Raw genomic sequence first — 288,358 nt, forward strand, 5'->3', positions numbered from 1 at the left:
ACGACAAGTTGTGTAGCATTGGCTACAGCTGACAACACATAATCTGTTCATCAGTTAATACATCCATTATTCATATTGATAATGATAATGAGGTTTGTTCTCGAGATTATGTGTTCGAATGAAATAATTCATCCTCATTATGTTTCTAGGTTTGTCATCATCACACACGTGCTCGTTAGTTTCAACAAGGTGGTAAACGTCGAAGATCTGCATCAGGTCGGGTTTGCCTCCCTATTCAAGCTGGCACGCAGTCATATAGCTGAAATAGTGTTCAAAGCGGCGTTAAAGCCAACTCACTACCTCGGAATGCCGGTATGGATTAGTGAGTGAGTGAGTGAGTATGGTTTTACGCCGCTTTTAGCAATATTCCAGCAATATCACGGCGGGGACACCAGAAATGGGCTTCACACATTGTACCCATGTCGGGAATCGAACCCTGGTCTTCGGCGTGACGAGATAACGCTTTGACCACTAGGCTACCCGACCGCCCCCGGTATGGATTAAGATTAGCGATATTTACACAGGAGGGATGGCCGTTACAACTTAAATCTTCTTTATCTGTATAATGTAATGAAAGCTGAACTAAACGCGTCAGCTTCAGGATTTATCGTGCGTCAAATCTAATAGTTGTGTGATGTTTTAAAAAATGTGTAATACATCTGTATCCGAGCGCCCCCGTAGGTGCAGACACTGTGCTAATGGACCATGTAGACTTCCTGGCTTTTCATAAATCTAAATGTCACGTCGAGCCTTCACTCTACTTTTCATATGTCACGAAAGGTCGTTCCATAACCTTTGTAAGAACAGATAGGAATTGAATTTAAATACCGAATCAAAGGATACTGGCGACACACTAAACCAATGTGGCAAATGCATTAGCACAATTTAATTAATAATTCCTAAATTGTCTAGTGTTTCTTCTCACGATTGGCGAAAATTTGTTATTTTTTCTTGTCACAGTGTAGAATTTTATATTCACGGGAGTTAAAGTCATACCGCGTGTTAATCGCAAGCAGTGGACTAATTCTATACATCTTACATATTTGACAGTGTTGGAAACTACTGTGATAATTTTGCATAGACGATACCACACTGTATATATAAACAAAGCGCGACGTCAGTATGTTCTCCGTGATGGCGGAATTTGCATGTCAATGTCTGACGGTGTCATTGTCAGCTATGTTATGGCGACCTATAAATAATTGAGTTGGTTTAATGCAAACGAGTGGTTGACAGCACGAGGCTAAACGATCACTGTCATCGAGTCAGGATGCCGCCCAGACCAGTAATACGCTGTAACCACCCGGTCCTCCATGGTCGACTATTACAACAAGCATGGATTCTGAGTAGGGCTGGGACAAGTCCAAATTTACAACCCGGGTACCCACCCTCCTATTACCCGACCCTACCCGGGTTCCCGCTCAAGGTCTCGAGAGATAGGTCCAAATGTCCGACTGGGAATAGTTTGACCGTAGCCCTGGCAAAATGTATTTAGATACTCGTATAAAACTATCTGATCATGCATAGACTGAAGTTGACTGAAGTTTTATCTTTATGCAAACATATAAAGTCAGAAGGAATGCAAACATTCTAAAGTTCTACATACTTTTTGTCATGAAGCAATATATCACTTGATTAACCACGGGTCCGGGTAGTCCTGTGTGTACCCGGATCCTACTCAATACCGACCCGATCCGAGACCCCGAGTTACCCGTCCCAGCCCTAATTCTGAAGACCTATTCTGTGCTGGAATAACCTCGGGGGTCAGTGTTAACGTTGCCCGTTAAATCCCCTTAATGTATTAGTGAGATGCGGTAATGACGGACATGTGTGTCGTTTATTGTCGACCCTAGAGCAGAAAGATTTCAATACCAGACTATACATAAACTTGTTTAAATGTCAATACATCCTCATTTCTAAAATTGTACTTCACCCATGTCATTAAAACTTTCATTTCAATCTATCTCCATAATGCTTATCATTGTACCCAATCTCATTAAATTCAGATGTTATGCTCTGACAGAATACATCTCTACGTGAAGATCTGATGAACCCTCGATGGCAGGTTGCGCCAGGTTAACGTTCTGAAAAACCAATCGGCGTCGAGGCTTCTACATTATCTGTATAAATCAGCGAAGCATTCAGACAAGCGTATCCGTGTGCGAAATACGCATCAGTCGGAAAGCGCACGTTAAATCTCCAAAGTAAGTAAGTAAGTAAGACAAGCGTATCTGATTTCATTGTCTCGAACTTATTCAGCCTGTTCCGAATATAAAAATATAGGGACCGCGCAATTTTATACTTGTGGATGTGTCGTTTCTGAGCGCCATTGCATATACATCCCAAAGGGTGCATTATGGGTTGTATTTTTGTGTTTTGTGGTGGTTTTCTTTGGCTAAGACCGAAATTTCCGAATCGAGGTGCCACAAAAATGAAGCTGATTCGTTTAAGAAAGCTGACATCTTGTCTGGCTCAAGGAACCCACAAAACCTTCGTTTTGATTAGGCCGTAAAGGGTCACTAAGTGTGCAATGAGATGTTAACATCACTTTCGAAATGATATTGCTGGAATATTGCTTAAAACGGCGTAAAACCAACTCCCCAACCCATTGTTGATATAATATGTACATGTACAATAAAACGTATTTAGTATAAATTGTGTAACATCAACATCATGTACTATGAACTGGACTTTGAATTAAACTGTAATAAGAGTTAATGGGTGAGTGGACCCGTGAAGATCCGGGGTAGAATAGGTCTTCAGCAACCCATGCTTGCAGTAAAAGGCGACTATGCTTGTCGCAAGAGGCGACTGACGGGATCGGGTGGTCAGCCTCGCTGATATAATTGATGCATGTCATCGATCCCAATTGCGTGGATCGATGCTCAAGATATTAATCACTGGATTGTCTGGTCCAGACTCGATTATTTACAGACCGCCGTCATTTAGCTGGAATATTGCTGAGTGCGGCGATAAACAACAAACAATCAAACAATGATGAGTGAGTGAGTATGGTTTTACCAGGGAACTAGTTACAACTTTTAACGTTATATCATAAGACAAGAAGGTCAACGTAAAATGATAATTATTATCGAAAAAAATATATTGTCCCAGAGAAAGTTTGAAACAAATAATTAAGCTTTCGACTTTTGAACAAAATAGAGATTGCATGCACAAAAAATACATTGTTGCAAGATGTTTCCTTTAAAAGGAATCAGGCTCATGGTTTTAAATAAAAGAAATATCGGTTTTGTAGCTGTAGCTGAAATATATCTGATCTCGATACAAAATCCCAGACCTTATTATTATTATTAATACAAATGCTGTTTTCGTACTGAAACGATTTCTTGAATAGGATATTTTGGGCATCATTTGACTATGAGTTTGGCGTTGTGGATTTCGAATTGACTTTTTTGTATAGCCATCTGTCGATTGTACTAGCGTCCCATTGGGCTTGCCATTTTGCTTGTGTCTGTGTTTTTCATTACAATGGATGTTGCTGTTGGACGAGAAGCAAACATAGCACCACCTGTTCAGATAGTTCTGTAACCCGTGAAGATCCGGGGTAGAATAGGTCTTCAGCAACCCGTGCTTGCAGTAAAAGGCGACTATGCTTGTCGTAAAAGGCGACTAACGGGATCGGGTGGTCAGGCTCGCTGATATAGTTGATGCATGTCATCGGTCCAAATTGCGTGGATCGAGGCTCATGATATTAATCACTGGATTGTCTGGTCCAGACTCGATTATTTACAGACCGCCGTCATATAGCTGGAATATTGCTGAGTGCGGCGTTAAACAACAAACCAAACCAAACCAAACCAAGATAGTTTTGCCTTTAGGATTGCTGCCTTTTTGTGTTCCTTTTTTTATCAAGGAACACGTATTAATAACAACACGACTTGGGAATGTAACATGGTATTGGGCATATCATTGTTCTGGCAGCTTGATTGAACCGCATGGCAACTTACAATAACAAACACTTAATTGAGATGCGTAGATAAATATTCTGTTGTAAGAAAACTATTCAGAACGACTAATTCACTTAAGATCATGTAGCCTACGGGTAAATCTACCATGTCACAAGATACAACAGGGATTAGGTGTGTCCTCAATCTCTGTACGCTGATTACCTAGATATAGGTCATTCGTGTAGCCTAAAGCCCCTATCTCAAATACACGATTTAAGAAATTGCGAACACGATTTAAGAAAAGTTGAAAAATCGTGTTGATTCGTGCTCGACCTTGTGGTATATGCAAATTTCTTAACCAAACACGACCCTCATACGACCCTCATACGACCTTCATACGACTGAACACGACTTTTCAGCTCGGCTTAAATCGTGTTATAAATTTTTGCATTGCACGAGCTGCGACGTCCATACGATCGCGCGCGACCGCGCGCGACCGACCGCGACTTACCACGAATGAACACGAATGAGTGCGCGACCTTCACACGTTCTAACACGATTTAAGGTTAGTTGATTAGCACAGAAGAGATGCGGTAAGGCGATAACAAACAACTGTAATTGGAGGACAACATATCATTACACTGGTGCGAAGATTCGGTGCACGTACCAGCTCATTTATCACGCAGTGCAACAGTGTTAATAAATAGCTGTCATCCATACACTCGCGTGCTGTTAATGTATTAGCTATACTCAGTCCCTGTTGTCGGCTGTTTGAGGAGTTAATGAATGTGTGTCATTGGATTCCACATCCAGGAGTTGGTTGCAGGGTAATTAGGGTAGTCATAGGTGATCCCTGTTAGTGTACCTACCATTTATCACTGCCGTAAAAGGCGACTATGCTTGTCTTAAGAGGCGACTAACGGGATCGGGTGGTCAGGCTCGCTGACCTGGTTGAGGCATGTCATCGTATCCCAATTGCGTGGATCGATGTTCATGATGTCTATCACTGAATTGTGTGGTCCAGACACTATTATTTACTGACCGCCGTCATATAACTTGAATATTGCTGGGTGCGGCGTTAAACAACAAGCAAACAAACCATTTATTATATCATATAGGTGTTTCCTCACTTTGCACTACACTGCTGCTAACCACAACATATCATGCATATATACCTCTCATCACTCGGTTGTAGTCACCACAGCTTGATAACGTTGTAAGAATTAAGACAGCCTTGTGGGGTGATCCCAATAACTGTCAGGCCTCGGTTTGGGGAATTAGCTATTGGGAGCTAGCCTTGAAACAAGAGAGAAGAGAGCTGTGAGGTCCTTAGGGTTTATTCAAGCAAGTGTGTCATATCATTCAAGTTACATCAATTAATATATAATAGTGACGTACAATGATAATAATGATAATAATATGCTAACACATTGTCCATCTAATAAAGGCATAATAATAAAGGCAATGTATTTAATATTGGAGTATGTACGGTAATATTATACAACAGATGCAGTATTTACTAGAATAATAACGGTAATGCTAAATAACATTTCTTAACAGCTAAATTGAGTAGTCGTAACATTTTAATAGAGCATGTACGGTAGACTGCGCAAACTGCTTAGATGAGGAACGTGACATTTACTTATGAAAAGACGGTAAACATTAATATTTGTAGTTTCAGTAATAATTATCACAACATAATAATTTCGGCAAATACGGAAAGTAAATACTTGATCAAAATAAAGATACGAATGTACGCGGTAGAAGATATAGCTCGGTTTTAGTTAGAGTAATTATAGTTTTAGTAGTGATTACTTTGGTGACTACGGTAATGAATCACAGCGGCTGTGTTGCTATTGACTACGCGCATTTCCTACATATATACGGAGTTAGACGATAACAGCTAATGGAGTGAATACGGTAATTGTATACTTGAAGGATGCGCGTTTGAATGTACGTTGTTATGAAGTATAAAGGATGACTATAACAGTATTTAAATGACTACGGTAATGAAATTGTGGTATAGGCTGTGTTGTAACGTATGCAACTATATGAGGGACGGGACTCTTTACAATATATTCAAATATTTACTTAATGAGGATAAAACCTAAGAAATATGGAATGCGTTGTTATAGCCTATTCTGTAAGCGCACACGGAAGGTAAAGCTGCTCATATAACCTTTGATCGGTGGACTGTCGGAAAATATGGAATAACCGACCTACGTATAAAATAAGTCTTGTTTGAAACAGTTGTGTTAACTCTAGGAACCGTTTTGTGACTAAGCTACATGTACGCTACGCTACTGCACGGAAATATAAACTGTATATGCATCTGGCATTTTGAACAGATGATCTTAGACATAGAAGGGGGAAATAATCATGGATGTCGAAATATAGGAGAGAATAATGGTGCCGCATATTAATGACACATAAACTGGAGGAACCCACGACGCATTACACTTCAAACAACACTGGAAAGTGCCTGAGTATTAAACGGTAAATAATATATATAATGAGCAGTCATTTAGAACGTGTACGCGGTAGATTGAGAGTTACAATATGGCAGTACTGATTCAACTTAACTATAACATTTTCTAGACAATAATAACAACGAAATAAGAAGTTTAGTCATAAAATAGGAATATTTATATGTTTCTTACCTTGAAACAAGAGAGAAGAGAGCTGTGAGGTCCTTAGGGTTTATTCAAGCAAGTGTGCTAGAAGATTTAACGTGCGCTTTCCGACTGCAGCGTATTTCGCACACGGGTGCTGAGGACCAACACCCAAGGAGTTATATACCCCCACAGCTCTACTCGTATCACATTAACAATTACTTGGAAGTTGTAATTTCGGTCTCTGGTATCTGCACTAGGCTGTCAAAGTTGACTACACAAAAGCAGGTTGTAATAGAATAGTATCAGTATTGCCTAACAAGAGTTTATTGTGATAACAGTTTTAGATGATGGTCAAAACCTGCGCCAGCTGGTAACAAAACATTTATCAAGAGAACAAGGGCCGGGGGCGGACGAACGCGCCGACTTTATCTATGATTACGTAATTTACTGTTCGTGTGAATGAGCTTGCCAAGGAGCAGCCGTCATGGTCGACCAGTGGCGATAAAAACGAGAAATACTTGTCTAGCGACTTTCGAATTTTAGAATTTCCCAGTTTAAGTTTAATTTGTTTAAAATATAAAAAGTGAAATGAAATATATGCACTGTAAAAGAATCTTCATAGAAACGCCGCTATATGTAATATTCCAGAAGTTGTTAACCAACGTTTTCTTAACATTTACTGTGTTTATACCAGACCCGTGAAGATTCCGGGGTAGAATCAGTCTTCAGCACCCCATGCTTGCCGTAAAAGGTGACTAACGGGATCGGGTGGTGAGGCTCGCTGACTTGGTTGATGCATGTCATCGATCCCAATTGCGTGGACCGATGCTCATGATATTAATCACTGGATTGTCTGGTCCAGACTCGATAATTTTACAGACCGCCGTCATATAGCTGGAATATTGCTGAGTGCGGCGTTAAACAACAAACCAACCAACCAACCAGCTCGGGGGTCATGCCAAAAGTCTCTCAGTAGTTGGCGAGTGAAATCAACCCAGGATTAATGAGTGTCCATGATCAGGTGAATTGTGTTCACTGTCTCCAGATCTATGACAACTAACATGTAAGTAAACCGTAAGTAAGTATGTAAATACCTAAGACAGTATATAAATATTGGGAACGCCAAACTTCATTGCAAAATGACAAATGCGCTTGTGAATGTTCATTCCCAACAGTACCAAGTGAAACGAACAGGAGATGGCACCATACACCGGAAATGTTGTATCGTTACATGTCCAGTCACCGTCAACACAAATGATCACGATCCAGAATCTATCGCATAGCCATCCTCAAAACCATGTTGGGGCGGTCGGGTAGCCTAGTGGTTAAAGCGTTCGATCGTTCCGCCGAAGACCCGGGTTCGAATCCCGACATGGATGGGTACAATGTGTAAATTTGGGACGACCTCTGCTGTATTCGTATCGGCACGAATGACTGCTTTACCTATTCTAAACAATTGGTGGAGGCAAAATGAAGAGGCAATTTGTCAAAAATGAAAGCAATTGCTATGTGAAGTTTACTGAGAAAACAACATGTGAAATGATTGAATTTGGGAGTGAGACATTTAGGCAAGAAGTAGGCATTCCCATGGGCACTAATAAAAAAGGTAATCTGGCTAAGAAGTTGAACTTCAGCCTAAGGTATGATCAGACGTCGTTCAATAACAATCAAATAGCCAATTCCCTTCCACTGATTAACCCACCTGAACTAGAGAAAGGGGAGACCAGGGATTCATAAAAAATCTCAACAAGATTGTATAGTGAGTAAATGAGTATGATTTTACGCCGCTTTTAGCAATATTCCAGTAATATCACGACGAGGGACACCAGAAATGGGCTTCACACACTGTACCCATGTCGGGAAACGAACCCGGGTCTTCGGCGTGACGAGCGAACGCTTTAACCAGTAGGCTATCCGACCGCCCCCACATGCAAGACTGTATAATACGAGGGATGACTTCAACTTTCCAAGTCAGCTTTCCCTTAACGTCGAGCAATATCCCTGCAGCCCCAGCCTTTGGTGTTTACATTTTTACGTTTGAGTTACTATCGAGCACGCTCTTTCTACCAAGATTTCCAAGAGCGTCATACAATTCTTGCTAAAACTTGTCTGATCCCGTTACAACATCCAAGGCTTCTGTGAAGCTTTCAAAAGGTTTTATGGTAGATACGTGGAGGAAATTTCCAAATTTGTCGCATCAGTGACTTGTACCATATGTTACAGTGTTTTTCCAGGTGAACAGTTGACTTGCCTTTGTATGTGTTTGTGACGGGTGTTTGTGGGGGCAGGATAAACTCACCTTTTTACGAACACATGGTATCATCACAATTTGATCACAAGCTCATGATATAACCGGAACTGTACAATCGCCTCTATCTGTAGCAGAGATCTTTTGCGGATATGGAAAGGATATTGTCGCTTTTATTTGAATTCAATGTCAGAGGGAAGCCTTAATTTTCGTTTGGCATTTAGTGAGGACGAATGAGGGATTCGAACCTACGACGACTACGATTCTTGGCTATACAGGGGACGTCCTTGTAGCTGTTGTTTGACAGCACAACAACCGGGCTGGTAGCTGTGGTTTCACACCACAATACCCGTACATGTCTCTGTTATTTGTCAGCACAACAACCGGGCTGGTAGCTGTTGTTTCTCACCACAATACCCGTACTTGTCTCTGTTGCTTGTCAGCACAACAACCGGGCTGGTAGCTGTTGTTTCTCACCACAATACCCGTACATGTCTCTGTTATTTGTCAGCACAACAACCGGGCTGGTAGCTGTGGTTTCACACCACAATACCCGTACATGTCTCTGTTATTTGTCAGCACAACAACCGGGCTGGTAGCTGTGGTTTCTCAGCACAATACCCATACTTGTCTCTGTTGCTTGTCAGCACAACAACCGGGCTGGTAGCTGTTGTTTCTCACCACAATACCCGTACTTGTCGCTGTTGCTTGTCAGCACCACACCTGGGCTGGTAGCTGTTGTTTGTCAGCACGTTATCGGGCTTGTAGCTGGTGAACTGTACCACCCCACGAGACGTCCGACAGTCACCGACGTAAACACAATGAGCACAAACATGATGACGTGAGCGTGTCAGCACTATTAAATAATCTGGGTTGAAATAACACATTCCTTCATGTAACAAAAACGTAGTACTAACAAGATCAACAGTGCGGTGTACTGCAAGGGCGGTTGTAGACATGATGTTTTGTATTTGTTTCATGCCTTTATGCCTTTATGCCGAGTATTGATGTAAATATTCATTTACAATATTTAAGAATGAAAGAAAGAAGGTTGGGGCTTTTACAAAGTATCCCCATTGTCCTTGTGGAAGAACACACCTTTAATGAGTTTTCCAAAAGTTAGCCTTAAATTTTTCACACAGCTGCCTAAGCAGTGTAGCGTGATATGGCCATTAATATTCTGACCTTTCGGCAGGCAGTCCCCAGAACAATGAAGCCATCATATTGCCAGCTGAAGGAACAGACTTCGCCTTCATCTGGGGATACGTTAAATGTTTCCACTGCTTTGACTGTTATTATTTTCCGGATGATAGTAGTGAACCCAGAACACGTTCAAGGTTCCAAATCGCTCAACAAAATGAGCTAGGTCTGTTTCAAAAGGACGTTTATTCTCAAGAGGCCTTGGAAACCAACATGCTGAAACCTGTGTCAAGCCCAGTCCATACTTCAAACTTTTCTCAACTCCCTCTCTACTTGACGTGTAGTGAGTCGTGGATCATTCACAATCATATCATGTAGTTTATCTACATTTCCCCATGGTGATGGCAGCTGAAGATCTTCCTGATCTTGGATCACCTTCGAGGCTCTCTCTTCCCCTCTTGAACTCAGTAGCCCCTCTCTTGACTGTGGTACAGGTTACACACAACCAAATGTTTTCCCATAGACTTCTATAGTAACGTTATATTTTTTTTAAAAATAACTAAGCATTCAACAGCTATTACCTGTACGTGTGTGCACAGTTTGGCCTTAGAGCAGCAATAAAAAAAATAATAAATGACTAGTTTAGCCAGCTCCTTTTCCGAGTACAGGAAGCTAAACACACCACCCCAAGTTTCGCACCAAATGTCACCTACTTGAAAATAGCTGTAGTCACATTCACCATAAGTCATCATGTTGAAAAAGACAGAACTAAATATAGAAAAACATGGTCAGTTTTAATAACTGGATTGATGTATATTTGAAAGACATAAACATCTTACAGAATATCCTCCAATCACAGCCTGCAGATATCTCTCGATCTGCACTGAAGGCTGTAGTAGAACCTGTAGGAACGGGTACCATCCCCCGCTAGAACGGTATTCAATTTTATGAATATCTAGTAATTTTGATGCCTGAAGAAAAATTCTACCTGGTTATGTATTTGCTTCAAATGCAGCCTGCTACCATGTAAAGTATTGTACTTAACACATGTAACTTGTTAATGGTGTACTGTACATTCTTTGTAGTTAGGCTGAGAATTTTCACCCCTCGTACCAGCAAAACGAGTCTATTTCTAAAGTTAACAGATATTTAGTATTAAAGAGAACCAATGTTTTGCTTGAGCAAGGGAGTCTCTGTCTAATAGACCCCTAGATGGCATGTGTGACTATAATTGTTTGTTTGTTTGTTTGTTGTTTTACGCCGCACTCAGCTATATTCCAGCTATATGACGGCAGTCTGTAAATAATCGAGTCTGGACCAGACGATCCAGTGATTGACATCATGAGCATCGATCGACTATAATTGCGACTTATACATAGGCAGTCTGATACATATTCTTGATATTGGCATATTTCGAACATTGACAAAAGCTATAGTAGTGTTAGTCATGATCCGTTCTTTGTGAGATTTGTTTCCGGCGTTTACACAGGATAAGTTGAGGTGATTTCTCAGCATAATCTACACGATAACGTCGCCTACATCCGCCAGAATCGTACAGAGAATGCTAACTGAACATGTTGACTTGGACCGTAATGGTCACATATATGTCAAGTCTACGTTATGAAATTTGGGATTGCGAGTAAAAGGTTTTGCCAGATGCCTGCTCTTGCCGTCCTACAGACGTGACTGAGACGAGAAGACTGTCGCCGAAAGATCACATAACATGCAGATGAGTGTGAGTAAGTGAGTATGGTTTTACGCCGCTTTTAGCAATATTCCAGCAATATCACGGCGGGGGTCACCAGAAATGGGCTTCACACATTGTACCCATGTCGGGAATCGAACCCGGGTCTTCGGCGTGACGAGCGAACGCTTTAACCACTAGGCTATCCGACCGCCCCTACATGCAGATGAAGCTGACAACAAACAGCATACTTCTATGGTCGGCCTTAGATTCAGTCGGACATTTTCACGTGACTCATCCATGTGACGTCACGATTAATGCCACCAATTTATACATATAAAGCTTCAGTATAGATAGCATACGCTAGAAATCCTAGAAACTTATCGACATCAAGAACGTTCTTCGTTATACCGTAAGTATTATGTTGTTTTACCTTCACACGACATGAGACCGCCTCCGTGGTCTAGTGGTAGAGCGTCTGCCCGGAGAGCGGAAGGTCCGGAGTTCGATTCCCGGCCGCGTCATACCAAAAGACGTTTAAAGATGGTACTTGTTGGTACCCTGTCTGGCGCTCGGCATTAAGGGGCTAAAACAAGGACTGGTCGGCTCGGAGTCAGTATACTGTGTCTGAGTGGGTTATTCATGTTAAACTGTGGCATGATATCTCAGTGAGCTAGCACTATAAATCGGCATCAGTCCGGTCTAGTAAAAGCAGCCACACACAGACACGTGCATACACGTCTCTATATATGTGCAATAATCTTGGACGCGACGTTAAACCCCATTTCACCTCACCTCACCTTCACACGACATGCAAACCTAGTGGATCCACTGACTGTATCCTGGATGTGACCAACTCAGTTGTAAATTAATGCTTGGCAATGTCAGAACCCATTTTTCTATCACGTTGACTTAAAGTGAAAATTAAATAAAATCCGTTTTTGTCCAGCAACACAATGATCTCTGTGGTTGTATTTGGTAGCTTCTTTGACGCGAAGACTACATTTTGACATTAATACGATAAAAATATCGGGTTCTCCTCATCTACCCTCCATAGTTCCATAAAAGAAATATATACATGTACTCGCAGTGAAAAGGGTGCCTGTTTTCCAAAGTCTTTGGATTTCAAGAGGGAAAACTGTCTCAGGGTGCTTAGCCGACGATTACTTTCATTTCAGTTTCAAACACGAATCATATTTTGTCATTCAGAAATAGACATTTCATTTCAAATAAATCATTTCCTGGTTAGGCCAGATATTTTCTTTCCCTTTTGATGTATCGATTTTGTTATGAATCTTGAAAAAATACTTCAGACTTTTGTCTTTGTTCTTCGATAACTTACCTGAATATGATGTCACATCTGCAATGTCAGTCTCGTCGGTCTAACAGTTTGACCAAGTGTATGTACAGTGCTCCATGAACACGTATGTTGTCATTCGGCGAAATAATAAATGATTTGGCCCTTTTCATAATATTTGTGTGTATACTTTTGATGAATTTAGGATCGGCGGACTAATGATTTTGAAAATATCTCGCGTCAACAAGGAGATATTAAATATTCCTCCAATTAGATACTAATATAAATTATTTCAATATTGAGTTTTTTTATCCATTGACATAAGTTTGAATTTGGAAACTGCCTAAAAAGGTTTCCGGTCTAAAAACCGTTTCAAGTATAACTTGAACGTCAATTAAATTAGACCTACAAAAGGATCAAAATGCATACATAAGAGAGCAGATTTCCTTACTGTAATCCGTCTCAGGTATTATAAATTAATTCCACAAAAGGTCGCTTTTTATTCTTTTGTTGACTTAATCTGGTACAAACAACAACCACGGTGAGTTGTGGATAAGCAATACCTATGGAATCCTGTAAGGGACACTCTCGCGATTTCGCATTCTCGGGTTTGGGGCATATTTAGCTCGTTTACAAAGGTCGAGATCGCGAAAATGTCCCTTACAGTATTCCATACATACCAGTTACACAGGGCGCAAACATCAGGGTATTTAGAGAATAATCCCTACGTCAAGCCTTACGAGAACAGGCCAAATGACCTTTAGAGACTAGAGGTTAAGTCTTCATTATGTGTGGTTGCGGTGGGGTAGTCGTGTGATTGAAGCGTCCGCTCGCTACGCCGAAGACCCGGGTTCGATTCCCCACATGGGCACACTGTTTGAATCCCATTTCTGGTATCCCCCACCGTGAGATTAATGGAATATTGCTAAAAGCGGCGTCAAAAACGAACACTCTCACACTCATCGTGTGGGATGTATATATGAGGGTAAAGAACAAAGAGTGAGTGAGTTGGGTTTTAACGCCGCTTTTAACAGTATTCCAGTTATATCACGGCGTGTCAGCTTAATGTGGGAGGAAAGCCCGTAGTGATGCAGGTCTCAGACGTTTACCACTTCGGTGAAACCCACGAGCACGGGTATGGTGCTGACAAACCTAGAAACATAATCGGGGCGAACCGGGATTCGAACCCACAATCATAGGTTTCTGGCATGCCTAAGGGACGCAACTCTGCACAGCGAATAGCGGCGCCTTATACGACTAGGCCACCCGTGCCCCCTAAAGAACAAAGAAGGCGTGTTACTACCGGTAACACAAAGCGGTTGTTTTAATTCAGATCTGTCGGCGAAGCGCGTATGTCAAGCAATGACATGTTACAAAATCATTCAAGCAACAAATCTATCAAAAATATTAATGCTAATGTTATTTTTTTCATCAGGCGAACATGAAGATATTTTCATTCGTTACACTGACCGTTGTGGCAGCGGTCTTGATGTGTGGCGTCTTCGTCGAAACCGAGGCTCAAGGGAGGATCAGCTGCAGCGCCGTATCCCAGCTGCTGACGTTCTGCAGGGGCTGCCCAGCACACACATTTTGTGCAAGGAGAAATGAGCTTGGAAACTGCTACTATGAATGTGCACTATCAGACTTCGTCATGTGAAGTCATTCCTGAGACTGATCTATCCCTCCCTCAAGTCCTGGACGTTGCTTGGTCTCACCTGATCGTAATTAGGTCTCACCTGGTCGTAACTTGATCTCACCTGGTCGTAACTTGGTCTCACCTGGTCGAAACAGCATCACTAAGTCGCCATCTAGATCTGACGCGTGTATACATGCATATTTGTTTGGTGTAAACTTGACATCGACTCTTGACCTTTTTCCAAAATAAAGTCTGCACAGTCAATACTTATTTTCTTTTTTAAGAGCGAGTGGGGTGTGCTGGGTGTAGTGTTGTCATCGTAATGGATGTCCACTGACGATTTGTTAATTTGATCTTTAACTCACAATGAGCAACTGCCCAGATATATAAAAGTGTCTTGTAAATCGAGACTGGTACAGGCGTTTAGTGAAGGAATGGTCAAAGTCCCACGGGGGCACAGTGCCACGCTGCAAGACACCGAACCTGACTACCCGGTGCTCTTCACTTGGCTCTTGCAGGAGATGCAAGGGAACACTTCTACCCCGACCCCCAACAGTGAATTGAGATGAGTGAGTGAGTTGCGTTTACTTATATGACGGCATGTTACTTGAATATATTGTTGTAATCAAAAGCTTTACACGATAATCCTTTAAGAGAATTAGTAGAGAGGTGTTAAATAGTTCAGTGCTAATGTTGGGTCTTCTAAAACGTAATGTATTGTAGGGTAAAATCATATGTGTCTCGTCCTTTCATGGAAATAAATTGTATGGTTTAAAGTACAGGCTGAAAATTATACTGACTGTTAAATGTCCTGCCCCAAGAACATGCACATCGCCAATACTTAAGCCGTATAAACCATGGTGGGACACGTTAGTGAGGATTAATACTTCGACACAAAGGGCAGTAAAACAGTTACATTGTTACATTGCACAAAATTAGGAATACATTATAAACTGCCGAGCATAAGAAAGGATACATTAACACGTCCCGTTTTAATTCTGGAAAGCCATTTGTCCAAAAACTCTCCATACTGTGGTCAGTCTCGGTCAAAGGTATTTCCAAAACTCATCATGCTGGGTACGTACTAAGTGAGAAAAAATTAAAAAAGATGTTTCGAAAACTCAAAATTTAAACTATGTCGCCCATGGGCCTGCCCAAGAATATTTTCCGTTGCTCAAAAACTCATGTTTTTGTTTTGGAAATATATAAAGGTATTTGTACAAGTATCATGACACATACGAGGGTAATTCAACTCATTTTAACTTGATCCAACTAATTTGTGGCGATATTAAAATATTTCACCCATGGGCGAGAATATTTTCCTTTGCTCAAAACTCATATTTTTGTGCTTTGCAAATGCATAAAGGTGTTTCTACAAGTATCATGACACATAATTCATCTCATTTTAACTTAATCTAACTAATTTGTGGCGATATCAAAATATGTCACCCATGGGCGAAAAAGGGTGCCTCATATGGGCGTGAATATTTTCCTTTGCTCAAAACTCATATTTGTGTGCTTTGCAAATGCATAAAGGTGTTTCTACAAGTATCATGACACATAATTCAACATCTTTAACTTAATCTAACTAATTTGTGGCGATATCAAAATATTTCACCCATGGGCGAAAAAGTGTGCCTCATATGGGCGTGAATATTTTCCTTTGCTCAAAACTCGTGTTTTGTTTTGGAAATATATAAAGGTGTTTCTACAAGAATCATGACACATAATTCAAATTATTCATGTTTGATGGTGGCTAACACTGAAACAAATATGAATGAAGCATTTTGTCATGATCAGTTTGAGTTGTTCACAGAAACTAGACATTCTTAACAGCCAATATGACCACCACGAGCACCCATGCATGCCAAAACTCGCCGCCTCATCGATGTCATCAGCCGCCTGATGACTTCATTCAGAATGCATTGCCACTCGTCCTTCAGTAGGGATTGCAGATGTTGACGATTCTGTGGTGTATGAGCACGCCTCCTGACCTGACTATCCAGATGATCCAACAAGTGTTCAATAGGGTTTACGTCTGGTGAGAGAGGTAGTCATGGAAGAACGGCGATGTTGTGCGCAGCCAAGATGTCCAGGGCGACCCTTGCTGTGCGCGCTTTCGTTGCCGTGCTGTAAGAGTGTACTCTGTTGCTGTTGGCGAAGGAATGGTAACAGTACGGGTTAAAGAATGTCATCCCTGTAGATCTGGCCGTTGAGGTTGCCACGGATGTTGCCACAAGTCCCGTCCTTTGGTTGCAACAAAATACTGCCCTCACCAGCACCCCACCGTCACCATATAGACGTTTGACGATAAACTCCGAGCACGATAATCATTATGAAATCTCCTTCAGTATGAAGCACACTCAATCACGTATCAGCCAGCGTTGTTCTGCATTGCCCAGTGCTGTCTTTGACGTTGATTTTCATGGGTCAAGGCCATTCCACGGAAGGGGCGGTAGGCTAGAATATCTGCGCCCGGAGACATCGGTGCGGTGTCATCACGGTGTTGCTGCCCTTCTGTCGCTGTGACGAACATGTTGCGCAAATGTAATATGTGCAAGTACTGGTCATCCTGTGGCGTCGTCACGCGTGGTCTGCCTCATCGTGCCCTGTCCTGTGTTCTGTCAGACTGTCTGTAACGTTCAAAGACTTACTATGGTTGCAGTGTACAGTTGAGTGAGTGAGTGAGTGAGTGAGTGAGTGAGTGAGTGAGTTTGTTAGTGAGTGAGTGAGTGAGTGAGTGAGTGAGGGAGGTTCCGGCAATATCACGGCGGGGGACACCAGAAATGGGCTTCATACATTGTACCCATGTTGGGAATCGAACCCTTGTCTTCGGCGTGACGAGCGAACGCTTTAACCACTAGGCTACCCGACCGCCCAAGTGTACAGTTGAAGCTTTTTGCAGTTTGTTGGTTTGTTGTTTTACGCCGCACTCAGCAATATTCCAACTATATGACGGCGGTCTGTAAATAATCGAGTCTGGAGACAATCCAGGGATTGATATCAAGAGCATCGATCACCGCAATTGGGATACGATGACATGCATCAAGGACGTCTAAAAGTTAAGCGCCACCCACCATATTTGTGAGCTCTTACTTTTGGTACATAATGATGACTATTATAACAAGATGTACGATTGTTATAAGCCGTATATGTAAACCTCATTTGATGCAAAAGTTGTCCCAAAGCAAGTTTATCTTGTGTTCCAAAAGAATATGAGCAAAAGGAATTTTACCGAAGACCAGAAATTGAAGGATTAGAAAACATTGAAAAACTTTTTTTTGTCATTTAACTGTCATGATATCAGCAGACAATATCAGGTGTCACAGACACCCTAGGGAGTGCAGAGTCTATTGCAAGACAGAAACGTCAGTAACGTGTGTATGATCCACGGACATTGACCACAGCTTCAACCCTACGCCTCATACTCATTACAAGTCGTTGATTGCTTCTCTGAGGCATTCTTCATGAAGTGCGGCTTCAAGTCCAGCGAGATTTTGAACTGGGGGATCACGATGTCTGATTTTCCGGCCAAGAATGTCCAAGAGATGCTCAATCGGATTAAGATCCGGACTACAGGCCGGCCAAAGAAGAGTGGCAATAGCTTCTTGACGCAAATAAGCCAAAACTGCCCGAGATCTGTGTGGTCTAGCATTGTCGTCCATGTAAACAGGTCTTGTCTTAAGAGGATGGTTGTTAAAATGAGGGACTACCACTGGACGAAGAACGGCATCTTTGTATTGTTGGCCATTCAGGTTTCCACGAATTGTCACCAGCGGAGGTTTGCAGCCGAAGGAAACACAACCCCATATCAGGACAGACCCCCCGCCACATGCTAAGGTCTTCGGGATGTTCCTTGGTACAAAACGAGTGTTACGTTGCCTCCAAACACGTATTCGACCATCAACAGTTCGTAGCAGCATTCGATACTCGTTAGACCAATGGATCCTTCTCCAGTTGGCCAAGTTCCATCGCTTACGGGCACGACACCATATCAGATGATTCCGCATGTGCCTCTCAGTCAGTTGAAGACGTTTTACTAGTCTTCTGGTGTTATAACCAGCCGCTCTGAGGCGACGCCTTACGGTCATCGTCGAGAGTCTCTGATGGATAATCCACTGCAGTCCTAAATCTGTTGAAGTGGCAAATGGATTTCGTCTGACTATCCTGAAAAGACGTCTATCCTCTCGTTTAGAGGTATTTCTTTGCCTACCAGACCTAAGCCTGCCATTGACATCATTGGTTTGACCATGTTTGACAATCAAACAATTGATAACACTGTGATGACGACCCATTTGTCTTGCAATGGCCCTGCATGATTGGCATGCCAGCCTTTTCATGCCTATCACTTGCCATCTTTCAGCGTTCGTTAATTTCTCCCCACCATGGCTGATTTTCAACCCATATTGGGAGGGGAATCTCACACAGGAGCAAAATGCAACCACGTGTCTGAAACTTGAATTTCACTATTTATAGGGTAGGGGAACTGCAGCAACACGTAAAGCACGTTTTCCTTGTAGTATCTGGACAAATTTGGGTTCATGAAACTATGGAAGCCTAATTCAGTCATACATCATCATACATCGTATTTCTGATTCCCACACGTGAAATCAAGAGACTATGAATATGGTGGCGCTTAACTTGTGTGCATGTATATATATTCTAGTAACTTAAAACCCCTTTGTATGTTGTCTGGATACGAAATCGACGTCCACAAATAACGCTTGCGATACACAGAATTGTTTCTCAGATATGCCGTTTTGCAGCAACAACGTCCATGTCATATATAATTAGCCTCAATAGTTTGTTTGTGATCACTGCTGTTAGCATGTCTCTTAAAGGTACTCGTTATAAAATTGGAGTGAGAAAGTGAGTTAAAATATAACGTCGCAACCCCCTTTTTTTCAGCCAAATAGCGACATTAAAATTAGAAAGTAGCTTTGTTATTGAATTATGTGATCAAATGATTTATATAAAGCTGATATGTCATGGTATTTCTTTCTGAGGTATGCTGCAACCGCATGCACTCAAGAAATCAGGTTCGCAGAAAAGTTCTACTTTTCTCAGTTGTTCTGCCTTTCCTCTGTCTGACACCGCTCAGGTGAGCCATGCGACACATTCTGTGTATCGTTAACTTGTGCTCGGCGCTTCTGCGATACTGGGGTTATTTGAAACAGAATCATCTTTGGTATTATCAGAACTATGACTACTACATTTGAAAAAAGTGTATACTCGATTCTGATTGGACCATTTGTGACTTTCAGCCAAGGAAAGGGGCTGACAGTAAATTGAGACGCATAAGGCAACGAAAATCAAGAACTTTACATTCAATAACAGAAGCAGCAGTGATGTAACTTGTTATGTGACAGTGGCTCCCACAAGTACACAAGTAGAGATTGCTGCAGATGATCAATTGTTCCCCGCAATATAATGTTATGTCCAGAGGAAGGAAGTGTAAGCTATGGGAGGAGAGAATTGGTGTAAAGTACAAATTGGTTGTTATTAATGTAGTTATCTTTGGAAACCACAAAAAAAAGAAACAGTGTCTTTAAATAGTCAGCACAAGGAAAACCCAGGCAAGAAAACTGGGCATGTCCGACAGAACTTGATATATACCCACTATTTGTACCAATAAAAAAATAATTGATTACAAGTCCTATATAGATAACACAACAAATGTCATTCTTAAACATGCTTTTGCAGCAAATATCAATATTTCTGGTGAAAATGTTGGTTGGGTTAAATAAAACAAACTTTTTAAATAGTAAACACAAAAAAGTGTGATGAATCCACTGTAAAAAAACTTCAGTTCAAATGTAAAAATTCGCGCATTCATCAAGGGATTCCCATTGATCTGGCAGCAAGTTAAGAACACACAGTTTGGTCAAGTCATCTATAAATATTGAGACTTATCTTACATTGTGTAAAAACAAAGGTCTTAGGTCACTTTTCTCAAAACTTCGTTTACGTAATCACAAAACTCAAAATAATATACTTGTTATGAAATAAAATTGTTATAATGTACCTCCTTTGTATGTTGAATGTACCTGTGTTTTTAACTTGTCGTTTATTGTGCATGTATTTTGTAGTTTGTGATAATGTAATATTGCCACTGTTTCTTCATGGAATGTTCCGCAATATATATCTCATCTAAAACATCTTTGTTGTATGATAGTTTCTGACAGTTGGTACGGGGGCACGGGTGGCCCAGTCGTCTAAGGCGCCGCGATTCGCTGTGCAGAGTTGCGTCCCTTGGGCACGCCAGAAACCTATGATTGTGGGTTCGAATCCCGGTTCGCCCCGATGATGTTTCAAGGTTTGTCAGCACCATACCCGTGCTCCTGGGTTTCACCGAAATGGTAAACATCTGAGACCTGCATCACTTCGGGCTTTCCTCCAACATTACGTTGACACGCCGTGATACTAGAATACTGTTAAAAATAAAATAAACCCATCCACATGAATGCGCCCCTTGCCCCACTAAGAGTAAGGTCATGCGCTAATCGGTAAAATATTGCGAGAATCCCGCGCTGCCGCTGTCTCGGTAGAACACAGAACTGAGAGTATTACAATATACAGTAACAATATCTGTGTAAAGATACTTTCATCATCATCATCATCATCATCATCATCATCTCGTCACGCCGAAGACACGGGTTCGATTCCCGACATGGGTACAATGTGTGAAGCCCATTTCTGCTGCCCCGCCGTGATATTGCTGGAATATTGCTAAATGCGGCGTAAAACCAAACTCACTCAGACTTTCATCATCATTTCATCACCATCATCATCCATCATCGTTTCATCATCATCTATCATCGTCATCATTTCATCCTCATCATCATAATCATCATAATCATTTCATCATCCATCATCTATCATCATCATAATCATCATCGTCATTTCATTATCATCCATCATCGTTTCATAATCATTTCATCATTATTATTATTATTATTATTATTATTTCGCTTCTAATTAGAGACGTAATTAGAGCCAGATGTGAAACTTAGACTTTGTGTAATCAGTGTGTAATTATTAACTGTTAGCTTGAATTACATTGTAGAATTGGGGTCAACTGAGAATCCGAGAAAGGTTTGCGTAACATAAAACGCAGTGACTAGGTCAAATGCATGTCAAAGGCAAAATGTTCTTGACTGCGTAGATAAACTGTATACTAGTATTTCTTTCAGTCGCCTCATAGTGTTATCAATAATACGTTTTAGGTTTATAGGTTCAGACGATTCCATTTCTCAGCATCATCCACACTATCACGTCACCTACTTCCATCAGTATGGACCAGAGAAGGCAAACTTAAAGTGTGGACTGAGTGAGTTGGATTTAACGCCGATTGGAAAAGTATTCCAGTTATATCATGGCGTATCAACTTAATATTAGAGGAAAGCCTGAAGTGATGCAGGTCTTAGACGTTTACCACTTCGGTGAAACCCACGATCAAGGGTATGGTGCTGACAAACCTAGAAACATTATCGGCCCTGGCCCTGAATTGGTCCAAATGAGTCATTACCAGTTCGGCGTATATTTGGACAAAAAGAGATGATTGATAAAAGGTTAGCAGGGCTCTATCCCATTTTCAGTGAATTAGAAACATAGTGAACTTTAGGATTAATAAACAATTCAAGCTCAACGCACATTGTTTAATTAAAATCAGTCAATTTGAGAGGTTACATATATTTTTTTCACGCCATCCTATTGGATACTATACATTTTAAGAAATAAACAAATAAGATTTTTTATTAATAACTAGTTCGGGGAAATGATGTCGATAGGCTGGGGGAGACTAGTTTGCTAATATCGTGGCAAAAGGAAAGTGTATAATTATAAATGTAAGCACCTGGTGTTCTATTCTTGACCGACAACGCAATGTTTGTATCAAATTAATCATCTTCATCCACTCAGATTATTAACGTTACCGTTTATTAATGAAACTTACCCATGAAGATCCGGGTTAAAATAGGTCTTCAGCAACACATGCTTGCCATAAAAGGCGACTATGCATGTCGTAAGAGGCGACTAACAGGATAGGGTGGTCAGGCTCGCTGACTTGGTTGATGAACGTCATCGTATCCCAATGCCGTGGATCGATGCTCATGATATCACTGACTGGAATGGCTGGCCAGAACTCGATTATTTACAGACCGCCGTTAATAGCTGGAATATTGATGAGTGCAGTCACTGTGTTAAACAACAAACAAACAAACAAATGAGACGCTTGTACCTGTTCGGACTGGTGTCGGTTTTATGGTGCTAGCCCGCTGTGATGCCATGCCTTAGCTAACATAGTTACCCTACTCTGACACAGTATACTGACTCCGAGCCGACCAGTCCTTGTTTTGTCCCCTTAATGTGTAGTTCCCGAGTGAAAACATAGTGTAAGTTTTCCATTCTACAGTCTCCTTAAATAATCGGTTCCAGTCGGTCCTTTTCCCAAGTGTCCTGGGAAGATAACGTGACGTCCAAATGAAAAAATGACAACAAATGAAAAACGGCCTCAGAATCAGTCGGCCATCTCCGACTTTTCCCGGGACTTATCGCTGTGGCGTCACCATTCACGCCCACATTGTGTACATATATTATGTATTCACCAATTCTGGACACATCAGAAATCCAAGAACCTGCTTGACATCAAGAACGTTCAACGTTATACCGTAAGTGTTATGTTGTTTCACATGTCTGCGTCCTGGTTGTGGCCAGTTCAGTGGTAAACGAATGCTTGGCAATGTCAGAAACTCTTTTTCTGTCATTGAACTTCGCATTCAGACATAATTACGCTAATGTTGACATTTCTGTAGATATTATATGTCAAATGAAAACCGAGGCAGCAACACAACCGAGCAGACGACACGGATCACGGATCACAACCAGCCTGGATGCCGAGTTCGATATGTAGAGGTTTTCCTATTTTAAGCGGACACTGTTATTCTTTTCTTACACCGATTTGTGTAGTTGGCGTTTTCACACCTCCTTAATCGCAGGTACTTACTTTTTAACCGGTGTGGCAGGACATGCTTACCCTTTTTTGCGAACATCTGGCTATCGTTGGGGTGAAGATTCACAATACCGTTGCGCTGAATCGGAACACCAATGAAATTTCACATCATGCATGAATAGCATATGGAGCACGTGCACACAGAAGCACGCGTCTTTGCGCATACAGAGGAATTCACATTCACTAATGCTTAAACAGTATCTTTTTGAACAGACAAAATGGCGAATTGTGTGGGTGTGCGTGGGTGCGTACGTGTGTGTGAGGGGTTGGGGTTTGGGGGTTGGAGGGAATATGATATCCCAAGTTATCAACAAATTTTGTTATTGTGATTGGACATTTGACTGACTATATATACAGTGATATGTTGACGACATTTGGCGTCCTGTCCATGTGGCAGAAAGTTTCAACTGCAAGATGACAATACCAGACCACATGGAGCCCAGGTCGTCGTCGAATATCACTGACGAGAATGTGTACGGACTTTAGACTGACAGGCTGACATGTCCCCAAAAGAGCAACTGTGGATGTTCTTTGGCGGAGGGTGTACGCCAGAGACCAGCACCCGCCAACGTGGCCCAGCTTTGGGAAGCCCTTGAGGCGGAATGGCGGGAAATACCAAGGGCAACCATATGCGAGTTAATCAACATTATGCCATCTAGGTGCCGTGCATGTATCACCCAACATGGTGGACATCTATCGTCAATACACCTTCACAATCATGGGCGGATACAGCTTTTTTTAAAAGGGGGGGTGCACAATTAAGATCTATTTATTGTCTTTGGTGGTAATTTATACAGAAATAAAGATTTTTTTCGAAATAAAAAGGGGGGGGGGGTGCGCATCCCCCCACCCAACCCCGCCCCGCCGCCCCCACACCCACACATCCACCCCCACCCCCACCCACACACCCCTCCTGTATCCGCCCATGACAATCATTTCATCAGTTCCCTCATTTTCTGTCGGTGAATATTTCAAGTAGATGAGCCAGGTAGTGACCATTTCCCCATTCTTTCTGTAATTAAGGTCCGATTTGGTAACGAGATTAGATAATTGTTCAGCTACATTCAAAAACAGATACTTTTTTACTCAAAATATGAGCCTGAATTTTTAAAAGAAAAACACTTGCAACAGTGTAATTTTTTAGGAAGGCAATTTCTTTCTTATTCAAATGTCTGAAACATAATTCTTATTTTTCGAGAATGTTTTCCGAAAGAAGAGAATATCAACAAGTCTTTGAAACATGTCTTCTGCCATGTTGGACAGTAGCTCAGAACTAAACGCCGCTTTCGCTCATGTTGAACTTAAAGCAGCCACTTCAAGAACGACACGTGAAGATCGGGGTAGAATAGGGAACAACGGGATCGGGTTGTCAGGCTCGCTGACTTGGTTGACATATACCACAGACACAGTTAAATGTGTTCAATCATATTGTATAATTCCGCATATAAAATATAAAATATAAAATTAAACATTTTATTATGTTCTTCAGGTGTGAAAGACTGAGTATTCCAAAGTTGAGAAAAGTGATATTTTCATTGCAGTGAACATTACACTTAATATTTCACTGCAATGAATATAACACTTTAACGGAACAAGTGTCATACAAGAGTTACCTCCCCGCAAATTACCTCCCTTGTCGTAAGTGTTTAGCCAGTACACAAACTGTTGACTTAACTTTACGTTAGCTCCACACTAACAAGGCAAACTAATTACAGATCATGGAGTTTATATCGCTTCGTGCCGTTTGTTATTCTCTTAAAATGCTTCGTAATAAACTGTAAATTTCTCATTTAATTCGTCAATCGAGACTGTTCGTCTACAAAGACATTGTGGTGATTGCCAATAATTCGACGAAAAGTGCGTTTCTTCCACCCATAAATCGTATAGCCGGGACAACTATCGAATTCGATATAAGGCGGCGGTCTGTAAATAATCAAGTCTGGACCAGACAATCCCGTGATTGACAACATGAGCATCGATCCACGGCATTGGACATCTTCCCGAGGCAAGAGAGTTAATTACTTTTAAAGTCCAGTTTCCATCCTTGCCAAGTGTCATGTACACATTTCTATACAAAATTACATGATAGTTTCTTAAAGAACTTCATCCGTCATGGGTCTTAAAATAAACAAAATTCAGATTTTGTTGGGTACAGCCTAGGGTATTCATGGTCAAGTACCGTATTGATGTTTCATACACTTTTCTGGATTTCGAGTTATTTTGCAATTCATCGTTCTCATTTGGAGTCAAACGGACAACAGGCTTGAATTACTGGTCTCGACCGTTGCGCCCCCAGTGGCTATTACCAAGTACGTCCCTTCTAAGCCTCTCCTGTGGACCAATCAGATTCCACCTCTCGTATCACTTGCGTTTGCTTCACACAAAAAGGTGGCGCCCAGTCAGGACGATCTGATCGATAATCAAGATCTATATTGTGATAAAACGGGTTTTACATCGCGAAATGCATCAAATCACGTGAGCACCTTGATTAAAACATGAACGGATTTGGAAAATATCTGCTGACAACGAATTGGCTATGCACATGCTTTGCAAATCCTGCAATCGATCGAAATCTGCACGACAGTTTACGAACCGGATTTCGATTTCGCTGCGCGATTTTGACTGGACTATGCATAGACTCGTTAGCCCAGACAAAACGTAACTCCATAATACCAGCCTAGTTCGGCAAGGGTGGAAACTGGACTTTTATAGTCAGTTAACTCCTTTGCCTCGGGAAGATGGGCATTGGAGTACGATGAAGTGCATCGACCAAGTCAGCGAGCCTGACACCCGATCCCGTAAGTCGCCTCATACGACAAGCACAGTCGCGCCCAATTCGACACCACTCGCCCCTTTCCGTAACCTGCAAGAAGACTCGTCGCCCTATCGATGAATGTTATGTGGGAAAATACGACAAATCAATCAGAATGCGCGTATGATTTCAAGTTCTTCGTCAAAGAATCCCTCAGAAATAATTTTTGATTTTACATGTCTTGCATCTAGAACTATAGCCAAGACACAGTTAAATGTGTTCAATCATACTGTATAATTCCGCATGTCCCGATTTCCTTTAAATTGTATCTGAAATATATATAATATAGGGGGAAGTAAATGTGAACCATTACGCAACGAGTTGACAATTGTTTTAGGTATGTCCCTTTGCGCTAAGACGGAACCAGGTCACAAAAATTGCCCAGAGAGGGGCACGAGTCGCTATTCGGCTTGTCCCGGAAGTTGGTCACGAATGAGTCGCGCCCATTCGTGACCAACTCGTGTTATTCCGGGACAAGCCGAATGCAGGTGACGGAAAGGGGCGAGTGGTGACGAATGAGTCACCTGCTATTCGGCTTGTCACGGAATAACAAGAGTTGTTCACGAATGGGGTTGCTGAAGACCTATTCCCCCCGGATCTTCACGGGTCTGTGCAATGATAGTCGACATGCTCTATGCTTGTTTAACGGTTGTTCAGGTGCAGTAAAAGTTGTTAATACCATATATTTGAACGAACCACCAATACAGTGGTGTAAAACAACATTCATTTCAATGTTTATTTTACATCTTTTCAGAAGACGTTGAGTGCACAATTCTCACTACTGGAAGAACATCTGTTAGTGAGGCATTTATATGTAACGGGATCATGCAAGCAACAAATCCATTGCAAATATTAATTTCTCTGTATTTTTTTTCAACAGGAACATGAAGATATTTTCTTTCCTTACACTGGCCATTGTGGCTGCCGTCCTGGTGTGTGACGTCATTGCCCAAGGTCCGCAGGAAATCAGCTGCTACTACAGCAGCTACAGAGCGAGGAGAGATTTCTGTAAGGCCTGTGACATGCGCGGCAGTGCTTGTGACATGAGTGGAGATGGATCTCCAGGGAATTGCTTCTGGGTGTGCAGATGAGTGCACTAAAACAGTCTGTCTGGTCAGTACCTACACTAGACTTGGTCCGAAAGTGGTGACTGTGGTCTAAAGTCAGGTGGATTCAGACTTTCTACGTGTAATAAATACTGCACAACCAATATCGTGTTTTCCGTTTTTCAAAGCGATTGTGGTGGTAGTTGGGTTTGCTTGGTTTTTGCTTTATGTCCATAACAAAAAGAATATATTACGCGCACCTGTAGTGTAATCAATTGACAAAGGATGGGAACGCCGCCGAACCTGAACCTCTCATATCAGCTCTAACAGCTACCCCCGTAACCAGTTGTCACGAGCGAGATGAGATGAAATTGGGTTTAGGTCGCGTCAAAGATTATTGCACTTTTATAGGCACGTGCATGCGTATGTGTGTGTGTGTGTGTGTGTGTGTGTGTGTGTGTGTGTCTGCTTGTACTCGTCGATCTGATGCCAATTTATAGTGCTTGCTCACTGAGATACCATGCTGCAGTTTTAACATGAATACCCCACTCAGACACAGTATACTGACTCCGAGCCCACAAATCCTTGTTTTAACCCCGTATTGCCGAGCGCCAGACAGGGTAACAACAAGTACCATATTTTAATGTCGAACCCCCGGACCTTCCCCTCTCTGTGCGGATGCCCTACCACTAGACCACGGAGGTGGTCTGTCACCAGTGAGTTGGGTTACCCTGCTTTGAACAGTATTCCATTCATACCACCGGATAAGACCTCAGACGTTAACCACTTGGTGAAACAAACCACCACGGGTAATGGTGCTGACAAGCCTAGAAACTACGGGGCGAACCAGGATTTGAACCCTCCATCTGGCCAAGGGACGCAACTCTGCACAGCGAATTGCTGCGCCTGAGACGACTAGGTAGGCATGCCTCCTTGCAGGATCTTAAGACTTTGACAAACCTTAGAACATATGTATCAATCAATACAATCACTAAAGTAGCCAGCTGTGTGGACCTATTCTTCCAAGTGTTGCACAAGCTTGTCAACAACATAACTGGTGACTGTCCATCATAACTAAACCCTCATGTATTTGGCATTTGATTCTGCAAATCATCTTTCATTCTACTCATGTAGTCAAAGTTGTTTGTTGTTTAACGCAGCACTCAGCAATATTCCAGCTATATGACAGCAGTCTGTAAATAGTCGAGTCTGGACCAGACAATCCAGTGATTGACATCATGAACATCGATCTATGCAATTGGGATACGATGACATGCATCAACCAAGTCAGCGAGCCTAACCACCGGATTAATCGCCTCTTGCGACAAGTGTAGTCGCCTTATATGGTAAGACCTATGTTACCCCGGATCTTCACTGGTCATCTCAGAAAAATCTGGGTTTCAAACCCACAGGTTCCTTGCACAACAAAGGGAGGACACATTACACAACGCAGTGCTTCAGATTGGGCCCACTGTTTCCCACTGTCCGAAGTGAATCACTGACCTCAAATGTACATTATATACCAATACCTGACAGTTGATAAAGAGTGAGTGAGTGAGTGAATGAGTATGGTTTTACACTGCTTTTAGCAATATTCCAGCAATATCACTGCGGTGGACACCAGAAATGAGCTTTAACATTGTACCCATGTCAGGATTCTAACTCGGGTCTTTGGGGTGCCGAGTGAACGCTTTAACCACTCAGCTACCCGACCGCTATTACGACAAACAATTCAGAATGTGGACTGAGGTACTCTGATAAAAATAATCCTGAGTTGTCCATAGAATTCTCACAACTAATGAAGATTTATTTCTATGAAATCAACACTTTTTTTATGTTGAAGTTGATTCTATTATCCATCTGTTTTTTTTAATGTACAGCTTGATGAAATGAATAGACAACCTTACTGGCACAAAATTGGAAATAAATAAGCAAAATGTCATATTTGGATTTAAGGAAAAACGAAATGACCTACAAAACTTGATTTTCATTCAAACTGAATTATCTACAAAAACAAATGTACAAATCGCTTACCAAATTTGAATGGTCTCAAGACTATGAACAAATTCTTATCATTTCAACAAGTTCACTGCCTTTTACCTTCTTGTCCTCATGTTACAACCTGTTTACATAGGTAAGAGTTATCCAATGTCCAATGTCCACACAGCACTAATAATACGTACATAAAGTAATTACATTGTCCATCAATTTTCTCTTTGAAACCTGTCAATAACCATAGTGTGTGCCGGTACTCTCAAGAAGAAAGTGATAAAAAATATTAAAAATAATAATAAACAAGAGCAAAAGTGAGCGTGGCTCACTAATACCCCCGACCCGCATAGTGTGTCAGTAGTTTCAAATTAAATAGCTAGGATAGGGCTAGGGTTTTAAAAATTCATAAAAAAATGGAAAATTTATAAAAACATTTTTTTTCTTTTGACTGCACCCCTCCAAATGACACAGATTATATGTACTAAGTTTGAGATGAATCCACTGAATAGTTAAGAGAAATCGCGCGGACAAAGTTTTCGGACGGATGGACGGAACCTTGGTATAACTATATACCCCCGACCTTTATGCTCGGGGGTATAAAAATATTAATCCAGAGTATTTAAAACAATAGGGCAATATGTCAACATTCTGACCAGTAGGGACACCCCATGACCCCTTTCATGCAATGTACCAAACAGCAATCACAACAAACACACAAACACACGAACACAACGGACACTCAGTGACTTTATTGCTGAGCTGACGAATGTATAACTTTCACAAATGTAAACAACTTAGTTCACTGTTATCATGATGTGGTTCTTCAAATAGCACTACACTGCATCTCAAATATATTTCAAACTTTAGCAGTACTCATTCATGCAAATCGGACCAAGTTTCGTTGAATCATTTCTTGCATAAAACCAACAATGTTCTTTGGTAACAATTATGGCATAATTCACCCAAACAATTTTAAAAAGAAAAGCTACAGTACAGGTTCATAAAGAGGAACATCAGTTTACCAAAAGGAACTATTTGGCCCAAATATTGGCCCAAATATACTTCAATGATAATCTTCAATAATGAATCATACAAGTTGACCTAAACATGGTAATGTAAAATATTGTTCCTAGAGAGTCCCGCCCCTAGCCCTGACTTTAGCACTGTTCTAGAGTACACCTGACATACAAATGAAGAAGCTTGGTGATTCTATTGTACAAAAAGGGGGAGGCCCCAGGATGAGAGATTCAGGTCAGGCTCCTGCCTACTGTACACACGATAATGAAACTGTCTATGTTCTATGTGGATCAATTCTTGCGTGTGCGTTCGAACTGATCACCGATCGCCTCTAGGAAGTCCATGGTGTTCAGATAATGCTCAGGCTTGACACTGAAAGACAAAAACACAGTTAGTGAAAACCCACTGAAAATGCTCTCAAATGGTGTACAACCTGCTATACAACTCAAACAGATCCCCATATAATATTAATATATATATATATATATATATATTCATATTCTGTACCATGTTTCTGCTTTACAACGGTATAAGGATCTATACCTAATTACATATCGCTATTACAGAAAAAATAAGGAAGTTGTCCACAAATTGTGTCCACTTTGTCATCCATCAACTTCTAAGAAAATGCCTAGAACATAATACTCAAAAGTAAATTTGATCTAATCTTAAATCTGGGATGAGTGAGTGAGTGAGTATGGTTTTACGCCGCTTTTAGCAATATTCCAGCAATATCACGGTGGGGGACACCAGAAATGGGCTTCACCCATTGTACCCATGTTGGGAATCGAACCCGGGTCTTCAGCGTGACAAGCGAACGCTTTAACCACTAGGCTACCCGACCGCCCCAAATGTGGGATGAAATATCTGAAGGGATACAGGAAGCAGCTTCTTAAAAAATTCACAGGCCTGACAGTGTTGGGCATTGGTTGTGAATTCAATATTAATGATCGGATCATCCCAACTGATCGATAAAAGTTTTTCGTTAGTTTAATCCTGCTAATCGTGCTGTATTGTTTGTTGTTTTACGCTGCACTCAGCAATATTCCAGCTTTATGACAGCAATCTATAACTAATGAAGTTTAGACCAGACAATCCTTTGATTGACAAAATGAGCATCGATCTCCACAAGTGTGATACGATGACATGCATCAACCAAGTCACATGCCTGACCACCTGGTCCTGTTGGTCGCCTCTTTATATGACAAACATGGGTTACTGGAGACCAAGTCTAACCTGGATCTACACGGGGTAATTCTTGGTAATATTTAGAACAGTAAAACTAGATCACACCTAACAAAACCAACTACTTGCCTAAACACTTGCCTCACACCTTCTCACTTTTCTCTCACAAAATACTACGAAGCAGTGACTAAACCTTCTCCGGAAACAACACTCAGGTTTTTGTAATTCCATATTTTAAAGATTGAGATCTATGTCATGTTTTGAGGGGCAAAATCAGTCTTTAAACATTTTTCAGGGCAACAGATAACAGATGCATACTTAAAATTAAATCCTATGGGTTCTTTTAAGCTCATAAGAAATAGTGCCACGTCACTTGATATGTATTCAGCAGTGTGAAATGTCAACAAAGACATCCATTAAAAGGTAGTTGCTGTCAATGAAAGTATTGACAAATGTAAAACTAGAAACTAACTATCGACAATGTTTCTAAATGTAGTTTTAGAGGACATTGTTTCAACTGTTCAACCTTATTTTTCTAATTCCATACATTTTTTTTCAATTGTTTCTAAAAAAAACACTGTAATCCTAATGATTTGAACAAAATATGATGCCATCATAAATTCAGCTTCCTCAGCCAGGCAATTTCAGAAAATCTGTTTAGAGACAAAACTGCATTTTGAGAGTCATTCAGACTACAACAGTACATTTTTAGCAGAAATGGCTGAGCTATCATGGCCATACAAAAATCAGAATGAAACCTGGTGACCTTTCTGGTTAATTGTTCATGTGGTTTCTGAAAAGATGTTTTCCATGGTTCACTCCAGATTTTTATATTTTCCCATACGGCTACCATATTTCAATTCCAATCAAGATGTCGTGAGCACACTACGTCTAATCTAGCCTCTATCATGACAGATCTACGCTCCCTAAACCTATCCAGACAGGTCTTGACAGGATGTGATGTAATTCTACTCACTTCTTGAGCCCGTGGATGCAGCCAGCTAAATCTTTAGTCATCTTGCCGCTGTCAATACACTGGACACATGCCTCCTCCATCTGCTGACAGAACCTGCAACACACACACGCACACTGACAGGTAACTCATCTCCAATGAAGAAATAAAGTCATCATTTAAGAGGCCTGGATGGAGTAGTAAATCTAGTTGAGCTATCAAGACAAGCCAGTGATTGATATCAAGAACAACGTCCTATGCTATGAAGTTGCCTCATAACAAAAAAGTTAGGGATGATAAATTTTGAGGATATGTTTTTGAAGTGAAGACCGAGCACACAATTTCCTAAAAATGATAAAAAGAAGAAAACAGAGCTATCACTAATCCCATGCCATAGGACAAATTAGAATTTTGTTTGTTCTTAAAGTAGTGAATACAAACTATTTAAAAGAAAGAAAGAAAAGAGTCCTATAAACCTGTACGAAGAGATAGGCACTAAAGTACTCATGGAAATGAAAAAACCCTGTTTTGCTGCATTTAATAATTGACACAAAGCATTACGTAGATGTAAATACGAAATAACAAAACAACTGGAAAAGTACTAGTCTTGTCTTTGCTAGTTTTATCTCAGTGCTCAAAACAAAATATACTTTACAGGAGGAAATTTGTAGGCACTTTCAATATTCAAAAATAAAACTAAGTCCAAATTGACATGGCAGAAACAGGCTTTAGGCATTATGCAAATTAGCCTGGAAAAAAGTTATCAAAACAACAATAAAAATAACATCTATGTTTATGTACATAATAATAATGACATGTAAGTTGTTGTTTGAGAAGGGAATATTAGTAAAATCTAAATATTTTTTACATTTGTATACTTATCCTGCATTACTCCTTAATGCATTCACTGCTTACTTACGACAACTAGAAGGACAGCGCTGGGAAGGTCCTGGGTGAAGAAATAAAGTTGTTGTTCTCAAGTCCCAATCAGTGGCCTTCCGTCGCTGTCCTGTGACCTTGATGACACCTAAGGTCATCTTCACATCACTGCCTGTCGCCCAAGCTCTTAGAAAAACATACTTTTGAGGTTTCTGAAGCCAAAGTGGGGAGGCAAGTCTAACGACGGGTGGGCCTTAAGCGTAGTAATGCAGGATAAGTATACAAATGTAAAAAATATTTAGATTTTACTAAATTTTTTACTTATCCTGCATTACTCCTTAATGCATCTGTATCGGACGGTTTGGAGGTGGGTCAACCTTCAGAATACAGAAACCTCAATAATTCACACCCTGCAATACGACCCCATTTGGTCGATAAACCGTGAAGCGGAAAAGTTCAGACAAAAACGCCATTACGGTAGGGTTGTTCAAAAATCAAAAACATTGAACATAGGAATTAAAGAGAAATTCCCTATACACGCTTAGTAATAAAGAAAATAATAGCTATTCAGCTAATTCTTTACTTACTGCGTCATAGAGCCGTCGCTGACAAACAAGATTGTCTAATATTCTTCCACTGGTGGCGACTGAGTGACTGCACATGGAAGTTGACTGGCTCTGTATAGGGCGAGTTCATTATTTGCGTCAGTGGTTGGCAATCTGCAGGATAACAACCAGAGGGCCAAACTTCGAACGTCTTTGACATCCTCGAGAGTCACAATGCGAAGGTTATGACTAACGAAAATATGTGTCGAATCTCCAGAAATATCCTTCCGTGATTGTTCCAAAACCACAATTGCCGTGTTGAGCCCTGGTAAGGCTGACACCTTGAGATCTTGAGGGTAATTCGCTCTTGGCGAGTTCCGTTTGATGATCTCGTAGGCCTGAAGGATTACTGCGCGTAACCATATAGATATGGTGTTTGCGATTATGCGACTAACTTCTGTCGTGGACGAACCACGCCTTGTCTTGGAGCGTCGAATGAAAACTCGAACTGCTCGCACCGAGCCCAGGAGAACTTCACCATGTACGATTCCCACAATAGTCGATATCGGTGGGATGGTGAAGAAAGGTCGGGTTGGCCTGGTAGTAGATTTTAGCAATAAAATCCCAGCATAACCCTAGATGTCCTGTTCCGTGCGTCCCATGCTCAAAACGGATCCGGGTTGAGTCGACCACATGTAGTTCGCTCACCCGTACCGCCATTGCTAATGCCAAGCTCCTCACAGCGATAGCCCGTTCGCGGAGCTCTCTATACTATACCGAGAGTGTAACGAAGGTGTCACGCGCTGGGAAGGAGCTTGAAAATGAGGATGCAATGAGGGGCTCGAAGGGGGCCCTCGCAAACCTCGAAGTACCACGTTCAAGTCCCAATCAGGTGGCTGGAACTTGGCCTTCTGATCCTCAAACCTGAATGAGCATAATATGGCCTGTAGTTCCGTGACCTTAATCACACTGTGATTTTCCGGAAACGGCCAACACTAAGATAATTGCAGCCAATTACGTAGTAATGGTGCTACCTTCCAAGTGTTTTTTGGGTACGCAATGTAGGAGGTATTCCTCTAGGAATTGTGACGCAATCGTAGGGTCTTGATTCTTTTCTTCCCTGTAAAAAGTCTCAAGTGATCCCCACTTGTCATCGTCGTCTCTGGGAGAGTAACGATGAACTAAAGCTATAGCTTTGCTGCCCGTGTCGAAATAACCCTTCGCACTTAAACGCCTTTTAAAGACGAACCATGCGTGCAGACGTTGGGTGAGGCAATTTTCTGTTGAGGGTGGATGAGTAGGTTGGACCACTGTGAGAGGGGAAGTGAATCGTTTTAGATTTTTCCGAGCTTGACGAACTACCCTCTCGCCGGTTACCATGGTGCGACCAAAGGAGAGATCGAGATACCTTGTCTCCTTGATCCCCTGTAGCACCTTGGGAAGTAAAAGTGGTGGCAGAAGAGTGTTAGTTCTTTGCCCTTCCCAAGTGATACTGAACTCGTCCACCGCCCAAGTCTGCGGATCCGGCAACGGGGAGATATACGTCATGAGTTGGTGGCCTAGGCAAGTAATAAACAAGTCAATGTTTGGTTGCCTGAATTCCTGAAGCAGTAACTGGAATGCTTCTGTGAGAAATTTCCACTCAGTGGGAGCCACCCTGTCTGGACGTGATAAAGTATCGGCCAGTATGTTTCTACATCCGGGGATGTGCTGAACTATGAACCTTAGTCACAGCCGATCCACTAGATGGAAGAAATCTGAATGTCCTTAGAAGTGGAGAGTGGGAGTGTGTTGTTCCCCGATTGCACAGGCACCACACCGCAGTGCTGTTGTCTGTGGATATAGCGAGTCGGGCTAACTGTAGTTGATTCTGCCAATGTGATATAGCCAGAATTAAAGCTTCCAACTCCAAGTTGTTTATGTGCCACTTCCATTGTGCGCCGGGCCATAGCCCTGAGCTTATCTGGTCTTGTAAGTGAAGACTCCACCCCTGAAAGGGGACGTCCACAAACAGGTGTGTATTCGGGGAAAATCCGAATAAACAGACTCCGCAGACATTCAGCGCCACAAATTGAGGCTCTAGCTTAGTTGGTAGAGTGATGGCCTTGAGTGGATCCTGACTCCTGATGTAAGGGTTCAGGAAAAAAATTGAATTGGTCGCTGTTGTAAGCGGCCCATGCTAGTTAACTCCTGTGTCGAGGTGATTAACCCTAGCAACACTTGCCACTGGCGAAGTGTGTGTGGTTGGTGTAGAGTAGATGACAAAAGAAGTAGAAACTTGTGCCATCTGTCCCTCGGTACAGATAGGATATCCTGGTCTGTCTTAAACAGGTCTCCTATGAACTGAAGTCAATAGGAAGGAGAATACTCCCGACTTCGCCTCGTTGATTGTCTATCCCAGTTATTGACATGTGTTGATGATACAGTAGATCGCCCTCCATCTACGACTCGAACCAAGTGTTCGTCACGTGTAGATAGTTATTGGCTTCATTACTCCTGTAAATAGCCATAAGTGTCACTGACATGTCAAATGGGAAATACTACCATTGGTAGTGAACCCCAATGAACTGGACCTGAAAAGTCTACGGTTGGGATGGATAGTCGAGACTGATGAAGAATCAAACGTTCGTTGAACACAGAGATTGTGGATCATTCTCATCTTGTCTGGGTCCTTCATGAGTACCAGGTAGGTGTGAGGATAAAACCCCGGAGTAAAGACTGGGTTGTGAACCCACTCTACAGCTCTTCTTACCAACAGTATGTCTATGTTGGATTTTCCCAATCAAACTGTGGTCAACGGTGGGGTTAACTCTACCCTTATACGGACACCATGATATAGTGCGATAAGTACGAAATCGTCCTTGAGACTTGTCTCTGCCACTCCCTTTCTCAGTAAGGGAATGCTGGTCTTCCCTGAGAAACGCGCGTCTAGGCTTATAATTCCCTGACTTGGACTTTCCAAGCTTTTTGGGAACTTGACGTGCGTGTCTGCGATCTGTTCGTTGAACAGGGGAGTAGATGATCAAGGTTGACGTAATAGACTGCCCTTGAAACCAGCATCTCAGTTGGAAACGCTATAAAGTCTTGGGTGTAACGGTAATCACCGTCAGAACAGTCTCAAGATGAATTTTCCTGTGGTCAAACTGACGCTGTAGGAAAAACACCATAGTTTGGAAGTGATCTAATCAGATAGGGTTATCCTCTAATAGATTCTGATCCACTGCAAACATTGACGATATTGGTCGCTTAAATCACGGAGCAAATGTGAGTTTTGGAGAAGGCTTCCTCCAATGACCTCGTGGTGTCCCTCTTATTTACCCTGTTATCAGGGGAGGGCGTTACTGACACGAGATGGTCTGCTTCCCAATCGGGTACATGTGCTAAGCTGATCATGTGCCGGTTACGTAACCGAGTACACTGTAAGCCTTGGGCTAACGTCATTGTAGAGACCTTGATTGATACGCAGACGCTGCGCTCAGCGCAGGTCTGGAATGTTGGAACAGCGCTAAGCTGATCGTGCGTCACTGGCGTCATAGGAGCGCTTGGGTATCAGTCAGACGCTGCGCTCGGCGCAGGTCTATGCTGGATATGTTGGAACAGCGCTAAGCTGATCGTGCGTCACTGGCGTGATAGGAGCGCTTGGGTATCAGTCAGACGCTGCGCTCGGCGCAGGTCTATGCTGGATATGTTGGAACAGCGCTAAGCTGATCGTGCGCCGATTGCGTAATAGAAATGCTTTGGTTGTAGTCAGGTGCTGCGCTCGGCGCAGATAAATCAGACACAAAGCTCAAAAGTATTGACTGGATCAAGGCTTGTGTCTAATCTACCCCCATCATAGCATCTCGATACGCTGGTGCTGTCGCCGACGTCACAGATTATCATACATGTATCTGGAAGTGTCCGGCGGCTGAAAAAATAGGAGCAGTTACGATACTCACAAAATCCTCCGGTATTGTTGATTTCGGTGGATGGTGTACTTCTGCAATCACAGTCGTCATAATACCTGCCGATAATAACGGTTGGGTGGTAATGACAGAACCATATGTCATTCGCTATTCTGCGATAGTGACATTCCTCTCGTCTCACGACGGAATAACTGCAAAATATGATTGTGAGTAATCTGCTTTTATATAGTAAACTCGTTGGATTAGAGATTTACATAAAAATTACATTTTGAATTTTGGCGAGCACATCTACGTGCATGCCTATGACCGTGGATAAAGAGCTTTGGGCGATTATTCCACGACAATATGTACACCGAGCAAACATAATTATGTTACGCAATTAAACCATTGAAGAAATGGTACTGGAAGAATGCCGTAGAATTGAACAGTAATCTATCGGCAAAAATACGAATTGCAAGGGTATACAATATTTTTATATACGCAATTCAATGTAAACCAAGGCTATTTACATTTAGAGATTGGAGAGCACATCCGCGCGCAAACCAACCAATCGTGGATGATAATCTTGTAAGGTTTTTTCCACGACAATTAGTAAAATGCTCAAAGGTATGTTACGCAATGAAACCCTTGTTGATGAGATAATACTGGAAGAGTGCCGAAGAATTTGAACACTAATCTATCGGCAAATTTACGAGTTGCAAGGATATACAATATTTTTGTATGCGCAACCCAATGTAAACCAAGGGTATTTATATTTTCATTTAGGGTTTGGAGAGCACATCTGCGCGCAAACCAAACAACGTGGATGATAATCTTTGTAAGATTTTTCCCACGACAATTAATACCACGCTCAATCATAAGTTACACAATTACATATATATATGTATATTCAATGTCTGTACATATAGAGTAGGGAAAGGGCCACCTAAGTTGGATAACTTTTGCCCAATCCCGTTGACCATATATGTCAATAAAATATGTTTAAATTAAACACAATTACGCCATTGTTGATGAGGCGGTACTGGAAGAATGCCATAGAATTGAACAATAATCTATCGGCAAAAACTACGAGTTGCAAGAGTATACAATAGTTCATATACGCAACTCAATGTAAAACCAAAAATACCAACAAAAAACTATTTAATCGCATAAACATAGGTACGCAATAAAAGAATTGTTGATGAAGCGGGACTGGAAGAAAGCCGGAGATTTGATATTAATCTATCGGCAACCATATTTTTAACGAGTTGAAAAAGTATACAATAATTTTAGTATACGCAACTCACTGTTACGCCAAAGCTAGTAATATTTAAGAACATAAGAAATATGTTATACATACGTAGCTGAGAATTGTAAACAATATGACTACCTTGGCAGGCAAACGATTGTAACACAATTCAAAATGGCGGCGAACAACAATATTTTGGCGGGAAAAAAGACAAGCGTCTTTTCACGCCTAATTAATTCACATAAAACTACACAACATGGTGAAAGTAATATGAAAAGAATACATCACCCATCGAAGATCAATTTTTAAGATTGTAGACAAACTGAAGGTCTAAAATGAATCCAAAAGGAGAGCTCCGCTTGGACACGTCCTAGCTGTGCTGCGACAAGCAGTGATGTGCAGATGACCTTAGGTGTCATCAAGGTCACAGGACAGCGACGGAAGGCCACTGATTGGGACTTGAGAACAACAACTTTATTTCTTCACCCAGGACCTTCCCAGCGCTGTCCTTCTAGTTGTCGTAAGTAAGCAGTGAATGCATTAAGGAGTAATGCAGGATAAGTAAAAAAATTGTTACTTTTACGTTCTGATATTTTGACGATGATTCACTATCCCACAATGGCACTCACAAATCACTAACCACGGACAAATCACATGCACGTGGGTTTCAAGCACCTGTTTTCACCTGTCGTCAAGGTGTCATAGGTCATGGACATTCACCTTGATCTACTAACACCTGGTTATGCTCAGTTTCACAATAGTCTGTTTTGTTCATATTTTTACACACTTTTACGTGTAAAAAGACATAAAAACCTTTGATATGCTGTATTTGTGCCAAGGCCCAATTAGTCCTAATTGAGTTGTTTGAATATTTATATATTTTGTATATTAACTGCATTAATTTAAAATCTGAGATCGAAAAAAACAGTTTTTTTTTTTTCATTTCCTTGAGTACTTTAGGATCAATTTATGTAAATGAGAAAAAAATTGTTTAAATGCAATACATTCAAAAGGCTCCTTCTTAGGAAAAATAATTTATGGCACCACCTCAAAATCAGTCTTGATAAAAATTTCTTAGATAAGCTACTTCAGTAGTAGAGAAAATCTGTCCCCATTGCAGACACGATGCACTTTGTAAAATAACATGGATCAAGGGCCGTAACTGTGTATGCTCAAAATGTAAAACCATGTAACAAGGTAATTTACTCTGGCAAAAAAACATTTATGGGACTAATTGTTTAACAGAGTCTTGCCAAGTATCTCATCTCTAAGCATGCAAAATTTCATTCACGTAATTTCAGTAGTATCTGTGAAAACTTGTTCCTATTTCATGCAGTATGCATTTAGTTGAAAAGCACGAAGCAAGGGCCACAACTTTTCAACAATTTTCCAACTCATTAAAGATCATGATATCATAATATCAGCGTGTATAATTTCATTTCTCTAACTTAAGTTTTTTAGAAAATTTGTCCCCTCTGAGAAGACGGACAGTAGACGAACCCTGTTCCTATACCACCACAACTCCCAAAATATGCATTATTCCTAACTTTTCCTCCCATGTACTAAAAACATAGGTTCTATCGATGAGTAAGTTAGAAAATAAGGTGATGCTAAGGAGATGAATGTTCTGAATGAATTCATTACACCCTGTGGTGTTTGTTGTTGCCCTCAATATTCCAGCAACATGAAGGTGGCCTGTAAATACCGGAGTATGGACCAGACACTTCAGTGATTGATATGGTGAGAAACGATCCATGACGTTGCGATACAATGACACGCAATCAACCAAGACACGAACCCGCTTCATTTGGTGGCCTGCATATGTTCTAGGGATCAATTCTAACCCCAAATCCCCACAGTGTACCCCTGTAGCTGGTTCATCTGCTGGTACCTCTCGTCTGTCGTGTGAGGAAGTCGGATTTACATATGCCTCACCTCTGAAGGTCAGCATTGCCGTCTAATTTTCCTCTGTGTTCCAATCCTCGTGTCCAGGCAAAGATACTGGCAACAGGGTTGGTGCTTGTGGGGTTGCCCTGGTAACAAAAATACACCATTGCATTCAACATATGTATGATGAAACACATTTAAGAAAGCATGAATTTCTCTTTCAAAGCGTACATGACAATCCAACTAATCCAATCACAATAGTCTCTGTACGCAAATGACACCAAATGACATTGTCTCAGAAGAGACGACCTTCCCGAGGCAAGCGTGTCCACTAGCCTATATCAAGCCTAATTTCTACCCTTGCCACATCAAGGCCACTTTTCTTGGCTCGACCCTGGCACCACCTCGCGTAGATCAAGAGTTGTGCCCCTTGTAATGAAAATGCGATATCCAATCAGATCACTGTTCTTATCTCATATTGCTTCACAAAGATGGTGACTACCATATAAAGAAAACATTTGCGATTTCATCTGACACAAAAACACAGGCACTCGTTGGTTTAAAAGACGAAAAAGACGTGTCAACAAAGACAGGAAGCAGTAAATCACTTTTAAACAAAGATGTACCAGTCGTGGATGTTGATCTTGTGAAACGTTCTCTGACTGGACTATTGATATGTGCGATAGTCCAATCATATTTAGCACAGGAAAGTGGGCTTGATGTGGCAAGGGTGGAAACAAGATAAAGGCTAGTGAACTCTCTGGACACAGGAAGATGAGAAGAAAACCTACCTTCTGGTGCTCTCTGTAGTGCCTGGTGACAGTGCCGTGAGCAGCCTCCGCCTCAATGGTCTTTCCATCGGGGCACACCAATACACTGGTCATCAGTCCCAGGGAACCGTAGCCTGTAGACCAACATCAGTGAGTGAGTGAGTGAGTGAGTGAGTGAGTGAGTGAGTGAGAGTGAAATGCCAGTTCCAGTTATATTGTAGCGTGTCAGCTGGATGTGGGATAAACATCCAACATGAATGAGGTTTCAGAGGTTTACCTCTTGGTGAAACCCACTAGCATTTGTATGACACTGACAAACCTAGAAACATAATTGTGGCAAACCAGAATTTGAACCCACAATCCAAGATTTCTGGCGTGCTAAAGGGATGTAACTCTACACAACGAATTGCAGCGCCTTAGCTGACTAGGCCACCTGTGTCCCCCAGTCAGTTTTATTCAGTTTCAATTTGAAACAAAAACTGAAGCATTCAGAACTGGTTCAGAATTATAGACATCAAATGCTGTTGGTCAATGAGGACTGCCATCATTGGATTTTTACTTGTCCTCAACACAATTTCATAGTCTTCGGCCATTGGACTAGCATGAATTTCTAAGGCTGACAAAGCATGTATAAATACAATGAGTGCTTAACATTGTTTTGAAGTGTATTTCAGCGATATCAGAGTATGTCAACCTAAAGTGACAAAACGGTGACACAGGTGGTCTGTTTCTGAGCAGCCCATGAGCAAAGGTATTAATGCTTCAGACAAGCCATTTGATAGTGCTTGCCCAATGACATACTATGTTGCAGTTCAACATGGACACCCAGACACATTACAAGTCTCTGAACAGACCAGTCCTTGTCTTATCAGCTAAATGTTGAGTGTCAGAGGCAGTTTGGATCATCAGATCATAGCAACTTCCAGCACCTCTTATGACACACTCCGACACAGTGGTGACTCAGCATAACACCACTGCCACAGGCTAATTTGCATATCATGTGACCAGACTTTTCTCTTGTTTGTAAACAAACACGCTTTTTCAGAAATCAGAATAAAACAGACTAATGCAAGTTTTTGGAGGCGCTTTACATATTGTATTAAATATGCTACCACAACAGCAACAGTGAGTTGTATGAGAATACATATTTATACATCAAAGTGACCGTATTGCTAGCTTTCCGTACAGCTTCGATGACAGCATGTGGAGCCAAACAACCAAAGTAAACATAGGATAACTACGCAAAAAACTATGCAAAGGGAAATGGTTTTTCACGATTAAGGATATTTTCTCAATGACAGTTAACTATTATATGACTTATGTTTATCTAGATATGTAGACTTGTCAAAAATGAAACAGATGAAAAACAAATGCAATATCTTGAATGGACTGTGTAAGATGTAACGAACCGTCACATGGCGCTGGCCTGTGGCAGAGGTACGATGCTGGTCGCATGGAACTCTGGGTAGGAGAGTGCTCTTAAGACTTGACCAATTGTGCCCTATTCATTAAAACACATTATGATGCAAGAACCGTGCACCTTCACCCCACCGTCTATCAACCAGTATTAAAAGCGAAGTCATTCACACATACCCTGAGCAACAATATCGGACTGCACATCACCATCGTAGTTCTTGCAAGCCCACACAAAGCCTCCATCTGACTTGAGCGCCTGAGCAACCATATCATCAATCAGACGATGCTCGTACCAGATTCCAAGCTTATCAAACTCTGGTTTGTACTTTCTGCAAACAGGTCAAGGCAAGGTCACATAGATCAAGTCAAGGCAAGGTCACAGGTCATATCTGGTGCATCACAACTGACGAAGTTACATTTTATTTGTAACTACAATTGTCTCAATGTAAAAAAATTAACAAAGTTTGTTCCATTGAAAATGTAAACGCTGATTGATCAATTTTTTAATTTAAGCAATATGACCTAACACAGCTGCACGGCTGAGAAGACAAATATGACCTCACAAATTGATAACAAGTTCTATTGTAGGCTTCACATTTCAGGCATTTTCAAAATATCAAAGGGTAAAAAGAGGAATAAGCTACTCAAAACTGAAAGACCCTCTTCCAAGTCAAATTAGTTCATAATTGGAGAGAATATCCACCAATAGTCAATCTTGTTTTCTCCAACTTAATTTGGAGCTGTTCTGAGGACGGTATTCATTCCCAAATTAATTAAAATAAAAATTGGAATTAAAAAGTTAACACTTCATGTAAAAGTAGATTTAACTAATGTGATGGGCAAGTTGAGGTGACATGTATTCCAAAGAAATCAGAACTAAATTAGAGGAAGAGGCTAAACTTTACATTACTGCATTAAATGCAATACAATGCAGTGTTAAATAAGAACAATTTTCTCCCCTCCCCCCCCCAATTTGTGAATTAAATATTTTTTCACAATTTGCCTTCCAAAGTGCTTCTGTTGGAATCCAAGAAAAGAAACTGATTACCACTTGATACAGAGGTATTATCCAGCTATATGACGACGGTCTGTAAATATTCGAGTCTGAACCAGACAGTCCAGTGATCAACATCATCAGCATCGATCCACGCAATTGGGATACGATGAAATATATCAACCACACTGACTACCCAATCCCTTTAGTCGCCTTTTACGACAAGAAGTCGCCTTTTCAGTCAATAGTGGGTTGCTGAAGACCTATTCTGCCCCAGACCTTCATGGGTCGATACAGAAGTTTTATCCTGCTATGTGAGAACACAGAATGCATAAAAACGTACGCTTCATAGATTTCCTCGAAAATGTCCTTAAACCTGCCATCATATCTCTTCAAGATTGTGTTCTTGGTGCTCATGTAGAGAGGCCATTTCTTCATGATGGCATACTGGAAGCAAGCATGGGCAAATCCTGTGATGGACTGAAAAACAAGATAAAAGGTCTTCAGATAGAAACAAAGCAGATGGGGCCCAGGTCAGGATGGCATATTGTCTTTAGAATTTTGTTTGCATGATTTTAAGCATTGCTAATCATGTGATGTACAATGTATTTTCACAAATTATCTCCCCTTGGATCAACAAATGAATGTGACAAATGTAACCAATCACACAATTAATTCACAAAGTGAGTGAGTTGTGTTTTTAACTTCGCTTTTAACAGTATTCCATACATGCACCAGTACAACCTGATAATTATGCCCACATGCACCAAGTGCAACCTGATAATTATGCCCACGTGCACCAAGTGCAACCTGATAATTATGCCTACATGCACCAAGTGCACCAGTGCAACCTGATAATAATGCCCACATGCACCAGTACAACCTGATAATTATGCCCACATGCACCAGTGCAACCTAATATTTATGCCTACATGCACCAGTACAACCTGATAATTATGTCTACATGCACCAAGGGCAACCTGATAATTATGCCCACATGCACCAGTGCAATCTGATAATTATGCCCACGTGCACCAAGTGCAACCTGATAATTATGCCCACATGCACCAAGTGCAACCTGATAATTATGCCCACATGCACCAGTGCAACCTAATATTACCAAGTGCAACCTGATAATTATGCCCATGTGCACAAAGTCCAACCTAATAATTATGTCTACATGCACCAGTGCAACCTGATAATTATGTCTACATGCACCAGTGCAAGCTGATAATTATGCCTACATGCACCAGTGCAACCTGATAATTATGCCTACATTCACCAGTACAACCTGATAATTATGCCCACATGCACCAGTGCAACCTAATATTTATGCCTACATGCACCAGTACAACCTGATAATTATGTCTACATGCACCAAGGGCAACCTGATAATTATGCCCACATGCACCAGTACAACCTGATAATTATGCCCACGTGCACCAAGTTCAACCTGATAATTATGCCTACATGCACCAAGTGCAACCTAATAATTATGCCCACATGCACCAGTGCAACCTAATATTTATGCCCACATGCACCAATACAACCTGATAATTATGTCTACATGCACCAGTGCAACCTAATAATTATGTCTACATGCACCAGTGCAACCTAATAATTATGTCTACTTGCATAAGAGCATGTCAAAAACAATCAAATTTGTAACCAAATCCTTACTTGTCCAAACAAAACAACTCCTTGAACACTCAAAACCTCCGAGCGTTATTTACCCTATTACATCACTAATGTCTGTGTTATGTGTAATTCATGACTCATTCCACAGACATCAGTTAAATCATCTTTATTTCAACTTTGATAAATGTATGGGACCTGGTTTTGTCAGGTGCAACTAGCTTTTCATGTCAACATGCACCTGGTGCATGGAAAATCAAGTTCCTTAAATGGAGCACTGCCCGGTCTCCCAGTGACCTCAACACCTCTCACCTCATCAGTGTTGTACATGCCCATGATGACACCGCCTCCATCCTTGAACTCAAAGCATGGCAGTCTGGTTTCTTTTCCATCAGCAGTAGAGGTCACGACCATCTCAAACTTGCTGGGCTTCTCCACTACGAAGTCTGTTGCTTTGTACTGTAATGGAACATGTTTGGTTTGGTTTGGTTTGTTTGTTGTTTAACGCCGCACTCAGTAATATTCAAGCTATATGACGGCGGTCTGTAAATAATCGAGTTTCATGGACCAGACAATCCAGTGATTGATATCATGAGCATCAATCCACGCAATTGGGATCGATGACATGCATCAACCAAGTCAGCGAGCCTGACCATCCGATCCCGTTAGTCGCCTTTTACGGCAAGCATGGGTTGCTGAAGATCTATTCTACCCCGGATGTTCACGGGGCGTAATGGAACATGTACCGATATCAACATTGGCAAACACAGACATAAGAGAATAATACCATGAATAGAGTTACCAACACACACGTAAACAAAAGCTTTGAGAGCTTTTACAGGACAGATATTCGAGGTACATATTGAGAAAACAAAAACTTGAAAGCAATTTGCATTACATGTAAAACGTCACATGACTATTTACCTGATCACCATGAGCGTGACGGCCGATCACAATGGCACGGGTCCAGCCCGGCACGAGACGTGGAATGGTCTTGCAGATGATTGGCTCACGGAACACTGTACCACCGAGGATGTTCCTGATGGTTCCATTTGGACTGAGCCACATCTTCTTCAGCTTGAATTCTTCAAACAATAAGCTACACATGTTGTTTGTGTTACACGATACGATATTTATATATGCATGCATGCATGCACCAATCCACCCATACCAAAAATATATGTTATATATTTACAATGTATATATTTACAGTAAAATATGTTTATAACATTGGTTGGTTGGTTGGTTGGTTAGTTAGTTTGTTGTTTAACGCCGCACTCAGCAATATTCCAGCTATATGACGGCAGTCTGTAAATAATCGAGTTTCAATCTCATCGACTTCTTGTTATTTGTTTCAGTGGTCAAAGTTCGCGAAAGGTCGTTCTGACGTGACCCGTAATAGGATGTCCTCAGATCTTTATTTAGCGATAGCGAGAACTAAGATCTGATTTTAATTGAGATTGATCGAGTCTGGACCAGACAATCCAGTGATTGATATCATGAGCATCGATCCACCCAATTGGGATCGATGACATGCTCCAACCAAGTCAGCGAGTCTGACCAACCGATCCCATTAGTCACCTCTTAAGACAAGCATAGTCACCTTTTACGGGAAGCATGGGTTGCTGAAGACCTATTCTACCCCGGATCTTCACAGGTCATGTTTATAACGAACGCGCTTGTAACGAACTGACGGATATAGCCAACTTAATTTGTGGTTGCTGCCATTTGCTGTATAGATGTATATATGCTTATAATGAACTACGGTTATAACAAACTAAAATTATTGGTCCATTTGAGTTTAACTCTGCATGGATTTGTGATCTGATGGAAAACTCTTTGCAGATGAAATCACCAACCTTCAACACGAGCCTCGTCGGGTGTGATGGTGGCACACTTGATGCCCACATTGTATTTCCTGATGGCCTCGGCGGAGTCAATGGTAACCTGGTCGTTGGTCTGGTCCCGGTATGGCAGACCCAGGTCATAGTACTTGCAGTCAACTTCCAGGTAGGGGAAGATCAGCTGCAACAAACAAGTGTCCTCATACAGGGTGCGATTTCCCATTGACAAGACAGCCCTGGTGCAGGTTATATGTGTGGTCTGTACAATGATCCACTAACAGGCTTATAAATATCACTTGCTTCAAATTCATACACGGCATACAAGAATAAACATATTGAAATAATTATTGTCGTTTTTCTCACAGTTCACATTTACATCCTTCTTATGTGCACTAATTTGACTGCCAATCTTCGCAATGTACACGTTTAACGTTTCAATCAAGGGCGTGGTGCAACCAGCTATCTGTTATTATAACTTAACTGCATCCTGCACTAGGTGCAGTGGAGAAAGAATAACGAAATCTCACCCATCATGATAGTGACCCCGATGCGTCGGGATTCGTGGCCTTAAATTGTAATACATGATGATAGAAAATAATGTATGTTTTACTCAAGGTGACATGTCTGGTGATAAATAGGAGCTTAAAAAGCCACCCCATCCTTCAAATGTTTTGAATAACTTTTGGAACAGATAACAGTTTGTCATAATGCTTTCACTCTTCTGAGTATTTCGGTTCACTGTTTGTGTTCCTATTCTGGCGTATCGAGATACATGTTGTATCATGACCAGTGTCATGGTCTTCCGTATTGTTGCACCCCGAGTGTATGTAAGAATGATGCTCAATTTTGGGGCATTGAAGTCACCACAAACCCTCTTGATAGATCTGAAAGGATTAGGCCTTACATATACTTCTGTTAAGTAAACAGGTCCACTGGTTTTACACCTAAAAAGACCCAATTTAAAAAAAAACAACTTAAAAACTTACAAAATTATCCTGCCAACAGTAAAGATTGCTTTGAAAATGATTACAAAACCCAGTTTAATGTTTATTTTTGACCTACCTTTCAAAATCAGTACCTGCTCAAGATCTTGCCTCAACTGTAGGGCTTATGTCTTTGTATTATGACGTATTCAGCACTAGTCCAATATATATCAAGAAGCTAATGGTTGACATTATGAGTAACATCCCACCCCACAATGGTAGAGTAACATGCAATCACGAAGTCACTGAGCCCAGCCTGTCCAATCCATTCCAGCTACTTATGACTAGCATAGGGTACTTGGGGCCAATTATGACTTAGGTCTTCATTAAGGCCGGGACGAGTTCAAATTTACTTCCCCGGTAACCATCCCCCTATAACCCTACCCTACCTACATTTTTTTTCATTAAACAATAAAGCATTTGCCTAACCACGGGTCCGGGTAGTCATGTGGGTACCCGGATCCTACTCAGTACCAACTCGGGTTCCCTGGATTGGTGGGTACTGGGTGGGTACTGAGTAAGATCCGGGTACCCGAGTTATCCGTCACAGCCCTAGTCTTCATTATGACTCACACTTTGTAAAGGTGATGCAAATCACGAAATGCATTTTCCTTCATGACTTGTGACCAGTTATAGTTATGTTTATTTGTTGTTTAACGACACACTCAGCAATATTCCAGCAATATAACAGTATCTCATCTGGACTATATAACATGTACAATCAAGTATTTGACAATGACATGAGCATTCATCCACACAATTGTGATATGATGACATGCATCGACCAAGTCAGCGAGTCTGACCACCCGATCCCGTTAGTCGCCTTTTACGACAAGCATAGTCGCCATTTACGGCAAGCACGGTTGCTGAAGACCTATTCACTACCTGGATCTTCATGGCCAAGTTATGTGTAGGGAAAAATAAAAGAGATAAAAGAAAAGTCTTTGCTATAAGCCAAATGTTGAATACTTGAGACTGAGGCAGTCGAACACTGGTATGTCTGTTAAACAATCTACTATTAATCTATCAGAGAAGATAACTACACTACCACTAATATCACTACGTTTTAGTATTTTTATCAGTTGTCCTATAGGTTCAACACTTGTTAAAGGAGACAAAAGTGAACAACATAAAAATACATGGAGATACTCAAAATCACATTCATCTGCCTACATTTTATTTTCACTGGATGATAGAACTAACATACACAAACAAAATATATACAACAACAAAACTTTAATTATCTGTAATGTTTTAAAACATCCTTTCAAGAGAAACAGTTTTGAGAATTTATTATAACTCTTTACATGGGAAAAGGCGTATTATCATGATTATTTCTAATCATGCCTGGCTGGCTGTAGAATAAATAATTTTAAAACCAAGGTAACATTGTTTTTCTTTATCTTTTTATATACATAAGAGATCTACAAATATTCAGTTTTACCCAAAAAACAATTGTGTTGTGAGCTCACTAAAACATGTTTAAATGTTATTGTTATTTTGATAAACCAGTAAACAGAAAATGTAAACCAAGTAGTAAAAAGGCCAAAAATAATATATATATATTATGAAATAAATAATAGTCAACATTACTTTTTATCAGATAACCCTACCAAGCCACACAATGGAATGCCAAAAGAAACAAAACACTGTAGATAAACAAAGAAAAAAGATAAGAATAAAGAATATGTATCTACTTAACTTACCGAACTTCAAAACAGATCTACAGGTTCATTTTAGACACTATGAACATGAACTGAGTATGCTGAACAGATATATATTTTTTTAGATTGATTAGGTCAGATAAATTCAAGGCTTTTTTCAAGGCATGTTATCCATTTTAAGTTTTTTACAAGGCAGAATCTAAAATCATGGCCTTTTCAAGGCAAAATCTTAATTCAAGGCAAATATATCTTTTCTTTAAAACCAATACAGTTCTTCTGAAGCCCATTTAGTTTTGAAATGTAAATGCTTTTAATTCAAAAAGGCAAAAAGATTACAGGTTACACTCTGGTAACCCCTATAACTTGAACGTCCTTGGAAAGAAGCTAGCGTTGCATATTCAGGGTTAAGTGACTGAGATGAGTGAATAAAGGTATTGACACAAGCTGAGCACTCACACAACCATAGCTTGGGATAGCGTTACACTGGTCACAATTATCTGTTTGCCCTTGACAGTGGGTCAATGTCACTGGATTTTGTGACAAGGCAAGAAACAAGACACGGACTATGTGAATTGCGGTCAGGGTACTACTACAAAACAAATAAAACCGTCAGCCAGACATGCCGGCTTATCTACCAGTACATGAATGTCAGGCAAGGTCAAACCAGCAGTACATTATCGCTGATCATAAATAGAAGCCAAAGTTCACACATGACACACGTAACCACTTCCTATGACAGGATTTGCATGTTTTCCTGAAAGCCAATGGCTTACTGCATCAAAAGATTTTGGGGCCTGGCTATGCTAGATCAGCCCGTCTCTATTTCTTTCTTTACATATTATTTTTTAAACAACCTGGTAGGTTGGGGGTAAAAAATATACACGACATTCAGGGGCTGAAATTCCAAGTATTACAGTGCCAATGGCATACTAAAAATAGCACCGGAAACATGAAGATGAATAAAGTTCCTGTGTCCAAAAAGAAAACCTAGATATTATTTTTAACAAACGTTCCCGGGGATGAAATATTATAATATGAACATGGTCAAGCCAGTGATAAGTGTACTGTCCGCAAACTGGACTAAATGCACGGTGTGATTCATGAAATAAACCTGGGTATTCGGAAATTGAAAAGGGCATTACCAATTGGGGAAAACTTTGTAAATAACTGCCTATTGTCCAGATGAAATTTATAAAGTTTGACGATGGATCAAAAGAATTGCAATCAATAAAATCAGATCTTTCAGATAACAGTTTCTATATTGACCGAAGTAATGTGCCAATGAAAGTTGTACTGCCAATGACTCTCAGGTCGGACTAACACCATGGAGCTGGCAGCTGTCCAACAGTGGCACACATGAGTCGAATGTGCCTCCCACACAAGCCAACAACCACACTAGGCATGCTGTGGCAAGAGGGGAGGCAGTGACATTTCCACACACCAATATCAGCTGATCAGAAATATAATACCTGCTTGGACTGCCAACACACCATTCAAGCTTATTCCTGGGAACATGGCTGCCCATACAGAGGAACATACAGGTGTAATGTCCCTGTATCAAGCTCATTCAAGGCATCGCCATACTCATGTTAGAATACTTCTCGACTTCCGTTGCTTGGAACCTTTTGAATAGGGTTTTGAAAAAATATTCTTGACTTAGGTATTTTTTAATCTTTGAATGACACCTGAACCCCATGGACCCCACCCCCTCCGGTTCCTCCTATGTGCATAGCTACAGTCTTAAATAGGTGAATATGTTCTAAGATTCAAGAATGACCTTAGCTTTCACTTTTCTTATGATTAGGTGGATTACCTTATAAGGTCACAGGAATTCCGGTTGCTTGGCACTAGTTCAACAATAAACAGATTATCTTTGAATGCTTAGCATAAATCTTGCTACTTTTCATCATGTGCAGTGATCTGACAGCGTTTTTGGAATGGTAAGACAACAGTCAATAACGAAATTCATAAGCAAAGATGATTCAAGTCTTGGTTTGGGGTTTCCTATCAGAGACAGTATTGTAAGAATTATGGAAGACATCACTGACAATGTCACTCGCAGTGGAGAGTCATACTGGTGGAACTAACTACAAGATCACAGAGACATCATGCCTTCAGTTGTACCCATGGCTCACAACCCTATTGAAACATCAGGATCAGTATTTAAAACAAAAAAATTGCCAGGTTGCCATGAGGACCGGTAAATTTGCTGCAGGCTATAAGGTGAAGGTGAAGGTGAAATTGGGGTTAACATCGCGTCCAAGATTATTGCACTTATATAGCGACATGCATGCATGTGTGTGTGTGGCTGCATGTACGAGTCCTGACTGATAACGATTTATAGTGCTAGCACACTGAGATACCATGCCGCAGTTTAACATGAATACCCCACTCAGACACAGTATACTGACTCCGAGCCGACCAGTCCTTGTTTTAGCCCTTTAATGCCGAGCGCCAGACAGGGTAACAACATACCATCTTTAGGTATGACGTGGCCGGGGATCAAACCCCGGACCTTCCGCTCTCCGGGCGGAAGCTCTACCACTAGACCACGGAGGCGGTCTGCAGGCTATAAGGACCCACACAACTTTGAAACTACTGCCTGGCACGGGATCTACCTGCTACGGGATCTACCTGCTACGGGATCTACCTGCTACGGGATCTTCCTGCTACGGGATCTACCTGCTACGGGATCTACCTGCTACGGGATCTACCTGCTACGGGATCTTCCTGCTACGGGCCTACAAGAAGGCCCTTATGACAAACACTGGTCAGGATCACGTAAATATTTCGGCGAATTGTGTCGCTCCGGGGGGAAAAAGCAGAACAAAATAGCAATTGTCGGTTCATGTGAAGTACAGATTTCAAGAAGCACAACAAGCACAAGAAACATACAACTGCTGTGAGAATTACTATGAAGCATTCTTATGCTAGAAATGGATTCATATGATCATTCAAATACGACCATTACAAGTGACGACAATGAGATCAAATTTGACATTAGTGAAGCTGAGAAGGTTGTGTTACAACTGTCTACTTTACTGGAAAAGAAGAAGTATCCACTGACAAAATGACAAGGTTGCAACAGTTACAAATTATTACAGCCGTGAAAAACAGGTCTAGTGTATAAAACTTTGTAATAAGCAAAAGTTCCATAAAATATCCCAGTGACCCTCTACTGCAAATTTAAGGTGTACAAACTGTTCAGATTGGAAATATATCTGGGGCACTGAGATAACATTGAAATAACATTGAGATAGCATTGAGATAGCATTCAGATGGCATTGAGACAGCATTGACACAGTAATGGGACATTATTGATAGCGGAGTGTAAAATGAACCTTTGCCTAACCCGTGTCGATCAACAGGACATGTTCTTGGTTCTATTCAGTCTGTTTGACAACGTCATTTCTTTGATTGCATGGGTAATTTGGAAATTGTTATCTGTTCATGTCTTATACAAAGTTATGAATGTGCCTCTTTCGGGGGTAAAATGTAAACAGTAAAGTTGTTTCATTACACTAATTACCACCATCTTGACGTAAGATCTACATTAATGCCAGCTATAGAATTGGATAGTTTCACAGTCCTGGTCAGCAGCAAAGCCTGGCCTGATAAACATTAACCTGACTGCAACTAATTGTCGTTTGATGTCGTAATACAGCTTGGCCCGAAAATAGGAGCTTAACGTAATAGGATATACATGTCCCTTGGTAGAGTTAACCAACATAGCAGCTTTATATTTCTAATAGGATATACATGTCCCTTGGTGGTATTAACTTTTATCAGTGTATGTGTTACAGAAGGCTGTTCTCCTTGCCTGTCGGGACACGGCTAGATCATTGGCTCTAAAACTGATTAGCTTGGCAAAATATCACTTTGTGGACCTGTTACAACATGTTGTCTTGTCTCTACCCGGGTTCAAAATTAACATACCGTATTCAACATAATAAGCGCCCAGGTCTAATAAGCGCCCACCACGATATTTGCTAATATATTGGCTAGTGAACAATCTCAATTAGCACCCCTTCCGATTGATCAATGTACACAAGACTTATTTATTCGTGTATAATACTCACTCGTGTGTTATATGCCCCCTTTATTATGGGCAATTAAATCCTGGAAAAATATATCCGTCATATATTAACATTTCAGGCTGTCAGCATAAACCACGAAATTTACGATCTTGCAACTCTTGTTGTTTTTCACCCCTATTTCTAATTTTGAGAGCGCCCTGGGCGCTTATTACGTCGAATACAGTATCTGCTTGTTCAAGGCTAGTAAATTCAGGAAGGACGAGTGATATTTCCTTGTGGACTACCACTTTAACAATAAGGTAGATGGCAACCTTGTAACAGATCAATTTTGCAGACCAAGATTAATTTCCAATCATGTCTAGTCATCTGAATCGTAATAAAAACTTCAATATCTGAATATCAGTGAGACACTCAAAATATAGGATTACATGATCACGATCAGGGCTGTGTCGATGAAATGTGATACATACTGCGATAGCATGTTTGACCTTTCATCATCCATGACATGATACAAGAAACTTGATAAGCACAGTAGCAGCATGTTGTAGCACATTCACAATGACAAATTCAATATTACAAGCAAATTTGCGTCAGGTGAGTGAGTTTGGTTTTACGCCGCTTTCAGCAATTTTCCAGCAATATCGCAGCGGGGGACACCAGAACTGGGCTTCACACATTGTACCCATGTGGGGAATCCAACCTAGGTCTTCGGCGTGATGAGCCAACGCTTTAACCACCAGGCTACCCCACCTGTCCCAGGGGTCAATTGAGACTACAATTGCTTGTGGACATGCCTTCAGAAATATTACTTTAGGATGTAATTTCATGCCATGTGCAATGTATAACATCAATTCATGGATTTATCTTAGATTCAAAACTAAGTGTCCCTGGCATGTAATTTGGGAAAAAATCATTATTTCATTGAAAATTGGGACTTATTTAAAACCTCTTACTCTTTATTGGTCCTGGTATCAGTGAAATACTGGTTCCCTGTCCATAGCCATGAAATTAGTCATGACATCAACTGGGAAATTTATTACCGGGTACTCTAATTTGGGAAGCTGTGATGATATTTGCTACAGACTTTGGGCTAAATATCGGCCTCTGAGAAGGTCCAGATAAATCCCTTCAGTTATGTGGAATACATCTGTTTGTAGGACATCTAATCGACGCAATACGACACGTATCGTAGCAATTTATCGCAATGTGCTAGTAATTCAACAAATCGTTAACGCAACTGCATATTGAGTAAACCAATCAAATGATGTACTGAAGCTTGACTTAAATTTACAATCTAACCAGAGCATTCCAGAAACAGATTGAACTAAATACTGATAATTGTCTCTCTTCCTTTCCCATTCCTGTTGTAACCACGGTAACCGCTCTCCATCATCTGGTGCAAACAGGTGTAAATGCAACAGGTGTTCATACACATGATACAGCTGTGACATAGATAATCTCAGACTGTGACATGGTGATTCAACCAAAGCCACTGGTAGAAACTAACACTTTAGTCCACTAGTCATCATAATAAGACCTGTGAAGATCCGGGGTAGAATAGGTCTTTAGCAACCCATGCTTGCCGTAAAAGGCGACTATGCTTGTCGTAAGAGGCGACTAACGGGATTGGGTGGTCAGGCTCGCTGACTTGGATGATGCATGTCATCGATCCCAATTTCATGGATCGATGCTTGTGATGTCAATCGCTGGATTGTCTTGTCCAGACGCAATTATTTACAGACCGCTGTCATATAGCTGGAATATTGCGCTGTATGGTGTTAAACAACTAACAAACATTATGAAGATAACATATAGCAAAACCCTTACAAATGGCAAACTCCTAGTGGTCCTTATGATACCTTAAGCATTGGGCCGTTTGTAAAGGACTACAGGAGTAAAGCCGATTTCTGCTGCTGCTAAAGTAGCTCAAATAGGAACATAGTCCATAGAGCAGTAGCAATTGTCTTTAGCCCAGAAACAAAATACTTCCTGACTTGATGTATATGTGCTTTTTCTGCTATATACTAAATACAAAGGTGTCTCCTCAGTGGGTTGCACTGCTGGGGGCGTGTTGTGTTGTAACACAAGGATGGGGTGTCTTCTCAGTGGGCTGGACTGGTGGGGGTGAGTTGTGTTGTAACACAAGGGTGGGGTGTCTTCTCAGTGGGCTGGACTGGTGGGGGTGAGTTGTGTTGTAACACAAGGGTGGGGTGTCTTCTCAGTGGGCTGGACTTGTGGGGATGAGTTGTGTTGTAACACAAGGGTGGGGTGTCTTCTCAGTGGGCTGGACTTGTGGGGGTGAGTTGTGTTGTAACACAAGGGTGGGGTGTCTTCTCAGTGGGCTGGACTGGGGGGGGTGAGTTGTGTTGTAACACAAGGGTGGGGGTGTCTTCTCAGTGGGCTGGACTGGTGGGGGTGAGTTGTGTTGTAACACAAGGGTGGGATGTCTTCTCAGTGGGCTGGACTGGTGGGGGTGAGTTGTGTTGTAACACAAGGGTGGGGTGTCTTCTCAGTGGGCTGGGCTGGACTGGTGGGGGTGAGTTGTGTTGTAACACAAGGGTGGGGGTGTCTTCTCAGTGGGCTGGACTGGTGGGGGTGAGTTGTGTTGTAACACAAGGCCGGGGTGTCTTCTCAGTGGGTGGGACTGGTGGGGGTGAGTTGTGTTGTAACACAAGGGTGGGGTGTCTTCTCAGTGGGTGGGACTGGTGGGGGTGAGTTGTGTTGTAACACAAGGGTGGGGTGTCTTCTCAGTGGGCTGGACTGGTGGGGGTGAGTTGTGTTGTAACACAAGGGTGGGGTGTCTTCTCAGTGGGCTGGGCTGGACTGGTGGGGTGAGTTGTGTTGTAACGCAAGGGTGGGGGTGTCTTCTCAGTGGGCTGGACTGCTGGGGGTGAGTTGTGTTGTAACACAAGGGTGGGATGTCTTCTCAGTGGGCTGGACTGGTGGGGGTGAGTTGTGTTGTAACACAAGGGTGGGGTGTCTTCTCAGTGGGCTGGACTGGTGGGGGTGAGTTGTGTTGTAACACAAGGGTGGGGTGTCTTCTCAGTGGGCTGGACTGGTGGGGGTGAGTTGTGTTGTAACACAAGGGTGGGGTGTCTTCTCAGTGGGCTGGACTGGTGGGGGTGAGTTGTGTTGTAACACAAGGGTGGGGTGTCTTCTCAGTGGGCTGGGCTGGACTGGTGGGGGTGAGTTGTGTTGTAACACAAGGGTGGGGTGTCTTCTCAGTGGGCTGGACTGGTGGGGGTGAGTTGTGTTGTAACAAGGGTGGGGTGTCTTCTCAGTGGGCTGGACTGGTGGGGGTGAGTTGTGTTGTAACAAGGGTGGGGTGTCTTCTCAGTGGGCTGGACTGGTGGAGGCGAGTTGTGTTGTAACACAAGGGTGGGGTGTCTTCTCAGTGGGCTGGACTGGTGGGGGTGAGTTGTGTTGTAACAAGGGTGGGGTGTCTTCTCAGTGGGCTGGACTGCTGGGGGTGAGTTGTGTTGTAACACAAGGGTGGGATGTCTTCTCAGTGGGCTGGACTGGTGGGGGTGAGTTGTGTTGTAACAAGGGTGGGGTGTCTTCTCAGTGGGCTGGACTGCTGGGGGTGAGTTGTGTTGTAACACAAGGGTGGGGTGTCTTCTCAGTGGGCTGCACTGGTGGAGGCGAGTTGTGTTGTAACACAAGGGTGGGGTGTCTTCTCAGTGGGCTGCACTGGTGGAGGCGAGTTGTGTTGTAACACAAGGGTAGCTAGTGTATGTGACCACCTACCCTCTCCTTGATTTTCTCCCAAATGATTCTGGTCATCTCATCTCCATCCAACTCCACAACAGGGTTGGCCACCTTGATTCGACTGCCACTGCCATCTGCAATACAGAATACCAGCACAATAGCATTACAATGTGATAACTTAGTGCATTCATCTACCAACAAAACACCATTATGTGATAACTGGGAGCATTCATCTACCAGCACAACACTGTTACAATGTGATAACTTAGTACATTCATCTACCAACACAACACCATATTAACGTGATAATTGGGAGCATTCTTCTACCAACAGGCAGTCAAACAGGCTGTTTTAACACAGGTGATTACTGTCCTCATCCAGACTTTATTCATCAATTTGTTCAGTTAAAATAAGTGTCTTTGTATTGATAAATTAATGATATGTCAGCATGGTCAGTTCTCCAGTCTCTCTCACTTATAAAAGACCTGTGAAGATCCTGGGGAGAATAGGTCTTTAGCAACCCATACTTGCCATAAAAAGCGACTATGTCATAAGAGGCAACTAACGGGATCGGGTGGTCAGACTCGCTGACTTGGTTGATGCATGTCATCATATCTCAATTGCTTGGATTGATACTCATGTCAATCACTGGATTGTCTGGTCCATACTCGATTATTTACAGATCGCCGTCATATAGCTGGAATATTGCTGAGAGCGGCGTTAAACAACAAATAAACAAACAAACACTTAGAAAATACATACTTATCCTAAGGCGCAAGTTTACAAGGTTCAATTTAGGAAACTTGATTTAACTTGCACCAGGTGCATGTTGACATGAAAACCTAGTTGCACCAGACAAAAAAACAGGTAACACCCTGGTCCCATAAATATATCAAAATTAACATATATACACATATACTATACTATACATATACTAAAACTAGTCTAAACAAATATAATCTCACATCTCTGATGACTGTCGTGATTGTTAATACAGTTTGTACTTATGCACACAATTATATACTTCAACCACTCAAAGTTACAGGTGCTAAAAGCATTGTTCATAGCACTTGTCATGTTTTCACACACGTTGGAGAAACAGGTAATATTCTGTTTCTGAATACACTAACCATTCACAATTTTTCTGCCAGTTTCCTTGAAATTGTAGTCTTTACACATTCTTTCACTATGATTTAACGCCGCAATTAGCAATATTCCAGGAATATCACGGCGGGGGACACCAGAAATAAGCTTCACACATTGTACCCATGTCGGGAATCGAACCCGGGTCGTCGGCGCGATGCTATGATTCAGTGAGTGAGTATGGGGGTAAAACGTAATAGGAACAGGCACATAATCTTGAAGTACCCATAGTTTGATGATGTCAAATCCAAGAAAGCATGACAAATTACACATAACAGAGGGATTGGTGATGTGGTATGGCAAAGCTTAGAAGTATTGAGTGTGTTCAAAGGTTGCGTCTGTGTTTGTCCGGACAAGTCAGAGACAATTTTGGAAGATTTTGACATGAACTTGGTGCATGTACACAAACATTAGGTTGCACTTTCTTAAAAATTGGTTGCATTGGTGCATGTTTTATAGAGCTAAATTGACCCCTGGTTTATCTAGTTAGTAATAAAGATTGTGATAACCCAATGACAGCCGGCAGCTCCCTAAGCTCTCCTACTTCCAATGCCCCTTGTGGTGTCATGGCCTCTATCGTGTGATAGTCACGTGCAGCTGACACATACTGGCAGTTTACAACACAATAAACATGACAATCCATGTGCAAAACCGGTTGTTATGACTATATCATTTGCTGAGTTGTAAACTTTAAAACAGTGTAGCTGACGAGCATAATAAGTCGCTTTGTCAAAGTGATTTGTCTGTGCCCCCGTGGGGCATCTCATGGCTAAGAAAATATTGTTTTTACACTGATTTACAGATCTGCAAAAATGAATGATTACTTTGTTGTGACCAGGAAAATCTAGTCTAAACATGCTAAAAGGTCTAGGATATAACTTGTTTCACAATTCCATGAACCCTTGCCACAACATACTACTGTCAAAACAACAAATAAAATAAACATTGCGAAGTACCCATCTCCAAAAGGAACAAAACTTGATATGACAGTTCTCGGGCTATGTTCATCTATTTATATAACCCTACGCCATCAATGTCACAATATCCCCATGCTTTGAATATGTATGTGTAAAACCAACAGATTTTTTATTGCCTGTTGTGAAGGGTTGACAGTACATTATTTTGTTGTTGTTGTTTAACGCCAACTCAGCAATATTCCAGCTGTATGATAGTGGTCTGTAAATAATCGTGTCTGGACCAGACGATCCAGTGATTGACATCATGAGCATTGTTCCAAGCAATTGGGATACGATGACATGCATCAACCAAGTCAGCAAGTCTGACCACCTGATCCATTAGTGGCCTCCTACGACAAGCATAGTTGCCTTTTATGGCAAGCATGCAGTACATTACTACTCTTAATACCACAACTACATGTACTAATGAAACAACACCCTGAAAGTGAACTTTCAGCTGTGTATTGTTCAAAATTATGGGGGACCTGGAATACACTGGATTCATCCATCGCTCAGCTGTAAAAATTTGGATTTTTGAGAACTAGTTGAAACTTTATTTCAATAGTCCTGAGACTTCATAGCTAGGCCTGCTTGAACAAGACAAAAATGTTTACTATGTTTACATTTTCTGTCAGCATAATTCTGTTTCATTTTGTAACAAACGTGAACCTAAGCCCCCCTAATGCTACTAGCCAATGAGGACTACCATCATTGGATTTTTACTTGTCCTCAGCAAAAGTGGTCTCAGGTAAGCATGGTAAGCTGAATAGCGAGATTTTCGAAGGCTGTCTAATGATTGTTTCAAAATGTTCCAAATTTTATGTTCTTCATTCCTCTCAGGTGAACATGATTTGGTCCGATGAACACAAACGTGGTGTCGGCGATACCGAACAGCATGCGCTGCTGAGACACAAATTGACAGACCACACAGTGAGTCATTGCCTACATCGTGTGTGAAGTCCACCAGTATTTAGCAGCTGTGTGACAACATTGAGAAGGAGGGTTTGTTTCCTTGTTACCAACCACAACACAAGAAGTCACAGGTTAATGAATGGGGATGTGCTCCAGGTGTCAGTCACAAGTGGGGCTTGGAGCATCCAAACCGAAGTATGTAATACTGGTGAATGAAGCACACAATTAACAGTTTTGACAACCTCTCAACCTCAAGACATGACCTTGACATTTCTTCCTTTTCTTCTTTCAACAACAGAAGAGCTGCTTCATTGTCTTCAATTTTTTGTGCAAGATGAACTTACGTACTTAAAACATCACTACTTAGCAGAAAGAAGTTATTGAGCCAAGGGTTGTATGATGATGATAATAATTCATGTTGTAATAATAAATAATAATAATAATAATAAGGTGCATTTATAATGCACCAGATTCCATTCAAGTGGATGCTCGTAGCGCTACATCTGTATCTATAGCTAATACATGGAGTACAAATATAAAGGCTTTCAAGTACAACAGGATAGTGCAATGGAAATAGGTTATCTTTTTGGATTCGTGACAGTTTATCTGTTGCCTGTCCAGATAGTTACCATGTACTGTTAACTGCTGTTATGGCACCCACACCTTGTATTATACATTTCGAATGTTTACAGTTGAGCACTTCAAGGACACGGTCAGAGGTCATATGTCCGAGGTCATATGTCCGAGGTCATGTGTCATAGGTCATGTGTACAAGCTGGGTTTTTCCCTCTGATGAATAAGAAAGGTACAGTGTATCTGCTCTGGTAACCCCGGCCAGTTTCTCTCCCCTACTTTATAGTTTTACATTTCAAACATATATAGGTACAGTGGTCACAAAATGCTGGGAAGTAATGAGAAAAAAGTAACTTGAGTTGGCAAAGTATCTGGAATGAGCCAGTTATTACTGCCATGTGTGTCCCATGTTTTCAATACCAGGTGGGTTTGGGTATAATCATCTTCCCAAGGCAAGAGAGTTAACCGACTATGCAAGTCTGGTTTCTACACTTGCCGAACTTGGCTGGAATTATTGGCTGCACTAATGAATCTATGCATAGTCCAATCAAAATCGCGCAACAAAATCGACATCAGGTTTGTAAACTTCTGTGCAGATTTCGGTCAATTATAGGATTTGCAAAGCATGCTTTAATCAGAAATTTTCCAAATCTTTTCATGTTTTAAATCAAGGTGCTCACGTGATTAATGCAAGTGATATGAGAGGTGGAAGCTGATTAGTCAACAGAAGGGACATAACTCGTAATAGCCACTGGTGGTGCTACGATCGAGCTTAGAAATTCCAGCCTAGTTGGGCAAGGGTGGAAACTTGAGCCTTATAGTCAGTAAACTCCCTTGCCTCAGGAAGATGAGTATAACCCACGAACAAGATGTGGCATTATTTCCGTCTCCAACTGTGTATAACCAAATGTTATACATGCAGTTTTGTATTAAATACTTGTCAGCCCTTATATGCAATATTTTTTATGCAATACAAAGACAGATATTGACATTCAACAGCCACTATCACCTTGGTATCAACATTTCTATTGGGCAACTGAACTTAGCTCTTATAAATCTAGGTTTATGCCAAAATCTTATAGAACTGATGTAAAAAGTGAGTGAGTTGGGCAGGGCTGGGACGAGTCAAAATTTACTACCCAGGTACCCATGCCCCTATTACCCGACCCAACCCGACTAGCCGGATCGGGTGGTCAGGCTCGTTGACTTGGTTGATGCATGTCGATTCCAAATGCGTGGACCGATGCTCATGATATCAAAGGCTGGATTGTCTGGTCCAGGCTTCATAATTTACAGACAGCGTCATATAACTAGAATATATTGCCGAGTGCAGCGTTAAACAAGAAACCAACCCGCCGTAGGTCTCAAGAGATAGGTACAAACTGTCCAACTGGGAAAAGTTTGCCCTTGCAAAATGAAGTTTTATCTTAATTCAAACATATACAAGTCAGAAGGAAAGGGTGCATAGTCAGAAAGAAATGAGAACATTAGTGACTTGTAGTGTAACCATAGAGTTTTAGATAATTTTCATTAAACAATATATCACATGACTAACCACGGGTCCTGGTAGTCCTGTGGGTACTCGGGTCTGACTCAGTACCCTCCCGACCTGAGTACCCGTCCCAGCACTAGAGTTGGGTTTAACAAGCTTTGAACAGTATTCTAGTTATGTGTCACTGCGTGTCAGCTTAATGTGGGAAGAAAGCCCAATGTGATGCAGGTCTGACATTTACCACTGTGGTGAAACCCACAAGCATATGTATGGTGCTGACACACCTAGAAACATAAAGGGAGGGGGGAAACCAGGATCCGAACCCATGATCATATCCCAGTTAACTTTTGGCTGATCAAGGAACACAACTCTGAACAGCTAATTGCGTTACCTTACACTGAGCAATGACTGCACCCTGATGTAAATAGCAATTTCATTACAATATATGTGTTGATATAGTTATCATTTATTACCATATCATTTGCTTCAGTGGAATAAAAAGTCTATTGAAATGAAGGGGAGGTTACTCTAAAGCCAAGCAAATGACCTCCAAATACAGGAGGACCTGGTCTACCCATATGAATTCAAACACCTGCAATAGTTTCTAATAGACCAATGCAACAAAGTGAATTAACCTATGGAAGCCGAAAAAAACCCGATTTTAATAGAAACAATAAAATGCCACAGCTGTCACTGTTACCAATCATTCTGACAGCGAAACATATTTCTACACACGTGCAAGTAAATTAACAGAAGTCTCCTATTTTTTTCGTATGCTGCTACTCGTAAGACAATTGTAATTCTGTATGCTAAAACAAAGACTTGAAACAATACTTCTAATTCCATGTAAAACTTTATAATAATCACAAAGTAAAGACAATGCCAATCCAAGGGCACCGGCAAGCAATAAGATACAAAACGTGAACGCTCAATTTTCTCATATCACTATAGCATTTACTTCGACAGGCGAACATGCAACTTACAGTTTCTTTTCTGTGTAGCGTTCACTGCTACTGGTGTAAGATAATTTTGGACATTTCCACCCAAACGGGCCAGAAGTTTCCCGACCGAAGCTACAGGACTCGCCATTTTCGCTAGCACTTGCTAAGAGAGACACCGGCAATGTCGTACACGTGAGAGTTTGACGTCAGAGAGGGGGGAGGGGTGCTATATAACGCGAGGGGTGTGAGTAACGAGTAAAACAGATAACTTTTGACCTAATATGCCCCTTATTAAATGTAGACCAATATTTTGTATTATACAATAATTATAAGTATGTCACTTTACTCAAGGAATTAAACATTTTCAAATAAATTAATAGGTCAACACCCCTTAAAGGTTTAGACTCCTCCAGTATGCGAACGAGTGACTGTAGTGAAACAAAGATAGGGGTGGCATTAAATCCTTTTGAGACATTTCTAGGTGTAAAATTTTCAGAAAATGTATTTTATGACTGATATATCTCAGTAACAAATAATTCATATAAATAATCAGTATGTTATCGCAATCCCATCAAAATTATGAATATTCATTGATTAATGTTTATGTCTTTTAAACCTTTACCCCCTGCTCAAACAATAAAGTCGCCTGAGAAACCTAGGCACGTGACCCCGATGCGTTCTTTTTATTGGATTAGACAAGAAGTCTATCCGGCGGCAGCCATCATTGCCGTGGTGAGGGACAAGTTCTCTCGGAATTGGTGGAATATTTTGGCCAAATGCGGCACTAAGTATTAAAGTAAGTTTCGAAGCATGACCAGGGTTATAGCTCAGTGTATGTTTTCTAAATTTAATATAATTTGCAATCGAATGATCACCTCTTAAATCCGTATGCAGTAACTTAAATAGAGATGTGATGACGTTTGTGTGATCACATATGCCCGGTGTTTGAAATCAACACACGGGCAGGTGCTCGTGGCGCTTGACATTTGTCTATTGAAACTGACACGTTGTCATTTTATTATATTTGGAGTGAAAAGCACTATTCATAAATGCTACCTGAAGGAAATAACTGTCAGTAAAGAGATGTGCTTGAGGAAAAGAAAAGAACCATCTGGAGGTCAAGCAAGGACTCCGGTAGCATGATTCTCGCATGCAGTTTGCACATGTATTTCATGGCAGGTGTTTAAGTCTCATCCTCCCTGTTTACTTCGAATATAACGGTATTTATATTTTTAACTGAGTGCATTAATTTTAAACCACAATCATCGTAATGTCGGATGAAGTGAGAGAAAAATACTTTTATCACATGCCCAATATTGAAGTTTGGCTCAGCACTAGTAAGTCTTTCCAGGTGTTTGTATGTTCAAATCCTAAATACAATTGTTCGATCTGTTGCTTGAAGTGTTCTGCATGCCAGTGCTGTGTCTTCTTATCAATAAAACAAATATGAAATGCAATCAAAATGACAAACCAGCAGACTCAATATATGGAACAGGGCTATTAGCATATCATAAGATGTGCAATAAAACACATCTTGCACATATGTCGGTGGCCCTGTTTTGTAAAGTAAAAACTAGAGTTTTGTCAGGTTTAAGCCTAACATGCTTCCACAAGCATGACTCATGGTACTATTGGTAGACAGGTGTTACACACACCTTGATATTGGGAGGTCAGACTATTTGTAAGGTTGATATACCATGTTTTGGCCAAATATACCCAATATTTGTGTCTTAAAACTGTAGAGGAGAATGCCCGAGAAACTATCAATTTCTTAAAAATAAGGGAGCCGAGGCCCTTTATTTTTGAGGAATGGAGAGTTACAGGGATATACCTCTACTTAAAACACATCGCTACTCTTTCACTTTGACTACACTTTCTAAAGAGCCATATAACGTCCATAAAGATCACATCGCAACGGAGCACAAGCAACAGTGTCAGATAACACAATCCACTTTCCATTCCTGCAAAATAATGAAATGTACAATATTTATAGTGGAGGCAGTATCAGTTATCACAGCTGATAACAGCTGATAACACCTGCTCAGTGTAAAGTAAACTAATTTCCATTTGTATGTATGTGGTGTAGACCTGTGAAGATGCGGGGTAGAATAGGTCTTCAGCAACCCATGCTTGCCTTAAAAGCTTGTCGTAAGGAGCTCTAACATGATCAGGTGGTCCAGTTTGCTTACATGGTTGACTCATTTCATCATATTCCAATTGCGATTATTTACAGACCGCCGTCATATAGCTGGAATTTTGCTGAATGCGGCGTTAAACAAACAATATGTGGTTTAGTGTGGTGAATGTCTACATTTGATGCAATATTTAAATATCCTGAAAACTACAACATCAATAATTATGTTGAATGTTTTGTTTTCTTTTTGTTCGTAATAAAATGGTTATATTAGCAGCAATGATCAGGTCGCTATGATGATGACTCGATTTATGTCGCATGTTTTACTTTTGATGTTGTGCTGACTACCAGGGATTTATCCAAGATTCTAAACTAAGTGACCAATATGTATTGTGTACAAAAAAATTAAGATATTATTTTCCTAAATTCTGAGGTATTTTAACATTGCATTCCAGGCAATAATGTTGAACTGAGCACAAATACCTCTTCCTCTATATTGATATTGGTATCAATGCAATATTACAAGTAACATTTGCAAACCCATAACACAGGCAATGCTATTACTTAAATGCATACCATTAGAGATGGAAATATAATACATTAATGAATACTGATGGATTGAGTAATCAATTAAATACTTGCTTTTTGTGACCATTTATTAACTTATGGTCTAATAAATTCCATAAGCTTCTGATGATTTATGTGGGTTCCAAGAATTAGATGGTTTATCAGTACTGTACATTACTAACCATAATATTATAGTTAAGCTCCTTGAATTTCGTATTGGCTCCCTGCAAAACATTAACTATATAATGCTATAACTGTAACTCCCTGATTTTTTAATGTGCAGTTCAGTAGTGCTGATATTTGTTTAGTCTTGAGGCTGAATTTTAACCTCTGAGCAGGTCTAGACAAATCCCTGAAGTACATATGACTTGAATCCGTGTCATCCAATTATCATGACCCTCATATTTGAGGGTTCATTTCTTGTTATTGTGATTATTAATCATGTTAATTTTATTAACCTTCTATTTATTTAAATTTTCAATCATGTGAAATTTTTGTTCACAGGTGCTGGTTGTGCCTAAATATTTCCACACCCAAACATCACAATGTTGCTTCGGCTCCAACAAGCGATACACCTGGTAGACAGTGTCGGATCCAACATGCACAAGATCTCCACAAGATGCAGTCATGGATTCAAAACCGCAGCTCGCTTCTATTGCCAGAAGGCAGAGAAGGAGGCGGTACCAATCCGTGGCACCCCATACAAGAATCTAACCATCGGCGTTCCACGGGAGGTTTTCCCCAATGAACGCCGAGTGGCCCTGTCGCCAGCTGCAGTGCAGAACTTGATCAAGAAAGGCTTCACGGTCAATATACAGGAGAATGCTGGCGTGGAGGCCAAGTTTCTTAACGAGGATTATGCAGCGGCTGGTGCCAATATAAGTGCGGCAAAGGATGCTTATGAATCAGATATTGTCTTAAAGGTTCGGGGACCAGAGTCTTCTGAAATAGGTTCATTTCGAGAAAATGGTACATTGATCAGTTTCTTGTACCCAGCACAAAACAAAGCTCTTCTAGATGAACTAGCCCAAAGGAAGTTGACAGTGTTTGCGATGGATTGTGTTCCTCGTATCAGTCGCGCTCAGGTCTTTGACGCACTCAGTTCCATGGCTAATATTGCTGGCTACAAGGCCGTGGTGGAAGCTGCCAATAACTTCGGCAGATTCTTCACAGGTAAAACAAATATTGCTTGGACAGTTAAAGATCAATGTTAGATTAGCTTGATCAAATAACTAATTCTGACCCATGAAGATAGAATAGGTCTTCCTCAACCCATGTTTTCCGAAAGAGGCGACTTTGCTTGTTGGATCGGGTGGTCAGGCTTGCTGACTTGTTTGATGCATGTCATCGTATCCCAATTGATGAGATCGATGCTCATGATGTCAATCACTGGATTATTTACAGACCACCATCATATAGCTGGAATATTGCTGAGTGCGGCTTTAAACAACAAAGTACAAATGTAATGTACTGTCAACCCTTCACAACAGGAAATAAAAAATCTGTTAGTGTTGTTACTTATTCAAAGCATGAGGTTGTTGTGACATTGATGTCCTTGGGTTGGGCCTCTTTGCTACCAAAAATAGACATAGCCAGAGAACTGTCATATCAAGTTATGTTCCTTTTGGAGAAGGGGGCATGGGTGGCCCAGTTGTCTAAGGTGCCGTGATTCGCTGTGCAGAGTTGCGTCCCTTGGGCACGCCAGAAACCTATGATTGTAGGTTCGAATATTGGTTTGTCAGCACCATACCCGTGCTCGTGGGTTTCACCGAAGTGGTAAACATCTGAGACCTGCATCACCTCGGGTTTTCCTCCCACATTAAGCTGACACGCCGTGATATAACTGGAATAATGTTAAAAGCGGTGTTAAACCCAACTCACTCACTCCTTTTGGAGATGGGTACTTCGCAAAGTTTGCTTTATTTGTTTTTTGTCTGGTCCTTTATTATTAACCATGTTAACAGACTACAGTCGTTAACATAGCTGCAAAATTGCTGAGTGCGGCGTTTAACAACAAACTAAAAATAACTAATTCTATTGAAAACATCCATAATCATGTTTACATTTCAAAACTCCTATTTATATGTTCCAGTTATTTTTACTTCAAATTGTTTTTGTTGTTTTTTAATGTTTCATATCTGAAGAACTTGGGGCTTTTGTTACATTTCTATGTACTACATGAAGAATTTTAATCCAAACGTTATTCGACCTCTATTTTAAAAAAAAACTGTCATATCTTCACTTCAGGTCAAATTACAGCAGCGGGAAAGGTGCCCCCTGCAAAGGTTTTGGTTATCGGAGGGGGTGTAGCTGGTCTGTCAGCTGTTGGAACAGCCAAAAATATGGGAGCCATTGTAAGAGCATTTGACACAAGAGCTGCTGTGAAGGAACAAGTCGAGTCCTTCGGTGCAGAGTTCTTGGAAGTCAATGTGAAGGTATGGCCCCTGCCACTGTTCATGCATGAAGCATTAGCGGTAGCCACTTTGCAGTTGGCATGGTTGGTGATATTTATATTACTAGATGATTACCATTGATCTTTTAATATAATGGTGAAAATCTAGTCTCACCTTTCTGTCCTCATATGTTAATCATTGTCAATGTTGACATCAACTTTTATTAAGTGGCCAACTCTTTTTAGATTTTAAGCTACATATACAGGTGGGATACAGTGTTGTGGCACAACATTGACTCATTCTCATTGGTTGACATTTCTTTCAGGAATCGGGTGAAGGTGGGGGTGGGTATGCCAAAGAAATGTCCAAAGAGTTCATCGAAGCAGAGATGGCACTGTTTGCCAAACAGGCGAAGGAGGTAGACATCATTATCTCCACTGCTCTCATCCCAGGGAAGAAGGCTCCCATTCTCATCAAGAAGGTATGTTCCGCCTCTGTCTACACCATGTGCTCTGGAATATTTATAGGCTGATGCCATACTTCTGATTTTTTTACATTGTTGACGTTGTCTCCTTCACAAGCGTTTTAGGGCCATTTGCTATTTTATTTTCTTCTTGAAATTTTAGACCCATGAAGATTCGGGGTAGAATAGGTCTTCAGCAACCAATGCTTGCCGTAAAAGGTGACTATGCTTGTCGTAAAAGGCGACTAACAGGATCGGGTGGTCAGGCTCGCGGACTTGGTTGATGCATGTCATCGATCCCAATTGCGTGGATCAATGCTCATTATATTAATCACTGGATTGTCTGGTCCAGACTCGATTATTTACAGCCGCCGTCATATAGCTGGAATATTGCTGAGTGCGGCGTTAAACAACAAACCAACCAACATCTTGAAATTTCAAGATGCTCAGACATTAACACTGAGATTGCTGAGTAGTTTTCCATTGTATGGTTTAAAGCAAACTCGGAAAATATACCTCTCGTCAGTCTTGGGTTGCTTGATGCAAGGAAATTGTTCAATATGAATTATGTCCACTCAATGGCAACCATGCCCCTACAAATGGCTTGTGATTCTTAGAAAATAGACATAAGCCAATAGGTAGTAAAAGCATCTGTCTGTCAAGTTTGAATACCACTATCCCAATGTGCGAACCATTACAATTGCAAGATATCATTTGATTGGCATTATTTGTTTATGGTTAACAGTTGTATTCAGTCAACAGTTGTCACACTGGTCTGCATGATGTGCTAACGTTAAGAAAAATGATTATACATAAGACATCATGTTCTGTAGACAGTGCATATGAATGTTTGTTTGTTGTAGTACATGGTTGACTCGATGAAGCCAGGGTCTGTAGTTGTGGATCTGGCTGCCGAGGCTGGAGGCAACATTGAAACCACGGTCCCTGGTGAAATCTCCAAGTACAATGATGTGGTGCACATAGGCTACACCGACTTTCCGAGTCGTCTTCCCACTCAGTCCAGCACGCTGTATGCCAACAACATCTCCAAGTTTCTCCTTTCTATTGGTGGGTATCCTTCAACCTTGAACAGATTCCCTATTGGGGCATGGTTGGCCCACTACCATCTTCCCAAAGCAAGGGAGTTATGTAACTGTAAAAGTCCAATTTCCACCCTTGCCGAACTACACTTGATTTTCTGGGCCCGATTGTAGCACCCACCAGAGGGGTTATGTCCCTCCTATTGACCAATCAGATTCCACCTCTCATATCGCTTTCATTTGTTTCAAACAAAATGGCGGCGCCCAGTCAAGCAGATCAGGCCAATAATCAACATCTATATTGTAATGTCGGATCATAGCTTTTCGGACATCATACGTTTTCGGACAGATATATTTATCGCGATTGCTTGTGCTATGAATGTTTCTTAAGCGTCTGGTGTGGGATCACCTTAGTGCTAAGATCGCTTTGAAAAATGGCACCCTGATCCCAGATGAACCATGATGTCATCTTGTCTGTCAGTACTATACCTTAGGCCATGGTTATCAAATTTGTTACCTGTATCTAATCTGTCGCTTTTCTTTCACATTTATCATGTTGAGCTTGCATGCCATGTTATTGAAGTACTATTCTCAAACACTTAAAAGTTAATGTTATGAAATGACAGATTAACTATGATAATATGAAAGAATCGGGTGGTACCCAACTTCTTGTGAGCAGAAATATTTTATATGTTTATATTTACTCTATCCCAATTTCATTAAAATCATATCTAAGTTCTCGCTGCCACTAAACAGATCTGAGGACATCACATTCGGGTCACGTCAGAACGACCTTTCGCGAACTTTGACCAACCACTGAAATGACTAACAAGAAGTCGACATCAGCCAATTAGTAGAAAGCAGCTTTCTTGAGCTTTACGGCACTTCCATTTCATACTACGCTTGAAAAATATGTCGACACAGTTCTCGATTAAAATTTTGAAAACTGAACAAACATTCGGGAATGTCTGATATATGGTTGAGATTGTATGACAGAGATTGTATGGCAGTGCTTCCCACGTAGTGACGTACTGTGCAACGCCTCCTCTATCAAATGTTTACCCCTCGGAAGCGGGAGATAGATGATAATTTTGACGGAATCAGTCGTACGGGCTGTAACTGTCGTTCAGTATACCCTGTGTTAACGTTGTCAAGGTTGCATGGTTAGAAAACACATTCTGACTGTCAATTTCATGATCTGGTATGCAACGCTTGGTCGGATGATAGGTCGTTCTGACCTGACCCGTAATGAGATGCCTTCAGATCGTTGTTTAGCGAGTTAGAACTAAGATCTGATTTTAATGAGATTGAATCTATCCCTACAAATATTTCCCTAAATGAAATTCCTGTAGTTTTCCTGAAAACAATGGACAATTTGATTCAATAAGTTTGGCATGTGTACAGAGTTGTGTAACACTGTACTGTCGGCAAGGTGAGGAATGCATATTAAACCTGAAACATTTACTAGCCTGACTTCTGATAAGGCCTCTAAAGGGAATGAAGAATTGATAAAAGTGGTTCCCCGTGACATCTTTCACTTCATTGGTTGCAGGAGAGAAGGATCACTACAACGTGAACCTGGAAGACGAGGTAGTCCGAGGCTCCATCATCCTGCAGGAGGTAATCCCTGGTTGTTCACATGGCTTTCTGTAGCTCACCTTCTCATCCGTTGCTCACCTTCACACACTGTAGCTCCCCTTCACATCTGTAGCTCACATTCACGTCTGTTACTCACCTTCACATCTGTAGCTCCCCTTCACACACTGCAGCTCACCTTCACATCTGTAGCTCCCCTTCACACACTGCAGCTCACCTTCACATCTGTAGCTCCCCTTCACACACTGCAGGTCACCTTCACATCTGTAGCTCACCTTCACATCTGTAGCTCCCCTTCACACACTGCAGCTCACCTTCACATCTGTAGCTCCCCTTCACACACTGCAGCTCACCTTCACATCTGTAGCTCCCCTTCACACACTGCAGCTCACCTTCACATCTGTAGCTCCCCTTCACACACTGCAGCTCACCTTCACATCTGTAGCTCACCTTCACATCTGTAGCTCACCTTCACACACTGTAGCTAACCTTCACATCTGTAGCTTTCATCTGTAGCTCCCCTTCACATCCGTAGCTCACCTTCACATCTGAAGCTCCCCTTCACACACTGCAGCTCACCTTCACATCTGTAGCTCCCCTTCACACACTGCAGCCCACCTTCACATCTGTAGCTCCCCTTCACACACTGCAGCTCACCTTCACATCTGTAGCTCCCCTTCACACACTGCAGCTCACCTTCACATCTGTAGCTCCCCTTCACACACTGCAGCTCACCTTCACACACTGTAGCTCCCCTTCACACACTGCAGCTCACCTTCACATCTGTAGCTCACCTTCACATCTGTAGCTCCCCTTCACACACTGTAGCTAACCTTCAGATCTGTAGCTTTCATCCGTAGCTCCCCTTCACATCCGTAGCTCCCCTTCTCATCCGTAGCTCCCCTTCTCATCCGTAGCTCCCCTTCTCATCTGTAGCTCCCCTTCTCATCTGTAGCTCCCCTTCTCATCTGTAGCTCCCCTTATTATTTACAGACTGTCGCCATATAGCTGGAATATTGCTGAGTGCTGCGTTAAGCAACAAACAAACAAACCAATCAGTAACAGCCCTACTTTCTTGGTTTTGCTCAGTTGCTTCCATGCTTTCATCCAAATTTGACAAAAATGAAATTGAAAATGTGCATGTGGTTGTAGGGCAAGTTGTTGTGGCCTCCACCACCACCACCACCACCTTCCCCAGCGCAGGTGGCAGCAGCAGCAGCAGCAGCCTCGGCACAGGCGGTCCAGAAGGAACCGCCTCCACCACCAAACTACTTCAACAACACCCTCAAAGAATCTCTTCTGTACACAACCGGACTGGGGAGTATGATTGGTGAGTGTCTTGTCTGCAACATGTGGAAATGGCAATGCTTGCTGCAATGGCAGCCATTCAGTCAAGACCACCTCCGTGGTCTAGTGGTAGAGAGTCCGCCCGGAGATCGGAAGGTCCAGGGTTCGATCCCCGACCGCGTGACACCAAAAGACGTTAAAAGATGGTACTTGTTTATTACCTTGTCTGGCGCTCAACATTAAGGGGCTAAAACAAGGACTGGTGGGCTCGGAGTCAGTTTACTGTGTCTGAGTGGGGTATTCATGTTAAACTGCGGCATGGTATCTCAGTGAGCAAGCACTATAAATTGGCATCAGTCCGGACTAGTACAAGCAGCCACACAAACACACACACATGTACATACACGTTGCTATATAAGTGCAATAATCTTGGATGCGACGTTAAACCCCATTTCACCCCACCTCACCATTCAGTCAAAACAATACATCGGTTGAAATAAGATCACCTGTTAACAGTAATTGTCATATGTTTTAACGATAACAAAGTTGTCAAAAATGTGATGGGCAAGGTTTTCATTTCAGGTTCATAAAGAATTACAGATGAAAGAATGCATGCAATATGTTGCGATATGTGTCGCAAAACATGAATCATTGTAATAAACTGCAGTAGGAAAATCATGCCAATACCCTTCACCACATGATTGTGTTTTCTTGCAGGTCTTGGTGTGGCTTCACCCAACTCTGCTTTTACTCAGATGGTGACAACGTTCGGCCTGGCAGGAATTGTTGGTCAGTAGAAACCTTACTCCTCGTTATTTGTACGCTACTGTTATGCCTTGCTGAAGATGACACCATGAAACATTGCCATAGAACTCACACAGTTCCAGCTTTATTTCATGTTAATTATTTTCATAGCCAAGTTGTGCTCAAAGCTGCGTATGGAATAACTTCCAAAAGTTGAGTAGCATTCATTTGAAAATAATGTATTGTGCTTAATACATGTAATAAGAATTAGTAATTAATTTCTATTTTTTTCACTATTCAAAATGTATTCATAGGAAATCCTACAACTGATGCCCAAGAGCTGTTCTCTGTAAACTTTGCGGTATAAAGAGTGTTTACAAATTGGAATAATTCAGTTATTAGCATGGTTAGCAATGTGCTGAAGTTTACTGCAATAAGTTTTCTAATCTTGGACCCCTAAACATTATTAACATAAGGTCTACAAGAAGAGTTCTTTTATTAACTTGAATGGGGTTAATTTGTTGCTAGGTTACCATACAGTATGGGGTGTAACGCCTGCGCTGCACTCACCTCTGATGTCGGTGACCAACGCGGTTTCCGGGACAACGGCTGTTGGGGGCTTGCTGCTCATGGGTGGCGGCTACATGCCATCCAACACCGTCCATACTCTGGCGGCATTGGCAGCATTCATCTCCTCCGTCAACATCGGTGGTGGATTTGTCGTCACTCAAAGGATGCTTGACATGTTCAAGAGGCCAGGTTGGTGCAGTCAGTTTTTTACTTCTCCTGCATTATTCCTTAATGCATTTACTGCTTTGCGACAAAAAGAGACAGCGCCTAGCGATGGTCCTGGGTGAAAGAAAAAGCTGTTTCTGTTCTCAAATCCCGCTTTTTGTAGGACCATCACCAGTTTTCATTAATTAGTAGTGATGCTTTGTTAATGTTCTTGATTGGTATTGATGTGTTTCATATCAAAACGATGGTGATACGTAGTTATTTATTATCAATACTATTCTTAATTAATTATTCTGCTTTGTGTTTTATGATTAACAATTAAGTTGGTTGAAGGCTATATATTTTTTTTTACCTCTCAAGACAGCAGTCCAGAATAGAGAAATCCTATTCCAGCAAGAGTTAACTCCCTTGTTATTTTATGTCGATGAGCAGTCATTCACATCATCAGCCAATATTGTGAACACATTGTTTAGTGATGAGAACAGCTTACCAGACTGCAAGTGAGATGTTGGAAAAGTGAATCTGGATTAGGGAGTAAGCATCAATAACATGACAAAATTGACCCTTGGTCCAACAATTTCAGTCTGGAATCAGACGTGATGGAAGACTGGCGTAGACACATTAAACTTGATGATAGATGAACATTGTACACAATAAACTCAGAACTGTACGGGAGCATTCGTCACCACTCACCCCTTTCCATAACCTGCAAGAAGACTCGTCCCCCTATCGATGAATGTTATGTGCGAAAATACGACAAACCAATCAGAATGTGCGCATGATTTCAAGTTCTTCGTCAAAGAATCCCTCAGAAATAATTTGATTTTACATACGTCTTGCATCTAAAAATATACCCAAGACACAGTTACATGTGTTCAATCATACTGTATAATTCCGCATGTCCCGATGTGCTCTAAATTCCATCTGAAATATATATAATATATGGGGAAATATATGTTAACCATTAGGCAACGAGTTGACAATTGTTTTAGGTATGCCCTATAAAAGTCCAGTTTCCACCCTTGCCGAACTAGGCTGGTATTATGAAGTTACATTTTGGCTGGTCTAACAAGTCTATGCATGGTCCAATCAAAATCGTGCAACAAAATTGAAATCCGGTTCGTAAACTGTCGTGCAGATTTCGGTCGATTGCAGGATTTGCAAAGCATGTGCACCGCCAACTCGTTGTCAACCGATATTTTCCAAATCTTTTCATGTTTTTAATCAAGGTGCTAACTGCATGTAAGACCCGTTTTATCACAACATAGACCTTGATTATTGATCAGATCGTCTTGAATGGACGCCACTGTTTTGTTTGAAGCAAATGCAAGTGATACGAGAGGTGGAATCTGATTGGTCTAAAGGAGATGCTTAGAAGGGACGTAACTCGAAATTGCCACTGGTGGCGCTACGATAGAGCCCAGGAATTCCAGCCTAGTTCGGCAAGGGTGGAAACTGGACTTTTAAAGTCAGTTAACTCTCTTGCCTCGGGAAGACTCCACTCCATTTGTTACTTGATCTAACTGTGTCTTCAGCAACCCATGCTTGCTGTAAAAGGCAACTATGCTTGTCGTAAAAGGCGACTAACGGGATCAGGTGGTCAGGCTTGCTGACTTGGTTGATGTCATCATATCCCAATGTTGGGATCGATGTTCATGATGCCAATCACTGGATTGTCTGGTCCAGACTCGATTATTTACAGACCGCCGTCATATAGCTTGAATATTGCTGAGTGCGGCGTTAAACAACAAACAAGCAAACGAACTCACTGTGTCCTGTTATTTCAGATGATCCCCCAGAGTACAACTATCTGTACGGGATCCCGGCTGCAGGATTCCTGGGAGGATACGGCTACACCGCAGCTGCTGGAACCTACCCAGACATCCACCAGATGGCGTACCTGGCAGCTGGACTCTGCTGTGTTGGCGCACTCACTGGCCTGGCATCCCAGAAAACTGCCCGAATTGGTTTGTGCTGTATTATCACTATTATCAGGTGGATGACTCAGTTAATGGTGTGACCGCATTACCTGTTGACGCTGGTCGTTGCTCACAATATCAATCACTGGATTGTCTGGTCCACACATGATTATTTAGAAACTGCTGAATATTGCTGAATGCAGCGCTAACAACCCACAATATACTCAGTTGCAGTCCCCCGAATAGATGTCGTATTGGCATAGTGTGCAGATAAAAACTTGTCAAATATTGACAGACTGGAAATTACAACCATATCAAATGAAAGGACAATCAATAATTGATGGTGTCATAAATCATTGTTCAATTTCTTTTTACCGTATCAGGATTTACATTTCGCTTAATGGCAATACGTCATTTCGTCCCAGCAGCAAGTGGATTCCCTCCGAATCCGGCTTTGTTCATTGGCTAATAATCACAGACCCAAATTCTCTTGTCTTGGTTATGTCACGTTAGATTGTCACCAAAATCCAAATGTAGAACACGATATCTTTGAATGATGGCAGCGCAATACTGTACCAGTACTTGTCAATTCTACAAACATCATATTTTTGGGTGACCCTCCCTTTCGCTCACTTTTCTTTTTGAGTCAATTTTAAATAATTATTGAAATATTTGAATTGATTTGTCTCGGTTCAGGTTTAAGTATTATCATATGTGTTTGAATATTTGCCTCTGATTTTCTTAAAAGTTCTCTAAATAATTGTTTGAGTATGTGCAGGTTTCATTTGTGTTACTTCTGTACAGGTAATGTGCTCGGCATGATTGGAGTGACGTCTGGCATTGCTGCCACTCTCGGGATGTTGAAGCCTGCGCCAGAAACTGTTGCACAGATGGGAGGCTGCATGGGCCTTGGTAAGTGACAACTCTCCTCTTTGGAAGCCAATTCCAAGATCAATGCAAATGCCAATCTGTCTGAATGACGTGTTCTTTTTCTTCTGTAGTAAATTTGCTGTAACCATGGCAACTCTTCTGATCAATGACATTCATCTACTCAACACATGAATCATGACCTTGAACTGACTTGTTTATTTATGAAATGTTCAACTTACAGTTCTATTTGGATAGAAATGTCTGATTTAGTGTGAATGTCTCTTTGACTAAATGCATCTTTATTTGAAGTAGGATCTTTTGCAGTTTTGCATATATCCTTGACCCATATACACTTCTCATTTACGAATGTTTATGGACAATGACTGATTTTGCTGCTGCAGGTGTTTTGATTGGTGCGGTTGCGGCGAAGCGTATCGAGGTGACAGACCTACCCCAGATGGTGGCGCTGTTCCACAGCCTGGTTGGCGCTGCTGCTGTCCTCACCTGCTTCGCAGAGTACCTGCAAGAGTACCCCCACTTCGCCACTGACCCCGCCGCAAATGTCATCAAGACTTTCCTCTTCCTGGGGACCTTCATCGGTGGCGTCACCTTCACCGGGTCTCTCATTGCTTTCGGAAAGCTGCAGGGTGAGCGCGACCCTCGTGAGGCAGTCTCACAGCTCGTTACCTTTATTTTCTCTAGAGAGAGACTGTCCCAGTTGTTTGCCATTGCATAGCTGCCAACTGCCCCAATTTTTTCTTATTTGTTATGAATTTGTAAAACAAAAAAATATGATTTGTTCCTTAATTCGTAAGAAAATGATGCCAATCCACCCAAAACATCACAAAGGCTAAATTTTCATAGACATCGGCAAAGTCTCTACTCATTTCTGAAAGGTAGTGGGAACTTCCTGAACTGTGTTCCCGGAGAACAGAAAACATCTTGCATGAATGCACCCCTGGACTGCGCATGTGCACAGGAGTCATGTGACCAAGCCCAGTTACACGTCACTGTCAAATTATCACACCTTGTGAATGGTTGGGGAATATTTTCTGACCTTTTGATCCGAGCCATCCTATCAAAATTAAACCAGAGGGGATAGTCGACGCCTCGTCTATCTCTCTGTTATCATTTTGTTTCCTGAGCGTAACTCAAAAAACATTCAATATCTTTCAACACAACACAACAGATCCTGAAGTACTGCCTTTTGAGATTTGCAGACTTTTGGCATTTTTATTTTTCTCGATTTCCATGGAAACAATTTAGACTAAATCTGTAAAGGGAGGGCAGGTGTTTGTGATGGATCTGGGGGGGCTCACTAGTTTGGACATGTCACAGTTTGCATTTTCCAAATAATCACAGAACAGGATATCTTTGTTCAACAATAATACTATCAATTTATTTACATGTTACATTATCAAACACTCAATTTAGCAAGTATATATATTAATAAAGATATATACTATATTACTTAATAATTATATAATGTATCTAAAACAGCGCCAAAGATAGGTTTGTGGCAGCGTGTTAAGACATACTCACAATACAAAGCGACTGCCTGCATTCACCGCTCATCTCGATCTAACCGTAAAAGCAACAAAGACGTCACAACCAGCTGATTGTCTCTAACACTAAACAAAGCGTGATGTCACAGCTGGTCATTGAACGAATATTCACCTTGACATTATATTATGACACAAAGCATACAACTAATATAATAAATTAAGAAACTGACTGAAGTAAAGGAACTCAAAATACGGCACTTTATGCAATAATTGTAATGCAACTGAGGGAACACAAATATCGATGACATCATGATCATAAAATAGCGCGGCCCAGTAACCTGGGATGTCAGTCTGTGCAGTCCGTCATCAAAATACACCTTACGGTAATTTACGGCAAATTAAACATAATTCCTTAATTCCTATTAAGTTGTTACTCACGTAAACACAAATGTTATACACAAATTAACTTGTAATAGTGCCTATAACAGAAGATAAACAATGACTCAAAACAGGACAATGCTATGCACAATAATGAGAACTCTTGAACCTAACAGTGTTGTTTCTGGAGCACAACTTGAAAACTGTGAAAGACTTTTCATCCAAACCTGGTACAAGTATTAACCAAGAGCTGAAGTGGTGCCTGTTTCTATTAAGGAATTTTTCAACATTTGATTTTTCCCTGTTTCAATGGAAACAAGTAAGACTTAGCTGAAACAGAGGTAGGTGTCATTTCCGGAGCAGAACGAAAAAACTATTCAAATTTTCATCAAAACTTGTGACTTTTGCTATTTAGGAATTTATTTATTTGTAAATTTCTTTCCTGTTTCCATGGCAACAAGTTTGACTTTGACTCTTTTCATAGTTTTGTGTTTGTCTGGACTATACCTTTAAAACTAATAGGTTTACCTTCATAACACTTCGCACACACAAAGACCAGTCTGTCAAATGGTGCCTTTGCTTCGTAGGGGTGTTTAGAATTTTTCCATATTCCATTTCTATGACAACAAAGCTGTTCATTATGGTGTGTTTGTCCAGACCATGCCTCTAAAAATAATCGGTACTCTTTCATGAAACTGCACACACAAAGACCAGGTTGTCAACTTCTGCCGTTTCCTACTCAGGGAGAATTTGATATTTTTTCTGTTTCCATGGCAACAAGTTTGACTTTGATTCTGTTCCTAATGGTGTGTACCTGCGTTGAAGTACAAAGTTCTGAATCATAATTCCATTGTATTGATAGCTAAGTAACTTCTCATGTATAGGGACAGACAGATTAGATAGAAATTCTCTCATCAAGTTGGACTTGACAGTCAGTTTTTTGTTCTTTCGAATTTGGGGGCAGTCAGGTAGCCTAGTGGTTAAAGCGTTCACTCGTCATGCCGAAGACCTTGGTTCGATTCCCAACATTGGTACAATGTGTTAAGCCCATTTCTGGTGTCCCCTGCCATGATATTGCTGAAATATTGCTAAAAGCGGCGTAATACAATACTCACTCACTCACTCACACACTCTTTCGAATTTGGGTGGAATGGGGGGCAGTTTTCATCTTCTGATGACTCTTGGTCAAAATGAAACCTTCCCTTCAGTTCTTTGATTCACAAAAGATTAAAGTGGGATGCTGGCAGTATTTGTCACAAGTAGAATCAGAAAACTCACTTGACCAACCTTCACTTAGAACAGAAATAATTATTTCCCACTTTCAGGTAATTATGTGGCTATTATCCCATATGACAACCAACTTCTGAAATGAGACTGTTTGTGTTGATGTTTTATGTTACGTTTATTTTTACCACCCAGGAGTCCTCAAGTCGGACCCACTACTCTTGCCCGGCCGCAACATGCTGAACATGAGTATGATGCTTGGCAACGTAGGCGCCATGGGCTACTTCATGTACAGCCCCAGCAGTGCTGTGGGCCTCTCCATGCTTGGGACCACCACAGCCCTCTCCAGTTTGATGGGCGTCACTCTCACTGCTGCCATTGGAGGTAACACCACTCATACAGACTGTAGTGATGCAACGCCACGACACACCACGCCACTCATACAGACTGTTACTGACGCCACACCACGCCATGCCACGCCACGCCACGCCACGCCACTCATACAGACTGTAGTGATGCCACGCCACGCCACGCCACGCAAACGCCACACCACGCCACACCATTCCGCACCATTCCACTTCATACAGACTGTTACTGACACAACACAGCACCACACCACACGTACAGACTGTTACTGACACAACACAGCACCACACCACACGTACAGACTGTTACTGACACAACACAGCACCACACCACACGTACAGACTGTTACTGACACAACACAGCACCACACCACACGTACAGACTGTTACTACACAACACAGCACCACACCACACGTACAGACTGTTACTGACACAACACAGCACCACACCACACGTACAGACTGTTACTGACACAACACAGCACCACACCACACGTACAGACTGTTACTGACACAACACAGCACCACACCACACGTACAGACTGTTACTGACACAACACAGCACCACACCACACGTACAGACTGTAACTGACACGCCACGCCACGCCACGCCACGCCACGCCACACAGGGAGTTACTGTGTATAAACATAGTTGATCAAGTAACACTTCCAGGAATGCTATTGCTACGAAACTTGATTCCATGTGTGTTGTTCCTAGGAGCTGACATGCCAGTGGTGATCACGGTGCTGAACAGCTACTCCGGCTGGGCGCTGTGTGCCGAAGGCTTCATGATGGACAACAATCTAATGACAATCGTCGGTGCCTTGATCGGTTCATCTGGTGCCATCCTGTCCTACATCATGTGCAAGGTGAGGGAGCATCAAGTGTACCTAACATGGCCAGCAGAAGTGGCAGAGGGCACCTGCTGTTAGTTACACCGTCATACTGCCCACTGTCAATAGTCTGTATACACTCTGGGGGCACAGGTGGCCTAGTCGTCTAAGGCGCCACGATTCGCTGTGCAGAGTTGCGTCCCTTGGGCACGCCAGAAATCTATGATTGTGGGTTCGAATCCCGGTTCGTCCCAATTATGTTTCTAGGTTTGTCAGCACCATACCCATGCTCGTGGGTTTCACCGAAGTGGTAAACGTCTGGGACCTGCATCACTTTGGGCTTTCCTCCCACATTAAGCTGACATGCCGTGATATAACTGGAATACTGTTAAAAGCGGCATTAAACCCAACTCACTCTCTCACTCACTGTATGCGGGGCGGTCGGGTAGCCTAGTGGTTAAAGCGTTTGCTCGCCACGCCGAAGACCCGGGTTCGATTCCCGACATGGGTACAATGTGTGAAGCCCATTTCTGGTGTCCCCCGCCGTGATATTGCTGGAATATTGCTAAAACCTGCGTAAAACCATACTTACTCACTCACTCACTCACTGTATATACACTCTTGCCAGTAGATTCTTGTGTAGTAGCAGTGTGTATGTAAAGCATGTAAAGGGAAGTAACTGCATGCTTTTTTGGATTACAGTTTTTTAAAGTATTGTCGCATTTCACTGCCGGGATTCTGTGTTCGAGATGCGGAATATTTTTTTATTTGTTTTAAAAAGGAAATAAAAATGAAACGTGCCGTAGACTTTATAATGATGTGGGCGGTGCTTGAGAACCAAGACTATTATAATTTTTTTAGACTGAGGTACTTGTCTACAGTGTCCGAAATAACTGCCTGTCTGCCCTCGGATGGTAACTTTTCTATCAGGCTGCATGAAATTTTTGTCCACCTGCCCGATCTGTCATAGATTCTCATGTAATTGTTTGCATTATTTCAACTGAAACAAGACATGAGCTGTCTCTTATTTTTCACGATTATTTTCATATTGTTGTCAACGATCCATTGTTAGTGGATGAAGGGAGGTAACTCTATCTTTGTGTAACCTATGCTTAAATTGGTCAGGTAACTTAGAAGATGGGCAGGCAACATTTATGTGAAACCTGCCCGACTGCCTTTTTGGGTTTTATAATTATTTCCAACACTGCTTGTCAAACTAGGTATTGTGATGTTTCAGGCCATGAACCGGTCCCTTCCCAATGTTATTCTGGGTGGCTACGGAACCAGCTCTACCGGGAGAGGCAAACCCATGGAAATCACCGGAACTCACACAGAGGTGAATGTTGACCAAACAGTCGAAATGATCCGCGAGGCCAAGAACATCATTATCACTCCTGGCTACGGCTTGTGTGTGGCCAAGGCACAGTACCCCATCGCTGAGATGGTGACATTGCTTAAGAAGAAGGGACATAACGTACGCTTCGGAATCCACCCTGTTGCTGGTGAGTGTTTGTGTGGCAGCGTCATTGTTGCCAAGAAGTGCTCTTTAATTTCTAAACCACGTTGTTCGTGGCAACTTAGTTATTTTGATTTCCTTTCTTGCTGAAGAACTTAATTTTGAATGATTCATTTGCTCTACAATTTGCTGTACATAGTTGCCTACCTTTTGCACGGCAGGACTTCATGTTTATTCAGATCAAATGATATTGAGTCCACACTGTGGCCAGTCATTATTATATGCTGGCCAGATAGACAAGCCACTTACAATGAACACTTGTCCAGTAAGGCTGCATCGAATACACTATGAGGCGAATACGATTTGTATCACGAATATAGGGCAACGAGTACGAATATTAATTCAAGAATACAATAAAAAGTCAGAAGCTGATGTATTATTTGTTATATTCAGTGAAACATTAACAACATAAATTATTTGACATGGTTTGTTAATGATTAATATATTATACATTGATATAATGCACTTACACAGGTTCTTGTATCTGCTCAAATGTGACAATGATCAGTGAGCACAAAACTGTCAAATTAAATAGTATAAGAGTGATGTTCTAAAACCTCCTTACTGTCTGTTGCTGCTAGTCTGATGGTAGAGCAGTGTTAGAAATTATGGGGCTCTTGGTGTCCTTTCAATGTTCACTACAGTGCGCGTCCGGTGAAGATCCGGGATAGAACAGGTCTTCAGCAACCAATGCGCGCCGTAAAAGGCGACTATGCTTGTCGTAAGAGGCGAGTATAAGAGTATTGTCTTTTGAAGAAATCCTTGCATATAATATGTTCTTATGGATATTTTTATGTAAATGCACATGCTTGCATATACATAAATATTCGATTCTAGTGGCCACGGTTCGATTCTCCGAATAAGCGAGTGAATTGTAACAGCCCTATTGTCCAGTACATATGGGGATTCCACGGTAGAACTGGTCTTCAACCTTTGCTGGTCGTTCAAGGCAAGTGCCTGGATCAAGTAGCCCAGCTCGGTGACTTGTTTGATAGCGTGTCAACATGCCCTTGAACAATAGTAGTTTAGAAATATTAACATATTTTTAAGGTGTGAGATATTTACTGTAATTAAGTGGATGTTTGTGACTGGTGTTCTCTGTTCAGGGCGTATGCCTGGTCAGCTGAACGTGCTGCTAGCTGAGGCGGGTGTGCCCTATGACATTGTGTTGGAGATGGATGAAATCAATGAAGACTTCAAAGACACCGACCTTGTGATGGTCATTGGCGCCAACGACACCGTCAACTCTGCGGCCGAGGAGGACCCCAACTCCATCATCGCAGGGATGCCTGTGCTGAGAGTGTGGCTATCCAAGCAGGTATGTGGTTGCTTGTCATCCCTCATGTTGTGACCAGTGTCGATTCCCAGGTAGACCAGGTCCGAATAGCATGTATTTGTTGTTAGAAGTGATTTAAATGGATTGGTTGGTTCTAGCTTAGTGACTTGCCATCAAAGTTTGATCATGATAACAACCCTTAGATTATCTTGTCCAGACTCCACAGGATGCCTTGATGTAGCTGAAATATAGCTTACTGCTGTGTCAAACAACACTGATGTAACTCACCAGTAATACCTACATGAGTGTTACTTCTTTGAGTGCCATTTAGAAGTTGGAATGGTAAACTAAGACAAAATTGTTATGGATGAGCAACTTCATTCATGTAGGTATTACTGGTGGGTTATTAAGCAGAACTTTTGACCTGAATGTTACAATTCTGCAGTGTTTTTGTCAAATTACTTCAGCAGAAAAATGCAAAATTCTGCACGAGTTCTGATACCAGCATGGTATCGCAGTGGGCTAGTTCCTGCACGCAGCAATGCATGTCGCTACAAAAGTGAAATAACCTTGAAAGCGATGTTAAGCCCCATTTCACCTCATCTTACTTCACCTCAGACAAATGCTATTCTGTTTTAATTGGCAAAACATTATTATTGTTACTTAGCCTGCATTACATTATGCATATTGTTGCTTTCCACAAATGATCACACAGGGGTATGGGAGGTAACTCCAGGGAGTGATCATTGGGATACTACTGGTTCAACAACTTTTTTTATATCAAGAATACAGTCCTCTAAGTCTTCTTTCCATGGATAGTTCGACCTGAAAAAACAATAGGCATCATGTAATGCAGGCTAAGTATTAAATTGAGAATATATACAGATATTCTAGTTATTAATTGCCTACAAGAACCGGGTTTGATTGTGTGTCAGCTCTCTCGACGAGACTTTACTTTTCAGGTTGTTGTGATGAAGAGAACCCTGGGTGTCGGATATGCAGCGGTAGATAACCCAATCTTCTTCAAGGAAAACTCAGGCATGTTGCTAGGCGACGCTAAGAAGACCTGTGATGCCCTTTTAACTAAAATTCGTGAAGATTATGAAGAATAATGTAGTCTATAGGTTGTTGACATCATGTACATTTAGAAATCGGCCAATTCATAGTCAAGATTGAGGTAGCTGTCGCATTCCCAGGATCTGATGAAACTCATCTGAAAGATGTAGGTCTCCAGATTTTCATACACATTTCAATAAATTCCAGGGATCTGATTTTGGGAGGATGTCAGCTACCTTGAGAAATGAATTGACTGTCATGACTGCGTGTGAGACTGTTGTTTAACACAGTAGCAAGTGCTTGACGAGCGTCTGAGAAATTGTTTAGTGTATTTTATATTTTTCATCTATTACCATGCGATCAAATAACAAAGAGCTGCTTCGCGTAAGGGCTGGAATCCCACTTGTGAGATAGTTAGAAGTACTTGAAATGACTTGTATTATCTTGGTATATTTATCAAGCATTCCGGTCAGGGCTTGGGACTTAAGGTTGTTTTCTACTGAACATCTCACACAAAAATATTTCTTTAACAAAAATGACTTTCGAGTGTCATTAAATAAACTGAGATCTACTTTTGTTATAAAGCTGGGCTGTTGTATTTATGTGACCAGTGAACCACATAAAGTGCTGTGTTAATTAAGTGCTAGCACACTGCTGTATTTCTCCACAGTTGAGGGAGATGTATCGGTGCGAGTCATACAGTGTGTTACTGAATGAGGTGAATAAAATTCTAAAACCTCCTTATTGTCTGTTGTTGCTATTCTGATGGTAGAGCAGTCTTAGAAGTTATGGGGCTCTTGGTGCCCTTTGAATGTTCACTACAGTGCGCGACCCGTGAAGATCCGGGATAGAACAGGTCTTCAGCAACCAATGCGCGCCGTAAAAGGCGACTGTGCTTGCCGTAAGAGGCGAATTACGTGATTGGGCAGTCATGCTTGCTGACTTGCATGTCATCGTATCCCAATTGCGTAGATCGATGCTCATGATTTCAATCACTGGATTGTCTGGTCCAGACTTGATTATTTACAGACAGTTGTAATATAGCTATAGTATAGTGCGCTTTTATGCAAGGACTCCATCCCCTGGCTGCTGGATTATTTCAGCATAAGGCGTTGTAAAGAGGGTGGGGGATTTCAGAGAGCCGATGCTTCATTAAACAAGGGACATTTGAACCAATATTTTGCACATTAATACCTGATTGAAAAATGCACATCGTCATTTAAAAATATCCTGACATTTTCAAACATAAAGAGGTTAAGATAAGTAAAAGTTTTTATATTTAGAAAGCTGAGCATATATGCATACTATGCATAATTTAAATGATATGTAAAGCCTACTTGGAAAATAGTTATTGCAAGTTTTATTTGTAGGTGTCATTATGCTATGTGCCTGTTGAATGTGTTCAACTGTAGCACCACTGCTAGTGACACTGTCGAATGGGTTCGACAGTAGTATTCAGAGCTTTAATTGAGCCTGGACCATATCGAATGTGTTCGACAGCAGCAAAACAGCTAGTGACACTCTGTTGAATTGGTTCGACAATAGCAAAACAGCTAGTGACACACTCTGTTGAATGTGTTCAACAGTAGCAAAACAGCTAGTGACACTGTTGAATGGGTTCGACAGTAGCAAAACAGCTAGTGACACTCTGTTGAATTGGTTCGACAATAGCAAAACAGCTAGTGACACACTGTTGAATGTGTTCGACAGTAGCAAAACAGCTAGTGACACTCTGTTGAATGGGTTCGACAGTAGCAAAACAGCTAGTGACACACTGTTGAATGTGTTCGACAGTAGCAAAACAGGTAGTGACACTGTTGAATGGGTTCGACAATAGCAAAACAGCTAGTGACACTGTTGAATGGGTTCAACAGTAGCAAAACAGCTAGTGACACACTCTGTTGAATGTGTTCGACAGTAGCAAAACAGCTAGTGACACTGTTGAATGGGTTCGACAGTAGCAAAACAGCTAGTGACACACTCTGTTGAATGTGTTCGACAGTAGCAAAACAGCTAGTGACACACTGTTGAATGGGTTTGACAGTAGTATCAAGAGCTTTAATTGAGCATAAACCAGACAGGTTGCTGGGGACCTACTTTCCTGAAATCAACGGTTACATTCTGTAATGGAAGTGGCATCTTGAGTGGTCTCTCATATTGATGGGGATTAGATGGCCATAGTGTTTGATAATACTATGAGTAAAAGTTTACTGTCAACTAGTAAATTGTCAAAAATCGTGAAGTTCTCACGTTATCAACCTCAGGTTGCCTCCTCAAGTCTGCTCACACTATCAACCTCGGGTTGCCTGCTCAAGTCTGCTCACACTATCAACCTCGGGTTGCCTGCTCAAGTCTGCTCACACTATCAACCTCGGGTTGCCTGCTCAAGTCTGCTCACACTATCAACCTCGGGTTGCCTGCTCAAGTCTGCTCACACTATCAACCTCGGGTTGCCTGCTCAAGTCTGCTCACACCACCAGCTTGCTCATATTGCTGTAAAGTCGGGCATCTCCTCCAATCAATTCAACCTGCCTGAAATGGTGCACTAACGACCCAGTGGCAGAGTGCCAGGATAAGCCTGTCATGGGATTGAAAAAAGAATATTACACGCAGTCCAACCTTATGGCTAATACCTTTCCAATAATGGGATTAACTCCATTCATTCCATTCATTCCATTCACTGGAACAGACAATCCCTAATTCCTTGTAGCTCAGTTATTTTCTACAAATACATTTATGAAGACATTTTAGTTGATTCTAGATCATGTTGATGTCAACTTTTAAAAAGTTGGTCAGTGGTGATGACATGCACAGAATCTCTTCCTCCAGACATGTCTTGATGAGGGACGGCTCCGTGGTCCAGTGGATGGTGTTAATCCAGAGAATTGGAATGTCCGTGGTTGGATCCATTCAGGGGATAAACTCGGGACGGGTTGGCTCAGAGTCGGTATGTGGTGTCTGCGTGGGGTGTTCATGTTTAACTGCGGCATAGTATCTCAGTGTGCTAGCAGTATATATTGGCATCAGTCTGGACTATAGCACTAGCACACACACACGTGCATGCGCGTCGCTATATAAGTGCAATAACCTTGGACGTGACTTTAAACCCCATTTCCCCTCACCACCTTTAGTAATACTTTTACAATGTCACACTAAAACATGTGGGTAAGATAAATTCATGTAGCTGTATCACGTGGGGTACATGTTGTTTTGTGCGTCCCTCGTTAGGTGTATACCACTCTGGGGGACGCATTATAACGTGGTTATCTCAGTGGGTAAGATAAATTCATGTAGCTGTATCACGTGGGGTACATGTTTTATGCGTCCCTCGTTATGTGTATACCACTCTGGGGGACGCATTATAACATGGTTATCTCAGTGGGTAAGATAAATTCATGTAGCTGTATCACGTGGGGTACATGTTGTTGTATGCGTCCCTCGTTAGGTTTATACAACTCTGGGGGACGCATTATAACGTGGTTATCTCAGTGGGTAAGATAAATTCATGTAGCTGTATCACGTGGGGTACATGTTGTTTTATGCGTCCCTCGTTAGGTTTATACCACTCTGGGGGACGCATTATAACGTGGTTATCTCAGTGGGTAAGATAAATTCATGTAGCTGTATCACGTGGGGTACATGTTGTTTTATGCGTCCCTCGTTAGGTTTATACCACTCTGGGGGACGCATTATAACATGGTTATCTCAGTGGGTACGATAAATTCATGTAGCTGTATCACGTGGGGTACATGTTTTATGCGTCCCTCGTTAGGTGTATACCACTCTGGGGGACGCATTATAACATGGTTATCTCAGTGGGTAAGATAAATTCATGTAGCTGTATCACGTGGGGTACATGTTTTATGCGTCCCTCGTTAGGTGTATACCACTCTGGGGGACGCATTATAACGTGGTTATCTCAGTGGGTAAGATAAATTCATGTAGCTGTATCACGTGGGGTACATGTTGTTTTATGCGTCCCTCGTTGGGTGTATACCACTCTGGGGGACGCATTATAACGTGGTTATCTCAGTGGGTAAGATAAATTCACGTAGCTGTATCACGTCGGGTACATGTTTTATGCGTCCCTCGTTAGGTGTATACCACTCTGGGGGACACATTATAACGTGGTTATCTCAGTGGGTAAGCACTATGAATTGCCATTTGTTCAGACGAGTACAAGTACGCACAGACACACGTGCAATATAACTGCATTTACCTTAAACCCCATTTCACCCCACCTTGATAAGGCCCGGAGAAGTCAACTGCTGACAGTTTCGTCCGAGCGCCTTGATTCAAATGCTTTAAAACATGTGACCTATCCTATTAAAGCATTCAGTAAGGCTGTATATCCAAAGGATTTATGGATGTGATTTTTTTTTAAAAATACCTTTCTATTTCTTTAATAAACCTGATTGAATCTTTGATATCGTGCAATTGCTTTATTTTGAACATTGTTGTTTCCATTCTTGAACTTTCACCTTCAAATGACCCATGGGGCAACTTTTGGCACAGTAAGTGAGGTCAAGGTCATGAAATAGAACAATCTCACAAAACATTGTTACTTTCTCAAAACTTTTAAATGCATGTAACACCTTTGCTTGGATTTGGCCTGGCTGTAAAAACTTAGGGTCAAAGGTGAGTGTTCACGTTTCTATGAAACATGATCATATCATTGTCAGTATCTGAGGCTGGGTAACATCTTCAGCCATGAATCTTTATATTGCACGGATATTTACAAATAATTCCACATCAAAGGTCAAGGTCATCATTGAGGCTTTTGCAAAATACACTGGTATCATTATTTGCCAATGTACTTGCAATTGTACTTGTACGATCCTCAGACTTGGCCATCATTGGATCTAAGGAATTTGTCTTGATTAAGGTCAAAGTCTGGATGCAAAGTTTTTGTATTTTAAGACTTTTGACCTTGAGAAAATGGTGAAGGGACTGCTTCTGTTTTTCAGGTACTTTCAAACACCCCTAATTCCCCCTGAAACAGGAAGTGACCAAAAGGCTGCATTAAATTATATAATGAAATACATCTGCAAATCAATGCGACCACAACCAATCACCCACTACAGCTGTAACAATATCCAGTTCATGCAGTAAACCATACCAGCATTCACATTACAGAACTATGACTTGGTCGACAGTGACCTTCACCATGAATGGGATGTGGGATTGTTCACAGTTACAGTAAGAGTCTAAGCATCCCCATGTCCACCACTGGAAACATGCTAATGACATCCTATTTGATAGACTACTTAACTTATTTAAAGCGACATAGAGTTTAAGTTTAATGACTGAAAGTAGTAATTGTCTTAGAAATATCACTAACCAACATGTTTTTCAAATACCTAAACATGCTGGATACTGATGTTGACCTTTGACTGTTCTTTTCAATAACACTACATCTTAATAAAGGTAAACTGACGGCCAAAAGAAACTTTACCACTTTAAAAACAAAGTTAAAAACCAGTACAAAATTTATCAATGCAAACCACATCGTCCATACACAATGCTTTATGCAGAAAGGGATACACATCCACCGCACGTTTTCTTTTGGTAGAAAATGTGAAAAACGCGCCTCTTGGGCAAACGACAATGCACATGCAATAAGTGTATATAAATGATACCGACGCATGCCAGACGCTCAGATTGCTAAAAGAAACACGCACAACAGAAATGCCACGACTGACACCCGAACAACATGATTGTTTAAGAAACTATCATGTTGTTATGTGTACAAGATGACATCTTGAACGGAGGTGTGCGCAACGGTAGGAGGAACAGCCCGAACACGTACTGCACGTGATACACATGCAACGGTACAGGGAATGACAGCATGAGAGGGGTCGTCTCATGATAATTTAATCGCAATGTCACTCACTCATGTCGGAGCCCTCGCCGTCGGAATTGCTGGTGTCACTGCTGATGGTCACAACTATTGGTGGGACTTTTGCTTGCTGACGTCCATCACGTGACCAGTATCTTGACTCCATCTCGTTGACGACTTTGGTAACGCAACGCTGCCGTGTTACCACTGTCACCCGACCAAGGGATTCATTTACTAGCTTTTCAACATCCCGCAATTTAAACGTTTTGTTCAATCGTCCACATCACCTTTGACGATACCCCATATCAACTCTATTGGGTTCAGATCGCAGTGGTAAGGGGGAAGTCGCAAGACGGCGTGACCTTGATCTTTGATGTAATTATTGTCAACCATATACACGGGCTCAGGTTTGTTAGATTTGATGATTTCATAGATTTCCTGGTTTCTGGCTTTGTAGCCCTTGAATGAAAGGTCATATTCATCCCTTGCAGCCACGTCACCATGCCTCCTTTAGGCTATCAGACGTCGGTGTCTTGCTGTCTGTATCCTGCATACTGTGATATGGTGCATTGTCCACTTGGACTTGGCAGGCAAAGCAGGGGCCAATTTATTTTTCTCCCATTCCAGAAATACCTTGCCGGTCATTTCTGTGTGGTAGTCCTAGTTCTCTTTGGTCTTGACTGGAAAGGCGAGGTCACAGCCAATGTGAAAACCCTTACTAGCACAACCAGCATTGACAACGATAAGTCTTTCACCTTTTCCCATCGGTAACTTTTCTCCAGATTCCTTACGGTCCTCACTGGGTACCCACTGACTGATGGCTGTGGGAGGAAAACAGGCTCATATCCTTCTCCTTGTTTCTGCTTGATGGTTCCAGGTAACGATTTCGGAGACGAAGGATGTCAGATCGTTCACATTACACAGCCCTATGTTCACCACTTATCTTTTTGTATCTGTATCCAATGTATGCAAAAGTTGCCAAAGCTCGTATTGTGTAACAATTAAATCCTGTTCAGTTCCAAGGTATTTGTTCGTCTAGAGTCTGAGTGACATGCACTTATTTTCTAAATAGTTTAACAATTGCACGTCTGACTTGATTTTTCTGAAAACTGTCTAATTTATCAGCCCTACATGATTTTGATATGTTCCCCACCTGCTTTGTCTGATTGCCTGCGTCCCGTCGACGGACATTTTCCTGCTTGCTAGGGAGACATAACCAAGAGCTTTAGAAGCTTGTTTGGTTATTTATTAATGGCATAAAATGGGTTTCCTCTTTCTGCTTCACATTGAAAGAAATCATACACCTCAAAGATCAACTGTTTCACATCAGCTGAGTAGCGCATCTTGTCAGTCAACAACGACGTATGCTATGTAGCACGTGAAGTACGTGTTTGCGCTGTTCCTCCGACCATTGTGCAGATGTCAACTTGTACAAATAACAACATGATAGTTTCTTAAACATAAAAATAACAAACAACCGATATTGTTGGGTACAAGGTATTCATTGCCGTGTACCGTATTGACGTTTAATAGACTTCTCCATTTTGAGTTATTTTGCAATTCATGTGTATGGTGAGAAATTCCATGTGTTTGATGAAATATTCCATGTGTATGAGGTATTCAGTGTGTATTCAGTATTCAGTGTGAAACAGACTTTGCCTACGTCTTCAGACAAGACGTTTGATGTTTTCACTGTTGTTGTTTAGTCTCTGGTGATATCGGTGCACCAAGCCTTATCTTTGGTTAAACGTCTCAGGGCCTGCTTCAAAATTATGAAAATTTTCATGAGAGATGTTGAACTTGGAGTGCTACTGAACAGTTGTCAGAAGCGTTTTGAAACCTTTATCATGTCCAGTTCATTCCTCAGAACGTCCTCAACTCTCCCATGAGAGATGCCTACTGTATTAGCCATGTGACGTCTGATGAGTCCATAATCAGATCATATATTTTGACATTTTGTCAAAGTTCACAATGTCTGCATGGATGGCTGTTAAAGAAAGCCCTTTCAGTTGGAGATAATCCATGACCAAACAGTAGTCAATGTTGTCCATTTTGATCAAAAGAGAATACCTAGTCACTGTGACGCCTGCAGGGATCTACTGCCTGGTTGTGTATCTGGATTAAATGCATGGATGGTATTTACCTAATACCTGAAAACATTAAGATGTATACAATATACCCTTCGTAGTCACCTTAGGCTCATAACTCTGTGACTGCCTATGTGGTCTAGTGGTAGAGCGTCCGCCTGGAGAGGGGAAGGTCCATGGTCCGATCCCCGCCCGCATCATACCAAAGAGGGTTAAATGATGGTATTTGTTGTTACCCTGTCTGGCGCTTGGCATGAAGGGGCTAAAACAAGGACTGGTTGGCTTGGAGACAGTTTACTGTGTCTGAGTGGGGTATTCATGTTTAACTGCGGCATGGTATCTCAGTTGGCTAGCACAATCCGCATCAGTTGGACAAGTACAAGCAGCCACAGAGTATTCCATGAGTATGATGAAGTCCTGCATTTGTATGAAGTACATCATGTATAAGGCATTCTGTCTATAAGATGAGATATTCCGCATCTAGGAGGTATGAAGAGGTATGCTGTCTGTACAATGAACTCTTCCATCTATTTGATGACTTATTACATCAATAACTATACAAAAAACATTTTTGTGAAGACAATTTATTGGCTATCAAAATGTTTTGCACAGGGACCCAAGTTTTACATTAATGGACCCTACATTACTGAGGTGTGCAACACAAGTGTTTAACAGTGATCTACACACTGTAGACATTAGTGGAAATACATCATGTGTTAGGCAGAGCAATTACACCTGTACACTGTGTACTACATAGTCAACATAGCTACTTTGTCACGTTAGTATGTCCCAAACACCAGGTTAGTTAACAAACACAAGACAGACTCAAACATACATCAACTTAAGAGCAGAACCAGACAGAATTTAGATCTTATTTTAGGTCACAGGAAACGTTTACAAGATAGATATCCTTGCCAGGATACTCATAGCAGGTCATTACACAAATTTCTTTCTAAAAAAAAGGTCAAAAGTATTGAAAACCAAGTTGAAATAGAAACAGTGTTCTGCTGCCATAAATGCTGGTGATTTTGACTGAAAAGACAAGACAGTTTTTGGCTACGAATCAGTTGGTTCAAAACATTTAAGTCCAGATTGGAAACATTTGTTGGTGCATCATAGTAACCTTGACTGATTTTTTGCAGGTTTACAGATTGCATATACATATTTGGCAGGAAAAGTCTTGATTTGGACGGAAAGCTGGGAAATGGACGGATATGATAGTGTAATACTTTTCATTTGATAATTGGTATGAACAGAAACAAAACAATATATAGATGCTTGTACAACCACAAATAAATACTGAAATAAAAGTAAAAGTATCACAGACAATAAAACACAGCATAATTCAGCGGACCACATGTATATCGGCCATATATACAACTTGCTGAACCAGCATATTTTGCAAATTAGGTGTACATGTACTTGTGGCTGCTGTTTTGGAATGTATTGAGAGAAGGTCTAGGTGGGTCGATTTGTACAAAATTAATATTGACAAATCAAATAAACCTTTCATTAGGTACATCGATATACCCTGGTTACGTTTCGAAACAATTCTAGTTTTTATGACAAGATTCACTGTTTATCATCTATGACACATAATGACTTCAAGTTCTTCTGGAAAAAGTAAAACAGCCACAAGAGAAATTAATACTAAGCCATATGTACAAACTATGTACTACTTGACAACTGAACTTAACAACGACAAAACTATCATGTCACATTAGATTATCACGACAAACAAAAGCTTGGATGGGCCATGTGTCATTAGTTTGAGATTTAAATGTTTCAAACTACGGCATAAAACTTTCCAGTTCACATATTTTTACAAAATTGTTATAATTAATAAAAATACATATGTCTGGATTGATTTCCTGAGATTAACAAAAAAATAATCGTGATAAATGCCTAATTTCGTTAACCACAAATTTGCTGACGAGGCCCTTTGAATAGTTCTTGAAATCACATATTACGTGTTTCAGGAAACAATAAGAAACTTCATGTATTTTTTAATAATAAGCCTATTTAAAATGCGCCAGATTCCACCGAGTTAATGCTCATGGCGCGACATACGTTGTAGCAGGTTCACATAAATCGGCTAGGTTTATTTTTCCAAATTGAAAATATCTGACCATATCTGCATATAAAATCACAATATTCGTAGAATACATGTTATATGATGTAAACCATACATAAGGCCTATGGGTTGTGAGCATTTTTCAAGTAAATAGAGGACGGTAGGATTATGTGACTCACTGCAGAACAATTAATGTTTACAGATCAAATAAAATAGTTTCAACCAATCACAGTGCAGATGTGCAAAGCTATGTATGCATAACAGTTTGTAAATATTGGTATCACAGTTGGTCGAGTACAATAGACAAATATATGACAACTTTTATACACATCTGACTGAATGATAAACATGTTATTATACAGCTTACTCAAACCCATAAGTACTTTTATCATCATCAAATAACATCAAAATAATTCATAAACAAAATCAATGGCTTTACTTCCTATTCAAATTTTTTTTTTATCAACAAAAGAGAAAAAAACACAAAAAAACTAAGCCTTAAATAAAATGTGTCAGTTAAAAACACAATACCAGTTAAAGAAATGCCTTTGCTTTTTGATTTAAGAAATGTCAAAAACAATCAACAACATTCAACTTAATACAGAACGGAGGCTATAACATCTGGTTAAATACAGGTAATCATTTCAAATTTAGCTTAATAACAAAAGTTTCATTTCTTTTTAAAATGAGGCAAAACTTGGATGTACAATGAATAATTACAGATTTGCACAAACTTGACACATTGTTAAAAATATAACATATGGGACTTGTTGACTGGGAATCCCCTCTCGTTTCGACTGGGAAGCTTGCCCTGTCATCAACACGTGTCTATTTCTGTCCCTGAAACACACACAAAAAATCCCATTAAAGACAATGCATTAAAGACACTTTTGATATTATTTACTGAAAGTTCTCTATCTGAACAGCTGAGAAAATCTATCACAGGGAGTGAGCTGAAAAGGCAATGTGGTATTCATGCATGTATCTTACACCTACTGTGTGACACACAGCTGACTCTACACTAACACACTACTACTACAACATCTCGAGCTGCTAATACACTAGGGGAGAGAAGTACTCTGTTTAAGAGAGCACAGATATGAAAACAGAAGGTAAAACAATTAACGTCTCGCCACCTGTCAATCAACAAAATTAACTGACCAATCAGAAGTGATGTATACATAATCTGCCATTTTATCCAACAACCTTAAACCTGTTGACTTTTATCAAAGTGATAGACTTTTTAACACATATTTGACAATATCACTCAGAGTTATCTATGTATCCCGCAATGTAACATGATTCATTAGAAGTATACAGTTTTCTTTTAATTACCAATACATGTTAATGATTGATTCATCCCTATTGATGTGTTAAGTGTGACGGGCCATAGGTTAATTCATTGAGCAAATTGATAAAATCTTTGCATTAAAGGAAGCCTACAGATATTGTCCAATGTCTAAGATGCTATCAGTCAACAGACAAAGGTCACCTTCTGAATCGGTTCACAGGACAAGTATACTGTACGAGATACATAAGATGATGAGACGTACATGCCTGAATGTCAAACATTCAACACCAACAATGCATCACCAACTGTACAATACATAAATGGTAATCAAAGTCTGAAGCTACCTCTCTAAATCAACAATATTATCGAGTTCCCTTCAACATCTTCCGGTCTCTGTATCCCCGGTATCCAGCCTGAATGGTTGTGGCGGCAGCTACTTGCCGCCCATGGTCGGAATTCCGTCTCTGGGACGACTGGCTCGCTACTGACTTCCTTCCTGCAGACATAACACTATTAACTTTCCTCTCGTATTTATTTTTACGTGTTTGGTATCCGCGGTAGTGGGCCTGGATCTTCGTTGCTGCAGCCTCTCTCTCATGCTGCAACAAATCCAAGTCATCGCGATGAGAATCCTGATCCCTGCGATCATCCGAATCATCACGAGGATCCGGATCCTTGTAATCTTCATCCTTGTAATCTTCATCCTTGTTCAGTTCTTTCCGGACTTGGTGTCCGCGGAAATGGGACTGGATCTTCAGGGCAGCCTCTTCTTCTTCTCGACTATCTCCCACGCCATCAGGGGATCGGACTGGGGAGAAGTGATCCCGGGACTGCTGCCGTGGGGTGGGGCTACGGCGCGGGGTGTCGTATCCTGGGGGGGTGCTGTGTCTCTGGGGAGAGGAAAGCCTCTCATCATCATCATAGCCATTCATTCTACTGTAGTCCTGGTAATGAAACAAATTGGCCAAATTATTCATAATGATAATCATGATCTAACTGACTTGCTTCGGTGAAGCTTGGTCTGAACACCTCCCCCATGTTGTGATAATGACACTGAAACGATGTGCGAGCTACATGCTAGAGACATGGTAGACATCATTGAGTGCACAACACTACAAACAACGCAATATCAGCTGGTCATAGATATATACATCATATGTCACATAAATACATTAGCTTCTTTACCAGACTGCAGATCTTTTGAGATATCACTTTACCAAGGCACAGAGCTCACATAAAAATACACACAAATGCAGTGACAGTTTCGGACCATTTCTTGATTTTGTTTAAATGTTGTTTTTGTGAATCTGTGAGATGACCACAGCGATGACATCAGCCCCCCCCACCTTATTGTTATGACTAGCTTAGGTTGCTGGGGACTGACTATAACCTGGAAATCCCATGGGATACGACCAGCTTAGGTTGCTGGGGACCTATTCTAATCTGGAAATCCCATGGGGTATGACCAGCTTTGGTTGCTGGGGACCTATTCTAACCAGGAAATCCCATGCGATACGACCAGCTTAGGTTGCTGGGGACCTATTCTAACCTGGAAATCCCATGGGATACGACCAGCTTAGGTTGCTGGGGACCTATTCTAATCTGGAAATCCCATGGGATACGACCAGCTTAGGTTGCTGGGGACCTATTCTAACCTGGAAATCTCATGGGATACGACCAGCTAAGGTTGCTGGGGACCTATTCTGATCTGGAAATCCCATGGGATACGACCAGCTTAGGTTGCTGGGGACCTATTCTGATCTGGAAATCCCATGGGGTACGATCAGCTTTGGTTACTGAGGTCCTATTCTAATCTGGAAATCTCATGGTATAAGACCAGCTAAGGTTGCTGGGGACCTATTCTGATCTGGAAATCCCATGGGGTATGACCAGCTTTGGTTGCTGGGGACCTATTCTGATCTGGAAATCCCATGGGATACGAACAGCTTTGGTTGCTGGGGACCTATTCTGATCTGGAAATCCCATGGGATACGACCAGCTTTGGTTGCTGGGGGCCTATTCTGATCTGGAAATCCCATGGGATACGACCAGCTTATGTTGCTGGGGACCTATTCTAATCTGGAAATCCCATGGGGTACGACCAGCTTAGGTTGCTGGGGACCTATTCTAATCTGGAAATTCCATAGGTACAACCAGCTTATGTTGCTTGGGACCTATTCTAATCTGGAAATCCCATGGGGTACGACCAGCTTAGGTTGCTGGGGACCTATTCTTATCTGGAAATCCCATGGGGTACAACTAGCTTAGGTTGCTGGGGACCTACTCTGATCTGGAAGTCCCATGGGGTACAACCAGCTTTGGTTGCTGGGGACCTATTCTAATCTGGATATTCAATAGGTACAACCAGCTTATGTTGCTTGGGACCTATTCTAATCTGGAAATCCCATGGGGTACGACCAGTGATCTGGAAGTCCCATGGGGTACGACCAGCTTAAGTTGCTGGGGACCTATTCTAATCTGGAAATCCCATGGGGTAGGACCAGCTTAGGTTGCTAGGGACCTATTCTTATCTGGAAATCCCATGGGGTACAACCAGCTTTGGTTACTGAGGTCCTATTCTAACCACAAATCCCATGGGGTATGACCAGCTTTGGTTGCTGGGGACCTATTCTAATCTGGAAATCCCATGCGTACAACCAGCTGAGGTTGCTGGGGACCTATTCTAACCTGGAAATCTCATGGGGTATGACCAGCTTTGGTTGCTGGGGACCTATTCTAATCTGGAAATTCCATGGGTACAACCAGCTGAGGTTGCTGGGGACCTATTCTAATCTGGAAATCCCATGGGGTACGACCAGCTTAGGTTGCTGGGGACCTATTCTTATCTGGAAATCCCATGGGGTACAACCAGCTTAGGTTGCTGGGGACCTATTCTGATCTGGAAGTCCCATGGGGTAGGACCAGCTTAGGTTGCTTGGGACCTATTCTAATCTGGAAATCCCATGGGGTACGACCAGCTTAAGTTGCTGGGGACCTATTCTGATCTGGAAGTCCCATGGGGTACGACCAGCTTTGGTTGCTGGGGACCTATTCTGATCTGGAAATCCCATGGGATACGAACAGCTTTGGTTGCTGGGGACCTATTCTGATCTGGAAATCCCATGGGATACGACCAGCTTTGGTTGCTGGGGACCTATTCTGATCTGGAAATCCCATGGATACGACCAGCTTATGTTGCTGGGGACCTATTCTAATCTGGAAATCCCATGGGGTACGACCAGCTTAGGTTGCTGGGGACCTATTCTAATCTGGAAATTCCATAGGTACAACCAGCTTATGTTGCTTGGGACCTATTCTAATCTGGAAATCCCATGGGGTACGACCAGCTTAGGTTGCTGGGGACCTATTCTGATCTGGAAATCCCATGGGGTACGATCAGCTTTGGTTACTGAGGTCCTATTCTAATCTGGAAATCTCATGGTATAAGACCAGCTAAGGTTGCTGGGGACCTATTCTGATCTGGAAATCCCATGGGGTACGACCAGCTAAGGTTGCTGGGGACCTATTCTGATCTGGAAATCCCATGGGATACGAACAGCTTTGGTTGCTGGGGACCTATTCTGATCTGGAAATCCCATGGGATACGACCAGCTTTGGTTGCTGGGGGCCTATTCTGATCTGGAAATCCCATGGGATACGACCAGCTTATGTTGCTGGGGACCTATTCTAATCTGGAAATCCCATGGGGTACGACCAGCTTAGGTTGCTGGGGACCTATTCTAATCTGGAAATTCCATAGGTACAACCAGCTTATGTTGCTTGGGACCTATTCTAATCTGGAAATCCCATGGGGTACGACCAGCTTAGGTTGCTGGGGACCTATTCTTATCTGGAAATCCCATGGGGTACAACTAGCTTAGGTTGCTGGGGACCTACTCTGATCTGGAAGTCCCATGGGGTACAACCAGCTTTGGTTGCTGGGGACCTATTCTAATCTGGATATTCAATAGGTACAACCAGCTTATGTTGCTTGGGACCTATTCTAATCTGGAAATCCCATGGGGTACGACCAGTGATCTGGAAGTCCCATGGGGTACGACCAGCTTAAGTTGCTGGGGACCTATTCTAATCTGGAAATCCCATGGGGTAGGACCAGCTTAGGTTGCTAGGGACCTATTCTTATCTGGAAATCCCATGGGGTACAACCAGCTTTGGTTACTGAGGTCCTATTCTAACCACAAATCCCATGGGGTATGACCAGCTTTGGTTGCTGGGGACCTATTCTAATCTGGAAATCCCATGCGTACAACCAGCTGAGGTTGCTGGGGACCTATTCTAACCTGGAAATCTCATGGGGTATGACCAGCTTTGGTTGCTGGGGACCTATTCTAATCTGGAAATTCCATGGGTACAACCAGCTTAGGTTGCTGGGGACCTATTCTAATCTGGAAATCCCATGGGGTACGACCAGCTTAGGTTGCTGGGGACCTATTCTTATCTGGAAATCCCATGGGGTACAACCAGCTTAGGTTGCTGGGGACCTATTCTGATCTGGAAGTCCCATGGGGTAGGACCAGCTTAGGTTGCTTGGGACCTATTCTAATCTGGAAATCCCATGGGGTACGACCAGCTTAAGTTGCTGGGGACCTATTCTGATCTGGAAGTCCCATGGGGTACGACCAGCTTTGGTTGCTGGGGACCTATTCTGATCTGGAAATCCCATGGGATACGAACAGCTTTGGTTGCTGGGGACCTATTCTGATCCGGAAATCCCATGGGATACGACCAGCTTTGGTTGCTGGGGACCTATTCTGATCTGGAAATCCCATGGGGTAGGACCAGCTTAGGTTGCTAGGGACCTATTCTTATCTGGAAATCCCATGGGGTACAACCAGCTTTGGTTACTGAGGTCCTATTCTAACCACAAATCCCATGGGGTATGACCAGCTTTGGTTGCTGGGGACCTATTCTAATCTGGAAATCCCATGCGTACAACCAGCTGAGGTTGCTGGGGACCTATTCTAACCTGGAAATCTCATGGGGTATGACCAGCTTTGGTTGCTGGGGACCTATTCTAATCTGGAAATTCCATGGGTACAACCAGCTTAGGTTGCTGGGGACCTATTCTAATCTGGAAATCCCATGGGGTACGACCAGCTTAGGTTGCTGGGGACCTATTCTTATCTGGAAATCCCATGGGGTACAACCAGCTTAGGTTGCTGGGGACCTATTCTGATCTGGAAGTCCCATGGGGTAGGACCAGCTTAGGTTGCTTGGGACCTATTCTAATCTGGAAATCCCATGGGGTACGACCAGCTTAAGTTGCTGGGGACCTATTCTGATCTGGAAGTCCCATGGGGTACGACCAGCTTTGGTTGCTGGGGACCTATTCTGATCTGGAAATCCCATGGGATACGAACAGCTTTGGTTGCTGGGGACCTATTCTGATCCGGAAATCCCATGGGATACGACCAGCTTTGGTTGCTGGGGACCTATTCTGATCTGGAAATCCCATGGATACGACCAGCTTATGTTGCTGGGGACCTATTCTAATCTGGAAATCCCATGGGGTACGACCAGCTTAGGTTGCTGGGGACCTATTCTAATCTGGAAATTCCATAGGTACAACCAGCTTAAGTTGCTTGGGACCTATTCTAATCTGGAAATCCCATGGGGTACGACCAGCTTAGGTTGCTGGGGACCTATTCTTATCTGGAAATCCCATGGGGTACAACCAGCTTAGGTTGCTGGGGACCTACTCTGATCTGGAAGTCCCATGGGGTACGACCAGCTTTGGTTGCTGGGGACCTATTCTTATCTGGATATTCCATAGGTACAACCAGCTTATGTTGCTTGGGACCTATTCTAATCTGGAAATCCCATGGGGTACGACCAGTGATCTGGAAGTCCCATGGGGTACGACCAGCTTAAGTTGCTGGGGACCTATTCTAATCTGGAAATCCCATGGGGTAGGACCAGCTTAGGTTGCTGGGGACCTATTCTAATCTGGAAATCCCATGGGGTACGATCAGCTTAGGTTGCTGGGGACCTATTCTTATCTCGAAATCCCATTTGGTACAACCAGCTTTGGTTACTGAGGTCCTATTCTAACCACAAATCCCATGGGGTATGACCAGCTTTGGTTGCTAGGGACCTATTCTAATCTGGAAATCCCATGGGTACAACCAGCTGAGGTTGCTGGGGACCTATTCTAACCTGGAAATCTCATGGGGTATGACCAGCTTTGGTTGCTGGGGACCTATTCTAATCTGGAAATTCCATGGGTACAACCAGCTTAGGTTGCTGGGGACCTATTCTAATCTGGAAATCCCATGGGGTACGACCAGCTTAGGTTGCTGGGGACCTATTCTAATCTGGAAATCCCATGGAGTAGGACCAGCTTAGGTTGCTGGGGACCTATTCTAATCTGGAAATCCCATGGGGTAGGACCAGCTTAGGTTGCTTGGGACCTATTCTAATCTGGAAATCCCATGGGGTACGACCAGCTTAAGTTGCTGGGGACCTATTCTGATCTGGAAATCCCATGGGGTAGGACCAGCTTAGGTTGCTGGGGACCTATTCTTATCTGGAAGTCCCATGGGGTACAACCAGCGTAGGTTGCTTGGGACCTATTCTGATCTGGAAATCCTATGGGGTACAACCAGCTTAGATTGCTGGAGACCTGTCCTACCTGGATATGACCAGTTTGATTGATACCATGCAATTGAGATACGATGACATGCATCAACCAAGTAAGCGAGCCTGACCAGCGGATTCTGTCAGTCGCCTGCGACAAGCATAGTCGCCTTTCACGGCAAGCATAGGTTGCTGAAGACCTATTCTACCCCGGATGTGGTGAGGTGAGATTGGGTTTAACGTCGCATCCAAGATTATTGCACTTATATAGCAACATGCATGCACGTGTGTGTTTGTGTGTGGCTACTTGTACTAGTCCGAACTGATGCCAATTTACAGTGCTAGCTCACTGAGATACCATGCCGCAGTTTAAAATGAATACCCCACTCAGACACAGTATACTGACAGCGAAGAACCAGTCCTTGTTTTAGCCCCTTAATGCCGAGCACCAGACAGAGTAACAACAAGTACCATCTTTTAACGTCTTTTGGTGCTTAACAATACCAACGTTAATATAAATGAAATAAAACTACAAATTATTTTTGACACTTCTGTTTGGGAGCCGACTTTCACTGTCAGCTGTCGTCCCAGGAACGTGTCAGTGATATAACTTAAAGCTGTTTAGAGGATGAAACTCCCAAAATTAAAGCTAATTTACCATATTGAAATTGAAAAAATACTGTTTAAACCAAGCTGGTAGTTAGTAATGAGTAGATAGTTTATGTGTGTGTGTGTGTGTGTGTGTGTGTGTGCGTGCGTGTGCGTGCGTGCGTGCGTGCGTGCGTGCGTGCGTGCGTGCGTGCGTGCGTGCGCGGAAAGGGTTGGCCTGCTTATATTCAAGAGGGAATTTTAGCCTTGACTAAAGTATTCCCAGGGATAGATTTGTCTGGGGAAAGGTAGGTCTGCTAATATAAAAGAGGGAAATATAGCCATCACAAAATTATTCCCATGAGACAGATATGCCAGAGAGGAAAGTTGGGAAGGCTAGTATTAAAGAGGGAATTATTGCCTTGACTAAGGTATTCCTATGAAATAGATTTGCCTGGGGAAAGTCTGGCCTGGTAATATTGAAGAGAGAACAAAGGCCTTGACCAATGTGTTCCCAGGGATAGATTTGCTTGGGAAATGTTTTGGCCAGCAAGTATGAAAGAGAGACTATCATGATTTACCATAATCTGTTATCAATTTTCAGAAAAGGTCTAACTGCTGTAATTGGTGCCTCATTTGGCAGAAACTGAAACAATGTAATTCGGGCTACTACTAATTGCTTACATAAATACATCACAAAAGTTGAGCTGGCAGACAGTCACAGTGGGTTTTTTGTGTGTTTTTTTCCTTAAATTTGAATAAAACATCCTATTACTGCCAATTTGCTTCTGCCCAGCCACCTGTTAGTTTCTAGCTCTGGGTAGGATGCATTATGATGAGCTGAACAGCTAACAAGCATTTCAGTTCCCAACTATGCCTTTGGTTAGACATTAACATGGGACTTCACATGATTTGAATCCTACCTGATAGAGTTGGGGAAGCTATGTCTGACAGCAGTTGACAGTGGCCACACACTACTTCAAATGTGAATGACCAAAAGTCTCATTTCACTGCTTCTTTACCTGACACAACCAACATGTGACACGTTGCTTTCTTTCTCAAAATGAAATCCATTACAATAAATTAAAAAAAAAAATTCTTTATAAAATATGACTAAATGAGAGAAGATAAAGATATCGAATACAACCAAATTTAATGCATAGAATCGGGGGAAAAAGATAACTGACATATTTTAAAATCACCAAATATTCTGGAGACTTAAAAGTTACATTTCTCCACAACATGCTCTTCTTCTTGCTAAGTTTCCTATCCTGGGTGTTCAAGGTTATATTCTTACCGGGATTTATCAAGGACCTTGCAAAATAATACCTGTCAAATCGTGACCACAAATAAATGTATTTCTTAAGAGCATCAAATTTCATAGTTTTATAAAAGAACTACAAAATTAGAAACAAGTGCCAAAATAAATGCATTCGACAAATTTAATCATATACATTAGATCACAGCAAATGAGTCTGGTGTGTTTAATTCTAATGTACACAAGGCCAGACAAACTTAATGGCTGCTTTTACAGATTTTTCACAGCAAATATATATAGGCAAGAAGGGGGGAAAAGAAGGGAAAAGCATTTGGTCAAGCATTTAGTGACTGCTAAATACCTAAAACTTTCTATCAGTTTTCATTAATGATGAGAATTAATCAGGATGTTTCTGATCAAATTAATTAATCAATTTCAAACTTAATGACAGCGATATGTCAATGCAGTCAGTATTACATTGGCTAAACATTTTGATGTTAGAATTTCATACCTCCCATGTAAATACTAAAACTATACTAGTCCTCTTGATCAGTCAAATGTTATAGTTCACAAAGATGACATTTGTTAATAGTAGCTGTTCAACAATAACAGTTTATTGTTAAAGTGATTACCGTATTTACTTGAGTATAGTGCGCACCCATACATATCGCACCTCCTTCTAGCGGATTCAGTATTTTGGAAAAAAAATAATTCAAATACCAAGCGCAGAAAAAGATTTCACCATACCCCTTCAGCAAAGTCCGGCAAACGAACGGGTGATGAGAAACTTGGTCAGTACAAATTCGAAATTTGAGATAAAAAATCACCAGACATGTTGATTTACCGTTTAAATTGTATTTTTTGTTCTGTTAGGCATTGTTTTATATCCAGGGATTAAGATTACCTTGTGTATTTTCTCGTCAACTAAGCCGGAAACAGCAATCAGCTGTACACACGTTTTCTTGGAATCTACCAGTTATTTGGTCAAGACACACCCAATGATATAACTTTACAGGATTTTAATGCAAGGATCAGCAAAAATTGTATCTGAAACTATTATTTTATCAGGAATAATATATTCAAATGTCTTGTTAATTTAGATGCAGCGTTTACTAAACATATTTAAAATAATAATAACCCTAAGCGAAGCAGCTGATTGCTATTGCCAGGTATTATTTTTTACATGGAACCAGTCTGACCAGTCACCGTCAAGGCTCCTGCACGCATGATCGCGAGAATAACGTGTTGACATAGAATCGTCCAACAAAAACAAATATGACTTTTAATGAGTCAAAGTATGGCATTTATGATATATGTATCCATTCTCTGTCAACTAAAGTTCGTTTCAAGGCGTCAATAGTGGTAATCTGACCATGGTTGCTGTTAATAACGGTGAGTTGTGTGTTCTTCCTATCGCTTCACAAACTATTTCGCCGAAATTAATTAAAACAATATTAAAAGGAATTTTGAATAAAATCTATGAAATAAGTTACAAACATAAGTCCAGATATACAAAGAACTCTTTTTATAGCCAGACAGTGTAATTACATGATTAATTTGCGTACTTCAGTATGGATTTGTTGACATGGTATTTCCGGTGTTACGTGCTCACGGTAATGTCTTTCCATGGGGGAAAAAAACCATCAAAACTCATTATTTCGTGTATATTGCGTACCCCCTTCTTCACAGCTGTGTTTTTTGGAAAAAAAGTGTGCACTATACTCAAGAAAATATGGTATATGATCAATGAGTGCACCTCTGGTGTTAATATTTATTACCACTCTCAAGGTCTTATTTCTCATGCATGTGAATTCAACATTTCGGACATCTCTGTTTCAGAGCTTGCCAAGTTAGAAGTGATCTGACAGGATGTTACATAACCATTTTAGCCAACAACTTATAGATTAATCATGCCTAGGGTTTATCATCATCATGTGTCATTAGCCAAGTAACAATTTATTTCTTCTTCATTTCCACTAGAATTTAAACACAAAAAATCAAAATCATAAACAAGTAAATAAAGTGAACTTGTATTAAGGTGAGGTGAGGTGAAGTTGGGTTTAAAGTCGCCCGCGTCCACGACTATTGCACTTATATAGTGATGTGCATGCACGTGTGTGTGTGTGTGTGTGTGTGTGTGTGTGTGTGTGTGTGTGTGTGTGTGTCTGTCTGTCTGTCTGCTGGTACTAGTCCCGACTGAACTAGTACTAGTCCGGAACAGGGATTGAACCCCGGACCTCCCGCTCTCCGTCGGGCGCTTCACCACTAGACCACAGAGGTAGTACTTGTATTTAGGTTATATACAAACAGGAAATAAAACAAACAAACTGTGAACACTGTAACCAGTCTAGTGTTGTAAGCTCGTGTGACCATCATGGGTTCTGGGAACCTACAATGCCCAGATTCCCACAAGGGTGGGAATTTGAAGCAACTTTAGGTCAAAACTTACTGTGAAATATCAGTCTTGATAACTCCCCTTCATACCTTCTGTCTTTGCATATATGGTACACTTTGACGACCATATATTTCCTATTCTCCTCACAAAAAAATTGAGCAACTATTAGGTATTGTATATCGATGCACCAACAAACTGAAATGTAAAACCCATATAGCCTTAAGCTGTAGAAAGTCCACTGTTCAACAAAAGGGTGACTGAGGTTCACCCAAACACAGCCACCCTTCAAAAGACCATGCAAAAAGTGGTTTATATGCACATGCAATGCAATGTAATCCACCCCATGCAATGAGACTGTGTTGAGAGTGAGGTGGGTTTTACGCCACTTTTAGCAATCTTTCTGCAATTTGACAGTGGGGAACACCAGAAATGGGCTTCACACATTGTACCCATATGGGGAATCGAATCTGGGTCTTCGGCATGATCAGCAAACACTTTTACCACTGAGCTACCCCATCGGCCCCTAAAGTGTATAGACACAGAAAACAGAATGGATTGTGTCAATACAACTTGAGGCACTTGCATGTCACTGAGGTAGGTCTGGACATGATGTAGGGGGTAAGATCTCACTAACCATGGCAGTTCAGTACAATGTTCATGGTAGCATCATTCCAACATGTTACCAAGCAACTGCCCTGCCCACAGAAGGACCAGGCGGTCCATTCGCGAAGCTGTCTAATCGCTAAAATTGGTGTAAAGGTGTCGTAACAAAATCAATCTTATCTAAGTCTATTCTCGAAGCTGTCTTAGCATGCTTAGAGCTTATCATGTTTATGGCAAAAATTAAGACTGGGTCCGACTTGTCGTTGGAGCTGACGACAGGTACAATGGCAGCCATAAGACAGCATGTTGAAGACAACAATTTCAACAGTATGGGTCTACTGTATTATTTCTGACTTCAAAATCAAGTGTTCTCCACTTGCACTTTCACAACATGAACAACAGATCATAGCAAACACTGCTGAAACATTGGATTAACTGATTGTGACTTATCCCCCAAAGCAAGCAACAGATGACAGCTCACAATCCTTCCATAGCTAAGATGTGCGTCGTAAGAAAGATAAATCTGCAATAGGTATCAGACAGCTTCAAGTAAAGCTCTTATGGCAGTCGCAATTTTAGTTGTAAGTCACTGAGATTTGTCTTAGCTAAGACAGCTTTGTGAAAAGGATGTCAGGCACAGATCATCCAAGGGTGACAACTCCTTGAGAAAACCAATAGTTGGCTACACTACAGAGCAACTGTTTCAACACAGCAATATATCTCCTGGAGGAGTTTCAATGGTCGCAAAGGACAGGATTTCTAAGGACAGTTTTGAATAGACCACAAAAGCCATTAAAAGGCATTTCACTGTTGTCAAGAAAGATTGGTTTGAGCAAAACAACATTGCACGTTTAGGAACAGCCATTGTCAACTTTTCCCAGATGAATCCAGGTACTGTCTGGGCGAGTGATTTTATGTCGCTTTTAGCAATATTCCAGCAATATCATGGCAGAGGACACCAGAAATGGGCTTCAAATATTGTACCCATGTAGGGATTCAACCCGGGTCTTCGGCGTGACAAGCGAAAGCTTTAACCGCTAGGCTACCCGACTGCCCCAGATACTGTCTGGACTTCAATGATGGCAGGGTCATGTCTGGAAGACCAACAAAGAGCCATATGCCAACTGTATCACTGCACAACATGATCGTTTTGGGGGTAGAAGCTTGATGGTGTGGCATTGAGGTTGGCCGTCGAAACGATCGTCAGACGTAGTGCTGTGACTTGTATACTTCCCAGGGATGAGATCATCACACCTGTTATCATTCGTCTGGCACAACAAGGATAACATCAAGCACGAGCCAAGAATGATGCCCTCCATGCTAACATTATCACACAATAGCCGGGTGCTGTTGTACAAAGCGATCTTTGCGCTAAGGCGATCGTAACTCCTATACCTCAACATAGACGACAGTCGTAGCGCTAAGGTTGTTTTGTACAACAGTACCCTTGGACCACTTGCACAAAACGATCTTAGCACCAAGATGATCGTAACTCCCATGGAATGGGATGGAAACTGCAGAATGCCTGATGTCTGCAGGACTCATGGACTCATAGACAGTGAGTTAGTATGGGATATGCTGCTTTTAGCAATATTCCAGCAGTATCACCAGAAATAGGCTTCACACATTGTACCCGACTCATAAACAGAGTTCAGCACGATGCATTCAAGGTGGCAATCCTCACCCCCTTATTGTACACTGAACTTTCCTCTCATTATTTTTTAGGGGCATTCATTTCAGTTTGTTGTTGCATCATTTGAGGGAACTATTCAATTTCACTTGACTTGAAGTTACTCAGCAGTTGCTGGTTGTGTGATATCTGACATAGATCTAACTTCGTAACTTTGCTAAAAATGAATGCTCCTTGATGTGACAAGGATTGCCTACATTCATTTATGAACACAATGAATTGAATAATTCACAAAAATAACATATATTACAATTAGACTAAAATGTCCATCTGACCTCTCAGCAGTAGTGTAAATGATTGTCATGTGCTATTACCAGAATCATGTCACTGATTAGGCAGCTAGTGCTGCAGTGCCTCAAACACAACATTTTGTTCAAGGCCAGATATATAACAACACACGACAATATTATCGCAGATGCACTGTCGAGATTTCAGTGGGAACGATTCCGCAATGCAGCTCCATCAGCCAATCTGCATCCCACACCACTTCCAGACAATCTCTGGCAGGGCTAACAATCGAGGCAGAGAGGCTCCTTCAGCGATCATTGGCGGCAAACACGTGGGCAACTTACCAGGCAGGAACCCAAGCGTTGCAAGTATTCAGGGCATCACAAAACCTGGGAGATGCCTGGCCGGTTCCAATAGCTCATCTGGTACATTTCATTGCTCACCTGTCAGTGTCAGGACATGCACCGAGTACGGTAAGAACGTATATGGCCGGTATCTCAACGTACCATAGGCTACACAGCATGGAAGACCGCACCGGCCACTTTGTTATTACTAAAATGATTACGGGGATGCAAAAGTGTCAGGGGAGGCAGGATCACAGAAAACCAATAACAATAGACCTGCTCAAAGTAATTGTAAACAACCTGCAATTTGTCTGCTCTTCTACCTATGAAGTAAGATTGTTCAAAGCAGTATATTGCTTGGCCTTCTTTGGTTTCTTTCGGGTGAGTGAACTCGTGCAAACCAAACTTTCTCAGCCAGGGTGCGCTTTCTTGGACCTAGAAGTCCAAGACACGACTAAGACAGTAACAGTCGCTCTAAGGCATTCAAAAACCGACAGGCACTCACATGGCATAGTTGTTTCCATTTCCGCCATACCTGGCCACAATCTGTGTCCAGTGGCTGCAGTTAAAGCATACCTAACAGTTCGATCACAGGGTCAGACTCAAGTTTTCGTACACTTTGATAAATCTCCCCTGACCAGGTATCAATTTCAGGCCGTGCTAAAAAGAGCACTGGCGCATAGCGGCATCTGCACAGCAGCATACTCTTCTCATTCCTTCAGGATTGGCGCAGCAACGACAGCAGCCGGTAACGGAGTGAGTTCAGATTTGATACAGCACTTTGGTAGGTGGGGGTCAGAATGTTATAAAAGCTATATACGCATACCTGCAAACATTTAAATCGCCAACCATGCGAGAACAGTTTTCTTCCTATTGATTCATGTTTTCAGTATGGTTGATTGGGTCCAGCTTCCTGACCCGGGCGAGAGAGCACCTACAGGACAGTGACTTCGGTATTCCAGGGGGATGTCTCTGGTTGGCAAGGGGCGGCATGAGGTGGGAGGAGCTGACCGAGCTGATAGATGCCCAGGTCAAAGCAATGCAGACACCACCAAAGGCGGTGGTGATTCACCTTGGTTCGAACGACCTGGGTAAGGTAACCACGTGTCAGCTATATCATGAGATCAAGCTTGCACTCCTGAGGATACACCTCCTCCTACCCGGTGCTGTCATTCTGTGGTCAGACATGCTGCCACGGAGGTACTGGCATGTAGCCAGCCGTGCCCGGGACCTGGACGGGGCCAGGCAGAAGCTGAACAGACGAGTGGGGAACAGGGCCCGTGAGCTTGGGGGGATACGGGTTCCTCACACAGTGTTCAACCGGCAGGAGCAGCAACTGTACCTGCGTGACGGGGTTCATTTGTCACCGGCCGGACTTGATCTTTTCACACAAAACATTGGCAGCTCCCTTTCCGCAGTATGTTTGTAGGAAACATTTTCAGTATAGGATAACACGGTGGGTGTACATGAGCGCGAATGGTCGTGGTTGTGGGGAAGCACCTTGGTGCTTGTGGCGGGGTGCTGGTGGACTGCATTACAAGTTACATTTGGCGTCTTGGGATACATCCCAAATTATAAATTATTTAGGATAGGGTTACCCGCTTTACAGCAGGAACCAATTTATCCATTCTGCTTTACAGCAGATGGCTTAGTGTCCGCTTTACAGCGGATGGTCAGCTTGGCAACAATAGTTGCCCTCGCTCATGGTTTGGCAATGGTACTTGCCTGGCAGCGATAGCTGCATAGCAACATGGGTTGCTTGGCAACGGTAGTTGCAGGGCAGCGGGCGCTGCATTGGTAAGCAACATGGGTTGCTTGGCAACGGTAGTTGCAGGGCAGCAGGCGCTGCATTGGTAAGCAACATGGGTTGCTTGGCAACGGAAGTTGCGGGGCAGCAGATGCTGCATCGGTAAGCAACATGGGTTGCTTGGCAGCGGTTGCTGCAGTTGGGGTTGCTTAACAGGGGTTAAGCTCATTGCCGTAGTCCACCAGTACCTCCACATCCGTGACCATTTCATCCAATAATATCTCTTGTCTTAATTTGAAGCTCCGCTATCATGCATGATGGCGGAGCCTGTCATAATGGAGCCATGTCCTTATATAATAGCATTTAGTGATTAGAACTAAATGCCTTTATGTTAGGCTTGGCACAGTTGCTAATATTATTACAGCGAAATACCTTCATTCCGTGCGGCTACGTGCCGTTTTGCATGGTGCCATCGTCTCTGGCCTAGATCCGCTCTTGGCACGTCCGGTAAAGGAGCGTTTGTTTATATTTTCTATGACCTGTTGTAGCGTGGCATCAGCTCACGCAGCACTTGCTCTCCAGCTTTCAGCCGTACAACACATAGTTATATTCGCGCATTCATCTATAGTTCGTTGCACCCACCCACCCACCCTGTTATCCTTAATTCCAAGTTATTCAAGCTTTGCAGTTGTCAATTGGTGGAATTTTACTGGAGCATAATGTTTGTATATAATGATGTTGTCATGAATAAAATGTTGCGGATGGGCGGGGTGCTGGTGGACTGCATTACAAGTTACATTTGGCGTCTTGGGATACATCCCAAATTATAAATTATTTAGGATAGGGTTACCCGCTTTACAGCAGGAACCAATTTATCCATTCTGCTTTACAGCAGATGGCTTAGTGTCCGCTTTACAGCGGATGGTCAGCTTGGCAACAATAGTTGCCCTCGCTCATGGTTTGGCAATGGTACTTGCCTGGCAGCGATAGCTGCATAGCAACATGGGTTGCTTGGCAACGGTAGTTGCAGGGCAGCGGGCGCTGCATTGGTAAGCAACATGGGTTGCTTGGCAACGGTAGTTGCAGGGCAGCAGGCGCTGCATTGGTAAGCAACATGGGTTGCTTGGCAACGGTAGTTGCGGGGCAGCAGATGCTGCATCGGTAAGCAACATGGGTTGCTTGGCAGCGGTTGCTGCAGTTGGGGTTGCTTAACAGGGGTTAAGCTCATTGCCGTAGTCCACCAGTACCTCCACATCCGCGACCATTTCATCCAATAATATCTCTTGTCTTAATTTGAAGCTCCGCTATCATGCATGATGGCGGAGCCTGTCATAATGGAGCCATGTCCTTATATAATAGATTTAAGAGGTTGAATCTCTGTTCAAAATTCAAACTGTAAAGAAATTGTAATAAAAACATGGTAGATTAATGTTAAAGGACACTGCAAATTCACAACACACAAAAGTGTACATGTATACACACATAAATGTCTGCATAATGGTCCTGAAACAGATCTAGAGTGGATGCTATTGTGGCCATATTGAAAACTAGCTAGTCTTTTTTTAAAATATCAGTGACATCCTTGGTGAGATCATCCATGCAAAGAGATTCAGCTTCATAGGCCATGTTGCTTCACAGGAGATGTCACATCCGGGATATCACTAGACTTTGGGAGTTATTTTTGTTCAAAGGCCCAAACAGGTAATAAAAACTAAACAAAAACCCCCAAAAATGTCAAGATATAATATTTTCAGATCAACTAATGACAAACTTTTCATGGCTTTTAGCAAAAATGACCAAACTTGATTTTACTGTCTTATACTTAATTTCGGATTGGAGATTTTGTGCAAACTTTAGACATGGGAACAATCATGCCAAGTTCAGTGTCATTGGTCCAGTGGTTTCACAGCAGATGCTAAAACCATGTACAATAGAACACAGTAAAACTTTCTTAGAGTGGACCTGTTTAGTCCAGAAACCCTCCAGTTTGAATGATTATTATTGGCAGCATAAACATATGTAATAAACAATCAAAGGATCTGTGTCACTGTAGATGGAAGGATGTACAGACTATGGACATTGACCATTACCAGTATATAAACGCAGCTAGTCTTCGACTATCTGAGCTCATCATCAACACATATACATAAATATGCCAGCTGGTCTAAAGAACACCATGAAGCAACAAGCAAGTGCACACGCCAGGGAACAGCACCACAAAGACACAAGGTAGTTCAAGTCTCTGTGTTAAAGTGTTAGTGGTAGGTGTTAGTGCATTCAAGCTGCATGCAGCCACACGGCTAGTGACACAACACACGGGAAGTGCAGGGGAACAGTATATGGGAAAAGATCAGGAAAATTATGCAGATTTCTAAAACTGGGTTTGACATAAAATGAAAAGTGATAGCCTATAATTTCATGTTATCGTTGAACAGTTCTGGAGTATAATCAGCATATATACAAGCAAAATTGCAAGATGACACAACAAATTTATTCAAGAAGTGCTGGGGATACAGGTAAAGTAAACATGAGACAGTATAGAGTCAAGTACATGAGGGGAATCAACATGTAGAATGTAGGATAACAATCAGGATAGGCCGAGTGTATACTTATAGCAATGTTTCAAAACGTGTAGAAATTATTTTTTAAAGTCCAACTTATAAATTAAAGCCTGCCTAAAATTTGAAAAAATAAAAACAAAAGTAAAAGAAAGGTAAAAAAGTTAAAAATGTTCACATTGAGATGTTTTTTATTGTTTTTTGTTTTGTTCTTTGTATAAAATTTATTTTAATTTTAAAAAGAAATTAACCCCAAACCAACAGACATTTTATAACATTAAAAATCATAAAATCTGCGAAACCAGAAGACAAACTAGTCAGGCCTAAACACAAATGAGTATCAAGACACCTTTATTAAATGCTAAATGCCTGTACAACACTGTGCAGGTCATTGCTGTATTTATCTTAACAGTCACTGCATTGTGTACTTGATGCTCTGTATCATGTTCATCAGAATGAATTTATATGCATAAAAAGTATACACTCTTATTGCCTAATCTCTTACTTCTCAAAAAACAACAAATGAGGACCATGGGTTTTACTTCTTTATTGCAAAGAATTGCTTGAATTTCACATTGTGACAATGACACACGTAAATAAACATGTTATTTCAATACAGACATCAGCACAAAATATATCAAGTACACTGTAATATACAATCATGTACAATGTTTGATGACTACCACGATACATACAGGAGTTTCTGGACACACCCTTCCTAACACATTACTCTTTACCATGAATAACCCAAAACATCCTCCATAAGGCAAAAAAAACAACCCCCAAAACCATCTGTTTTCGGCAGTGTGATCAGGTATATCAAGTCACGTAAGATGGGAGGAAGAACTTGTTTGTTATCCAGAGCATTATGTGCATATGGACAGACTGGCCTGCATATTTGGGGGGCATTTGCGTGTAAACAAACTAAGAATAAAACAGCTATTCTTCAAAATGGGTTAGGTGCCTGTTGTGTTTTTATTGTATAACCTTCAAAAGCTTTCATCGGTATATAAAGATATTCTTATAAAACTGATAACACATTTGTGATTTTAATTGTTGCGGAGATCAGATGTCTGATGCATAAAAACACATTTCCTTGATGCATTACATTCTATTTCCAACCCTTGAAGCATTTGCGAAGAGATTGGCAATTGTTCTGAAACGGTAACACTCAAAATCGTCCAGACAAATTTCATTCTGTGATAAATACTGAGATAGCATACTGAACAATCAATAGGGCAAATAACTACATTTTCTTTCTTTTATTTCATAAAAAATAAATTGAAATTGTTCACCCAAAGGTAAAGGTACACCTTTGTAAGTATGACACTTGCAGTTGACCGATCACAAATTACAATAGAGACCTGTGATAGACATTGCTTCGGTGTAAAACTAGCTGTAGAACCAATGAAAAGCATATATACATATTAAAAGCTGTTATTGTTAAAAGATTACATGCACATGCAAGAAATGAAATGCATGGTCTGATGATGATATAGAAAATAATGGTGACTGTGTTAGGACTGGGATTAATGAAAGAAAAGAAAAATAATGTATATGATTCAAGTTTTGAATTAGCCATTACCATCACTCCAGATGTCTCATTACAATATAGGGGTCATGTCAATCATATGTGACATTTATACATGAAATTGACACTGTAGAAATTGTTAGGTTGCATAGTTCAGCAATAGCTTAAGCAAATTTTATATTACTAGTTAATAGGTATCTTGGAAAGATTGTTGTATGTAATAGTGAAAGGAAGATAGATAGTAAGTCTGACATTAGGTCTGTAAGAAGGACATGACTAACTGTACAACGGCTGGTGAACAGGGAGCCATGGCTATATGCTACTCGTTGTTAAAGACAACCTTTGTTGACCTTGATTAACATAGTGCTTGTTCTGGTAGAAACTCTAATCACTAAAAGCTCTCAGAACTGCATCTGCAGCTTATTGGGCATCAATTTAGTCTTGATACACTGGCACTACAGCATATTGGAGAACAGCTTATCTTGGTTCACAGACACTACAGCATATTGGGGGAACAGCTTAGTCTTGGTTCACAGACACTACAGCATATTGAGGGAACAGCTTAGTCTTGGTTCACAGACACTACAGCATATTGGGGAAAAAGCTTAGTCTTGGTTCACAGACACTACAGCATATTGGGGGAACAGCTTAGTCTTAGTTCACAGACACTACAGCATATTGCGGGAACAGCTTAGTCTTGGTTCAGAGAGACTACAGCATATTGGGGGAACAGCTTAGTCTTGGTTCACAGACACTACAGCATATTGGGGGATCAGCTTAGTCTTGGTTCACAGACATTACAGCATATTGGGGGAACAGCTTAGTCTTGGTTCACAGACACTACAGCATATTGGAGGAACAGCTTAGTCTTGGTTCACAGACACTACAACCTATTGGGGGAAAAGCTTAGTCTTAGCTCAGAGGGACTACAGCATATTGGGGGAACAATTAAGTCTTTATTCTCAGGAGCTAGCAAACATTTGGGAAACTAAACAATGTTGATTCATAGGCACAACAGCATACTAGAGAACAAACTAGTTTTTATTTAAGGCTCAGTATTCTTTTTTCAAATCTGACAACCTAACATATGCTATATCTTGCTAGAGAGCCATTTTTGTCAACATTACTAAGTACTGCACTACTAATAAGGGTGTGAGTAGTCAGATATCTAAACCTACATGACTTAGGACTAACAGTTAAGTTATGACTGATGAGGAAGCTGACAACTGGTTGGTAGAAGAATAAAGATACATTAATCAAGTGATCCCCAGGTCTCTTTTCCTGAAATATAACTGAAACAGGTTAGAACAATATCACACTCGGTCCTCCTTGAATGTTGTGTGCTTGTCATCAAAACAAACATGTCAAAATTCATAAAATGTAGACATTGTAGACGTCCTCGTCAGGAAGGGTGACTCAACAGGTGCCGATGTGTCTATTCACTGACGCTCTGCTATTCCTCTGTGCGTTTAATTATATTTCCAACAAATTTGGGAGTTAAGTGAACATTATTTGTCACAAGAAGTTGAGGGAGCTTTGCTACTGTAACAGTAAGTGAGTTGTGTATAATGCCGCTGTGAACAGTATTTCAGTGTACCAGGGCATGCTGTGGGTGGGAGGCCTGAAGAGACAGTAGTCGTAGGAAGCCGAGGAACATGAAAATAGGGCTGTCTGACAGGACTGACATCAGCAGCAGATCTTGGCATGGCAAATTGGGGGGGGGGGGGGGGGGGGTTATATGACCAAACAATGGACAGTTGATATATCTCAGGCCATATCTCAAGACATCAGAAGCAGCCAGGACTTTGCATTTAAATATATGATGGAATCGATTTATTGCCACTTTTAGCAACATTCCAGATGGGCACACTGGGAATGGATTCAAATGGTGGGAATTTGAACCCAGGTCTTCAGTTGGCACTCACTCGACTGTCCCAACGCTTCTCAAATCTACTGAAATATCAAATATCTGGCCTATACAGAAGTTCAATCCTGCACTAGCAGATTTAAGCTATAAATGCACTGAGAAAATGGGAAAGACAGGAGAAGGATGATGCAAAACCATCAGCCAGTTCTACTGCTCTACAGATCAGTTGAGTCATGGCCAACATCGTATTTTTCAAATTAGGCTCATTGAAAATGAACCTCTGCTATCGACCTCAACAAATCTGATTAAGTTCCAATTCCTTGACTGCATAATTTTCCTGGGATTAATATGAAAGACAAGACAAGGTGTAGTGCGATCAAAGAAATTAGTGCAAACTGCATACCACCAGAACATAACACAAGGACATGCTCTGCCCACAAGCTCTGCTCACGTGAAATGTACAATCTAAACTGTTTGCACATGGTGTCATTCTAGAGTGAACTAATTAGCTAGCTTCACCTGCTGCTACTCGTCAATGTGTTGGGGAAGAGATGCACTTCAAAATTCATGTATTTACTAACTGATTCCAAATGTTAATATAGGTAGATCAACGTAATTGAATGAAAACCATCTTTACATTGCAAAATATTTTGCTTAACAAAAAAGATTTCATCTCAACACCTAGACTAAGTTATAACATTTTATCCAAATATATTTCAAATTGATTTCATTTTTGTTCTGATACCATGTGGTGAATCAAGGTCCCAGCACCGAGACAGAGTTATCTCCCCTCCACCATGACAACAGGGCTAATTATTGTTAGTTACCAGTATACACAGGCTCACAGAACGAGCCAAGTTAGTCTACTTGAGAGTGTTAGTGTGAATTAAGCACTAATTAGGTGTACTCTGCTGCTGGTGTGTTGTTAACAAGTTCAGGAAGACATACACAAACACAGCAGGCCATGTCAGTGGTGTGACAAGCCACATGGGAGACGTGAACTTCAACCTTCATGCAGTTTGAGACAAGACATTAACATTTGCTGAAGACATGGAATGCATGCGTGGCACTCATGCAGAGGTGATCACTCAAAATTGAAATAGCATCAAATAAACAACAAAATACATGTCAAAAATATTTTCATTAACTATTAAAGCTGGTGACTGTGACTAGCGACTTAAAGAAGTACAAGATGTACATTGTCCAAGATAATAATCCAACAACTAACTTCCGTTGTTTCAAAAGTTTTACAATATAAAGGAAGGATTAGTTAATTGTTACGATACAAAAAGATGTTGAATGGTTCAAACAATTTCATGACTTCACTCTTCCTCTGCCTCATACAATGCTAGCAGAGGAAGAACATAATACCTTCTCACTACTTCTAAGAGAGGAACTCATTTCCTATAAATATGAGCTGTCCCTGTTGATGCCGCCAGCATAACTACAGGCAGTTTACTCAAGGACCTCTAAATGCCCTTCACTTTACATACTGGCACTAAATACACAGCCAATCTCGTATTAGCTGTATGACCACTACGGATTATGTTAGAAAATTAATGTTTTTGAAAGTTACACAAAAAATTGAGGACAGTAGGAAACTCCACCTCAAGTATATTTAGTGTTAAGGCCATCTTCCAAATATGCTAACCTCCAAATGTTGAGTGAAATCATGTATCAATGAATCTGAGGAGGGAGCACAACGCAAGATTTCCCTGTTCCATCTGGAACCAGTGCCCGGGCACTGACAGGGGAAACTGGGAAACAATATCATAAATATGTCATCATGAGTATCCTACCTTGCTGGTGTGTTTGGGTGGAGTCCGGTTGTTATTATTATGGTTGTTGTGACTGTTTGGCTTTCCTCGGATACGCTCATCCTGAAAAAGTGAAGGTCAATATCTCAACGACAGATCCCGACTGATACTAAACAACAATTAAAACCATTCTCCGAACATGCGTTATGACAACACTGGAGTCAGAATAGCATCAAGAGTAAGGTGCATCAATCATGTCAATCATCTTGAAAAATAAACAGTTAACATTATAATCAAACTTTTAAAATCTTTTTTAAAATATAATTATATTCTAATCTGTAAGAACTAGTGTACAATATACACAATTTCAAGTCAAAGTGCAAGTCCTCAAAACAAAATAGATACCTAATTATACATTTGCTACATTCTACCCTAATCTTCTTGATCAACAAGATTAGTAGCAATTGAAATAACGTGAGAGTAAGTTCTGCTTGTATTTAAATTAGGAATTGATGGGTTCATTTGTATGTGCTATTTTCAAAACATTAAAGTATTGTTTTACCCAGTATTAATGCATTATTGTACAACATGGCATTCTCAAAGTCTTTGTGGTTGTGCAGAGATCAAGTTTTGGTTGAATGTGTCAAGTTGAGGTTATAAATTAATTCTGTAACATCAATTCATCTATATCTAATGATAACCTTTAAAATATATGTCTTATTCCATTTCCTATTCAGTGTGCGAGCTCAGCCTATGTTACTGCTTATAGATGAAAACCAAGCCTCGCTTTCACACAGGTTATAAATAGATTCAATGCTAAAATCCCCATAGTGACGTCACAACCCGTCACAGGAAGTGAAAAATCCTGGGCTCTACACCTACCTCATATAAACCTTTTATTACAAATCCTATTTGAACATGTAATGTTTTCATATATTTCCCATTTCCACATGTGTCAATTTATCAAAATACTACCAAAATATAACCAATCCATGCACTGTAGAAGTTGTGAGAACATGTTTATTGAAGTCACGTGACCTCAAAATATTCTCTCACAGGGTAGAAGTCATTCACAAAAATATGGGTTCCATCTATCTTAAGGGGAGGAGGGGCCAATTCCTGTGTTTCCTGCAATCACTGGTCACTAAGCTTCCTATATCCAACTTAAAATAGGAGGAGCTAGAACTGTAAACATGTTTTTAATTGGATAAAAGACAGTCCCCAGTTTCCCCCTCGAAGTGACCAAGAAGTCCCACACAGAGCGGCCAGAAACATAAATAAATCTGGCACCTTACTGATAGCATCACATTCTAATGACAGATATGTTACTTTAGGGCAGTTTTACACCGTTTGTTTAAATTTGTGTTGACTGATATGTCATTGAGGGTCTAATTTGTGTCAGGGGTCTAAACTGATGGTTTACAGGTTGTGGTGTTTGACATTTGGTTCTTTCTGTCTTAAGCTGTCTGGACATAGTTTGTGAGTGTTATCACACTGAACAGACATTTGCGCTTAAATAAATCAGAACTTAAATCTCAAATATGTATTGGTTTGTTAGTTTTAATTAGGAAAAGTAACCCTTCACAGCACCGGAAGTAGTCAAGATTTTAGTCACGTGACCTCTATCAGTAAAATGATTGGCTCAAACCCATCATCTGCTGTAGCAGTATACTACTGTTTCTGTTGTGGTGGACGATTACTTTTGGATTATACCTTGGCTATTGCATTTTTATGCCCAATCATGGCTAAATTGTGTGTTTCATATGTTATTTTCTTGGCACTAACTTGGAATACCAGTTTCTTACTAACTATTTATCATGATGCGACTTCCAACTGACACCACTGAAGATTTGTCAAGAAAGGTATGAACATATTGGAATTCTGACGCCTCTAAAACCAATGAATTTTCAAGTGGAAAATATCAAGAGTACATTTTTACCAATAAGGCTTGTGTATGCATTAATATTATGTAGAACTTGTAAACGCTCGCAGAATTTTGCATCTTGTGAATGTGTGTGCATTTATGCCATCCAAAAAGTCAGAAAGGAAATAGAAACAAAAGCTGGAATGATGGTATTCCTCTTGAGAAAAAATTTAAGACATCGTATCATTATGGTAGCCCATGTCGTCCCTGTCAGGTATGCATACAGTTGGGATCATTTTATCCAAGATGGTCCTCATCATGAAATGAATAAACCTTTTCACCCAGGTGAAAAGCATGAATATTCAGTGAATATATTTCGTAACATGGAAAACTAATAAAAGTACAAAAACACAGTTGTTTTAGTAGCAACCTGTTTATCCAGCTGACAGAAACTAGAGAGTGAATATGTCATCTGCTAGCAAATTGTATTTACTGTTTGTAGGTCGCATTTGAGAACGAGGCTTGGTTTTTACGGGAAAAGATATCAATTACAAAATTGAGGCTAAGCTCGCACACTGATTTGTTTGGGTAGTCAGTTTTATAGTAAAGAAATTTATTCCTAGGCCTGTGTGAACTTGACCTTGAACTTGACTGTCATGACATGATGAGTTCAGCACAGTGAAATTTTACCAGAACCACGGCAACAATCAACACTAGCAACGACAACACATATCAACAGCTTAACTAATCACTTCTAGTCTTAGTGTGATGATTAAAGGAGGTAATCCTGTGTGTATAACTGGAGTTACTCCCCTTTGATAACACCATGCTTTTTAATATAGTTTTTTATATCATGAACAACGACAGCAAACTTATGCATGGCGATAAGGAGAGATATGAACATGGGCATGCTTAACATGCAGATAGATTGCATATCTGAACCTCTTGTTCTCCATCCTCTTCCGTGATTTGATCTGATGGGAGTTTTGTAAGTTCAACACCGCTAGGGACAGGGGCGGTGTGGTCATCGTTGGGGGGATGCGAGCTGGTCTCCTCTTCCTGAGAGATACAGTTTGGAAGAGAAGCAGCAAGATATGAGCAAAGCAAATACTACAGAGCATGAGAGTATCTGACAGGTGACTCAGTAGGGTGGATATAGTAGTCTACTCTCGTTAGTTGCATTTATAAAACTCTATTTTACACAAACTGGGCACCTATTCAAAACCGCAATCCTGGCAAGAACTCAGTATACCGGACACCATCTGCCATTTTGGTAAGGTATGTGCACGAGCTCATTCCTTAGTAACAGTTTCTAAATTTTCCAAATGCCATTTTTGTTGCCTCGCCTAAATATCAGGGCGTTTGGGGGTTTGCCCACCACAATGGCTTGAATCAAATGCTTTCGTAAGTAAATGAAATGTTTAATTTTCAAAGTAGATACAAAATACAAAGTGTTTGCTGAAATGTGGCTCCGACAGATGTCACTGATGAGGTTGACGTACACCATGAAGGAGCTCCTATTTTAGAGTACTTTATCGATGTTGATGTCCAATTTTCGATCTTTATGCATTGCTTTGATATTCAATTTCAAGGTTTATCATATTAAACCATACTATAACAAATGCAAGCGGGGTAATTTTTTCTGCTTCTTTTGAGCTTTATGGCCCTATTTTTCAAATAGCGATGCTGTCACGTGCGGCTTATTAGTAGTAGTAGCATGGCAGAATTAGTGTCCGGTATAATGCATGTGTACCCGGAATCCCTCAAGGGATCTGAGGCAATATGGATAGACTGTACACCAACAAGAACAAACCTTGTATCATTATAAAGTTTCACTGATATATAAATATTGTGTCAATACTCAATGTAATGCATCATTTCTACCCAATTTGCATTCCCTGCTGAGTCACCTGGGTGTAGAGAGCACATCAATACACAGACCCTGATTTGCTATCATACATAATTATAAAAATTGAATTCTCTACCACCATTAGTCCGTCACGTCTATCAACTTGATAAAGAGAATGCATCAAAGCTCACGCAACCTACACAGTTGTGAAAAGTTGTACAGAAACTGGTGCAAAAGAAATTATCATTTAGAAATATGTGAAGATTTAACTAAATCATCAACATGATCAAGAAAACTGTGCAGAATATCTGTGCATGCAGATGAAAGCAAGCTAAAACATCTAGTAAACACTACTAAACAATCCTCCTAGGAAACTCTTGTTTACTCTTTCATTAATGTTTCTTTACAAAAGGTGATTAGGCTACGACTTAATTCGTATTTTGTAATGTGTGCTTACCAGTGATTGAGAAGTTATACTCAAGGCTAGTCTACTTGTATGGCTGATAGGATCCATCGAAAACTCAGCGATATGAAGCACATATCTACGAAGGTCTAGCCGGGTATTGTATTAAATAAGTGATCATGACAACAGGGATGAGAATTGATTTTTTTCAAAGACACTAAAAGTTAGCGGGGAATCTGGGAACTGTATGACCCTTGACACAATGAAATCAGTGGAATGCCGTGGAGGATTCTCATCCCTGTATATATCACTTAATGACTTCTGTGCATCCCAGTGGTTTAAGTGCATGAATGGTAGCGTGAACATACAATAAATATGTAAATATGCTACATGGACTGCCACTTGAGAAGGGTCTGTGTGTAAAAATGTCCTACCACAATTGGCTCCTGAAAACTTCAGTTCAGTAAACGTCAAAAGTTCCCCTGGACTCTCATGATTATCGTGATGGTGTAAGAACACTGAGGCTTTTACAGCCCTTATTATATGACTATGCTATGTTAGATGTCTCAAACCGCAGAAGAGCTCTATCACTAGCTAGACCATGTGGAGGATTTTTCAGCAGTTTTTCTAGCAGAATTACATCATGTCAAACTGAGGTACACTGGTCACACATTCATCTGGTAATGTGTCTCAATACTGACCTTGACCTCTTCTGCAGGGACCTGGTCGATAGGGAGGTCGACCCGTGTATCCCGGGTCTCTCCAACCTCCCGTGCCCCGTAAGTTTGGCGGTTAGTTTGTTTTGCTTTGAATACACCACCATCATCTGGGAACAGAAAGTCACAGAATCGGTATAATATTAAATACAGGATACATAATAACTTTGATAAATGATTCATATTTGACATATTTTGGACAACTAATAGGCAGAATTAAGAGTTTTAACTTATTCTGTTGAGATGTAACTGATGTGTGGCTGATCAAACCAGATGTGGACCAGATATGCTTTTTCAAAACAGGACATGTAATGTGGGTACACGTTGGGCAGGAGCTAGGAGGTAACTCCTACCTTTATCATAATCCACTTCCCGCCCTTTCTTCCGATCTGCGGCACGTTTGTGTGTGACTGGTTTCCGTGGGAACACATTGTCCTCCTCCCGATGCTCACGTTGCTGACGATTGTTTTGGTGCTTCTTGTATCTTCACAAAACAAGAGTTATCAGCTGTTAGTCTGGTTCACATTAATAGGAAGGGACGTTTGCTTCAATCAAATTTGAATCTATGTCAAGCCAGTAGATCAACTGTTGATCAGGATTCCTTAAAGTCACGCTTTGTTTTGACTATAAAATTAAGTGTGAATGATTCTTTACTTTTCATAAAATATATCATTCTTGAAACAAACCTAAAATATTTATAATTAGTAGATCATCTGTCATTTCCTTTTTTCTGGTTTTCTGGTGTGTCCCAATACATATATTGACAGCATAACAACCAATCAGCTTCTGCAGCCAATCACAAGCTTGGAAATGATGCTAATCAAACAAGCTTGTCAGTTGGTAGAAGTTTACCTATACTGTCTTACATATTTCAGTTCAATGTATGCTTTACTCGAAACGTTTTGCTACGCCCCTGTACACTGTAACATTCATGACAATGGAGGAGATGAGGTTGTGAGATTACCGATGACTGTAGCTGTTCTCCGAGGTGGGGTAGGAGGAGTGAGAGTGGTCAGGTGACCACTGTTTGCCGTTCTTCGAGCCACGGCTGATGTTCAAGGGAGGCAATCTGTGGGGAAAACTCATGTTTAAAACACACAGACAAATCATATTCCTGAAAAGCATAACATTACTGTAGGATTACTCCAAGGCTGAATGGGATTGGGATTGGTTGATACATGTCATAGATCCCAGCTGCTTGGATCGATGCTCATGATATTAATCACTGGATTGTCTGGTCCAGACTCGATTATTTACAGACCGCTGTCATATAGCTGGAATATTGTTGAGTGCGGCTTTAAAAAACAAACAAACAAACCATCAAACCAACCAACCAATCCAAGGCTGAAACAGCTTTCATCAGGAAAAATAGCAGCGGGTCATAATGCTCTTTAAGAAATAGATGACTTAATTTGTGGTTGTTGTTTATCGTACAATAAAACACTGCAGGGAGAATAAACCATGAGGGGCGCATTAAAAAGTACACGCTTTAAAAATATTTATTTAAGAAATGAGGTTCCCTGAATAGAATCAGACAGCAGCAAGTTTGGAAAAATCCAATTTACAGGGGGGTTAAATTTGGTCTTTCCAGCATAATCTCACAATTTTCATGTCGATTATCTGTACCTTTTCTCCAAATACTGATTGTCATATCTCTCCTACTTTTTGGGTGCGATTGTTTGGCCATTGTGTTCATCTGTGCTTTCAACCTACATCTATGGGGGACAACTCACTAGACACTTCTCTCTCAAAAATAATGTCGTCCAATTTACGACGTCATCAAGTTGCGAGCGCATGTTTTCAAATCTCCAGAAGTGTTTTATCATGAAATAAGCCATACTTCGTTCTTCATTGTTCTTTGCGATTTATCGCGTAGCTATCTAATATACCCTGATAGTCTTATATACCCTGATATTTTTGGAGGCAATCCAATGATATATATTGCGAGTGATTATCCACGATGTCAGGGTACACAGACACACCATCAACCAAGTCACCACCTCTGACCCCCCCGATCCATTACATCGCCTCTTACAACCAGCTAGTGCTAGTGACCCATTCTAACCCGGAATCCCCACGGGTCTGACATCTTGTGACATCACCCACTTACTTCTCTATTTTGGGGGACGTCCTAAAGTTGCGCGCTGTTGCGTCAGTGTAGTGGCCCATACAAAACCGATCATGTTGCCGCACTGCTACATAGCCCTCATCTTGATGCAGGAGCTTGGGGTCGTTGATATGTGTCCCACCTCTAGAGTGCAACCTGGAAGAAGAGGAACACCAGCTGTGACACTCACACACTACCAGCCTATTCACATAGGAGTCATCAACAAGAGTGAGCGAGTGAATTTTGTTTAATGCCACAGTTAGCAATATTCCAGCTATCACATGGTCTATTAGTGTTAAGAACTAAGTTTGGACTAGGCGCTGAGTAACAACATGAGCAAAAACCCATGTTATCAGAGCACAATTACATGCAATCAGATTGACCACCAGATCCAATTCAGTCTATCACATATACACATGTCTAGCACTACAAGCTGTTCATCTGCATTACTTTGATAGTTTTAAAATACTGCCATAAGTTGTGAATCACTGGCAATCTGGACCCGTCAGTCAAGATGGAGAGATTGACCACCTGATCCAATTCATTGCCTCTTATACAAGTAATTGGTTGCTGCAGGCCTATTTTAACCTTGGTTCCATAGGAACATGAGTATGTGCGAGTCTGATTTTACACCGCTTTAGCAATATTCCAGCAATATCACGGGGACACCAGAAATGGGCTTCACACATTGTACCCATGTAGGGAATTGAACCCGGGTCTTCGGCGTGACAAGCGAACGCTTTAACCACTAGGCTACCCGACTGCCCCCAGTGGGGACATGAACAACACAAAAATATTGTCACTGAGTAGATTAGATTAACAAAACAAAACACCAAATCAATTTATCCTCTTGCATTGATATTTTTATTATAGTTTGTGCAGACAGATGATGTAGTGTTACCATCTTCTACAATTTAATCATATTTTGCTTTCAAAGAAAGAGAAAAAAGGCATTCAAACAGTGTCATTTATTTTCAGCCTTTCATGTTCATTAAAAACCGGCAAATCTGACAACCAACTCCACGAAGCTACATACCTAACACAACACCCGCCCAGTTCTTCTTTGATGCACTTCATGTCATTGATACATTCAAGGACTTTGCCCATGTCGCCTAGGGATTTCTGTCCAATGGTGACAACTCGGGGCCTGTTAAATACCTTCTTGTTTGCCCATACTCTGTGGAAGGAAGATGCATTTACAGTGAACTGTCAGAGTAAAATGTGTTTCTCAAAGGTACAACCATACAGTCAAGTCTCGTTAATCCAACACTCGTAAAACTCATGTTTGTATCGTTATCTATCAGGTAGTTGTCCGATTTTCAATCACAGACGCTGATACTACTTAATTTCGTTTATCCGACATACTCGTTAATTCGACATAATCATCTGCAACCAACCATGTCCGATTGACGGGACTTGACTGTATATTGTAAATGAGTGGCTGTCTGGCAGATACATCACATTGTATTGTTTAGAGCCTGGCAAATGTGTGTTGATGTTTTGATGATTAGTGACATATATTAGTAGCGGTATTAACATTTTCTTTTTGAGTCACCTATCCCAATTTGGTGTGCTTCAGTCCAGTGACTTGCTGACAATTGACTTTGACACTGAGGCATCCTACCCAACATCTCAGCATTGAAATAGACAAAACTGTGTACAGAGCAATCATAACAATTCTTATTTACCAGAGAGGGACAGTCACCCAAGAATAGCTGCATGCTGTTTATGGGAAGACTGCCCCATCATACGCCATACTTTGGGTGTTCAAAGGAATTTCAGCGTGGGAGACTGAGGGTTTGGACACAACCTCCGCTCTGGTTGTCCCACCACCAACACAGGGGTAGAAACTAACAATTTTGGTCCACTTGTCCTTATAAAGAGAACATAGCGAAACCCTTAAAAATGGCAAATTTCTACTAGTCCTTATAATGATACCATAACTATTGGTCAGTTTGGCAAGGACTATAGGACTAGTGACAATTTCTGACGCTGCAACACCACAAGAGAAGCATAGATGTCATCGCAACCTGATACTGAACAATAGGCACATTACACTTCAAGGAGTTGGAAACCTTAGGCCTCCCAAAACCAAGAACTTTCAAGCAACCAGTTCCACTTTTATGGCCCCCTTACTATGGGACAGCAGAATCAGAATACACAACTATTTACTAGGGTTGTTACGATTCACTCGCGTATTCGGTGAATCAAACCGTATCCATTCATGAATTGAATTTGTGGCCAATAGAATCAAATATTTATAAATATGCAAGTGTGTGCACTTACATACCCTGTACCTAAAAATATCCATAAGAACATATTATATGCATATTATTTCGTGAAAGACAACACTCTTATAACATTTAATTTGACAGTAATGTGGTCACTGGTCATTGTCACATTTGAGCAGAAACTAGTACCTGGATAAGTGCAGTATATAAATGTATAATATATTAATAATAAACAAACCATGTCAAATAATTTATGTTGTTAATGTTTCACTGAATATAACAAATAATACTTCAGCTGCTGACTTGTTATTGTATTCATGAATTAATATTCGTATTTGTTACCCTATATTTGTGATACGAATCGTATTCCCCTCATAGTGTAATCGTCGCAGCCCTACTATTTACAACAGGGGAAAAATATGAACGGCAAATATCATGCCCATGTACTGAACAAAGAAGGTTTACGGCTTCAATCTATTCATAGCCATACAGTCTCATATCATTCTAATTTAATTAAGGGTGGCTAGGTAGGGTTAGCACATTATTATGCGGGCCAGTTCTACTCTTCACATTAACACTGTGCACAAGACAGGCAGTTTTTGAGTGTCCGTGCCATCTAAGCTGTCATACCTCAAAGGTTTGTTTCATATTTTGTATTTATTCATTAAGAATTGACTTCAATATTATTTGTGTTTATGGAAGGATAAATGTAAAACACAGTGTTCACACTGTGTAAAATACCCTACGGGTGAATAGTAGTATGTTTTCATGATTTCATGATTTCATGTGTAACAGATTGAATAGTGTACATGCAGGGATGAGAATGGATACTTTCCTTTTCACCTAAAACTTCTTTTCAATGGAGTGTGATCCATAATTTTGGGGTGTTTAAGGGGGTCGGGGGACTTGGCCCCCCTGAAGCCATAAGATTTTTACAAATTTGTGGTCACTTAAATTCCCAGAAATTCCTGGATCTGTGGAAGATTCTCACCCCTGTAATGTGAGAGTAAGGTTGAATGTGGTATCAGCCTAAACTGTTTTGGAGTCTCATGGTTTTGTAATGTCTGTTGCTATTTTGCTCTGTAGATACAGCAACATTCATGTTGTGTTCTTGTTACGCAGATGTTTGATACACTTGACCTGTCTGGCCTCCCTTACTCTGTGGGTACCCAGTGCCACGGGGCAGGAATTACTTTGTATATATGTTTGTGTGACAATGTGCATCAAATCTACTGAATTGGACAAGCCTGTTACATTAGAACATCCATGTCGATTATTAATATTTACTTAATTTGTATGTATAGTCAGTCAAGGAGTTATAAACCCTTGAAGTTATTTTTTATCATAAGCTGATGTGATAACTTGTTTGATAGGCATTGCTTAGAAGTTGATGGGTGACAAGGTAGACACAATTTTATGGATAACAACTTCTTTAATACTGTAAAAAGCGACATTTCGGTATAGATCCTTATACCGTTGTCAAGCAGGACTTTTTACAGTATTAAAGAAGTTGTTATCCATAAAATTGTGTGTTGGTTTAAATAATGTTGATACTGAATGACTCAGTATTGTATTCCTCTAAGGATGTGTTACGAGGGGTAACCATTTTTTTAGGGAATAACCATTCTCCCCCTGTAACCAGTGTATTGGAGGCTTTGTCATCATCCACATACTTACATGGTTACAAATACAGAATGTTACATGATTAAGAAAAGAAATACATTGAAAATACTATGGAGATGCATCAGGTTTACAAGGAGTAGTTATTACACAACATGTGTCTCTAGCGTCTTGACTTACTTGATATTGACAGCTTGTGTGGGGGTTTTGTGGATCTTTCCCGAAACATCCCGAAACTTGCTGTTTTTCTTTGGAATCTGTAATCACAAACAGAAGTCAAGTAGTAAATCAGCAAGTAAGTGATGATTGTAAAACTCTTAATCATTACTCTGTACACATTTACATTTATGAGGAATCTTCCACTGGACATTCACTCTGCTAAGTAAGGATTATGATTTGGATGTATATCAGATATATCCAGGAGTTATGCTACTCAGTTTTTCACTTAGAAAGTGAGATAAGTCTGCTGTCAACTTTGAGACAGCTATCTTTGTGAAATACAATTCATCAGACATGCTTCATCTTTGTATGACATGTGGGAGGTGAGTTGGGATTAACACAGCTTTCAACAGTATTTCAGTTATCGCTGCGCCTCAGCTAGGGTTTTTATGGGTAGAATAACATGGACTTGAGCACCAGCTTTGAGTCAGGTGCAGTCTGGGATTCAAACTACAGTTGTTGGAGTGAGTGAGTGAGTGAATATGGTTTTACGCCGCTTTTAGCAATATTACAGCAATATCACAGCGGGGGACACCAGAAATGGGCTTCACACATTGTACCCATACAGTTGTTGGATCCTAGCATGGCTGACGGATGCAACTCTGCACAGCACATCTTAGACCATGAGGCAACTGTTCCCCTACACAGCATATATATATGCACTGGTCCTCTACTAATCACTGAATCCTCCACTAATCACTGAATCCTCTACTAATCACCAAATCCTCTACTGATCATCGAATCCCCTACTAATCACTGAATCCTCTACTGATCACTGAATGCTATACTAATCACTGAATCCTCTACTGATCACCGAATCCTCTACTGATCACTGAATCCTCTACTAATCACCAAATCCTCTACTGATCCATCTACTGGTCATCGAATCCTCTACTAATCACTGAATCTTCTACTGATCACTGAATCCTCTACTGATCATCGAATCTTCTACTGATCACTGAATCCTCTACTAATCACTGAATCCTCTACTGATCATTGAATCCTCTACTAATCACCAAATCCTCTACTAATCACTGAATCCTCTACTGATCATCGAATCCTCTACTGATCACTGAATCCTCTACTAGTCACCGAATCCTCTTCTAATCACTGAATCCTCTAATCACCAAATCCTCTACTAATCACTGAATCTTCTACTAATTGTCGAACCCTTTATTGATCACTGCATAATAATACCTCATTTGTAATACTAATAGAGAATCATAAATCAAAATGCACTGTACATAGTGTTTGGCAAGTCAACATGAACATTCTCTTTCTCTATATCAAACATTCTAAACGCAGGTGGTTCTGCTGTCGTGGAAACTGAGGGCACCTGTTGTTTGATGATGGCCCTGCAAACTGTATGCTGCTAACAGCTGTTTGCACACAAAATAGAAGGGAGACCGCTACCAGAAATTACCAATGTCTGTCATTTGTCTATATCTATGTATATGCAGCAGGGCAACGTTTCCATTATCATAATGTATTTTCCAGTTTGCAAAAGTGTAAATGAGTATTTGTTTATTTGTTTAACACGTAGGAATAACACTAACATGACAATTTGGTATACATAAAATACATCAGTAAAACTGAAAACACATAATATGAGTTTAAATATTATTCAAAATATTGGTGAATAGGTTTTTTCAGTGACCCATTTATTTAAATTTCACTGCTATTTTGCCTTCTTCGCCCAATGGATTTCAGCAGATAATTGAGACGGACAAAGCAGACACAACTTATGGATAACAACTTCTTTATTTACAGTAATGGCGACGTTTCGGTATAGATCCTTATACCTTTGCTTGACAACGGTAAAAGGATCTATACTGAAAAGTCGCCATTACAGTAAAATATAGAAATTGTTATCCATAAATTGTGTCTACTTTGTCATCCGTCAACTTCTAAAAAAGGTCAATCAAACAATTGAGACTGGTTATTCTGTGGCACTGACGTTTAATATTTAACTTATCAATTCTGTAGAAATCTGAGTCTTATGCTGTACAATAAAAGGAAAATCACCTAATTTCCATTTTGAATATATTATAAGAAATGAATAGTTTATTAGTTATTACCATGATTAAAGGTGTTAATATATTTTAAGTCTATTTTCTCAAGTATCAATGTTAGAAGATCAAGAGAGTCCTGTGAGTGTTTTGGCTTACCGTATTTGACGTAATAAGTGCCCAGGGCGCTCTCAAAATTAGAAATAGAGGGCTAAAATAAATAAGTTGAAAGATACATTTCGTGGTTTATGCTGATGGCCTGAACTGTTTATATACGACATGTTTATATATTTTTCCAGAATTTAAATAAGGGTACATATAACACACGAGTGCGCATATACACGAATAAATAAGTCTTGTGTACCTTGATCAATCAGAAGGAGTGCTAAGTGGGATTGTTCACTTGCCAATATATTAGCAAATATTGCAGTGGGCGCTTATTAGAGAAGGGTGCTTATTACATCGAATACGGTATTCTATTAACCCTTTAAAGTATCAGTTTTTTTATATATTACAACAATGTCATGCACCGCTTAACTTGCTTAACTGAATATAAAAAACTGAAGATGCAAAAACTATCCATTGTTTCAAGAAGACAATTGGCATGATTGTTGTGAAAGTTGACAAGTAGGAAATTATCCATGTTTCCAGTATTTACAAATGATGATACTTCAAGTGAAGCAGTTTCGGATATAAAGTCAAGAAAATCAGCAAAACCATGCACAGCTTTCACAAAAAAATGTTGGCATGTTTTAAGATTTTCATGACCTGGTTGTAGCTTGGGCAACAAACATGACAACTCTTCACAGTCTTGAAACAGATTAATTAAGAAACAGGAACTTGTGGGGGGTCATGGTTGCTAGGTGGAAGAAGCCATGTTGAAACACTAGCCCCAATTAAAGGAGGCTGTATAGATTTTCTGCAGGAAGCGCATGTATAAATCTACAGTCATGCTACTCTCAAGGACACACAGAGAATTAATGTACCTCTTAGCAGAGACATAATCATTGTGGCATTGTTGGCACTGGTGCTTTGAAGAAGACCTCAAACAATCCATAATCACAATAATTATAAACAATCACAAAGTCCTTTTGATTAATGGAGCTATCCCTATAGTTAAAGGTTTTGTTTCATTTACAGTGCATTAATCTACATGACAATGAAGTGATATTCCGTCATTCTTGGCGTATTGAAGACGCAAAATTGGGTATCATTTGTGCATGGGGATCTACTAGTTCACCAAACAAAAGTACATGTACCAAGTCTCATTTCTTGAAACTTTCAAGCGAAAAGGCCGATTTAGTGAGGATCGAGGAAAGGTGGTTTCTATAATATGACTAGGTTTAATGTTTTTTGTCACAAATATTGCCTTTAGAATTTTTTTCCTTCAAGATACTTGTTTTAATATACTCTATAAATGATTTTATCCCATATTAATAGTTAACTGTAAATCTCCTTTAAAGTCTGAATGATGTCACACTAGAAACGATGTCATAGCTAAAGATTGTTGATATCAATTACGGTTGTCTAAGGCAGCGGTCGTGATCATTGCATTTTTCTAAAGAGGAGCTCAAATAGATTAAGAAATAATGGGTAATAAAGAAATTATTACTCTCCAATGTGTGTCGTATAATATTCATGCTAGCATAATAATCTATATATTCCAAACCTCTTGCTATTGCTAAACTGAAAAGACATGATGTTATCACCTGAGCATGCCAAGGGGGAAGAGAGCAAGGGACACATAGTTTTGAAAAGGAATGATAATGATCTACAGTACTGTCACCATAGTTAATCCTAACATGCCCATTGCATCTCAGAATTATTAATATAAAGCAATAAATGATCATGGTTAACTGAATATTTTACAGCTGGTAGCTTCAAACATCACCAGGCAAGGAACTGTTCAAGAACACTAAACACAGGGAAAAAGGTACAGTGTATCTTCAGTGAAACCTTGTTAATCTCAGTCTTATTAAATTCAGATCTGACCCGTGAAGATCCGGGACAGAATAGGTCTTCAGCAACCCATGCTTACGTAAAAGGTGATATGCTTGTACGGATCGTTCAGGCTCGCTGACCTGGTTGATGCATGTTTATGTGGATTGATGCTCATGATGTTAGTCACTGGATTGTCTGGTCCAGACTTGATTATTTACAGACCGTTGTCATATAGCTGTAATATTGCTGAGTGCGGCGTTAAACAACAAACAAACAAAACATCCAGATCTTAGTGCTCGCTTCAACTACACCAAAGCTTTGTGTAGCGGTAGTAAGCATTAAGATTGGATTTTAATGAGGTTTTATTTACCCAGATTGTACAAATCATCCTGTAATGTCGTGATTAATAAATTTCAGGACTAACAAATCATGGTAAGGAATGACATTTCTTTGCAAGCATAAATACGCCCCAAACAAGGTTTTCTGAAAGGGTGGATTCTCCGGATTCACAGGGTCCTGACTAACCAACTGTAAACACAAAACATTCCCTGGAATATTCACAGTACCTTTTTCTGATCACAGTATATAACAGACATAAAGAAAAAAACACAAAGTATCATCATGAAGTCATCCAACCCAGCACGTCAATAATCATGCCATGATTAACGAGTGTGCCTGCTGGGGCTGCTTTTAAAAAACCAAATTACACGCAAAGTGTAACAAACTGGTGCCAGCACGGAGACAATACCTGTGTTATGGCTACATGACTGTTCAATAACCTTGATTGATTTTCAATCCATGATTCTGTGACTGAGCAATCGGAACAAAGACGCTTAGATATTGATAGCAAAGCAAATCGAAGCTCCACGGGAAAGAATGAATGCTGGGAGGGGAGCAAGCAGGGAACGGCCATCTTGGGATTTGCAATGCAAGGGGAAAAAAAGTCAGCACCTTTGGCCAATAAAGTGTTAAGGCTGACTCAGTTCACATTTACTTCAGTCGAACATGGCTACAGGTCTAGTTAGATCAACTAATAATAGTCCATATATAACACTGAACACTACTGAAAAGATTTTTTCATGACTGCTTTTAAAGTGAGATAAATATAGTCTGTAGAAGTCGGCTTGTCTATAGACGTGTTAAGGGTGTGGAGTCTGTGTCACTGCTAGCAGCACAGTAGAACGAATACACCTGACTTTCTATACTGTTACCGTACCTTTCAATTACCACACTGGCACCTCAAAGAGCTTTTGTATGACTTGTTGAGGTTTGTGATATTGGCATGTTTGAACTACATTAAACTATGGGGGGTCAAATATAAAAATATTGTTTAAAACCAACAACCTTTTCATCATGTTCATGAGGTAGAAATAACCAACATTCAGTAATATATATATGTATAATGTAATATACACACTATTCAACACATGAACTTCATATAACTTTGTCTTCCCAACTCAGACTTCGTATAAAATAATTACAAAGTAGCTATTTCATGGTATATTCCTGTTAAACACCTAATGACATATTATTAATCATGATTAAAAGTTGATATTACACAAAATGACGCACAACAGGTGATTCTTGACAGCACTATAAGCAAAGAATTTCTCTTATGAATAAATAAATAAAAACATTGTCAAGTGTATGCAGTTTATGAAATGTTATTCCTTTCTGTAAGAAACTGTATGGCACACTTCTATAACAAACAAGCACTCTCTGTGAAAAAATATGGATTTCAATAGTCTCATGAAAAATAGAAACTAAATTGATAGCGAAGCAAATCAAATATACAAGGAGGTTATTCGGTCTTTGATGTTTTCAGTAAGCAACAGATATAATCTAAGGATGCATACCAAGCCATGTTATCATAACAGGATTCTGAAAAGGGCCCCTGACTTTCATCCCTGAAGTTTATCAACACTTAGTTGAGGATGAACCTGGAATCCTGAACAGCTTAGAGTTCCATTTCCTTATCCTCATCACAACATTAAGCCTAATATGACAGCTCTCCAAACGTATCTATGTGTGTACATAGTTGAGAGTGACTGAGGAATGAGTGTTGTTGAAAGTCGTTCCTGTGGCATCAAGATGGGGACCGCGGGTGTGTGGGGGGGGGGGGGGGGGGGGAAGACTGCACACTGTACACAAATCAGGTCTAGCTGTCTTTAGTTAGACCTTCTGCCCCCAGAACATGCTATAACCTAGAGTTCAGTGGTTTTAAGTGTCAGTGAATTGGGTTTTGACATTTCATAGGCGGATCCAGAGGGGGGTTCAGGGGATCCGGGACCCCCCTTTTGAAAACCAGATGTAGTATGTTGTAGGCAGTAAAATTATCTGAGAGAGGATTTTGATAATATTTTATCCCTGCCTTTTAAAAATGCTGCATCTGCCCTTGCATTTGAAGAATATTTCAGTTATGTCACAGCCCGTAGGCTTTATGCGGGAGGAAGGCCAGATGTGATGCAGGTCTCAAGACGTGTAAAAGTCTAACAACTTTGGTAAAACCCACGAGCATGGGTAAGGTGCTCACAAACCTAGTAACATTATCAGGGTGAACCTGGGATTCAAACCCACAATCATAGGATTCTGGAACGCCTAAGGGAAGCAACTCTTTACAGTGAACTGCAGCCCACACATATAATTCTGTATGAATACATGACCACTGGAATGAAACAAGGATCACACCACCACACACCGATACTTCAGTAAAATGTTCCAGGCATGTGAGAGTGTTGTGTACTTACATCTAAGTAGTTGACGGGCGGCCTTCTCCGTGGCGTCGTTTCTATATCTGTGTATCTGCAAGATGAGAACATTACATCAGAAACTGGTCATGTTCATGAAGGCAATGACATACATGATCAGTATGTTCCCTGCTGAAACAAACCACAAACCATAAACGTGTATTTCTCCACCAAGTCCTGATCAGTTGATATCTTCTTGTACTGATGAAGCTGCTCTAAGTTGTTATACAGGCACAACAGGTTTGATTGATTACATGTATGTTCATGTCTTTTTTGTATTTATATTATGGCTTGCATGCAAAGAGTAGGTTTGAGGAAATTAACCTATAATCAACCCTGAACATATAATTAGTGTATTTGCCTTGTCAAATTTTGGCATATGGACCAAGAAAATCTGTCAACAAGAAAACAAAAATGTGACTGGCCTCACAATATACTCACCACCAAAAGAAACGCAAATACCCTACATGTTGGTTGATATGAGTAAGTAAAGTAAGTCTTCATATATTAACCAACATGTATCTCATGTATGGTGAACCGATGCTTGTGTGACATCATAGATCCATGAGATTGTCCTTGTGCATGATTAGCGTGTAAAGTTTGGAAATCACATGCAGCATATCGTGATAAGAATAAAGTCACTCTGTGGTAACACTTGGCTGATTGTTAGTATTGTCATTAATTGGTACACATTGGAAACACATCTCTTCTTAACGTACACACTTCTCTATGTGTGTCTATGGTTCACGTTTCTTTTGGCGGTCAGTATATATTTCGTTTGACCGATGTTTAGATTGGAGCCTCAAATTGACACCTCACAAGTATAATAGCTGGGCGGCATTGTAGTAAGTGGTATGACTACTGGTTGATCACCTCCCTATGAGCCAAATATGAGTGTTATGGACCCTGCTACACAGGCAGTAATAGACATGTTGTATGAGAATAATCAATGTAATGACTGACACTGCTGAGAATCATGCTGACGAACTTATTCTGGCACCTGGCTATTTCATGCTCCATGTACACCACTTCCTATTGTCATCCTTCACAGGGAATCATCTGGGTCCACAGAAGGCATGTTGATTCAGCAGAGTGGCTGAACCAGAGCCAGATTGTATGTTTGTGTAGGACTCTCAGAAACTAGCTCCTGTGTCGTTCAGGTAAAACATGTCATTCTAACATACAGCAGGAGGTTGAACTATTCACTGTCTAGGTGATGGTTAGGTCAAGCATGATGAAGCATTACTACTATATATTGGAATTACAGAGAAGCAAGGTTGATTGAAAAGCACTGGTTACATTAACTGTCAATCATGTTGTTAGTGGGGATGTACCCAATCTGTCTCCTCTCCTAATGTGATTGTCAAATCTCTCTCTCTCTCTCTCTCTCTCTCTCTCTCTCTCTCCATCACAACTTGCATATTTCGTCCCATTGGACAAATTACTTGATTACTTGTTGATTAAAGCATGACAAATATAGTCATTGTTTACACCAAGAATGTGTCTGAAGCATTTATCATCATGGAGGGAGTCAAGTTGACCTGCCAATCATTTTGAACTTGAAGGATATTATCAGCAGAAGGTCAGCTGATCCAGTGAGTCCATGAAGTATGGGATCAGGTCGCACCACTTTGCCAGACACATTGCTTGTATTCATCATGTCATAAAACTAGAAAACCTAGCAGTGTTCAAAATTGACCATCAGCATGATTAGGTGAAGGGGTCCTTGCCTCAACCCTAAGTAAATGTTAACAGTTATAGATTAAGAGGATCTCTAGATTCAAACATTACAAGATAAAATCTTTCACCCTCCTAAATTTTGAACACTGCTTTGCGAATAACAAAGTTATTATCAGTATCATTCATCATGTTCATAATAAGCAGATGATAAGCATGTTTGTAAAAATCCACACTAAATAATAACTACATGTATCCAATACACTGTCATTGGCATCAACCACCTTGTTGTTGCCTTGTCCTCTGATCATGTAGACACCCCCCCCCATCATCACTTGTCAGGCTTCATCCCTAACGTCACTTGGTCACCCTCATTTGTATGTTGATTTAATTAATCTCTGTAGATGTAATTGGCAGCCATATAACCATGTCCTACTAACTTGTTGATCACTAGCATCTTGCAAGCTACAACCTTCATACACTTTGGCCCTTACCCTATGATGGTTCATACTCCTAAGTGAGAGTCAATTCTTAATTATTTGATAAATTAAAAAGTATCAGATACACTGAACTTGATAACTGAATCTGTCCATATTTATTTCACAAAACATAATATAGTTAGCTTCAGAATATTTATAGAACATTTATATGCATATACAAGAACATACTTTAGAATATGCATAAACTTGATCTAACCACACAGTGTGTTGTACTTACTAGTGTTCAAACTATATTTGTACTGAACAGGAGGTCTTACAATAAGCATTTGAAGTACAGTGTTAAAATGACTGGGAGCAAGGGGACCTTGAAATTTTCCTCTGCTGTATTTAACCTGGCACCATCATTAATGAATTTTTTTAACTTCAGAGTTATGAAAAAAGGCCATATGACTTTAATTTTGAACACCCATGTGATAGATGGAGACTATCATGAAAAAAGAACTTCATGTAATATTGCTGATGAAAAGAATAGCAATATTCAGGGTTAGAAATTGGCACTAGTCCTATAGTCCTTGCCAAACTGCCCAATAGTAAAGGTATCCTAAGGACTAGTAGAAATTTGCCATTTTTAAAGGTTTTGCTATATGTTATCATTATAAGGACTAGTGGACTGAAACTATTAGTTTCTACTGCTGATATTGGATAAAAAATAAAGTGTTCAATAATTAGCTTAAGGACATATGATTCGAAAGCTGTATCCATCAAGTGCGAGCAATCAATTTCTCTTGAAATGCTAATCCTACATGCGTTGCGGATTAGCTGAGCTGGTGGGTAGCTGAAACACACTAACTGGCTCTGTAACACATCACTAAGCCTGCTCCCTCACAGAAGTTGGCTCAATATGACGAATGGCCACCTGCCAAAAGCCACACAACCTTGACTTAATCTCCTACCACAGACAAAGCAAAACAAGCAAAGTCTCCTAACCCTCCTAATATAGAGACATTGCAGGTAGCCCAATATTATATAGGTTTTTCTTCCTCATCTAAAGGTTCAGTCAAGCGTACAGTACTGATCGCAATCCCAGCTTGGTAATGAAGCACACACAATACAAAACAACACTTAGGTATATAATTTCAACAGCTGACCCCAAGAAACTTCTAAATAATCCAACCGAAATGCAAGATCCAATAGTTTCGGCTGAATTATTCTCTGGAACAGACAGTTTGGTATTTGTTGTAAATTGTAACTGTAATTTAAATAATCTACTTCTGGAGATCAGGAGATACAATCTGTGTCAATCAACTTGGTGTCAATGTGTCTGAATATACATATTGTTTTCAATTAACTCCTTGACTTATACCAGAACACTGAAATAAATTTGACTTGACCTGGGTTTTAGTCAAGTGGTTAACATTAAGACAGAGAATATTATAAATGAAATTGTCAAAGCCAGTATGTTATGATTACCATCAAACTAAGTAACTAACTCCAGAATATTCCCAGCATGAGTGAATGAGTAGGTTCAGGTTTATGCTACTTCCACAGTCTGACCAGGCAGGATCCCAGCAATATCACCCAGGACGCGCTACACAAAACCCATGCTACGAACTGGACTCGGGTCTTCAGTGTATGTGTGAGAAAATGACTGAACCATCGTCGATACACACTTCACAGTAAAGCTATCACACTACAAATAGTTTACCACTTTAGCCTCTATACAAACGATACAAAAGGAGAAGAATCTTCTGGAATATGAGCAGCACGCAGTGATTTTGCTTGACACAAATGCCATTGGGACATTTCTATGATTTTAGCAAATTTTGATAGGGCATTCCTCTATACCAAAACTGAAAAATATCTACTGGATATTTTGAATGACAACAGGTCAATTTCCTGGAAAACTAAACAATCTGAAACCTTGAAAATGCTGAAGTAAAAAACTTGATTGTTCTATAACAAAGATTATGACATACAATAAGGTTACTATATGTCAACAGTTACTGTTTATGATACAAATTAGGGCTGGGACGCGTCCAAATTTACTACCCGGGTACCCAACCCCCTATTACCCGACCCTACCCCAGTACCCACTGTAGCTATCAAGAGGTAGGTACAAAATGTCCAATTGGGAAACGTTTCACTTTAGTTCTGGTAAAATGTGTTTAGATACATGTATGAAACGATCTGGTGTATACACTGAAGTTGACTGAAGTATTTTTATTCAAACATATAAAATTTAGAAGGAATGGGGGTAGTAGTCAGGAAGAACTGTGAACATTAGTGACTTGTAGTTTAAACATAGAGTTTTAGATACTTTTTGTCATAAAACAATATATCACATTACTAACCACTGGTCCGGGTAGTCCTGTGGGTACCCGAGTCCTCCTTAGTACCCACCTGGCCCGAGTACCCGAGTTACCCGTCCCAGCCCTAATACAAATTGTATCTTGTACCCACTTTGTCTTAACACCTCTACCAATATCATGTCAGTATGTGTATGCACACTACATCTCAGATCCATTTCATCCCTTCCCTCAACATGTTCAAACAGTCTTTTCTTTGAAAATTAATCAGACTTGTTCTTTTGGAATAGATAAATGCTTACATTCGTTTTACAAGTTACAACCTCACATCATCCCTAGGGGAAGTTTTACCCTGATAATAGAACCAGGAAATACATAGCAGCGGTAGAAACTAACAGGTTTGAACCACTAGTCCTTATAATGATAACATATAGCAAAACCCTTAAAAAGGGCAAATTTCTACTAGTCCTTATGATACCTTAACTATTGGTCAGTTTGGCAAGGACTACAGGACTAGTGCCAATTTCTAACACTGACATGACAAGTTTGCAAATGGTTCAGTTTTACCTTATTTGTTATTTACCATGTTTACCCCATATATTGGCTAGTGTAAGCACTTTACAAGGCAAGTGCTCCACCAGCCCTGGTCATAAATTACTTCTATGACTACTGGAGGTCCATATCTGATTGAAACATTCTTGAGTGTTCATATCTTGTTTCAGGTGCTAAACTTTTAAGTACATTTGTCAACAGTGTTAAGACATTTATTAGTTTATTACCATAGGGCAGTTGGAACCTTCGGTTTTGCTAAAGTAATGTTTATCAGAACTCACTACAAAGGAGAGAAACTGACAACTTGAAGTAGCAATTAATATGTGAAACATGACACATTCTTCGCACAAGACTGGAAAAATGTTTTCGCATTATATCCACCTTGTTCATTAGTTTTGTTCGTGATCAAATTGTGAATTCTGTTAACATTGCCAGAGAAAATTAAGAAAAGGAAATTATGATTGTAAAACAAAATAATAAGATGAAAATTGATGCGATAATAAACAGGTTTGAATTTTCTATGGCACTGATTGTCATTCAAAATGTACTAAAAACTTAAATTGTTTCAAATTTTGTAATGATAGTATGCCCTATCAATAAGTTGATAAAATCACTAAAATGTCCTAATGCTATTTGTCTCTTGGAAAATCACTGATAAAACTCATTATCAATACAAAATATCCTGTATACTCCTCTTGTTACTGCTTGAATTCATTTAATTAGTTTCTATACAAATGATCCATTTCCCTAACACATGCCTGATAAAATCTAAGCGATAGTGGTTCACAGGTTCGATGGTACTGCAGTTTCTAATTAACTGGTAATAGTCACATAGGACAACTACAATGCTTGTAATTAGCCTGACAATTATGTTGACAGACGAAGGAGCTATTGCAATTACAGATTCAATCACACCTCACACAACCCACTTCATGAGTATGTTTTAGCTACAGAGGGAGATATACAGGAAACCTGTCCATCAATTCCCCAGATATAGCAAACCCAGGGACATGCCAATTACCCTGAATTGAGGCATCTCAAAACAAGTGTTTGGTTACTGAAAAAAAAAAATGAAACTCAAATCATTCTGCAGGTGTAATTCAGATATTCCATTAAATAACCTATTTTAACTATTTTATTAAAAGTTTATTAAACTATTTTATTTGATTAAACATATCAAGTTGGTAACTGTTATACTTATAGTGGTGTGAAAGTTATTGTGTTCATACATGCTCTAGGCCTAGGCCCCTAATGCATGATCAAGAAGTTTAAAACTGTAAATCTATAACAATGAGTCTGGATTAAATATTTGACTCGTGCTAGGGTTAATAATCATAGTATTCATTCAACACAGATTGATACATGCAGTGTGTAATTTCTTGTCTACCTTTAACAAACGCTATTTTTTAACACAGCAAGCGAATAACATGAATAATATCATATTTGTATAAATGTGGGGAAATCAAATTGTGATTTAACGTTAATAATTTTAAAGGTATAGCCTTACTTTAACTTCTTGAAACGTTCCTGTTTCGCTGCTACGTAAACTCCTCCTTCCTCAAGGTGATCGAAATCTGTGACCCTATGTCCATGAAGAGGGGTGTATATTCGCCTAACAGCACCATCTTTTAATTTCACACTATCCGTGATAGCCCCAAGAAAGGCATCAAAGGTCCGAACATGCCTCTTGTTCCATCGAAAGACGTGTCCAGCATAATGTGAATCGCCATTTCTGTAAACTTTAAACTGTTTTGCATGTTCAAGATCTCGCACTTGAATTGGTGGTAGCGTCCTGTCTGCATCGGGAGCACCAGACATAATCGATCACAATTTCAGTAAAATTTCAAGCAAATAAACACAACATTGACATCTTATGACAGCTAGCGATCCTCCGCAACGACCTTACTTCCGCTAAATGCAATGCTTTGTGGGATGGGATTTGTTTACGTTCTGTGACCTCCGACCCACGTCGCTATGGAAACCGCGTCGCGTGCGAAACGGTGGGCTCAGAAGGGAAAGATATTGTCGATGACAAATGAATGGATATTTTTTTTAAAACAATGCGACTTGCATATGTGACAGGCGGGTTACGTTTCAATGGAACATAAAACTATAACTATCAAACTGTAGACGAGTAATTTTCAGTGAATCAACGCTATTTTAAAGGCCTTTTACAAGAAGAAAAAAACAGTATTAGATCTACCAAAACACAAACGAGGGTGTCAACCCGCGCTCCCCAGGTATCCGGCATACCACTTAATTTGTCTTTGATTCCGATTTAAGAACTCTTGAGACATAACGGTGTACACAGCTGGTACAAGTATATTACACTGAGATTTCACATTAAATGCATGAGGCTAAATTAGAACCGAATATTTTATTGATTTGTCATTGTGCAAGAGAAAAAGATGAAAAATATATTTCAACACTGAAGTATAGTCATCCTTGTACCAGATAAAATAAAATAATGGCAGCGTACTGTAGTGCGGCATCCGTAATACCACATAAACATGAGGGCTCCTCGTCCGGCGTACATAAAGGGGTTACCGTCCTCACAACTGGAGGGATATTTGCCAAACTTACATTTTGTAGAGAGTCGTGAAATACTGGACTGCTATTTCATGGATAAAATATCTACAACAGTCAGATTCTATATGAAATCCACGATACTACTTTGACAATTTTGCATCCTCGGGGAGAGAGGATCACGTGTTAAAAAAGGAATAGCACTTAATTGAGGTTGGTCGTTAAAAAAGAAACGGAAATGTCGAACCCGGTTGTTCGCAGAGACTGTTGAATTGGTTGGGCTCGATCCAATAAATAGTGCACTGGGCATTTTTATGCATTTAATACATCGAAAGTGCATGCCTAAGTACTTGCTACTTAAAACATGCATTGTCCACGGGAGTGTTTATAACGCACACTGTTAATATACGACCACCGTTTTACGACCATTATGTTGATAGCATGATTAACGTTGTGTAGGAATCGCAGAGTCCGTATCTTAAAAATAGACGCCCTCATGCATATTCATGATGTCATGAATATGCATGAGGGCGTCTATTTTTTTTTAGATATGGACTCCTATGATAGGAATATCCTCATTCCCAATATCCATAACCGCTCCCTGATATCCAGCACGCAACACATGATGGCAACCACCGTGAAGATCCAGGGTAGAATAGGTCTTCAGCAACCCATGCTTGCCGTAAAAGGCGACTTTTGTAATGTTGTAATGGGCGACTAACGGGATCGGGTGGTCAGGCTCACTGACTTGGTTGATGCATGTCATCGTATCTCACTTGCGTGGATCGATGCTCATGATGTCAATCACTGGATTGTCTGGTCCAGACTCGATTATTTACAGACCGCCGTCATACAGCTGAAATATTGCTGAGTGCGGCGTTAAACAACAAACCAACCAACCAAAGTTATGGAATAGCTACAGGTCTCCATGGGTGTATACCTTCATTGGGACTACTATTTTGCCGACACACGAGTATATGGTGTCACATAGCACATCGTGTATGGGATATTGGTCCAACAGTGATCTTACAAAACATGACAATCTTTCCATTGGGTACTTGCCATTTTTGTTCTATCTTAAAGAGTAAGTAAGATATGGAGATTGTCATGTTTCATTTTACCAATATCCCCATGCACACCATGCAAAAACACTATACTCGTGTATGGGCAAAATAGTAGGCCCTACTGAAGGGATCCTTCTAATGCGGATTTCAATAGCTATGAATAACTAACTTAGATCACACAGAACATGGTTGAGCAAGCTTCTAATCTGTACAGCCTCAAATATCTAGACTATGTGTAATAATAATATTATAATATGTATGAAACAGCTTGCGGACATATTAACTAATACAGAGACATAATTTAAGTATATATATGGTTTTCTGAATAAATTTTACTATCCGTTTGAACTTTTTTTCTGGATTAAATAAACCTTTAGTAATACGTGATATTTATAATTATTTAAGCAATTTGTAGACTCACATATAACTTGTACACATCATAAACGAATTGTGGACATCAAAGTGAGAAATAGTATAATTAATAATATCATTAAGTCTGAAATTATCTAAAAATATCACAAGAAGTTCTCAGGAGATATCAAGCGAAATACGAGACCTCTAATCATACATAGTTAATGTGACTATAGTTAATTTGTCATGCCACGGCAGACTAATTATAGTCATATGACAAAATGCTACGAGAGATAGTAATATGAAAGAAAGCGGGTGTTCTTTAACTTCTCATAGGTCTGAATAATATATATATATTATTCAGACCATAACTGAATAACGGACATGAAGTAGTAAGGAGAACTATGACGTCACAATACCAAGGTGACAATATACATATCACATGTACACGGAGAGGTTGGTGGCAAGTCAAAAGGGTTGATTAGTCACCTAGACACGTACTCTCGAGTAGTTCACAACCGCTATAAAAAAGCCATCTCCTATAATTTATATTATGCCTACTTTCCCAATACTATGGGGGCACGGGTGGCCCAGTCGTCTAAGGCGCCGCCATTCGCTGTGCAGAGTTGCGTCCCTTGGGCACGCCAGAAACCTATGATTGTGGGTTCGAATCCCGGTTCGCCCCGATTATGTTTCAAGGTTTGTCAGCACCATACCCGTGCTCGTGGGTTTCACCGAAGTGGTAAACGTCTGAGACCTGCATCACTTCGGGCTTTCCTCCCACATTAAGCTGACACGCCGTGATATAACTGGAATACTGTTAAAAGCGGCGTTAAACCCAACCAACTCACTCACTCCCAATGCTATGATTAGATAAACTATATCAGCTAACATTATCTAAAGAAAGGCATAAATCCAGTCAAACCGAATCAAAATAAATCTTCAGATACACAATTTATGAACCTAACTAATCAGTCTTAACCATTATGCATTGAAATGAAAGTAGACCATTCCTATTATGTATCATTAATGTGTATTGAACCAGAACAAGTCACTTTGTGGAGATGTTCACAAGTCTTAAGTTCATATAAGTTGGTATAACATTTTGTCTATATCTTGTATTTATCATCATCATCATCATCATCATCATCATCATCATCATCATCATCATCATCGTTGTTGTTACGATAGACATATTAGGGGACTATGTATATATATACTACGCAGCGCATGGACTGCCTGACGCCAGTATTAATTTGCGTGTGAAACGAAGGGAGACCAGGTTCGGGGGACATTGGCAGCGTTGTAAATGTTACTCCCTCACTTTATAAGATGCACATCAGCCTACAGCAGTTATGGGTACCATCATTAACACAAAGATTATCTCTTAGTTTCACACATGATAGTCGTAATATCTAAAGACTGAAGCACAGCTCTCCATTAAAACGGAACTATGATAAGGTAATGAATGTACTTCTTAATTATAACAAACAAATTTCCCCTTTAGTATACCACAACAATATACATGTTTTTGTAGTATTCAACTCTGATTAACACAGTTTGTCGTTACTAATATTTCGGCCGGACGGTATTTTATATTTCTATGATACTTGTTTTAATTCCAGTGTAACATATACCGTGTGATACATTAATCATGTTAATAAAATATTATCTTATCTTATCTTACTAATAATTACATAATTGGGCTGGTTCGAACTTTCCGTGTGGCAATAGTAAAACTGTTTACGTCGAAATCCTTGCAGAATGGACACATAGCGTTTTACACGATACCATCCTATGTTGACGGTAGCTCATATGAATCTAAGTATCTGTCTACATACCATGTACACCACATACCAGTAAAATGCAATTGGGCATGTCAGAATTTGAAAATTTCATAGGTGAATTCGACTCTTGATGCTGTTGTTCTCGGTATATATTACTACATTTAAGCTACACTGACACCCCACCTGTTTAATTATGACAGTAGTTTGTTTTGTTTGTTTGTTGTACAAAGCCGCACGCGGCAATATTCCAGCTAAATGACGGCGGTCTGTAAAAATCGAGTCTGGACCAGACAATCCAGTGATTGACATCACCAGCATCGATCCACGCAATTGGGATACGATGACATGCATCAACCAAGTCAGCGAGACTGACCTCCCGATCCCGTTAGTCGCCTCTTACGACAAGCATATTCGCCTTTTACGGCAAGAATGGGTTGCTGAAGACCTATTCTACCCCGGATCTTCACGGGTCTTCTGACAGTAGTAAATATGGAGTTCATGATTTATCAATAAAAAATCTTAATCCGCACGGCAACACGAAATAGAAATAAAACCCCGCTATCAGTATTACTTCATATTGTTATGGTGGAAAATATATACAATACTGAAATGTTGCAAACTATATTGTATTATGACTACGAGACGATGATTGAAGAGTGTAGGTATAAACGAAAGGGAAAACCACGCGCTTTCGTATATCTCCATTTTGTTGTAACATGGCGGGGGTTATCATGTACAATTCCTTTTGGAGTTTAGAACAGTTCGACATACTCAGCGGTGTTCATACGGAAGGTTCAAGTCAAGTAAAACAACGGATGAAACCACGGGAGCTGTAAATTCAAAGCACGTAAGGGCATGTCTACCGGAATAAAGAGTCATCCAGGGCTAGTGTTTCACATTAATGAATAATTAACCAAGCACACATACTGTTCGTACAGCTCGGTTTTCAAGAGTACGCCACCTGCAATCCTGATTAGGACTTGCCCGGTTAATTTAGACAACACACCGGTATTACAAACAGCAGTTCCATTATCTACTGGAATCTGACTGTCTGAATCATCTGAAATGATTTTCTGGCTCAAGATAAAGGCAACTCGCACTACTTATTTTAATGGCGTATTTGATTGATTTTAACATAACACGTCATTGTCTTTGGGAATTGCTTTCAGGTCTGTAGTCTGTTTGTCCGTAAACAAATGCATTCTGATATGATGACAACAAATCGTGGTTGTTGCCACCAAAGACTATCGTTTCAGTCAATATTTTCACCCAGTAAACGTAATTCTAATTCTTTTCAATTGCATCATATTCTTGTATCAATCCACTTAACGTATACCAACTTTCCGGTTCTTGCAGCAGAGACTCTACAATAACTATGTCCTTACAAAACGTTCAGCCATTCTAAGTTCCAGAATTGACTACGTTTTCATAAATTCAGGTCATTGTGCTATATCCTATTTGCTATTTAAGATGATGATATAACTGTATATATTTTTGCAATTTACATGTAAAATGTAACCATGTGCAACCCTGTACAAACATGCAACAAAAACAAATTATCATCATTATTATCGTCGTCGTCCTTATCGTCGTCGTCGTCATCATCATTACCAACACCACCAGTGGGAGCATCGTCATCATAATATAATATTCTTAATCATCCCATCATTCTCAGCAGTAGACTTTCCATTGTTATGGTGATCATGAGTTTGCATCCGGGGCCTTACAATGCTTGATGCTCACAGACAACGATATCGTAGTTTGTGATTCCCGTCTACAATGTGCAGAGAAACTAATTTGGATCTAGTCGGAGAGTTACTACAACCTTTCTGAAACTCAAACCCCAACACCCAATAATCTCCAAACTCAAGTTAACCTGGTATGGTACTATGGTACGTGGTTCTAATCTACAGTGTATGTACATTAGGACCCTCTCAATGACAGCAACGGGGGCACGGGTGGCCCAGTCGTCTAAGGCGCCGCGATTCGCTGTGCAGAGTACAACTGGAATACTGTTAAAAGCGGCGTTAAACACAACTCACTCACTCAGCGACAGCAACGTTCTAACTCATTACACAGTGCACATTGTGAAGAAACACGGCACACAAAAACAACACTTGGATAAACGCCAGTATATCTACAAAGTAACATATTTCATATCCTAACCAATTCCCGCATCGGTAGTTAGAAGCTGATAAAGGGTACTCATTGTTCTTTGAGAGTCTAACTTCTAAATCTGTCAGCTACATGTATGGTGTCGCGTAGTCGACACGACATTGTCTCGAATTGCGGACTGCAACATTGCATAGTTTGGTAGACAGGAACCCTTGTATGTACTACTTGCCCAACAACTAACTGTAATTCCATGTTTGGACACTAAGCTGACACGCAGGTTACCATTGTGAGTAAACAGAGCACAAATACCTTTCAAGTTAATACGCTAATCCATATTGTGCTTCATGGCCTGGCCGACTTCCTGTAGGTCCTAAAGCTTTAAACAATCCCGAATTCCCCGCGGAACGAGTAACATTGTATCAAGTCCCCCGAATTAGACATTCCATGATAAAATAGGTGTTTTCCGTGATTATAGAGCACGCGCTTTTTTCTATGTGGTGTAAGTTTATAGAGAGAAGCGATATTTTATCAATGGTGGTAACCTATTTTACCATCAAGGTCTCAGATCTTGTGATTACGTATATCTTCTGCATCGACCGGCATTATTAAGTATTAAGGTAGGATATCAAGTTGGAAGTTTGGCTTTAGGTCTGAGTAAAATCAGACATTAAAGGGGGTTATATTGGGTTAACGGACCATATTATCGCTGATGTAAGGGACACCTTCCACTATATATTGCGCGATATTTGCGCTACGACTAGCTTAAGTCTATGGTAAAGCATGGGAGTTACGTTGTTGTACGATAGGCCCAGATCGATACCCATTTCAATTCACAAAGATTACATTTTAAAAATAAAACTTTTTTTTAAGATCACAAAGGTTATATTTCATAAATGAAACTTGTTTAAGTATGTAACATGTCTGCAACTACAGGACGATATATTACGATATACCCTGCCGGGCAAAAGAAAATATACACTTGAAACTTGGAGACTAGGTTGAAAGACACCGAAATCAAATACCTCACCATCGAAAAAGCATAATTGTTTGTTTCAGGTTTAGTCATCAAAATGGGTGTGTACTTTCTTTTGTCCAGCAGTGTACACATAAGCCATATATTTATACAACATATTATTTACAGGCCAATTCAATATGTGTGTTTATGGAATATTGCTGAGAGCGATGTTCAACAACAAACAAGACAATACTATCACAAAACTGACACCAGGTGTTAAAAATAATTTGTAAAACATTCACACTGAATCCTATGCACATAGCAGAAGTAGTTCATCATTTCCCGTTTGGCTATCCGTTAAGAGGTGTTCTATAAGTATGCCGTGTTTTTTAGGGAATGACATCTTGTATGTTAGAAATATTGATGTCCACAACTGGCGGGAGACGATGACTGTGTTGCCCCTTGTGATGCCGTGCATCACTGTGTGTGGTCATCGTGATTGGAATAATTGGATTGGACGAAAACATGAAATAGACATTAGGTCCCAAATGGACACGATAGGTACATCTAAAATATTCCGTCAAACATGATGGCCATGTTGATCATCAGGATGACAAATATTATTCAGCCACACATTTATACGTTAAAATTAACACACTTATTTGAGCATACACGTTATATATATGGTAACCATGTTAGCGTTATTGAAGCAGTTACATTCATTTTTGTGTAACTGTATGTAAAGGATCTAATGTTATCTGTCCTTATATAACTGAAATTAAAACTATAACGCTATCATACATTAAAGGAAACTTACGATAGTCTCTTGAATGTGTCGTTAGTGAGCGCCACATATTGTTGACCATCCTCTAAATCAAATAAACTGTGAATTCGAGTTCCTCTTTTGGGAGTGCTGAGTGCACGGACACTCTTCTCGCTGTGCAACTTTCTGGTGATTTCGTCCAGGAAAGCATCCTCCGTCTTAAACCTCCTCTGGCTGTAGAGCACCCTCTCGCCAGGGAAGTAAGGGTTTCCGTTCAGAAAACATTTGATCCAAATGGCCCTTTCCGCGCTCTTGTGTTCGATGGAATTCAAGACAATGTCTGTCGAAGCAGAGGCAGAATTGGACATTTCTTGATCCGATTCCATTTCAACTTTAAATATTGTTCAGGTATATCAGCAAGCCTTTAGACTTAATTGAACCCCAATGTTTATTTGAGAATAAAACAAGCTAGCAAGTTTCTCTGATGGTATCACATCAACACTGTAATCAGATCCTATATCTCCTGGCTATTGTCTATGTACACAAAAGCTGGGTTAATCCACGCCACACTGAAGCCTCTGTTGTACATGACTGGTATTCCATATAAAAGAAACAAAGTTAGAACATATCTGTCTCTATGTTCATACACCACGCACTGTCAGGAACAAAATGTCGATGAACGTCAAGCTAAGGCCCTTAGTCCATTAACACGCGACAGTTTCACTGGAACAGCATCCCTGCCTCCCGATGAATGATGTCTTGGAAACGGAATACACTAACACATGCGCATGCGTAGACAGCACTCAGGGGAAGTGATGCACATGGAAGCTCATCTTCCTGTGCCTGACTAGACCAGTTCGTGCAGTCAGTCGATATCTCGACAGTTGTCGCTCCGTCCTTATCAACAGACGTCTTGCAATACTAACGCCAGTGTATTACTTGTTCCAGATTTTAGAATCAATGATCTATTTACTCAATACATTCTTTTTTGTACCATTTTTGTATTTAACATAGATTCTGTTTAATAACATCATTGGCATTGATGATTTAGCTATATATGTTGTACTGCCATTACTGTTTTATAACCTTTGGGAAATCATAGATTTGTAGTGAGAACATGGCGTGTTATGAAATACGTCATACACATTGTCATCCACAAATATGTGAACTGTTAATGGTTATTGATTACTTCACCTTGCATGACCTGTTTCTTTCATATGTTTCTTAATCAGTCCTCTTCATTCACATCCAATCAGAAATATTTTGGGTGATGACAAGCAATTGAATGCCATGATTTGGAGTTTTCACTATTCCAATGTTAATGTTTTTGGTCAGGAAGCTCAACACACGTAGGTTCAAGCAGAGAACAATTATCATTGGATTATGTAAATCGGTGCTTTAGCGACAAAAAGCGACAAAGCCCTGCCAAAAGCAGAGTCTATTGTTCGATTGCGACTACATCACGAGCATGTGTTATGAACCACTATTACACAGTGATGATCTCAGGTGTTCGCGAAAAGGTGAGCGTATCCTGCCCCACCGGTGATACCGGTGCTAGTTGCTAGTTGTCAGCCAAAACAAGTCTAGTTGTCCGCCTTTGAAGACTTTCCTTTAGTTTTCTATCAATATAAGCGCTCTCACCATCCAAATTTCAAGGTTTTCTTTGTCAAAACAATGCAGCCTCCTACTGTGTGAATGAATTGACGAAGAAATTTTTTTATTTTATTTGGCCAAATCCCTAAACTATTCATGAACTATAGTCTTGTATTTGATGGAAGCCTCGGTTATGTAAGAAAATGTGAGTACCGTGTTTTTGTCACTTCTAGCAGTTTTTAGGAATATCACAGCAGGTGTAAATGTACAAGGCTTGCTGTGAAACGTTATTGTTTCATTTGCAAGTACTGAAGTAGTGGATTTATATCTATATAATCCTTCAAAGACATTTAAGGACATATACTTTCAGAGATTATTCAAGAAGTGGTTATGAAGGCACATAACTTTGCTTTCCTGTTTCTCATCGCCTTACTGACTGCAAACGTGTTGCTAACGAAGAATAAAAATCAGATGAAAAATATGCAGAATACAAAACAATCCTGAGATTGTTTATTGATAAAATATTCCGACTTTATATGCTTCACAGAGGAATAGCGTAAAGTTCAACTCGGAACACGGCGTTTCTATTGCATGCTATGTGTGAGTGGCGGGTCGTACCGTTAGAGCAGGGCATGCTTATATCTTTTCTCTAACACCTGGCGTCATCACTGATTTTCAATGATTCGTTCATAATATTTTCACCATTATGTTGCCTTTTAAGCCCAATGAATTTTGTTTCGGCAAAACATTTCTGGCTTTGGCGTTTTATGTTTCCTTCTTATGATTTATTAAGGGAACTAAACAAAATATAAAAGAGCAAAACCAATCCCCCATTTTAGTATCCTAGCATTAAACTATGAAATACGTATTTGTCAGGAACGATGCAAACAATACCATAGTTCATCGCGCCCGGAAGTCATGGTGGGACATAGTCAACAACAATGCTGCGGTTGTCATAATAAAACTAAACTTCTAATCCACAACATGAAACCTAATCTCAAAACACCTCAAGGTAGTACCTTGAGCAAACACCATCAGCTGCTAACCCCTCTACCCGAGATAAGTATATTATGTCGTGTGTAAACTGAAATACACAATCCCCATATATGTCTCGGAGGTTGACCTACCCTCTCAGGCCAACACTGGACGACTTAGTGTGATCAGACTACGGTCATTCATACAACACACTCTTCCCAGTACTTGGTATGTGTCATACACGACTTATCTCTGGCTAGTGTCCTTATCGATAAACTAGAGATCAATATTGATCGATTTCATTATCGATATTGAACTGCCCCTTGGTCAGGAAGGGTTATTTGTGTTGAGGTACCACATGTGAGTGGTTCTTGATCTGGATTTACATATAAGGAGATTTACAATCTATTCTTTTGTGTTATGTATAGTGACGAAAAAGAAAGGGGGTCACAATATATTCTGCATTAAGGGATTTGTACACTATAGGAATAATCATGTTATTCCACTCATATGAGAGTCACTGATAAAGGGCAATAATCTGACATACATGTATAATTATATGTACAGCTGGCTGGTTAAACGGTGCAGCATGTTAGATGGATAGTGTGAGGTTATGGACAGTGCACTTGTACCCTTGGAAAGATGCACTGCACTAGATAACAAATGACTGCTCACAAACTCAATTTTGTAAAACTGCAAGAAAAGAGATATTGTCCACGTGTGTAGGTACAGGTTGTCGGTGACACGTTACTTGTGGTCTATCTCACCATGACAAAACTATATTGTCCACGTGTGTAGGTGCAGGTTGTGACTGAGACGTTACATGTGCCATATCTGACTAGGGTAAGGAGATATTGTCCACGTGTGAGAAGGTGTATGTGATGTGTCTCAGTAGGACTAAGAGGTATTGTCCACGTGTGAGAAGGAACATATATGTCTCAGTAGGACTGGGAGATATTGTCCACGTGTGAGAAGGTGTATGTGATGTGTCTCAGTAGGACTAAGAGGTATTGTCCACGTGTGAGAAGGAACATATATGTCTCAGTAGGACTAGGAGATATTGTCCACGTGTGAGAAGGTGTATGTGATGTGTCTCAGTAGGACTAAGAGGTATTGTCCACGTGTGAGAAGGAACATATATGTCTCAGTAGGACTAGGAGATATTGTCCACGTGTGAGAAGGTGTATGTGATGTGTCTCAGTAGGACTAAGAGGTATTGTCCACGTGTGAGAAGGAACATATATGTCTCAGTAGGACTGGGAGATATTGTCCACGTGTGAGAAGGTGTATGTGATGTGTCTCAGTAGGACTAAGAGGTATTGTCCACGTGTGAGAAGGAACATATATGTCTCAGTAGGACTAGGAGATATTGTCCACGTGTGAGAAGGTGTATGTGATGTGTCTCAGTAGGACTAAGAGGTATTGTCCACGTGTGAGAAGGAACATATATGTCTCAGTAGGACTAGGAGATATTGTCCACGTGTGAGAAGGTGTATGTGATGTGTCTCAGTAGGACTAAGAGGTATTGTCCACGTGTGAGAAGGAACATATATGTCTCAGTAGGACTGGGAGATATTGTCCACGTGTGAGAAGGTGTATGTGATGTGTCTCAGTAGGACTAAGAGGTATTGTCCACGTGTGAGAAGGAACATATATGTCTCAGTAGGACTAGGAGATATTGTCCACGTGTGAGAAGGTGTATGTGATGTGTCTCAGTAGGACTAAGGGGTATTGTCCACGTGCGAGAAGGTGCATGTGATGTGTCTCAGTAGGACTAAAGAGGTATTGTCAATAGGTGAGACTGTGTATATGATGTGTCTAAGTAGGACTAAGAGGTATTGTCCACGTGTGAGAAGGTGCATGTGATGTGTCTCAGTAGGACCTAGAGGTATTGTCCACGTGTACAGGGACAGGTTGTCAGTACACTATGCCTGAACTTTTGCTGAAAGCAGCATTACTCAGTCACATACTTTCAAACGTTTTAATCACTATAGTATCCATATTATACAGATAATTATTATGGAAAGGTTCGTTGTTCAACCGATCAACAAACATAACCACCAGGCACTGTTATACAAGGCAAAGGGGGCACGTTCTTCACATTTCACGAAACCTTTGTCCCAATATACACCATAAGAAACCAGAAACTTGAGATCGATAAATAAATATAAAAAAAAAATCACCGGTCTGTAACTATCGTGATGAGAAAAGTTATTTTATATATAATTCTTAATTGGTCATACCTCAGTTTTCATATGCACACCTACTCTACTAATACTATAGATCCATTGATTTTGTTATTTTTATAAAGGCTATAGTTTTCTCGCTTCCTTGATCAATCCCTTCAATGGAAGGAATATGGAGCAAAGGATGTTTGCTTATACGCCACCCTCTTATAGGTCTATTTACATTGGCCAACAACTCGGCCAGTCGATGTGGGGGCACATGGGATGAGCTAACACAGACTTAGTGAACACACAGAGCTTTCTCTAGATAGACGCTCATATATGGCACGACACGACAGGTACTATACTTTGTAAAGACACAAAGACACCCTGATGTCGCCTGTCATCACTGAGGTCATCAGAACAGATTGTCCTTCCAAACAGCCCATTCTCCTTCTCTCAAAACATGTTCTTATGTCGCGGTGACCCAGTGAATGTATCTGAGTGTAAACAAACAGACTGACCACTAAGCGATTTTATAGAATATATCGAAACGTTTCCATGTACAAGTCCACTGAGACAAAGCATGGTAAAAGTAGCCAATCCTGAACATATGGAAGTAATTTGCACCAATCTGATCGCTGAGATGCGAATCATTGGATAACGGTGCATAGCAACTGGGCAATTAGATGGTAGGTGTGTTAGTAAATTACCTTCTACCAACTACCTGATGCAACAAGGGGACGGATATTCTCCGACAACGTCCATGACCTCGCATCACAGATGATTAATTATTGAACCATTCTTCCAATCAGCCTGACCCAATCACCGGGGTGAGAAAGACCACAGCACGCCATGCCTCCAGCCGACGTATGCATAATGTATACCCACACTTGGGAGGGTGATGTGATGCCAATCAAGGAACATTATGTAGGCATGCAATTTTGAAATGGATTTTTTTGGCATTATTGATCCCATTAATGTTTCTCATATTTGGTTTGATTCTAACTACATATTATTACAGGAGCATATTCCATGTATTATCATTTGCATCATGTCAACCAGTGTTTAGATTCCGAGCGAGGAAGGTCCATAGTGAATAAAAGGAAAAAAAGCCCTTCCCATAATCATTAAAATATTTCCGACTATATCATAACCATGTGTTTATGAGTCACTATAAAATAGTGATGACACCCGGTGTTTGCAAAAAGGTGAGCGTGTCCTGCCCTATAGTGACATCCGTCACAAACACATGCAATGGCAAGTCAAATGTCATCTAAACAAGCCAGGGAACATAAATCATGGTACAACAATATATATAGGGAACTACACCTGACTGATGCGTCAAGTTTGAAAATGTCCTCCACATGTTTACTGTAAACCCTTTGACACTCTTACCAATACTGGTGTAACCTAATATGTATGTCGTTACCTTGAGTCGACGTGATTGGATTGGGTGGTCAAACTTTGTGACCGGACGGCGAGGGTCTTTGCTCAGTGCATCAACCACTGGTTTGTCTGGCCTACCGCAACGTTACCAAAACGTACAAGCAAACAAAACATTATTTCCAAACATGTTCCATAGACACACACCGCTAGAATACAATTAATATAGGAAACATTATTGACGACCTCTTTCCAATTCCACTGATATGACATACCGAGGTAATCCTTGCAAGCGAGCGTTTGAGGAATACATTCATAATCGCCCCCCTCCATAAACCCGTAAATGTGAAATTCAATAAACAAGACATTTGTGACGGAGAATTCTATTGTCTATATGTTCGTGTCAGCAATTGACCTCATTCTGATAAATGACCAAGATGCCATCGATACCTGATGAGAAGTTGATACAAGGACACGGTATGTTCCTCCAGATGGGCGCACGGGACTTATATCCTATAATGCGGAGACACAGGAGAATCAGTTAATAAGTGATAAAAAAACTGTTGCAAATTTTAAATAAGAATGAAAATATTCTTTTCTGTATTTCAACACGATAACGTCACTTTGTAAACTAAAACCGTTTTGAAAATGAACTTTTAATTTGAAATATATATTTAGGGGTACACAAATTACGTGATCTAGACTACCACTTGTCGGACTTTCATGGCTTTGTGGAAGCCTCGGTGGCTGAGTGGGTTAGATCGCTGACTTTGGTTGCTGGCGATTAGGTGCCTTACTCTGGCAGTGTGGGTTCGAATCCCGGAAGGGATTAAACCCCAATATTAACGAGAATCTGTACTTTACTAAAAAAAAGTGTTATCCCAAATATAACTTTTGCCCACTTTCTAAATGGCATCGAGTTCATAATATATTTAAGGTTAAAAGTGTTGAGGTAGTCGCAGGACCGCTGTCTCGGATTCACCAATGCTGTTACTGTGTACGCCCCAAGGTGTTCAGTTATCTCGGTAGTGATGGTATTGTACATACATAAGACATGAACTGGGACGACACGTCGGTGTACCAGGTAACTAACGGGAGACTGAGCAGGACAAAGCCAGGTACCCGCTCCAGGCCACTCGAATACCTGATTTAGTGTCATGTTCAGCGGCCAGATCAAAGCTATCCCTCTGCGCGAAACGTACAGGTATCTACGCGTCATAGTACTGATTCAGCGGGCGATTGGCACGGAAGAGATTACGTCGAAAGTTAGCCAGTAATTGACGTAAACTGGAATAGTGTTACATCACGGAGAAACATAATAAATAGTTTCTCAACCAAACCGTGGTATAGTATTGCTTTGTCGCTATAGTTACATTAAACATTGTTTGTAAACTTTGTAAATTTACAACTTTTCTAAATATTTACGATGTGGATGTGTCTCTATGATTCTGAGGACTGAACAACCGCAGATTTGTTACAACTTGTTTCAGTGGGTTCATCTCGGTAAGCACTGAGAATGTTTCTGTATTCATTAGTTCACTTATCCATGTGGCGTACTGACTCCGAGCCGACCAGTCCTTGTGTTATCCCCTTAATCCTGAGCGGCAGGTAGGGTAACAAAAAGTACCATCATTTAACGTCTTTCGGTATGACACTGCCGGATATCGAACCCCCGACCTTTCAACACGGAGACGACTGATCAAACAAAGATACTGAGCAAAACAACAACGACAGCAGCAGCAACAACAACCACAACAACAACAACAACAACAACATCATCATCATCATCATCATATCACCATCATCATAATAAAAAATATGTAGCCATCAATGTCCAAAAATAAAGAATAAGGAACAAAAACGTACACCAAGCAAAAAATAAATAAATAAAATTATTCTACAAAAAAACTTAATTACAGAAAATGACTAGACTTACACCAACAATTATATGGCTCGTTTTATTACCAAGATTATTTTTCAAGGTAAATGCCATGTTCTATTCGTCCATGAAAGTCCCGTCCTAATGTTTGTATTTGGATCTATTTAAATCATCTCTCTTTGATTATCAATTTCACACAACGATGCAGGTGCTAGATGAACTCAACGACCCGTATGGTGAAATGTGCAATAAAATATTAACATATTCTGTAAACAAGGGACTCTACAGCTTGTACTTTAACTCAGCCACCATAAACCAGTAATATTATCATTAAAGCGCAGAGCCTAGATACGCCGTTGTACACAAAACTGTATGTTGGCAACGAAATTGATCATACCAATAAAACTATTGAACGCATTGTGTTGTGTTTTGATAGACACGTTGTTGAAGGGATAATCAAGCAGAATGTTGTATTGAATAATGGTCTTGAAAAAGAACTTTCCCATTTAAGTGTTTTTATTGAAACAAAAGTTTAGAAGGACCCGCCCTTAGACAGCAAATGGTTCTGAATACATGATGCAAAACCCGTTGTGCAGTTGGAACGTGCTACAATGTTTCACGCTGGGCAATATGGATAACAAACCCGCAATATATTGAGACGTATATATACGTGAACAGTGAATGAATTACACTTTGGAAATAAAAACGTGTTTTGCATGGAGATTTATGGCCCTCTCCAGGAGAACACCAGCAGCACTGGGGTGTGATGTGTAAAGCCTCTTTATCCAAGGCCGAACTATCATAGAGTGGGGCTCTACAGCCACATAACAATAATACAGTCATATAAAAATGGTACAGTCATATAACTACAGCCTTATAACAATATGACAGTCCATGTTCAATATTACAATCATATAAAATTATTACAACCATGTTAAAAAATTACAGCCATATTTACAATAAATATTACAGACAGATCACAATAATACAGCCATGACATCACAATAATACAGCATTGATATCACAATAAAGCCATGACATCACAATAATACAGGCATGACGTCACAATAATACAGACATGACGTCACAATAATATGACATATCGCATCATTTCACCCAAATTACAATATCATAGTCATATGAAAATAATACATCCGTATTACAATATCACCGCCCATTTCACAGCCATGTAACAATATCACCGATATTTTACAATATTACAAACAGAAAACAATATTACAGCCATATCACGGCTGGGGACTCCTGGAATCTGCACCTCACATTGAACCGTTGTAGGCATAGGTACGAGCGAACGCTTTTACCGTTCATCTAAAACAGTTCCCCCACCGTGGTCCCATTCATCTATGTCACGCACTGAAACTAAAGACGTCAACAGTAACGGTTGTTGTGTTCCATCTGATTGCTTGGAGAGTTAAGGTTTGTCAACTGACAGTTGAATATCCATCGAAGCATGACTACGTTTCCAGGCGAAGTATACAAACACAGCGTTGCACGTACAACGCGCAAACACACACAACATTCAAAAATCAAAGACAGCTCATTCAAATGACAATCAATACAGAGCTTCCTGATGAGGAGTTTCCAGCTTTGATTGAAAATACAAACAAAATGCCCGAACAAGCCATTACACACGAGTACAATAAAGTCAAAAAAGTTCTTTCGCACCACAAAACACATGATGGGGTTGAGAAATGTAGGTGAGTTTTTAGACGGATGTTTATAGTTTTACCTTATGACCAAATGCTGAATACTAACAACAAGTTTCAAAAAATGTATTGTTGAATAAAGAGGTCTGAAAAGTGACATTTTTCAGAGATTTGAAAGAGATGTTACGAGTATACATGTTAATACTCACATAACTGAAAGGTGTGGGTGGCGATCAAATATCGGATAGCGTCTGAAAGGTTTTTGACCTCAAGATTTAATGAAGTCCAGATACCCGTTGGTAGGCTGGAACCTGGTTACCAGACAGTAGTTGATGGGTTTCGAGGTGTATGGGGCGACACCAATTCGAAGGCCAGGGGTCAGAATGGTGACACACAGGGACATACCTGTAAATCTGAATCGTGACATCAAGAAACATAAGACCTGGAAGTCTTCATGGTGACTCCAAAACACCTGTTGCCAGACCTGGAAGTCTTCATGGTGACTCCAAAACACCTGTTGCCAGACCTGGAAGTCTTCATGGTGACTCCAAAACACCTGTTGCCAGACCCGGAAGTCTTCATGGTGACTCCAAAACACCTGTTGCCAGACCTGGAAGTCTTCATGGTGACTCCAAAACACCTGTTGCCAGACCTGGAAGTCTTCATGGTGACTCCAAAACACCTGTTGCCAGACCTGGAAGTCTTCATGGTGACTCCAAAACACCTGTTGCCAGACCTGGAAGTCTTCATGGTTGCGCCAAAACACCTGTTGCCAGACCTGGAAGTCTTCATGGTGACTCCAAAACACATGTTGCCAGACCCGGAAGTCTTCATGGTGTCTCCAAAACACCTGTTGCCAGACCTGGAAGTCTTCATGGTGACTCCAAAACACCTGTTGCCAGACCTGGAAGCCGGAATTGTGACAACAAGACACCTATTTGTAGGTCTGGTGGCGAAACCAAGACACTTGGTAGTACAATGTAGGTCTGGAAGTTCGGATGGTGACACCAAGACACCTGATTGTGAGATGATGGACTCATTGGCGACACCAATGCAAGGCCATGTCATAATCACGACACCTATTGACAGTCCTGGATCTCTTCATGTGACACCAAAACAAATGTTGCTAGATCTGGAAGTCTGAATTGTGACACCGAGACACCCGGTCATGATATTGAAGTCCTGATGGTGACACCAAGACATCTGGTGGCAGGTCTGGGAGTCTAGATGGTGACACCAATTTAAGACACCTGGTGGTAGGTCTGGAAGTCTACATGTGACACCAAGACACCTGGTGGTAGGTCTGGAAGTCTACATGTGACACCAAGAAACCTGGTGGTAGGCCTGGAAGTCTAGATGGTGACACCAAGACACCTGGTGGTAGGTCTGGAAGTCTACATGTGACACCAAGACACCTAGTGGTAGGTCTGAAAGTCTAGATGGTGACACCAAGACACCTGGTGGCAGGTCTGGGAGTCTAGATGGTTACACCAAGACATCTGGTGGCAGGTCTGGGAGTCTAGATGGTGACACCAAGACACCTGGTGGCAGGTCTGGGAGTCTAGATGGTGACACCAAGACATCTGGTGGCAGGTCTGGGAGTCTAGATGGTAACACCAAGACACCTGGTGGTAGGTCTGAAAGTCTACATGTGACACCAAGAAACCTGTTTGTAGGCCTGGAAGTCTACATGTGACACCAAGACACCTGGTGGTAGGCCTGGAAGTCTAGATGGTGACACCAAGACACCTGGTGGTAGGTCTGGACGTCATGGCTGCGACACCAAGATACCTGATTGTAGAATGCAGGTCTTCATGGCAACACCAAGACACCTAATGTGCGGCCCTAGGGTCTGAATTGTTGCATGACAACGGTTTATTGTATTGACACGCAGTGTGCAGTAAAGAGGCTGTTTCACATCCAAAAATAACACTATTGTTTCCATTAGTCTGGCAGCACGAGGTCGTGACAACTCTGCGCAGCATGACCAGCTAAACCACACCAGGGAATGGTATTTACCGCTATTGCACTGCTATCAATTGTCAGCAACATGACACCGATCAATACTTAAGTGAGTGAGTGAGTATGGTTGTACGCCGCTTTTAGCAATATTCCAGCAATATCACGGCGTGGGACACAAGAGATGGGCTTCACCCATTGTACCCATGTCGGGAATCGAACCCGGGTCTTTGACGTGACGGGCGAACGCTTTAACCACTAGGCTACCCGACCGCCCCGATCAATACATAATCAGGACTTCAAAGTTTGTATCAGGTATGTCAAATCACACTAAAAGGATTCACGGTTAACTTCATTCATTATTTAAGATTACCAATGTACCCACGTTGATACAGACATTGACATTGATACAGAAATACCATGATGTGTATTGTTTCACTTTGTTAATCAAATATCGCTATGTTAACGCAATGTTTCAAAGAAATAGTATATTGTGAAATACATGGTATCGTGTCCCAGACAAAGTCTCGTATCGCGAGGAGAAGAATAACAAAGGCTAGTATCGTGAACACAAAATCTCGCCCCAAACAAATATATCGTATTGTGTACAAAATAGAATGTATCTTATCGTAGACAACAATCATATCCCAAAAAGTCTCGTATTGCGAGGAGAGAAGCCTGTCCCGAACAAAATTTAGTATCGTGGAAACATCACGTTCTCAAATCAATCGTATCGTGTACAAAATAGCAATTCGTGAACAACAATATCTTGTCGTGTACAAAGTTTCGGATGAACACAACATCGTGCCGTTGAGACAACGTATGGTGTTATGTATCACGACGTAGATGAATCTTTTCCTCACTTCTACCCGGGATGTCGTCTTTTATTTCCAGCCATGCGATCTCCAGGTTGACATACGGAGGATACAGGGGACCAATACATGTACCCTGAGAGGTGCTTGTGCATCTGTATTTCATACAACGATTGAATGACTGACAAGATGCGTGCACACAAGTGACAAATGAACCACTGGAAATACCCACCCCCAATATCTCCTACCACCTTCTATATATGCTGGGGTTGGATAGGATTAGCACACCCTGACCTAAAGTTCGACACACCTTGAACTAAAGTTCTACCAATCCAGAACTAAAGTTCGACACGCCCTGAACTAAAGTTCGACACATCCTGAACTAAAGTTCGACAAACCGAGAACTAAAGTTCGACACGCCCTGAACTAAATTTCGACACACCCTAAACTAAAGTTCGACTAACCCAGAACTACAGTTCGACACGCCCTGAACTAAAGTTCGACACATCCTGAACTAAAGTTCGACAAACCCAGAACTTAAGTTCGACACGCCCTGAACTAAATTTCGACACACCCTGAACTAAAGTTCGACACACCCTGAACTAAATTTCGACACACCCTGAACTAAAGTTCGACACACCCTGTCGTAAATTTCGACACACCTGAACCTGAAGTTCCTATATGTGGAAGGACGCAGAAACGAGAACCAAGAAATTGTAACAAGTCCTGATTAATTTAGTAACATTGATTATATTCTTTTCTTGACATTTCTGTAAGCGCGTGCTTCAATAAACCCAAACTCGAAACAGTAACAAAGATATCCAGTAGTGAGCACATACGAGTGTCAGTTGCCTTCCTTCACACGTCACGTTCTTGTTACACAGCAACCACTTTAAGTCTGTGCTCCTAACAATAGAGAACTCATTCATGGTGACACACCACACCTCGATAATTGTTGCAATCAGGGCTCCTATTTGCTTTATCCTGGTCCTAATTGACTGAAACATGAACTAGATACTACCATATTCATGACAGGGATAAAGGTGCGTATATCCTTGTGGAATGAATCCACGGTGGACATTGATCGACCCTGTGTTTGCCACTGCGGTTTCTAGGTGGGGCAGGAAACCATGGACATCAGCGTCACCCATCACTGGGTCCAGCCAGTGGCTGTATTTCTCTTGCATGAATAATATACATGGTTCCTAGATGTGTCAGAATGAGTAGCATTTCACATACATTTAGATTTCATTGTGTTTGTACAAACGAAATAAGTCTTTAAATGTATAGAATAACTTAACAAATCCGATACAAGGACAATGCGAGATACTCGTGTTAAACTTTACCATGTTTGATGCTGACGTTGTGGTGCAAGACACTTTGTGTCACCCCAGCAGGGCATGCTTATAGACAATCTTTTAAACATATGCTCATTCCATAAACCATGTGGTTTATTTCTTATCAATATTCTAAATATTTTGTATTCAGAATAAACCTCTTAGATTTTCCACTTGGATTGCATTCAAGCCCAACGCAAAGCAATCTCCATTGTTGAATATTCCTTTCACCCAAACAGTCTAGAATAGTTAGTATATTATCGCGATACATTAAGAAAAAAACATGTATGATTATTTTTAAGGTATTAAGCATTCTATATGTAGTACCTGCGTTGGCGTCATTGATTTCAACGTCTTCAACCCAAACGCTGTACTTTGGGCACATTTAATTTACGTTTTGTCCTAGTGTCGATCATCGAAGTATGGATCCACATCTACCGCACTATATTCATATACTTGCGCGAAACTTGATTGATCGTTTTGTATAAATGTCCCACGTGAACAAGCCGTGATAATGGCTGAAATATTGATACAAAGCGACGAAAACTGATATAATACTCACTTGTATTATTATAGAAACTAGAAACTTTATCGTACAGAAAGAGAGATATTCGTTATGTTTGAAATTTGTTCCCTCTAATCATTAGAGTCTTGGGATTAGTTCATGTTTCGGAAAGGTCAACGTCTGGCATCTAAAGCACAGTATATTAACGCAGATAAGACACTTGGACATGATAGTTGTTTGGAATAATTATCTTTGAAACACACTATATGAACATTTTGATTTTCGGGGGAATGAGTTGTTGATCTCATGCAAATACAATTATTATTAACGTAATGATAATGACGCCACAATAAGAATGACGTCATGGTGTCTCATTGATGACGTTATATTGACTTCTCGGCACAGTTTTCAAATAAATGGGTGAGTGAGTTTTTAACAGTATTCCAGTTATATCAGCTTAATGTGGGAGGAAAGCCCGAAGTGATGCAGGTCTCAGACGTTTACAACTTCGGTGAAACCCACGAGCACGGGTATGGTGCTTACAAACCTAGAAACATAATCGGGGCGAACCGGGATTCGAACCCACAATCATAAGATTCTGGCGTGTCCAAGGGACGCAACTCTGCACAGCGAATCGCGGCGCCTTAGACGACTGGGCCACCCGTACCCCTTTTCAAATAAAAAGACATCCTTTCTTTACAGCTCATTATAAATGTGGATTAAAAAAACGCGAATGTGACGTGTATGTGTGTCTCAGTGATACTGAACCTTACGAACCGTAAGTCCCGGTTCATTTATATGTTGAATATCGAGGGTTATATGCTTGTAGCCTCCAATGTTTAACACGAACTTTTTAGCTACTCTCATTTTTTGCCATTCAAAGAACAATTTTATTCGAGATTACTTTGACCCGGGGGATCAACGAGGCGCAAAGAATGTTGCAGCATACCTAACGATTGTACCGAAATAATACATCTATTAATGCGTTCAGCGGGCCAATTACCAACACACTAATCAATGCTAATTAACCTTAAGAGGAATTATGTGCTCAGGTTGTGTTTATCCACAAATTTGGGGATGCATAAACATGTGGACTTGATGTTTTCCCCCGAACTGTTGGCGATATACAATATTGATCCACAGAACCAGAACAACAACCGCGCTGATCGCCAAGACATAAAAACGAATCGAACGTCTAGTGAAGCGCCTCGTAACAGGGAACATGAACCCAAGCATCAATAATATAACAACCTGTGCTTACACAAGAAGGACATTTACGACAAAAACTGATGGCAAAAATACCATCTTACCAAAATCACTGGAAGTATCGAACAAATATCAACTTTTGTACCCAATGACTTCCTATTGAAAAGAGTTGGTGCTGTAGGAAAGAATAACATTTGGGCTCTTCACCATTCGGGTATTGTCAATAGTTTTTTTCACTTAGCTGATGAACTGGTTGACAGCAGGGATACACGTTCCGCCTGAATGAATGTGGATTCGGTGAATGACCGTACATGACAAAGACACTCTAAGGGATAGGTCATCAAAGCTGTCTAACAATCTTTCTCTAATGAGATTGCCCTAGTAACAAACACTCGGACTACCTTTGTCCTATGTAAGGTTCTAGTCGTAAACAAATAACCTGTGAATCGTCATTTTAATTTGGCTTAATTGGTGTTTCTTTAAAGGTTGTTTGTGAGCTGTTTTGGTCTAAATAGTGAGTGGTGAGTACGACTCTTTCAGCAATATTTCAGCAATATCACGACGGGGGACACCAGAAATGAGCTTCACATATTGTACCCATGTGAGTAATCGAACCCGGGTCTTTGGCGTGACGAGCGAACGCAGCCCTGTCTAAATGAATATGATATCCTTATTTCAATCACTTTATTGTTGCCCGTTTAACCACAATGGACTAGAATTTTATAGGTTGTATCGACTCGTCTGTCACACACAGCTATCTCTTGCTGCCATGAGACAGGGATTCTATTACATGAATATATGCCAAAAGAGGAAATAATCTAAAACGAACACATGTTGATCGGAAACAGATAATTTCGAAAAATATAATTTTGCTTGTCAATATTTCTCATTGGGGGATCGATGAGAATGTTCATTTCCGAAGCATGACGCGGAGAATATAGCTAAGGTGTGAAACAGTGTGCGTACGAGCGATACGCCATACCACCAAATGTGGTTAAGAATTGCCGCGAACAACCGTGATTGAATATGTTTCATGCCGCCATTTGCATTAATTCCAGCTATATTACTGCGTGGCAAAACTAAAATTGTCTACAAATACTGTCGATACGTGGGATTCGAAACCAAAATCGGGTCTTTCAGGTGACGAGCAAAGGCTTTCGTCGTTAAGCTACCCTACGTCAGTCAGCACGATACCTGTAGGTTTCACCATAGAGGTAAACATCTAAACATGCGTCTATTAGGCTTCCATCTCACATTTAGGTGACACGCACTTCCGTAACTGAAAGCTGTGAGAAGAGTTTAAAAGAAGCGGATAATCGAGTATGGTTGTCCACTGGCGTTGACGTTTTATATTCAACCAGCTAAATATAACTTGTTCTGACTTTGACGTCAGTGACTGCCACTTGTGTCTCACATATAATGTCCTACAGGAATTTGCACAGCCACCGAGAACAATGTCAATACTGTAATATCAGTGCATGTAATTTTCGAGTGATCAAAGATCAGGAAATACAAGCTTAATCTATCTTTGCATTTTTGGAGTGTCGTCAAATAGTTTTGGGGTATAAACGTAGGATCCATTAGGGAAACGGAAACCGTCGGTACTATAACTTCTGATAATACGGTTATCCGATTGGATGAATTCCATTAACGTGTAGATTTGTCAATGAGTTTTGGATAACCATTAAACAGCCCTACAAGGTAAAGCGTTTGGTAAGTGCACCATTTAGATCGAACAGATCTGTCTTGCTTGGTAAACAAGGAGATGAAAAATGTCCTGCAAAAGCGAGGAAGACATCAAACACGCCTCAAGTGTGCAATCACAGATCGAACTAGATCATGCGTACAGAAGAGATTAATCATACCAACTGACAACACGGTCTAATTGGGAATACACACTGAAGCATATAGGTCCATACGGTCTGTTCGGAGTATTGCTCGGCCCATAAAAAAGTTCTTTCTTTGACTGACACAAGGTCCATGTTTGACCAACACAAGGTCCATATTTGACCAACACAAGGTCTATGTTTGATCTACACAAGGCTCATGTTTGATCTACACAAGGTCCATGTTTGACAACACAAGGTCAATGTTTGACAACACAAGGTCCATGTTTGATGTACACAAGGTCCATGTTTGATCTACACAAGATTCATGTTTGACCAACACAAGGTCCATGTTTGATCTACACAAGGTCCATGTTTGACCAACACAAGGTTCATGTTTGACCAACACAAGGTCCATGTTTGATCTACACAAGGTCCATGCTTGATCTACACAAGGTTCATGTTTGACCAACACAAGGTCCATGTTTGACCAACACAGTGAGTGAGTGAGTGAGTATGGTTTTACGCCGCTTTTAGCAATATTCCAGCAATATCACGGCGGGGGACACCAGAAATGGGCTTCACACATTGTACCCATGTCGGGAATCGAACCCGGGTCTTCGGCGTGATGAGCGAACGCTTTAACCACCAGGCTACCCGACCGCCCGTTTGACCAACACAAGGTCCATATTTGATCTACACAAGGTCAATGTTTGACCAACACAATGTTCATGTTTGACCAACGGGAGGTCCATGTTTGATCTACACAAGGTTCATGTTTGACCAAGACAAGGTCCATGTTTGATCGACACAAGGTCCATGCTTGATCTACAAAAGGTTCATGTTTGACCAACACAAGGTCCATGTTTGACCAACACAAGGTCCATATTTGATCTACACAAGGTCCATTTTTGACCAACACAAGGTTCATGTTTGACCAACGGGAGGTCCATCTTTGATCTACACAAGGTTCATGTTTGACCAACACAAGGTCCATGTTTGACCAACACAAGGTCCATATTTGATCTACACAAGGTCCATTTTTGACCAACACAAGGTTCATGTTTGACCAACGGGAGGTCCATCTTTGATCTACACAAGGTTCATGTTTGATCTACACAAGGTTCATGTTTGACCAACACAAGGTCCATGTTTGACCAACACAAGGTCCATATTTGATCTACACAAGGTCCATTTTTGACCAACACAAGGTTCATGTTTGACCAACGGGAGGTCCATCTTTGATCTACACAAGGTTCATGTTTGATCTACACAAGGTTCATGTTTGACCAACACCAGGTCCATGTTTGATCTACACAGGATCCATTTTTGATCTACACAAGGTTCATGTTTGACCAACACAAGGTCCATGTTTGATCTACACAAGGTTCATGTTTGATGTACACAAGGTCCATGTTTGATTCACACAAGGTCCATGTTTGACCAACACAAGGTTCATGTTTGACCAACGGGAGGTCCATGTTTGATCTACACAAGGTTCTTGTTTGACAAACACAAGGTCCATGTTTGATCTACACAAGGTCCATGTTTCATCTACACAAGGTTCATGTTTGACCTGAACAAGGTCCATGTTTGATCCACACAAGGTTCATGTTTGACCTGAACAAGGTACATGAATGACCCACTAATCTGTTATACTGTGAACAATGTCGAAAAAATCGCTCATGGATAAATAACAATCATATGTTGTTAATTACTAGTTCTGCATTAGAAAAGGGAAGCATGGGTTTTTTAAATATATCCCATCAATAATTCATCATTCTGGGAAAAATACTTACTTTCATCATTGATTAATTAATTAAGAGTACGAAGAACTCCTGCTGTTGCTTATCCAGGGACTCTATACTCGAGTAATATAGATCCCCTAGTATGTCTATCCTAGTTCTAATAAATATATGTGTTTACATCTATGGTCTGAAAATGAGCTTATTCAAGAGAATCCCAGCCGTGATTGTGACAATATCTTAAGTCTTAATAACTACCGATGTTTACTGACATATCTGGATGTTTGTCGGAGGCAGATTTTAGTCTTAGGAGTCTCACGCGGACTTTGCGGTATAGTATATGAAGCTTTATTACACATTTACTATACATTATAAATAACTGCGCTAATCTCTCGACAGGAAGTAGATCAGAATCACAATGGCGTCTGAAGACAGACAGGGTCGCGTTTGCAGCCATGTGAGGGATAGCCGATAAACTCACCCCTAGGTGGTTAATCCACCGCTTCCCCCCACAGTCCGCCCCCTTCCCCCCACCACCACCTCACACACACCTTTATCCTATCCAGACGGAGCTGTCCACGATTCCCTACGGAGCAGGCTTGGGGTACGACCAGCGCGACCAATGCAGTGCTGATAGATGAGACTGTTGTATGTCAGTGCGTGTCTAATGGTGTGTGATGCACTTGTGTAGAAAACAACTTCTGGGATGAACCCGATGTTCTGATGGCAGGGGAGGTTATACATTCTGAGGTGTGTGTGGGGTGGGGGGGGGGGGGGGGGGGGGTGGGGTGTGTGGACTATGATATATAAGCAACAAATTCATTCTCATAGTGGAAAAGGGGCGGTAGGGTAGCCTAGTTGTTAAAGCGTTCGCTCGTCACGCCGAAGACCCGGGTTCGATTCCCGACATGGGTACAATGTGTGAAGCCCATTTCTGGTGTCCCCTGCCGTGATATTGCTGGAATATTGCTAAAAGCGTCATAAAACCATACTCACTAACTCATAGTAGAAACGTCTACGGACTCCTATGAAATGAAGCTGATGTTATTAACCGGGTAGAGCTTGAGTAGTTGTATATTGAATCTGAAGATGTGGTTGAGACATGAGTGCAAGAGCAATATCAGGAAGGGAGGCATTACAGATCACTTGTAGATTCGTTCCTTAATAGTTGCCACAACAGGCTGCCACTGGCTTGTCGCCAGACCTGATTTACCTGGCTGGAAAGGTGCCTGCTGCGGCGTAGGACAACCTTCACTCACCAGAAAATATACCCAAACTGACGAAATATTCCCCAAATGGAGGATCATGTATCTGTGGATGATGCTTGGATTTAGAGCAAGGAATTTCCTACAACCATCGGTACGATTAAGTAAGTGAGTGAGTATGGTTTTACGCCGCTTTTAGCAATATTCCAGCGATATCACGGCGGGGGACACCAGAAATGGGCTTCACACATTGTACCCATGTCGGGAATCGAACCCGGATCTTCGGCGTGACGAGCGAACGTTTAAACCACTTGGCTACCCGACCGCCCCTTGGACGTGAACCACAACCCTTGACTTTTTATTGTTGAAAAATTAAGTAGAAAATACATGCATATCGTTACATGGTGGACAATCATGTATTTGTCGTGTCGTCTTAACTAATATGACTTTCCATATTAATTACTCGTTGTTATCTGAAGACAGAAATTTTTCGGTCCATGGTCTCTCCAACTACAGCCATATCTTATCACTATCTCCCGTCTGTGTGTAGTTATCAGCGAGGAATCGTCATAAGAACGCCACACTAGGTTTCAGTGTCCAGATGGGTGTTGAGGTGTATCTGTCTATTTGTGATATAGGTTGTTACACCCCTGTGGAGACACACCATATATTTACCTCGTTATATATCATACCCAGCGGGGAATATATGTATGCAGACAATGTATGAGAACAATGTATTCAGCGTAGATAACAACTAGCTTCATACATGGTGTAGGTAACTGCAAACAAACACCCAACAGAAACTGGGTGTGATGATCCCAAGCAACACGCCGATATCATTGTAAAGTTGGCAGATGTATTACAGGAACAATATATTTGCGATTGAAATCCCAGTAGGAGTCGATCTTCAAACAGCGTGACGTCGATCACAAATGCGCAGTCACGTAAATGGAGTTTGATATTTCAAAGGACAAGTTTGAATACAAATTGAATGTCACGGGTGTTTAGTTAATGCACGGAACCATATAAACATCATATGCCCTCTAATGGAGACATTGTACACACTTACCATAAAAATAGATTGAGTGAGTGATTGAATATGGTTTTACGCAGCTTTTAGCAATATTCCAGCAATATCACGGCAGGGGACACCAGAAATGGGCTTCACATATTGTACCCATATGGGGAATCGAACCCGGGCCTTCGGTGTGACGAGCGAACGCTTTAACCACTAGGCTACCCCGCCGACCCATAGAATAGATTGAAGCCGAGTTAGTGAGTATATATAAGGTCATTTTTATCATTATTCCAGCGTTATTACGGCGGGGATGGGGTGGCGTCGTGGTGGGGTGGGTGGATGGGTCCCAGGAATGGGTTTCACAGATTGCACTCATGTGGGAATCGAACCCGGAATTTCGGCATGACCAGCGAACGTATACCCACTGGGGCCCCCGATGTCCCTTTGATGTATGAGAACTGCCTCTTAGCGTGCTTTATGATCCTCGAGTTCCATGCACGTTCCTTCAGAACAATTACGGTGACAGGTGTTATTTCGGGTCAACAAATACAGGTCTGGGTGGAAACGAACATAATCTGTTTGGAATGGGTCTACCAATCGTACAAGTAAATTACAGTGTAGTCTTATATGCTACCAGCACGCCAAGTACTAAGGGCCTTTGTTGTATAATAGATAAACTTTTTTTTCAAAGCAGCAACACTGTATATCTGTTTATACTTGGAAACATGCTGGCCTTTGTTAGTATGTCAAGATAATTCAGTTACGTCCCGATAGCTGTAAGCACCACCTCGAGTATTCATACCAAAACGTTTTATTTATCATATTTCTTATTCGATCACAAACCATGGATATTAATTCACTATCCAAATAGTATCTGACAATACCTCTGAAAGAGGATCAGTATTCGGCCACATGTACTGCACGGACTGACTTGGGGTATATTTGATATACTGTACTCTGTTCCGTGTACAGTATCGAGGTCATGGTTCAATTGACGCATTGCACACTCGGAAAAACATGCCCTGAAAGTCAGAGAACAAACGCATAACGGTGGCAGAGCCGGCCTAGGGTCACTAATCCTATGTAAATGTGCAGGTAATGTAACACTGTTGTTCGGGAATGCCAACAGTAACCTGTCAACTGTAGCTAACTGTTACGATAACCTGTTACCTGGGATTTATACAAGGGGGTGGGTGCACCAGGGCCCACTTGCACAAAGCGATCTTAGCGCTAAGATGATCGTAACTCCCATACTTTAGCACAGGCTTACAATAGTCTTAGCGCTAAGATCGCTTTGTGCAAGTGGGCCCTGGAGTTGTTTTGTTACCACACGGTTAATACATTAATGCATTCTGTATTGTATTGCCATCATTGGTCACCACTCGCCCCTTTCCGTAACCTGCAAGAAGACTCGTCCCCCTATCGATGAATGTTATTTGCGAAAATACGACAAACCAATCAGAATGCGCGTATGATTTCAAGTTCTTCGTCAAAGAATCCCTCAGAAATAATTTTGGATTTTACATGTGTCTTGCATCTAAAAATATACCCAGGACACAGTTAAATGTGCTTAATCATATTGTATAATTCCGCATGTCCCGATGTGCTTTAAATTGCATCTGAAATATATATAATATATGGGGAAATATATGTGAACCATTACACAACGAGTTGACAACTGTTTTAGGTATGCTCGTTTGCGCTAAGACGGAACCCGGTCGCAAAAATGTCCAAGAGAAGGGCACGAGTCGCTATTCGGCTTGTCCCGGAATAACACGAGTTAGTCACGAATGGTATTGCCATAACGAAATTGTAGGTAGCGAGTTCGTTATGTCAATACTTCAACTTTCCGGAAGTCGATCTTTTGGGATTCACTTATTATTATTAAACACCACAAATAGTCATACCCCCTGTCAGTATACACAACCTGTTTTAGAAATTAAGGGGGACTTGAACCCTCGAAGTTTTCTGTTTTGAATTACAATCGTGTGATCGCCTTAATCTTTGGGTTTAAACAGCGGGTACGTATGATAACAAGTCCCTGCCTCCCGTGCTTAACCTAGTAAAGTATCATCCTTGAATCAACATCAATTCGCTGTGAAGCTGTGGAGTCGGGCGTTTCGGTGCAATGATACACCATTCGCCACTAGTCTGTTTGTTTGTTTGTTGTTTAACGCCGCATTCAGCATTCCAGCTGTATGACGGCGGTCTGTACATAATCATGTCTGGACCAGACAATCCAGTGATTGACATCATGAGCATCGATCCACGCAATTGGGATCGATGAGATGCATGAACTAAGGCAGCGAGCCTAACCACCCGATCGCGTTAGTCGCCTCCTACGACAAGCACAGTCGCCTTTTACGGCAAGCATTGGCTGTTGAATCTTCAGGGGTCAGGTATTACTTAAGTAAATAGACTCTCGTTTAAATGAGGTGAGACTGAAATAAAGTCGGGGAACATAACGGTATTGGACAATGACATGGTTAAAATTGACCTTCCAAAAATATATTAACTCAGTTTGTGATGAAAACATGTGCCACTATTGCTACTTTTAGTGGAATCACCTAATCTTGTTCTTTCTGTGGAGGTGATGTTGAACGTGCACCTGGGGCAAACCTCTGCAGTGTAACAAACTTAACTTTCTGCAAACCTGCCATGTTTGTGACAAATTCAGATATCTCTGACAATATATTTTATTTATTTAATCTTAATTATACAGAGGATTAAGTTCTTTTAGGACTGGTCCATCAAAACAACAGGTAAATCTCATCAGTATTCAACACGGGATAGGGTGGTCTTGCTGACTTGGTTGATACAAGTCATCGATCCCAGTTGCGTGGATCGATGCTCATGATGTCAATCACTGGATTGTCTGGTCCAGATTCGATTATTTACAGACCGCCGTCATACAGCTGGAATATTGCTGAGTGCGGCGTTAAACAACAAACACACAAACAAACAAAACTACTCAACAACTGGAGTACCTGACAATTTGGGTATCTGGCAAATGGGGTACGACCACAAAATACTCAATAAATCAATGCTCTCTTTAACCCATCCGTATTCAACAGCCTTCATTTCACCTGAACCTCTCCCCCATGCAATTGTCTGACCCCACCCCCTCCACTTAATCCGTATTCAAACAGCTGACTCCTGAACCACCTCCCCAAACTTACCAACTGCTCTTGTTTGTCCCCATCCCCACCCATACACCATCCACCTCCAGATCACCTCTCGCTATTTGCTCTGACCCCCTCTTTCGTTATCACCTCCCTCATCTCTCAGTCTCTACCCCTAAGCACCCCTCGAGATGTCCAAACTCTCCTTCCCCAGTACTGAACACTCCTACCGCCTGACCACCTCCCTGTTCTCAAGTGCCCCTCAAGTCCCATGCCGCGTTCCCAGGAATCTGTCGTCACAACAGAGAGCATGTATATCAATAGTTTACGCGGGTATCTCTGTAATAATCTTGTCGAGGTTCAAGTGGGTGGATGTTGTGTTTGTTTCCTACCCTCGACATACCGTTGTTAAAACACCCCATCCAACCCCACCCCACACCCTACACCCGTCATCCGCGCCCCAACATCATCCATGACCCCGAATAGAAAGCATTTGATATTCTGGGACAACGGGCCTGGGATTTTAGGGAAAATTTTTGAAAAAATAATTATGCTTCAGACAGTTGAAGAAAAGAAACTACATTTTGGCAAGGCGTTTTTATTTAAAAAGGCATCAGGCTCAAAGATTTTTGATTTTTTATATTTTGTAGGTGTAGGTGAAACAAAATACCAAATTCCCTTAAGATTTTTCTTATCGTTTATCTACTGTTCGCTTAAAATAACATTGAAACAGATCTGTAGTCTGGCACCTCTCGGTGGTTACCATACGAAATAATGAGGGGGGTCACTGCTGTGACTATATCCAGGGAGTCTACAAGAGGCTTATCTGGACTCACCCTCCTCCACTAGTATTTGTCCTGGACATCTAGTGGCTAATATATGTACTTGTGTACATCAAAAGAATGACAATAGCTTGTGTGAGAGATCAGCCTCATCTCATTTAAAAGAGAGTCTAGTTACTTGTGTAGATGAGTGAGTGAGTGAGTGAGTGAGTGAGTTGGGTTTAACGCCGCTTTTAACAGAATTCCAGTTATATCGCGGCGTGTCAGCTTAATGTGGCAGGAAAGCCCGAAGTGATGCAAGTCTCAGACGTTTACCACTTCGGTGAAACCCACGAGCACGGGCATGGTGCTGACAGACCTAGAAACATAATCGGGGCGAACCGGAGTTCGAACCAACAATCATAGGTTTCTGGTGTTCCTAAGGGACGCCACTCTGCACAGCCAATAGCGGCGCCTTAGACGACTGGGCCACCCTTGCCCCCTGTGTACACCAAAGGACTGACACCAGCTTGTGTGAGAGATTCTCAACTGTTATTGTTACAGTCAGTCTCACCTCATTTAAACGAGAGTCTGTTCACTTAAGTAATACCTGACCCGTGAAGATCCGGGTTACAATAGGTCTTCAGCAGCCAATGCTTGTCGTAAGAGGCGACTAACTGGATCCTATGGGCAGGCTTGCTGACTTATTTGATGCATCTCATCGATCCCAATGCTGTGGATCAATGCTCATGATGTCAATCACTGGATTGTCTGGTCCAGACTCGATTATTTACAGACCGCCGTCATATAGCTGGAATATAGCTGAGTGCGGCGTTAAACAACAAACAAACAGCAAACAATAAATAACATCTAGTATTTGACGGAGGAGGATTTTAGTCTATGGATTAAAACACGGGCTGGGGGCACGGGTGGCCCAGCCGTCTAAGGCGCCGCGATTCGCTGTGCAGAGTTGCGTCCCTTGGGCATGTCAGAAACCTATGATTGTGGGTTCGAATCCCGGTTCCCCCCGATTATGTTTCTAGGTTTGTCAGCACCATACCCGTGCTCGTGGGTAAACGTCTGAGACCTGCATCACTTCGGGCTTTCCTCCCACATTAAGCTGACACGCCGCGATATAACTGGAATACTGTTAAAAGCGGCGTTAAACCCAACTCACTCACTAATACACGGGCTGCTGACACGCCAGGAAACTGTGATCCTGGATTATCTTCCACATCAAGCCGACACGCCGTGCTGTAACTGAATACTGTTCAAAGCGGAGTTAAACCAACTCACTCACTCCCATACGGTCTCGTACGACATCTTGACTTTTGGTATCCTGACCTAAAACACACGTAGCAAGATCAGAACCAAACACACCCGTCATTTGCCACGCACATTGCCAACATGCTGAGTAGGGGAGGTCTGGAACGGCGTGATTGTTGTCCACATCACAGCGTTACACAGATTAAGGGGGGAGCGTTACAACAGATTAGGGGGATCTCCTCCCAGCGTTATTAATCAAAAACCCTTCAGCCCTCCTCGGGCGCTCTCGTGACACGCTGCCGCCCTCCAGGCCGCATTATTTATGTCAGTGTCATCCACAGACATTCAGCGCGGGTAGGTGAGGTGATACGCTGACCTTTGTCATGAGAGAATAATGAGTATTGAACCACGGGGAATGCGAACCATAAGTTCCAAGTAATACAGCCCACTAAGCCCTAGCATCTGAAGAATAATGTATTTATTACCTACGCCAGCTTACGAAACAGTGGAGAAACATTTAAAAGGCGGCGTAAGTTCATAAACCATCTGGACCACCAGTGATTAAGTGAGTGAATGTTGTTTAACGCCGCTTTTAGTACTATTCAAGCCATATCGAGTGGGACTCAATATTCGAGTCAAACAAGTGAGTGAAAGCAAGAGCACTTATTGATGTCAAAGAGGCGTGATTACATGTCATCAGTAGCAGAGTCTGGTCACCCGATCTCCTATGAAATTGTCGTATGCAACAAGTATGGCGCTCTGGGGATCTATTCTGACCCGGCAACAACGGCATAGTGAGTGAGTGAGCATTCTGACGCCGCTCTTAGCAATTATTCGAGCAATATCACAGCGGGGGACACCAGAAATGGCTTTCACCCATTGTACCCATGTCGGGAATCGAACCCAGGTCTTCCGTGTGACGAGCGAACTCTTTATCCACAAGGCTACCCGACCGCCGCAATAACGACATAGCGGAAGGGGACATAGATAGTTCAGTTACATTCACGTCCGTTAGCATCCCGGTGAACTTGTTTCGACTCAAATCCAACTTTCGCACCCATTATATATATGTTCATTGGTTAGTCTGCACCATACCCACGCTCATTGGATTCGCCATTGTGGAAAAGTACGTCAACAACCACACGCTGTGATTACTGAAATACTGTACAAACGGGCGTTTGGCCCATCTCACACACTTAGCATAGGCCCGCCTCAGTGGTCTAGTGGTAGAGCGTCTGCCCGGAGAGCGAAAGATCCGGGGCTCGATACCCGTCCGCGTCATACCAAAAGACGTTAAAAGATGGTACTTGTTGTTACCCTGTCTGGCGCTCGGCATTAAGGGGCTAAAACAAGGACTGGTCGGCTCGGAGTCAGTATACTGTGTCTGAGTGGGGTATTCACGTTAAACTGCGTCATGGTATCTCAGTGGGCTAGCACTATAAAATTGGCATCAGTCCGGACTAGTACAAGCAGCCACACACAAACATGCATGCACGTCGCTATATAAGTGCAATAATCTTGGACGCGACGTTGAACCCCATTTCACCCCACTTCACTTATATTATGTGCAGCGCCGCAAAACAGCACAACTCAGCAGAGAATAGTGAACAATATCAGTGACTTCATTCGTGACACATAAAACGTAATGGGTTCTGCCATGCAATTAGCTAAAAGCTTTGGCCGTGAACCCATCTATCATGTGGAGTTTTTAATAACATACGTTACCTATACAAAATGTCTATCGATTAATGGTAAAAGTAAAACACGCGTGTGCAGTCCGCAACTGAGCGAGTTGTTTGTTATACCATATTTAGCAATATTCAAGCAATATACAGTGTGGTGATACCAAGAATTCTACATATTATTATTATTTTTTAAATTATTTTTCTTCTTCTTCTTCTTCTTCTTCTTCTTCTTCTTATTATTATTATTATTATTATGATGTACAGATTAACATAAAAAATGCAGCCCAGACAGCGAATGGGACTTCTCCCGGGAAGCGCTGCCTAGTCAAACCCACCCAGAACTTTTTCGGAGAATGTGAACACTGCAGCCTTCTGCATTATCCAGATTTGTCAGAAGGGCTGTATTCCTGGTAGCAAACCCGGGTACTCTCCCAATGTCAGTCAACAGATTGGGAGGTACCAAACCTAAAGCATCGAGAACAATGGGGAGTCGGACAACTTGGTACTTGAGATGCTAGCGTGACATTTCAAAAGCGAGGTTTGCATATTTGCGATGTTTTTCCTGAATCTTGTCAATCACATACGTGTCAAAAAGGACAGAAAATTCAATAATATAAATGATTTCATTGGATTTATCAAAAAGGACATGATCAGGTTTGTTGGCCTGGATACGTCTGAGGCTGTATAGGGGCCTCTTCCATGGATAATTATTATTATTATTTCCAAAATGACATGAGTGATTGGTCAACAAGCAACTCCCTTGCAGCAGGACCGTTCCGTCAGAAAACCGCCGATAAAGTAACTGCGTTACACTCAAAGTTCAACAGGCTATTTATATGTTCAAAGAGTATTTTGAGAACAAGATATATTATATTGTTAGTTAAATTTAATAGTATAATAACTGGAGTATTTTTGCTTATCAAACCATCTTGTTATCGCGGAGCGAAGGGGTAGCCTGGTGGTTATAGCGTTCGCTTGTCGCCATGAGGGCCCGGGTTCGATTTCCCAGCCGTGATGTTGCTGAAATATTGTTTAAATCACTCACTCACCCACTCGCAGATTCAGAGCGTTTATATATAACTCGAACGATACATTTGTTTTTAAAAACATAATGCAAATTCAACATCTGACAGAAATAAGATAAAATACAATACCAATAGAGGGAGTCGAACCTGAGTCTTTGGCATGAGAAGCGAACGTTTTAGCCACTAGGCTACCCCACAGGTTGAACTGCCAGGCAAAAGAAAGAATATACTTGTAAATTTGATTTGAAAAAATAATTACAAACTTTAACAAAACGTTACCAGGCTGAAAACAGTCGCAAAACACTGCACACGTGGAGTCCAAAACAGAATACATCACCATCAAATAACACATTTTTGATGTTTCATTATTAGCCATCATCTTTGCCCGACCGAAACCACAGCCACACAAATCAAACCACATCTGACTCAGTAGCCAATAGACCCATGAAGATCCGGGGTAGAATAGGTATTCAGCAACCCATGCTTGCTGTAAAAGGCGACTAACGGGATCGGGTGGTCAGGCTCGCTGACGTGGTTGATGCATGTCATCGTATCCCAATTGCGTTGATCGATGCTCATAATATCAATCATTGAATTGTCTGGTCTCGATTATATACAGACCGCCGTCATACAGATGGAATATTGCTGAATGTGGCGTTAAACAACAAACAAAGAAACAAACTTGCGGACAAGAATAGACAATATTAGCGAAAACCACAGTTACTAATACAGTACTAAAACATGGACGCTAGGAACCCTTTGCAAATCAAGGCCGGTTTCTACAATTAGATCTGCGTATTGCGACTAGCGAAAGTCTATACCTGATTAGAACTCTAAATGACTTGGTTCGAAAACTTGTAGAATCGACAAAATAACCGTTTTTAAGATAGCTTTTCGCTACGAATGCTTTGCAGGGCACGGCCAAATTCCACAAAGCGACCATCATGAATACTTCGACTAGTATGACTGGCGTATATGTCAAGGTAAGGGAGCAACAGCAGTCGAACCTTCAAGAACGAGGTCGATATACCTCTGTATGTATTATGGTGTTGTGGAGATTATTTCCCACATTTCAGCTGGGGCCGTGTGGTAATGTTGGCGGTAAGATTAGTCCATTTGGGGAATACTAACGACAAGAAACAGCACATAATTGAGAGCACATAATTGTTGTCATTATATTTCCCACGCTGACGCTACAGGAACAAATCGCCTGACGACAGGCAATTACTGCAGGTATTTGTGTTGTGTTCAAAGACAGGAGGTGAAGTTTTGTGCACCAGGTGTCGTCCGCCATTCATTATTTACGGTTTATTACGTGGATAAAAAAATCAATCACGATACGCAATTATCGTTCGGTTCTGAATTCCCTCCATTGATAAGTGACATTGATTAGTTTTTAACAAAGTGTCTGTTTTGTATACAAATTTAATTCGATGACCTGCATATGTATGTTTAGTTGATGGCATTTCCAGGACATGCCATCTCTTTCTGGTCATGTCATTTGTCTGTGGGTACTGTGTCGTGTTTGTATGCATCAACCAAGCGGTAAATGTCTCAGTCATTCATCCCTTCGGACTATCCCCTCACATTAAACTAGCCTAACGTTTAGTCTCTGAAAATATGTCATTTCGTAATTTTGAAAGAATCCAACAACTCCATTTAATTTGAAAAGGAGCCCCAGCGACATGGGCGATTCAAAACCTGAACCTGAGGAAAATTTAGACTTACTTCATGTGGAGCTTTTATATTACAAAAATGGCTGGACAGAAGGGAAAATAATATGGTTCAGGGACTGTGAGACTAACATTAAAACGGCACGCCGTGGTATGACGTTCACTGTTTAAGGCAGCGTCAAGCCCAACTCACTCACTATATTTCCAATACATTCGACGAACCGTGAGGTTCCGGGGTAGAATAGGTCTTCAGCAACTCTTGCTTGCCGTAAAAGGCGACTATGCTTGTTGTAAGAGGCGACTAATGGGATCGGGTGGTCAGGCTCACTAACTTGGTTGATGCATGTCATCGTATCCCAATTGCGTGGATCGATGCTCATGATACCAGTTACTGGATTGTCTGGTCCAGACTCGACAAACAAACAAGCAAACAAACAATACATTCAACGTTTTTGTACAGGAATAAGTTACTTAAACATTGTTAGGTGTATGGGCAGCGTAGACTGCCATAAAGTGCTGTAATCAATTATCACATTTGGTTTTCGTAAAAGGATTATATCGAATCAAAAACTAACGTAAGTATGGTCTTCGGGGGACATAGCGGCGTCACACGTCTGAATCCCCAGCGCACCTGAATATGCTCTACATGTGGTCAGTATACGTCTACAAGCCTTATAGCCCTTCCTTCGTGTTATCTAACATCGATATCTTGCACAATCACATCTAATGACTGGCAGCACGGCCCTGTCTCTATGGCGCCAGTCATTGTTTGGCAGCATTAAACCACCATTATGAGTGTGTGGTTTGTCAGTCCCGGGATGACACTCGTTATCTACACGTACTTCCATTATCGCTGGTATCAACACAGATGCTGTTACCATGGAAACAGCCGCGATTGTCAGGATATGAGACACATTTCAGTAAAGTGAATGCCCAATTAGTAAGCTATTTCCCAAATATAATATTGAATACTGTATTGTAGATAAGGGTTCTTGAATTAATGGTTTGTAAACAGTTTTCACAATATCCCTTGCTTCCAAAAATATTATGTATATTTATCACCACAGTGTTAATATGAAGGTTTTTCATCAATTAATGACGTCATTATCCCGCAACCGTGGTGTTGTAAGTGAGACCATGTACACAAAGATGTGGTAAAAACAGAGAAACAAAATGCCTGGTCAACTTGTCATTTTTATAATCTGAAATTGAAGAGAAACATTTTTGTGTGGCCTTATATCACAACATATCACACAAAATGTTACAAGAAAAACGATGGTTTTAGTCGTCTCCCACCGTTGTGAAGCATTCAGCACGGTCATAGTGAGAGCCAACTGAACATCATAATCATGACGAATCTGAGGTTCGAAACTACGACCAACGGATCCTGGTGTGGAAATGGGAAGCAACTCAGCACAGAATAATGAATAAGTAAACCTGTTCGACCCAAATGAATATAAGATTCAGAGAGTCAGAAAGATATCCTGACTCCACTGATATTGATTCCTGACTAAATGAAAACTGGCACACAAAACAAAATACAGTAAACTACGTTTTTAACGAACACGCTTATACCGAACTGACGGATATTACAAACTGTTTTGGGGTCCCGTCCATTTGATGTATATAGGCTGTATATGTGCCTATAACGAACTACGGTTGTAACGATCTACAATGAGTGGTCCCAATTTGTTCGTTATAACCGTAGTTTACTGTAAATGAATGATTAAATATATAATACCCATAAAATAATTTTTAAAAACCAAACAATTTAATGAACAAACTAATTAAATGCAGAAAGGAGTCACCCATTCTAATAAACTGGCTCAGTATTACGACGCTTTTGGAAATATGACAGCTTTACCTGTTCGGTGGGGCAGTTTAGTGGTAAAGCTGTCGCTCGATTTTTGCCAAACAAATAGAAAAATATTTACACAATCGCATACTTATTTATCCCATGTGGGATACCAGCAGAGATTAAAGATCTGTGTTCTAGGTAAGCACTCACTAAAGTGTGAACTATCTGATACTGCCCTTGCACACCACGTGGAAGTGAACCTTGTTCTAAAGTCCACCATCTTCCCGAGGTAAGGGAGTTTATTGAATGTAAAAGTCCAGTTTCCACTCTTGCCCAACAAGGCTTGAATTCCGGAGTTACATTTTGGCTGGACAAATGAGTCTATGCATAGTCCAGTCAAAATCGCTTAACGAAGTCGATATCCGGTTCGTTTGTCGATATCCGGTTCGTTTGAAGCAAATGCAAAAAAAGGGAGGAGTGAATCTGATTGGTCAATAGGGGGACATTGAAGGTACATAACTCGTAATAGCCACTGGTGGCGTTACGATCGAGCCAAGAAATTCCAGCATAGTTCGGCAAGGGGGGAAACTGGACTGGTGTAGTCAGTTAACTCCCTTGCCTAGGGAATATTAAGGTGCACGTGCACGCATACACGTCACCGTCATGATGATTGGATTGTATATTTACATAGCTCGGCGCATACGGCGCAATTAATTCAATCATTAATGCCATGATGACTGTCAGCCAGCTCTTCAAACAACTTTTTTCACCGTGCATACGGATTATCCGGTGCTCACACAGGAACAATACACACCTTCATATCATTATTTCCTGACCATACATTGACGCCAGCCACACAAAACAGTCTATTACTCTGACAAACACACACATTAATGATTTCTGGAAACACAAACCAAATCACCAAACCAAATGACAAACGAACTATTTGCGCCGAAGGTGCTGCACATGAAGATATTTTGTTATTTTGTAAAGTTATTTTGTTGGGATGTCAACACTTACCCAGGTAAATGTGCACAGACCACTTGTTGAGTGACCATTCGGAAGGTCGGTGGTTCGATCACGAGCATGCACAAAAGTGCAATATTCTTCAATCTCATTTCACCTCTCCTCACCTACAAACTGCAGATGTTTTGGACCTAAGGTTTGCAGTGTTTCGGCGACTATTTACAGCCTTCTAACGTTTGTAATTTGTTGGTAAAATCCACTTTTCAAGGGTATTTTTCTTTTCCCCTGCAGTTTATATGATGGCCGCCTGTAAATAGTCGAGCAATGGCCAGACAAACCGGTGATAAGTATTCCCATGTCGTCGGGGAAGGCACATTGAACTGGAATTTTAAATAGTGTGAGTGAGTGAGTGAGTTGTGTTTAACGCCTCTTACAGTATTCCAGTTATATTACGGCGAGTCAGCTTAATGTGGGAGGAAAGCCCGAAGTGATGCAGGTCTCAGACGTTTACCACTTCGGTAAAACCCACGAGCACGGGTATGGTGCTGACAAACCAAGAAACATTATCGAGGCGAACCAGGATTCGAACCCACAATCATAGGTTTCTGGCGTGCCCAAGGGACGCAACTCTGCACAGCGAATCACGGCGCCTTAGTCGACTGGGCCACCCGTGCCCCCGAATTTTAAATAGTGTAGTGTTAGATAAAAAAAACACGCGCCCCCTTCAATGCCTGGGAACTAGTACATCGTTAATGATCACAAATCGATCAACGTTAAGAGGTACATACTTCGATGCTAATACATGAATATAGCTAGAAATTAGTGAAACTATCCTGCTCCCTAGGAATACCCACACAATGCAAGGCTCGTAAACCTAACAATTGTCCAACTGTTAAGGTAAGGTGGTCTAGTTGTTAAAAGCGTTCGCTCGTCATCCCGAAAGCCCCGAACCACAGTCCTACAGACGTCTCCATGCCAAACCAATGTAAATAATTGTTACATTGTAAATATCTAAACATTGTTTGGTGGGGACATATTTACATCTTGCCATGGGCCTTATTACATCCCGATATGCCAGTGATAAGAATGGATTCTAGATAATAAGAATATATCGCGCTTACACTAGTAACAGCAAAAGACACTTTACAACATGAAAACGGAGTATAAGGCAAAGCATCCCTTGCTATACAGCCCGAGGCTACTTTGGCGATTCTCCTACGCGATAGATGTTGTCGTTATTGTCTGGTGTTGTAGAAGACGTCTCGGCTGTCGGTGTTTGTACAAGACAATACATACATGTTTCTATTGGCAACCGCGAAATTGAGTGAAGGTGTTGTCTTTGATGGCGGGTAGGTGGTGTTGGATTGACATTGTCAGGGCGACATCATCGGCTTGTCCTTTCCCGTAACGCCTTGATTCTGTCTTTAGTTGTTGACCTTTAAAATTCGACTTCTTTCAGTCAGTCGAATGTCTACACTTTTAAACACGGTAGGACGAAAACTGTTCCTTGTCGATAGTATTGTATCATGTGAGTTAGTTAACGACTTTGGCCAAACCCACGACCACGGGTTTTGTGCTGGCAAATCAGACGTGGGATTCGAACCCGCGATTAGAGGATCCTGACACAGCCGAGGCACGCAGCTCGAGCACTGGTATGGGTTCGAACCAGGGATCAGCGGATCCTAGTAAGGCTAAGGGAGACAACTCTTCAGGAATTAGGATACCTCAATGCTCCACTCGTGTGTGTTCTTATGAATATTGAAAGGGTTTTGTTGCTTTTATTTATAATGCGCACCTATCCCGTCTGATCCATCCCTCTAGGGGGGTCAAAGCATCTTCTACATAATCACCGGAGACAGATCACATCGATTTTCCCCCAGACGCAGCGTTAACTGTTATTGCAATGCCCACATGTTTACCCGGAAAGGTCGAACAGACCCAGGTCGTGTCTGTTCGTGGTTCTAGTACCGAAATAGTGTCAATATATGTTCCACTGAGAAGAAAAGTTTGATTGGATTAAGATTATCTTAGAACACTAAAAATGAACCACGTTTTTACATGAAACGTGAATTACTGCAGTATCTGAAAATGAAGAAAGTCTCTGGGCTCCTTTTTATTACATTTTATAAGTATAATTAAACAACTGTTTTTTCTGTAAAATATGTTCATTTCAGGGACAAGATGTTAGTCTAAAAAAATGTCAACGCCAGGGAATAATCAGTCTCGAGTATCGTCCGAAAAAACTCAGTGAAGACACCAGGGCCCACTTGCACAAAGCGATCTTAGCGCTACGACTATTGTAAGCCTATATTAAAGTATTGGAGTTACGATCATCTTAGCGCTAAGATCGCTTTGTGCAAGTGGGCCCAGGTGTTCGCGAAAAGGGTAAGCATACCCGATAGTAACCAGCGCTACAGACAATTTGCATAAAGAAGTTAGTGTTTGTTTGTTTGTTTGTTGCCTAACGCCGCACAGCAGTACTCCTGCTACTCCTTTCATACGACGGTGGCCTGAAAAAACAACCGAAGTCCATTCTCGGTATGCCCCACCATCATATTGCCGGTAATGCAAAAGCGCCACACGCGGGTATAACGAACAAGTAGTTATTTCTCGCCAGATAAACGCAAAAAAAAATACTTCATAACTGACAAGCAAGTATCTTTATTGATACGCCAGCTAAAATGACACTTAAAGATATTGACTTACAATTATGCATATTTAACAGTAAAAAAGATGTGGTCTAAACCGAGTGTACAGGACATTAGTTTGTCGTGCCAAACAGAGATTAGTAATAATCAAGTAAGAATTCCAACGTGCTTTGACAAAAACCTTGTTTGTCCTTGCAAATACATTTTGTTATTAGCTGCGGACACGTCGTGAATGACGCTGACTCTGACCGCTACCCCAGGGTACCAACACTCTAATTACCCTGCTGCCGTGGCGAGCAAGCGTTTCTTTCAGCACATGTTGCAACAAACACTTGTCATCAAATAACTCCAGGTAATAACAGGATCGTACGCGATATGATGATACCTTTGAAGAAAGTGTACAAGTCAGAAAGTTACTAATTGTATAGTCTGGAAGTTAATTTAAGGTACCGACGTTTACTACAATATCTGAAACAACTATTGGACCAACTCCAGTCAAAGTTGGTATGAGATTATTAAACTGTCATACATAACTGGATATAACATTTAAAGACAATCGGTGCATGAATAAAAAATCTGACTATTTAGCTATCACTATATTTCATCAACAACCAGACCTGTTCGTCACGGGTGGAACGAGCATTCATTGTAACAGCCATCTGCATAATGCTACCCCTGCGTCACAGGGCCATATGACACAGTTGAACCAATCAACTCAACTCGAAAGGTTGCACGGGAATCACGCACGCACGAATACGGTGTTAGCGTTGGGCGTCTCAAGCAGTTATTTAATAATATTTATCCAATTATTTTTGTATTCTTTTTCAGGTCAGTATATTGACTTGAATGTATCATTCCTTGCCACATTATTATATGTGACTTTACGTCAAGTAAATATGAAGCAATGGTTCGTGGAATACTCTCAATAGAATGGTTGGACAGTGAGATGGGCGGTCTTTACTTCAATGTGATGTGGGCTTTAATTCTTTAAACTGTTTAATTATTGACACCAATATTTGTTAACGTATCTCCAGCCCCAGGTGGATTTGTAAACTGATGTGCAAAAGAAAGTATGCACTTAAAAATGGAATTCGACCAAAACATTCAAACGAAAACGTTACTAGACTGAAAACAGTTGTTGAAACACTGCAAACCTGGGTCCAAAACACAATAACGATACCCGCATCAATCGAATCACCATCACCATCGAATATTATTTTCTTTTTCTTTTTTCATTTTAGCCACATCACATATGGATATATACGTTCTTTTGTACGGCAGTGTATTATGCGCTGACCGCTAAGTTATAATTATACAAATCCTTTTTTGAGTAGATATAAAGGGTTATAACGACACAATTGAGAACAAAACAAATGTTGAGAGTATGAGGTCATGCATGGCTGGTTCACAAGTACAGCTCTTCACAAATCACTGTCGTTCCTCGTTCCAACGCACCTAATACACCCAGTAACCCTAACGACATAAAATCAATTTCTATTTGTAATAGTTTCAAGTTTCAACGCCAGACGTTAGAAGAAAACGTGTAGGTATTTATTGTCGGAGAGTCTCTATTAGTGTTCGTGTTTACATTGCTCCACTCGAGTATTGTTTATTCATCAGAAATTGATACTGCATATTTGAAATGTAAACACAATGACGTGTGGAAGCCTTATATCAAGCTGTATCAGTTTCAACAAACAGCACATTCCCAATCGCCGACATCGGTGTAAGCAAACACGCCTACAGTGTCGCCATCACGTAACGGCATTACAACACTTTATACACCGTGATATAAAGTAAAGATACCTGGATACTTCACGGTGAAGTCTTTATGCACAAAGGAGGAGACAAAGACAAAGAACATGACAGGAGACAGCTGGGGGTGGGGTGTAGGTGTGTGGGGTGGGGTGTGTGGGTGTGGGGGTATGTGTGTTGGAGGTATGAATCATGGGACAACTAGTTAACATTAAAGTGCAAGATGAACGCAAGTACGCCGTGAAGCTAATTAGCGTTGGGAAGTGGAGATTTTATTGCTGAATACACCTCACTTTATGATTAAGTTACATATAGTTATACGTTTTCGCTTTACCCAATGGCAAATACAACGGTTAACGTAACTGTGACATAAAGGCAATTATTTCGCGAAGCACTTTGTACATCACTGCAGCTATCGAATCGGCAAAAGTCCTGTGTATATAAACATACTGGTGCGTGAGTGAGTGAGTGAGTGAGTTGGGTTTACGCCTATTTGAACAGTATTTTATTAACCATCTCGCAATGCAACCTAAACTTGCATTGGAACCCACGCCCGCTTCAGTGCCTCCGCGTATGTACCGACATTTAGTCACAAGATGGCGACTGCAGTGTCCAGCTGTAAGGCAAACAAACACAGCAATACCGCAAAATAAATACAACAAAGATACATGACTTTTGTACAAAACATCATGTTACTAAGGAAGAGAATTTATGGGTGTCAACTTCTTTATTATGAGGAAACAAAACGTTTCGGAATATATGCTTACTCCTTTATAGATTCTCTTCCTTATGGGGCGGTCGGGTAGCCTAGTGGTTAAAGCGTTCGCTCGTCAAGCCGATGACCCGGGTTCGATTCCCGACATGGGTACAATGTGTTAAGCCCATTTCTGGTGTCCCCCGCCGTGATATTGCTGGAATATTGCTAAAAGCGGCGTAAAACCATACTCACTCACTCACTCTCATCCTTATGTGTATCACTTCTAAATGGCATTCAAAGACTTGATCATCTTACTAGTTGCTTATTTCCGACAGACAATCGCTGTGAACTAATCTGTTCCAGGGCATAGCTAATCCAGTGTTTCTTTCTATAAACATTATTCTCCACATAAAACAACTCACGGAGAACCATAATATTGTGAAACGTATAGAAATAACGCAATATATGAGGTGGGCATGGAAGAAACCCCAGTAAGATGGGAAATAGATTTTGAACACTCTGTTGCCTAGCAACGTACGTTTTGCTGACTACAGGAAAACAAAAGGCCGCTGTTAATCACGATATCATCATTAAGTAAGATACAAAATGTTGTTATTACCATGGTAACAGGTAAATTATCTTAACAGGTCATAATTAAATGGTGCTCTTATATATTTTTGTATTTTATTATAATAATTATTTACGAGAATGTTATATTAACCTCTTTCATATGAATATGTATGCAAAATGTATAGAATGTCAGCAAAACATGAACACAACAGTGACTTCAATACATGTCACACGTGCATCAGGAACAGTTACGTAGATGATATATGCTTGTCGTAAGAGGTGACTAACGCGATCGGGTGGTCAGGCTCGCTGACTTGGTTGATGCATGTCATAGATCTCAATGCGTGGATCGATGTTCATGATGTCAATCACTGGATTGTCTGGTCCAGACTCGATTATTTTACAGACCGCCGTCATATAGTTGGAATATTGCTGAGTGCGGGGTTAAAAAACAAACAAAAAAAACAAACATGATAAAGATATTTGTGTAAACTATTTGAAAAAATTATGACATATTCAATATATTTCACCAATGTGTTGTAAAAACATACACACACACACGCGCGCGCGCGCGCATGCACAAACAGACCTGCACACACATACGCACGCACACACACACACGCGCGAACCAACGCACACACACGCACACGCATATACATGCACGCACACACATACACACAAGCAATCGCACGCACACACACACGAACTCACATATACCATCCCAAACCAATAAAAGAACCACATCTCTCTTGGTGCAGAAGATTGGACTAAGAAGTACAAAAGCTGTTTTAGTTGATAAGATCCCTGTATAGGCCTATCAAAAAAAAAGTTTTTAGAATCAGATCAATACGAAACAGCCTACCGGCGTAAGCGAAACAGGTTCTCTATATAACCTACTATGCTATACAAACATGTTCGAGATACCCGTTGATATATGTGTATGCATTGTGGGAGAAATCCTGGTGTCACTCGAACACATCCCTGCTGATGTCTGGATTAAACACCAATATAATGATACAGCTACGGAGGTGTTGGAGCTACACGACAATGTGTGTCTCTGATGGGAGAAATCTTGCCGTCACTCGGAGACGTGAGTGGGCTGATATGCGGGGTGGTTATCACCGCGCCATATCACAGTCAAGTTGACTGTTTACCGCTCTGTGCTGAAGCAAATGTGTTTTATCACGTACAATCCGTTTGCCGGGACGTGTGTTGCTACTTAAGTAACAAACAAGACGAATAAACTTTGACGAGACTCTGGAATTTACACCTGTAACGTATACAACTACCATGTCGGAGATCAAAACAACATAGCTGTATACATGTGGAGTGTCTTCGCTTAGTCGTAGATCTGTGTGGGGTCGTATTCTGTGTAGATCAAATTTCAATCGGTTTTGTTTTTGTTTTGTTTTTTTGTTATTTGTTTTTTTGTGTTGTTTTTTTGCGGGGTGGGGTACTATGTATCAGTGTTAGGTATTGATGTATTGATTAACTGTTGACAAGACACAGCGCAAATAGTAACGGTAACCATGAGGTACACCGGAGTTATGTCCCCTTAAGCAGGACAGTCTTCAATTTACCCACTGGTTAGGGGGAAAGGAAGGATAGAAGGATTTTAAGGACGTTTGATCGCGATGTGTTCATGTTGCCCTTGTGTATTTCTGCAATGATTAGTTGAAAGTAAACGAACTAAACAAATCATAGGCCTTTGACATCTCAGAACATAACAACATAAATGTAACTCTCATCTCATATAATATACAGATGTGTATAATATGCAGAGATGTATTGTTGACATCTGCTGTCATAATGTCTACCTTGCCGCCTCCGTGGTCTTGTGGTAGAGCGTCCGCCCGGAGAGCGGAATGTCCGGGGTTCGATCCCCGGCCGCCTCATACCAAAAGACGTTAAACGATGGTACTTGTTGTTACCCTGTCTGGCGCTCGGCATTAAGGGGCTAAAACAAGGACTGGTCGGCTCGGAGTCAGTATACTGTGTCTGAGTGGGGTATTCATGTTAAACTGCGGCATGGTATCTCAGTGAGCTAGCACTATAAATCAGCATCAGTCCGGACTAGTACAAGCAGCCACACAAACACACACACACACACACACGTGCCTGCACATCCCTATATAAGTGCAATAATCTTGGACGCGACGTTAAACCCAATTTCACCTCACCTCACAATGTCTACCTCATCTAGGTGACACCACAGGATGATTCCCCAAGTCGCTTCCCACATGACAAAACAACCGAAATGATCTGAATCTTTAAGTGCTTCATATTTCACAGCTAGTAATCAGCATCCATTTTTTAGCATATACAAATGATATCATATGAGTGCGTTGCAATCATGCCCGGCTCTCCATGAATAAGTTGAGTTCACGGCGGTGTGAGCATCATTCAAACCTGTCACGGCAGACGACACAACTAATGGGCTCCATAAATTGTAGCCATCTGGGGAATCGAACTAGGTATTAATATGTATTAGGCGCGGCAAGTCAACGCTTTAACTACTTGGCTACCACTACACTGAAATGTTGATCAGATAGTTCACAGTTACCCGTGTAACTCTGCTATCTCCAAAGAGTTCACGATATTTTAGTGTTAGAATGTAGATATCGTAAATATCGACGCACACGCCATGTGTTGGGTACACGTGTGATGTGACTGTTCGACATAGCCAGACATGTCCAACACCTTGCTGCCCGCTTCGGTTCCGCCCTACCCTCGACTTACGTCAGTGTTTCTGCATTTTGCACATTTTCTTCAATAGCTATCGAAATAAAACACTATGATATATATATATATATATATATATATATACTAGATAGTATGTCTGGCATTTAGAATAAATCGCCTATGTCAACGCAGGTCATCCCTTAAAAGCCTTTCAGAGAAATATTTCTCAAAAGTACGCCCGAAAGGTGGAATTGAACCACTCTGACGTCAGCTGCTTGCTTGTACTAGTCCGGATTAATGCCGATTTTATAGTGCTAGCCCACCACTGAGGCACCATGCCGCTGACACAGTGTACTGACTCCGAGCCGACGAGTTCTTGTTTTAGCGGCGCCTTAATGCCGAGCGTCAGGCAGGGTAACATCAAGTACAAACTTTTAACGTCTTTTGGTATGACGCGGCCGGGGATCGAAACCCGAACCTTTCGCTCACGAGGCGGACGGTCTTCAATAAGACCACGAAGGCGGTCCACTGGCTTGTAAGAAGAAAATTCTCAAGGTATTGCTTTTAAATGGTTTGAAAGAACGTGATATTTTATTGTGAAACATAAATTTATGCATAAAACAATAATCTTGACTGGTAATGTAGACCATTATTGCCCATGATGTGGAACGGTTGAAGACAAGCTCATCACAGCGATATCCCGTTCGCGGAGCTCTCTGTCCTACCGAGAGTGTAACGAAGGTGTCACGCGCTCGGAAGAAGCTTAGGTGGAAGAAGGGCATGGGAGACAACTCCGAGTGACTTAGTAATAAGGCTCTGGACAGTCGTTGGGATGATTAAACGCTTTTACTTTGTAGCTACATTTAATTGAGATAGAGTGTTATCAGAGCGTCATCTGTTAAAAAAACAGAGTGGGGACAAAATGGTGAAACACTTTTATACAATCAGATTAATTTGAATTTGACTTAATATGCATTCATTTCTCAGTGTCTAAAGACATACATATATATATATATATATATATATATATATATATACACACATATACATATACATATAGATATATATATATATATATATAATAAAATAATAAAGTCCACGTTAGTCCATCATCTTGAGAGACAGCGAAAGTACTATGTATGAAACTGATATAAAGAAGATGATGGACTAACGTGGACTTTATTATTTTATTATATATTACATGTACACCGAGTGAACATTTACCTCATTTTTGTATATATATATATATATATATATATATATATATATATATATATATATACTTTGACACTTATTACTTAGCTCTTAATATAAGAAAAAGGTAGAAGGCAATGTGCATCTGTTTGAATCATTCTGACACTCTTGCATATATCAATATACAGTAAACTACGTTGATAACGAACACGCTCACAACGAACAGACGGATATAACGAGGTGTTTTTTGTCCCGGCCATTTGCTGTAGATATGCTGTATATATTCTTATAACGAACAACGGTTATAACCAACTAAGACTAGCGGTTCCTTTGAGTTCGTTATAACCGTAGTTTACTGCATAACTTAGAAAAACATCGTAAGACCATGTCATTAAACGTATGTTATTTCTACCGTAGTTTATGATCGTGGAATATTTGTGAATTTTAATTGATGGCCAAAATTGAGTACAATCGCCAGACGCTGAAGAATCGCGCAGGTGTCAGAATTATCGTACGTCCCCACGGTCCCTTGTATGGCGACTTAACTTGGGAAAAACAAAATATTTTATCACTCACTGTCATTAACACTGGATAACTCTAAAGATAAATGTTACGCCGCTCAGGCCACAGTGGCTAAAGTGGAAGCGAGTTGGGAATCATCAGCGATATGTCCGGGTTCGAATCCCAGCAACGAGAAATATTTTAAGAACAGTTGATGAGAGGATATATACAATATCCGGGATAGTGTGACATCCTCGCTTATAAGATTTAACCCGTCACATGAGGTTTATAAATGGTGCATATGTTGAACGCATAGTGTTGGTAACAGTCACTACAAGCGGTAGTCACACGCGATGCTATTTTACTAAACGCGTAAGCCCTTTGCACATTTTCTAAAAAAATGACCTAAAGAAAATGATATTTGGTAGCACAAAATGAGAGAGTATGTCTGGGATTTAGAATGAATCGCCTATGTCGCCGCAGGTCATCCCTTAAAAGCCTTTCAGAGAAATATTTCTCAAAAGTTCGCCCGAAAGGTGGAATTGAACCACTCTGACGTCAGTCGGTTCCGCCCTACTCTCGACTTACGTCAGTGTGTCTGCATTTTGCACATTTTCTCTTATAGTTATCGAAACAAAAAAAACTATGATATATATACATATGATATATCTCTCTCTCTATATATATATAGTAGAGAGTATGTCTGGGATTTAGAATGTATAGCCTTTGTCAATGCAGGTCATCCCATAAAAGGCTTTCAGAGAAATATTTCTCAAAAGTTCGCCCGAAAGGTGGAATTGAACCACTCTGACGTCAGTCAGCTACAGGTTTGAAGCCTGCACCCCAGACCACTGAGGGTCGTTCGGGCAGTAGGCTCAGGTGTTGAGAGGCTTATATCAGTGGAGAGGGCCAGTGATACAATACATGGCCAGGGTTAGTTTACATACAGTCAATACATTTAAAATATTAATTGTTTGTACATCAATAGATTACAATAAAATTCTGAAGTTTACGAAAGCCTATTTTGTTTAGTTTATGGTTAAAATTCAGATTGAAGATGAATTAATTTAACTTATACACAGGTATATATACCGGCTGCTGTGATAACATTGCGAGACACGCTGCGGTTATATAACTGCTGCGTCACTGGGACACACAGGTCGTGAGTTGAATATAGTATCAGTAGCAACTCGGCTGTCTTGTGTGTCTAGCCACTAGACGGACATAACGAAGTGTTTTTTGTCCCGGCCATTTGCTGTAGATATGCTGTATATATTCTTATAACGTAGTACGGTTATAACGAACTAAGATTAGTGGTTCCTTTGAGTTCGTTATAACCGTAGTTTACTGTATAACTTAGAATTACATCGTAAGAGCATGTCATTAAAAGTATGCTATTCCTACCGTAGTTTATGATCGTGGAATATTTGTGAATTTTAATTGATGGCTAAAATTGACTACAATCACCAGACGCTGAAGCGATGGTGTAAATCCTGCTGGAGAATCGCGCAGGCAGAAGAAGTATCGTAAATCCCCACGGTCCCTTGTAAGGTGGCTTAACAATTGGTTGCTGGTGATCTACAGCCCGTTTTTACTATGTATTGTCGATCCATAGGGTATTCTTTTAAATGTTCTCAACTAATTTTAATTTGAGACTGTGATAATCTTGTGACGTACTGTCCATCGATGACAGGTTTTTATTAGTCAAAATCTATGTATTATTAATGTTATCGTCACGATATGGCTGAATTATTGTCGATGTGATGTTAATGTTTAACTCACTCACCCACTTGGAAAAACAACATATTTTATCACACACTGTCATTAATACTGGATGACGCTAAAAATCAAGTCCACGCCGCTCAGGCCACAGTGGCTAAAGTGGAAGCGAGTTGGGAATCATCGGCGATATGTCCGGGTTCGAATCCCAGCAACGAGAAATATTTTAAGAACAGTTAATGAGAGGATATATACAATATCCGGGATAGTGTGACATCCTCGCTTATAAGATTTAACCCGTCACATGAGGTTTATAAATGGTGCATATGTTGAACGCATAGTGTTGGTCACTACAAGCGGTAGTGACACGCATTGCTATTTTACTAAACGCGTAAGTTCTTTGCACATTTTCTAAAAATGACCTAAAGAAAATGATATTTAGTTGCACAAAATGAGAGAGTATAGTATGTCTGGGACTTAGACTGTATAGCCTTTGTCAACGCAGGTCATCCCTTAAAAGCCTTTCAGAGAAATATTTCTCAAAAGTTCGCCCGAAAGGTGGAATTGAACCACTCTGACGTCAGTCAGCTACAGGTTTGAAGCCTGCACCCCAGACCACTGAGGGTCGTTCGGGCAGTAGGTTCAGGTGTTGAGAGGCTTATATCAGTGGAGAGGGCCAGTGATACAATACATGGCCAGGGTTAGTTTACATACAGTCAATACATTTAAAATATTAATTGTTTACACATAATCAATGTAATACTAAAAACTCTATTTGATAAAAGCCGTTTCTATTCAGGTTATGGTTACTAAATTGAAACTATTGTTATATAAATCAACTTCTTCCATAAATATATACCGTGCTGACATTGCGATAATTTTGCCAGATACGGCAGTGGTATCACTGCAGGATGACAGGGGCATATCAGATAGGTCGAGATGTGAATACAGTAGTATCAGTTTTATTCAGAATGATTACTGTAAATATACAACGTCAAAACCAGAGAATGACCAGTCTGGATTATCCGCCGAAATAGATTCCTGGGCGACAAAGGCAAAATAGCAGTGAAAATTTTGTGAATGGATCACTGAAAATCAGTGATAACGCCAGTTGTTCGCGAAAAGGGTAGGTAAGTCCTGCCACAATAATAGTATGATGAGATAATAATGTACCGGCTAAACCATGTCAGAGATCGCATCATTGTTCAACTAACACCTGTTCGGACAAAGCATTTAATTCAGAAAATCATATATGCTAATAATAATTTATAACGCTTCAAAATATTTCTCCACTGTTCAGCCACCAGTGGTTAAAGTGGATGCGAGTTGGGAATTAGCTAAATGTCAGGGTTCGAATTCTAGCAACGAGAAATATTTTAAGAATAGTTAATAAGAGGATGTATACATCTCCGGGATAGTGTGGCATCACCGCTAATGAGAGTTAACCCGTCACATGAGGTTTATAAATGGTGCTTATGTTGAACGCATAGTATTGGTGACAGTCACTACAAGCGGCAGTCCCACGCGATGCTCGGTTTCGCTTAACGCGTAAAAACAATGCAGAATTTCTTTAAAAAGACCAAAAGAAAATGATATTTAGAATCGAATCGAATGTCAGCAGAACATCTGTGCAGTGAGTTAGATCAGGTCATCCCATAAAACCCTTTTAGAGAAGTATTCTCAAAAGATCGTCCGAAAGGTGGAATTGAACCACTCCGACGTCAGTCAGCTACAGGTTTGAAGCCCGCACCCCAATCCACTGAGGGTCGTTCGTTATATTATTTTTAAAAAATATTTTATGTGCTGAGTCGAGGGTGGCATACGTGAGCTTTTGTCAATCACCTGATGGGTGATCAAGTAGACATTCCCCGTTCAAACCAACATTTAATAATACTTGTTTAGTAGATTCTTGTATTGTGTACATTTGTACTGTGTTTTAAGTGCTTTGCAGAGGGCTCAGTAGGTGCATATTAAATTTGGCTTTCAGACATGTTCTTAATAGATCTAATCTAATACAAAAATAATCATGTTTAAACAAAAGGAAATTTTAGTGTGTGAGTGTGATTGGATTAATGAGGCTCTGGACCGTTCTGTCACAGCCCCTACGATTCTTACTTGATAAACACACTCTGGGGGTAGTTAGGGTAACTGTTGCTTCAAATAGTATTTCAGTTACATGATGGCGTCAGAAAGTCAGAAGTGATGCAGATTGTTCACGTGTACCACTTTAGTGAAACCCAGAAGCTCGGGTATGATGATGACAAACCAAGAAACATAATTGGGGATTATCTACTATTCGAACCCACGAGCACAGGCTACTGGTGCGCCTAAGGGACGCAGCTCTGCACATTGAATTGGGAGCAAAAGACGACCGGCCCACCAGTGGCCCAAAGGGAATGCTATAATCTATCCACTGTTGACTATAAAGATTATTATTGTCAAACACTATCAGCACATCACTGTATTTTGTCCTTTGTCCTTTGTATTATGTCCTCCCCTTTGGTCTTTGTATCATGTCATCCCCTTTGGCCTTTGTATTATGTCCTTTGGTCTTTGTATCATGTCATCCCCTTTGGCCTTTGTATCATGTCATCCCTTTTGGCCTTTGTATTATGTCCTTTGGTCTTTGTATCATGTCATCCCCTTTGGCCTTTGTATTATGCCCTTTGGTCTTTGTATCATGTCATCCCCTTTGGCCTTAGTATGATGTCCTTTGGCCTTTGTATCATGTCCTTTGGTCTTTGTATCATGTCATCCCCTTTGGCCTTTGTATTATATACTTTGTATTATGTCATCCCCTTTGGCCTTTGTATCATGTCCTTTGGTCTTTGTATCATGTCCTTTGGTCTTTGTATCATGTCATCCCCTTTGGCCTTTGTATTATGTCCTTTGTATCATGTCATCCTCCCCTTTGGCCTTTGAATTATGTCCTTTGGTCTTTGTATCATGTCATCCCCTTTGGCCTTTGTATTATGTCCTTTGGTCTTTGTATCATGTCACCCCCTTTGGCCTTAGTATGATGTCCTTTGGTCTTTGTATCATGTCCTTTGGTCTTTGTATCATGTCACCCCCTTTGGCCTTTGTATTATGTCATTTGTATCATGTCATCCCCTTTGGCCTTTGTATTATGTCCTTTGTATCATGTCATCCTCCCCTTTGGCCTTTGAATTATGTTCTTTGGTCTTTGTATCATGTCATCCCCTTTGGCCTTTGTATTATGTCCTTTGGTCTTTGTATCATGTCATTCCCTTTGGCCTTAGTATGATGTCCTTTGGTCTTTGTATCATGTCCTTTGGTCTTTGTATCATGTCATCTCCTTTGGCCTTTGTATTATGTCATTTGTATCATGTCATCCCCTTTGGCCTTTGTATTATGTCATTTGTATCATGTCATCCCCTTTGGCCTTTGTATTATGTCCTTTGTATCATGTCATCCTCCCCTTTGGCCTTTGAATTATGTTCTTTGGTCTTTGTATCATGTCATCCCCTTTGGCCTTTGTATTATGTCCTTTGGTCTTTGTATCATGTCATTCCCTTTGGCCTTAGTATGATGTCCTTTGGTCTTTGTATCATGTCCTTTGGTCTTTGTATCATGTCATCTCCTTTGGCCTTTGTATTATGTCATTTGTATCATGTCATCCCCTTTGGCCTTTGTATTATGTCCTTTGTATCATGTCATCTCCTTTGGCCTTTGTATTATGTCATTTGTATCATGTCATCTCCTTTGGCCTTTGTATTATGTCATTTGTATCATGTCATCCCCTTTGGCCTTTGTATTATGTCATTTGTATCATGTCATCCCCTTTGGCCTTTGTATTATGTCCTTTGTGTTATGTCATTCCCTTGGCATTTGTATTATGTCCTTTTAAGTCTGATACCCGGATGTGCAACCTGTCTTGTACATGATTTGTATTTTTTCTTTATTTTTGCTGATTATGTGAATATTTAACTAATATGTTAGGCTCAGCGTCGGTGCATATGCACTAAAGTGCATCATGAAGACTAAAGTCTCGGTCACGTTATTCCTGCCTATTTCCAGATGTCCCACTGACCATTAGTAACCATGCTTTAGTCGTGCTCTCAAGATTACACAGTTTGAAAGAGCGGTCTGCTCCAAAGGTACATGTACAGTCGAAACAATATTCAGATGATTCACGCAATCATGGGATAAGATTTAATTTATCGCAAGATTGCAGGTAACGTACTCGGAGCGTGTATAGTGCTGTCACGACAACAGCGATGCTCCCTTAAGTTACAACGTGTTATAAGAGCATTCCCACAGGGCATGGAGGACGGTGCATGTATATCTCAATGAAACTGCTGAATTGATTGTCTGTGGTTCAATGAATAACAGCTATCGATGAAAAAAAAACTGCAACAATTACCATTTACCATTAACTGTCATCATTATGTATGTTTTAAAACACAACGCAGATCTAAAATTAACAACTATATCGATCAATGAAGTTAAAATATCCCGAAGCTAACAAGAAGATTCCAGTGCATACGATTTCAAAAGGACAAAGTTGATGGGTACATGACACGATCAATGAAATCATGTTGAAACAGTATCGTTAATTCAAACGAAACCCATGACATGTATGACATGTACACGCGCACCTGCATCTCACGACTAGACCATGCTTCTACCACACAGTGCAAAATACGTCAATCAAACAAATATTCCCAAATCATTTAAAATCCTCTATCACTTCAACCTCGTGTTCTTCAACAATAAATATTTGATAAAGGGGCGTATAATAGTTTCAACCTTTCTGTAACAGTGGCCAGTACTGTGGTGTTTACCGTGACGGCAACTGTCGCGGGGATAACGGCACCTCAGTGCTCACTCACGTTTGCCATCACGCCACTGTCGCCGTCAAGATAATAGGCTTATTCATACTTGATAAAGTAAATATTTGCCGTATTGGGAACCGCACTAATCTATATGGGAGCCTGATCCATAGTGTTAAAACACTGCCCCGATATTCCATAGTGAGAAGATCACAGTTTAATAATGGTGACTGTATGGTGACCACGTGTACTGGTTGTCACTCACTGTCTGTATTGTTGTGAACCATAATGAGTGTCTGGAACACATATATATGTGGTCTGGCTATGATATTTATGATAGATTGGTTATATCGGTCATTGTCTTGTCAATACTTCTTATTGTCACTTACTGTCTGTATTGTTGTAAACCCTAATGAGTGTTTGGAAAACAAATGGATGTATATATATGTATATATATCACACAGACATATATATGAATATAGACACACACACACACACACACACATATATATATATATATATATATATAAAGAGAGAGAGAGAGAGAGAGAGAGAGAGAGAGAGGGAGAGAGGGGGAGAGAGAGACATATATTTGTATATATATATATATATATATATATATATATATATATATATATATATATATATATAGACATATATGCGTGTGTGGTCTGGCAATGATATTTATTATAGACTGATTATATCGGTCATTGTCAATACTTCTTATTTTGTGATGCCCTACATATAAAAAATAGTGCCAGAACCCTCAAAGTGATATTGGATTTTAGGAACATCTTATATCGTAGTTATTGATATCTTAGAAGACTCTCATTACGCCATGTGAAGTGGAACGGTTTTGTCAAATCGTATTGTATCCTGAATGATGATATTGGGGGATGGTTTTTTTGTGAAATTGTGTTCTAAATCTTCACTAAAAGAAATCCCCCCAATATTCATGATTTCCAACCTTTTTGTTCAGTATGTTTGATTTGTATTTTATCTGAGGTGAGACTGAAATATATGTCTGTCTGTATACGTTCCACTGCAATTGATATGTTGGTTCAAGATAATGCATAAGTGACAAACAAACTTTCCATACCTGAAAATTAATGGAGCGTTTAAACAATAGAATGACGTCACAGATGTGTTTAAATTGATTTTCGCGACACGTTTCACAGCTCCACCGCATTTCGGCCGGGTGTATTCACGGGAGACTCGTAGCGAATACGAACTCGTGAAGTATTGACGATGTACACAAGCACGTGTGGATTATCGATTGTCCGAATCCCTTCACCACAGATGTGTTTTATTAAAGGACCCCGTGGACCAAGTTTTAGGGACAAACCATAAACTGACACACTTTAAAACACAAAGGTTGCGTGACACGTGACTTTCTTACGAAGCAGCTCGTTAAATTTTCAAACATGTTTTAGCTCAGATTGAGTTTTCCTTAACCTGTTGCACTCAGTTCGTGACTCGTAGATTACTTCAGAAGCTCCAGTCAGACACGACGATCATCAGATGAGGAATATAGTTTATAAGATGCCACCGTGACGTGATGTGATGACGTACATGTCGCCTCGGTTCCCATGGAGATCCGGGTTAGGATTTGTCTTCAGCAATCAATGCTTGCCGTAAGGGAATCGGATGGTCAGGATCGCTGATTTGGTGTAGATCGATGCTTATAATGTCAATCAATGGATTATCTGGTGCAGACTCGATTATTTATAGACTGCTGTCGAAAAGTTGGATTATTGTTGAGGTGGTGTTAAAACAAACAAACATGTGTCCTTGGGATCGACCAGTTATCCTCCAGGTGGCGCGCCACCGATTTTCGGTACTAGTCGCATGGAGAGGACAGTTGTAATGCTTTCACCCACTCTGTTCAAGTCTCTAACAGTCATAAAAGCCGCCATATTTTCACGGCGATCTCATTAAAATCCAATCTCATTAAAATCAGATCTTAGTTCTCGCTACCGCTAAACAAAGATCTGAGGAAATCCCATTAGGGGTCACGTCAGAACGACCTTTCATCCGACCAATCAGAGCGTCGCTTACCAGATCCTGAAAGTGAGGTGAGGTGAAATTGAGTTTAACGTCGCGTCCAAGATTATTGCACTTATATAGCGACGTGCATGCACGTGTATGTGTGTGTGTGGCTGCTTGTACTAGTCCGGACTGATGCCGATTTATAGTGCTAGCTCACTGAGATACCATGCCGCAGTTTAACATGAATACCCCACTCAGACACAGTATACTGACTCCGAGCCGACCAGTCCTTGTTTTAGCCCCTTAATGCCGAGCGCCAGACAGGGTAACAACAAGTACAATCTTTTAACGTCTTTTTGTATGACGCGGCCCGGGATCGAACCCTGGACCTTCCGCTCTCCGGGCGGACGCTCTACCACAAGACCACGGAGGCGGTCTCCTGAAAGTGACAGTCGGAATGTGATTTCTAATCATGCAACCTCGAAACCTTTAAAACGGGGTATTCCGAACGATAGTTACGGGTTTAACGACTGAATCTATACAATCTAGACCATATATTAGCCATTCGAGAATGTTCTTTTGTTCAGGGTTCAAAGTTTTTAGCGAGAATTTGTCAAAATATGTTTCGAAGCGTAGTCGCCAATTTGAAATTAGTGCCGTAAAGCACGAGAAAGCTGCCTTCTGATTGGCCAATGTCGACTTCTTGTCAGTAATTCCATTGGTTGGTCAGAGTTGGCAAAAGGTCGGCCTGACGTGACCCGTAATGGGATGTCCTCAGATCTTTGTTTAGCGGCAGCGAGAACTAAGATCTGATTTTAATGATTGTTGATTAAAATCAGATCCTAGTTCTCGCTACTGCTGAACAACGATCTGAGGACATCCCATTGCGGGTCACGTCAGAACGACCTTTCACCTGATCAATCAGAGCATCGCTTATGAGATCATGAAAAAGACAGTTGGAATGTGATTTTTGATCGTGCAACCTCGGTATTCCGGACGACAGTTATGGACTTTATGTTTGTTTTCATACAATGCAGACCATCTATTAGCTATTCCAGAATGTTCATTTGTTCAGTTTTTAATTTTTTAATCGAGTATATGTTAAAATATGATTCGAAACGTAGTCGCCAGTTTGAAACTCGTGTCGTAAAGCTCGATTAAGCTGCTTTCTGATTGGCTATTGTCGACTTCTTGTTAGTCATTAGATTGGTCGGTCAAAGTTCGCGAAAGGTCGGTCTGACGTGACGCACAATGGGATGTCCTCAGATCTTTCTTTAGCGGTAGGGAGAACTAAGATCTGATTTAATGAGATTGATTTTCACGGTGACGGTGTATTACAACCACCATCACGTACCAATTGGAAGAGTTATGTCCCTTAGGCGTATACGTTTCAGCCGATCGTGAGTTCCAATCCAAGATTTCCCTTGATTATATTCTCTGCTTTGGACCGCATAAAGCTGACGCGCCATGGTAAAACTACAATACTGTCTCAAGCAACGAAATCGAAACACACTCCCTCACTGCTTATAGCCAGTGTATTATTCATTTGTCGTATGCAAACACACACGCTGTCAAAATAAACCATCTAACGAGACCAAGCAAATTCTATTTTTGGCATTATTTATAACTGTACAAAAAGACGACGTTCATACCGTATAGACAACGACCCATATCTTCTGGAAACAATATGACACGTATGACAAACCTATCATTGTGATTGCCAGCACATTGTTCCAAATCCTAGATAATCCAACAATTACTAATCCGGGGTTCAATATTAGAGACACTGCAATCTTGTCGCACAATATATTGTCTGTTCTCTATGTCAGTCCTATTGGTCATTCACACAACAGGCAGACGTTATTTCCCAGCGGGCAGTACTCAACTGTTGATGGCTTGCAAACATATTCTCTAGGATCGTATCATTGAAATCATTCAATTCCACTTTTTTGTTCCGTGACTCAATACACATAATGTTAACCTTTATTTATCTGGCGTGCGCTCGATGTTCTATTATTATTGATATTACTACCACTGGGAATTTCTCCACCTCCACATCCCAATATCCAGTGTGTGCTTTAGAACTGCGATGTTTGTACGTTACCATATAGTCTACACACCATTGGGATTCCAGGTGACAATTGATCCCCAGCAACCTATGCTGGTCGTAGGAGGAGACCAGTGGATCGGGTGGTCAAGCTGGGTTGAATCACAGGAACTCGATGATAGCGTGTATAACATAATGTATTCGTATAGAAAAAAATCACACCCCTCTATATACATAGTCTCTATTTATATAGAGGGGTGTGATGTTTTTCTATACGAATACATTATGTACTATGTATATAGAGGGGAGTGATTTTTTTCTATACGAATACATTATGTTATACACGCTATTATCGAGTTCCTGTGGGTTGAATCTGCGTAATCGTGACCCGACGTCGTAGATCGATGCTCGCAATAACAATCGCTGGATTGTCTGGTCCAGATGCGATTATTTTCATGCCGCCGTCATGTGCCTGGGACCCGTGAAGATCCGGGTTAGAATAGGTCTTCAGCAACCCATGCTTGTGTAAAAGGCGGCTATGCTTGTCTTAAGAGGCGATTAACGTGATCGGGTGGTCAGGCTCGCTGACTTGGTTGATGAATGTGATCGTATCCCAATTTCGTGGAGAGTGCTTATGATGTCAGACACTGAAATGTCTGGTCCAGAATCGATTATTTACAGACCACGGTCACATAGCTGGAATATTGCTGAGTGCGGCGTTAAACAACAAACAAACAAAACATATAGCTTGAATAACGCTGAGTGCGTCGTAAAACAACAAACAATCTTCACCACACGTGTCGCTTGACAGGTTCAGTGGGTAAGGGATGGGCTTGTGGTTGGAGTTACAGCTAGACTTTTAGTTTATTAATATCAGATTACTGCAAGAGAAAGCAACAACGATACAAAGGTTGGAGTCGTTTAACGCTCTGGTGAAGATCTGAATACAGGCGTGATGGCGCCAGACCAGGAATAATGACCTCTGTTATCTCGGGATTCGAACCCACAACCAAAGAACCCCTGCACTGGGTCATCAGTGTTCCTCGATGAATGAACAATACTGTATGTAGGGGACTTGATGTGGTGGATGTTGGAATTGGTAGTAAATTGTTGTGATATTAATTGGTGGTTGCGCATGGTGGGTTTTGTGTGGTGTTTGAAGACTGGAAGACGGTTGTCGATTGTGAGTATTGGGTGGTATTATTTGATATCGGGAGGTGTTATTGGGTTGTGGGTTGTGGATTTGCGTTGTTGGGTATTTGAATGCATTATTTGGTATTGGGAGGGGGTATCTGGTTGTGGATATATTGGTTGGTGTTGCTAGGTAATTCAGGACATTATTTGGTATTGGGGATGGTATTGTATGTTGGGTGTCAATATTAGGTATTGCAAAGTGGTAGTGGGATTGCGTCTGGTCGTAACTAACTTCAGCTCCTTCAACACATATAGCCTCACAGTCACAATCTCCACGTTTCACTCTTATCCTAATGTCACACAAGCTATGGATTTCTTTGCACATTCGACATTCACACAAAATCAACTCAAAATGAGTTTAGTATTCAAAATGTGAAATAATTCAAGTTCTCTGTCGTGTTTCTCTTCCTTTTGTGGATCATTCACACAATGTTAAAACAACACTTCTTGTTTCTTACATATAATCCTACCAGGAACCATTGCTGGAAATTATACCAAGTAAACAAACATTGCTGTCATGGCAAATAATCACTTTACCGCACCAAAGTGAGATCATACGTGGTTAATGCTGAAATTCAAAACACTATTACTGCTTGTTCACACCTACATGTATGTGTCCAGGCGCTAACGGAGCCCCAGGAGTGGTTGGGGGGACCGTCTATCCCACATGATCCTTTCTGCACACATCCACGGCAACAAGAGGCAGGTAGTGAGGTAACTTTAGCCAGGTAATGACAGGTGTGTCATTGACACTCCAGAATATGTACACTGGCAATAAATCCTTTGATAAAACGTGAGTTCATGGTCCTTATCGTAATGTAACTACTTAGTATTTGGTACTTAAAGTTATAAAAAGTGAAAAAATATCGTACCAATGTACATCGGTCCTTTCGTAATCCTTGGCAATAAGGTCATCTGAAGTCAAACCTGATAGACGAATATAGAATAGCTATGATCTACAGTAGCAATGAATCAGCAAATGTAGTATGAGAAAGGGTTTTATGAAGAAACAATGCATTTTCAATTGAATATAAATCGTGACTTATCGTTTCACATAAATATATGCATTAATCAATTTTTTGCGAATAATATTAATATTTTGTTCTAATTAATGAGATGAGGAAAGCTGTCTTTAGCACAACGCTGAACATGCTATGCATATTTACAGTTAAGTAAGTTACTGTTTACAAAAGAATAATTGATAAACGTAATTATGCATTAAACAGATTCTAGGACCTTTTTAAGTATGTGTTTCAAGTTTTTTAAACGCCCTTTGATACAAAAGCCAGAAAATAGAGGTGACTATAGTGTTAGCTGTTTTACACCTTTAGGTATTGCTGTCAAGCATGTGTCATAGTGGGCGTTGAACTACGAGTGGCGCAGGTAAATCATTTGTACCTGGCGGTTTTTCTTGGGATCCCTTGTTAAGGTGAGTGATGCATGCAGGATTGACAAGCTCATAGGCATAGTGCATGCATCGAATTAGTATGGAGCCGTGAGCAACTGCACCAACACAGGCTACTAAGCGAAGGTCTGTTTCTCATATCTGACACTCCCATTGTACCCGCTTTACAAACTAAGTTCACCTATTTAGATTGATAGATTATGTGATGAGAAAGAATAATTTTTTGGTGTGCTCAATTTTTTTCACTGCGGTCACCCTGAAATCCAAGATGGCCGCCAATATGGCCGCCACTTTTCTACCTAACCTATTAACTTCACTATATATCCTATTTGTTTATCAAATATTAATCATAAATCACTACTGACCATGAACAGCTCATGTGTAATATATATATATTTTGTTTGGGCACCAAATTTAACATTTTAGAACGGAATAACTAGTTCAAAATGGATGCCAAGTTCAAATTAATTATATCCTTTAATACAAAACAGGGTATTTTTTGTATGGATATACCAATCAGAACTTCAATTTGGAATAGGATAATACAAATTAACCACTTTTGGCTCAGTAAATATTCATTAAAGGTATATTAGGTTTCATAAAACTACAAATAATGACCAAAAATATGGAATTCATCTGTCAATAAGGGTGAGAAATTAAAAAGCATAGCATCATAAAACTATCTTCTGCACTGTAAACGAATACATGCATTCAGTATATTCAATGAATAACATCATTGAACAGTTAAAAACACAAATAAAAAAAACAAAACATTTAAAGTGGTTATGCTTATAGTCACTGCTATAAACAGTTGTCTTGCAAGTAGTACAGGAAGTGCTGTCTCAGAGAATGTTGCCAAGGACAAACAGACTCCACTGGAGGACAAAATCTGTTGATTTTTGCAAAATTATCTTCGTGTCGGTAAGTACATTGCTTTGTTATTGTTCACAACAGATTTGTGCATTCAAAAATACAGAAAAGAGTCTTCGTAGCTCTGTTGAACAAACATCAGCACTGCATAAATATATCACTTCTTCAAGAGATGGATACTGCAAATGCAGAGATTCTGACATCTCATAACGATCTTGGCTACCATATGCCGCAAGGAATGGCTCCAAATGTACCTTCTTTGTTTGGTTGGGACAACAATGACTACAAAAACAGAGGTCATTTCTGAGGATCATTACAGGGCCATGATACAACTGGATACATGGCACAAGCAAGATTACCTGGACATGATGCTAATCGAGAACCTCCTACAGATCAATCAGAGAATCACCCCCGAACTGGACGCAAATCCATATCTGTCTCTGTCTCTAGCATGCATCATCAACAAAAGACCCGAAACTCCTCGATATAATAATGCTGCTCAACTGCTGACTACACTGGATTCAAAAAGTGCAAAAAAGGCAGGGGACAGGATGTAGAGAGGATGTGGATCTCTGTACGCAGGCACAGTGCGCAGCTTGGCTTTTGATTGATTATAGATGTAGATCATGCATGTTTGAATATTTTATTTATTTATATTTATTGATCTATCTCCTGCTCCCTGAACTGTCCTACTAGTATGTTAATGTCATGGAGGGTGACTTAAATGTCAAATCAAATAAACGTGAAATATGAAATCAAGATTTTACAAGTAATTTCGCTTTACAACGTTGTCCGTTACCATGGAAATGGAGGGAATAACAGAGGTCAATGTTGCCTGTAGATCACCATTACCATGGTAGCCGTAGTGTAGCGGGCAATACAGAATTCAATCTGGTATGTTTACCACTGTTACCTTGGTAACTATAGAGTAGGTGGGGAATACAGATTTCAATGTGACCTGTAAACCACCGTTACCTTGGTAACTATAGAGTAGTGGGGAATACAGATTTCAATGTGACCTGTATACCACCGTTACCTTGGTAACTATAGAGGAGAAGGGAATATAGACTTCAATGTTGCCTGTAAAACACCGGTACTTTGGTAACTATAGAGTAGTGGGAAATATAGATTTCAATGTTGCCTGTATACCACCGTTACCTTGGTAACTATAGAGGAAAAGGGAATATAGACTTCAATGTTGCCTGTATACCACCGTTATCTTAGTTACTACAGAGTAGTGGGGAATACATACTTCTAGATAACTATAGAGTAGTGGGATATATAGATTTGAATGTTGCCTGTATACTACCGTTACCTTGGTAACTATAGAGTAGTGGGCAATACAGATTTCAATGTGGCCTGTTAACCACCGTTACCTTGGTAACTATAGAGTAGTGGGGTATACAGATTTCATTGTGGCCTGTTAACCACCGTTACCTTGGTAACTATAGAGTAGTGGGGAATATAGATTTCAATGTTTCCTAAAAAAACAATGTCGAATACATAAAATAGCGTTGCCTGTAAACCATCGTCTCCTTGGTATTGTCGTGGGGAATGCAATGTTGCCCTTATACCGGCGTAATGTAGTTGTACTGTGTAAGTGGAGTTGTGAATTTATTACATAACGTTACCTTAATATCACCAATTCCTTAGTAGTAGTGAATTCAGAGTTTTGACACGGTCAAGGTTGCCGCTAACGAAGTGCGCACTACGTTATTGATCACAAATCGGATACATTAACTATATAAGCAGCAAAAATACTTAATCGTAACCGTAAAGTAGCCTTTGACGTCACGTCAGTAACAAGTGTCTAATTAGGTTTATATGTAGCATATTGATTAGGGAGACGACGTCTTGAACAACATGAAAAACCGAGGGTCGATTCGACATACCTGCAGGTTTCAAAATAAACCCATAAAAATCGTTGGTGTTTTTCGATTGTTTTATGGATGTGGCGCATCCTATAACGGCAGTCACGTGACATGTCGGTCAGTCGGTAGTGAGGCAATGCACAAGCAGCACAAAACAGATGCAAGTTTGGATTCACGCCATGTTTGTAATTCGTTATCAGACAGTATATACCTTTCTTGGTCAACCCATTAAAATGATAAATTAAAAGTGAGATGAAATAAACATTTCCTATATCAAACGAAAGAATTGATGTTTATTCGACTACTTCCCTACTTCAAGAACCACTCTCTTTAAGTACTTCAGTCGTAATCGTTACTCCCTTCCGCATAATTCCGATAGAACGGATATTAAAGTGTCTATTATCTAGTTTCTAAGTAGTGTGTTTGATCGAAGCACATGGTGGTGGAAAACATACATGACTTCGCGCTTTCATTCCACACCTAGTTGACACACAAACACTATGTCAGTCTGTTATCTTCAACTTGACTTTCTGCATCATTTTCAGTAGACGTCAGTTTTAACATATGGTCTTTTCTCAGACGGGATGACCAGACAACGCGAATGTTTTCTTGATTCTCTTTGGGACTAATGACTGGTGATATGACGAAAATGCTGAAAACGATTTCTACCAAACTCGCTCAAATACTCTTACCTGTCTTATCCGACAGGTTCATCAGTTCATAACTAGTAATCATTTCTCTTGATGCAGCTATGTTATCGCACGTCCCTGGAAATGTACATATGTAGATAATGTAAATTTACGTTCCAAACAAATGTACGTACGCAAGCCTACATCTAGTAAATATACATATTCAAACCATTGCCCCAGTATATATACACTTGTAAACCTATGCCCGAATAAATGTACACTTGTAAATCTATGCCCCAGTAAATGTCAGCTCTCGTTACATCTTCAGTGGACTATTGTAACGGCCTCCTCAGTAGCATCAGCAAAGATCAGTTGTGTACATCTACACCCCAGTAAATGCACATGTATACATCTACGCCCCAGTAAATACACATGTGTACATCTACGCCCCAGTAAATGCACATGTGTACATCTACGCCCAAGTAAATACACATGTGTACATCTACGCCCCAGTAAATACACATGAGTACATCTACACCCCATTAAATGTACATGGGTATATGTACGCCCCAGTAAATACACATTTGTCTATCTACGCCCCAGTAAATTTACATGTGTACATCTACGCCCCAGTAAATGCACATGTGTACATCTACGCCCCTGTATATACACATGTGTACTTCTACGTCCAAGTAAATTCACATGTGTGCATCTGCGCCCCAGTAAATGCACATGAGTACATCTATGCCCCCGCAAATGTCAAAATTAATTTATAAACCTTTTGCCCAGTAATTCACCTCTGCAAACCTAAATTCCCTAGGTGGGTCATTTATTTCCAAAGTTGTGTGTAAGGGGGATGAGCATGTCTACAATCAGGGCATATATTAGACAGAGCAGACACACAGAAAGCACAAACATCTCCCCAACAGTTGGTTCACTCTCCGACATTCATTGCCCGTTCAAGAACATATCTTATTTACTGACCTACAACATATACATGCCCCCTACAATGTGACGTGTAATATAGTGCCTGGTGGTGTTATCAATAACGTAGCTACTTCACGCGACCATGATACCGCCTAACAAGACTGGGAAGTAACCTGGAGACCGAGTGAAGAATATTAGAGAGTACATCATTCGGCTTCATGTGTGGTATCAGCTGTTGAGACGAGGGTATTAAGCAACTTTATGACAGTAGCACTCAAATAGGTTGATAAAACTTTCAAATGGTGGATATGATTAATATGTAGGGGCAATGACAGTACACACAGCAAATAGTCATAAACATGAGAATAACTCACGTGGTACGATGTCAGATATTTATTAAACATACATAATAGCTTCATACATCAATGTCTGTTTGCACTGCGCTTGACAAATCCCGGAATAAGTAGGGAGAAAGGTATTGAAATTGACCCTGATTTATCAAATGTTGACATGTACATGAAAAATGATACACATGGATGTGTTCAATCGACGGTTTTACCAATATTGATAATAGCCATGAAGTATGTTTAACTGTTATGAGAAACGTAGACGTATAATATTGTCGTGAACAAGTTACCGAGGACTATGCTAGACAGAGTAGAAACGTAATTAGTGACTTGTGTCGAGTTGAATCATAGTCTCTGTTTAGTTAGGGCAATAATCAGCTGACTACTGTACATCTTAAACTTTGAGCTACACAAACAAAGTGGGTATTCGGTGACTAGCATCAAGCATACACGGGATTAAAGCTGGGTGATGGTAGAAATACCGAAGAAACTTCCTCACAAATACCTGGACACAACTAGACTGTAATGAATGAATAATACTCGTAATATGTCATATTGCCATATATGACGAGTAGATATCGATTTCCATGTACCTAGAATTTGAAGTGTGGATTTCCATGTACCTAGAGTTGGTAGAAATGGATTTCCATGTACCTAGAATTTGAAGTGTGGATTTCCATGTACCTAAAATCTGAAGTGTGGATTTCCATGTACCTAGAGTTGGTAAATATGGATTTCCATATACCTAGAATTTAAAGTGTGGATTTCCGTGAACCTAGAATTTACAGTTTGGATTTCCATATACCTAGAATTTGAAATGTGGATTTCCATGTACTTAGAATTTGAAGTGTGGATTTCCATGTACCTAGAATTTGAAATGTGGATTTCCATGTACCTAGAATTTGAAATGTGGATTTCCATGTACCTAGAGTTGGTAGATATGAATTTCCATGTACCTAGAATTTGAAGTGTGGATTTCCATGTACCTAAAATCTGAAGTGAGGATTCCCATGTACCTTGAGTTGTAAGTATGGATTTCCATATACCTAGAATTTAAAGTGTGGATTTCCATGAACCTAGAATTTAAAGTATGGATTTCCATGTACCTACAGTTGGTAGATATAAATCTCCATGTACCTAGAATTGGTAAACGTGGAATTGCGTGTACTAGTATCTAGAGGTGGTATATATTGGTTGGCATTCATAGATTTGGTAGACATCGATAGTCATATATCGTTAGTTTCTCAACAAGATCTACCTAATCCTACAACCGAATTATGTCCTTTAAAGTGTGTTTCGAGTGGTGGCAAAATTCAGTCCAATCTGCTGCAGGTGTGCGAATAATTGTCACCACAGAAGTCAATAGTCACCTACTTACTGCAACATATAGTTGGCCGATGTAATCTAAACGGGAGACAACTGGGTGGTAATGGTACGGTGCAATGGTCATATTTTACTACTGGAGACAATTGAGTCATTAAGGTACCGCGTTATGGCCGTATGTCACTTCTGTGAGCCACGTGTACAGTGCAGTTTATAGCTCACTTAGTTCACAAGTGTGTCTAGTATTTCACTCGTATTTATCAACACCCTGGTCAAACAAACAGTAACTGCTGACAATCACATATTTATAAAGAGCTGAGAATGGTCTTGGTGCATTGGCAGTTATTCATCGTAAGACGTCATGTAGCAGACATGCAGAGATAACAACAATGCCACAAACAATCAATTTAACGCAGCATCATATATCAAATTATGTTTATCGCGATGTCAACCCCAGGTCTTTGTTTTTTGTGGGGGTCTACTCATTTAACAGATACCCACATCAAAACATGTCAACTCACACTACTACATGTATTAACGGTCGACCTATCGATAATGATTGATTTGCAAGGCATGTTAAAAATGGTATATCACGCGAGGGACCATATGATTAAAAAGACAGATACTGTAGGGAATATCGTTCCTTATAAAACACATCAAAATATACCATGAGCGATGCAGTCTGATCATGTGTAAGGGCATTACTGTGAATAGACCTCAGGGGTATTCACCAACCTCTCATGCATAATATGTTTTGTTAGATTCATATATCTGTGTGTTTGTTTGTGTGCTGTTTGACGCCTCACATATCAATATTCCAGCTATATGACAGGACCAGGCAATTCAGTGATTGACATCATGAGCATCGATCCAGGTAATTGGTATACAATGACATGCTATTAACCAAGTCACTGGTTGCTAGGGACTTATATTCTGACCCGGAATCCCCTCGTGACCCCCCGTCTTTGATAGCACCAAGGAATCACTTACCCCTTTCTCTCTCACGATATCCTATGATCACACCTGTTTCATATAATATCTCCTGTGATCACACTGGTCTCTGATTTAATTTCCTAAGATAACAATGATTCAATCTTCTTTGATCTTTTAAAAGCAGCAACGCTGTAAAGGAATTTACTGAAATACATTTGACAAATATGCCTTTTTATTCGTATATATGTAATCTTTCATTTAGATCAAATTGTCTTTTCATTCGACTATAGAGACATTAATTTTGCATTTGTAATCGCAATTCGCAATGTAGACCTGTGCCACGTATACCTTATACATGTATATAAGTTACCTTTTATCTAGAAATTGGTCAGTACATAGGAGAGGGTTTAAACTATGATAAAATGTAAAATTAACACTGATTTTAATATTTGAAGTGCAGAAGAATCAGTTGCTAACTCCAGATTGCATTTCACAGTTTCACTTTTAGCGTCATCTCGTTTCACAGTGCATTTGATGTCTGTGTTTTGCGTGCTTTTCATGTTACACAATGTTGAACAGCATTAAACCTATTATACTGGCTGGACGCTATGGTGCAATTAAACCATATGTGCATTGATCTTATCAAGCTGCAGTGCCTGATTGTTAAATAAACCTTTTATCGCATCAACACTCTGGTGTTATCAGATTGGAGCTACGAGGCAACTATAAAAGGTGCAAGGCATAAACTGTACCCCGCTTGACATACTCTACCAGCTAACAATAGTATTTGACAATTGGAGGACTGTAATTCACTACATCAAAGGTGGGCAATAGCATATTTTAGCAGTTCGATACGCGATTACAAATAGTAAGATTATTGCTATTATCCTTACGGTTATTGTTATTTGCGTCAAGACCTTGCAACTAGCCGATTGGGTGAGTCAGGATTGTTGATTTGGATGACTGCGTGTCATCGTACCCCGACCACGTGGGACGTTGCTCATACTATCAACCACAAGCCTGGCCCAGACTCGAATATGTACAGGCATTCGTCATATAGTTGGAATATAGACTGTGGCGTTTAACAACGACAAAACCTAAGGTTTCCATTGAGAATAAAAAAGGATTATCATGTATGTAAAAAGTCATCGTTAACGTCATGATATTCAACATTATCATCAATAGATTTTACTACATATTACACATATAAATAATTATTACATGTACAGTGGAATTGATAAACACTCTGTTGATCACTATGGATACATTCGTCTTCACTTAAATCACCACATATAAAACGCTAAGGCCAGAGAATAACCAGTCTCGATTATCCGACGAAACAGATTCCATTGGTGTAAAAGGCAAAATAGCGGTGAAAATGATATGAATGGATCACTGAAAATCAGTGACGACACCAGGTATTAGCGAAGATGGTAAGCATGTCAAGACACGTTGGTTGGAATTCATCAATAAAGGCCTTTATCTAACATGTACCTTATCACATGCATTTAAGTATTCTATAACAGCACTCAAAAAGCCCTCTCTTACACGTTCTGCCCCCCCCCCCCCCCCCCCCCGAACAAAGGCAGTAAGCGACCTGTCTTGTAGATGTAAGAGTTCAATAGACGCCACGCCTTTGTGGATGTCCAGATCTTACGTGACCAAGAGGAATGGCCGCCACCTGATCCACTTAGTCTGACACAGAGATAAGAGGATGGCACATTTTACGACACCACGTCAGTCGAAACAATTCCCTCAAAAGCCAGGGATCAATATTAAGTATCTTGCATAAAAGCATTCGGAACTAATTGAGTTTGTTTGTTTTGTTCATATTTTTGTTGGCACCGAGCCATCGCCTCAGATTCCTGCATTAATGCAGTGTGCGAGCAAGAAGCTATCCGCTTGTATTCCGGGACTCATTTAAAGTTCATATAGACCTGAATGGTCATTATTCTCATATGTCCCAACAACCCCTGAACAACTATCAAAGCGATTCTCGACATGTATATTGGACTGATCGAGACTGTAAGCAAGAGCGTTTCAGAAGATATTGCGGGAGAAACGGCACCATTGAAAACTTGTCGTAGCTTACTAGCATATTTATTGAATACAAAATGTGCTATAGTGAGTGAGTGAGTGAGTGAGTTGGGTTTAACACCACTTTTAACAGTATTCCAGTTATATCACGGCGTGTCAGCTTAATGTGGAAGGAAAGTCCGAAGTGATGCAGGTCTCAGACGTTTACCACTTCGGTGAAACCCACGAGCACGGATATGGTGCTGACAAACCTAGAAACATAATCGGGGCGAACCGGGATTCGAACCCACAATCATAAGTTTCTGTCGTGCTCAAGGGATGCAACTCTGCACAGCAAATCGCGCCGCCACCCGTGCCCCCAAATGTGCTGTATATATCATATATATGATTATAACGAACTACGGTTATAACGATTTAAACTTAGTGGTCCCTTTGAGTTCGTTATAACCGTAGTTTACTGTTGTTTCTAACATTTTAAATGACTAGTCGCTACATAATTACTACAAAATGGGTTTTGGTTCTTTGTTTGTTGGTTACCGCCGCCCTCGGCAATATTCCAGCTATATGACGGCGGTCTAAAAAAATAATCGAGTCTGGACCAGACAATCCAGTGATTGGTATCATGAACATGCATCAACCATGTCAGCAAGCCTGACCACCCGATCACGTTAGTCACCTCTTACGGCCAGCATGGGTTGCTGAAGACCTATTCTACCCCGGATCTTCACGGGGCACAAATGAGTACAAATGCGTAATATCATCATGTAGCACAAGGTAAACACAATCAATTGAACAGAGTGAATGAACTGGGTTAAAGGTGATATGAGGCGAAATGGGGTTTAACGTCGCGTCCAAGATTATTGCACTTATATAGCGACGTGCATGCACGTGTGTGTGTGTGTGTGTGTGTGTGTGTGTGTGGCTGCTTGTACTAGTCCGGCTGATGCCGTTTTTAGTGCTAGCACACTGAGATACGTATACCATGCCGCAGTTTAACATGAAATACCCCACAGTATACTGGCTCCGAGACGACCAGTCCTTGTTTTAGCCCCTTAATGCCGAGCGCCAGACAGGGTAACAACAAGTACCATCTTTTAACGTCTTTTGGTATGACGCGGCCGGGGATCGAACCCCGGACCTTCCGCTCTCCGGGCGGACGCTCTACCATTAGACCACGGAGGCGGTCTGAGCTGGGTTAAAGACATTTAGAACAGTATGAAGGTATACGAGCGTGTCAGTTTAATATAAAAGGCAAGTTGAAACCCATACACTGATACACCAAGAATCATAATGGGAAATAACTTGGGATTCGAACCCAAGATTAGTACGGATCCTTGCTCGACAAAGGTACGTAACTCTGTACAGCACATTATTCCTGAACAATAAACACTCATTGATTTAAGGGTCGTTTTTCAGAAACAAATAATGACGATGTATCACGTTTACCAAATATAGTATTGTCACACAGCTTTCTGTCGGTTTGTAGTCCGGGTTAGAATACGACCCAGATAACCTATGCTTGCTTTACGAGTCGACTTGAAGGATAAGGTGGTCAGATTTGGTGACTTGGTTGACTCCGCGTCATTGTACCATCATGATAGCAATCACCGGTTTGTCTGGTCCTGATTGTGTACAGGTCGCCGTCCTATGTCTGGAATATTGCTGCGGCGGTAAACAACAAAGAATCTTGAAAGAGTTTTAATACGAAGTGTTATTAGGTTTAGCTTTGCTCGAACACGTCGACATTGCAGTAACGCTACCACGGGATATGGATCGGGGTATAACGCAACCACGTGACATGGATCGGGTATAACGCAACCACGTGATATGGATCTGGGTATAACGCATCCACGTGACATGGATCGGGTATGACGCTACCACGTGACATGAATCGGGCATAACGCAACCACGTGATATGGATCTGGGTATAACGCAACCACGTGACATGGATCGGGTATGACGCTACCACGTGACAAGGATCGGGTATAACGCAACTACGTGACACGGATCTGGGTATAACGCAACCAGGTGACATGGATCGGGGTATATGTCACCCACGTGAAATATATCCGGGTATAACGCAGCCACGTGACATGAATCGTGGTATAATTCTGTCACACCTTGTTGATAAAATCACTGAAATTATTTCAGTTTTCTTAGGCCGGCATAGAAATCCTTCCCCCTTTGTGTACGTTCTGCGCTGGAATTGTTACTGCCGTACACGAGTCCACAAACTGCAGTTCCAACCAGCCGATATAGCAGGGGGAAATACACAGACCTTTACCGATCACTTCCAGATAAGAGAAATTTATGACTGAGACCACATGACCAGGCTTGTATTCTGCTAGTTGAGAGATACTTTACACTAGAGACGTGTCAAACATTGCCCAAGCCTGTTGTCAAAACGAACCGGTCTTATTGTCTTTACCAAAGTAAACTTCAGGATTTGAAGTGTTCATAGGAGCAAGGAACGGAGATAAGACATCCCCTGCTTGTAGAAGTAAAAGGGGCAAACGGATATATCATACACGACATATTGAATTTATCACCTGAAACTATTTTCACTTCAACTCGGGTTAATTTACGACATTGTTTTGTGGTGCTGTAAATCACGCGTGCATTAGAACATGCCACTTTCAAACGTTGTCCTGAATGTGTTACTCTGTTTAATAAACTGAGGAGGGAAGTTGTATCAACATTTAATCCAAATATAAACACGAGTATTTTGACTATGTGTTACCATGTCGTGAAGTGGTTTGGGCAATATTGATTGCTCAGTGGTCTAAGGAGTTGCGCCCCTTATAATTAGCCGTGCCAGGAACCACAGGTTGTGGATTCGAATACCTGAATCGATTTCTTCCCTATGTACATGTACGTCCATTTTGGCCTTCCTCCGACATTCAGGTGTCTCGCCGAGATGTATCTCTTCACAGCTGAATTAAAACCAACCTCACTCACTCACTCATCCGATATGCTGATGCATTAACCTATAAACGATGTATAGGGAGGCTCGTAGACCCACTCGTGAACCCACTAAGATCGGACACAGGCAAATGAAGCATGTAAATGCGGTATTTTATTTATAGACAAAGGTAGCCTTGTGGTTAAAGCTTTCGCTCGTCACGCCGAAGGCCCGGGTTCGATTCCCAACATGGATACAATGCGCGAAGCCCATATCTGGTGTCCCCCGCCGTGATATTGCTAGAATATTGCTACAATCGGTGTAAAGCCATACTCACTTACTCACTATTTGTAGACAGACAGACAGACACATTTATTCAGTAAAAAAGGCCATAGGCCCACAATACAATAATATTGAGAAGGTAATATCTGCATCCGAGGGTATATATATCAAATCCGTATTCGTTTCTCATTACTCACATTTTAGATAAATACAGTTCAGTATTTTGCTTTTTTTTTGCCACAGATGTAGATCGGTTAAAACAAGTTACTGTCTGATGACAACACCGACGCCAAGGTAGCCATGGTGATGTGCTGGCCCACACTGATTGATGCCATGAGGTGAGATGAGGTGAGGTGAGGTGAGGTAAGGTAAGGTAAGGTGAGGTGAGGTGAGGTGAGGTGAGTTGAGGTGAAATGGGGTTTAACTTCGGGTACAAGATTATTGCACTAAGATAGTCGAGTGCATGGACGTGTGAGTGTGGCTTCTTGTACTACTCCGGACTAATTTATAAGTGCTAGCCCACTGAGATACATTGCCTCAGTTTAAACCCACTTAATCACAGTATACTGACTCCGAGCCAACCAGTCCTTGTTTAAACCCCTTAATGCCGAGCGCCGGACAGTGTAACAAGAAGACCACCTTTGAATATCTTTGGTATGACGCGGCCAGGAATGGCGGACGCTCTACCACTAGACCACAGAGGCGGTCGGTTTATGCCATGATGAATACCTGATTGGACAATGGACATCCACCCCATCTTGCTCGTGACTTGTATAATACATATGAACACGGACTGATACATCAACAATATCAGTAAAATCATCTAATGCATCCTGGAGTAAAAATGTTCCATAGATGACAATAACTTCCTGTTTAACGCAGCACTCAGCAATATTCCAGCTATATGACGGCGGTCTGTAAATAATCGATTCTGGACTAGACAATCCAGTGATTGTCATCATGAACATTTTTTCACGCAATTTGGATACGATGACATGCATCAACCAAGTCAGCGAGCCCTACCACCCGATCACGTTAGTCGCCTCTTACGACAAGCATAGTCGCCTTCTACGGCAAGCATGTGTTGCTGAAGACCATTTCCTAACGGATCTTCACGAGACAAACTTGTTGTAAGGTGCGTATTGACAAGGTTACAGGGTATGATTTTAAGTGTGGGTGATTAACTAACTAACAGACAGATTCCAGCGTAATAATTTCCCATAATGGACAATAATCATGAAGGTCGGTTTAATTACCCCGATCACCGTGCTTTAATGTATTGACAATGGTCACAGAATAGGATTTCCCAATGACGCCAACATGTAGTTGCGACCAAGTGAGCACTAGTATACACGGACACACATGTTCTTGGCTTATCTGCTCACGTCACTGGGTTTCCGGACAGTCGCATCATGATATATTGTTTATGAGAGTCAAACGAATTATCAGTTACTCAAATGAAGGCCGTGTATTAAATACTTGTCAGCCGTGTAATAATGCAAACAGCTGGTCCAGCACTCGCATCAGCTGATCAGTGAACCTTGACCTCATCAAACCTTTTGACAGACAGCTGACAAAACAGCTGAGCTTGTACCTTGAAAAATAGAACAAAATTACTCTATGTTTGCATTAGAATGACCCTGGGTCATGAAACAATTTTTCATGGTTCAAGTGATTAAGTTTGTAATGACGCTTCTTTGAACACGATGCCCCCTACGTGAATGCAATGTTTTCCAAAGTTTTATAATTACCAGTCTTACAAAAAATTCAATCTAGTTGGATTACTTATATATAACTTAATTAACACTTATTGTTGAAAGAGGGCTAGTTCAAAGAGATGTGTGGAACATTTTGTGACGGTGTCGTCCACGGGGAGTGTAGGGTCTGTGGCGTGCAATGTGGTAGCTTGGGGACACATAGTTCGAGTGTGCAGTCCTTGGTGACAAACACATACACACATGAAGTGAAGGATTTCACCTACACACGCAGGTGTTGCACGGATCAAGTATCCCACGAATAGCTCTCAGGGAGGATGAAGCTTATTACCAACGATTGATGGCATCCCTAATAGCATCCGTCACTGTTCACTCTTGTAGAAAGGTATCACTGTCGGTCGCATCATTTTGCGCATCTGTAGCTTATGAGAGCTCTATCCAAACCTACGTCATAGTGACCAACAACGACCAATTTGAAAGAGCTAATGCTATATTTCTAAACGTAAGCTTTATCTACAGCTGTAGGACATTACCGTCATACACACAAATACTTTCAATATATCGCTACTTTGCAGATTATATTTTCACTGCCGGCAAAAGGAAAGTATACATTCATTTTTAATACTAAAGTCTAGTATATCCCGTGCCCTGAGCTAAGACTGGCCGCTAGTTGACGTCGTTACAAGGTCACATAGTTTTATTTAAATTGCAAATGAATAATACCAGACGTCATCTAAACCATAAACTCAGTACATTTTTATATGATTCGTAGATGCATTTACTTCTTTAATTGGGGGCACGGGTGGCTGTGCAGAGTTGCGTCCCTTGGGCACGCCAGAAACCTATGATTGTAGGTTCGAATCCCGATTCGCCCCGATTATGTTTCTAGGTTTGTCAGCACCATATCCGTGCTCGTGGGTTTCACCGAAGTGGTAAACGTCTGAGACCTGCATCACTTCGGGCTTTCCTCCCACATTAAGCTGACACGCCGTGATATAACTGGAATACTGTTAAAAGCGGTGTTATACCCAACTCCCTCACTCACATACTCACTACTTCTTTAATTTGTTACCAAATTCAATAGTACTGACACAGTTACATAGGATTATTCTATTTGGAAGTGGATAATGAACGTGCAGAAATTCTGTACGTAATATGCCTCTCCAACGGGTTCTTGTAAAGATTTCACATGTATTTTCATTGATCGATTCATATAATTCATTCATTACCATTTTGCCGTTTAATCCCACTGGAATCTGTTTCGGCAGATGTGAAAGACAGATTGCTCTCTGGCGTTGACGTTTTATAAACTTCCAATTCAATCAAACAGAAACATCTCTTAAACTGATTCAATTACCACCGAAAATCAGCTCATTGAAGCATATAGTGACATGTCACCTTAACACAGTACAGTAAACTACTGTTATAACGAACTCAAACGGACTACTAATTTTAGTTCGTCATAACCGTAATTAGTTATAAGCATATATACAGTATAACTATAGCAAATAGCCGGGACTAAAAAGTTAGTTCGTTATATCCGTTAGTTCGTTATAAGCGTGTTCGTTATAACCGTAGTTTACTGTAACCCGGAAGTGTAACAGCAGGATCCAGTGTTCCCATGCCATGTGCTGTACACACCGAGTTCCTGACGACATTAAGTGGACCATCTTAACTCCAACTTATTGGGGTCATCCGGTGCGTGTCGAATTAGCCGTGACTACGTGGGGATTCCGGGCAAGAGCATAGATCCCCAGCAACCGATGCTTGTTTCTCCGTAGGGATTCAGGGTAAGATTCATATATAGGTCCCTAGCAAACTATGCTTGTCGTAAGAGGCGACCAAATGGATCGGGTGGTCAGGCTCGGTGACTTTGGTCAGCGTATACCATTTGCGTAATTCGATACTCATGTTGTCAATCACTGTATTGTTTGGTCCAGACTCGATTATTTACAGGCCCCCTTAATACAGATTGAAAGTTGCTGAATGTGGCGTTAAACAACAAACGGGCTATCCGTAATTCGAATGAATGGGTGAATATGGTCTCACGAAAGCTTTAACCATTCCAGAACATGGCGTCAACGTAACACAGTGTTTGTGTGGGCGCGGCCAGGGCCACAAACTCACATCATCTTGAACGACATCATTGAGTTCGAATTGAGGTTTTACAATACTGTAAATCAGCGGATAACACAGAAGCAATATATAAAAAACAATCAAGGAGCTAAAATATTTACCAAGATGACGTTTATCAATCTAAAATCAAGCTCACAAATTGAAATTGATTGGAACGTTCCCATTTGTAGAATTGAGTTTCAAACAAAAACTGGCCTAAGATCTAGTGATTCAGTTTCTTTATTTTATTTTCATATATTAATATGCAAAAGGTTGTGCTTTTAAGAATACTGAAAAATAAGACGTATTCTGATGATTCACTACAGGGTAGGACAAACAGAATCAATAGAGATTCGATATATTATGTTACAACAGCATTTCATGTGCTTTTCAATACAAAGAAAAAAATTCGAATCGTGTTACACAAGGCATCAGAAGTGCACAACACTTTATGTGTAAAATAGTAATAGTGGTAATACATATACGAGTGGATGACACTGGCAGTCCAGACAATAAATAAAAGAGACAAAATTCATATGACGTTTGAATTCATGACCCGTGAAGATTCCGGGGTTGAATAGGTCTTCAGCAACCAATGCTTGCCGTAAAAGGTGACTATGCTTGTCGTAAGAGGCGACTAACGGGATCGGTTGGTCGGGCTCGCTGTCTTGGTTGATGCATGTCATCGATCCCAGTTGCGTGGATCGATGCGCACGATGTCAACCACTGGATTGTCTGGTCCAGACTCGATTATTTGCAGACCGCCGTCATAAAGCTGGAATATTGCTAAGTGCGGCGTTAAACAACAAACCAACCAACCATTCAAGGCGCCCTTATCTTAGAGGCTATAGTAAACGAACTGTTTGACATTTACATGACCTTCATATTTATTAAAATATTGTGTACTTACAGCATATTAACTAGATACTTGGGATGCCTTATATAGCCAGTATATGCATATGTAACAAATAGTACATTCCTAATAAAGCGCTATGTTATACAGGACCGAATCCTCCCCACCCACCACCCACCGTGTACTTTTGTGGAAAATAAATGCTGTTTTAACCACATGTATACTGTGATTAACATGTTGTGATCGATAGGACACAACGAACGCTATATACATGGACACATAAACAAAACAACATGACATTTCTAGGTCGGCGTAAGGGCTTCTAGATGACCCGTTTTTCCGTCGTACACATAACGACATTGCAAAGAACCATATTGTCAGGATTTTAAAAATGTGTCCACCGAGTCTTAGTATCAGATTAAAACCATGATTTCCCGGTGTCAAGAAGTGTTCCCTGCACTATCCGACCTTACGTTCGTATTTGATAGATTGTCAGCTTAACATTCCTTACGTCAGTCATATCAGCCAGTTTTAACGACTTACCTTGTGCATGATTTATAATGATACTGATAAGAGGTGCCTTTTAGTAACCAAGTTGTGTTTACTAAGTTCCAAATAAGCACTCTGACCACAGATAACGATGTGTTCTAAATCAACATTTTCATTGATAATATTTGTATTTAGGACATTGTAACACACAACTGGAATATTTTACAATTAGTGTACAGGCTTCTGGAAATGTGACATCGTAAAATATATATGCATTGTTCTCGTGTTATATACTGTGTATGTACCTTGATAATATTTTGTCTGATTTTGTCAATGTCTATCAGATAGCTTCTAACCTGAACGTGATGTTGCTAGGCAAAGGTCACCTTAATTGTTTGTTGGACTATATGCTTGTACCTCGCGGAGGTTCTGTTATGGAACATAGTCACGTACACACTAGCATGCTGTCTGGGTATTAAACTGTTTTCAAACACAGTACCCTTTTTGTTATGTGCTAAAGGGGGCACGGTTGGTCCAGTGGTCTAAGGCGCGGCAATTCGCTGTGCAGAGTCGCGTCCCTTAGCCGTGTCGCGTTTTCAAATCCCGGATTCTCTCTGATAATTGTTCCAGGTTTATCGGCCCGTGCTCGTGGGTTTCATCAAAGTGGTAAACGGACACGCCATCATGTAACTATTCGATGCATCATTTAACCTGAACTACCCCACTCTACTTATCAAGTAAGTATCGTAGACGAGTATTAGAAGACGATCTTTTAACGGTCGGTTATGAAAGCAATCCCTTATCAGTCGGTTATTAAAACAGCCTTAGGATTGAATAACCATCCGATCGTCATGGTAGTGAATATTGTCAGTATTGACCCTCTGAAAAATTGATGAATTTTATTTGTAACATTATGGTCACAATAGTATTGCCGACAATATTGCTGCCTGTCTATCAATGGGGTCCATTGATGCGTACGATGTCTCTTTATGAATAAAACATGTTAAGAAGAGTTGAAATACGTACCCAGTCGGGTAAGAAGATACAGTGTTTCCCTGTCACGACGTAATGGAGCATGGAGGACACCCGTTCATTGCCACTCCCTATATTTACCTTCTGGGACATAAGCCGGCCAGGGGGGCAGACTTCGATGTATTATCATATGTTGTAAACAATGTATCAGAATTAGATAGTATGGCATGGGCACATTGGGACATTGTGTTGAGTATATTAGCGCATGTGAGTAGAGCGCAGGGATAGATGTTTGCTCTAGATAAATTGTTGAAGAAACATCGATTTGCCTAATGTGCTAATGCATACTTTGTTTGTTTACACATTTTCCATTAATGCGCTCGATCAACCGTTTCAGTGCATTTTAGGATTGCCTTGGTGTGCATGATGTCACAAAGTCAAGATAATAAGTGGCAATTTACAATAAAGTGCAGATTTCTTTTAATCTATAAATTGAACATCAATATAAATTTTATAGAAACATCAAGTAATGTATTGATATTTCCTTTATTGTCATGTGAAATAATGCCCTACACGTTTGTTGAGGTTGTAAGGTTAAAGATATTGAGTTCCTGTCAGTGAGTGAGTATGGTTTTACGCCGCTTTTAGCAATATTACAGCAATATCACGGCGGGGAACACCAGAAATGGGCTTCTCACATTGTACCCATGTCGGGAATTCATGTCATGTTACGGGTACAAGGTGACACAAGTTCCGGCCACGGGTAGAAATTAAGGTACATTAAGGATAAATACCAGGTTCTGATGCAAGCAATTCTTACAAGCGTCCCTTCTTCTGCAAGACAGTCACAAAGGCAATGACTATGCGATGTAAAATGGGTCAAACGAAAGCAAATTTATATATAATACAACTCGTTAAGAGGTCTCCTAAATACCGTTAAACTTATTAATCACATATTAATCGACATTAACAGTACATCAGATAGAGACAAAGAACAAAGGAGTTGCTGGACTGTGAACGTTTTTACCTCTTGACATTTCTCACATTCTACATACAATGCTATTATCGTCAACCTAGAAAGTAAAACGGTCATAAAGCTACACAGATGAGCCACAAAACAACAGTGTGCCTAACTATTCACCAAGGGCTTGTAATGCAGTCAAATTGATAGCAAACATGAACAAATACATACTAGCGTATTTTATCGCCGCGGAGCCCACAAATATGATGCTAAGAACCGGTACACATTTCATACACTCTATACATGGAACTCTATACTCATTCGAAGAATAATAAATGTTGGTGTCGGACCGGGTTAACAATGCTGTGACGTATCAATAATGGGCGACCCTGAACTAAACTTGTACCTAAAGAGAAATTCCGCAGGACGGAACGCGTATGCCTGTATGTGCTACCGGTTATACTCAGTTTCTAAACATTTCCATGCATATGAATAAATAATATCTTGGTTGTAATAGGAGATGTCGTACACCTGCCGCTTGCTAGTGTCTACATACTAGCAACTCTAAACGTAAATCTGCTTTTGGCCTACTCTTGCCAGATATGTACAGACGTAGCAAGTACGATTTATACGCGGTATCAAGCATCATTGGCGACATTGCAGTAAATTTACAAACGTTTTAATTTTTTATACAGGGACATAATGTCATCGTGGAATAATGGTACAAGGGCAAGGTCATCCGTTATATATATATATATATATATTCCGGCAACCAAACAGTGTCGTCCAGTCGCTAGAGTTAAAACTGGAGTCACTGGGTCGATAAAAATCTTTAACATGTCCCATGACTGAGTCTCCACATTTCTAGATTCGCTAGTTTTACAGTGTCTTGCGTTCTGTCCCACGGAGACGTGTCTCGTTGCTGTTAATAATTCATCTGCCACAAATTTCATGTTGCCAGGCTTTCTGTCATGTCAGTACTGCCTTCCCTTTGCCATGTTCTTCTGTACATGTTGACAGATCCTGATTGCCTAAACTGTTTAATGTCAGGAAATCCTCCAACGTCCATTAGAAGAAACAATTGGATGTTTCCCAGTCACGGATCAATTTACATCCTGAAAAACAAAATTCTATCGATTCTTTCTCTTTTAGTAATATGGTATGACCTTGTCTTGTGAACAAGATTTGAAGATCGGCTTCCCTTGACTGGTTGGACTAGCGTATCAAAATGAATACAGTATAAGACGTCTGTGGTTGTTTGTGTGTATGGATGTCAGTCTTGGTGAGTGGTGACTGTCTTTGTTTTTAAGATGAAGGAAGACAAAAAAATACATATCGGAATTATTTTGATTAGGCATTAAAGAAGTGATGAACATGACCATATTTCTAACCATCGAATCACACCAACCATAAACACATTAAGGTTTAATCCCAATAAACATGCCTACATAGTGTATCGGAATCTCACGTGTATCAGAATCCATGATTAAAGTGTAGCATCACAACTCAGGTATGTTTCGTTCCTGAAAAGGAATGTGTTCATTTGGCCATTTTGGCGAACGTTTCATCCTGAAACAAATATACAAATTGTCAATATAAGATATAAGTATTCTTACCTGTGCTTCTTAAATTTGGTCTTTCCTGCTGCCACATATTTGCCTTCTGGAGACAGTTCCTGGAAGCGGTCGACTTTGTGCCCGCCTTGCGGAGTGAAAATGTTCCTCACCGCCCCAAACGACGGCTTCAGAGAATCAGTCAGATGGTCCAAGCAGGCAGTGAAATTGCGATTCCGTTTTAAATTGAATAAAACTTTCTTTCCCGGAAACTTATCATCCCCATTGATGTAGAACACAGTGGAAATACCGGGTGTAGATCCGTTCATGTAATGTGGTTCCATCTCCATCGCAACCTGCGGGAAGCGGGAAGCGCTCACCTGTCGTCTGCTACCTCAATCGTCAGCTCTCTACAAATATCGGCAAATCTCGCGGCTGACACGACCAGAGGAAATACGGCGTATCCACGCTGTTGCTAAGCAAAATAAACTCGGTTTTGGAGTCTGAATGAATATGTAGTCAAATCGAACTGTTTAAAAACTGCCGGAGAGCATGCGATTTTAAAGCGTGTCGCGCCATTTTGAACTGGGCAGTTTGTTTGCATTGGATATGTGAGTCTTTCATTCGTGTTTAACATGTACACCGCTGGGTGTGCGATAAGTGGACCCTGTATTGAGTCTACCCAGGGTAATTTGAAAGAGGCCATTGATAGTCTGATAGCAATGTCGTATATACTGAAAAAAACCTTGCCACAATTATTTTCTGTAGTGAGCAGGGGGTCGAATAATTCTTTTAGTGTGTAGCTTCATGTATATAATTAAGTCATATGTGATCTTACACAAAGGGGTAAGGCGTTGTCGCCACACTCGCGTGTTGTGTGTGTTTCTGTGAAATGTTTATAGATGTAATTACTGTTAACTTTATAAATAGTGTAAACAAACTTTCTCAGTTGTGCTGCGAGTAGGAATACGTTCCACTGTTGAGTATTTGACGAAAGTAACGGAAGCAAATAGTTGTGTGCATAATTGACCGATTGGCACCATGTTGAATATTGAATTCACTCCAGTGTATTTACACGACGACATAGTCTTACATGTTTACAGAATAAGTGTGCTTTAAACGCGGATAGAATAGGTGAGCGAGCGAGCGAGCAGTATCACGCCGCTTGAACGCAGATTTGGTATTGGGAAAAAACGAGGTTAGATCATAAGCGTTTTTTAATACAGATATATGTAAGTGGTTTGTGATCGTATATATTTGATTAACGTGCATTAATATGCAATATTAATAATAAAATAAACGTATCTTTAATAATGCTATGCATATTTAAAATGCGCCAAATCGCCACCCTAAAGCATGATTAAAGCGCTAAATTATTACCCCGGTCAGTGGATCCGTGTGCACTCGATTACCATCCTCAGCTCCCTTGGGAGTATACAAACCAAGCTGCTGTAAGGCGCTAGAAGATTAACAGTAACATTACTCATGCTCCCGGGTACCCATTAACTGTTCCGTGAACAGATGGACATTTCGAACAAAGTCACTTGCCTTGGGAACACCACATGTGCTACATGTGCCGCAGTTTGGGGAGGGGGGTGGGGGTGGGGGTGGGGGTGGGGTTAAGATCTAGAAACCCGTTGCTTGACTATACGTGGTTTCTGACCTGTGCGCTGTGCACAGGACCACGTGCCATGCTCAAAAGCCAGCGGGTAAGTGAGCGACTCTGGTTTAACGCCGGTTTGGACATTAACGTAGGCGAGATGAATGTGCATGAGATGTGTACTACTTTGGTGAAACAACCCTTGGTATTCTGTAGACGCATCAAAGGTTATAATCAATGCCATTCTAGTATTTGCAACATTAACCAGTAGAGGATCCTGTCAGGACTAAGGGTACGCAACTCCGCTTGAACACGAAAGAATAAAAGACGTCAAAAATTACAAACACAGGTTCGACTGCGGATATCGAAGTCAGGTAATATTATGTGTAGTACGTAAAAGCAAAACACTTTCATTTTATTCATTACACATTGTCGCATTCTTATCTTAACCCAGGTACAAAGAACAATTCCACACGGTTTATCTATGTTGGCTATATGCATCTATTTCGCTAAGGATGTGCTGGTATTTATAATTGTGACATTGACTTTATCAGAGCTATGGTATATCTTTTTAACAAAACAGAACTAACTTTAAGCTGGTGTCGGCTTTTGCGGGTTTTCAAGGGTTTTCAAAAACGGTGTTTTACTGCGCGACAAGGTAACACTTGGTGTTGTTAAAACACCGCCTCCACAGGTGTTCACAGGCTTATATCAGGGGAGAGCTCGAGGGGACAGATATACAATAGATGACAGTGTTAGTTTACACACAGATATTATGTCTAAAATATTATTTGTTTGTACAAAATTATTAATATCAACATGGTCTACTTGACAAATGATTTTGAAACAGATGGTGTGACTGCAAATTGTGGTGTGACCCAGATGTATAAACTTGGGTAGTGAGTCTGGTTTGGTTATCATATAAACTCTGAAAAATGAAATAAACGCTTGAAAATTCCCCCCTTATCCTATTACGGTATACCGTGAAATTGCGACCCTGTGTTCCTTGAGACGTCATGTGCGCGTCACGTGTTGTGAGATACTCATTGATATGATGTATGTAATATGGTTTGTTTGTTTGTTTGTTGTTTAACGCCGAGCTCAATTTCCCAGTTATATGACGGCCGTCTGTAAATAATCGAGTCTAGACCAGACAATCCAGTGATTGACATCATGAGCATCCATCCACACAATTGGGATCGATGGCATGCATCAACAGGTCATCGAGCCTGACCACCCGATTCTGTTAGTCGCCTCTTACGACAAGCATAGTCGCCTTTTAGGGCAAGCATGTAATATAATACCCGTATCAAATTTATCAGTATCGAATAACAACATCTTCTTTGTTCCATTTTTTGCCACTATCAACCATGGGTGTATACTTTCTTTTTCCCAGCAGTTTATATCCCTTGCAAACGTTCGCCCGAAAGGTGGACTGAACCACTCTGACGTCACAATGAGGGTCGTCTTGATCGCCTTATAAGGGTGGACGAGTTCGGACGTTTCACTCGTGGCTTCAGAGTATAAATATCATATTTTGGGTACTTATCGATTACATTTGTGTTATAGACAGAACTTTCCACTTACCATAATCTATTTATATGAATAATAATTGTACATTGTGTTGTATATTTAAATGAATCAATCAGCCACTAGGTGGCGTATGCACCCAGTGATTGTCATGCTCACAAACGTAGATGTACCGCTCGTCACGTGACCATCACAGATAACTGCACTCGATCACCTTCTCTTCAAGCATGTACACCATATAATTTCCAAGAGCAATCGCAAAAGGGTTTATTTCTTGTTTAAACCTTTACAAGTGAATAAGCAGTATATCATCAGATAGAGAATTAGAACTTTTCAAAAAAGAAAATATAATCTTTTACCGATAATCAAAACGCGTTTTTAGTTCCAAACGTGCCAGATTTAGGGTAAATCATTCAACGGTATCCACGTGAAGTATCGTTTTGTTATCGTTCCGGTTCGACGGACTTGTGTAAACACAAAACAGCTTCAATTATTTAACTGACCCTGTTTTGAAGATCACATCATGGAGACACCGTTATTTAAACCTTTAATTAGACTTTGTTAATGAGCGGCATCCGTAAAATACGCAGAAAGCGTGAAATGAATATGTTGAAATTTGATTCCTTTATACATTATTTAAATACAGCGTTAATCAGGGAGAGATATATAATGGAAAAGAAGTGATTATTTGCACAGAGCGACAGTTCATTGATCTACGGTGCTCAAGTAACGTGTACTCTGGGATTTCATTTTCTAGTGGTTAAGAGGTTGAAAAATAAAAAAGCCAAAGTTTTGGTCGTATTCATATATTTCAGCCCAAAAGTAATGAGAGCAACACTTTCATAGTGGCCCACATTCACGGATAAAATTATCAAGTTTACACTAATGACACTTGGTGTTAGCGAAACGCAACTGCCTTAACGGCACCGACGTATTTGTCACGCTGTAGTGTAATTAAAATAATCTTTAAAGCGTCGTTAAAACACTATAACTCACTATCCACCTCGCCATACTAAATCTCCATAACAGCGTTGTTTGCACCAGCATATATACGGTACGGTAGAGCACATTCTCCAAGAGCCGTGGTATAATGCCTGTACTAGCGCTATAACTTTCCGACTCCTGCAATCAGCAAAATTTAAACCCAGATAACACGCTAGTGTACGGGGCATACCTCAACGCCTATCATACGCCTGTCAAAACTGTAATTATAATCAGTTTTTTGTAACTTGAGAGATGCAATTGTTACAGGTGCGACTTTGTTGTTGAGTTGAGCAGAGTTGTCTAGGGGAACACGGATCTGTGGATCGGCGAAGGTGTTAATTACAAGACAATTATTCCTTCCATACTATTAGCACGCTATGTTTACACAACGCCAACGTAGAGGGGGGTTAGAAACATTATTACATTGCAAAATATACAGTATAAAAGTTACATATTACTAGCATATTTGTATTAAGGTTATTTTTTTAACAATTGGTATGCATTGACGTCGCTTTGACTTGTACGATATGTTCTCGTTTTTTTCAGGTTAACACTTGACCTGCCTTTGCATGTGTGTGTGACGTATGTAACCGGTGGGGCAGGATACGCTCAGCTTTTAAAGAATGCCTGGTATCATCACAGTTTGATAGTGATTCATAAAGACACACCTATGATATAGTCGGGAGATTGTTTATGATTTCTTATGATGATGTAAAAGGTTTCCTTGTTTTAATGCATTTATATAGACGTCCCCAAGAATACTTGCCTTGCCGGACTAAAGAGGTTTGACTGTATATACTAGTAGTTGTAAATTGTAAAAAAATTATTGTAATTGTAAATAAATTCAACAAAGGAGGCTAGCAGTCAATGTGTACATTTATGGGTTTTTTAAAGTAGGAAAGTCTAGGTTTGATTTAGACAGTATTTTATTTCCATTAATGTTCAGATTTTATATTACATAACGTTACAAAATGGAAAAAGGATTAGCAAACAGGCCAAAAAGGCCTATATTAATGCTTCTCCTAAAGTCTAGATTTCCCCCGTGTTAGTAGCACATACATTGTCGTGTATTAATATTTCTTATGTCTTAATTGCGTTATTGGAAAGAAGGAAGATCCTCAAACAATTTCACTCTGGCGCAATATTTTTGTTTTGAGAATTCAGCACAGCAACGCTCCCAAGACAACCGAAAGATTCCTTGCCTTCTCACACACGCGAACTCCAAACACCGCCGATACCGTGTAAACATGCAACTTATAGTCTTAAGTGGTATTTCTCTTGACACTATGCTTGAAGGTCATGGATAACACTGAGTAATTTTCCTGAAAAGTTGTTGCTTGTCACGGGTCGGAGGCAATTCACGCAGGTTCAACGTATTCAGTCTAATGCCTGGTGGCCTTGGAGAGAGCAGCTTATCACTGGTCTGATGCTCAAGGAGAGACACTGCTTGTAATTAGTAAGTTAGAGGCCGTTCGTAATTCCTTGGTAGGGGGGAAGTGATGAATTTGCCATTGTATTCTCCGACAAAGGTATTGCCTCCCTCCGAATAGGTTTGTTCAATAATTAGTACCCGGGGCCACCTCTGATCACACAACCCCCACACCCAGCCAACCCCCACCCACCCCACCCCACACCCACACCCCACACCCACACCAGTATGGTCGCTGAGTGAAGAGTTGATGTCATAATAAAAAAAAACGTCCGCGATTTGAATACAATGAATAAGACTCCCTTTTCCCCCATAAAAATAATATATTTAAAAAAAGCTGTGTAAGTGTTCTACACCCACCACATACCCTTTGTGGACCCCTCCCCCGGCGGTCCCTATCTGACAATTGTGTTGGCTGTTTTAAGTCACTGTTTATCTTATATACGACTTTGTTACTCTATTCGTCTGTAATTATGTTTTTCAAAGTCCCTAACGTGGCCCTTGTAACACTGGCGACAGGACCCTGGCAACACTGAACTCCGGATGCATCGGGGCCTGGGGATAGTCAAGTCTGGACCATTGGCTGACATCATGAGCAACGATCTACCCGTCCGGGTATCTTGAGGAAACGATATATCGATATTAAGTTCATATTTACTTCGTTGATTCACATTTAGGAAACAATATTTCCATATCAATAAGTCCTCATTTAATCCGTTGATTCACATTTAGGAAACTATATTTCCATATCAATAAGTCCTCATTTAATCCGTTGATTCACATTTAGGAAACTATATTTCCATATCAATAAGTCTTCATTTAATCCGTTGATTCACATTTAGGAAATTATATTTCATATCAACAAATCCACATTCACTTCGTTGATTCACATTTAGGAAACTATATTCCTTGTAAATAAGTCCACATTTACTTCGTTGATTCACATTTATGACACAATATTCACATATCCATAAGTCCACATTTACTTCGTTGATTCACATTTATGACACAATATTCACATGTCCATAAGTCCACATTTACTTCGTCGACCAGAGTTAATAAATGCGTACTAATCTAGAACTTACGCATTGCAATACATTCGGGCGTCATATGGATATATATTATTCTAGCTATATTGATTTTGGTATGGTATTGGTAAGAACGTCTGTGTATGGCGTATTGAAATCAATAACCCACTTTTATCATTCAGGTACATGGATATAGTAAATGCAGAAACCAACATTTGTGAAGATAATACGATGAATCAGTAAACTAACATGAAGGGAATTTTAATTAAAGATGTAACAATTCTGGGCAAGCACTTTCTTTTGAAGCATAATCATAACACCACCCATTCCATGGGCGGATACAGAGTGTGTGTGTGTGTGTGTGTGTGTGTGGGGGGGGGTGGGGGGGGGGGGGGGTGTATAAATTACCACCAAAGACAATAAATAGATCTTAGTTGTGCACCCCCCACTTTTAAAAAAAACTGTATCCGCCTCTGCATTCTCCCAGAATATCAAATGGTCGGTCCATCAGATGCACAGTGTGAATATACTCTGCTGGATCTCCGAACATTGCTCGACCTCCGAACACTGCTGGAACTAAGTGTTAATAAGCTGCCACTTGCTGTGTGTGCCTGAGTTACCGAAGTAAATATTGTTTGTTTGTTGTCTAACGCCGTACTCAGCAATATTCCAGCTATGTGACGGCGGTCTGTAAATAATCGAGTCTAGACAAGACAATCCAGTGATTGACATCATGAGCATCCATCCACTCAATTGGGATACGATGACATGCATCAACAAGTCAGCGAGCCTGACCACCCGATCCCGTTAGTCGCTTCTTACGACAAGCATAGTCGCCTTTTACGACAAACAAGGGTTGCTGAAGACCTATTCTATCCCGGATCTTCACGGGTCGCCGAAGTAAATAGTGAGTGAGTGAGTGAGTTTGATTTTACGCCGCTTTTAGCAATATTCCAGCAATATCACGGCAGGGGACACCAGAAATGGGCTTCACACATTGTACCCATGTCGGGAATCGAACCCGGGTCTTCGGCGTGACGAGCGAACGCTTTAACCACTAGGCTACCCGAAGTAAATAAATAGGAAGGTCTTGTAATAGGGGAAACATACAATAACCCTGATATTATACGATACTAGTTTCACTTTCTTTTTTACAGTTATAACACGTTTTTCTTTTTTTTAAATCACATTTCGATGAGTTTACAATCATTGTAAAAAGTGAAACACGATAACCTTTCCAAACAGCAATAGCTCTCTGCACAAAACCCTGATACATAATGTACATGTATGTGATGTTTTTTTCACTATCGAGAATAAAACATATACAAAAATAAACGGGGGTTACTATGTCTCACATGATAACTTGATCAATTTGTTGAAAAACACGTTGCCACAGAAAGAATAAAACAACTAGTCAGGGCCGGCAGGTGAAATCAAAGGGCCCTGTCAAGCGTTATTATGTTAAGTTTTGTGTAAGTGACACAAGTCAGGAGAGAGGTGAGTGTTGCCGGTGGCCAGGTGACGGGAGATACCGTGATGGACTGGTACGTGCCCCATGGCTGTCTGCTGGCTGGATATAGTCAATGACACTTACGGGCAGCCAGGAACAAACGCCCCGGGGGTCGGGATGGGAAACAACAGTAGAGTCAGGTAAACAGATTCCTCATGGGTTCGATCCCGTAAATCGTTGAAATCGATCTTGTTAAGAGTGGTGTCTGTGCGACAGTATGTCCACTTACCCCTAACACTGTGCTGAGGAATTCACACTATACTTGATCACAAACAGACGCCTAAAGCATTATATACAGGCAATGTTTCAAATCCAAATGGACATAAAATATATATAACGGGAACTGGTTTTGTATGGTTCAAAGCATACGGAGTATGCTTCATTTGATCGCTTAAATGGCTCTTCATCTGCAATATTTATTCTCCGAGGACTCGTTATTCTGTGGGAGTGAATCAATAAAGATCATTATTAGCTAACATCGAAAGGGAGACGAAGTCGAGTGAGTGAGTGAGTGAGTGACGGTGACGGTGGGGTAAGGCCCGGGTTCGATTCACCACATGGATATAATGTGTGAGGCCCAATGATGGTGTGTCCCGCCGTTATGTAGCGGGAAGTCTGTTAAAAGCGTTGTAAAAATTACACTCACTCATTCACTCACCCATCTATCCCAAACAAACCTGCTTGCATTGGCCCCAGCAGCAACACAATTGGTGACGTGAATAACAGGTAAGGACAAGAGTTTCCTCTACAATACGTGTCGCCACATGTATTCCGCTGTCGCAATCAATTCTCTCAATGAGGCACTTTGACATCAAACAACTTCCCACGCAAGAACATGTTCAATGGGGCTTCTGTAATCATCTGCCAAAAACACTAATACAGTATCGAATACAGTGAACTACGTTTATAACGAACATGCTTATATCGAACTGACCGATATAATGAACTTATTTTTAGTCCCGGTCATTTGTTGTATATATGCTGCATGTATACTTATAACGCACTACGGTTATTACGAACTTAAATAAGTAATCCCCTTGAGTTTGTTATAACCGTAGTTTACTGTACTGTAAGACTGTACAGACTTTCCTGTGGTATGATAAATATTGTTTTCGCAATGTTCCTTCAGTAGACACGGGTTATACTTCATCCTAACGCTATCAAATACCCCGAAAGAGGGGCAATGTTAATTATATTGTCCGGTGATTATACCAATTAACGTCCAGACATTACTATTAGTGCTTGTGTGAAAAGACTGACATTATCCCTATGAAGTCATATGTATGAACATTATAACATTTGCGACAACAAACACATAAATTGGCAACCACATAAATTGGCAATCACGTTGCTTGAATCAAACATGACAGCCTGTTGGCCCGAGCGCATTGCCCCTTTAAGCAAAGCCAATCCACGACCACGGATATGGTGCTGGCAGGTTAATATGTGACCTTTAGACCTCTTGGCCACTCATGAAGCCACAACACCCTCAAGGACGCGTGTACATTCATCCAATTCATAACAATACATGCATCTAACGGTACCTACATCAATGAGTCTGTGAACTGTTTTACATTGTTTTTAGATCACTTCACATTCCAAAATAATACAAAAATATATAACAAACTGTTGGTAATAATTGAAACAAGTATTGCATGTACCGATTTTGTTTGTGCATCTGTGGTATATATCTATCTAGCCGATATTAATATCATGGTTCTCCACTTTTATTCTGACGCTCTACGGTACCGTTACCGTGGTGGAGGCAAGGGGGACGCCACGGAGAGATATGCCCTGTTTATCTCCTGTCAACCCCACGGTACATAGATACGAAAGACACCTTTGTGACGAGGGTGGGATGTCAATCTCTGGTTAAGAAAATATTTAACTGGTGTCATCATTAAATCGATCGTGGAAATAAATGAAGATTAATTATGTTAAGTTATCTATGTAAACATGCACAAGGAGGCCAGGAACTGTGGCGGTAGTCCTTGGACTGGTTCCAAGACTAGCGGGGTACGCGTACCACTTATGTTTGATGCCAGCTGTTACCAAGGGACGCTGTGACACACCGAACATGGTTACCATGTTTTATTCGCCCTAAAGCATCATTATGGAGATATTTGGTAAAACAAACACTGGCGGATGTGACTGACTGTCATTGCTCTGTACTTTTCTGTCGATGCATGTTAGTTGTGACGCCCCTGACAGTGCGCTTGAAAACATGAAACCTTGAAAACGACTGAGCACCACGCTTTTCCTATTTTCATATATCCTCAACGTTGTAACATTGGGAAACATTTGCATATGACACGGATCTCACTTTAATAACAGTCTAAGATACCATCGATACCTGATGACACATGGCAAAGGTTTATATGGACATACGTATTGGTCGTATCTATGGACATAAGTATTGGTCGTCTGTGTGGACATACGTATTGGCCGTATATATGGACATAAGGACTGATCGTGTATATTGGCATAAGGACTGGTCGTCTATATGGATATAAGAATTGATCGTCTATATGGATGTAAGGACCGGTAGTCTATATGGGCATAAGTATTGGCCGTCTATATGGATATAAGTAGTGGTCGTCTATATGGGCATAAGTATTGGCCGTCTATATTGGCATCAGGACTGGTCGTTTATAGGGATATAAGTAGTGGTCGTATATATGGATATAAGCATTGGCCGTCTATATGGACACACGGACAGGTCGTCTATATCGATATAATTATTGGTCGTCTAAGAGATAATCATTACGGTTTATGAGTGTCACATTGTGAAAAATGTGTTAGTGTGAAAAATGTATACAGTATAATCGTATCTAGGATAGGTATATAGAGAACATGAAGACGTGAAACGTTTATGGATAGCAATTTCTTTGGGATATTTAATAGCTACCCCTTGTCCCTTCATCAAGTGAATCCCCTGTAATAGCTAGAGTCCTGAAAGGACATCACGAATAATATGATGTTGTTATCCATAAAAGTGTCAAGTCTTCTTAAAACCTGGATGGGATGTGATAGAGACAAAGGCTACATCTATAACTGATTCTTACACATCTGGTCGAATCCGTATCTGACCTGGACCCCATGGCAAAAAAACAACTCCGGCGTTACGTCCACAATGAACCCATGTTTGGTGAGGTGAGGTGAAATGGGGTGTAACGTCGCGTCCAAGATTATTGCACTTATATAGCCACGTGCATGCACGTGTGTGAGTGGCTGCTTGTATTAGTCCGGACTGATGCCGATTTATAGTGCTAGCCGAGCTAGCTCTAGCTGAGATACCATGCCGCAGTTTAACATGAATACCCCACTTGGACACAGTATACTGACTCCGAGCCGACCAATCCTTGTTTTAGCCCCTTATTGCCGAGCATCAGGCAGGGTAACAACAAGTACCATCTTTTAACGTCTTTTGGTATGACGCGGCCGGGGATCGAACCACGGACCTTCCGCTCTACCACCAGACCACGGAGGTGATCCGTATGTTTGGGAGTTTCGGAGCTATGCTCGCATATTGGAATATGGCCCTGTGGCCCCCTGAACATATTGCGGCACCTACTGGGGTTACATTAAGCAGGAAGTGGTTCATTCGTCTGATGAGGCGCCGCAATTCGCTGTGCAGAGTTGCGTCCCCTAGGCATTTCAGAATCCTATGATCGTGGGTTCGAATCAAGGTTCTCCCTATTTATGTTGCTAGGTTGCCAGCACCATACCAGTGGGTTTCACCGAGTGGTAAACGTACTAGGTTGCCAGCACAATACCAGTGGGTTTCACCGAGTAAAACGCGTGAGACCGGCATCTGTTAGGGATTTCGTGTGATATGCCCTGAAACAACTGAAATTCTGTGAAATACGGCGCTAGACCCAACTCACTCACATACAAACAGTATATCCTTAGGAATGTGGTGTAGCTTTGATGATGAAGCGGTCGCTAATCATGCTTGCGTTTGATGGAAGTCAAAGCTGTCCCACAGGGGGGACCTAAAGTATATTTTATGAACGTTTCTTTAGCCAGTCGTGTCATCTTCAGCGAAAGCTCACGTTTGGGTGCCAGTTAGTTGCCTGTTGAAGAACCACGTTCTTTGCGAAGTAAAGTCATAAGTGTTATACTATAGGTGAGAACCTGCTCGCACAATCTCATTAAAATCACATCTTAGTTCTCGAAAGCGCTCAACAAAGGAGAAAATGAGGATATCAGTTTACGGTTCACGCACGACCTTTCATCCGAAAAATCAAAGCGTCGCTGACCAGATCAGAAATGTGACAGTCGGAGTGTGTTTTCTAATCATGCAACCTCGAAAAGGTTAGCACGTGATATTCCGAACGACAGTTACGGCCCTTACTACTGATTCCGGAAAATCATCATCTATCTCTCGCTTCAATGGGATGTACATTTTTTACGGAAGAGGGGTTAGCACGTGTGATGTACTATCATACAATCTCGACCATTTATTAGACATTCCAGAGTAATCTCTGTCAACATTTCAAGCGTAGTCTGAAATGGCATTCGTCACCACTCGCCCTTTTTCGTAGCCTGCAAACGCCATTCGGCCTGTCCCGGAATGATACGAGTGCCAGTTTGAAAGTCGCCAGTTTGGAACTTTGTTTGTTGTTTAACTCAGCACTCAGAAATTTTCCAGCTATATGACGGCGGTCTGTAAATAATCGAGTCTGGGCCAGACAATCCAATGATTTACATCATGAGCGGGCCAGACAATCCAGTGATTTACATCATGATCATCGATCCACGCAATTGGGATGCAATCAGCCACGTCAGCGAGCCTGACCACACGATCCCGTTAGTCGCCTTTTACGACAAGCTTTGGATACTGAAGACTTATTCTAACCCGGATCTTCACGGGTCTAACTAACATTTGTGAGTAAGTGAGTACCAGTTTCATCGTCGCTTTTAGCAATATCCCAGCTGTATCGCGGCATAGGACACAGACATATGGGTTTCTTATCCTGTTTCCATTATCGACAAAAGTTTATCAATATCAGCAGTCAGACATTTGACGATCTTTCTCCATATAAATAAAACTTGGTTTCAAAGCTAATTAGAACTCCCTGCTGACCTCTTCTATTATAACAGATATGCAAAGGTCACGGCGACGACGTTTCATGGCACGCGCAACACGACCTCGCCGACATCTCGCCGGGTTACAAGGAGTGGGTCGACACAGTGATGCGTTCTCGTTGTTAACACAATACATGCATCTCGACGGGGACAGACGGAGTGAGTCGACACAATGTTGTGTTGTTATTTTAAACATAGCTCATGCATCATGCTCCACATGTGGATGTGAGGTTGCAGCAGCAGGTGATGTACAGTGCCCATGGTATACGTCAGGAATGTGTGGGAGTGAGCATGATGTATCACATCGTTACATGCAAGCCTATCTTTGTCCAGCAGTCAATGTGGTAAAAGCGTTCGCTCATCACGCCGAAGACCCGGGTTCGATTCCCGACATGGGTACAATGTGTGAATGTGTGAAGCCCATTTCTGGTGTCCCCCGTGTGATATTGCTGGAATAGGGCTAAAAGCGGCGTAAAACAATATATTAACTCTCGATTACTAGTTTGTAGGGTAAATGTTTGTTATTGGGCGTACAAGGCCCCACATTCTCTTTCCCATGTTGCAACATTAACGCGTTCCACACGCTAATTATGGAAGAAAGAAAAATATGATTATATTCTGTTCTCATTTCCGGTATGACCTCGTCTTTTTCCATTCCCATTTTCATTTTTCTCGGCCCACATAAAGCAATAACTGATTACTTTTATATGCAAATTATAAGCTTGGCTGGTTAAATGTATTTCTTAGAGAGACCAACAATACATCTTTTGTCTCATCAGCATCGGTTTTTTTATTAAGACAAATCAGGGGGAAAAACAGATGCCACGTTCTACCCCGTTTCCCCCGATGATACAAACAGCATAGTGTGATTCTTTCTCCCCTACTCATTAAGTATAAATGGATAGTTATTACTTGAACACTGCCCGAACTCATCCCTCATACCTTAGACCTGATTCAGCGGAGAAGGCTTATGCAACCGGAGCCATGTGCCAGTCTGCTTCTGGCTTGACGGAAACATGATCCACGATTGAAATGAGAAACAAGATTGATGTAAAACGTGCCATTGTTTTCACATAATTATGATGTGACCTAACCAGTATCGCCAACAGCTCTTTGTTCGTCATTAGGCTGACAGAAAAAGCATATTTTTCATCATCTAATCTGAAAAAATAATTTGTTGGGCTAGGGCTTCGTGACCAACAGTGGCGACAGGGGTAATGCACGTCGGTGCAGTGTTTTGACGTAGTTAGACAACGTGACATCAGTGTGGAATTCAGCGAGATTAGATGTTACAGTATTGAGGCAAGAGGACGCCAGAAACACCTGATCATCTGAACAGGGAACCACGTACAGAAGAAGTGAGTACTTTGATAAGGACATTTACTGAATTAACAATTCTATAACAATCACAGATGATTTTGACTTCAACACGTGTTGTCATATACTTGTATCTTTACTTGATGTTAAGTTTTGTTTGGGGATGTGAGCTATTTCAGGTTTTTTAGCATTACATTGAGTTTTATTCTGTTGGTCATTTCTCATACTGGTACCTCAAACCATGTATCATATTTTTTATAATAATACATTATTATTTACCCGTCGACAGAAAAAAATGCATGGATTCAAATTCACGAAACTTGGCAAGAGAATTTGATGTAGAATGTAACCATACGGTCCATTATATTGAAGTACAATATATGCAATCACAGTCAAAGCTGATGTGAATTGGAAATATTAATTATATAAATTCACGAATATATGGAACATTATAAAGGAAGATTAGATATATTATATCATATCCAACGGAGAACTAATGTAGGAACACTAGATATATTCTACCATGGTCATCGGAAATATCTTAAAGGAACGGCAGATGTATTTTATCATGGTCTGTAAAACTATCTTGTTGGGACATTTGATGTTTTTTATCATGGTTTATGGACATCTCATGTAGGAACATTCCATATATTATATGATGGGCAATTGAGATGTACATTGGATGTATTTTATCTGGTGTGTAGACATATCATATAGGAACATCAGATGTATTTTATCATGGTCTGTAGAAATATCTTGTAGGGACATTAGATGTATTCCATCATGGGCATTATATATCCAACCATGGTCTATGGGGATATCTTGAAGAATGTCAGATGTAATCTAATGTGGTCTTCATGGAAGTGGATCTCATGTAGCGGCAATAGGGGTGTGCTATATGGCGGTCTATGAAGAGCTCCTCTTTGTGTGGGGGCACGGGTGGCCCAGCGATTCGCTGCGCAGAGTTGCGTCCCTTGGGCACGCCAGAAACCTATGATTGTGGGTTCGAATCCAGGTTCGCCCCAATTATGTTTCTAGGTTTGTCAGCACCATACCCGTGTTCGTGGGTTTCATCAAGTGGTAAACATCTGAGACCTGCAACACATTCCTCCCACATGAAGCTGACACGCCGTGATATAACTGGAATACTGTTAAAAGCGGCGTTAAACCCAACTCACTCACCACTCTTTGTGTATCGATCCTGAGATGCATAGGTGTACACACGGGCCCGTTGACATGACAAATGCCCCCAACATTCAATGTATGACGACGACTGTCATGAACTTATTTTAATTATTCAGAACGCTTTTAACATGGCAGCGGTATGATATTCTATGACCCTGAACTACTATACTATTGTCTGTATTTAATCACAACTGGGCAGGATTGATGTATGTGGTAATCTTGGGATGGTGGACTTAATCATGTGGGGATACTCATACAATTCAAAACACATTTGTTAGAGGTTAGGCGTGTACATGTATTATCAGAGTGACAGTGGGGAATCGATCTGTTCTGAACAATCAAAGAAGATATTTTCTTTAACGGGTAGTATCCCTGATTAGTTGGTTGAAATAGTTTAAGGCCGAGTACAATTCTCCACATGGACACACTGTGTAGATCCCTTTCTAGTGTCCCCTGACGTAATTTTGCTGGAATGTTGCGAAAATCGGAGTAAAACCATACCAACTCACTCAAAATAGTTTCACCGTTACAAAATTTCCTTTTACTCCGTCTTTTTGTGTAAAATGACAAACACATTGTACCCACACACAAATAGAGAGGAAATATTTGTGAATGAAACATATAATCTTATGAAATATGATCTCCAGTTAATAAAAAACCGACTATATCATGAAAGGGTTATACAGAATGTTAATTTCTATGTGATAAGATATTTATTGCTTTTACCATGATCGATACATACTTACATATTTTATTTTTAACGCAGGACAGGAGCCAAAGTATTCGATCTTTCACAAGGAAATTAGCATCAGCTACTACTGTTACTGCAACTTCCACGGTTTCTACTGACACAACTTCTACCACTTCCTTTACCACCTCTACAACTGTAACTACAGCAAGTTGTTCTACCTACGTTTTTCAGACTGTAGTTCGTCAATAAACAGAAAACACAATGTACGGTTCGGAACACATCCGGTTGTGAGGACATCGCCAGCTGCAAATTTCACACACTAAACATATCTACATGTCATATGGTTTCTGACAATAATGGGTCGCGGTTTAATGTATGACACCATCCATATTACAGGACTGATGGTCATTAGCGTACTGTCTGTCGTCACTAATTACTCCTTCATCAAGGCTCGACTGAGGACAGTCGAATCAAACCAGGGCTCAATGTTCTTGGCAATCAGCTTCGCTGCATCCAATCTTTTCACTTCAGCTGTAGCCAATCCACTCAGTCTCGTTGCCGACTTCGAAGTGTTTGGCACAAACTCTTTCGCCTGTGTAGCCCTCAATTCTCCGGCCTTGATTTCCTTGATCCTATCCCTGAGTTTTCTTATCGCAATGACCGTGGAACGCAGCATCAGTATTTTCAAGCCTCTTCGGTATCCGGCCATCGTAACATCGTCCCGGATGAAAACAGTGACACTACTGCTCTGGGTGTATGCAGTTGTGTGTTTCATTATTCCACTCTTGGGCGCCAACGCCATAGCAGACAGACAAGGGAGACAACTAAACTTCACCGCATGCAACATGGCTTACGTCATGATGGGGAAATACGTGTGTTTTGTCATCATGGGCAATGCAGCCCCGATGATGACTATTCTCTTAGTGCTGAACATTGCTATAGGGGTCATAGTTACAAAACGGAACAAAGAACAAGCATTAGCGAAATGTGTTAGTGCATCATTAGACGTTCTCTTCATCCGGAAGAAGGCACAACGACAGAGGAAACTGACGATCGCTCTTCTGTTGGTGGGACAACTTTATATCGCATCTCACGCCCTTCTCCTTACGGCACTGACCATTGACTATAGAGGTTACACTATATCCACAATAACGACCTGGGTTGCCCCATTTGAACTGTACGTGGCCGGCATGATTGCGAGCAATCTCAGCACTGTCATATATCCCATCATCCTAGGTTATCCATCATTCTACTTCCGCCAGAACATGCGCAGAATTTTGCTTTGCAGAAGTACTACTGTTGTCCCTGAGCACTGAACTTGACAGTACGTACAATACGCCCGTTGTAAATGAAAAGAATAATTGTTACGCCAATCTCAACTATGAATCTGACTCCCATGTCACACGTCGGTGTCTCAGATCAATAAATGTTTTCAAGGTAGATTCGTACATTTTTTAACAGTGTGAATTACTTTTGATGCCGCTTTGACATAATGTCAGTTGTAACGCGGGAAGTATTCACAAAGTGACTCAGCTCATCGCCACACATAAAGATGGTGTTGACAAACCAAGGAATACATTCAGGGCAAAACCTGGGATGCGAGCCAACGAGCAGTGACTTCAGCGCAACTAAACTGCCTGGAAAAAGAAAGTATACGCCTTAGAATTGGATTTGACCAAATAATTACAAACTTTTTCAAAGCGTTTCTAGGCTGGAAACAGTCACAGAAATACTGCAAACCTAAGGTCCAAAACGCTACTATCAAATATATCACCATCGAATAACCATTTCTTGTTTGTTTCATTTTTAGCCACCATCAAACATGGGTTTATACTGTCTTTTACATGGAATTTTTGTGGACACAGAGCAAGAACAGAATAAATACAAGCATGAGATAGATTAAGAAATGCATGATGTGTCAATGAGATACAAATAAACAAATTAGCCTATAAGCTACGTGGAATTAATAATTATATGACACATGTCAAAGACGTACGAAGGATTTAACTTTAAAGGCTTTCTATCACAAGGAACAGCTCATCCGAAATTTATAATGTATATGCAAAAGCCACTTTCATCTTACAAATAGAAATTAATGACAAACGTGCCCACAGGGATACTGATTTCACCCTAATGTTCTAAGGCTGGGGTGGGGTGATAAGGGTAGTAGAACGTGGGATGTGGTTCTTGGTACACAGATTTCACCCTATGTTCTAAGGTTGGGGTGGGGTGATTAGGGTAGTAGGACATGGGATGTGGTTCTTGGTACACTGATATCATCCCAATGTTCTCAGATTGGGGTGGGGTGATTAGGGTAGTAGGACGTGGGACGTGGTTCTTGGTACACTGATATCATCCCAATGTTCTAAGGTTGGGGTGGGGTGATTAGGGTAGTAGGACGTGGGATGTGGTTCCTGGTACACTGATATCATCCCAATGTTCTAAGGTTGGGATGGGTGATTAGGGTAGTAGGACGTGGGATGTGGTTCTTGGTACACTGATATCATCCCAATGTTCTAAGATTGGGGTGGGGTGATTAGGGTAGTAGGATGTGGGATGTGGTTTTTGGTACACTGATATCATCCCAATGTTCTAAGGTTGGGGTGGGGTGATTAGGGTAGTAGGACGTGGGATGTGGTTCCTCGTACACAGATTTCACCCTATGTTCTCAGGTGGGGTTGGGGTGATTAGGGTAGAAGGACATGGGATGTGGTTCTTGGTACACTGATATCATCCCAATGTTCTAAGATTGGGGTGGGGTGATAAGGGTAGTAGGACGTGGGATGTGGTTCTTGGTACACTGATATCATCCCAATGTTCTAAGATTGGGGTGGGGTGATTAGGGTAGTAGGATGTGGGATGTGGTTTTTGGTACACTGATAACATCCCAATGTTCTAAGGTTGGGGTGGGGTGATTAGGGTAGTAGGACGTGGGATGTGGTTCTTAGTACACAGATTTCACCCTATGTTCTAAGGATGGGGTGGGGTGATTAGGGTAGTAGGACATGGGATGTGGTTCTTGGTACACAGATTTCACCCTATGTTCTAAGGATGGGGTGGGGTGATTAGGGTAGTAGGACAAGGGATGTGGTTCTTGTTACACTGATATCATCCCAATGTTCTAAGGTTGGGGTGGGGTGATTAGGGTAGTAGGACGTGGGATGTGGTTCTTAGTACACAGATTTCACCCTATGTTCTAAGGATGGGGTGGGGTGATTAGGGTAGTAGGACATGGGATGTGGTTCTTGGTACACAGATTTCACCCTATGTTCTAAGGATGGGGTGGGGTGATGAGGGTAGTAGGACGTGGGATGTGGTTCTTGGTACACTGATATCATCCCAATGTTCTAAGGTTGGGGTGGGGTGATTAGGGTAGTAGGACGTGGGATGTGGTTCTTGGTTCACTGATATCATCCCAATGTTCTAAGGTTGGGGTGGGGTGATTAGGGTAGTGGGACGTGGGATGTGGTTCTTGGTTCACTGATATCATCCCAATGTTCTAAGGTTGAGATGGGATGATTAGGGTAGTAGGATGTGGGATGTGGTTCTTGGTACACTGATTCATCCCAATGTTCTAAGGTCGGGGTGGGGTGATTAGGGTAGTAGGACGTGGGATGTGGTTTCGAGGACACTGAATTCATCCAAATCGCCATGATACACTGGGATGTGGTTTTTGGTACACTGATTCATCCCAATGTTCAAAGATTGGGGTGGGGTGATTAGGGTAGTAGGATGTGGGATGTGGTTCTTGGTACACTGATTCATCCCAATGTTCTAAGGTCGGGGTGGGGTGATTAGGGTAGTAGGACGTGGGATGTGGTTTCGAGGACACTGAATTCATCTAAATCGCCATGATACACTGGGATGTGGTTTTTGGTACACTGATTCATCCCAATGTTCAAAGATTGGGGTGGGGTGATTAGGGTAGTAGGACGTGGGATGTGGTTCTTGGTTCACTGATATCATCCCAATGTTCAAAGATTGGGGTGGGGTGATTAGGGTAGTAGGATGTGGGATGTGGTTCTTGGTACACTGATTCATCCCAATGTTCTAAGGTCGGGGTGGGGTGATTAGGGTAGTAGGACGTGGGATGTGGTTTCGAGGACACTGAATTCATCCAAACCGCCATGATACATCGCCATGATACATAACATTCGTCACCATTACGCATTGATAACAGCCATCTCTATAATAGAAACACAGAGACATCACCATGATACAATGATACCCTTGTTATCACCATGATACAATTGTTATATGTGCTGATGTATGTTTGAATATGGGGTGCATACTTTACCTGTTAATCAGTATGTTAGGTTCAATTGGACATGACTTGAGGTGAGGGGATTTCAGTTATGTGACTTGCTTGTAACGTAATTGAATGTACAGCTTGTGATCTGATTGATTCAAGCAAGTAGCTGTTGTGTTTTTAGTGAAAGTAAGTGGCCTATCGGCAAAGCTTTTAAAACACTTGTGATTGTTGTAGAAGGGCATTGGTGTTTGTAATTCGCTGGTGAAACAGCCTTATTTGTTGCAACCGTTGCAATCATACCCCTGGTGACTATGACTTTGTGTTTTAATAATACCATATTGCTTTGCCGACATTATTGCTAGGTTGCCCTTTGTTATTATTATGTAAGCCTGTAGAATTAATAAACTCTTCTTAACTGCAGTTAGATTCTTGTATAATCCATTTTAATTGTGCGAGTGGTTTTGAGGTGTACCCCTTTGCTTCACCATCACTCGTAACACAACGACAACATAATCATCACCATGATACAACGATAACGTAATCATCAACATGATACAAAGGTAGCATTATTATCACCATGATACAGTTATAACAGTCGTCACCATGAGACAATGACAAATACGTCATCACCATGATACAGTGATAACAGTCGTCACCATGATACAATAACTATATTATCACCAGTATACAGTGATAAGAGTCATCACCATGATACAGTGATAACATTATTATCACCATGATGCAGTGATAACATTAATATCACCACGATACAGTGATAACAATATTATCACCATGATACAGTGATAAGAGTCATCACCATGATACGATGACAACATGGTCATCACCATGATACAGTGATAACAGTCATCACCATGATACAATGACAACATAATCATCACCCTGATACAAAGATAACATTATTATCACCAGGATACCGTGATAAGAGTCATCACCATGATACGATGACAACATGGTCATCACCATGATACAGTGATAACAGTCATCACCATGATACAGTGACAACATAATCATCACCCTGATACAAAGATAACATTATTATCACCAGGAAACAGTGATATGAGTCATCACCATGATACAATATCATTATTATCACCAAGATACAGTGATAAGAGTCACCACCATGACACATTGCTGACACAATAAGCATCATGGTAGAATGGTACCATAATACTCACCATTATACAATGATAACAGTCATCACCGTGATACAATAACAACATAGTCATCACCATGATACAATGATAATATTATCATCACCAGGATACAGTGCTTAGAGTCATCACCAAAATACACTGATAGCATCATGGTACAATGATACCATAACTATAACCGTGATGCAATGATAACAGTCATCATCGCGATACAATGCTAACATTATGTTATCACTGTACATAGTTATCATACAATGATATCATAGTCATCACCACGATGCAGTGATAACATTGTTATCACCACGATACAATGACATTAATTGAGCCATGTTAAAATCGGGTTTGTTCCTCACGAATGGTACCCGTGAAGATTCCGGGGTGGAATAGGTCTTCAGCAACCCATGCTTGCAAAAAGGCGACTATGCTTGTCGTAAAAGGCGACTAACAGGATCAGGTGGTCAGGCCCGCTGACTTGGTTTATGCATGTCATCGATCCCAATTGCGTGGATCGATGCTCATGATATTAATCACTTGATTGTCTGGTCCAGACTCGATTATTTACAGACCGCCGTCATATAGCTGGAATATTGCTGAGTGCGGCGTTAAACAACAAACCAACCAACTAACCAACCAACCTCACGAATGGTACCCTTCGTGTGAATAGTAACAGACAATGTGATTAATTGGAATGTGATTTTATTCACTGTCATATTTACACTCAATATACATGTTCGGTTATAATGTGAGTTGTACAGGTGGTATACCTATATACATTTGTACATGCCAATGTTGATACGGAGGGTATGGAGAATATGGACAGATAATATACAACTTGTCATGCCTTAAGGTCGAGTGGGGAATCTTGGTGCGAATTTTAACATTATCGGGAACGTAAATCAGAGAACAGAATAAACAGCAGGAATGGGACACACGTGTTAAAGGCACTGACAAGTAATGTGAAGTAAGGGTTCGTTTCATTCCATAGAATCGGCTTCCTTTAAGTGGGGAATGAAATCATGTCTTCTAGCCAGATCAGGTGATGCTGAGGGTGCACCTGAAGGACGCTGCAGTTGCAGCAGTTGAGCATCGTGTGAGGAGGGGAAGAGATGGAAACGATTCGTAGATAAAAGCGAGCCCGTAGTGACAATGTACATGAATGGACGAAATGGTACAACGAGGGAATAAATAATCATCTTCGAGCATATTCCTGGTCAACTATGTTACAGGGAAATACTTCATTTGTGTATGGATGAGTATCTGTACATGAGATCGTGAAATACATTCATCAATATAATAAATATCCTTTGTTACAGTGGAGATTATAGTTGATCGAATACTGATAAGAACACTTTTGATAAATTAGGTCGAAAAATAATACGTTTCGAAAGTTTGGATTTTGAAATTAGAAATTAGCAGGAAAGTTACACCCAACATTCTACACTGTTGGCGTGGTTACATATTTTCAAGTTCTCGTCAAATCTCGTTCCGGCGGGGCAGTCCATCTTGATTGGTCCGTAGTCAAGCCACGCTCCGGGCAGACACATGATGAAACGTTCACAGGAAGCGGGATCAGTGAACATTCCAACTCCAAGCTGTTTGCAGTCGGTGCTTCCAGCTGGAAATAAATAACACTGGTTTAGTCATCGTAGTTAAATGGGTGAGTGAGTTTGATTAAGGACCTCTTTGAACAGTAGAATTACAGTTATATCACTGTGTGTCAGCTTGGTGTGGGATGAAAGACAGAAGTGATGTAGGTATGAGGCTTTTACCACTTTCGTGAAATCTAGAATGGATGTGGTGCTGACAAACCTAGACACACAGTCAGGCCGAGCCAGGATTCGAAACCAAAATCATCTTTCTGGCACGCCTAATGGGCGAAACCCTGCAGATTTAAGTGAGGTGAGGTTAGGTGAGGTGAAATGGGGTTTAACGTCGCGTTCATGATTTTTCCACTTATATAGCGACGAATGCTCATGTCCGGATTACAGCCGATTTCATAGTGCTAGCCCACTGAGATACCATGTCGCAGTTTAGCATGAATGCCCCACTCAGACACAGTATACTGACACCGAGCGGACCAGTCCTTGTTTTAGCCCCTTAATGCCGAGCGCATGTTCCATCTTTTAACGTCTTTTGGGATCGAACCCCGGACCATCCGCTATCCAGGCAGACGCTTTACCCTTAGACCACGGAGGCGGTCGCAGATTTTAAGTAATTTTCATTTCGATGAATTAATTTAAATTTTCGTTACCATAGACCAACACGTCTTTCACGGTCTAACGAACATTATTCATGATGCTGATTATGAGAATGATGATTTTGGAGATGTTACAAGCGCTCCCGGTTGAACTGATTTCGCACTCGGTAGACGCTTGTATAACATTTGTATGTGCCGAACTGAGATGCTACATTTTGGAAGACGTGATTGTGAAATGTGTATTTCATGTTTTACTGTTACTATAGTTACCTGCTGATGGTTGTCTTGTGCCAGGTTTCTGCCAGGGGCTCTGTTTAGGTGAGTGGGTCGTGGAGTCATGTTTTGGCATGCTTGGCCTTCCTGTGGGACGAGCGTTCCAGTGCTTGGGGGTGGTCTCGACCTTTTCCCAACTCCTATCCGATTTCTTCCAGTCGTTCTTGGGCTTCCATGTTGGCTTGGCCTTCCATGTTGGTTTTGGCTTCCATGTTGGTTTGGGCTTCCATGTTGGCTTTGACCTCCAGGAAGGCTTGTTGGTAGGTTTAGCCCAAGGAGACTTGCTTCTGGGTTTGTCGGCACCCGCGGGTCTTCTGGTCCACTGGGGTTTGGGCTGGGCAATGGGGGTAGGCTTAGGGGTGGGCTTCCATCGGGGGACGGTTGCTGAATCAGCGGTGTTAGCCCTGCGTCCATTGTAAGGTTTCAAGATCTTGGTGATGGTGCCGAGAAGAGGATAGCGTCCATTGCCGCAGCTTCCCTTGAAGTCATCCATCTCAACAGACCACACGAAAGCACCGCCAAGATCACGCTTGATAATGTTGTCAGCCTGAAAAATGAGACACAAGCAGAATATGAAACTTTACTATTCAACATCTTTTTCGTTTGTTACTTATAAATGCATTTAGTTGCCTCGAAATTGATAGGTGGTCACTTTGTGGCACTGTTTTGGACACATCAGAAAAGAACGGGGTATTAAGTGGGAGTGAGTATGTGTTGTTTTATGGCCCATTAAGCAATATTCCAGCAATATCACGTCGGGGGACACCAGAAATGGGTTTCACACATTCTTTAGTGGGAAATGATTTGAATAAGATATTAACCTTCAGTTTGATGCTGTCCGGGGTCTCGAATCCCACCCACTGGTCACCGCCGTAAGCATATGGGACACCCTGGTCATCAATCCACTCAGTCTTCCAGCCCTCGCGGTTGATACTTTCGCAGATCTCATAGTAAGAGAGGATGCCGGTCTCACTGGTGTACTTGCCCATCCTGCCGCCGCCTCTAGCTGGGGCGAACACGCCGTGTTGGTGGGGGTTGGCCAGGGTGAAGCTCATTCCGTAGGTGGGGATTCCAACAATCAGACGGTCTTTGTCCATTCCCATGTTAAGCCAGTAATCAATTGACCATTGCTTAAATACAAAGTTACATTGATGTGAGCAATATGTAGAGCAAGTCATAAATCCGGAAAAAGGAGAAGTAGTAATCTATAAGTACAGATATATGGCGAATAGGGTCAAAGTAATTTCTACTTGCGCCAATCCGGAAAGATAAGAGTTGTGTCCCTTTGTATATATTTTGACAAGCTCCTCCCACCTTTTTACCATCCCTATATCACCAGTGTGCAAGCGGCCACTGCATCCGGAAACTTTGCCTCAAACCCAAGTGAGTGCAATGTATTTTTGTCACGTTGGAATATCATCACACTGGATTGAGAGGTTTCCGATTAAGTTACGGTTTTCCAGATGCATGTATACGTTTGTTTAATCAGATTAGTTCGAGGTTTGCCGATTAACAGAAAAGCACCCAACACCACCCTGACATCACTGTACCAATTACAAAACAGTTGAAATTAAATAGAACTTTAAACTGACCAACAATGAACACTAATTATCTTGGGGAAGAGTATTCGGTGTCGTCATACGTTTGTAAACGTCAGTCAGTTGCGAGTTCAACACAATGCATTGTTGTAGGCTGTGGGGATCTATGACTTTGGTAGTGATAGAGTAGAAATCTCTACGAACGAGCTATCGCTGTAATGAGCTTGATATATTGACGCAAAGGTAATCGTGAAGTGTCCGGCGCCAACTAGTCACGATTGAAGAGGATTCACTGCACATACGTGGTGATTGATTTAAAGCCATCTATGCAATAATAACTCTAGGCTATGTGGACCAGCGTTGCACTTAGAGCGCTACCATCAACACTTTAGATATTGGATCAATAATTAGATACAGTGCCTTTAGTTTAAAGGGAGGGAACCGTACCTGGTGAAGCTCGCTCTTCTCGCCTGGAGGATCATTTCTGTGTTTCCAGAGTCCGCTGTGATGTCCTGTCTGCTTCTCCCATTGGCCGTGGTAGTTGTAGGTCATCAAGAACATGTAGTCGATGTACCTGCAGACAGACGCAGTCGGTCAACATCCCTAGCATACGCTGATAGAAGCGTATGGCGTATGCATCTCCATAATACTCCGCATAATACATCTATACATATATTGTCTCTGAGAAGTCAGATTAGGTGTTTTAGAGACGTTTTAACATTTAACAATTTATAAATGTTTACTATGATATCTTTGAAGGTATTACGATTATTATTTAACAGAACAATACTCACTTGACAAGCTTGTGTGGCTCGTAGGATTGGTCAATGTAGTATGTGCCAGAAGCGGTAGCACATGTCAACAGGAGCTTGTCCTTGCCAGAGTTGTAGGATTCAGCTTTGAAAGCTTCTTGCAGTTCCTATGAACACATGATACTGCTACAGTTTCCTTCTATATCAACAAGGGGCGATGGGTAAAGCGTTCGCTCGTAACATTGAAGGCCCAAGGTTCGAGTGCCCACATGGGCAGCCTATTTCTGGCACCCCAGCCGTGAATATTGTTAAAAGCGGCGTAAAACCGTAATCACTAACGCTATATGAACAACAATCTTGTTTAGTGTACGATGTATACGAATGAAAATGGGGTGATTTGGATTTTGTGAATTTGGTTTTGTACCTTCGAGATGATGATATGATTAACTTAAGCTTTGCTATTTCAGATGATATTCCCCCATGATTAATCATGTTGATATTTATACCAAGCCCCACGGACAGTTCATTGTAAGGCTATTTTACTTCTGTAAATGTGCCATTGTGAATGCTGACATATTGATATACATGTGGGGGAGATTAAACGTACCTTCATGAGCATGGAGAATCTGTATTTGTCTTCAGGGGGGCTACCACGTGTGGCCGGGAATTCCCAGTCCATATCGAAACCATCAAAGTTATGTCTGAAAGAATATTGACATGGAGGTTTGGGATTATTCACGTCGACGCCATAAAGCGTCAAGAATGAATTTATGCTGATATAACGTCAAGTTGCATGTTTTGTAATCTATTATTTAATCAACGGTACACATGTAATTAAAAGTAAAATGTATTGCGAACTTGGATCTCGTCTCCAACTATCGTATTTCCCTACTGTAGCATGTGCCTACAATAGTCTCAAGGCGAAGATCGCATTGTTCAAACGAGCCTAGATTGATTTCGAACGTCGCTTATGTTTTTAACAGTAAAATAAAGATGCAGACATTTTAATGACTTAGATGCCCACTGGTATAAAGGAAAAGAGTGACATACGATCTTAAGTAGTTGACGACGTTCTTCACCCATGTGCGTCTGTTGTGTTCATTACTGATCATAGGGATGAATGGCTTGGAGCCGATTTGCCAGCCACCCACAGCCAGTAGAACCTTCAGGTCTGGGTTCTTGTTCTTCAGGGCGATGGTTCTGGCATAGAGACCTGTAACGAAATGATTGGATTAATTGACGGAATAGATTTCGACTTGTTCTTCTCCCTGGACGTTAAGACTAACATAGATGTTCCAAATAATGCACTGTCGCAGAACCACTGTCATAAAATGATGGGTTAATTGAAGGATATTTGTTCTACTCTTACGTTCAGATTTACACATATGTGTTTCAATAATGCAGTGCCACAGTACAACCGTTGGTATTTAATAATGTGCAACTTTTAAAATGTTATAGTGGGATTCGTCAATATATTCCCTACCCAGCAAAGGCGTATTCTATAAGTTTGTAATGAATATGTCGTTATCAGACTCTTTCACAATCTGGCGTACTCGATGTGATCTGAGTTCAACTTACCGTTGGGTCCCTGGTCGTTCCAGTTAAAAGAGAGAAGGTCCCGTCCATTTGGGGTGATGTCGACGAAGGCATAGATGATATGTGTGCAGAGGTAAGGATCAATATCCTCAGGCAAGAACTTGCCAATACCATTTCTTGTCTGAGCAAAACTGCTGTAGTAGCAAAAAATCTTCTTGTTGCCTGCAATTCAAAATCCAATGTTAAGCAGAGTATACAAGTCTAAAAAGCGATTTTCCAGATAGAAATATACAATTCTTTTATAACAGTTGTCGAAGTAGTCAACGTATTTAGGAGAAATATTTTTAAATAGAAATAAAAAGAATGTTATGAAATAACTTTCGAGTGTTCTTAATTGTCACGAACAATACACTGTAAATTGTGGATGATGATGATTAATATAACTTCATGGACGCGTCACAACTGAACGTACCTTCCACGAGAACCGGAGAGAACACAGCCAGGACTGCCAACAGCCCATACATCTCCCGTATCGTCATTCTCATCCTGCAAGAGAGAAGGAAATACCGTGCAATATTGCAATCCTTGTAGGCAATTCCTGAAATATGCTGAAGTGTCGGCGAATCGCTCTTATATTTAATATCGAACGTGTCTACTCTGAAGTACATATTCTTAAAACCTAATATGTTTAGTGTTCATGACATGCATTAAATGCCCCAGTGAAAAACACATTTGAATCTTTTCGTAATGGGGAGGAATCACGTGCTTTCTTTTTATCAGGAATATACCAAGGTGAAACATGAACACCAAACAGAAGTACCTAACACAGCTACTTATTGTCCTCATTTATATAATCAAAATGTTGTACAAAAAATGAATTATTTATTAGAGTAAACTTGTAGAAATAGGGTAATATTTATATCTCTTTCTAAATAGATAATAATTTGGCACAAAGTATACTTGCAATTGTTTGATGAGGTTAAGTATGATGTGTTAATTTTCTTATGTCAAGTCATGCCAAAACCGATATTCATAAGCTTATTGTATTTGTTCACTCCTGAGGCGTGTAATGCGACTTTAATGAGAAAAGTTTCATGTATGACAACATTAATATAATTATGGCAGGCTAAGCCTTGGTGTGGGCCAGTCACCTGCCACGAAAGGGTTAGGACAACAAACGATGTTGAGCACTGCACGCAGCTACACTAATCTTGAGAGACAAACTCTGCATCCTCAACGCTTAGACATGAGCTTTAAACATTACAACCCTGACCTTTGTTTTCTTTGGAGAGTGAAACATTTCAAGCCCCTTCAAACTGATGTTAAAACCTGTTTGGTCAAATTCCAACCTCCGTCGTTTATCGATTAAACAAGTCTGACGGTACACGTGCTTAGGTGAGAATGCTGCTACCGCACAGAGACATGGGGAGGTATGCCCAGTTTGTTTGGTTAGCTTTGGCAGGGGATAAATGTTTCTTTGCATTCAATCACAAAGTATGATTTTTATATAATTACAAATTCAGGAAAGAATAGTTAGGACATTTTGTATGAAGAATACAATGTCTCCCGCTCTTGATGTTGTTTTAAATTTAAAGTAACAAAAACTAACTAGATAATCAATGTTGTAGGTATGTTAAGCAACAGTATGTCCGATTTTACCAAATATTTATTTACAATTATGACAAAACAATTCATTAAACATATCACTAATAAATCAAAGATCTTATAGATACGAATGGCATGTTCCAAATGGTAATTTGATGGACACATTGCCAAAATGATTTCCTCCCTCATTCAGACGGTAACACGACGGTCAAGTACATTACAACGAGTGAGTGAGTGAGTGAGTGAGTGAGTGAGTATGGTTTTACGCCGCTTTAAGCAATATTCCAGCAATATCACGGCGGGGGACACAAGAAATGGGCTTCACACGTTGTACCCATGTCGGGAATCGAACCCGGGTCTTCGGCGTGACGAGCGAACGCTTTAACCACTAGGCTACCCGACCGCCCCACATTATAACGAAAATACATAGAGCCCCAATGGAAATCCCTTATGCTCACTCAATCAAAGATGGTCAAAGTTTCTCTAATGAAAATAGGTCCTTATGTTCGTTGTTTTAAATGCTCTAAAGCAAATCATTTGTGCTGACTCGAGCAAAGCTTCTTTACGTTTCCCCAATGAAACATGCTCCTAATGTTCTTATGTTAAGTACCGCAGCGCTGATCATCAATGCAGACCCTAGCAAAGATTCAGAAAGTGACTCCAATGAAACTCACTTAGTACATCATGTTAAATGCCCTAGTGCTAATCGCTCATGTTGAATATAGCAAATGCGCAAGCCGTTTTTCCATTGAAACATATTCATTATATTTCTAAAGTTGATGCTCCAGATGCAATCACTGATTCTGACTCTAGCAAAGATACAGAAATGTGCGCGAACAGAACAAATGAACATGTTAAAGGATCTCATGCTAATCACTGATGCTGATTCAAGCAAAGATGTAGAAATTTTCTGCAAAGAAGCTTGCTCTCTTACCTTTGTTGAACAGATAACTCCGGATGGTCTTTGCTGTGCTTGGCTTCTGTCAGAATCCTGTGCAGGTAAAGGTGTTTAAAAGTTGCTCAAGAGAATTGCACTTGGTATAGCACAAGGTATAGAAGCAAGTGCACAGATCCTTGTAGAAGTGATCAGCTTGAAAGGCTGAGCTTGTTCTGCCTTCCACTAGTTCCACCTGCCTATTTATAAGATGATCAGGGGCTTGTTTACTCGAAGGTTCCCCCAACCAAAACCTGCGGGACTCCGGCCAACATCGTGTGTGATTCAACGGAAACAACGTGTATATTTGCCTTAGCTTAGACAAGTATCCGTTTATCGAGTGAGCGAAAGCCCAACAAACACTATTTAACCTTCATGACGAAACTGCTCAATCTTTTATCAATTTTAACCGCTTCTGTTGCAGGTTTTTTTCGCAGGCAAGGAATTCTGACGGCGCTTGAGAGCAAATTCTTCGTTGATTTTACGGAGTCCAGGTCGGTCTTCTATTGGGTCTACTTACCAATTCACCTGTTTCAGAATCATGACGTTTGTTTATTGACTTTGAAATAATTCACGTGTGTTTTCACAGCATACAATTATGCATAAAATTGAAGGATTTCTAGAGTGTACTGAAAATATGCAGAGATAAAACAAACCGACGACCTTGCACGTTTGGTGTTTTACCATTCGCTATAAAATCATTTACAATAATTTCAAGTTTGTCTGTAGAAATGCGAAGACGGGACTAGATATAAAAGTTCAAATATTGTTAAAAGGAACAGTGTATCTGATATTTGTTAATTGCGTGCCTATTCCACTAAAAATAATTAGACAATTCTCGAATCAAGTTACCTTGTGCTGGCCTGTGTTATACAAATAACTATAATCATTAGTGCCTAAGGTATTTGGACATTTCGTGCTACTTTTTAGTTTGACATGTGTTGCATTACGGGAATACATGGAAAGAAGATATTTTGATGTGCTTGCTTTCTTAGCTTGCCCCCAATTTTTACACCTTTCTGAGAAGCGGGGAAAGTATAGATATGCTCCTCTACACATTTCCTTAGCCTGTCTCTAACTTTCACATCGTGGCGAGAGGTAGGGACATAACGATGCCGATACCTTATATTAGCATGTCTTGTAAAAAGTCTCTTTTTCATTCGGCAGTTTGAATATACTCACAAAATATTCGTGAGAAATAACATAAACTTAGAATGATCAATTTTGCCAAATCATTTTAATGATAAATATGATACACACACTGACTGTATTTATATTTATTCATCTGTTGTACATCATGCGATCCTGGTACCTCTGTGAACACATATTGAATATTCTTAAAAGCACCGTATCTCAAAATCATGCAAAATACGATGTTGATCTATATCATCCTCAAAAACCTTTCCCCAAGAAAATTGAAAAGACCATAGTGTTCTTGATATAACTCCAAATGCACTGAATGCAAAACATAACTTGACAAATCCATCTGCAATTGTACTCTGTCCAATTGACCAACATAACTTTCATGTTTCCCTAACTTTTAAGCATCGCAAAGCCAAACAGGTTTAAAAAATAAGCTAATATTCGAGACAAGTCTCCTATTCAATGTATACCTCTATATTCTTGTGCGATATGATATGCAAAGGTCTTCTGTAATACCTAACTGTTATGATTGTCCAGCTTGTATATCTATAAGGCTGGGATCCGTAGAGTCAACTATCGGAAATTATCGTGGTCATTACACGGAGTCACCCTGGCGGGCAAAGAGCTTTTTCTTTTGCTTGGATTAAACAACGGCTTTCCATTTGAATGTGAAGTGTAATCAAACATTTTGATATCGCCCCAATTGCTGACTATTTGTGAAAAGATTGCCTCTGATTTTTCCACTCATCTTTGACCAGACGTTAATGAGCTCGAGCATATAAATGATGGGTCACTCTATGTATTTAACGCCAGGTCATCAGGGTTAGGACAGTGGTCATCATGAGGTAATGTTTGATATAGGTTCGCTGTCACATGGTGAATAATATCAGCAAAGAAACATTTGGGGTCAACATAACTGGACTTGGTTTACCATTCGCGCCGCTAACCATGTATAAATGTGTACATGTATAGGTCCGTTGATATCATGTGTAATTGTCAAACATATTACACGCCAAACTGTCAGATCAATACATAAAATTAGATGAAAATAAGTCAACTCGGTGTATTGAAACACAACTTGTATTAGACAAATAGTCTTCTCTGAGTTCATACAAATAACACCATTGTGGTTTTGTAGATATAGAACCTCTCTTGTAAATGTGACTTCGTCAATCGGATAATCCATAAATTGACTTACATCTTGTGTGATTGTTACATTTGTATAACGAAATCCAACTGGATTCGAAGGAATTCTATCAGCAACTTAAATATTAACAATGATTCTAACTTGAAAGGCAACCGTGGTAGATGTTTCTGGCACATGTGGTAGCCCTGTGGTTTGTGGTTTCAACTACACAGTGTTCGTTATGAAAAGTCATACCGCAATATTAAATTTTGTGTCACACATATATGATGAAAGGGAAAGAACATACGTTACAAGAACCACGAACATGATGTGGTGAGTGTTGTAAACATTCTTGATTTTCTTCAAAATAATCTTGAACAATCGATATCATAATATAATAATAATTGTACATGTATTGTATGCATTCTAATAATTCTGTTATTTTCTGTTATTCATTTATACATTTTGTAATAGTTATGTAGATATTGCGTCATCAGTGTAGTATTATATCAAAGATAATTAATACACTGATGGATAGTGTTAATTAGCTTGTTCACATTCTTTTAACAATTGTTTTAACGTCACTACAAAGTAAATATACTATAGGTTTAAAAACTTACAGAAAATATGCACCTAACGAAATCAGTGTCACATGTCATGGCATTCCAAATATTCTATTAGATTGTTATCTGAAGACACCTGTTTGATCACGTATATGTACTTACATATTGATTATAATTTCCATTGACTTAAGGTCACGATAAAGCTGTACCTTGTAGATAGTGGGCGTAATAACGAATTGACAAGTTGGTGTGCCGATATCATATTTCATACAGATCAATCTAGCGGCCATTAATCGGTAAATTCATGCGTAAGATCATAAAAAGAAAAATGAAGCTATTAACAAGCCACCTTAACATGGTTCAGAATGTACCAGTTTCACAATAACGTGACATCATGTCTGCTCGATGAATTGTTCAAGTGAGTGAGTAAAAATATTGAACTCCTCGGGTATATATATATGCTATAAAAACAATCACTTAGTATGTCATCATTGTATCAACAGTGCTTCAGTGCGTGCTAACAACGCATCCAGTGAAGCACGTCGATACGTGATTCAAGGCAAAGACACGACGCGTCAATTTAATGATTATAAATCAGTGTCAAGAGCGCATTGTTTTCACGTGGTTGGTTACACAACTGCAGCAAACGCTCATATGAGAAATTATAGTGCATTTGTCCTGTGATCAGATGGTAAAAGATTTTGGGCAAAAAATATTGTTTTTTACAACACAGGTCATTTGTAAACAGCGGTGACAAACGGGGTCTATTCAAATGTGTTGTAGGGATTCAAGTTCCCCGGGTGTACTAAAAAGCAATTTTGGCCACGTCTCTATCCGTACCAAAGAATGCAAAGGAAATACTTGCTCTTTTTTGTTTGGATGAGGCCCCCCCAGACTGCACTTTTTTAAGGCTTCTTCACATCGGCTGCTAAAACCCCTTTGTAGTCGCGTCAAGACATTTGAGGTTGTTTGACGTTTCCCATGTAGACTAACCAGTTGTCGAGCATGTCCCTTTGTAAAATGCAAATCCAGTTGTTCCAGTCTTTGATATCATTCAATGCGGCATTAGTAGTAATTACAAACAGTCTTAGATAAGATGGATTGAAGATTTGTTGAAGTATTAAGGACGATGACGTTATATCACTTTGCTATTAGGCTCAGATCAGCTTGCTTAGAATTCAAATTCCTTTCTTGAATCCTATGGAGTGGTTTCATTAGGTGCAGTGTTCATATCGTTTGTGAATTTACAAATATACAAGGGGGATAAACAACTTTAAAGTCAACGGCGGATCCAGCATTTTTAAAAGGGTGTGGTGTGTGGGTGGGTTGGGTGGGGTTGGGTGTGGGTGTGTGTGTGTGTGTGTGGGGGGGGGGGGGGGGGGGGGCGGTTAAAATATCAAAATCCTCTCGCAGATAATTTTACTGTCTGCAACTTACTACATTTGATTTAAAAATAAAATTAAAAAATGTGTGCATGTGTGTGTTAGTGGTGTGGGGGGTTGGGATGGAGTGGAGAGGGGGCGGGGGGCCGCCCTGGATCCGCCACTGTTAACCACATGCATATTTTACTACCACACCTTTTACACATTTTTGAATTACATGTACAGGTTTTACTGCGTCCAGTATACATGAACGTGATCATATAAGTAAAATATGTGATACTTAATTTGACAGTTATTAACGTGCGTTATTAACGTTTAGTTAGATACATAAAGTTTGTGTTTGTAGGTGTTTAAGCGAACGTTCTATGTATTGTTTCGTTTTGTATTTCAGTCGAGAACTAAGTCACCCTTTGAAATAAACTATCCCAATAGTGTATGTACACACACATCATATCCCTACACGACTTACCTGAAGTCTTCTAATTGAAGACATTACTTGTGTGTGCATGTTTCTCAATCTATATTCGATGCCGAAAATTGCACACAATTTAAAAAAAATATCGTGAAAAGTAGAGAATATTTACATCTACTTTAATGTAAATACAAACAATTGATCTGTTTACGTTGTCCCAATGTATCAACAATCTACAGTTAACTCTTCTTTATACAAAAATCGATTGGAAGAAATATCAAAAATATATTTTCATCTATATTTCTCAAAATAGAGATCCTCTTTTCCGCTGAAAAACATGGAATTGTCACATTGGATAAATACATGGGTGCGTTAACCCCTTGTCGGAACAAACACCTATCTCAAGCCTCTTTAATCGAAATGCGGACGGTAAAAAATCTAAAAGTTAAATATCTCCCATTGATCTACCATGTTAGAACGTGTTGGGTGTTCATTTGAAGTGCATTATTTCTCATTTCTTAGTAATTACTGTGTAAATGGTAGTTCTATTTTTAAAATGGATAAATGTTGTGCTGTGATTAAAAAATCAAGAAACCATATTTAACTACATTTCTTTAAATATCACCGCAATTTAATACTTCGTTCGAATATGTGGCATCAAGCTGTTCAGCACCGATTGACGGGATCAAATTTAAGTCACTTTAGTGTCATATTAGCCCATATAGTACTCGAGGAATGTTCAAACCATATTCGCTGATTACAAAGCATGTTTCATAAACAGACTGATGTGTTGCTTTGACGTGTGATGCTTTGCAAAGAATTGGCATTAGAAGTCATAACATTGTCTGTCCCTAAATATTGACATTGGATATAACAATTAAGGAATTTGTTTTAAGGCGATTGCACGACCAGCAGATGTTTATCTACCCCTTGATGTGACGTAAATTACTGGTGCTCATTGTTCTCACGTTTAGCCCATGTGACCCTTGTAGAAATGATTTACATGTTTGTATTTCATTTATTGTCTCACCCTGTTTTGCCTGCTTTCAAAGACATTTGTTTTTCACGCACCTGTAGGTGTGTTGTCCGATCCAGTTTACGTCTTGGGATTTCCCTTCTTGGTATTGTAGATGTTGTTATGTCTCGTGATACATCACAAATTGCACATTTGTCAGTTGCGTGTTTCATTTTGTACATTTTCACTTGATTTCTATCTTTTAGAACAGGAACGACCATTTGCCACATCTGCTGAAACACAACCATGTTTCTGAGGATATTGGTCTTGCAGAAGCCATTAAGGTCTGTAGATTGCCTTTTTGGATTTGTAAATCAGACACCATAATACACCTTATTTCAGTGCATATTAAAATGCCACAAATCAAGCATTCTTCATATCTGCAGATATGATATATGGGTTTTCAATGCGGAGCGGACTAGGGTATGGTCTCAAAGTTGAAAGTGAGTGAATGAGATTTTTATGTTTTATGGAAACTCTTGATAGTGATTCGTTTGTAAGTGCTATTTACCTTCCAAATTATTACAATATGAACATGATAATGAAATCTATTTCTTTTTTCAGCTGTCATTTTAACAACACTAGTATCATGTACTGGGTGTTTTTTTGTTGGAAAGATCTACACTTTATATAATCCAAGGCTTAAATACTAAAACGGTCAAAAAGATTTTAAAAATGTTTTAAATGAATTTACCTAATCTACTTTTGATAATATCAATGTTAACGTGCATGTCCGTTGGAATTTTGAATTGAAAATATGTAGAATTTGGGGTTTTGCTTTTAGAAAAAATAACATAAATGATTGTATAATGTTATTATGATAATTTGAAATAAACTAATGAGAACGCACCTACATAGTGATGTTGAGTACTTATTCTTCCAGAATCTAAAGAAAGGTGCCTGATATCAGGTTGTAGTCTAAGTCGTTACGTGTCATCTTTTCGTCTCTTTTCGATGTAGTTGATGGATGGTTGGGGGCACAGAGAAGAAAATGAAAACCATTTATGATTGTCTCCATGGTCACGTTAAATGGTTTCGATTAGAGAAAAACATTCACCTTTGGATATCTCGAATACTTCTTCACAAAGCCAGATTGAACATTTTTCAGAAATTAAAGCTCCTTCACAGCAATATCATAGTACAAAAGTACTGCCTTAAAATGGAAACAGGAGCAAAAAGCAACCAATCACTGACACAAATATTGACATTTCTCATTTAAAAAATATCATATTAAATACTGCATTATTTCATTTATTTTGAATCCCTTTAAAGTCAACAGATCCAAAGAAAAACAATGTTGAATTTATTCGTAAAAATTCGCATGCCAGTTTGATGCCATTCATTCCAGGAGAAGCAAGTTATTGCTGTTGCATTGCGGTTGTCTTTGTCCCCAGAGAGCCAAGACATTCATAAAAAGCTACAGAAAATTTCATTTGTTTTGGAATGATCATGTGATTTCCATTCCTCCGACACTCGCACGGGTTAGAGAAATGCCGCATATGTGTACTAAGGATTTTCAAAAGGGCAACAGGCCGCCTTTTTGGATAAAATATTGGCAAAGCATTTGGTGAACCTCTCTGTCTAAAATCCTCCATATATTGATTATTATATTCGTCTTGAGCCTGTGGCTAGTAACCTTGGCCTAGGCTGACATTGACAGTGTCCACCAACCAGAGACAGGGTCCGTGTACGTGTTTCCAGAGATGCGCATATGCTGAACTATGACTCCACCGACATCCACAAGGAATGAGAAAGACATTTCTTATGGCATTTCGATCTGATACACAAATGGTGTTGATTAGTTGATGTTTCAAATATAAAAATAAACATGCGCATTAAAAATCACAAATGTAAAGTTAAATTGACTTTCAATCGTACAATCGACTCTGCTTTTTGAAGATATTTTTTTATGAATACGGAAAGTGTTTTGTCGCTATTCGCATTTCACCTTGTGTAAGTCCATTGGAGTATGAAGAGCCAAACTGTATGAACGTCGGAGCTTGCGCTGCTTTCATACCATATTGAAAACGCATGGAGTTCAAACTATGTCGTCCATATGTCTAGAACGTCAGTTTCGTGACGTATGAGCCAGAGGTCTGTTAAGACACAGTGTCTAACGACTTATATTTGTAGTTTTTAAATAGCACGTGGGTTTTATTGGCTGAAACTTGAGATAGACTCTACTGTCCTCTTTCATTTGCTGTTTACGCGTAAGTACAGAGTTACTAACTATTATCCGATAACGTCTCATTTAAATGATACAACGTTTGTGCAAGCAACGCATTGGTGGAAGCATGTTAAAAACATGTAAGATTACAACATGCCCATAGCAAGCAACGCATTGGTGGAAGCATGTTAAAAACATGTAAGATTACAACATGCCCATAGATTTTCCAATAAATCGTTCATGCTAATCGTCAAATTGTTCATAAAATGCTACATATGTTAAATGCTAGATAAGAACATTGTTTACTAGTTTCTAAAATATTTCCTGACATAAACGCATTTGTTAGATTGCTTTGACATATGTGGCGTAATACTCTCATACTTCATTGAGGAGACAATGGCTCACAAGAGACTAAGTTTAGATTCATATTATAAGAAAGTAAATAGTTAACAAATCCTAACATATAAATCTGTTTAAAAGCGCACAGGATCAGTCCTAGAAGAGTATCCAAAACGGGAGGGATGTGTTACGCCATATTATTTTTGGTAAGTGTAGAGGGCCTCGTGAAGACAAAGCAAACAATGTTAAACAATACCTTTAAGTCCTCTTCTTCCTACCACAAAAATATCTGACAAACGGATGCCGGCAGTCGTAGGAGGGTAAATCAAGAAAATTGGCAACGGAGTTAAGCGTACGAAGCTTTGATCTCGACCCTCTGCTCATGTTCTGCTCTTAAACAATTTAACTTTCTTTTATTAGCATCATTGAAACATTCCTTTGCAATTCCCAATTTTAACTTGCACCATATGTACCCGTGTTTTCAGGTGAACAATTGACTTGTCTTTGCAAGTGTTTGCGAGGGGGGCCACCGGTGGGTCATGATACGCTCACCTTTTCGCGAACACCTGGTATCATCATTATTTGATAGTGATTAATAAACAAATGCTCATGATATGGTCAGAATCGTACAGTCGACTCTGCTTTTAGCTGATATTTCTTATGGAAAGGGTTTTGTCACTTTTGTCTATTAGTAATATATTGGTTTGATAATAATTTCTAAAGCTAACTTTTATAAAGGAACATTTGAACCTTTCTTATCAGTTTGAAATGGAACCATATTGTACAATATATTAGGCATAGATGAATATGACATTCACTCTCCTTTTAAATACATAGTATTAGTCCACAGCGAACTCCTGTCTTACTTAACAGAAATCCACTAATTAGTCTTTTATCAAAATATTAAAATCACACAAAATATATGTTACTGTATAACAGGAAATTAATGCGAGCAGAATATTAATGTAGTAGTATAGTATAAAGAATGGATGTGTGTATGCCAATAGATACAATATTTCCTTTCATATTTCAAATTTTCTCTCATTTTCTTATAATCTTATCATCAAATTACGAACATACTCTTTTATAAAACCCTGTTCTAAAGTGTGTTGAAACCTAACAAGATAGCGACCGTACATGATAAGACGTTAACGCAAGAGAATAACTTGTCTCGTTTGTCCGACGAAACAGATTACATTTGGCGTAAAAGGCCAAATGGCCATGACAGTTATATGAATGGATCACTGAAAATCATTGATAACATAAGATGTTCGCGAAATGGGTAAGCATGTCCTGCCCTACCTGCAGCACCGCCACTCATACAATTTGCATAAAAGAGTATGTGTTTGATATCACTTTAACTTGCTTACTTGATTGGCCGTTATATGTTTTATATGGATACCACGAAGTGCATGCCCAACTTTAAAGTCTGCTTGTCATTGAAAGATTAAGGCACAAAACACCAGCCAAGACAGAATATATCTAACAGTTGTTCTGCGATCTCAAGACATTTGATTTATTGCTTCGTGTTTTTTTATATTCCAGCGTGGTGGCCTCTTTGCCACCTCCGGCCCGAGAGGTGCGACAAGAGACTATCGATTGTTTCCTATGTATGTTGGTATTGGCAATGTAGTAAAAATACACAGATTTAAGCAACCTTGAGTGAAAAGTACAAACACTAATGTGCTTGAGTGTATTTGAATACGAATATTGTTAAATCCTGTTGATGTTCTACCAGATATGGATTTTAAAAATTTCCTAGATTTAGGATTGGATAGTTTTTTCCCCTTGATGTTAGCTAGGGACAAAATACCAACACGCCCTGCAGGTCCGAATGTGACACTGGACCTACAAAGACGTGACAAAGAATCTCTTTATTTTTACAGGACTTTTTGAGTCAGAATCTCGTAATGACGATCATACGTCAATTATTTCAAGAAATCCAAGACCAGACAATCTGTCCATATTGTGCCAGCCAATGTACGGTAAGCGATTATGTGTTGGAGTTTTCAGAATTGTGTTACTGATTGTCATTTGCTCCTTGAACCTTTTTACATGAACATAACATGTATTATGACAGCTCTTTCCCCTTCTATTGTGGTCACGTGACAATCCGTAATTATAAGGTTTAGTGATTATAAAGGTTCGTGTTGACAGTGATCAGGTTAATCTTGGTGCTGCCATACCTATTTGGTAGAAATCGTCCGGATTAACACATTATAGCTTAATGAATGGCATGACCCACCTTCAAATGTTTAAGTCGCTTATGTGCACATTTATCAAGTCTAAGAACATCTTGCTTCACTCTGCACAGGGGCCACTGGTGACCCAGTCGTCTGAGGCGCCGCAATTCGCTGTGAAGAGCTGCGTCCTTTCGGCACAGCAGAAAGCTTTGATCGTAGGCTCGAATCCCGGTTCGCACCGATTATGTTTCTGGGTTTGTCAGCACCATACCCGTGCTCGTTGGTTTCACCAAAGTGGTAAACGTCTTAATCCTGCATCACTTTGGGCTTTCCTCTCACATCAAGCCCACACGCCATGATATAACTCAGTCTGGAATACTGTTCAAAGCGGTGTAAAACTCAACAACTCACTCATTCAAGTCTCATCTGTGTTTTTTATGCATTTCCAACTTAATTTCATATATATTGATATTACAGTCTGTGACGCTATCTGAATGATAGAGTGCAAGTACTACTTGATACTGGTGATGTTACACTATGCAGTCCTTCTATAGGAAACCACTGATGTATAAGTGAGGAAGTGGCTGATAAACCTATAAAAATAATCATGTCGAATCTGGGATTCCAACCAATGATTAGAGGTTTCTATCATGACCGAGGAACTCGACTCTGCACGGTGAATTGCGGTGCTTTAGACGACTGGGCCACCCGAGCTCCTTGTGGTTAATACTGGTGCATAGTAAATCAGAGAATGTGAAATCAAAGTGTATGACTGATATTTCCATGCGCAATCTTGTATTAATTGTGCCACTATTTATTAATATTCAGGTGGTACCACGTGGAATTGCATAGTATATATTAAATATAACATGAATACATGAATAACATAAGCCGATTATAATTGTAAACCTATTTGGTCAAGCCCCCTGCACTGTTGCCAGTATTCATTGGCATGCATATGTCCGGCGCATCACATTGGACTGGTACAATTGCCTACATACATAAATGTTATAATACATATACACAAAACACACTTGCCACATCAGAGGTGCGTTTAATAGAAACTAACCAAAATAACGTTCCAAGCGGCGAAAAACTCACTCACTCACTCACTCTTGTGTAGGCTGCTTGGCTTGCAGTCGTACAGTCTTTGGTTTGCCTACCAACACGTCCTTTCTTCCACGTAAAGAAGCAATTTATAAACAAAGCTTGATGCTTAAGAAAATGAGGTTAAAGCTGGATTTCTGTTACAGCATGCACCTGATTGCCAAACAATGAACTAAAAAAAATTAATCGACACCTTAACTCATTTGGAAAGAGTTTCTAATTTTATTTTCAAGGTTCTTAACACGCAATTGCTAATATTCACAAGCAGGGCAGTAGAAGCCCAATGGCGGCCAAGGTTATTCATCTCGGCCTATTCTGACCACGTTTGGACAAGGTGATTTGCACTGTGCTGCTAATCTGGTGACGATTCTTAGAAATGTGCGATATTTCTTTACAGAACTTCCTCGTGGGCCCTCGTGATAACACCGAAGCAGGTGTGGATTTGTCTGCAGCTTGATGGTCTAGCTATTTGTTCTTCTTCTTGAGTTAAACATATAATTCTGATCTGGAACGTGGGATATAATAATACTAATAATGCATGCATCCATCCATCCATCCATCCATCCATACATCCATCCATCCATCCATCCATCCATCCATCCATACATACATTATACATACATACATCCATCCATCATCCATCCATACATCCATCCATCCATCCATACATCCATACATACATACATACATACATACATTATACATACATTTAGCGTTTAACACTAAAGTTACTGACAACATTTGGATTTGAAATGATCATTTTCATGATTAATTAATATTTTGTATTAAAATTCCATGAAGATGTTTTTGCTTAAATATTGACATTTGAAGACAACATTTTCTACAGATAATTGATATATGTATTGTTTTAGGAATACATTCTCTTTTTTTTCGGTCTGATGTTGAAATACGTCTAATCTAACATTAGTTTATATTGTAAAATATACACAGTCATCTAACATTGATATCATTTTTCGAAAACACAAACATAACATGGAAGCTCTTATTGTCTTGTTACGCCAGCAATGGGATTTTATAAAACGAATTTTCTATACATAATGTGGTCCATCTTTCGCATAAACACGTCGAATATGCAAATTGGTCAGGATCGATGGAAACAAAGAAGATGAGCGACGCACATTCAGAAACAAACTGGCATCACCTTCAACAGGCAGTTACGGCAGGACCTTAAAGTACAGGTGCCGAAAAATGTTCTATTGTCCTTTAGAATTTGAAATATTTAAGTTCACCAAATCGATTGTTCAGTTCCTGTATGACAACTTCGACTTAACGTTGGATACCTCAAAATAAACGTATTGTCTCTTGACATTTTCTCACCTGACCTTGGGCCAAATAAATCAATACTGCAAGCTATCGGTAGCCAAATGAGTAACCACACAGTTACCCTCTGCCCTTGACCTACCCAGCTGTGTCCCGGGGGTTGTTTAATCGATTTCTGTGGGGTAAGGAGACCTCGGTCAGACTGTGGGGTCCAAGTTTAGATCGACCCACTTGCATCTGTTTGTAGTGCTGTATTGAACTGACCTTACAGTCCGATAGCTTAACCTTAAATGGCCAATCAGGTCGGGTTATCTGACCAATGGTCAAAAGTACATTGTTTGCTCTGTCAATATATGCAGGAGCGCTCTGGTGTTGTCAGCATAACTGGAATACCTGACTAGCCGATGCATGTAGGTGAGTACATGTGTTCAATACAGGTTACTTATGTCAGGATGTAGGGTCACGGTCGATGTTGGCAGATGTTAACGTAACATCTGAAAAGAATCATCTAACATAAACACACGTGTCTTACTCATATCATAGTAAGCATAAACGATTCTCAAGAGAATGCATCTTTATGCTTGTTCAAGAAATATATTTCTTTTTCCTTTGCTTTCCAAGCAGATAATCAAAAACATATTTGATATGAAATGATCTGTTAAATGGATCTGAGAACAAAAAGTTGCATATTCGCGTATGTCGATATCTTTCGTTATTAATTTACATAATTTCTTCTTCGTCTTTGAGCCTCATGCTACCTCCTGGAGAGTTGGTTGGTTGGTTTGTTGTTTTACGCCGGACTCGGTCTGTAAATAATCGAGTCTGGACCAGACAATCCAGTGATTGATATCATGAGCATCGATCCGGGCAATTGGGATAAATGACATACTTCAACCATGTCAACCAGCAGTGACCGAAGAAATACATATTCAATAGTCGGTCCCTTATAAACACGTCTCCAGACAGCAATTTGTACATATAGTTTCCATGTACCTGGTAATGTACTGATTGTATTAGCTGAATACATGTGACTGTTTCCAGAACAGAAACTCAGGTACAGATGACATCCATGCTACAGATGAATGAAATATTTTTACACGAATTTAATTAATTAAGTTAATTACCGATTATTTATATTCAACTTGGCTCGAGACAGGTGAGTATTGCTGACATTTATATTGACACATAAATATTTTAATAGAACAGATCCAGCCATAGTCTAACCTACCGTGTGAGTATAAACAGGTTGTTCTCAGATTTCAACAAAACGGAGTACTATTTATCACTTGGCAAACGAAAGGACAGCAAGAACTATCACTATTTTACATAAAAATGTTACTTTAGTATTGGGGTATTTTGGCACAAATACATATTAACATAACATGATTGCTTCCACTTTTTTAATATTATATCGCATTTGCATGTGACAGAAATGGAGATATGCATCAATTCGCTCAATTCAGATTTTGTGCATCGATTCATTTTCTTCCATACATGTACTTCCATACCAATGGTTGACTAGGGGTGTAAAGACAATCTCGTCTGTTCTCATATAGATATATTGCGCCCATTGGTAGTATCACAAAATATGGAAATGTAATCAAGCGCGGGTAACTACATATTTCCAAATAAAATAGCATTTTGTCACGTCCTAGCCAGAATTCATTCTCTGACGAAAGACATTTGATTTTGTTTGTGATATACACACACTAAAATACAGAAGCCGAAATCGTCTACTGGCATGTGGTGGTATTTAAGTCCTCTTATAATTGCTTCCTCTGTGTCTCCGCATCCTATGATTGACCCAATACTTCTGGAGGAACATACAGTGTCCCTGAGACTTATCAGAGATCAGAGCCCCTTTAAGCATCTCCATCTCGAAGTATAATTTTCATCTAATATAGCAATATTTAAAAATCCTATCCTGTACGTATTTGCTAACGAATCACCTGTGGGGTTTTTTCATCACAAAGTGAAACTCATACACAGAAATCTAAATCGATTATTTTGTGACATATTTTATAACAATTCCATGTATAATGTCAATTAGTTATTTGACTCCCCTTTCAATTTACTTCCACTGCGTCTTGGCATCACATGATATGAGCCTGTCCTTGTGACCATGGGGAGGAACATCCAGTGTTGCTGTATAAACTTTTTCTCAATGGCATCTGAGACATATATATAAATAGTCACTGTAACATGTAGATATTTCCCAAATATACATCCAAGTGGGAAATAAATAATAATAACGACGGAATTGTGTTTTTTCCTCGTGTATATTATATAAACAGTTATTTGTTTCCGCCTTTTCCGCTGTCCCTAGTGCACAGTGGGCATCTTAGGGTAATTTATCTTCTTGCAACATAAAACAACTGGTATGTTACATGAACACGGGATGTGTGAGTTCGGCAGAGGCAGTGCAGTCTTTACATAACTTCTACATCCATCGCGTTTCCCACGACAGTCATTGTGACTTCAACTATGGGGAACAAGACTTTGTGAGCAGAGGATTTATTTCTTTACACATCCTACTTCTCTAACACCAATTAAAAACCTTCTTTAATACAAGGAACGTGGATTTAAGTGGTAAAAAGCAACCTGCCGAGATCTCTGTTCCCGTGCCAGTAGATACAGCAGAAGCCAAGGGACGTGGCGAACTCGGGAAGTAAATAAAGCGGAGGCCCACGTTTCCAGGTGACTGAATGTGTGATTCACGGTATGTGATAGAGGACTTACCCTGGCCCTGTATCTACAGGATTAGGAAGGCGAGACCCGGTGCAGTGCTATTTTAACTTATCTGGTAAAAGAAATGTCCATCGCGTGCGTTTGTCGAATAACCGTAATTTGTTCTGAGAGATGGATGTACTTGGTAAGCCAGTGTCATTAAAGGGGAAAACGCGCAATCACACTGGCAGTCCTAGTTTGATTCAAAGAGTTCAAATGTCTCTGTCTGTCTGCTAAATTCAATTGTATGAACCGCATCCATGCTCCAGTGGTTAGAGAATATCCCCAGGGAGCGTTAGGTCAGAGGTGCGATCCCCTGACCAACATACGTTAAACGACAAAACATCTTATAATATCAATCATATACTGGAAATATACTTGTAGCACTTAATGTATATGAATATGTGAGTGGGAGAGTGAGTTAAAATTATCGGCAAAATTGCAGCCTTTTAGCGATGATACAATAATGACCACCACATTTTGAATCATATGCATAAGTTTGTTTTTTGTTTGTTGTTGTTTAACGCCGCACTCCAGCAATATTCCAGCTATATGACGGCGGTCTGTGATTAATACCATTAGCATCAATCCAGGCATTTGGGAAACGATGACATGCATCAACCAAGTCAGCGATCCTGACCACTCGGTTCCGTTAGTTGCCTTTTACGTCAAGCATAGTCGTACAAACCTGTGTGGACTCGTATTTAGTATAACTATCTTGCTTATCGAACAGTTGGAATAAATGTGGTTTGATCACTGGTTTGTCTTGCCTGGTCTCGATTATTTACATTGGTTTGGTTTGGTTTCTTTGTTGTTTAACGCCGCACTCAGCAATATTCGAGCTATATGACGGCGGTCTGTAAATAATCGAGTCTGGACCAGACAATCCAGTGATTAGTATCATGAGCATCGATCTACGCAATTGGGATCGATGACATGCATCAACAAAGTCAGCGAGCCTGACAACCCGATCCCGTTAGTCGCCTTTTACGACAAGCATAGTCACCTTTACGGCAGGTATGGGTTGCTGAAGATCTATTCTACCCCGGCGTCCTCACGGGCCGATACAGGCCGCTGTTACATAGTTGTTGACTTCGTCATCAGACATTTCTTTTCAGTCTTCCTTAAGGTTAATTTTTCATTAAATGTACAGTGTTTGACATAAAGTTAACTGTCTCTCCGACTATATCTGGCTGAAGGATGTTTCTAGTAGTGCTGAAACTTTCATTGCTATCATAATACATCATATTGTCAGATAACACGAGTGAAAGGAATATCGAAGACCGTGTGGAAATAATAACAGACTGAGCACACCTTAATATTTTAAAGCTCTTGTTAACAGATAATGAAATGTGCGGATTTCACAACATGCTTCCCACACTGACAACCGTGATGAACCTGAGACACACTCCCTCTCTCCGAGACATGCATCAGGACGCGTCTACAGTATCTCTCGGTTGTGTTCACAGTTTCCTTCACAGGATTATACGTGGGCTGAAAACAACAACCACGGATTTTTAACAACAATTCGTTACTGTGCAGTGCCAGATAGCCAATGAAGAGTGTTAATATAAAGTGCCGGGCAAAAGAAAATACAACTTAAAAATTGAATTTGACAAATAAATACAAGGTTATCCAAACGCCGAAACGCTGGCAATGTAAAGACCAAAACATAACAATGATACTCGCTACAAATACATCATCATCGAATACTAAGTAACCATTTCCTTTTTTTATGTGTTTGTGCCATCGATGGTGCAGAATAAGCTCACCTTTTCGCGAACACCTGCTATCGTCACTTATTTGACAGTGATTCATTATAAAGTCGGAATAGTACAGTTGACACAACTTTAAGAGATGGCTTGTGGCTATGGAAAGGGGGTTGTAGCTTGTATTTGGACGATTCCTTTTTAGCCATCATCAAACGCCGGTATATACTTATTTTTGCATGGCAGTGTATGTGCTCCTTGCACTCTTGTCGGCGGTAATATGCTATCAGAAACAAAACCAAGAAAACCTTCGACAGGCCTTGTATTGTCTGATGATGTGTCAAACTCTAATTTAGTGTTGTCAGGACTCGACAACAGATCAAGATTTGGCTTCCACGGGAGTGTTGTTTCCTGATGATGTAAACGTATTTTCCTTATCTGGTCATGTGGCCTATTCTTATTGCAGACTTGGCAACCTAGTTTGTGTAGACGTAAAAACGCTTCCACGAGTAATTAGCGACTTGACTTTTCCGCCTTTCGAATTGACTTAGAACCAACACAAACGGTACGCACCTCTGTCTCGTGCTGTTCGGCGTCCTGTAACTAAACATTAGCATACACTGGACGTGGCTCGGTAAATTGAGGAAATTCAAAATGTAAGGAAAAATATTTTGCGATATCAGCACACTTCTAGTGCGTGTGTAAAGGTTCCGGGTTCGTGTTCATGTGGCCGTTGCTTATGTTGAGGAGTGACTCCGTTCAGTTAGGCCAGACCAGTACGCTATGGGGTGAACAGCTAGGCGTGCTGTAGTCTGTTAACATTATTCCACTCCTTCGCGTTTCAAACAAATATACTTTTCCTGTGCGAGCTTACAACCTTGATGTGGTCATAAAACCTAGTTTCTTTTTACAAAGTAGACACAATTTATGGGTAACAACTTTTTTAATACTGTAAAGGCGACGATTCGGAAAAGGTCCTTATACCGTTGTCAAGCAAGCTAATTTTTCATTTGCAGTCTCCGTGCAGTTTAATAATGTTTTGTGTGTGAGTGACGCCGATGTGAACGTTTTATAACGTCGTTACTACATGCAGATGGTATGCGGATCAGTGCATATAAAAATAAATTACAAGTTACATATACATGTACATTTGTACATCAATTAATAATGTTTTGAATAACAGCATTGTGTTTAAGTCAAGATTTTCAGAAATGGGTTTTAAAATGTAAGCGACAAAAGACATTTCCATAATCATAAGAACTTTTTACTAAAGGCAGAGTCCATTGTACGATCCCGACCATATCATAAGCATGTGTTCATGCAGCACTATGAAATAGTGATGATACCAGGTGTTCGCGAAAAGGTGAGCGTATCCTGCCCCACCGGTGGCATCCGTCACAAACACATGCAAAGGCAAGTTGTTCACCTTAAGAAGATCCGGGGTAGAAAAGGTCTTCAACAACCAATGATTGCTGTAAGAGGCGACTATGTTTGTCGTAAGAGGCGAATAACGGGATCGGATGGTCAGGCTCGCTGACTTGGTTGATGCATGTCATTGTATTCCAATTGCGTAGATCTATGATCATGATGTCAATCACTGGATTGTCTGGTCCAGATTCGTTAAACAACAAACAAACAAACACAATTGTTCACCTTTACAAATACAGGTACATATGGTATAAGTTAAAATAGGGAAAATCGGACATACTTTTTGTCACTGATGTGTCAAATTTGGAAATGTCCTCGGTGAACTAAATTGTATTCGTGGGAAGAGGCATAATTCTCATGAATCTGTAATAAAAGTATCTTCAGAATTACCAATTTTACATTTATTAAATCAATATGAAAAGAAAGTATCACAGTGGTATTTTGGTTCACGCGTGTGCCGCGTGTAGCAAGAACGTCCACATTTCCTTCAAATGTCGAAGATCATCACACAGCGTTGTGTAAAGGATAGCCGCTGCAAGTTCCTAATCGCCGTGATATAACTGGAAAACTGTGCAAATCCGTGTTAGCTCACGATTTTTTATATTCTATTGACTGTCCTATTGGTAACGTGGATATAATGCTTCAGTTTGACATAAATTACACAGGATACGAGAAAATGGCGAGCGGCGTTCCATACGAGATATGTATAGTAAATGAGTGAGTTAGTATGGTTTGACATTGATCTTAACAATATCAACAACACGTACCGTCTTGTAACGTCTTTCTGGCATGACTAAACCAGGGGATAGAACCACCGACCTTCCAACAGACGCTCTATCCACTATACCACGAAGGCGGTCCATACTATCTTGTTATCCGCAACATATCCAACTCCTCAAGTACTGTCGAAAATGCTAGAAAACTCCTTTTTGCCTGTTAAAAGAGGATATAATTTTTCACAGACTGTTATTATTGAAATTCCTGTGGTTTGAAGTAGTTCAGTCACAAGGAGTCATATCGACAAGTTTACAGGAGACAAATTCAAATGAAAACAGGTAGTTTATTTTAAGTCCAATGATGGCAGTCTGAAACGGACTATAGAATTATGCACACGTGACTCCGTCATAACGATAATAATGTAGTCTTCATAAAACATCTAATCCACACACAAAAAATCATTTGGAGAAAATTCTAGAAAATTCTAGAAAAAGTGAGTATTAAAAAAATATTAAATGAAAAAATCGTATTTTGCCATATTTCTTTTGAAACAGTTTTGATCCGAACAGATCTAATATCTTATACAAAACAAATATTGTACGTCTTTTATTCAAATATAATTATATTTCATGATGAAAGGAGTGAATTTGTTTTTCTACAGTATTTAACAATATTAACACCACGGCGGTGAGCTTCACGTGTTTTATCCTTTAAGTGATTGAGTGAGTGAGTGAGTGAGTTGGGTTTAACGCCGCTTTTAACAGTATTCCAGTTATATCGCGGCGTGTCAGCTTAATGTGGGAGGAAAGCCCGAAGTGATGCAGGTCTCAGACGTTTACCAGTTCGGTGAAACCGACGAGCACGGGTATGGTGCTGACAAGAAACATAGAAACATAATCTGGGCGAACCGGGATTCGAACCCACAATCCTAGGTTGCTTGCGTGCCCAAGGGACGCAACTCTGCACAGCGAATCGCGGTGCCTTAGACGACTGGGCCACCCGTGCCCCCACACTCCGTCGCAGTGGTGACTCAGCATAACACCACTGCCACAGGCTAATTTGCATATCACGTGACCGGACTTTTCTCTTGTTTGTAAACAAACGCGCTTTTTCAGAAATCAGTATAGAACAGACTAATGCAAGTATTTGGGGGCGCTTCACATATTGTTTTGCATAACTATATAGATATGCTACTACAACTGCGACAGTGAGTTGCATGACAATATATATGTATGCATCAAAGTGACCGTGTCGCTAGCTCTCCGTTGGGCTTCGATGACAGCACGTGGAGCCGTACAACCAATGTAAACATAGGATAACTACGCAAAAACAAGTAGATTTTTACGTATTTGCATACTTTCTCAATGAAAGTTAACCATTCTTTGACATTTGTTTATGAAAATGTGTAGACTTGTCAAACATGAAACGGATGAAAAGCATATGCAATATCTTGAATGGACTGTGAAAGATGTGACGAATCGTCACATGGCGCTGGCCTGTGGCAGAGGTACTATGCTAGCTGGCTGCCGGCCGCATGGAACTCTGGGTAGGAGAGTGCCGTGCCCCCTGCTCCCATGATGCATGTTACATTACACTTCATAGTCATGACCATGGTACCCGATATGGAGTCTGTATTGGGAAATGCACACAAGTTCTTTACACTTAAGAGAGATAGAGGGAAACCATTTATTAAGTTAGATCGAGTGAATTACCGAACTGCCTACGTTATTGGGTTTTCAATTCATACCATCAAGTCTACGGTATGATCAATAAAACAAAATAGGTATGGGGTGGTCTCAAAAACCAAATTGACAGCTTTGATACAGAGTGATCAGGCGTATTGTGTACAAGCTTTATGAGCAGAAGGTAACCCTGACTTGTAGTAGAATTTGGGACGAATTAAAGATACAATTAATGTTAACTGCGCTAACTATTGCTCTCCTATTTTTCAGGGGAAAATATTCCTTATGAAACGAAAGTTCAACTCATGGAGAAATTTCGGCTGAATAAAAACCCTGTAAAGTACAGGACATATGTGCTGGCGGCACAACACGGTCACGTTGTCTTACGTACGCCAGTCAGACATTAATATTGTGAGCTCAATCCTGTTGTGCCCATCTTGGCTAAGTGTTGAGGTTCCGTGGCAAGACATAACACAACATTCCAAAGTACCGGTTGATATACGTCATCAGTCGAGATAAATTTCTACAGAAATCATATGTAAAACAACAAATACTTCTGGATTCCAAAACCGCAACCTTCCAATGCTCATCCCGTTTCATAGCTCTTAACTAGTCCATCATGTTTCCAAGCAAATATAACGCAGTACATATCCTAAATTGCTACCTCATCAACGCATGTCAATTAAGTACAATAACAGCAATATTTTGAGACCACCCCCAACTCGGTGACATTTGCACCTGGGAGAATGCACGGGGCGGTTTGAGGCCATCACCTCAGGACAGGTGTCAGGCCAATTCATGCATGCATGACAACACATATTTTCGAATATTTTCTAAGTTGATCATAATTTTACAGTACATTTTAAGGGTAATCACAATGCCAGTTAGAACAGGCTAGATTAGGGCAATTTGCGTTATTTTAATATATGACCTTTTTATAGTCTTATGACTCGTATTTATTAAATAACACTCACTGCTAAATACCAGAGCATAAATTTGTTACAATGACCTAAAAATGCATTAAGACAAACACATTTTTGGACTAAAAATGTTATGTAAGGTTACAAAGTCAATATGTGCAATGCCAAATTACCCAACCCATTGACAGACGGGTTAGAATTGGTCTTCAGCAAACCATGCTTGCCGTGAGAGGCGTATTTGCTTGTCGCAAGAGGCAACTAACGAGATCGGATGGTGAGGCTCGCTGACTTGGTTGATGCATGTCATCGTATCCCAATTGTGTAGTTCGATGCTCATGGTGTAAATCCCTGGATTGTCTGCTCCAAGCGCGATTATTCACAGACCGCCGTCACATAGCTGGAATATTGCTGCGTGGGTCGTTAAACAACACAAACAAACAAACAAACAAACAAAGATTAGCCACACCCGCGTATGCAATAGACCGTCCCGTTGAGAACACCTGCACCAGCCTAAGTCAGGCAACACGTAGAGGTCGCCCATGTAATAAAGGTCTTGGATTATGTAATATCAACATTACGTCATACGGGAACCCGACAAGGGGTTTTAGCAAGGGCCTCACGTGTAGTTGTTCGTGTGCAAGAAGCGACTTTTCGTGTTTGTAACAGGAATTAGAACCCACGCCAGTTTATTCATCAAATATCTCCATCGTTTTGATTCGAGGTGTCATGATCCACATCACCAAAACAAGACGTTATTCTCACCACAACCAAACTATTTACGTAATAGAGTCACACCATACTGAGTGTTTAGATGTACGCTTAACCGTCTTCAACACCTCCACCTGTCGCCGTCTCCCATCTGGTGTGTGTCGCTGTATTGAATCATCAACCAAAACATTCCCGGGAACAACATTGTTCTCGCTGTAATCCTACGAAGATATGTGTTGAACCTACTGAACATTTCATTGTGCATAATGCGTGAGTGAGTGGGTGGATAGTAGTTTACTCTAGTCACTAATATTCATGCTATATGACGGAGAGTATATTCCATACCAGTATGGATTTTGCCAACCAGTGGTTGATAGCCTGGGCAACGATCTGACATTAATAATCTCGGTGTTGATATTTACTTCTGCGCATCATTGAAAGTCGTCGCCATGTTTCATTCAATGAACCTGACTGTGAACGTGCGTGGTATATTCAAATCGCATATGTATTGATTAATTGTAATGCGTAAAAAATATGGTTAGACATTATTAAAAAATATAGATATTCATGAAAAACAAATATAAATGTATTAATGAGATGTACATAAATAATGTAAAGCGTGACGAACATGTAAGTAGAAAGATGGCATTCTGAGATAATTTTATTCTATATCTATAAAAAAAGTTAGAATAATTCTTAAAATGTGTCCAATAATGTTTAACTTCGACAAATTGTTCAAAGAGCGAAGAAGCAGATGTTACAATATTGATGTATTGCCATTTTTAATTATTTACGTCAATAAATAATATTAGTCTTTTTGAAAGTCGCAATTAACATAACAGAGTAGCTTCTCTGTTTTTATCCGAAGTTTGACCTGATTATAGTGTTTGAACGCACCATCATGTAGAAAACTTCTCAGAACTGTGTCGCCTGCTTGGCGCTACAATTAGATGTTATAAAACTAAAATAATATTTGAAGCGGCGCTCAAAACCCAGCTCACCACTCGGTTTAATATACCCTTGTATTCTATAGCGTAATAATTATTATATTCTTTATACTGACTAACTGCTTTAAGTAGTAATTACACAGGCACATTAGCATTTTGTTGGAGCAAATCCAACGTGAAGCAGGCCTTTGAGATACATTTAGGTAAAAGGTAAGCTTGCGAGTACGGGGCATGGTGCTGTCAATAATCCTGTAGTGGATCCTGGTATGGTTAAGGGACACAACTCTACCCAGCAAGTTAGAGCACTGGATCACCCATGTCCACACCACGTATAGATAAACGAGTAAACAAAATACGAAAACACATAATGGAAGCATTCCAAAATTGACAGCCCGAGTGTACTGTTCTAACCTGCTCGGTGCTGTACTGTATATTCTGGTATGGCTTCAAGTTTAATATCCAGATACGGGATCGTTCACACTTACAACGTCTTCAGTGTCCACATAGACGAGGCCAAGATAATTCTTCTTTTTTTATATATAAAAGCAACTTTTGTTTCAGACCATGATGCTCTTGTATTGGATTTGGAAACACTACAAGGAAGATGAAAAGATGGGCAGTGTCCTTGAGGCAGAGGTACACACTCAAAATCTGGAACTTTTCTCTCTTAACAGCGTCAGGAATGGCTGCAGAGATTTTTGAAACATGCTTTGGCATTAGTGTTTAATATATAACATCTGTAAAGCAAACACATTGACGTGGAGTAGAAAATATAGTAACATACTACGATTCATTGTATGCAATTAAATATAAAGTACATTTTCACCAGTTATGAACTATGAAAAGGGCTGTCGCCTTGATTTTATTGATATTGAATTTTAAATAAAAGAACCCAATCCCCACTATATAATGGATATATCTTACGAAATATCTTACACGAAAATTGTTTTGAATATCTAAATATATCATTAAGAAGTACTCGTTACATTGACACCTGTGTGTGATTATCCAATGATATGTTCTATGAACCTGTCAAATACGTTAAAAAATGTCAAAATACCCCTCAAACAACGACAAAACCGTCATTAAAACGTTTCCTAAATTGGTTCAATTCTTGACCATACATAGAAAGTTGACTCCAATGTGCCAAACCATTTGAAGAATGGGCAACGATTGATTGCCTTGGACTGGTGTATAACAGTCTTGGCATACCAAGCCAGATATAGCCACGTTTTGCTCAGATTATCTGTTCTGGCGGCATTGATTAAAGAGATATCCCTGCCTCGTCCTCCCTGACGTAAATGTTTACATCTTCGCCAAAAGAAGATGGCAGCCAAGGTTCGTCAAGTTTCTAAACTTGAACTTGCACAGCTTTATGTCGATAATGCCCTTATGTATCTGTTTGTTGACTTCGCATAGAATCCCCAGTCAATGTGGTCAACAGGTTCACAAAACAGTAAAACTATTCACATCACTTCTATAGACTTTATTTTCGGTGTCAGTGTGTGTGTTGTTTAACGCCACACTCAGCACTATTCCAGCCATCTGACGACGTCCTGTTAATAATCCAGTCAGAGCCAGTCAATCCAGTGATTGATACCATGAGCAACGATCCACGTCGTCGGGGTAGACTAATTGACATGCTATCAACCAAGTAATCGAGTCTGACCACACAATCCATTTAGTCCTTCTTTAAAACCAGCATAGATGGCAAGGGACCAGGTCTAACCAAGAATTCCCACGGGTGTCGGTGTGAGTTATTGAACCAATGTTATATTTGTTGGAGTGTATCGAAACAGTTAACTGAGTGAACGAATGCACTGCTTTGTAGACAGAACTTAACTTAAATCGAAAAACTGATTTATCTCTTCTTCGCGAAAATATTAAATGAAAAAATCGTATTTTGCCATATTTCTTTTGAAACAGTTTTGATCCGAACAGATCTAATATCTTATACAAAACTAAGATTGTACGTCTTTTATTCAATTATAATTATATTTCATGATGAAATGAGTAAATTTGTTTTTCTACAGCATTTAACAATATTAACACCACGGCGGTGAGCTTCACGTATTTTACCCTTTAAGTGATTGATTGAGTGAGTGAGTGAGTTGGGTTTAACGCCGCTTTTAACAGTATTCCAGTTATATCACGGCGTGTCAGCTTAATGTGGGAGGAAAGCCCGAAGTGATGCAGGTCTCAGACGTTTACCACTTCGGTGAAACCGACGAGCACGGGTATGGTGCTGACTAACCTAGAAACATAATCTGGGCGAACCGGGATTCGAACCCACAATCCTAGGTTGCTGGCGTGCCCAAGGGAGGCAACTCTGCACAGCGAATCGCGGCGCCTTAGACGACTGGGCCACCCGTGCCCCCTTTAAGTGATTGAAACCCAGTCTCCCGAGTTCCGCGCCAACGCCTCAGCCACTAGCCCGACCCATTTGTCATGAAATGAAACATTTCAACCGCAAACAATCACTAAATATGAGATTGGCCGAGCACAAGTACTCCACCCGCTTGCACATCCTTCATAACTGTTAAGTGCTGAGACAATATGACCCATCGCTCCCTCACATGAGCACATTCGCAACTGACCATGGTAAACGACCCCCATTTATAGTTTTAGTTTAAGTTTGTGGCATGTCACAGGTTGTGGCAGTGACTGACCACACTTTTACTTTAGACCTTCCAGAAAATTATCGGGAATCCAAGAACACATAGCTTTCATTGCCTTCTTTTATTTTCCTTGTTCTCCTTCACTCTGGAATTTCAAGAAAATGTCGAGCACCATGGCGCCACGAGATTGATCATTTTGGAATACAAACGTCAAAATCGTAGAATAACTGTTAAATTGTTTTCAAAACAGGATTCTCGCAAATGTGTGTGACAAAGACATTTGAAAGCCATTACTCCATGAAATTATTATTTCAAACCTTTCAAACATCTTGCTTCATTTGAACTTTCTGGCTTCTGTCTTGTTTATTCCCAACATAGTTTAAAAGTATTTTTTCTCGAGCAGAACACATTTTGACATTACACATTTTGACATTAAACATTAAAAATATACGAGTAAAACTAACCGAGAGTTTTAGAAGTTCTTAATTTATATAACCAGATTGAACGATTGATATATGCAGTTTTATTTTTATCACCGCTAGTTTCCTATCGGGTAATCTTAATTGGAATAATCAGATCTTTATTTTCCGTCTGACCTACAGTGTGTATGTGTGTTTGCCATCAGCGTTATCGATGGGCGCCGATAAGAACCCATTTGCTCTGCAGAAACATCACGCGCGCACGTGTAAAGAGGGAACACTGACGTATGGTGGGAAGAGCTTTATGACCTCATTAAATATATATGGAGCATCAACGTGTGTTGAGAACTAAAATAGCACACAAACATGCCTAAACTAATTATGTTGACTCACAAACGATCACACAGTTGGGAGATTGCTTTCGTACACGCATCTGGGAGTATGCTATGACACACACAGCTGGGAGTATGCTTTGACACACACAGATGGGAGTATGCTATGTCACACAGCTTAGAATATGCTATGTCGTACACAGCTGGGAGTATGCTATGACACACAACTGGGAGTATGCTATGTCACACAGCTGGGGGTATGCTATGTCACACAGCTGAGACTATGCTGTGACACACACAGCTGGGAGTATGCTATGACACACAACTGGGAGTATGCTATATCACACAGCTGAGAGTATGCTGTGACACACAGTTGGGAGTATGCTGTGACACACACAGCTGGGAGTATGCTGTGACACACACAGCTGGGAGTATGCTATGACACACAGTTGGGAGTATGCTGTGACACACAGTTGGGAGTATGCTGTGACACACACAGCTGAGAGTATGCTGTGACACACAGTTGGGAGTATGCTGTGACACACAGTTGGGAGTATGCTGTGACACACACCTGGGAGTATGCTATGACACACAGTTGGGAGTATGCTCT

General features: G+C 40.7%; 5 protein-coding genes and 3 non-coding genes across 12 annotated transcripts; 2 read left to right on the forward strand and 6 right to left on the reverse strand.

The window, feature by feature from the left end:
• Nucleotides 1–23,012: 23,012 nt before the first annotated feature.
• On the forward strand, nucleotides 23,013–27,560 carry LOC124143770. The gene is made up of 2 exons (XM_046512858.2): nucleotides 23,013–23,197; nucleotides 27,231–27,560. The coding sequence occupies exons 1-2, from the start codon at nucleotides 23,028–23,030 to the stop codon at nucleotides 27,439–27,441; spliced, it is 381 nt and encodes a 126-aa protein (XP_046368814.2). The 5' UTR covers nucleotides 23,013–23,027; the 3' UTR covers nucleotides 27,442–27,560.
• Nucleotides 27,561–30,122: 2,562 nt separating this feature from the next.
• Nucleotides 30,123–64,254, reverse strand: LOC124143769 (isocitrate dehydrogenase [NADP], mitochondrial-like). Its single transcript, XM_046512857.2, has 11 exons — nucleotides 64,097–64,254; nucleotides 58,077–58,171; nucleotides 47,661–47,826; nucleotides 46,726–46,886; nucleotides 46,114–46,260; nucleotides 44,510–44,646; nucleotides 43,350–43,501; nucleotides 41,778–41,890; nucleotides 41,035–41,132; nucleotides 32,567–32,659; nucleotides 30,123–30,777 (listed from the first exon to the last, which is right to left on the reverse strand). The coding sequence occupies exons 1-11, from the start codon at nucleotides 64,200–64,202 to the stop codon at nucleotides 30,696–30,698; spliced, it is 1,350 nt and encodes a 449-aa protein (XP_046368813.2). The 5' UTR covers nucleotides 64,203–64,254; the 3' UTR covers nucleotides 30,123–30,695.
• A 474-nt stretch (nucleotides 64,255–64,728) lies between these two features.
• On the forward strand, nucleotides 64,729–86,696 carry LOC124143767 (NAD(P) transhydrogenase, mitochondrial-like). The gene is made up of 17 exons (XM_046512855.2): nucleotides 64,729–64,850; nucleotides 67,260–67,928; nucleotides 69,003–69,190; nucleotides 69,474–69,629; nucleotides 70,475–70,679; nucleotides 72,204–72,271; nucleotides 73,400–73,577; nucleotides 74,252–74,323; nucleotides 74,807–75,037; nucleotides 76,801–76,980; nucleotides 77,737–77,844; nucleotides 78,204–78,449; nucleotides 81,105–81,293; nucleotides 81,993–82,144; nucleotides 83,346–83,610; nucleotides 84,731–84,942; nucleotides 85,863–86,696. The coding sequence occupies exons 2-17, from the start codon at nucleotides 67,301–67,303 to the stop codon at nucleotides 86,010–86,012; spliced, it is 3,228 nt and encodes a 1,075-aa protein (XP_046368811.2). The 5' UTR covers nucleotides 64,729–64,850; nucleotides 67,260–67,300; the 3' UTR covers nucleotides 86,013–86,696.
• Nucleotides 86,697–94,450: 7,754 nt separating this feature from the next.
• Nucleotides 94,451–230,798, reverse strand: LOC124143765 (doublecortin domain-containing protein 2-like). Of its 5 annotated transcripts, none has more exons than XM_046512852.2 (12): nucleotides 230,263–230,798; nucleotides 138,117–138,171; nucleotides 131,381–131,457; nucleotides 128,386–128,526; nucleotides 127,353–127,505; nucleotides 126,207–126,311; nucleotides 125,596–125,726; nucleotides 125,228–125,352; nucleotides 123,217–123,333; nucleotides 120,453–120,533; nucleotides 97,592–98,191; nucleotides 94,451–96,796 (listed from the first exon to the last, which is right to left on the reverse strand). In XM_046512852.2, exons 1-11 carry the CDS (start codon nucleotides 230,547–230,549, stop codon nucleotides 97,610–97,612), a joined length of 1,854 nt encoding a protein of 617 aa, XP_046368808.2. In that variant the 5' UTR covers nucleotides 230,550–230,798; the 3' UTR covers nucleotides 94,451–96,796; nucleotides 97,592–97,609. The 5 variants fall into 5 exon arrangements, with proteins under 5 accessions (XP_046368808.2, XP_046368806.2, XP_046368807.2 ...); XM_046512850.2 differs by lacking the exon at nucleotides 230,263–230,798 and adding an exon at nucleotides 152,707–153,409; XM_046512851.2 differs by lacking the exon at nucleotides 230,263–230,798 and adding an exon at nucleotides 144,599–145,022.
• Trnastop-uca lies at nucleotides 197,055–197,141 on the reverse strand. Its single transcript has one exon. It is a non-coding gene; the product is annotated as a tRNA-Sec (tRNA).
• Trnastop-uca lies at nucleotides 198,541–198,627 on the reverse strand. Its single transcript has one exon. It is a non-coding gene; the product is annotated as a tRNA-Sec (tRNA).
• Nucleotides 199,685–199,768, reverse strand: Trnastop-uca. The gene has a single exon. It is a non-coding gene; the product is annotated as a tRNA-Sec (tRNA).
• A 21,869-nt stretch (nucleotides 230,799–252,667) lies between the features above and the next one.
• LOC124143764 (chitotriosidase-1-like) lies at nucleotides 252,668–260,987 on the reverse strand. Its single transcript, XM_046512849.2, has 10 exons — nucleotides 260,824–260,987; nucleotides 258,757–258,830; nucleotides 258,327–258,506; nucleotides 257,799–257,961; nucleotides 257,356–257,449; nucleotides 256,791–256,915; nucleotides 256,444–256,570; nucleotides 255,280–255,588; nucleotides 254,456–255,005; nucleotides 252,668–253,603 (listed from the first exon to the last, which is right to left on the reverse strand). Exons 2-10 carry the CDS (start codon nucleotides 258,827–258,829, stop codon nucleotides 253,410–253,412), a joined length of 1,815 nt encoding a protein of 604 aa, XP_046368805.2. The 5' UTR covers nucleotide 258,830; nucleotides 260,824–260,987; the 3' UTR covers nucleotides 252,668–253,409.
• Nucleotides 260,988–288,358: the final 27,371 nt, after the last annotated feature.

This window comes from Haliotis rufescens, unplaced genomic scaffold (assembly GCF_023055435.1).
Source record: "Haliotis rufescens isolate VD_foot unplaced genomic scaffold, xgHalRufe1.0.p SCAF_1, whole genome shotgun sequence".
NCBI classification, from domain to species: Eukaryota; Metazoa; Mollusca; class Gastropoda; order Lepetellida; family Haliotidae; genus Haliotis; species Haliotis rufescens.

Excerpts from the sequence above, each read along its gene's own strand:
- LOC124143770 (XM_046512858.2), top strand. The coding sequence starts at position 23,028 with ATGAAAAACGGCCTCAGAATCAGTCGGCCATCTCCGACTTTTCCCGGG. Across the intron at positions 23,198-27,230 it reads AGAACGTTCAACGTTATACC|GAACATGAAGATATTTTCTT; the intron begins GTAAGTGTTATG and ends TTTTTTCAACAG.
- LOC124143769 (XM_046512857.2), bottom strand. The coding sequence starts at position 64,202 with ATGGCGAGTCCTGTAGCTTCGGTCGGGAAACTTCTGGCCCGTTTGGGT. Across the intron at positions 58,172-64,096 it reads CGCTACACAGAAAAGAAACT|ATGGCAGTGGCAGTCGAATC; the intron begins GTAAGTTGCATG and ends TCTGTATTGCAG. Across the intron at positions 44,647-46,113 it reads GCATGTACAACACTGATGAG|TCCATCACAGGATTTGCCCA; the intron begins GTGAGAGGTGTT and ends CTTGTTTTTCAG.
- LOC124143767 (XM_046512855.2), top strand. The coding sequence starts at position 67,301 with ATGTTGCTTCGGCTCCAACAAGCGATACACCTGGTAGACAGTGTCGGA. Across the intron at positions 72,272-73,399 it reads GCTCCATCATCCTGCAGGAG|GGCAAGTTGTTGTGGCCTCC; the intron begins GTAATCCCTGGT and ends ATGTGGTTGTAG. Across the intron at positions 73,578-74,251 it reads CGGACTGGGGAGTATGATTG|GTCTTGGTGTGGCTTCACCC; the intron begins GTGAGTGTCTTG and ends GTTTTCTTGCAG.
- LOC124143765 (XM_046512850.2), bottom strand. The coding sequence starts at position 153,038 with ATGGAATCGGATCAAGAAATGTCCAATTCTGCCTCTGCTTCGACAGAC. Across the intron at positions 138,172-152,706 it reads GACACATTCAAGAGACTATC|ATACACAGATATAGAAACGA; the intron begins GTAAGTTTCCTT and ends CTCATCTTGCAG. Across the intron at positions 125,727-126,206 it reads GAGAACAGCTACAGTCATCG|ATACAAGAAGCACCAAAACA; the intron begins GTAATCTCACAA and ends TGTTTTGTGAAG.
- LOC124143764 (XM_046512849.2), bottom strand. The coding sequence starts at position 258,829 with ATGAGAATGACGATACGGGAGATGTATGGGCTGTTGGCAGTCCTGGCT. Across the intron at positions 257,450-257,798 it reads GTCGTCAACTACTTAAGATC|ACATAACTTTGATGGTTTCG; the intron begins GTATGTCACTCT and ends ATATTCTTTCAG. Across the intron at positions 253,604-254,455 it reads CACAAGACAACCATCAGCAG|CTGGAAGCACCGACTGCAAA; the intron begins GTAACTATAGTA and ends ATTTATTTCCAG.